Raw genomic sequence first — 288,358 nt, 5'->3', positions numbered from 1 at the left:
AGTCTCAATCCAGAAATAAAAATAGTAAGAAAGTTTATATTATATTTACAGATCATCTAATTTAGTTCTAAATAATATAAGACAAACTCAGAAGTGTTTTATATATCTATTAAGGCTATGCATGCTTTGAAAATAATTAGGAAGATGTGCTTTGGACTTGTTCAAGCACAACACCGTGTTCTATATTAACTAAAGAAGCTTAATGTTTTGCAGATGAGAGTCAGTTTGATGTAGTGGTTAAGGCACCAGGCTGGAAACCATGAGTTCTAATCCCACCTTAGCCACGAAGCCAGTTGGGTGACCTTGGGCCAGTCACTCTCTCTCAGCCCTAGGAAGGAGACAATGGCAAACCACTTCTGAAAAACCTTGCCAAGGAAACTGCAGGGACCAGTCCAGGCAGTTGGCAGGAGTCAAAAACTGTCTCAAAGGAGATAGATAGATAGATAGATAGATAGATAGATAGATAGATAGATAGATAGATAGATAGATAGATAGATAGATAGACAGACAGACAGACAGACAGACAGACAGACAGACAGATAAATCCTTTTTGCAGGCCTCCACGCAAGACTGAAAGAAACATGCTTCCACTTTAAGGAATCCACTCATTAAAATGAATGCAACTCTTAAAGCAGTGCACTTTTTTTTCAGGCTTGCCTGAAGCCTGCATATATCAAGTATCTTTAATAAATCATAACATGCATTCAAGTTAAAGCACTAGTGTGCCCTGCATAGTATAAACAACATTTTAAAGTAGTTCCTATCCAAAAAGGGCCTTCCAGCAAGTTAGTAAAGGAAGAAGGTAAACAAAGGAAAGGGACCACCAGGAGAAATATGCAAAATTACATATGAATCCAATCTACAGAAAATACATGTTTATTTTGAAAAAGATTGATAATATTTATCTTCTCCCAAAATGTAGACATGAATATTTAGCATAATTAAACTATATGTATAGGAGAGAAAATGATCAAGTCCACAATTCTGAACTAAATTAGCTATAATTAGTTGAAAAGGTTCTTTTACTTCTGCATTTTAGGCTGTTTCTATTATAACTGGATCTCCAATTATAAGTTAGGTTCAAATGCATTTTCTATAATCCTATTGGAATATTGAAAATTACTGGTTTTGCAGCCATAACACAGTTGCAGAATTCCAAAAGGGTGATTTCCTTCCATTTTGCATAGTTAAAATAGAAAAGAAAGAAAAAAGAAAAGAAATGCTTCTTGAATATATAGAAAAGTGTCTGTTTTGAATATTCAAAGTGTTGTGTGTAATTTTACAGCTTCTTTTTATATCATTTTTTCCATTGAATCCCTTTTAAAGGAAAACCATTTTCTAGGATAAAACATTCTTCTAAGAACAGCTTTACTTTCACTGATGTGATTATGATTAGGAAATTTAGATTCTCGGCATATGAATACATTAGAAGAGACTCTCTCTCACGATGCTCAACCTACTTTACAGAAAAGAACTCAAGTATATTGCAAATAAATAATCAAGGATTTTTTAATACATTTAGAAATACATCCTGCCTAATACAGTCACTGTTATTTAAAAATGGCCAGTTTGGCTCCTTCTGGAAGGCCAGATACATTTTTAGTTTTAACTGTTAACTTTATTTCACTGGATAGTTGAAACACCAAGGTGACAGGGTTGAAAACAGGTAAATCATCTAGGAATAGACTTTTTTTTTCAGACATAGACCCAGCTGGTATGGTGTTGCCTTTGTGTCAGTGATCCATGTTGCATTCTGCTACAGAGACTGTTCAGACAATCTGTTGCACAGCTGTTTGTACTTTGAAATGAAAAGCCAGGTCTGTTAGTGGTATCACTCAACAGGTATTATAATAACAATAAGGGTTCCATTAAAAAAAATAGCATATGTCTTATGAAACTGAATCAAATGCATTTGAAAGAAGTAATTAGATATGTCTCTCACCAGATTCCTACCATTTAGGAATATGAATACATTTCATTTTGTGGAAGGTAACCATGGCATCAGAATGAAACAGGATTGTGCTGGAATACTCTGCCTTCCTGTGGAATCTGCCATGGCCTTGGAAGTAGAACAAGGGCATCCTAAGTTTGATTTGCAACATATTCTCTGAGAATGTCCTGCTGGGAATGGCTCAGGGTTTGATAGAATCATAGAGTTGGAAGATAATCAGAGGTGTCTAGCCTAACCTCCTATTTGGTGCAGGATTGCTAAATATTTGGACAGATCCAACCTCTGTTTGAAGTTAAGGGGGACATATCAGATCATGAGAGAGCCTATTCCATTGTCTCATTATCAGGAAGTTCCTCCTAATATCTATCTGAATCTATTCGACCAGCAATTCTTGATTTATAGTAGGTCTACTTGCTCCTCTGTATGACAGTCTTCAACCATGTCTCATAGGACTTAATTTCCAGTTCAACTCACATTGTGTCAGCCCTCCTGTTAACTCACTCCATTTTGCTGATGTCTTTTGTAGACTGGGATGCACAGAACTGGACCCAGTATACCAAGTGTAGCCTGAGTAGAGTGGGGAATTAATTCCTGTGATCTAGACTCTTTGCTTGTGGCAGTATATTTCAAAATAGCATTTGCCTTTTTTTAGCAGCTGCACCATACTGTTGCCTCAGATTCAATTTGTGATCTACTAGAACTCCCTATCATTCTCATATGTTCTGCTGCCAAGCCAGGTTTCATAGGCTCCATGGCAACCATGTCAATTAGTATGTGACCCTACTAATGTAGGTTCATACAAAGTATAATAGCTACTGGGAGGAGAGGAATGGTATAATCTGAGTGTGGACCAACGTTCTGTAGTCCACTGGTCTAAGAATTGCATTCCACCCATTATGTGAAGGAACTGCATATCTTGTGGTGCAGTGTGCATTTTCTCAGACCTGGACAACACATGGCTAGGAAAGGCATTATCTTCCTTTTCTGAAATTGCCCTGGCCCTTCAAAAGATTCTACAGGTATTCTTATAAAATGAAAATGGTGGAGGGAAGAAAGTCTCTCTGAAAATGTCTTTCTGTCCAGAAAAATGACAAAGATACAGTGAGATGCTAATACCAACCATTTACCAGTTTGGTTTCTTATCAGTGAGCACGTACTTTTGTTTTGTGATAATACTTTTCTGAAAGTACAGACCTCTCATGGCAATCATTTTGTAAGAGTACCCACGGCATGCTAAAAATGCCAAATGTGCCCACCAGTCCAAAATAATCAACTACCCCTGCTTGAAATGATGCCTGAGGGAACATTTGTTCAAGGTCTCCCATCTAAAACGAAAAACAAGAACCCATGACTCGCATATCTCAGGCTGTCTATACAGTATGACTAAATCCTACACTGAGTTTCAAAAGAAAAGATGACTCCAACTCTCTCCTTCCCATCTCCGTTTTCTTGACTGCCAATTAAAAAAAAAAAAAAAAACAGCAGAGCTGATTTTCACATGTAAAGGGTATAACCTGCAGGTAAATAAATGGCAAAGAAGCATCAGGATACAGATGTGTAAAATACAGATGTGTATACAGATGTTTACTTTGAAGAGGATTTGAAATAACTGCTTTGGACTTCACACAAAGGCACTTCTCTGCTGCTCATTAAAGTAGCCCAACTGTTTTCAGGCTTCCATGAAAATTTGGGGAAAGAAGTGCCACTGCTTTAAGAAATGTTAATTCAAATCTGTTAAGTCATATCTGAAACTAATGGTGCCCATTTAAAGTAATCTTTACTTTGGTGATTACACGTCTTTGAAGCAAAGAGCTGACATTTCTGCAATGCCTAGCATCTTGCACCTGTATTTAATTAGACAGAACAATATGAGATGGGGTTTAACTGAAATGTAACAAAGGTTTGTTTTTACAATGACAACATCCCCTTATTTCAATGCAAACTTAAGTAGTTTTTTTATACAAAATATTCATTAAGAGCTAACCCACAAGGAAAGCCATATATGTTAGACAACCTATGGGACCAGGTATTCATTGATTCTTCAGTATTTAATAGTCAACTCTGGCTGTATATTGCTTTTTATCCTGTGCTGAGAGAATTCCAATCCACAGGGCCAGCTTTTTGGAGGTTCCAAATTTGCATGAATACTATTAAGATTATACTGCTATTGTTACTGTTGCCACCTTTTATACCACTACTATCTGTGCTGTTCAAATAGTAGTTGAGGGAAACATTCAACAGAAAATTTGGAAGAAGGCCCTATCAAGACTAGAAGCACATCCAATGGATAGAGTTATCATATCTGGGCTGCAAAAATCCAGGCAACTGCTAGATGGCAGCCAGGAGAGAAGGACGAGTCTCACTCTTTTCTGTGACCTAGGGTTTTCTTCAATATTTGCAGCCTGGCTATGGCATCTGCCTCATGTTACTATTTATTCTTCAAAGTGAAAGAGACCCTAAAAAGATAGATATGGCTGCGATCTTACTGTTACAAATTAGGAAGGTGGCTACTTTAGAAACCTACCTGGCAGATCCTTTCTTGCTAGGGTTCTCCAGTAAAAGATAATCATGTGTCAGACTAAATCTCCCAAGAACCCCTGGGAACTTTGGAGTTCTTAGGCCTTCTTGGCCTATACTTTTTAACACATTTCTAGCAAAACAGAAAGGAAGGTACTTTGGTGTCAGCTCTACAAAGTTGTCCAGATCAGGAAGCAGATTCCACAAGAAGACTAGAACTATACTGAGAAAGGCTATAGTAACAGAATCTTGCAATTCTGACTGTGTTTCCCTTCGTTTCCTCTTCTACCCAAGGAAGTCTGAGACGCTTTCTAATAATTTCCACCAATTGCCATATAGAACATGCTTTGGGGTGCTGCTTGTATACTCTGTGTACTCAAGCTAATGTTCACAGAGAATTATCAACACATCAACCAGTACACATGACAGCAATGAGTTTTCTATCCTTCTTGGCTTCTATCTAATGATTGTCTAGATTTGTGCAGCCCAGATGTACCCACTAGTTAAGAGTTGTTGAAGTTGAATGAAAGAGGTGTTCATTTTGTCTCTCATTTTGAAACAGAAACTACTCTATTGGTCAATAAGTTAATAGAATACAGCAAATAAAATGGTTCCAAAAGCTGAGGTTCATCTCTCTCTCAACCAAAGCAATATTGTAGAACAAGCCCATTGTCCAACAATGGGTGGCAGAATTCCTGTAACAGACCTACTAGGCCAATTGGAGTTAATCAGGCTGCCATCCAAGACCATGTCATCACAATGCCTCTCTTCCATGCCCCCTAGATTGTTCACATGGAAGGCTTTGTGCTGTGATAAGAGGGAAACTATCACTTCCATCTCAGAACAACTGAAACCTAACTGGGCTGCCTAATCAAGAGGCTGGTGATAAGTTTGAAACAATGCTGTAAGGACATGTCCCTTACAAATGATTACAAGGACATGTTTATGCTATTGCAACCTGGACATGTGGGTGAATCCATAGTCAAATATGCAGGATTAATTAACAGATATTTTATTAAACAGCCAAATACTGTATCTTCATAATGGGGATTCCCAGGTACTATTTATTAAGGGTAGTATCACAGTTATGGAGATTTAGATAAAATATAGTTCCTCTTTATTTGGTATTGGTCAGACTCCACTTCAAATATTGTGTGATTTTGGGTACCATTCTTCAAGAAGAGTTCAGATAAAGTGAAAGGAATTCAGAGAAGGACAATGAGAATATTCACGGGGATAGAGAGAAAGTCATATGAATAGAGATTGACAGAGGTGGACATGTCAAGCCTTAAGAACTGAAGGAGAATATTGATATACCTCTTCAAATACATGAAATAATGTAACACAGAAGAAGGTCAAGTCATGTTTTCTATTGTTCCAAAGTGCAAGACCCAGAATAATGGATTGAAATTACAGGAAGGCAAATTGAATGATTATTAGAAAAAAGTTCCTGACAGTAAGAGCCGTTTGACAGTGAAACCAATTACCCAGAGAGGGGTGAGTTTCTGTTCACTGGATATGTTCAAGCAAAGGCTGGACAGCCATCTGTCAAAAACATTTTAATTTGGATTCCCACACTGTGCAAAGAGTTGGTTTCAACAAACTAAATGGTTCCTTCCAATAAATCTATACAAATCTTGGACAATTTGAAGCCTAATTTCAAGGATGATTTCTAATTAAAAAAATGAAAATTGGTGATAATGTTTTGAATCTGTTGATAATTGTTATGCAGTCTTATGATAACTGCAAAATCCAGTAGTTCAAAGCACATTTAAACATGATTCTAATCTCTGAAAATAGAGGCCAATATAAGATGGGTAGATCTGAAGTCAGTCATGGAAGCCATGTTCTCAAATCAGTTGAACAACTCACCTTCAAGGTGACATGTAGACAAAGTAGTAGTCTATATTTCCCTAACATTTTAAGGCTTGCTGCCAGTCTATCCCAGTGCCTTCACCTCTTATATCTGTTGTGTTATTTCCATCCCCTTACATATGGCTGCATTAACCAATCCTAGGGAAGATTTAGCAAGCTTTGAAATGCTATGGATTCAGAAAGTTAAATGGGCAGTGCTGCTAAGCACTGCATTTACGTATGACATTTTCCATCACATAATGATGAATCGGAGTCCATAACATGGAAGATTGATGTAGCTGAGTAGTTAAAAGTGGGAACTCAGGACAGGAACTCCCTGACTCAAATCTTTCCTCAGGCACTAGTAAAATGGGTAGATTTAGGTCATGCTACATGGCAAGTTACACAATGTTCAGCTGCAAGTCTGTCCTTTCCTATTGTGTTGAAAAGCACTGACACAATCTGAAACAGAAAGAGGGGTTGGACAAGGGGTATCCAGCCTTTTTGATGCCAGCCACTTTTCTTCTTAAAATTCATTTCTCTTTTAGCTGCTTTCTTCCCTGGAGAAAACATAGTGATATGTTTTCCCCATATATGTGGGTGGGTGGGGAAGCAGACTGAAGACGGGCTTTCACATTCTCTGAGGAAAACTATCAGAGAAAATAGTGTATCATTCTGCCTTATTTTGTCTCCAGTCCTGATTATATCCTTCAGCAATTATTTCTGTATTTAAAAAATCAGTTAAATAGACTACATGGTTTATTCCTTATAATGTTTCTAGTCTCTCAGCCTTATCCTCCCCCTCCTCCCAACTCTACACCTGTAATCTGAAGATGATAATGCTTTCTATTCTTTGGAGGAGGCAGTAAGAATTACTGATCAAATACATTGAAATGTATTATATAAATGCTAAGTATTAGGGCTGATGCCAAGTCTAAATGAACTTTAATAGATGAATTCCCAACTAGAAGTGTTTAAAATAGCACTCTTAAAATAAGGGCTGGATCATTTCTTTTAATTTGTGGAAGGGAAGGGAAGGGAAGGGAAGGGAAGGGAAGGGAAGGGAAGGGAAGGGATGGGAAGGGAAGGGAAGGGAAGGGAAGGGAAGGGAAGGGAAGGGAAGGGAAGGGAAGGGAAGGGAAGGGAATTTTTGCTGTTTTGTTTCAGGTGTACCTCTGCTGTTATATACTACACAAAATCTGGATTTCTCAATGGAAACAATAATATGGGCTCAATTATGGGGGAAGACGCTCTAAGAAATAATAACTCAAAATACACCATTCTGCTGAAGAAATTATGTGCTTCCTTGCGTAGGAGGTGCATTTTATTCACAAGGAAGCAAGATGAATGCAAATCAGTTACATACTGTAGGCAGAATTTATTAGTAATATGCAAATAAGACAGAAAAACAATGTCTGTGTTGTGCATTTTTAATATAATAGAGGTATCTTCACTATCAGGTGTGGATGGTTGTTTGTTTCCTGTTGTAGAGGAGACCATCAGGATGAAAACATAACATTCTACTGCTGACAACAAAATTCCTCAACTTCCATTTCCTTTAAAATTTTGAAACTTTTCAGGACCTTTCTTTTACATACGTGGTTATAGGTCTGTCCCAAAAAGTGATATCAAGGCAGAAAAAACTATCTGGGGACTATAGCCATCTATTAAATTGAATGAGTGAGTGAGTGAGTGAGTGAGTGAGTGAGTGAATGAATGAATGAATGAATGAATGAATGAATGAATGAATGAATGAATGAATGAATGATCATTTGCACAAAAAAATGTCAGGACCTTGTTTCCATTCTCCTACACCTTTCTCCCTTAGATTTGGGGAAAAATTATTTGCTCTAAATTTTAATTATTTTAATTGTGTACTGAATGTGCTCTTCCCCCAAAAATATGCAGATTGGACCTCTGTTTCATACCAATTTTATTTGGTGTTTTGGTGTTTGGGGGGGAAATGCAACTAATGTGGAATCAGGAGAACCTTTAGAAAAAATGAGAAACTGAAAGCTGAAAATGACAAATATACTCATTCCTATTCTGTGTAGCATATGTGTAATGCTTATTTGTATCATCACTTATCTATGGAAATCTCACTTTTATACTATAAATTTATATTAACTGTAAAGTATGATAGAATATAAAATTTAAATTAAGATTGAAAAGGTAATAAATAGTATCTATCAGTTAAAATGCACATCAGCATAAAAGTGCCAGTAAGAGAACAGAAAGATGAAGTTACCCTGACATCCTTTGGTGGGGACTTCCAGTGTCTAGGACAGTGTTTCTCAACCTTGGCAACTTTAAAAAGTGTGGACTTCAACTCCCAGAATTCCTCAGCCAGCACTAGCTAGGGAATTCTGGGAGTTGAAGCTCATACCTCTTAAAGTTGCTACAGTTAAGGAACATCAGTCTAGGAGCAGGAACTGAGAAGGCCCTCTCTCACATTCCTGCCAAATGTAGCACTAGTGGTAGTCAGAGAAAGAGAAAAGTTTCTTCAGGCTCATTTGGGAGAATGCTTTGTTTCGAGTAGTCTGGTTTTAAGTAAAGGATCACTTTAAAGATAGCAATTGTGCCTGAAAACAAATGAAAAGCAATGAGATTCCTGAAATAAGAAAGTCTCTTGCTACCTTCAAGTGTTCCTAACCAAGAATCTGACCGCCACATCTTTGACTTGCTGGGGTTTCTGAATGTTTTTAAAGGTAGCCTCATGTTAAGTGTGTTACTATAATCCAAACAGGAGGTAATTAAGGGATTGTCACTGTTGCCAGATCTGACATCTCCATTTCTCACATTAGTCTTAAATTATATATTCTCTAACCATAATCTGGACATCCGTGACTGGATTCAGGAGTACAGTAACTAAATAAGTCTCCCACATGATATACCTGACTCATGACACATGCATGCAGTTTCCTTGGCAACAATATGGAAGTGGTTTATGATTGCCTTATTTGATTTCCTGATCTTGTTTACAGCCCTGAGATTCCCTGATGGTCTCTCATCCAACTATTAACCAGCTTTGACCCTGGTTAACTTTTTCTAGATCAGCCAAGTGCATTTAGGTGCTGTTGCCCAATGTGACTCAGGAATACAGCCAAGTTCCAGTTCTGAATGAAACCCTTTTGAAGATCCTATTCCTTGATCTACTTTTTAACTTGATCAAAAGCACCCTTAGTCCCATTCAAGCATTCACCTGAATAAGCGGAGAATGAAAAGTGAAGAGAGATTGATGCTCCACAGGCAGAGCTGCCCCCACCTCTTTCCAATCTCTGCACATTCAGATGGGAAGTCTGCAGGAAAGTTGTATTCAGTGCACTTGAAGGTGAGCACTGCTGTCCGCACAATCAGATCCTGGAGCAGGTAAGAAGCACAATGCAGCTTCTCTTTAATTCCTATCCAGGAGCGTCACCCATAAAAACAGACGGAGCTTCAGTCACACTGTTGTGGCCACCATCTTGATTTTTTTTAACCTTCTCCTGCAGACAACCCTGTTCCTGCCTAAACATGTGGAGGCCGGAGAAAAATGGCTTCAGGGGCCCATTCTCTACACCCCCTTTACTTATTTACATGTTCAAGCCAATGCCTAAGTGAGGCTTTAGTCTGGTCTGGATTAAATTTCTGTATTTGCCCTCCTCCAATCCATTACCAACAGGACAGTTGAATGGCCAACATTACCACCTAGTACAGATTCTTTGGATTTTTCTGGAAAGAAGAAATAAGCCTGTATTTTGAATCTCTGCTGCTCTCTGTGTAGGTGTCTTCTATGCATGAAAAAAGAATATGGCAATAGAAGATGGGAGAACTGTGATCCACATCCCAGTCTCTCTCTCCTATATATCACACTCCTAAACAGGGCAAATGTGTTGCATTTTATCAACATTCTGGTGGCACTGTCCCCAAAAGTCCACATACTATCATAGCTGGATTTTTTTTTCTTCCCAACTGCCATTAGTACCAGGCAGTAAGAAAGAAGCAGGTGCAGAAACACATTTGGTAGCAAGTGAAACTATGCCTAAATGTTGCAAGGAGATGATTGAAGTCAACATAGAGGTGTTATTTTCAAAAACAGCCTCATGTTGAATGTAATTAATGGAAGGGAATGAAGCATAGGCATTTTCAGTGGACACCTGCACTATGAAACATTCAGCAGGCTTGTTGTCCACTGATTTAGGATACAATTCTTAAAACTTCAGAGAGTTATATTCTTCCCAATATTCATGCATCAGATTAGTTTATGACATTTCTATCCACATGCAATTCTATCCAAAGAAGTAGCACCCAACTTTTGAAGTGCGATTGTAACTACTAAATATGCAAAAAGAGAAGTGGCCAAATGTGAGACTCACAGATTGGCAATACAGCATGTACATATGAATCCTATGCTTATATTATCAGTCAAGATGACTCAAAGAAAGGGAGGGAGAAATAACACTTAGAGTAGTACTGATCTTACAAAAACAAGAAGGCCTAATTAAAGTGACAACTACAGATTTAAAGTCCAGACTTCACTTTGCAAACAAAGCATAACATTAAGATCAGCTTTTCTGAATGTAAAATAAAGGCATCCCTGAAAAAAAGCCTTACAGAGGTATTTATTGCCATTACATTCTTGAAAGTTAAAGGGGCCATTTATTGAGTCTCTCTCTGATCAGTGCAGAAATCCAAACTAAACTCTGCTTGGACACATCCAGTAAAAGGAATCACACCAAATACTTTTATTGTTAGGAACCTTTTCCTAATATTAAATCCACTTTCCTGTAATTTAAAAGCATTATTCTATATTCTGCACTCTGGAATAATAGAGAAATATTGGCCTTCTTCTGTGTGACAGTTTCTCAAGTATTTGAAGAGTGCTACCTCAGGGACAAACTAAACAATGAAGCTTTGCTTTAATAAAGCAATCTGGACTGTGGAGGCAACAAGATTCATTTCACCAAAATAAAGACATGACCTTGTTTGCCTGAATTAAAGAATTCTGGTGGCCTTGAACCACTTTGGGCCAATCCTTTAGGACAAAGCACCTCTAAGTCTTTCCCTCAGAAGTAGCTGAAGTGCTTCCAAACTTGGTGGCTTTATGCCAAGAAACTCCAGGCTGAATGGCTTTCACACACACGGTGAGATTGCCCATAGCATTTGTGGAAGCCATCTACCTTGGAAACATTCAGCTCAGCCTGAAAGTGCTTCTCTTATCCTTCTCCTGAAAACTTGATATTAAAAAGTATTCATGATCTACAAACGAAAGTAGAGGGGATGGTTATCATATTTATAGATGACACAAAATTGGGCGAGTTAACTAGAAGACCAAAATCAAATTCAAAATGATCATGTTAGTGAAATGGGCTGAAAATGACAGAATGGACAATTAACAACAATAACAAGTTTGTAACTTAAGAAACAGAAATCAATCAAAAGGACATGTGTAGAATTTAGAAATCTGGCTTGGCCATAATATTTATGAAACAAGGAATAGTAGTTGATTACAAAATGAGTCAGAAGTGTGATGTGGCTACATAAAAGGCAAATAAAATTTTAGGCTACATCAGCAGAAATAAAGTTCCAAATGAAGGGAAGTAATAATTAAATTTTATTCTGCACTGGTCATATTCCACTGAGTACGGTATCAGTCCTGGACATCACAGTTTAAAAAGGATTCAGAAACCTTAACAGGTTCAGAGGAGGGCACAAAGAATGATCAGGAAACTGGAAATAGAGTCTGATTAAGAAAAAATGAAGAAATTAGGAATATTTAGTCTTGAGAAAAGGAGTGATGTGGGGATGGGAAATACAATAAGTATATAAGAATATAAGCAGTGCCTTGCTGGATCAGACCCCTAGACCATCTAGTCCAGCAGTCTGTTCTCACAGTGGCCAACTAACTCCACAAGGAAGCCCACTAGTCTTGCAGCCGATGGCCTCCAGAGACAGTGACACTCCCATCGAGGCTAATAGACATTGATCCCCAGGACTTCTGTGAATTGGTCCAATCCTTTTTTAAAGCTAGCCAAGCTAGTATCCAGCACCACATCTCATGGTAAAGGTAATAAGGTATGCAAAGTCTTGAAGGGATACTTCACTTTGATGAAGCTGCAAGTGAGCTATCTCTTCAAAACTATTTCACGAAGCAGTACGGCCCCTTTGCTGAATGTCTGCGTTTCCTCATTAGTTTGATAGTTCCTCTTCACTTGTTCAAAGGGTGAAAGAGAAGTAACATAGCGTGCAATGGAAATTCATGCTACAGTCCCAAAAGCTTCCTTGTAATGAGGGAGAAAGTTTGTAGAGAGGACAAATATGGTTATAAACCTCCAAAGAAGCATGACTTGTTTTCCCATGGAGAGTTATAATCAGTCAATAGCTAGTTACCTATCATACTGGGGGCTTAGCTGGATGAATCAGCATAGATTGCCTTTGGCTAATTCTGGGACTGCTGCAGCTTTACTTTTGCTTTTGATTGCCATTTGGAACTGGACCAGCACCAGTCGTGTTATAATGCTGCCTGTTTAATGTTTTTAACACTACTTCTGCTTGTCTTCAATAAATCTCACAAGATCTGGACACCTCATAACTATAGGGAAATACATTTATATAAATATCTTTAAGCTTCATCATTTCAAATTTAGTTTCAATTCCCCTATGGTAATAGCCTTATTCCTGGCTCTGAACCCATTCCTTTTTACCCTGACTGAGAGAAGCAGAGAGAAGCAGGTAGATCAGTGTTTCTCAACCTTGGGAACTTTAAGATGCATAGACTTCATCTCCCAGAAGAAGAGATGAAGTCTACACATCTTAAAGTTCCCAAGGTTGAGAAACACTGAGTTAGATAGAAGCATAAATATACTTAGTTCTTTATGCTTTCAGATGCACATGAAGATCTCTGAATGTAGCAGTGAAGATACAAAGGCTAGGGGTGTTCACACCTAGAATCCCAAGAGTAGATAGTATACAAATAGTTGTAAACGAATGAACTATTTAGTCCTCCTCATGTGCTGCTGAATTCTTTCATGTGGCTAATATAAGAAAAGAATATCCTTATGCTCAATTACACCACAATTTTGTATGGAAATAAGCATCACTATATTCCATAGAACTCTTTCCCACTCCCAGGCAAATGAACATGATTACAGTCTCAGATCTTAATTGTTAAGAACTGTATTGCTGTGGTTAAGTATTCTTAGTGAGCAAAATGGCTTTGTCTATTGTTGGTTTCGGCTCTGTGGCTGCCTGCTAAATTCTTCAACCTCCTAGCCTCAAGTTCAGGATATATTCATTATCCTAAGAACCTTGGAATTACATAAACTTTACTTACATAATCTTTTTCTTCATAAATTTCAGTTAGGAATCTGTGCAGTCTGTGGTTCAAAGAAGTGCAGGTTTTGAAGCTAGTACTGAAGCAATAGAAGCTGTATTTCAGAGTAGTAAAGTCACAAAATTCAGAGGCTTCTAATAATATAAAGACTCATGCCATCTGAAATAGATTTAAAACTATGTTTTATTAAAAAAAACTTTGTTTAAAGTTCCTTAATCAATTTTAAAACTTTGTTGTTGTTCAGTTGTTAAGTCGTGTCCGACTCTTTGTGACCCCATGAACCATATTGCACCAGGCCTTCCTGTCCTTCACTGCCTCCCTGAGTTTGCTCAGTTTCATGCTCATTGCTTCAGTGATGCTATCTAACCATCTCATCCTCTGCCATCCCCTTCTCCTTTTGCCTTCAATCTTTCCCAGCATCAGGGTCTTTTCCAAAGAGTCCTCTCTTCGCATTAGGTGACCAAAGTATCTGAGCTTGAGCTTCATTATCAATCCTTCCAATGAGCAGTCAGGGTTGATTTCCTTTAAGATTGACTGGTTTGACCTCCTAGCAGTCCAGGGGACTCTTAAGAGTCTTCTCCAGCACCACAGTTCAAAGGCATCAATTCTTTGGCGCTCAGCCTTCTTTATGGTCCAGTTCTCTCAGCCATACATTATTACTGGAAAAACCATAGCTTTGACTATGTGGATCTTTGTCGGCAAGGTGATGTCTCTGCTTTTTAATATGCTATCTAGGTTTGCCATAGCTTTCCTCCCAAGGAGCAAGAGTCTTTTAATTTCATAGCTGCAGTCTCCATCTTTAGTGATCTTGGAACCCAAATAAATGAAGTCTGTTACTGCTTCCATTTCTACCCCTCCTATTTGCCAGGAATTGATGGGTCCAGATGCCATGATCTTAGTTTAAGTTTCAAGCCAGCTTTCGTACTCTCCTCTTTCACCCTCATCAAGAGGCTCAGAAAGTTATTCTTCACTTTCTGCCATTAGGGTGGTATCATCTGCATATCTGAGGTTGTTGATGTTTCTCCCTGCAATCTTAATTCCAGCTTGTGATTCTTCCAGCCTGGCATTTCTCATGATGTACTCTGCATATAGGTTAAATAAGCAGGGTGACAGTATACAGCATTGTCATATTCCTTTCCCTATTTTGAACCAATTGGTTGTTCCATGACCGGTTCTAACTGTTGCTTCTTGGCTCCCATACAGATTTCTCAGGAGACAGGTAAGATGGTCTGGTACCCCCATCTCTTTAAGAATTTGCCAGAGTTTGTTGTGATCCACACAATCGAAGGCTTTTGCATAGTCAATGAAGCAGAAGTAGATGTTTTTCTGGAACTCTCATGCTTTCTCCATGATCCAGCGAATGTTGGCAATTTGATCTCTAGTTCCTCTGCCTCTTCAAAACCCAGCTTGTACATCCGGTTGTTCTTGGTTCACATACTGGTGAAGCCTAGCTTGTAGGATTTTGAGCATAACCTTGCTAGCATGTGAAATGAGTGCAATTGTGCGATAGTTTGAACATTCTTTGGCATTGCCCTTCTTTGGAATTGGAACGTAAACTGACCTTTTCCAATCCCGTGGCCACTGTTGCGTTTTCCAAACTTGCTGGCATGTTGAGTGCAGCACTTTAACAGTATCATCTTTTAGTATTTTAAATAACTCAGCTGGAATACTGTCATCTCCACTAGCTTTGTTGTTAGTAATGCTTCCTAAGGCCCACTTGACTTCACTCTCTAGGATGTCCAGCTCAAGGTCAGTGACCACACCAGCATGGACATCAGGGACATTAAGATATTTCTTGTATAGTTCTTCTGTGTATTCTTGCCACCTCTTCTTAATCTCTTCCGGTTCTGTTAAGTCCCTGCCTTTTTTGTCCTTTATCATGCCCGTCTTTGCACTAAACATTCCTTTGATATCTCCAATTTTCTTGAAGAGATCTCTAGTCTTCCCCATTCTATTGTTTTCCTCGATTTCTTTGCATTGTTCATTTAAGAAGGCCTTCTTATCTCTCCTTGCTATTCTCTGGAAATCTGCATTCAGTTGCTTATATCTTTCCCTTTCACCCTTGCTTTTTGCATTCCTTCTTTCCACAGCTATTTGTAAAGCCTCATCAGACAGCCATTTTGCTTTCTTGCATTTCTTTTTCTTTGGGATGGTTTTAGTTGCTGCCTCCTGTACAATGTTACGGACCTCCGTCCACAGTTCAGGCACTCTGTCTACCAAATCTAATCCCCTAAATCTATTCATCACCTTCACTGTGTACTCACAAGGGATATGATCTAAGTCATACCTGAGTGGTCTAGTGGTTTTTCCTACGTTCTTCAATTTAAGCCTAAATCTTGCAGTAAGAAGCTCATGATCTGAGCCACAGTCAGCTCCTGTTCTTGTTTTTGCTGTCTGTATAGAGCTTCTCCATCTTTGGCTGCAAAGTATGTAATCAATCTGGTTTCGGTATTGACCATCTGGTGATGTCCATGTGTAGAGTCGTCTCTTGTGTTGTTGGAAAAGAGTGTTTGCTATGACTAGCTTGTTCTCTTGACAGAACTCTATTAGCCTTTGCCCTGCTTCATTTTGTACTCCAAGGTCAAACTTGCCTGTTATTCCAATTACTCCTTGACTTCCTACTTTAGCATTCCAATCCCCAGTGATGAAAAGGATATCTTTTTTTGGTGCTAGTTCTAGAAGGTGTTGTAGGTCTTCATAGAACCGGTCAAGTTCAGCTTCTTCGGCATCAGTGGTTGGGGCATAGACTTGGATTACTGTGATGTTGAATGTGAATATCTACTTAACTGAATACAACCCATACATTCAATGGGATATATTTTTTAACAGAAATATGCAAGACTGTATAGGATATACTAGAGACAAACCAAGCTATTGTTTGACTAACTCAACTAAACATGATTAACTCAACTAAAATAAACATATTTTTAAATAGTGTCTATTGTCTGTAGTCCTGTGTATACTTTCTTGGGAATAATCCTTTGGGTTTAGGATAGATCTGTATGTGTTTTAGAACTGGGCTGTATAATAAAGTAATGAAAAGAAAAAGTGGAATTGTCATATCTTCTTCAAACTATTGGTAGATTTCCAAACTTTTAAAGGCAGAATATTTGTGCTATCCTTAGTTCTTTTACTATTTATTCTTATATAAGGAAGTTTTATATGCTAGTCATTTCAGAGTAAACAACAGATGTTTGCACCTATATTATGGGTTAGTACTGAACTAGTATTAAACAACAATGAGACAACATGTCAAAACCAGTAATGGTAAATAAATGTGTCAGCAAAGAGCAAAAATATTCAGAGTTCACTTCATCTTTGAAAAGACTGTAAAAAATAGCACTTTCTTGGGAGATCTGCTCCTGTAGTGACATCTAAAGACATTTCTGGGGAGGGGGTGGTGGTGGAAAAAGAGCAGTACCAAATGAACACAATTTAAAAGAGCATCCCACCTGTCGCAGTGACAGAATGTTTTCACCTTCTTTCAACTACACATTTTTTTCTTCAAATTCAGAAGAAGAAGAAGAAGAAGAAGAAGAAGAAGAAGAAGAAGAAGAAGAAGAAGAAGAAGAAGAAGAAGATGAAGTAGAAGAGGAGGAGGAGGAGGAGGAGGAGGAGGAGGAGGAGGAGGAGGAGGAGGAGGAGGAGGAGGAGGAGGAAAAAAGAAAGAAAAGAAAAAAGAAAAGAAAAGTTGTAGCCAGACATTGGGGCAAGGTGAAATCTACCTCCAGCATAGTAGCTGTGGCCTACAATGATAGCTTAGTTTCTTAGTAAACTAGTTTCTCTATTATATATGAAAAAACAGGGAAAGTGAGTTGAAGTAATTCTTATTGATTTCCCCCATATTCTTTTATTTAGTGCATGAGCTGAATCTGTCTGTCTTCACCCTGTATGTGTATATACAGGTATACCTCAGTTAATGACAGTAATTGGATCAGATTGCGCCCATGCAACCTCTTCTCTCTCATGGACCCCATTGCTCTCCATGGTTTATGAAAGAACTTAGGAAGATGAAACGAGAGAAGAGACATCTATAGCATGGCTGGAGATCAACAAGGGATGAACTCAATTATACACGGGTGTCATGAGCTCTTTTGGATAAGGAGGACTCAGAGGTTTACCTGCAAGGCTGAGTGGAGGAATGTGCAGAGCTTGGTACTCTCTCCACTCCTATTTAACATCTACATGAAACCACTGGGTAAGACCATTCATTGCCATGGGGTGAGATATCATCAGTATGCTAATGATACCCAGTTATATATCTCCACCCCTGGCAACCTAAGCAATGTTGTTAATGTCTTGTCCTGGTGCCTGGAGGCTACGGGGGTCTGGATGGGGAACAATAGGCTTCAGCTGAATTCTGGCAGGACTGAGTGGCTTTGAGTTTTGGGATCTTCTGGATCTGGGACTTTACCATCTTTGATTTTGGATGGGGTTGCATTACCCCAGACAGACCCCATCCACAATCTGAGGGTCCTTCTAGACTCACAATTCCTGCTCAAGGAGCAGGTAGTAATCATGGCTAGGAGAGCCTTTACACAGCTTCATATTGTGCACCACTTGTGCCCCTTCCTGGACCATGGGGCTCTACTCACAGTCACTCATGCCCTGGTCACCTCCAGATTGGATTACTGGAGCTGCCCCTGAAGAGCATCTGAAAGCTTCAACTGGTGCAGCGTGCAGCTACATGGACAGTTATGTGCATCCCAGGTCAGCGCACATTACACCTCTGTTTACTGAGCTGCACTGGTTGCTGGTTTGTTTCTGGGTGCAAGTCAAGGTGCTGGTTTTGATCTTTAAAGCCCTACATGGCCTGGGACCAGGTTACTTAAGTGACCACCTCTCCCTGATTATATCTACCTGTCCCATCAGGTTGAGCAGGAGGGGTATGCTGAGGGTCCTGTCTACCAAGGAGTTCCATCTGGCAGGACCCAAGAGACATGCCTTTTCTGCTGTGGTCCCCGCCCTCTGGACACCATTCCCCCTGAGGTAAAGTTGGCTCTATCCCTGTCTGCCTCCTGGAAGGCCCTTAGAACCTGCTTTTTCCATCCATGGTGTGCCTGCAAGAAGGTTATATAATTTCAAATGACTGTTGTTCTCCTGCATTCTTGGGTTTTTACGCTTTTTATTTACATTTGGCTGTTTTATGGTTTTGATTGTTAATATGTTTGTATGCTGCTCAGAGTCACATTTCATGAGATGGGGAGCTATATAAATCAAATAAACAAACAAACAAACAAATAAGGACCAGAATTTCCTTTGCTAAGCTAAGTGGTTCTAAAGCATGACATCATGTGACCATGGCGCTTAGTGATGGCAGTTCCAGCAGTCCCCAGTTACCATTGTTAAGCGAGGACCATGCAGGTCATTAAGCAAGAACCTCACATGATCACAACTTCCAACTTCCTGCCAGCTTCCCCATTAACTTTGCTTGTGGGAAGCCAGTAGGGAAGGGCACAAATCACAATCACGTGACCATGGGATGCTGCGACAGTTGGAAATCCAGGCTGGTTACCAAGGACCCAGATCACAATCACATGACCATGGGGGCACTGTGCCAGCTGGAACTTTGAGGACTACCACCTGTTCACCACCATCACAAGTTTGAATGGTCACTGAATGAGTGGTCATTAAATGAGGACCACCTGTACAAATGCTCATAAACACACACACACACACACACACACACACACAAGATATCAGTATTGTTGCTGCATCTGTATCATTACTAACTGAGCAGGAAAAGTTGAAGAGGAGAGCAATTTTGGATGAATGAGTAGAATTCGTTCAAACTTGTGATGGCACTGAATGAGTGGTACTTACAACTGGTCCTCAGAGATCTGGCTGTCACAGCATCCCTGCAATCATGTGGTCACCATTTGCAACCTTCTTTGCCGGCTTCCCACAAACAAAATCAATGGGGAAGCTGGTAGGAGGTCACAGATGGTAACCACATGACATCCTCGCTTAACAACCCACAGTGATTCGGTTAATGACAGCAACCAAGTATGCTGGAACTGCTATTGCTAAGCGGCATGGTCAAGTGACATCATGCTTTACGACCGTGATGGCAATTCTGATCCCAACTGCTGTTGTTAACCAAGGACTACCTATATTCCTATGTATTAGAACATGTGGCTAACTGGACAAGCCCCATCACAAAAATATGAGGGCTCATTGACTCATATGATTTCGTCACATGAATTCTTAACATCTTTTCAAATAATATTTAAATGTATATAATTGGATTTATTGGAAAAAAAAATTAATGTTAAAGATGTTAATGTTAAGTTAGTTTATGTCCCCAAACTTTGGAATCTAACTATTTTTGAGGAGTTATGGTTATATTGGGCCTGGGGTGTGGCTAAGAGAATGATTTGAGAAATTTGAAAAGTAGTTGTATTCCTGATGTTAAGGATTGGATTCAAGAGATATGTAACTTACCTGTTTTTGAAAAGGCTTTTTTTTTAAAATCTTTTTCATATATTTATCTTTTTCTCTTCTTCTTCATCTCCTCCTCCTCCTCCTCCTCCAGTTACTTGCTGGTTTTTTGTTCTTTTTCATATATTTCTCTTTTGTCTTCTCCTTCTCCTGCAAAATTTGTTATGAGAAATAAATATTTTTTAAAAAATTTAAAAAGAGAGCAGTGGACACCTACCAGAGATTAATTTTCTACACAAGGCCAACTATCTACTGAAGCTTTTTCTCAAAATGAGAAGATTCTGTGGCAAAGAATGGGATATGGCATAAAGGAAAGGCTTCATGAAACTCAGCCAGCTTGTATGATGAAAAGCAGGTCCTGCCAGATTTGTTGTCTATGAACACTATAGATTTAAAACTAATCCATTAATAGTCATCATTGGATCCCTATATAATTTCATATACATATAATTTCTCTATATAATTTCATTGAATTCCAATACCCAGAACTAAAAGTGCTCTATACATATATAAAAATATACATACATATAGCGGCCTTGCATTCCAGATTAGCAACTCTATATACACATAGAAGCTCCAGGATTCACTCGTGAGACATCCAAGCTCATACAGGTAGTCCTTGCTTAACAACTGCCCTGTTTAGCAACCATTTGAAGTTATGATGGCACTGAAAAAGTAACTTTATGACTGGTCCTTACACTTACAATCATCACAGCGTCCCCACAGTCACATGATCTCCATTTTCACATGTCACAGACAGCTTTCAACAAGCTCAGTCAATGGAAAAGCCAGTAATGTTGCAAGTTGCAGTCACTTGATGTCTCATTTAACGACCATGGGTGATTTGCTTAATGACCACAGCAGAAGTGAGGTTGTAAGCCCATTATGGTCACATGATGTCTCACTTAACAGCCATGTTGCTTAGTAATGGAGTTGCCAGTCCCAATTGTGGTTGTTAAGCAAGCACTACCCATAGTTAAATAAGGAGCTACTGGACCAGATTGGAATCTAACTTCCATGGATTTTAGACTAATGCTGGAAGTCTTTGTTGTCTCAGAGGATGAAGATCTCAACACAATAAAATCTATTGTGCATTGTAGTACAACACTTCTTAACTTGGGAATCTTAATCAAATGGCAACAGATATATTGCAAATATGGTAAGAGTTTTACTTGACTATCTCACCTGACTACCTGGATAGGAGATGTCCAAGAAACACCAGAAAGTAGGAAGTTGAAAGAAACATTCTGGAAGGAGGCAATGGCAATCCACTTTTTATTGCTGCCAAGAAAACTACATAGATACTCGAGTCACTAAAAGCTGAGCTCAGCTTGAAAGAGATGTTATATTTCACCAAGAAATAATAATAATATAAAACTGATCTGAGGTTAATAAATGCCTACTTGGACAGGATGGATGTACTTCTCTTTGTGGTTCTTGTCTTCTGGCTAGACTGGCTCACGCTACTCTTGAAAAGATGACATACATGAGCAGATATTATTTATGGGACTTCAGGTAATAGTTATGGACAATTGTTTTATTCAGCAGGTTCAGCACCAGTTTTGGTTATTTCTAGTCTGAAGTAAGACTTATGAGACTAAAATGAGGTGGCACCTGGAGTTACTTATTTAGAGAAAATCAGTAAGTTATTTTCTTCTGTAAATTGTTTTTTTTTTTTTAAATCATCAAACAAAATAAGTTATTTCTTTTAAGTGGGGGGGGGGACTTAGAGTAATTAATCTTTTCCAGTTTTTAAAGTAGTATTAAAGAGTTGTGTTAAAACAAAACCTGATTCTGATTTTAAATTATTTAGCATTGCTTTTGATTGGATATTATTTATTTATTTGTTTGTTTGTTTTTACTTAGTTTACAAGTTGCTTTGAAGCTTCAGCGGCTCAAGTGGCTTCAATACCAATTCAAAACTAAAATAAGTACAACTATCACTATGGCTATTGTGACAACTAAGAAGCATTTCTAATTAATGAAATGGAGAGCAAGCCTATATTCCTTCTATTTAAGTAGCTATTATTGCCAGTGAGTGAATTGTAATCTTAAACAAGGTGAGGTCAAGAGGCTTATTTATCTAACACACTGAATTCTATACATGTCTTAAAGGGGAAAGTGATTTTTTTTCCCACCCTCAGGCTATTAGTCATGGTCTGTGATTCATGGGAAAAATGTAGGAAGTCTCAAAATTGTGTCTCTATTATTTCAATTTCTGTTAGACTTTGAATTCCAAAGTGAAATTCCTATTATTCTTTTGTAAGTTGGCCTAGAAGGGTACCAACAGTCTTCGCCTGGCAACACCTGCAGTTGGTTGTATTCAAAAGGCATAACTTTTTTTCCAAGGAGATTCTGAACTCCTTGGTTATTGTCTCAGGGAGGATAAAGATCTAGATTCTATACCTGACTGGCAGAAACATTCCTTCACCAAAAGGACTCTAAACATTGTTTTAGAAGTAATGAGTCCTGCTGATTTCATCATGGTTTGGAATAAAACAGAGAGGTTTTGCTCATAATGAGCTTCCTATCCACAGAAGCTAGTGAGCTTTTATACTATTCCTTTTATTTCCTGCTATTTCAGTAAAGGCCCCCAGAGCTGTAGGCAACCCTCTTGGCCCTGAAGCACACAGGAAACTTGGCAGAAACATACACTTCAAAAATAATAAGAGATCATTCTCCAAACTAAAAGCATAATAATAACTTCAACATAAGAAAAAAGTAGTTAAATAGATGAGGCTGTTTTGCCAACATGGATGATGGTGGGATGAAGCCAAAGAAGGGGAACTGCCAGAATCAAGGCAGAACAAAGCACTGGAGGAAGGAGAAAGGCAGAACACTAACACCTGAGACAAATAATAAAAGCCCTCTTGGCAAATTTCATTCCTAATGTGTGGAAACTATACTCCTTTATAATCAGTCTTGAATAGTCCATCAAATTCGTTTGTTCAAATTATGTATTGATCTACCTGGTTGGCTTTCCAGTCCCTCTAAATACCATTCTCTTAACATAAGTTAAGTAGACTCCAAACTTTCACAAACAATAAAACAAGAGACATCAAATAAAAAACAGATGATTATAAGGAACCAATACACACCAACCTTCCATGTAGTAGTACAGTTCTGAAGCAATTAATTATGGATGCTTTCAAATTAATGACTGAAGTGACTTGTTGGCTGTAGGGTCTGATCTCCACATTATAAGAGAGATACCAAACAGCATCCTTAATTAAGCTAGAGAAATATATCTGAGCATGGGATGGTGTTAATATGGTTATTTCACTGTCCTGACAGCTACTAGAAGGTATTTATATTTATTTATTTATATTTATATATCAAATTTGTCACTGCCCATCTAGCTGAAATGACTCTGGGTGGTTTACAGCAGAGATAAAATCAATTAAAATACAGTATAAAAACAATCTTAATAAATAACTTCCAAGAAAGATGGAGAATTGGCAAATAAATCAGGGAGCATCGTCAAGGCACTAACCCCAGGGATGGTTAGAGCTCATGTTGCCCCATGCACACTGGCAGAGCCAGGTCTTTAATCCTTTCCAGAAAGCCAGGAGGGTAGGGGCCCACCACATCTCTGGGGGGAGAATATTCCAAAGGGGCAATGGCAGAGAAGGATCTCCTCCTGGGACCCGCCAGCCGACATTCTCTTGCTGACAGGGTCCACAACGTGCCCTCTCTGCCTGACCAGGTGGAATGGGTTGATGTAATGGGGATGAGACGGTTCCTCAGGTAACCTGGCCCCATGCCATGTAGGGCTTTAAAGATGATAACTAACACCTTGAATTGGACCCAGAAGCAAACTGGCACCCAGTGCAACTCCCGCAGCAAAGGTTTTACATGTGCCATCCTAGGGGCACCTAATACCATCCGCACAGCTCCATTTTGAACCAGCTGTAGCTTCCAGATACCCTTCAAGAGTAGTCCCATGTAGCACGCATTGCAATAGTCTAACCAAGAGATGACCAGGGCTGAGTGACTAACCGAAGAGCCTCCTGATCCAAGAAGGGGCATAACTGGTGCACCACACGAAGGTGGGCAAAGGCCCTCCTGGCCACGACTGCCACCTGCTCCTCAAGCAGGAGTTGCGAGTCCAGGATGACCCCCAGATTACACACCAGATCTGTTTGGGGCAGTGCAACCCCATCCAAAACCAAAGATGGTAAGTTCTCGGATACAGAGGGGCCTCCAATCCACAGCCACCCTGTCTTACCAGGGTTCAGCTGAGGCCTGTTATTCCCCATCCAGACCCCCATAGTCTCCAGGCAGTACAAAAGGGTGACCAAACTCCTTAGAGAACCTGAAGATTATGGGTCTAGGGAAAATGACCTTAGGATGAGTATAGAATCAACAGCAGATCATCACAACTGAATGAAGACAGGAGAAATGTATCTGGTCTTTCAGAAACTATGAAATAGTTTAAGAAAAGTCATTGTAGAACTGGGTAAATTTATACCTTTAGTTTCCACAAACCAAATGAGCTTTATAGTTCTGTATGGGGAAAAAGCTACTCCACTAAAATGAGAACCAGAGTAATGGAGATCTGAAATTTAATTTTCTTTATTAAGATACCCATACAGTGATCACTGGGCCCCAGCTAAATTGAACTGAGAGCCCCAAGCTTAGGTCAGTGAAGATTATATGGAAACAGAGAGAAGATGTGCTAATCTATAGTATGCAATTAATTACATAGTATAGCCCCCAGTTTTACATCACTAATGAAACAAATACTTGGACACAAACCTTGACGATGATGCTAGGTTTTTCTGTTTCCCTAATATGTCCCGTTAAGCATGGAAGCTGGACCTTCTGTTTGTTCCTGACTGAACATTTTATTTATTGGGTAAGGTGGACCTGCTTCATGTTCCCCCTTGCTTGGCAGATTTAGTCTCATGCATTCTTATTCACTTCTTTGCCTCAGGGTCAATGGTGGTTAGCTGCAGGGTCAGAAAGCATTCTATATTCCCTGCTTGTTACTTGTATAACTTGGGTGAATATACTATATTCATATTAAAAAAGAAAGGATTGATTTCTTGTTTTCTTTGCATGCTAGCTGAGAAAAAAATTCAAACTTCTAAAGCCCACAATCAGAATATATGTTTTTCATGCAGAAAATGGGAATTAGTTTCTCCAATGCTTCCAAGAAAATTTTCTGCCTGAAAACTTTCTATCAGTTTCAACAAGACTGAACTAATATCAATGATCTGGCTTGAAATACAGCAGCTTCTTATGTTCTTATCTTTGAACTGAATCCACACTGATTCCTTGTTCATCTGAAAAGATGAGGATGATGGAAAGGGTAGCCAAGATCATCAGCTGGAATCACAGGGTGTTCAATGCAGGGAATGTTGAGCATCACTTATTTCTGTTTTGGAAAGGAGATAAATGCAGTACTAAAGTAGAAGGAAAAAAAGACACCTAAGATCAGAAAGGACTTTGGAATTATGAGTCCAAATGCATCCTTAGCTTCACATGAAGGACGAGGGAATAAAGGAACATGTTCAACGACTTGGTGGTCACCATCAAAATCTAATATTGTTCAGTTAGTGATACTGAACACCAATCCAAAGTAGAATAATACTTGATTTACTTTTATGGATTCACTGATTCATTAATCAATTAATCAACCTTTTCTCCAAGAACTCTACTAGCATATATAGCACTCCTCCTCCAAACTTTCCTGTGAGATAGGTTATTGAGACAGTAATTGGCCCATAATCGTGTAGTGAGTTTCATAACTAGGATGACTTGAGACACAGTCTCCCACGCCTAGTCCAGCACCTTAATAATTACATCACACTGGTTCTCTAGTAGGCAATACATCTATGCAAATTAGAGCCAGTACTTTATATACTAATTTTAAACATGATGTGTTAGGAAAAAAGTTTCCTCTCTTTGTTATATGTTCATTATGAAAAGGATCTATATAAAAGGCCTGCAAATTTCAGTCCTATTTATACTGTGATTTCAGCACTAACAACCTTTGTGTATATATAAAATGAGTTTAAAAGTTGTTAAGGAAGGCGATACACATTTGTAATATACTGCATGTGATTTTAAAGAAAAAAGTTAAGTGAAAAATTGGTGGTTATGTCTGAAATTAGGGTGTGAAATATTGTGTAATGTATTGCCTTTTTGTAATTGAAAAATCTTCAAAGTGGGATTCAAAAAGAAAATACTGGTAGATAAAAAGTAAGCATGATCTATCAATACCTTTGAAGTACTTATTGGAAGTTATTTTGGTGAATGAGTAATAGAATTTAGACCGTAGAACCATAGAGTTGGAAGGGACTTTAACTAGTCCAATTCAATGAAGAAGCCAACATAGAACATTTCTGACAGCCTTTGTCTGAAGACCTCTAGCAAAAGAGAACTCAGTATTTCATGTGGCAGCCTGTTCCAGTGCCTGATAGATCATACAGTCTGAAGTCTTACTCGTAGGTTTAACCCATTGGTTCTACTCCTGGTCTATGGGGCAACAGAGCATAAGTCTACTCCCTCTTCTGTGTGACAGTCCTGATATTTGAAAACTGCTGTCATGTTTCCTCACAGTCATCCCTTCTGAAGACTAAACATATGTAGATACTTTAATCATTTAGTTTCATTTAAACCCTTATGTAGGCTATACATATATAGATGCTTATAACCATTTAGTTTCTAGAGCCCTCACTGTCTTGGTAGCCCTCGTCTGACCTCACTCCAATTTGCCACTGCCTTTTTTTTTAACTGTGGTGCCCAGAACCAGACACAGTAGGGTCTGGGCACAGTAGAATGGAACAATTACTTCCCATGATATAGATTCTATGCTTCTGTTGAAGCGTTCCAAGATATGGTTTGTCTTTTTATCAGCTGCATCACACTGCTGTTGACAAAGACGCCCAGATCCTACATACTACTGCAAAGCCAGGTCTCCCCCCATCCTATACTTCAGCCTTTCATTTTTTCTATCCAGGTGCAGAACTTTAGTTTTTTTCCCATTAAATTCCATCCTATTCATTTCACCTTGCTGCTCAAACCTATCTAAATGTTTTTTTAATCGTCTTGTTTTCCTCTAAAGCATTAGCCAACTTTTCCAGCTTTGCATCATCTGCATTCTTGGTAAACATCCCCTCAATTCTGTCATTCATGTTATCAATGGTAGGGCCCAGGACAGAGCCCTATGGCATTCCATTCAAAACCTCTCTTCATGTTGATGTGAAGCCTTTAATGAATAATTGTTGAGTGCGTTCATTCAGCCAGTTGTGAATCCATCTAACAATAGTATTGTCTAGCTTATATTTCACTATTTTATTAAGGAGAATATTATGAGATCCTCTTTCTGAGGCTTTGCTGAAGTCCAGCTATACTACATCTGAGGCATTCCCCTGATCTACTAAGCTAGTAACTCCATCAAAGAAGGACTGAAGGTTAGTCTGGCATGATTTGTTTGTGACCAAACCATACTAGCACCTATTAATTGTAATGTTCCTATCCAATTGCTAACACACACGACGTTTGATTATCTGTTGAAGAACATGCCCAGTATAGGCATCAAACTGACGGGACTATAGCATGAGTCCTCTTTCATCCCCTTTTTGAAGACAGGGATATTTGCTCTCCTCTAGTGTTCTGAGATTTTGCCAGTACTCCAAGAGTTCACAAACATCACTAAAAATCATTTTGCAATTTCCTTCATTTGTTCCTTCAGTACCCTGGGATGTAATCAATCTGGCCCTGGAGACTTGAATTAGTTTAAGTTAGCTAAATTTACTTTTATCTTTTCCTTGTCTATCCTAAACTGCAGTTCTGTCATTCTCCCAGTGGTATAACAATGAACACCTAGGTCAATAAACACCTAGATCATCTCCATTTCCCTTTTGAAAGAAGATAATTGTAAAACAAGAGTTAAGAAATTCTGCCTTCTCATCATCAGCAAGTACCAATTTACCACTTTCGCCTTGCACAGACCAACACTTTTGGCTTTTCTTTTGTTTCTAATGTACCCAAAGAGATATTTCTTGTGGTTTTTGGTTTCTCTCATTAGCTTCAGCAAATTCTGAGTTTTAGCCTTTCTGACACAATCCACATAGCTTCTGAAGGCTACCTTATATTGTTCTCCAATTATGTGCTTCTCCTTCCTACATGTCTTTTTTTCTCTTCTTCAGAGAGCTTTGCATTTTTAGATTTCTCCCATTTTTCCTTCTTGAAGGAATTGCTTGCGATGATATCTTAAGTGTCTCATTTCGAAGGATTTCCCATCTATTTTCTGATACTTTTAGAAGTGAACTGGCTTTAAGCTCATACCAATTGAAGCAAATATGTGTACCTCAGGGTTGAACTGTGGAGTCCTTGGGGTTCTCTGAGCTTGGTTGTTTTCTTGCAAACGTTTCCTTACCCGGCTAGGTAACCTCTTCAGTGCTAGAATGGAATGGGGTTTGCTCTCTGTTGATATACAGCGGCATGCCCTGCCAGTGTTGGTGGGGGTGGGGGTTTTGTTTTGTTTTTCCCCCACTCTGGTAGTTCCTTAATTAGGGTATTGTTTACTGCTTGATTGTATGTCTGGTGATAATCTTGTCTGGTGATAAGCTCATAATCCATACATTTATTGGGACCAAGAAAGCATTACATTTGTCTCCCAGGCAGGCAAAACTCACCACCTGTGAGCTCATAAGCATCATCACCCACTCTATTCCTCACAGAACAGCAGGAACTTTCCCTTCTTATTTGCAAAGTATGTTGATTATACTCATATGCTTGCGAATGAGAAACAGAAGACTCTGCCCCCACTTCTTGCTCAGTTTTGTGATTGTATGATAAACCTGATTCCTGGGACTCAGATTTCTGCTAAATGCTATATCTAGAAAGGAACAAAATTGGTCAGGAATTTACTGATGACAATTTGCATAGGAGCTTCATCTGCCACTCTTTCTCTACTGCCAGTGCTCCTACCTCCCCCACCCCCAAAACAAAGTAGGATGGTTTTCTATAATTAAAGACTCCTGAATCTAGGAATCATCATCTTATTTCTCTTACTTCTGAACTCTTAGAATGACTGCAGAAAATATTAATTTTTATCAAGTTAGATCTCAAAGGGGCTTACATTCTAAATTGCATGAAGAAAGGTCATGAACACATAATGTCCTTTGATACCTTTTCTGTAAGTTTGAATATTTGACCATTCTATTCAAATTATCTGGAAGCCCCTCAATTTTCATGAGATTTATGATTCATAGTTTTCATAACCCATTGGACAGCATTTAAATCATTTATTTGAATGATTTGTTGATCTGCTCTGATGATCATGTTATCCACACCAGAAGCATTTGAGCAGTTCTTCAGCAATGTCTCAGATACATCCTTTCTACTAAACTAGAATAATCTGCCTTTCTTATATTATTTCAGCTACTATGTTTCCTTGAAATGAATCCAGATCAATCCTGCCACAGCTATTTTATCTTGAAACACTGCCTTCCCCACCATTCAAGCTCAGAGTTATACAATGTCTTCTAGGCTTTGCTAATTTTTATTGTAAATTTGTTCATAATTTTGCTGCAATCACCATCCTACTTGTTCATCTTACTATGAAAGGGTTAGAGTTCACTTTTAAGTGGAGTCCTTAAATCCAGCAGGCATTTCACTTACTCAAGTGGACTTTCACAACTCAACTCATCCTCTCCAATCCAGATCCCACCTGCCCCTTTGTTCTTTTGATTTGGGGGGGGGGGGGTCACAACTTTACAGTCTATACCAGAATTGTTCCACCATGTGTACTTTATCAGACAACTTCTCTTGGTTGAATGGATCTATGATTTTTTTAAAAAATAAGGAGCTTTAGCTGTCAAATAAGCTTTTCGACATTGTCTCCATTTCCATAAAGGAGCTTTACGCTCTGAAAAAGTCCAAACTGAACAAAAAAAAATCTGGAACATTTGCAAATTTGTCACAGATGCATACAGTGCCAACTCAGGTGTGCACAATATAATCCACCATCCTGTATCCCAAAGACTCTTCTATTAGCCTTGCTCTCAGCATTGGGGACCAGAAGGGAGACTACTTCCCTGACCAATTAATCCATGCTCAACTAGAGGAGGGAGCATATACCATGAACTTGGATGGTCTTTATCTTCCCTCTTTTCTTGGGAACAGGGAGAACTGCATCACAATGGTCTACCGTACATCCCTCTTCCCTGGAGGAAAAAGATTTCATTGGTTTGCCATGACAGCAAGACAGCTGAACATTTTGGAACATTTAGAACAATTTACTTCCTGCTCTATGACTTCTGGTGGACTCAGATTACAGTTGTACATGTAATGAGAGAGAGAGGGAGAGACAGAGAGGGAGAGACAGAGAGAGAGAGAGAGACTGCAATTACCCTAAAACTGAGAGGGAAAGTTTTCAACATGGAGAAGCTGTTGACAAAGAAGTTGAGGATATAGAAGTTCTTCCTGTTCCCATGGACTGATATTAGGAGGGAGAAGGGAGGGAGAAATGCCAGAAAGGGGAAAAAAACTCCATCAAACAAGAAACATCCTCCTCCTAAAATCTCCAAGCAGGAGGAAGTATGAATAGAGACATCCAAAGGAGGAGGGCTTTCTCAGCTTCACTCAACAAACAGATGGAACTACATAGAGGGCTAGCGAATTCTGGGAGTTGAAGTCCACACATCATAAAGTTGTCAAGGTTGTGAAACACTGCTACAAGTGAAATTCCCCCATTCCATGTTAACAGTCAGTATATTTTTATTGAATATAGCAACTTTCATTGCAATTCATGCCTCCCTCTCAACATTGGGAATGTTAATTGTTTAGGATGCCAGGGTGAGTGAATGTCAGCCTTGCGAAGTATTCTAACTTTATTGTAAGGTTACATTAACAGAATCTTGGCAGTCTGAAAGTACATCTCTTCCCCCCTTACCTTTATAGTCTAAGAAACTAGGAAGGGTCCCTTCTGAGATGTTTGCCATGCCCCCATTGCTTCGGTGGGCTAAGCTGGCTGCCACTTATCTGACCGTTGTCTAGTCTGCAGCCCTTTCTCCTGTCTCCCAAGGTCACTGCCACATACCATTACAATGAAAGACCATACCATTACCTTCCCTTATTCCTTATATAGAAAATGACTGTCCTAAGGTTGAATGTTATTCCAGTGGGACACTGGACCTGATGAGTGAAGCCAGCCTCACCTTACGCGAGGAGGGACAGATGACTTAACATGTCATAATATCATCATGCAAATGATGGGAATTATGGCATCATCATAGCTTGTACCAGATATCTATGACCGTAGATCATGCAGTACACAAAATATGGTCCTCTTACGTGAGTGAATAGCTAGGAGTGCTGTTAATACTTCTTTCGTTGTCCAATATAATTCAACTGAAGCAGTAGCTTCACTATTCCAAGTGGCAGGGCTGGCCTTGCCAAAAAAGTAGCATTACAGATTGATCTCTTAATATTAAACTTTGTAGCTCAGTGAGGGAGCACAGACCTGTATGCAATGCATCATATACTTAATCCCTAGCAACTCCTGGTAGGGCTGGAAACATTGCCTTCTGAAATTCTGGCAGCTTCCTATGTTTCCATTCAATAAATTCATCCCGACTGATTGCAACAGCATGTAATAGGGTTAATTCATACATCGCCACTGGGATGATTTCACATAATCTCTACATGGGACATAATTTGGGAGTTTTCCTGATTTTACACTGCAAGAATACATTCTATGGGCAGGAACCCAGGAATCAAGCAACTCATACATGGTTTTCTCTTTCCCTGAGATATGTGAGGCTCGTGGTTCCTGTTTGCAGATACAGTGAGTCCAAACATACTTCATAAGTCTGGCTTTTGTGCCCAATGGCTTAATATAGTTTTGGCCTAAATTTGCATACTACAAAAAATGTCATTTCGTATTTGGTTTTGTGTTCGATTATAAGAAGTGGCAAATGGTTTGACAGTCCAGTCTCCTGATTTTCACTGAAAACCCCAAGTTTAAATATCACTACAGTATAATCATTTAAGATTAGCAGATCAGTAAAGATCTGGTGTTGTCATTTTTCAGTAGATTAATCAAAACACTTTACAGTTGAGCAAGAAAGATACACCTGTCACTGATATTTTTAATTGTTCATGATTTGTATTTTAAGCAAAGGTTCCTAAAGTAAACAGGATTAATTTATATGACTATAAACTAAAGTACATCAGTGGAATATCAATGGAACAAAGCCCCTGAAAAAAGTATGCAGTTACTGCTTCCCAAATGGTATATTATAATATATAATAAAGTACAGTAAAGAATAACAAAGGATTGTGGGTTGAGATTTTTTTTTAAATGTATGTGTTTTAATAGAGAAAGCACATATTTTAACCGCCCAGAGTCACCTCCTCATGAGATGGGCAGTGCCTAAATTTGAAATATAAATCAATAAATATTTTAAAATACCTCAAAATTTAAAAAAAATACTTTCTTTTCTAAAATATCACCCAGATTTCAACCAGTTCTGCAACTAACTGTATAATCCAGGGCATGTTTAGTGAGAAGAATATCACATTAAATTGATTAGGATTAATTCCAAGCTAAGAGGCTACATGCTTGCAACCTTAAGTCACCCTGTAGTCCTTGCCACTGATTGGAAGGTAGGAACTAACATGTGTGCCAGCTGAGAGCATGCAAACAAGCCAAGTCAAGGGAACAGTGGCAGTGCAGATCAGTTGCTCACAAGGAAGGGAGGACCAGCAGTCAAGATCCAACTCTATTCCCCAAAGGTTGATCAGTATTCCTGCCAACTTTCTGGCCTTGGCTATGTGCAGTTCAATCACACCCCATTGTCTATGGTGCAGAGGGCAGTGGAGAGCTATGACAAAGAAGGGGGTGTGCTACATAGTGGCTAGAACACCAACCTCTTTGTTCTGCCATATCTGGAAAAGAACATTGTTAACTGCAGCTTGTGCATTAAAACACAATCACTAGAACAGGGAGGGGCTACATGCAAAGGGCTAGGTCCTTTGCTCAGGCTTGATGGATGAAACTACAAAGAGTAAATAAAACTTTTAGTCTGTTTAGCACAGCATCATTTACATCATTTGGAGGTGGCTCTGTGGGGTCTCAGAAGTGGCATTTTCCAGCTGGAGTTGTCAGAGACTGAACCACAGATTTTCTGCATGCACAGCATGTGCTGTTCAAGTAATATTGCCTTTTTAAAATTAATTTTATTTGTTAAAATGATGAAATAAAAAAAGAAAACAATCTACATTAGTGATTTATAATAAAGAGAAATAAGCTAATATGTAACAAAATGTATTGCTAAATAAGGTCTTGTAATATTTTTTTTTTAAAAATCCCCTCTCACCCCTATGGGTGGCATGTGTCTTCCTCAGTCTCGGGTCTTCTACCAGAGGCCTGGGAGTTTGAGGGTTCTGCGCAGTATCTTAGCTGTTCGCAGCACTGCACTCTTCTGGCCAGAGAGCTCGGATGTTGTTCCTGGGATCTGTTGGAGCCACTCTGCCAGCTTAGGAGTCTCAGCCACAAGTGTTCCTACTATCACTGGGACCACTTTGGCCTTTACTTTCCACAAATACACACACACACACTCACACATACATGCAATTATTATGCTTAGCATTAAATCCAGACCATATAGCAACATACTGTGTCATCTTCTCATTTTCAAAAAGAGATAACAAATTCATATCCTGAAAATTCAAGTGACTTTTTTCCCCAATTGCCTGGAATTATCCTCCTTGCCTATCCTAGCTCAGTAGAGCCGAAGCTCTTCATGAGATGACAAATTCCATGTATTAGGAATACAGTTCAACATCATACTGAGATCTTTACCTATAATATTTCTTTTCAAAATTGTACTAATATATGTATTGATCTGAAACCAAAAGAAAGCTCTAATAGAACAGTACCAAATCATGTGAGTTAAAAAATGTCCACATTTCTTAAACTGCCAATATTGGAAATATAATGCCTATTACTTTTAAATATTCTTTGGGAGTCCAATAGGCCCCAAATAACATTTCAAATCATAGAAAATATACTTCAAAGTTTTTAATGCCTGGGCCGATTGATTTTCCAGAATTAAATATTCCATTTCTTCTTTCCATAGATCAAATATATAACTGATACACTTTCATTTTGCATTTTAATGCTTTATAAAATGTACAAGTAAGATTGTCTTGTCCAACACACTGATGTCAGTAGAATTAAATGTCCCCAATTCGGTATTCAGTCTGGTTATCTCTCTGCTTCCTTGTTTGCATGCTTCCATAATTATCACTTCAAATCACGATAACCTATCTAAACTAACCCAAATTAAGAAGAAGCATATCAATGTGTTACTATTCAGGAGAGTTTTTAAAAAATGCAGACCCATAAAGGGTGTTTTTGCCCTGAGCCTATAGGCCCTTACTTACTGCTTTACATTCTTTTTCCTTTGTTTCTCTCTTTGGTTGATTAATTTCATTTCTCCAAGAATCTTATTAAAAAAGCAAGTTGCAAAAAAAAAAAAAAATGATAAGCAGATAAGCAATATCATCACTCTCATATATAAAATCTCAGCTGAACCTTAGTCAAACTATTTCACATAATAATGAAGTAAAAGTAATTAAAAGTAAGGGCAATGTAAAATAAGCCTATAAGCTAGCAAAAATAAGACACTCTTAACTAATTTCTGAAAGATCTTAAAGTACTGTTGACAGGAAGATATTTGCTCACAGGAGAGATTTATCTGATATAAAGACACCTGCTGCGTGGGATGGAAAGACCACCTCCAATAATCTCTTACAAAATGATAAGCATAGCTTAGTTAGAATTAGGGTTAGAATTTTATATTATTTTAAATTAGAACCATGCTTATTCCCTAAGCACTGATATTGAACTATATTTGTATTTGCATTTCAAAATAAATGGCTGCTTTTCACCACTGAGGAAGAAGGTAGCTAGGATTCTGTACAGTGATGATCACTGGTATATAAATGAACAAGATCTATTATCACCCATTCTCTTCACTTTGCAAGAATCTCTGGTAGGCATCTTGAAAATATCAATTCTCAACTGTTTTAGTGTTTCATGATGCTCTTTTGTACCCAGTGACTTCAATTAAGGGCTGCAGTATAGGCATTTTAAAATACATTCTAAATCACAGAAGGATTTCCCCACCTCCTATAGAAACATGACTTTAAAGTCTTCCCAATATTTTAGGGAGGTACGATGTGATGCACCAATGTAAGTGCTTTCTATTTATGTTGGATACTGATCTTAATATTCAAGAGAAGAGAGTATAAAGTTAACAAGCAATTATTTGGCAAATTAGTACTCAACAACCCTGAGTAAATAGGAAGTTTGAAACCTATCTGTTATATAGCTACTTTAATTTGCATAGCACACTGGTGTGTTTGCTTTGCAAATACTTTGCAATGAATCATCATTTGTGCTATACAGTCCAAAGAAAAGCAATCAAAATTCACAGCAAGACAATGAAATTAATTATAACTGTTGAATTCTGTGGTGGTAATTCCTCCTCATGCTGGAAGATTAATTGCATTGCACTTTCCCTGCACTCCACTAAATGATCTGATGAATGTATAATCATTTACAGATTTCTCAAATGCTGAAAATTGATTACCTTTGATTAGCTCTGATCTGCACAAAGAGCTCTGACAGAGTATCACTGAAACATTACAACATTACAGACAAAGTAACAAATGATTTAATTACCAGTGTGCTTATTAATGTTAGATTCCCTGCAGTGATCCTGGCAAATCTGAGGCCTGTAATAGACCTGTGGGTTTCACTGAATTCCATTAGGGTTTAAGTAATATTTCTCACTATTTCACAAATCCTTCTTTTCATAGCTGCTTAATAACGCTAATTAATTTTAATTTACACCCCCAAAAATCTATCACATCTCTTACAAACTTTTAATTAGATGCAAAATAGGGGAACTCGCCTCTTTCTTGAAAGCATGTAAATATGATCTGCCATTGTTGATGTTTCCAAATATGGTTAGCATTAAAAGGAATTTATTTTCCTGGGATGCTCTTTGAAAAAGGAAGTGTAGACAAACGTTGAATACTAGCAGCAAACTGATTTCACTCGGTTGCCTAAACAGAAACCAAATATGTGTGTGGTGAGGGGAAAGGATAGTAAAATGTTGAACTCGGGGAATGGTAAACATCATTTCGATACCTTTTTTTTTCTTCCGGTCGTGCCAATGGAGATATTCCCTGGTTTTGTTAATTGTAGAGATAAAACACACTGATTAAGCAGCTACAGTGAAGGCTGAAAGAGCATTTGAAACGGGCAGATCAAGAGAACACTAGCCCAGGGAGATAAGCCTGTGAATGAATGTTGTTGGCACAAACAAATCAAGCTTTCCTAGGCTTATGCTTACGATCTCTTAGATCCAATAAAATTGGCAGCTTCCGTGGCTTTGCCTCATTTTATGTCATTATGTATGACATTCAATTATTATGAAGCAATGACAATGAAAATCCAGATGATCAGACAAGTCAAAGAGAGCCCAGATAAAACATGGCTTCTGAAGCATTTCCAGAAAATAATGTTGGTAATCAAAAGCTTACATTGCACTGAAGCCTTAGTACAGAGCAGACTTGATTTATAATAATAATTTTGCATCCTGGCCTTGTGGGGAAAGGGGAGGGGGGGTGGAGTGAGAGAGAGAGAAAGACTGTCTAATGCTGCAGGTGTTGCTGCGTTGTTTTCAATGCACGAACTAGGGATCTTAAATAGCAGCCTTGGATCTTTCATTGCAGATTATTATTTCTTTCCCTTTTTCCCCCCTTTCCTTTCCTTTTTTTAAAGAATCAGCTTGAGTTGTCAGCATCTGAGAAGCCAGCCATCACAGCAAAATAGTAACAAGGGTCAGAAATATTGAAGTCAGATTGTTGATGTCAAAAGTCACACTCGAGTTCAGCTCCCTGTTTATTAATCTGGTTTAAAGACACATTGTGGCTGCGTTCAAAGTGATGTACAACAGAGCAGATTCTCTGAAAGGTATGACTTATAAGTCAGAAATAAATTTAGTCGAACAAAATCATTATCAGGAAACTGTTGGGGCATTTGAATAAAGGCATACTGTCCTACCAAATGGCTTTCCGCAACGCTTGCAAATTGTTTTGCATGGAATCTTGGCAACACATTTCTAACATTTTACTTGCATATATGGAAACATGAACACTACAAACAAATGCTATATATGATACATTTTAATATCCTTTTTGTTATGTTGTATTACCCTGTATTATTTTAGCAAAATAATAATATTTCTTTTTATGTCACATTCTAAGTGAACACACCGAGCTTCAATAAATGCAAATATGGGAGATTTCAATGAACATATAATGACTTACTAAGAGCGATCTAAACTAATGCAAATGCAGGGCACCCTCCTCCCCTCCACCAAGCACTCTGAATGACAAAGCACCAATTTTACACTTAAGAAGGCTGTTTACACACGTGCATCTGGAACTAAATGGCTACTGATAGAACTGAGTTTTTCCTCATAGGTAAGGAAATGTATGTATAGAAAAAGTACATAGCATGAATCGGATTTGTTTTTAAAAGTAACATCATGAATTCTGCTATATTCCAGCCTTCCTATAATTTCAGTTTTGATTTATGCTGTTTATTTGGTAATATGAAATTTGGACCCTGGAGCTATGTTTCATGTGAGTTAAGCAAGTATCTTGCAACTCTGATATAAAACAGAGACTGTGAGCTATAAATTACTGGTTGTCTCCAATCATTACTAGTTTGTTTTATAAAAACAAGGCTGCTTTGCAAAATTTTTGAAGAACACTCTTTCACTCTATTTTGTTTTCCTAATTTTTCTTTCCATTTTCTTTTCTAATCCAGGCCTCAGGACATATGATGTAATAATCTGGTGCTATCTACAGTATAGAAAAGAAATGGGTTGTTTAATGAATTGTTATTATAGCCGTAGTATAAAGAAAACGTGTATGAAGAAAAGGTTTTTCCTCCATTTTTGCTATATTTTAGGTAGACTTAATTTCTTAATGCTGCGAAACCACAATATGAATTCTGTTACTTAATCATGAAAAAGACTGGCTCTGGAGTGACGTACAAAGCTAAACAAATATATTTTAAAAATAAAGGATGGGTTTAGTGCTATTTGGTATAAATAACAGATCTCTGGTTTTAAAATGTAATTTAGTTGAAGGGAACAATCATCTTAACATTCATTAACTAGCAGCAATGCTATACAAATGCAAAATTCAGAAATGTGTTTTATAGCAAATAAGGTTATTGTTTCTATATATTAATTTCCCTACCTTTGGCAGTTAGGAATTTACCACCTTGCTGGACTACAGATCTCTTTACTTCTGTATATTTGCATATTCTAAATGAAGCAAAAACAAACTAATAGAGTCTATTTAAAAAGTAATTGGCTAAATCAAAGGGGAACATCTATCCTCTTATTGTTAACATAAAATATAATGTTTAAGTAACCTCAAAACCTCAAAAGTAAAAATTTTAGCAAAGCTTGCTAAAATATAATTTTTTTTAGATTTTCTTTATCCCGCCTTTATTATTTTTATAAATAACTCAAGGCGGCAAACATCCCTTATATGCCTTCCTCCTCTTATTTTCCCCACAACAACAACCTTGCAAGGTGAGTTGGGCTGAGAGAAAGTGACTGGCCCAAAGTCACAGTAAAAATATACTTTGGGACCAGTTTTATGAGCCAATTTTATGACTTTTTAATAAATCATATTCTAACAATTCCAGAGGGGAAATGAAACTTAAACACCATTGATTTATTTTATTTAAAAAATATTTCCTAAAATGTTTTAAAAACGTATAATGGACTAATATTAGAACATCCATACTATTTTTTAAGAAAAATACAAAGGAAAAGAAAAAAAAAGCCAGGACTATATAATGTTTTTCTAAAGCAACTCATCACCTTTCAGAATAGCTTTACTCCAACTTTACACCCTTCCTCAGTGTAAGAGAATGACTCTCATGGGAGCGTGCTTTTTGCCTCCCAGGCAGAACTTCATAGCCCACAATTAAGCTATATATTTGAGGGCCCAAACCCTTCATTGTTTTACTTGCTGTATAATTATCTGTTATGATGAACTGTGATTCTAAGGACTATTGTCTTTAAGCTTGGATCTGTGTATAGAGCAGTCATCTGGCTGAGATCCAGGAGTGGACCTTCCATTTAGAATATATGCCTGACTGATTTCTCTAGTCCCTTCCTGGCTGGGTGAAGCACAGACCGTTTCTGCATGATTTCTTGGGTTGATGAGAAGCAATTATGCCTTAAATGAAGTCATTCATGTCTGCCATTTTGTTTGCATATTTTTCAGCGTTCACCTGTTATTAAACCTGTCTTTAAACTGTAAACTAGTTTTAAGTAGACTTTCATGTCTAACACAGTTCTTGTAATCAGAGAAAAACAACATCGGTAATAATGTTTTCTTCACAAGTCACTCAAACAAGAATCTAATAAAATGATAACAAACCCTTCTTCAAACACACACACACAGACACACACACAGACACACACCAGATATACACAAATAACATTTAAGAATGTTAGGGTGTTTTTGCCTCCTTTTAATTAAGGAAACATTGTTATTTCAATAATTGTGTTCATGTTTTCTTGAGGAGAAGCACAGTATATTTACTCCCAAATAAATACACATAGCTGTATAAGTTTACAATGTAAGTGAAGAGATCAAGATACATAAACAGACTGCTTTGTATTCATTAAAACATTGCCTATTAAAAAAAAAAGGATTGTCTTAATATGCTTTTTTCCCCATTAAAAAAGAATATCCTTCTTTCAGTTATTGAAAAATAATGAACTTTCTTAGGAAATATTTTTAGCACCCTTATTTTCAAGCCCTATACATGCTTTCCCAGAGGGACATCAAAATGAACTCAGGGAATGAAAGTCCCAAGCAAGTGTGCATAGGACAGGAGTATGAAATTAACAAACCATGTGGATCCATAAAATATATTTGATGATAATCAACTATGCCACTTATTGTCTGCTATGTTGCTTAAGGAGAAAGACAACATTTTAATTCATGTAATTTCTCTCCAAAATTTCTCAAGAGTGGAATAAAATTCCTTTGCTTTATTTCCCTCCTCAGGTTAATGAATGACTGGAGGGGGGCACAGGGGGAGTGAGATCACAAGGCCATTGTATATAATGCGGAGTAGTGATGCTTTAAACAATGACTTCAGGTACAGGGTATGAAATGACTGGGTCTTAATTATCTTTGTGATGTCCAGATCAACATGAAAGAAGCATGTTTAAATAAAAAGCAATTGCTACATTATACAGCTCAGTCCATTAAAATGCAGACAATAATATATTTTAGTTTTAAAAATAATCATGAAGAGGTCTAATGAACTTGTAATATATCTACAAATAGAAGAAATTATTTCGGGGTAGTAGTGAGTTGGACTCAAGTGGCCTCTATTATTATTACCATCATCATCATCAGAAGGATCTTGCCCCCCCCCCCAAAAAAAGGGGAGGGGAACAAGCAACAACCCTTGCCAGATCATTCAACAGCTCTAAATTACTAGACCGGTTCTGTCCACCGCTGTGCTTTAAACTATTTGCTAAATTCATTATTGTTTGGATTACTACAAATGATTTTCAGATTTTTGTTCTCATGGCACTGGAAATTTCCCCTGTCATTTACTTCTTTGCCATTTGCGTGCAAATTCTGCCTGGACTGGGATCCCTGCCATTCCATTTTCTTCACAGTGAAGGGTTTTTCTTTGCTCCTGGTGGGGCAAAGTCATGACCCAGAAAAAAATTGATTCATGAATTCTCAGGGTGCAGCTACAGAAGAGAGGAAATATGCCTTGGCTGAGCTCCTACTAGTGACAATTTAAAACCTGTAATTAGTTTGGATGCAAGCTGTAAAAGGAATCAGAATTTAAAGTGCATTAATTCAAACTGATATATTAACTTTAACAACATAGATGCCTTATTATAGAGAATCATTATTACAGTCTGTTTGGCTAACTGCTGGAAATAAGGTTTTATTAACTTATAGGGGAGAAAAATTATTAGCAAATGCTGGTAAGTGTGAGAAGTGTTTTAGGCATGCGACATGTTTCCAAAAGAAATGTAACTTTTAATGGGGTTGCTAGCCTTAACACCTTAGCAATGGGTTCTGTTTTTATAGATTCCCATCATTCTCTTGCATCACAATGGTCAAGGCCATGACCCCCACCCCTGCTGGTATCAGGACCCTGCACCCCTTTTAACTAACTCCCTGACATTTCTATGAAGTATGCAGCTGAAATGTTATACAGTAATTAATGTTGATCCTAGCACACACTCAGCCTCCAGTACAAATTAGGATGGAAAAGGTTATCATAATATTTAGCTAGTCTGGTAGATTTCAATTGCTCCCTGTGGGGGGACAAACAAAAAAAAAGGGGGGGGGAGAATATTTTTAAAAGTTACATGCTCAGGAAAGCAATGCCCAAGTAATTCTGCAGAGGAAAGGAAAGGAAAGTGGTGAGTTGGAGATCTCGGCTTTGAAAACAGTTATGCTTGAGAAGAATTACCCGTGTGACAGAGAAATGTTGATACTTAGAAGCACTCAGTGCTCCAAGGAGCAGCTTGTAGCTTTGTGGCATGCAGTTCTGTAGGCAATGTCAGCAGATGATGACTGAAATTCCAGCTAAAACTCTGTTATCTTGTGGAGTTCAGATCCAGGTAGAACCAGCAGCTGTATCTTCTCGACCTGTCAGTGGTGTCTGAAAAACACCCAGAGACTAAATAATTTAGATTACACTATTCTGACCTGTATAATTGTTTGAATGAGTAATGCAGCGACTAACTGAAAGAGGTCAACCATCTGTAGAGGAAACATAGAATTTGGTTTCATTTCCAAACAAACTTTTGAAGAGCTATGCTGTGGGAGGTAGGAGAAAATCCAAAGACAGATCAAGTGCTTATCTGGTTGAAACTTCCATCACTAGCAAAAAGAAACATTAATGGCAAATGGGCCAAGGACAGCAGCTAAGTTTGATCTATGCAACATGTCATTAATCTATCTTTTCTTTCCTACAGGTTAACGTGAATGGGTTTTAAATATCCATTATCACTACTGATATAGTCATTACTTAGCAAACAAATTACAAACATTGAGAACCCTGACCGTATGGGACTCATCATGGCACCTTCACAATGTATGAGATTTTTCACTTTGCTCTCTAGGGAGAATAAAAGCATAAAATGCATTGCACCAAATGTATACATAGAATTAAATTCTAACAACCTGGGAATGAAACTGCTGAATAGTCCATAGAATGTCTGCAAGAGCATTCTGCTGAAGTTGTTTGGGATTTAGGATCACCTGAAACATTGATGATGATGATGATTTATTGCATAATAAATGAATGGAATCACAGTGTGCCCTTAAACTCAGCATTTGTCCTGATCAATCCTTTAAAGGCCATATGATCTGTTCAAATATCAGAGAATATACGTACAAAGTACATGTGTCCATAGGTTTTTAGGTGGTTTCCTCCATGAAATCTACTACTAATGCTCCCCCATTAATACAGAGGTGCTACTAAATGGCATGTTTTTAGCACTATCAGTCATTTCTTTTCCACTGTTATATGTGGAATTGTAGCTGACTCCCTACACTTTGACAGATTTCATGCTTTGTGTGTAACAAATCCATGTGGGAGGTGAAGAGACAATGAACCCAAGCAAGTATTTTAAGAGAGTATTTATGTTTTAATCAGTGTTTTTATTTCCCATCAAACACTTTTTCAAATGAGTAATATTGAATTATTCTATTCATTTATCTTGAAGAAGGAAAAAATGAATGATAGAAAACTGAAGTTTTGTTTTTTGTTGTTGTTTGTGTTGTTGTTTTTTAAAGATAGCATCTACTCTACAGAACTAAAAGCATGGGGATAGTGAAGGTGTGTCAAAGTGACAAAGTGATAGGTCTCGACAGACAAAAACATTTTTGTATTTTAAAAACAAGTTGAATTTTCAAAAAAAAAAGGGGGGCGGGGAATCGCCCTACACTGTCAGAACTTATACTATTGAATCTTTTCTCATGCCCATCAATGGATTTGGTTTGAGAAATTGATTAGAGAACACACCTTCTCAGGTAAAATCCATGGTTGTATATTCTAATCCCTAATGATATTTAATAGGACATAAACTTACTTGGAATTCTCTTTCTTGAGCTATAGGAACTCTAAGAAACACAACTTTTTTTTTACTTTCATCTTTCACAATCCTACACAGAAATGTCCTCCAAAAACTGCTGGGAGAAAGGGGTGCACGAGGATCTAACTGGATCATGTAGCCAGTGTGCCCACTGTAGACAGCCACGACAGCTTTTCATGGCGAAGCATAGCAAGATATATGTGTCCCAAATGATACAGATCACTGCAGTGTGGATATTCAGTTGTATTTCTGCTTGTATCTCACAGTGGAAGAGCAACGACTGGAAGCATCTAGAAACATGCTTATTTTGGATGCCCCCATGCAGTAGACTGTATCTGCCATGAATCCATGCTGAGATTGCCCATATATTCAATCAGTTACTTTGCCTTTATTTTAGCAATCCCATTCTATGAATCCCATATGGTTTTCGTTTTTCCCCTCTGAAATACTATTTTCAGAAGCACAACCTCAGTGCATAATCTAGTCACATTTGGTATTTTAAAAGCCCGCTGATTTCAATAGGAAAGATTTAAGCATGTATTTAGCTCTCCTGTTGAAACTGTTAGAGCTTAAAATTGCTGAACAATGGCTGGGGTTGCTTAACAATAGGCTGGAATTTCTACAATGTTTAGTTAGCAAACATGTTTTTTCACTCACTGGTGAAACAAATGAAAACTGTGAAGCTGTGTAAGGTACTTTCCTGACAAGTGGTATAAAGGTGTCATCTACTGTGGAGGAAGCTTCATAAATGGCTGCAAGAGGATCATATTCCATTGTTTAAGATACGATTTTATTCTAATGAGTACTAGGGAAGGAAAAGAAATCCATCGTAGGCTTCTTTTAATGAGAATGCTGCAGTTTAGCAAGAAAAAAAAAGTTCCACATTGAGAGAGATGGCAGAAATACACAGAATCTGCTGCCATTTTTTCATTTTTTCCTAGAAAAAATACAGAAGACCCAGCATACATTTTGAGACGCTTCATAAAAACCTCCATGCTTCTGGAAAGTTGCATTAAATTTTAGGGCTTGACTGCAATTAAATGATGCATATTTTAGGGGATGCCATGAAGAAACAAAGCATAGATATTACAGGTGCTTGCTTACCAAAAGCCTACATGGAAGTATTTATGTGATCTGAAGACATTACATAAAGATACATCCCAAACCCGTACAAGTACCTGTATCTCAGGACACTTTTTCATCCACCAAATAGGATGGAATGGAATGTCATGTGATGTCGTTTGATGTTCAATGGACATTCATTAAATCACATATGGTTACTGATTAAGTGAGCAAACGTTGATACATCTGGTCTTCTGCCCATTTGTTTTATTTGTATGTATTAAAATAATTCTGGGCCACTTCTGAGTGGGGAACTTCCACAGGAGTGTGCTGAACAAAGCAATAATAAAACAGTAAAGAGAAGTAATAAGAATTTGAAAAAGTCAGCAGTAAAATAGCAAAAGGTTCGTTCCACAAACTTTAAAATAATACCAGCAAATTTGTTTGCCTAAAAGTAAAATTAAGGAGGCAAATTAAGATTATGATAATAATAATATATTAAATTTGTATGCTACCCAACTCCCAGTGAGTGGGCAGCTCACAACAATCAAAGAAATTGCAATAAAATCAATAAAACATGAAAGATAAAGAATGAAGATAAAAGATGGCAACTGCTACAGACCAAATGGAATGAAGTGAGGGGTCTCCCTCACCAAAGGCCTGGGTGAAGAGCCAGGTCTTCACAGTTCTTCTAAACAGCAGCAGAGTGGGGGCCATCCAGATCTCAGGGGGAATCTCATTCCACAGGGCAAGAGAAGGCACACTTTGGGGGTCCTGATAGATGAAGATGGGTCTTCAAAAAAGTATGAGGATGAAGCCACTGGCAACAGTGACAGCATTGTTACTGAAAAAGGAAAAAAACAAAAATACTATCCCTGAAACTGAATCATGCTTAGTGAGAAGGGCCTCTGCTACTGACCTCAAAACACAAACAGGCCAATATCCGATTTTGTATTGTTGGAGAACAAGAGCAGCCATGTACATCATTCCACCCCAGTGGCAATAAAACGATGGAGCACATACCGCACATTGTCTGCATTAACTTCTAAATTGACCCTGAATCTGTAACTCGTGCCTTTGTCACAGGTTCTTCTTAAACTATACCCAATTTTATTGACTCATACTCAAAAGATCCACCAAAAGCACTGGCCCCCTACACACTTGGATTTTTATATCTCCCTATAAGGGTTGGAGAGATGTTTTATTTTGAAAAAAATATCCAAGATACTAAAGTGAAATATGAAACTTAGAAGTCCATATTTAAGTGTTTTCTATTGTCTCTCCCCTACACCCTAATGCTAATGATGCTATACCATTTTCTCTATACTATATTCTACTACTATTACTATATTACACTCTGTACTATTACTTCTACTTCCATACTATATTATACTATTTCTATGACTTTTCTACTACTGTTACTAGTATACTGTTACTATTACTATTACTAGTATCGAGCAACATTTTACTCTTACAGACCCTGATCAGTCTTTAAATCCTCTCTCTTTCTTTCTGGACTTTCTTCTATTCTTTTTCTTCTTTATTAATGGGTAGCATGTAAAGTGCTTGCACCTTCCCAACGTTGGGCTGGGCTGGGCTTGGCTTGGCTTGGCTTGGCTTGGCTTGGCTTGGCTTGGCTTGGCTTGGCTTGGCTTGGCTTGGCTTGGCTTGGCTTGGCTTGGCCTCTTCTTTTTCCTCTGGACCCTTCAGTCTTTCTGAAGAAAAATGCCTTCTTTTATTTGGCTGCTTTGTCTGGTGGTGCTGCTGGTGGTGGTGGTTGCAGACCATCCAAAACATGCACATCTCCTCTGGTCTCCTCCCCGACCTGTTTCAAGGTTGCAGCTTCCATGAGCAACTCTGCCAGGCTGATGCTGGTGAGAAGGCTCAATAGGAGGGGAGAGAGACAGCACAGGCGCCTGCAATTGTTCCTCAACAGCCTGCTCTTCCACAGCCTTGTAAGCTGCTTGTTCCAATAGAGAGTGGCAGATATTTATTTATTTATTTATTTATTTATTTATTTAATTAATTATTTATTTATTTATTAAATTTGTATGCCGCCCATCTCCCCCAGCGCGTGACTCTTGTATACCTTTAGGGTTTTTTGTTTTGTTTTGTTTTGTTTTTTTGCATGTTTTATTCTACTGGTGGTTCATAAAGGAATAGAATAGGGCAAGAAATGTTTCAGACAGATTCTCACAGCAGCAAGTGCCTCGCAGCTAGCCGAGACTTGCCAGGAAGAGTGCAGGCCTTGCAAAGGGCAAAGAAAAAAATGCCCTCAGAATTTCTCAATCCCAGCACATTATACAACTTTTGTATGTGGTAGTGCTGTATCTAGCAGATGTCTTTGTGATCTTTTTAAAATTAGTCTATTTATACCTTGCATGTAAGGATCCAGATCTTTCCAAGGCAATTTATAAACAAAATCAAAATGAATGAGTAATGTTATAATGAAATGATAGCAAAAGATAGCCAAACTTCTGGCATTATGTCCAGACTTTTAATATATAGCAGGCAGCTATTTCATTGTTTTTTATGTTTCCTTATTCAACAGTAAGAAACAGACTAGGAGACCTGATTGAGATTAGAATCAGACTAAGGAATAAAACATTGTCCTCCTGTGTGTTCCCTAGCCAGATGTCTGCAATTTATGTGTCTGGGGAGAATCCATATGCTTCGGTGGGAACTTTTTGTCTCTGCAACTTACAACCACAAGCCTTTTAATCCAGATCAGGAATACAGCAGGGACCGAGGGATTTGAGCTGGATTTGTCGGTGCATCTTTCACCCAAGGGAAAAAAATGTGATGTAGTTTCATGTTACGCATAAGTGTTAATACACAAATTGACCTCTGTTGGCCTGGAGGGAGAATACATGGGCTCTGTGATGGTTCTTTGCTTGCTTTCCATTTCCTCAATTTCACTCCTTACAAGTGAAGAAATCTGCATTTGTTATTGGTGATGCGCAAAGTGAATCAAAATGGATCCCAGACGGTGAACTTTCATGAAACGTGTCCCTCAAGCGGATTAAATTGGTTTACAATGCTTTGTACAGATTCAGGTTAGATCCTCCATTGTCAGAAGCTCTGAAGGGTGAGCCTCTCATTTTGGATATTATGGGTACAGAGTGTCCAGAAGAAAAGGGGAGGGGAGAAATACTGAAAGAAATGGAAGCACATGGTTCCTTTGTGGTCTACTGATGTCGTTTCTGACTTGGATACATTTTGTTATAAACAGAGTAAAAATTTGACTTGCCATAGATTCAGACATTGTTTCTGGAGAAAAGAATACGTTTGGCAGTGTTTTTATGTGTCGCTAATTGCATACTTGAAAAGATAGCACAGTGGATCACATCTTCCTGGCAAAGGGACCTGTATTTTAAAGACATCTTTGTTGCTTTCACACTTTACATTTTCATATGCACACTTAAACATCTCAGGAGTATTTTTTTTTTTTTTAAAAAGTAATCTTTTACATGGTCGACAATTATTAATAGAATTTAAGAAAAAAAAAGCAATGATTTAAATAGAGATGTATAAACAATAAACACATTCACTGCATTTCAGACCATTTAAAGCACCAGGCTTGTGGGTGTCTTCTGTCCAACTCCCAAGTAACTGTGAACAAACAAAGAAAAATGTGCACATATACATACACACACACACACCTCTTCCACCAAATATGTAGAATTTTAGCTGATCTGTTTTGGATTAGAATTGAAGAGACAGGCACATTCTCTTTTCTTCTTTCTTTCTCTATTCCCTTGCAAGCGTGCATATATACCAGGTTAAGGATGCAACAGAACTGAACTTTCTGTCTGCCGTATAGGATCATCCTCAGGAAGAGAGGACGGAAAGATTAACTGAAGCAATACGTAGTAAGGGAAGATGTTTTCATGCTATGTGTCCCCAGGGAGAGGAAACAGGTGTTCTTAGTAAATTTGATTACTACCATCCAAGCACATTCTTGGCAATTTTGTCTGCACTGTAAATGCTGTGCTTCTAGTACAACAACACAGTGAAATGGCTGCATGTATTGGAAGCATTTGGACTCTCAGTACAAGCAAGATCACTGGGATGGGGGGAGATATTTTAGCCTGTCTCTCCAGCCCTGCTCAAAATGAACATCCTTCCCTTTGCCACATGACTGGGAGCCTGGGGAAAAGATTGTGTGCTGCAAACACCCAAACAAACACTAGATGGCAGTAAAGAGATACAGGAAGTTGTACTGTACCTCTATTTGCTGCCATCTGGTGGTCATCTAAGTAAATCCTGGAACTGGTGCCAAAGGAAACTCTTTCTAAGGTTGGTGGGTTAAGCTAAAGTGGGTTGGGGGAAGGCCTTTTCATTATCAAGCCTCATCGTTGCTGGAGGTGAGAAATATAAATTCCTGTTCCACACATGAGGCAGTACTAATGACAATCTTTCTTGGGGTCTGTAATTAAGGAAAATGCAGAGACATAACTGTAGAAAGCAAACTTGGTGCTTTCTCCTTAGTGTAATCATCGATGACAGTTTGCTTGCTTCCTCAGTTGCTTATGCGTATGGAGTGAATTATCAAACGTAGTGAAGAGCTTCTTTACGCTTTCATGCATCCCATGGTGTTCAGGCTGGGTGCGTTCACCCACATATTCCCCAGCTTCCATCACACTCTATGTCCTATTTAATGTTATGCTTTTAGATGTTCTTATTATTTTATTTTAGATAATTATTTAACTTTAATTATTTTAATCCTTTCTTTTAAAAACAAAAAAGCAGGTCAGGGACTATAAAAACTCTGGAAGTTTGGAAACATGTCAAGATTTTCCTCTGTAACTCTGGAATTTTTCACCATTTTCTTATATACATACATCTCCCCCTCCCCCAACTTTTTGTACTCCCTACCTATAGGGAAGAGCCAGTTTAGTGTAGTGGTTAAGGCACTAGGCTAGAAACTGGAAGACCATAAGTTCTAGTCCTGACTGAGGCATGAATTCAGCTGGATGACCTTGGGTCAGCCACTCTTTCTCAGCTCTAGGAAGGAGACAATGGCATATCACTTCCAAAAAATCTTGCCAAGGGAATTGCAGAGACTTGTCCAGGCATTTGCCAGGAGTCAAAACTGACTCAAAGGCACACATACATACATACAGCTATAGGGAGGAGAATAAGTTAGGACAAGTCTGATGTTAAGAATTTGTTTAGATTTGTAGAAAGGCCATTCTGAAGGTGTCCCTACTCTCAGAGGCCCATCTATTGGAAATACATAAGCTTTTTTTCTACAATGTTCTCAGGTTATAAAACGCACTCCTTTGGCAGTTGAATTTGGCCCCAATTCTCTATGACTTTAAGAAATCTATAAAGATGCATCTTTGATCAGGCTTTTAATGGTTACTGAATGCACTATTCATATTTTAATCTACTTATTTACTATTTTAGTGCAATAGATCAGAATCTTGATAGTAACCATAATGGATGTGAAGTAGGATTCTTTTTCCTTCTCGCTGTTGATTCACCAGAAACTTCTGCCCTTCTTGCATAGGATCCTGGCTGAGCTCGGTGTGGTGGGATCTCCCCTGTTTCCAGTTCACACTGCTTCCCATGGCAGTTTTCCTGCCTTCTCCCCATAAGCCTCTTCCTTCTTCCCAGACTTCTGGTGGTCTACCTGAATAGTTTGAATAAGGTTCGACTGCTGGAGAGGATAGCTCCCTCAGCTGCTGAGCCCTTATATTTGAATTTCCTTCCTAACTAGCTTATGGCAGATTGGTAGTACCATTTTTAATTGTTTCACAGATTCTTAATATGCATTGACATTTGTAGCAAACTGTGATGACACCAAATGACACACACACAAACAGTGGCACCATTACATGAATGCCATGAAGATGTCCTCAAGTCCTGATGTCTGATGCAGATACATAAGTTGTGGCATTTGCATGATAAATTTGTTGCACTTTTTTTAGCACTTGCCCCTCCTTGCCCCCCCCCACAGATGCCCCTGTATAGACATCTACAATTAGCCACAGCAATGCCAAAATGATGAAATGTGCTAGCTCTGACCTTTCATACTTGCATTCCAATGTCACAACACATGTTTTGTCACTTGCCCCCCTTGTCACCCCATAGACTCTGATGGCAATGGTGCAACAGTACATTTTGAAGTGCAAGAGTTCAGCCAGAAAGCCTTATAGCTGTTCCTACTATGAAAACCCACAGTTACTGACATCCAAAAGACATAAACAAATCACAAATAGACTCTTACAAGCAGGTTTAAGGGAGCATGGTTGCAATCCTCCTCATTTTTACAGGAGAAATGGCAGGACAGAAACTAGTGGCTTAGGCTGTAGCATGACCCAATTTGCCACTCTGGAAACTGTCTAGTAAGTGTTAATTTTTTTTTTAAGTCCATAGTATTTTTATTTCAGAGTGAAATGTTGTGATTTGCTACATATATGGCCTCTTTGATGGTAATAATATTCTCCTGTAACTTTGGGTGTAAATTGTAGATTTACTATATTTCCTTTATTTTGGTTTTTGGTGTTATTAAATTTTATAAATTTATTATTTACCAAAAATTTCAGCTTTGGTTGTCATTTATAAAATTAATGTTTGTTTTCCAGTAAGAAGCTTTCCTCAAAATTCTGTGAAAGGCTGACTCAGCTGACATATATAAAGTGTTGAAAAGAAGTTGAACTTTAAAAAGAAGAGTTTACACTAAGGAAGGATAGATTATCTGACATATTTTCCGCATTATCCTAAATGCAAAGGTAAGATTAAAAATTGAAATGTTTAGCCAGTGGGAAGATGAGTTAGAAAACAAAATATGGATGGATATTATCTCTTTCTAGGCCCATTTATTGAAATATCAGCTGATTAAAGAGAGTTGCAAAACCCGTTTTCTCCCTTTCTTATTTCTGGCTTCTATCATTTTCCCTTTGGCTTTCACATTTCTGCTCCTGTTACATATTACAACAAGAGGTTCATCCAATTATAAGGAAAGTTTTGGCATTTCTATTAATGAACTCTTTCAATTTAAACTAAAGGTCCTCTGTTACACATACTAGCTTCCACTAAGTTGGCTTGGGTAGGTAGCTTGTAAGTAACATGTATCTGCTTCTCAGTGCTATGGTATAGTGCCTAGAACCTCCATGACAGTGGTCATCACAAGCTGTCAGCATGATTTTCTGCCAGAACCTAAGAATGTGGTCATAGGTATCCATTCTTAACCACAATGACTCCAAAATGCAACATCACAATATAATATATGCTCTTTCATACTTGCATCACAATATCATATCCACATTCAGATGGAGCAGAGTTTGCATTGTGTCATTGTGACACATATTTGTCATTTGGTCTCCTGACCCATCTGATCCCTCTCAATGTAGCTTGGCATTGTAACATGGCAACAAAATATCTGCTTTAAAAGATTAAAGGCCACCTTCACTTCAATATTGTCCAACAGTACATAATACTCTGCTTAAAAGAGTATATATTTTTGGGTTCTGAAACTGCCTTCTCTCTCTTTCTCTCTCTCTGTTTCTTTCTTTTTCAGCTGCATAAAACTAAAGGGCACCCTAAAAGTTTGCCAATTCCTGGGTTCAGGTAATCATTTTCTGAATGGTTTGAACTTTAAGACTACTATCAGAACTGCTGAAGAAAGCACCGTTGCTCTGGGCCATTGAATTCCAGTTTGGGCCTTAAAGGACACAGAATCAAGGTTAGATGTGTGTCAGCGACATCCAAGCAAATGCAAGGGATTTAAGCAGTCGTACAGAAGAGGAAGGAGAACCACGCCACAAGCACTGAAAATGTTTCAGAGGATGATTGCCTTAGAGAAATGTACTGTCTGCCTTTAATCTAAGAAGCAGCTTGGCTGCAAGCGAGAGAGAGTCCACTGCTTGGGAATCCCACTGAAAGCGAAGCCACTTATATCAGTCATGACTAATTGTTCCATTGGTTCACTAGGCCTTAAGTACTCTTTCTTCTGCCTGGAGGATAAGTGAGTGGCTTTAATGTTTATTATGTAATTTTTCATTGTATAAAAAAACTCAAAATTGGGCTGAGGATTGTAAAATACACCTGGCGATTTCAGATATAATGTCTCTGCCTTAAACCTTTCAAAAGCATCTAAGTCACCTTGAACAAGTTACCAAACCCCAGAGCTCCTTTGACAATTCCATGTGATCACATCAGTATTCTTAAGTGTTCTCTGAATATAAATGAATAAGGTTGATTTAGGCTATATCATGGAGACAGACACACGATAAGAGGAGCTTTCTTCTCTGCTTGTTGTCCCAGCTTTTTATTCACTGCCAGGCAGGATATGTAATGCTTTTGGAAAATGGCTGTCTTGATGAGATCTCTGATTGTAAAGGACTTTCAAACTGGGAACTATATAATGTTCAGCGCTGAGTAGATAACTTTCAATTCTTTTCATTTTTAAAGTCCACTGTGCATTTTAAAAATACACACACACACATACACCCCAGTGGTGTTTATAATGACACTCATCCCAAAGGACATGGCTATCAAATTTCCATTTTAAAAAAGTATTGAGGGAGAACACTGAAAACTTAGTGATTTATTGTGGTTTTTAATTTTTTTTTATTTTGCAAAATATTGTTTACCACTTTCCATGAGCAGCAGCTTTTATAAACAGAAGTTCTTGTCATCACAGCATTGTTATCTCTGCTGATATTCTTTTCACCCTTTTATTTACTTCATAGAAAAAGGAAAAAAAAATAAACTTGGAAACAAAGTCTTGTGGGGACAACAGATGGTGAAATATATATTGGAATGAAAGCCAGGGATTCAGGATTTGCTTCCATAATCAGGAGCAATTATTTGACAATTCAAACAAAGATCAGGAATGCTAGGTAGACATGGATTATCCAAAGAAAATGCATTTAAAATATAGGTGCTTATCTAGACTAATAAACTCAGAATTAAACATAGGTAGCATCTTCCCCAACTTGGTATTCTCCCAGTGTATTTAAATATAACTACCATTATTTGTAGTTAGCATAATTCCCAATCTGCCTGGCCTTTGACCAGGGAGGGAATGATGCTGGATATAGTCCAACACCTTGCAGATGATACCAAGCTAGGGGAGTTGTCTAATACCATAAAGGACAAAAGTCAAAATTTAAAATTACTTCAGTAGGCTTGAACACTGGAACAAATCCAAAGGGATGGTGTGGCTGTATAACAACGATAAAATCCTGTATCTGAATCGGAAAAATAAAATACACAGATACCGGACTGGGAAGGCCTGGTGTGGCAACAGTGAGTATGTGAATGATCTAGGAATCCTCATGGTCTGTCAACTAAATATGAGCAAGCCATGTCATGCAACAGCTAAATAGGTCAATATGATCTTGGGCTGCATTCATAGAAGAATGGCAGACAGATGAGGTAATAATTCCATTGTACTCTGAGCTGGCTAGGCTGCACTTGGAGTGCTGCGTCCATTTCTGATAAGTGACATTGATAAGCTGGAATAGGCTCAAAGGAGATCTACCCTAATGATAAGGGATCTGCAAATCAAGCTCTATGAGAAACCATTAAAGAAACTAGGCATACTTCACTTGAAAAAGAGAAGACTAAGGGGAGCACAGTCAGCAGTTGACAAACATCCAAAAGGCTGTCATGTAGAACAGGGATGGGCCTGCTCTCTGTGGAAACTAAGACTGCCATATCAGGGCTGCAAGAATCTGTGTGTCAGCTAGATGGCTGCAAAACTAATAGTTTACTGTATCTCTTTGTTGCCATTTGGTGGGTGCTGAGATGCTTGAAGCCAGATACAGAAACTCTCATGTTCTGTGATCTGGGCTCACAGTTAGGGAAGGTTGTTATAAAATTAGAACATGCCAATTCCATATCAATTCCCTTGTGTCAAACTAGACAAGATTGCAAAGAGAAGGCTGAAACAATTCCCAGCAGCTCCTGTGTTTCAGCATAGCTCCATCTATTCTAGCAGCCTCTTTGTTTCCTTAAGTCTACCTATCCAGACAAGCTTTCAGTTCAAACCTTTTTGGCTTGTCTTCCTTTTATGGATGCTTTTTAGTAATACTGTACCAAAATCTCTCTGCAATTTCTCAAAACTTTTCTTCCCTCATGAAAGAGATCTTTGCCTTTCCATCATATTGTCAGGGCACTTGAGGATTTTGTTCCATGTTTTTCAGCTGACTTTATTGATGGAGGCAGAACAAGGCACCATATTGTTGTTGCATTTCTCATCACCCTGAATCCTCCGCCACCTCCAGCAAAGCCCTAAGGGTTAAATACTCAGCTGATCTTCATTTTCCAAAATTTATTTTCAAAGTCTGATGACACTTTTCTACAGACTTGAAAAACACTTCTTTTTTCTTTTCTGATCACAATATAAAATCATATCAGCTGTGAAATTATATTTGTTCCACTTCATAGACCACTGAAATTGATCAAAACTCTTCTGGCTCTTTCACACATTCATGTATAATTGGAAGAAGTATTTTCTGTACCTCAAGTGGAGCATTACACCTACTGAATATGCACCCAAGTCACCTTTCCTCCCAAATTTTACAAGTGTGCTACTCCATGCATATGCATGCTATCACAAGAAATGCTGAAGCTGCCTTTTGAATTTCTGGCATTTCAGTGATGATGTCACTTCCGCCCACATCACACCTGTTCAAGTGTAAATATTTTCATGCTGTTAGAAATACCAACTGCAGCATTTTATTAATGTAGGAGAGTCAGCACCACTGCAACAGATCAGTTTTAGCACTTTTTAATGATACAAGTGGCATTTGGAATTTAAAATGATTGATGTTGGTATTGTTTATTTTTCCCTTTATTTGTTTCCAGTATGTTTTTGCCACCATCATTCTAGGGGCTGACAATGAAACCATAAAAACAGTAGAAACCATAACAACTCTCATAAAACAATGGTAAAATTAAAGGAGCCCACTGTCAATCTGGTAGGAAATAGAGCATTGATGTTAATGCCCAAAGATCTGTCAGAGAAGCCATATTTCACTAAAATAGGTGACTAAAGTGGGGGTTTAGTCTCAAGGGCGGGGGGGACATATTCCAGAGGATCAGGGCATCAACAGAGATTTGGCCCTTCCAAAATGAGATAAGCTGGAACATCCCCTCTCAAACTGAATGGACAGGCTGGCCAGAGTCAACTTGGAGAAGAAGGTCCCGTAAGTGTTAAATTACCAAAGTGGTTTGCACTCATCAGCTTGCAGGTTGCTGCATTTTGCACCAATTGCTTTTTCCAGATAATCTTCAAGGGCAGCCCTAGCTAATCTAGTCTGGAGGTAGTGCAAGTATGAGTGACTGCTGCCAGAGCCTCCCACTCCAAAAAGGACTGCAACAGATGAACCAGCTGAAGCTGAGCAAATACATGGTTTCCACCTGCTGATGGAAATGAAACTGCAAAACCAGGAGCATCCCAAATTGCAGACTTGCTCTTTTGTGGGGAGTATAATACCCTCCAGATGAGCAGGACAGCCACCCAACTGTCAGATAATTACTGGACAAACACTCATTCCAACTTTAACCTCAACATGTTTCTTCCATTCAGACCCTTATAGCCTCCAGATATTGGGTAAAGACCTCCATAGTATATCCTATTCAGCTCTGGGTAGAGATGTATTTATGATATCTCACCATGAACTAATGGGTGACCTCCTCAGCAGCTTTAGATGGTTTTAAAATGGCATGGAGGAGAGGCCTGAGCCTTGTGGTGTATAAAAGGGACCATTCAACAGCTCATTCCCCACTACTATTGAGTAGTCCCAGCTACTCAGGAAGGAGCAAAACAGCACCCCAGGATCTCAACCCAGAAGGATTTCATGGTAGATAACATCAAAAGCAGCTGAGAAATCTAACAAGAGATGGAGAACAACATTCCCACCATCCGCATTCTGACATAAGTCATCCACAAGATGTCTGTCAATGCCATTTCTGTCCCACACCAAAGTCTAAATTCTTATTGAAAGGGATCCAAAAAATCTGTTTCATTTACGATAGTTTGCACACACTTAAGTCTCCTTTTTTTGGTATTAGAATGTAGATTGACCTCTTCCAATCTGTTGGCCACTGTGTAGTTCTCCAGATTTGCTGGCATAGCTTAGTTAGACCCTTTACTGATTCTTACTTACTCACTTATTTATAGGACTTATATGGCTGCCTATCTCATAAAAATGTCTCTAGGCAGCTCACAAGAATCCATAAAAACTTGGTTAAAAACGAAAGTACCCTTCCCTCACTTTTGCTGAGATTTGAAATGGAGGAAGAGCAAGTTAAAGAATGTATGGTAAAATGGGCCAAGAAATTTGGTTATAATATTCAGATTGATCAGTGGGAGAGAATGTGGTTAAAAGGTCTGAAATTCATATTGTCTTACAATTTAAAAGAAAGCTTTTTAAAATGATGTACTGTTGATATATAACACTAGAGAAATTGTCTAAGATGTATAAAGGTAATTCTAATCACTGCTGGAAATGTGAAAAACATGATGGGACATTTTATCATTCATGGTGGACTTGTGAAAAAGTGAAAAGACTGGACACAGATACATATGGTGATGCAGAGAGTTTTAAAAATTAACATTCAGATGATACCAGAACTTTTCTTATTAGGACTTATGGATAGTCAACTAGAAAAGGCACATGGACGATGCATACATACATATACACACACACAGATACATACATATATATATACATACAGACACACACACACATACATACACACACACACACACAATTTTATTAAAATTTTGAAAAAGAAAGATAAAAACTAACTAATATTTAGAATAAAGGGAAGAAAAAAGAAAAAAGATAAAAAAAGACAAAGCCAAAAGTGCAGAAAAAAAGAGAAGAAAATAAAATGTAAAGAAATAACTTCCAATTTTCTTTTACAGCAGTTATAAGTATAAATGTAAATTAACCTCTTATTCTATGGTTACAGCATGACTTACATTTTTTCTACAATCTATTTTTTTCTTATCATCAAAACCATTTATCATAATTTCATTTTTTTTTCCTGTTTCATGCAAAAAGTCAATAAGGGGTTTCCAGTCAGCATTAAACTTAGCAATGTCTTTTCTCTAATCAAAGCTGTCAATGTGGCCATATCAGCAAGTTCCATCATCTTCACCATCCATTCCTTTATTGTGGGTAATTTCGAATCTTTCCACCTCTGTGCATATATGGACGATTGGTTTTATATATGGCAACTGCAGCGAAGCTATTATACGCACAAAGATGGAAGACTACAGAAACACCAGTAATAGAGGAATGAATGGTGAAGATGATGGAACTTGCTGATATGGCTACATTGATTTGTTTGATTAAGGAGAGAACTATAACTACTTCTATAAAAGAAAACCCTTTATAGACTTTTTGCTGAAAATAGATAAAAATAAACTGCTGATTTTGGGATTTATTGGTTAAAAAGGTTTGTTTATGGGAAGAATGGAACTATGATATGTGATATGGGAGGGTGGAGATGGTAACTGCTATGTTTGTAGGTGCTGCAAAAAAGATCAGAAGCCACTTCTTTAGATATATTTCTTTTTCTTGCTTTTTTATTATTCTTCACTTTTTTCTTTTACCCTTTTATAATTTCTTTCTTTTTTACTTCTTCTTCTATGTTTCTGTAGTTTTTTAAATCTTTGTAAAATCTTCTTTTAATAAAAATTATTCTTTAAAAAAAAGTACCTTTCCCCCAGGCGCCAGACCAAACATCCTCACAGCTGAACCCCCATCCTAGTCCAAAGCTTGGGAGAAGAGTCAGGTCTTCACAGCCCTCTGGAAGGCTAAAAGGGTAGGGGTCCCTCAAATCCCAGGTAGGAGGCCACCAAGAAGGCATGCCTCTGAGGTCCCATCAGGTGGCAATATTTAAGGGAGGGGGCTGAAGTGCACCCACCCTATCTAACCTGGTAGGACAGGCAGATACCCTCAGGGAGAGGCGATTCTGTAAGTAACCTGATCCTGTGCCATGTAGGGTTTTAAAGGTGATAACCAGCATCTTAAATTACACCTAGAAAGAAACTCAGCAGTAGTGTTACTCAGGTGAACCACACAGCACCCAAAACTGCGTGTGTTACTACATTCTAGGCCAGTTGCAACTTCCGGATGGTCTTCAAGGGCAGCCCCATGTAGAATGCATTGCAGTAATCCAAACGGGAGGTGACTAAGGCATGAGTGACTGTGAGCAAGGCCTCCCACTCCAGAAATGGGTGCAAATTGGCACACAAGATGGATTTGTGCAAAGGCCCCTCTGACCACAGCTGCCACCTGCTCTTCTAGCAAGAGCCATGAATCCAAGAGAACTTCCAAATTGCATGCCAGATCTGCCTAGGGAGTGTTACAGTTCCAGAGTCAGAGATATCAACTCTTCTGACCCCAGGGGCCCAAAAACTCACAACCACTCCATCTTGCTAGGGTTGAGTCACAGCCGGTTTCTCTCCATCCAGGCCCTTACAGCCTCCAGGCACCTGCATTTGCCCAGCACAGGTAAAGATGTATAATTGGGTATCATCTGCATACTGATGATACTGAACCCCCTGCTGGCAGATTCTTCTTCTGCTGTTTGCTGTATTTCTGTGGATATTCCATCAGTGTGTACCAAACTTTAAAACCTGGCTGAAATTTGTCAGCACTCAGTCTTTCAGCTGGCATTGTATTACTGGAGAGGCAAGATTTGATTTGATTCCATATGGTCTAGGTTTAATTTGATATTCAAAAAAAAAATGATTGTCATTATTGTATAAAAACATTATTTCATTTTTTTTGATACTGTAGAAAACTAGAAGCATTTTATTCTATTGTATTTCTGCTTTTCAGAAGGGTGCAACCTGTAGATAGCTTTTCACTTAATTTCATGTAGTCTGTGACCTAATTCCAAAAGCCCTCTGCAAGTGATCAGTTTAAAGCCAAAACTCTTGTTAGAATAGCACTGATAAAATAGCAGTAATGAAGGTGTTTTGTGATGCCATACCTGGAAGATGTCAGGTTCGGTCAGCACGGGGCTTCGGGGAAGCTCGCAGCCAGACCGCGCGAACTCCACCAGTGGCAGCTAGCGAGGGAAAAAGGAACTGAAAGCGCCGCTAATTAATGGGCCACCTGCGCCCAGCCAAACAGGAAAACCGCAGTGGAAGTTTTAACTATACACTGATAACGGCGCGAGCCAACAATGAACGGGGCCGCAGGCAGCGAAACAAGATCGCCGCGCAACACAGAACCCTCGGGCTTGCACGTAACCGGGGGGGACCAACCCAAGCCGGAGGGGGACTGCCAATCAAGGACAATGGACCCTGACCAAACCTGCCATCATGGACAATCAAGAGGGATTATTGGGGGGCCAATAATCCGCAGCGGTAACACGATCGCGGGGCGGAAAAAAGCGCGGGAAGGGGGGAATATAACGAGTGATGCAATTGTACCAAGCCAGTCCTGGCTTTGCTTGTGACTGCTACGTTACGCATGAGTAAACCTCTTTTGTGAACCACACGTGTCACGGGAGTTTCTCTGTCGAACGGGGCAAACCTTACAGAAGATACCTAATATTGGATTGCTCCCTCTGAGAATAGGGAAGGAGAGCCGTACATCTTATCATTTCCCACGACGTATGCGATTGCTTCCTTAAATTCAAACAAACATGTAGAGACTTGGGCTTCATGCTATGGCACAGTAAAAGATGAAAAACGTTATTTTCCCAGGTTCTTTAATCCAAATGTTTTTGGTTCCATCAATCTCTTTTTATAGATTTGTAGTTGGAATGGCATTATAGCTATTAAGTCCAACTGCCTGCTCAGATCTTGCATTTCCAAACGTCCAGTGAAGGTAAATCTATTAGTTCTCTGGATAATTGGTTCTACTCTCAAATTCTTCTGATTGTTAGGAAAGGTTCATCCAAAATCTGCCTCCCTCTGTCATCTGAAAATTTGATAAACATCCTCTCCAGCTCGTCACACAAGCCACAAATAAAAGTATTGGATTCAGGGCCTAGAACTGAAACTTGTATTGTCCCATTCGATACATCTCTTTAATTTGATGAGGAACCATTATAAAAATCATTATTACTTGGTGCCCCTTTGAAAGGGTAGCAATTCAAGGGAGCTTATTTCACATTTTGTCCTTTGTTGGGTGGGCAATAATAGATATAAATGACAATATTGCTTTTATTTGTTCCTTCACTTATTTAACCCAGAAGTCCTCTACAGCACTACCTGATTGATTCACTTGGATCTCTGAGCAGGAGGAAATGCTTTTTAAACAAATAATGCAACTCTTTTCCCTTCTCTATTACTTTTATTTTTTCTGAATCAATTGTATTGCTTGGTTGCTCTAGACCACTCATGGGAATTATTCCATTATATCTCAGTTATACATCCTAGATCATGTCTGCCTTCCTTTCTAAGAGATGAAGCTCGTTTTGTTTACTTCTCACATTCTGAGCTTACTGTGTAGACAATAAAGGGCAGGAGTTTATGAGCAAATGTTCTGGTTTTGTTTTGTTTTTTGTTTTTACTGAGTGGTTTAATAGGCCCCATTATAGTGATACTCCCACTTTCTTCTACAGAATTCAAGCTTTCATCTGAATTCTTACTTCAGATTTTGTTTTTTGTTTTGTTTTTGTTTTTTTCCTTATGTGGCCACCCATCTTATATACAAAAACCCTGGGTGGCTCATAGCAAGATCAATAAAATTAAAAAAAGAAAAGATAAAACAGCAATACACATCATCAACACTGTGCTTCACCCCACAGTACACCCAATAACAACACTTCCACCAAACAGTTACATCCTATATTCACTGGGCTCCATTCACTCCTTAGCCCAAGGCCGGGGGGAAGAGAATGTTAAAAAGGCAGGGCCCCTCCAGATCTCAGGGAGGAGGCTGTTCCTCGGAGCAGGGGCAGCTACAGAGAAGATACACCTCCTAAGTCCCACCAGATGACAACATTTAAGGGAAGGCACCTGGAGTGCACCCACCCTCTCAAGTCTGATGGGATGGACAGATACCTCAGGGAGAGGCAGTTCCACAAATAATCTAGCTCCATGCCTTTCAGGGCTTTAAAGGTTATATCCAACACCTTCAATTACATCCAGAAGGAAACTGGGAACCATTCCAGCTGACGCAACAGCAGTGTACTACAGGCAATCCACATGGTACCTGGAACTGTACACACACCAGCATTCTGGAACAGTTGTAGCTTTCTCATGGTCTTCAATGGCAGCCCCATATATAGAGTGCATTGCAGTAATCCAGCCAGGAAATGACCAGGGTGTGAATGACTCCCAGTCCAGGAATGGGCACAATTGGCACACCAGATGAATTTGTGCAAAGGCTCCCCAGGCAAGGCTGCCACCTGCTCCTCAAACAGGAGCTACACCTCCAGAGCCCCTCCCAAATTGCACACCAGCTTTGTCAGGATGAATGCTTTTCCATCCAGAGTCAAAGTTAACATCTGTTTGGATCCAGGGGGCCAAAAGCCCCAAACCACTCTGTCTAACTAGGTTCCTCCCTATCCAGACCCTCACAGCCTCCTGGAGAAACATCTGAACAGCATTGGCTGACCAGCCAGGGGTGGAGATATATGACTATCGTCAGAATGCCAAATCCAGTCTAAACATCTGCTGACTGTGCAACCAACCATAATAATGAGTAGCAACAATGGTGCACTGGAATATCAGCAAGAACTGGTGGGACCACAAAACAGACAAAGCAATAGAATATGAAGAAGCTAAAGTGCTCTGGAACTTTAGAATTCAGACAGACAAGCACCTGCCACACAACACCCCAGACTTAACAATTGTTGATAAGAAAGACAAAAAAGTCTGGATAGTGGACACTGCAATACCTGGAGACATCAGTAGAGAAGAGAAAGAACTGGAGAAAATCACAAAATATAAAGACCTGCAAATAGAAGTAGAATGACTATGGCAAAAAAAGCAAAGATAGTACCAATAGTTATAGTTATAACTATAGTTATAGGTGCCTTAGGTGCAATTCCAAAACATCTGGAGCACCAGTTGAAGACCATCGACATTGACAAAATCACCATTGCATAAAGCAGCTTTACTCCTGTGACTACCTTTAACACCATCAAACAACCACATCTGCCTATCCCACATCCTTGGGAAGGACTTGATAGGTAGATAAAAATGCCATATCCAGTTAAACATCTGGCTGACTGTGCAACCAACCATAACAACAACAACAATAATAATGCATCATGTGCCACCAAATAGCCATGCCCAGTCATTTCATGTAGGAGCAGGGAGAGATCTGAGCCCTGAGGTACCTCACACACAAAAGCCTTGGGCTAGATCTCTCCCTCCTTCCACAACACTAACTGGAACTGACCATAAAGGAAAGAGAGGAACCATGGTAAAACAGAGCCTCCCACTCCCAACCCACAGAGCCGTCCCAGAAGGATACCGTGGTTAATAGTTTCAACACTGCTGAGAGATCCAGGAAAGTCAGGATAGACTCCCCACGCCCATTCCAAGCCCTCCATAGGTTATCCACTAGTGCAGTGTTGCCTCAGTACTACCTGGCCTGAAACCTAACTAAAAAGGGTTTGGATAATTTGCTTCATCCAGGGTCCAATGCCCTTCCCTAAAAAGGGAAATTTGGAGGCTGGATAAAAGTTGTCTAACAACTCCCAAATCCAAGGATTGCCTCTTCCGAAGGGGGCATACTACTGCCTACTTCAAGACAAATGGAGAATTAATTTCCCATTAAGAAACATTAACCACCACTTGAACCCAATGACTTGCCACCTCCCAGGCTTTAACCAACCAGGAAGTGCAGGGGTCCAAAACACAGGTGGTAAAGTTCACAGCAAGGGCGCAGTCTACTTCCTCAAATACACAGAAAATCTACATAGCCACAATCTTATCTAAGGCCCTTGTTGTATGCCCATTCCAAGCTGCAACTAAAGTCTTGGCTGAACTGTCCAGGAATAACCCCAAGTTCCCTCTGAAACCCCATTAGGTCCATCAGTTGCTTGGGGGCAGCTAATCAAATAGGCCCTACCTCTCTGCAGTGGAGGGAGGCCATGGAGAACCCCAGGGCCAAGAGGGCATGATCTGCCCATGGCAAGGGACTGATGTTAACATTCCCCCAACCCAGATCACAATGCCACTGCCCTGAGACAAAGACCAGATTTAATGTGTGACCTCTGCTGTGAGCTGGGCCTTAAGAAGTTGAACCAGGTCCATGGTTGCCGTGGTGGCTGTGAACTCCCAAGCCACCTCTGACTCTGGGTCCAAAGACATTTTGTCTCCAAGTTCTGAAGGATTTGGCTTAAAGTCCTCCTAATCAATCTCGCATGCTTCAGCCAAACATGTTTTTACTAGTTCCTTTGAGGAACAGCTCATCAGAAGCCAAAAATCCACCATCCAGATGATCCAAACTATGAACTGAGAAACCAAATTGCTTCACCAGCTGACACCATCACTGAAACCAGTTTTCTACCTGTGACATCCTTTCTTTCATTTTCAGTCTACTTCTAAGGGATGGTAAGTTGGATAAGAGTGCTACTTGAGCCCAAATCCTTCCTACATGCCCAGGTTCCTTCCTAGATATTCAGAGTCCATGGTGATATGGCAACAGCTCTGGGCAGTATCATTTGTTCCTGCAGAGATTAGTGGGAAGGTATAATTGCCAGTAGACTTGATTAGTTTCAAAAGTTGTCCCTAATTTGTCCTCCTGCATACAGCACACTTTACAGGCATATTTGTTTTTGTTTCTCCTGGTTGTGAATCACCAGCTACCATGACTTTTCTACTTATGTTACTTGTCTCTGATGATTTCTTTATCCTGTTTTATAAACTCTGGATTTTGATGATTTTTTGTTTTCTGTAATTATGATCCTTTGTTCTGGGAATTCATTAAAAGAACAGACTATAAGTCTGCACAATACTGTAGATATAACACATCTCCATTTCATTCTCTGCATTGTTTCTCTTTTCCATCCAAAGGCAAAGCAGTTCTGAACCTGAACTAAGCAGTTCTCTAGTTCCAGTAAATCAATATCCCTTTGTAGCTAGCATTATTTCCAGAATATCTTAATCTTAATTATAAAATTATATTTGTCATTTGCTATTTAAGATGTGAGGTCCATGTCTATTAAAACCAAAACATTATGTGAGTGTGTGTCAGACCATTATAATAGCATGGGTTGTGTATTTTGGTGTGTGTGCTTTCAAGTCATTGTTGACTCCTGGCAACTGCCTAGACAAGTCCCTCTAGTTTACTTGGCAATTTTTTTTTGGAAGTGGCTTGTCACTGCATTCTTCTTAGGATGAGTGACTGGCCCCAAATCTCTAAACTGGCTTCATTCCTAAGGCAGGACTAGAACTCACAGTCTCCCTGTTTCAAGTCCAGTGTCTTAAACCACTATACCAAATTGGCTTTCAGAATATTTCAGGGATTTTTTAAAGTTTGTTTTTATTGTTTATTCTGCATGAAAAAGAAGGTGGGGAAAAAAGGGGAAGGGAAGGGAAGGGAAGGGAAGGGAAGGGAAGGGAAGGGAAGGGAAGGGAAGGGAAGGGAAGGGAAGGGAAGGGGAAGGGAAAGGAAAGTAAAGGAAAGGAAAGGAAATGAAAGGAAAGGAAAGGAAAGGAAAGGAAAGGAAAGGAAAGGAAAGGAAAGGAAAGGAAAGGAAAGGAAAGGAAAGGAAAGGAAAGGAAAGGAAAGGAAAGGAAAGGAAAGGAAAGGAAAGGAAGTTATTAACCAAAAGTAAAGCCAGTTTGGTCTAGTGGCTAAGTGGCTAGAAACCAGGAGACTCTGAGTTCTAGTCCTGCCTTAGGCATGAAAGCCGGCTGGGTGATTTTGTGCCAGTCACTCTCATTCAGCCCAACTCATCTCACAGGGTTGTTGTTGTGGGGAAAATAGGAGGAGGAAGGAATATTAGGTATGTTAGCCCACCTTGAGTAATTTATAAAAATAATAAAGGTGGGGTAAAAAATCTTTTAAAAAAATAGTTCTGATTATATACTCATGTTTAGAAAAATTTAAGAGAGCCAGTTTGGTGTAGCGGTTAAAGCATCAGGCTAGAAACCAGGAGACCATGAATTCTAGTCCCACCTTAGGCACAAAGCCAGTTTGGTGACCTTGGGCCAGTCACTCTCTCTTAGCCCTAGGAAAGAGGCAATGGTGAAGCACTTCTGAAAAACCTTGCCAAGGAAACTGCAGGAACTAATCCAGGCAGTCACCAGGAGTCAATAGTGACTCAAAGGCACACACACACAAAAAAAGGAAAATTTAATGAAAATACCTAATTTTTGTGGCATCCTGAAAAATAAAAAACAGAACAAATGGAACATAAATATATTGGCTTTACATGCTATAAAATCGTGTTGCCGTTTTTACTGTAACAAATAAACACATTTACTTCTATCTAAACTGTTTTACTGAAGTGTGCTTTAATAAATGTATATTTTCACTATAGTATGTCAGTTATATTTATTAATATGTTAGGGGATAGATATTCATTTTTGAGTCAACTTCCACTTTACTGCATCTCAATCTAGAGACACAAATCAAAATGAGTTTTATAGTAAATAAAGATCAGTGTGTAGCATTTTACCAAGAGTTTTCAAAATATTTAGCACTTGAGTGCTAAGAGAGTTGAGAATTCCAATTGTCAGCACTTAGCACCTTCATATTCACTAATCTCAGGAAACTGTGTCCCAAGAAACACATGCCTAGATGTTGAATTGGAAAGAATCAGATTGCAAAATAATCTCCATTATATAATTCTCTTTCTTTTTCCAGTATTTAACTTAAATATAATTATTTGTGTCTTCCATAGCAGACTGTGGAATCAAATTTCCTCCACAAGTTGTCTTGTGGCCTGCTGAATGGTTATTTTCAAAGTCCCCAGGTCAAAATACTTTACAGCTTATTATATCGTACCAGACAATAGCAGAATCTGTCAAATATGGATGTGACATTCTACTGTACATGACAAATTAGATCAGCAGATGTTCTTGTTAAAAGTTGTGGCTCCTTTAACTGATTATATAGTTGGTGCAACCTTTTGAGACTTGGTAGTGACAGTCAAATTGATGACTTGCTGATTTAACTTAGTATTATTAAAAAAAAAAAACCAGAAAGGTAAAAAGATTAAGAAGCTGAAAAAAAATATATCAAGAGAATGTAAGGGATTAATTTCAAAAGACATTGTAAATTAACATTGTAAATTGTAAAGAAATGATTACATTTCTTTGAAAAGACTTTTGTGGATGAGTGCAACTGGATGGAATAATCAATGGCAAAAGATACTTTAGCAGGACTTTTGCTGCGCTGAGAATTAATTTATTGCTGAAGCAATCCTAAGCAGCTTTTTAATTTTTTAATGCAGATTTTAAAAAAAACATAGAGGAATTATGCTCTTTGAACATTTCATCCTCAGTAATATCATGAATGTTCATAACATTTTGTTAGAGCAACAATGTGGGACACTTCAGACTACAACGGGATAATTAAGATAAAAGGTATATGCCTCCTTATCATTCACAAGAGCAGATATTAAGGGAATTGATTGAAGTGATTTTAGAATGGAAAGTTATTCATTTTAAAAATACACACATCAACCTGACTGGCAAAACATTAACAATGTGTCAGAATTTTTAAAAGGGCTTCCTGTTTTCCATACACTTTCCTGACACTACACAAGTGTTAACACTGAGCAAGATATTTCAGTCTATATAAGAGGGAGGGGACCATATACAATGGTCTTCTTCTTTCAGTCTGCCAAACACCCTGCAGACTTTGACTTTGGTTTGGAATGTGGGGATCAGGCGTGCATATGGATTTGGAGAAGTACAGCCAATATGCCCAACCCATTCTTCTTTATGCACATTTAAATACCTCATCAGCCTGAACATTTTTTTCTCTTACTTGCTATCCATTAGATTTATATTTCATCTGTCAAGGCACTGTTCTCTTCCCTCTAATTTTTTTCCCCCAAAATGTACTCTGTTAGGTTGATTGGGCTAACAAATAATACAAGATGGAAAGCCATCTAGCATTCTTCCTGGTCCAAGTCAAAGGCACCTCTAATCAGGTAAGCCTCTAGGGTTCTCATTGGATCAGAATGTACAGACAAGTATCTGCAACCTGATAGGTTTACCTCTTGTGACAAAAGCCAGAAAATTCCAGTGGACACACAACTCTTCTCTCCATTTTATGGTTAAATAGCCAGGGACTTCTGAACGCAGGACAGACCATTATATGCTAGTCTCAAAAGCAGATTGAAGTGGAAATGAAAGGAATGAATAAGAACAATGATTGTTTGGTGAGTCTTTGTAAAAATATATAATCTAAGTCTTTGAATGAGTACAGATGGAAAAGAGATGAAATAAACAAGGTGACTGATTTGATTATTTAGGATGAAATATTAAGAGAATTGGTGAAGGATCCAGGATAACAAAAGGTTCTGAATTTGAGACAGTCTGATCATTTGAGCCTGGATCTTAAGAAAAAATGGACATGGAAGAAAAAGAAAGAAATGAAAGGAAGGAGGTAGAACAATCTCAGGAAGAGAAAGTACAGGTCCTAAATTTCCCAAGAGAATCAGTAGGAAAAAGCGTATAGAAGCTGCTTCTTTTCAGAGGGAAAAGGATTGTGTTAGTCCCACAGAAGTGTGTGGAGTTATTGTTTCCCAGATTAGGCAAGTCCACAGTGTGGACTTTAAATACCAGAAATCCATGGGCAGCATGGCCAGGGATGAGAATTCTGGCAGTTGAGATCCAAAAACCTGGAATTCGCCATGATTGGGAAACCCTGTGCAAAGAGGAAAGATTAAGGGGGAAAAAAAGTTTGGTAGAATAATAAAGTGAAATAGGAAAAAAATGCATAAAAAAGACTGATCGCAGTAAAAATGAAGTTCACAGATATTGTATAATATGTATATACAGAAAAAAATAGTTGCAGAGGAACAGTTAAGATTAAAAAAGGGAAAAATACAGAGCAATTTGATGGAAATAAAAATGGTTTTGGAATAGGTTGAGAAGGGCTAAACAAAGAGCATTTGAAGAGGTTGAAAAGGGCTCAACAAAGTGAGTGGAATTAAAAATAGAAGTAATTAAATGATATGGGATGAAATTGATTGAGGCAGTGCTGGAAAGAATATTTTAGGACTTGTATGGGAATTATAGTGATATAACAAAATTAGAACTGAAACAAATGCTGTAAAGTCAGAAGAAGTCAGACCCTTTTCTTTTTTTAATAATAACTATTCAATTTTTTAACAGAAAACAGTAAAAACTAACAAGAACTAATATTAAGAAAGAAGCTAGAGAAAGAAAGATTAGAAAAGAGAAATAGTCAAGATTAAAAGTATGAAAAACAAGGAAAAAAGAAAAAAAAGAAAAAAGAACTGACTTCTGATCTCCTTGCAACAGATATAAGTAACAATATATCTCAAATTCTTACTCTAAGGTTACATCATAACTTCCATTATTTCTATTACCCCATATTATTTCTAATTATAAAATCCATACAACATATTTTCAGTTTTTTCTGTTTCCCACAGAGAGTTAAAAAAAAAGAGAGTTTCCAATTAGCATTAAAATTACACAATGTTTTATCTTGAATCAAAACTGTCAATTTCTCCATCTCAACCAACTCTATCAACTTCACCATGTTGCCATATATAAAAAGAAAAATTCATACATTTAATAGCAAATATATTTTAACGTAATCATTATACACAAATCCTTAAAACCGCATCATTCAGTCCTGGTTCAAAAAAGAAATCCCATTAATAACTTCCCGGAATCTCAATCTATGTATTAACCATCATCAAATAAGTTCACTTTATAAACCTTCTGTTTACTTTTGAAAGCTTTAATCTTTAATCCTTTCAAATAATGTCCCACAAGTTGATTCCCCATCTTTCCATCCTTATCTTCTCCCAAAAACAGCCCCAGTAAATTCTCTTTGTCTCTTCTCAGGAATAGTCTCACTGATTCTTGCAAATCCAGGTTTCTCTTCTTTTCCATTATTTGTATGGCCTCTTTAATCATTGTGACTACAGTTGGTTTCACTTGTAGATCCATTCTGGCATCCTTCTGCATATCACTCTTATCCTCTGGCATTCTTAAGTCCACTTTTTAAATCCACAACATCATTATTTATGCCGCCCTCAATATCCTGGATTTTTTGGAACTCCAAATTCCCTTTCAAGTCAATCTCCACTTGCATTTCAAAATTAACCATCTTATTCACCTTTTCCTCTATCTTTTTTCAAGGGATTTGAATCTAGCTCCTAATTCATCAAACTTTAATTGGAGTAACCTTAAATAAATCATTTTATCCTCTGTTCCAAAAAAAATATCTTCTAGCCATTTTCCTATTATTATTTTTTTTCTCTCTAGGCAAACAACCATAAAAAGTGAAAATAGCAGAGAGCTCATGCCCTCTGGTGCCTTTCACACTGTAATTGCATACTCATCCCAGCCAAAAATACACAGAGCTCAAATTACTGTTTTCTGTTTTAAAAATCTAGCTAATCAACAAACATATTGCAGAAATAATTTTTAAAAAAATTCCCATAGAAAAATCAAATCCAATTATGCAGATGGAGTTTCATAAAAAATAAACCTTTAACAAATAAATCTTTTCCCTTTTTGCTTGATTTTAAGTCCCTTTTCAATTCCACTTTTCATCCAGCTTTTTGTGAAATAATCAGATTGAAACTGAAAATCTATTCCTTCTTTTTCATCTGTTGCAAAAAAGTTCTCTTAAACTGAAAAATAGTCATAATCCAAAGTGTTTAAGAAATAAGATTCAGCTGGCTCTAGTGTCCATGAAAGGCTTCATTGTAGCTTCCAACAAGATGGATCCCCCACCTCCCAGCTGCTCGACTTAAAAGCCATTCACAGAAGCTGCCGTCTTTGCAATTAGTTTTCAAGAAACAACCATCCAGAGACTGTAAGGGTTGATTTCTTCACTTCCTCCTTAATCTTGAGCAAGTTGGGCGGCTAGCACTTACTACCAGCCACTGATCAGCGGTGGTGACATCTCCTCACTCATAGAGAGATGGCTAAGCTGCCATATCCCCACCGGAAATCCTCTGGTAGACCCTCTTCTGACTAACAGATGTTATTAAAAGGCATAAGCCTTTGTGAGCTGCAGCTTACTTCATCAAATGCATAGAGTGCCTAGCCCAGTGTTTCTCAAACCTAGCAACTTTAAGTTGTGTGGACTTCAACTCCCAGAATTCCCCAACCATCCATATCTTAAAGTTGCCAAGTTTGAGAAACACTGGGCTAGACTCATGAAGTATTTCAATTGGGTTGAAACAGAGGGAGAGACAGGAATCGTAAAAGGTCTCGATAAACACAATGGGTTTTTAACATACTGCAATTGTTAATTTATAAAGTACTGATAATCTGTCTCACATGTAACCTGCATCAGAATGACCTGTCTTCCCCTCCTTTATGCCTTTTACAAAATGTTTTCGTTGAAAAGGGTGCTACAGATTCTTCTGATTTTTTGCTATCACAGACTTATATAGCTCTCCTCCTACAATGTCTAAAATACTATAAAGGATATTGTACAAGTGAAAAGATGATAAGGAGGTCCTAAAGGTGGTGAGAATGTTGAAATGGCAGTGCTAGAGGTGTATGTGGTATAACTTGAGAAATGTTAAAATATGGCTATGTTTATTTAAGTGGCTGTGTGACTTCTTTAATGTGTTTGTGAAGACTGCATTCATGCGTGACCGTTTAAACAATGCTATTATTGTTTCCCTATACAAAGGGAAATGGAGCAAGACTGAAAGTAGAAATTATAGTGGGATAAGTTTGTAAAATGTGCCTGGACGTATTGGCAGTATTCTGACTGAAAGAGTACAAGAGGTGGCAATGAGGAAAATTTGGAAAGTACGATGTGGTTTGTCATGCAAATGTTTGCTCTTCAGCAAGTTACTGACAAATATATAAATGTGAGAAGGCTGACTGATGGATAGATAATATGCCATCAGTTCAGTGTTGACTCCTAGTCCCCAGGATCATCTCCAAGATGATCTATCTCAAGCCTGACCCTTCAGGTCTCCCGACAATGCACCCCTTGTTGCTGCAATTGAGTCCCCCCCCCCCACATAATTACTAGTTGTTGTCTTCTTCTCCTCTTTCCTCTCATCTTTCCCAACATTATGGACTTGTCAAGGAAGCTGAACCTATGCAAAATGTATTCAAAATACAAATTTTGGAGCCTGGTCATTTGAGCCTTGAGTGAGAACCCTAGATTGACTTGTTCTATGAGTGAGAAAGTTACTTCACATATACGGGTTCAGAGAAAATGTATAATACAGTGAATAGGCTTGATTGTGGAATGTTTTGCTTGAATATGAAGATTGGTTGCTGAATGCATATGTGAGAATAAATATTTCAGCACTGAGCAGAGCGTAAGACAAGGATGTGTGAATTCCCCTTGGTTCTTTAATTTGTTTATAGATAAATATGAAGGCATACTTATGATGACATTAGAGATGCAGTGGTTGAGAATGTGAAAAGTGTAGTCTTTTATTCACACGCATGACACCAAATAAGAACCTGAATATTTTGCAGTAAAAGTTAAATAGATTGTATGATGCAGAGCAAGCAATATGGATTTGAAATTTAGTGCACTGAAGACCTACAAAGTTACATTTGACAGGGAATATGGAATAAGTGATTGCAAGTTATTCATCAGTGGTAAATAACTTGAGAAAGTAGATGAATTTGTGTACCTTCAAAGAATGTTTACTAAAGCTGCAAAAAAGGACGGAGAAATGTTTAAGATGTGACATGCTGGTTGAAAGGTACTGTGTATTATGTGGCCTGTGGCCAGAAATGAATGTTTGTTGAAAGACGTTGTGTACAATAATGCACTTGTGCACTTTGTTATATGGAAGTGAGAGCTGGATATGCCAGAAGAAACACAGAAGTTGAATGCAGTATGGTTGGGTCACTTAAAACGAGTATTTGATAAAACCAAAAGAGACAGTGTTAAGAATGAATGGGTGTCGAATGAATGTGGATTGAATATAAAAATTAGAGACCAATATGAAAGAATTAAGTTGAAGTGTTTGGATTGTATAAATGGGGATCACCTCAGAAAACAAATATATGAAGAGAGAGTAAACAGACTGAGGGGAAAGGGAAGACTGAAAATGTTGTGGTTGGGTGGAATTTATGAGATCTTCAAAAAGATAGAGATGAGAAGTTTCAAAAACAGAAGGCAATATATGAAAGCCATCTATGGATGTCATATAACCTCCTGTTCATTGCAGATGGCTTCTTAATGTCTGCCCCTAGCTTGTGGGCTTCCCAGAGGCATCTGGCAGGTTGTTATGGGTGCAGGATGCTAGACTAGCTGGATTATTTGCAACAATCCAGCAGTGATGTTCTTGCTTGCATCATCATCACCACCAACAATATGATCTGAAATGTTGTGTGACAAGTGCTTCATATATGCTAGCTCAAAAATTCTTACAATGGCTATTTGAAGGACCATCTGTCTCCTGTAGTTTCTGCCCATCCTGTACAATCATAGAGTTGGCATGGTCTGGGTTTTATTGATTAAAAAATGCTATCTGATAGGACCCTGGACATTAAATCCAATCATATCTAGCTTCCTTGGGGGGGGGGTATCTCATGATCAAACAAGGAACAATTTGAGGGTCCTTGCTTCTACAGCTATAGGATAAAAGACCTTGCTGTTTTAACAATACAATGAAAACAGTATACATGTTCAATGGATTACTTCCTTTTTGATAAAAGCCCTTTAACCATCATGTTGCATCATCAGAATAAAAGGGAGAAGGAATAATCAAACTGCCATTCTGTTTGAATTATTGTTGAGGTTGTATTTGTATTTCTGTTTTTCTACCCCTCTCATCAGTTGTTTGTAACTACATTAGAAAGACTCTATCTTGGCCAGAAACCAGAAGCCTGGAGCTCAGCTTGAGTGGAACATTATTTTTTTTTAACTTTGAAAATATTTATTGAATCATGTTTTAATTAGCAGGGAAAAACATTTTGTTTATTTTCAATGGATTTTTTTCCCCCTCCACAGTTAAAGGGTAAAATCTACTCGTTTTTCATTCCATTTGCATAAAGGTGACATTTCCATGGATGGTGCTTGGCATGAGGCAGAATGAAGTACTTGATTTCCTGCCCTTAAATTCTGGAAGAGACAAAACTGGCAACTCTTGCCATGCGTGGGGGACATCCAGATGAAACACCATTCTATCTAACAGATATATTCATATGTTCTTTTGGTTATTGAGTATGCATGGATTATTTGTCTTCCACAAGGCATCTCTTTGCAATTTCTCAGCGATCAGATCCAGGCATAGCAGGTGAATCTTTGTGTAGGCGAGAGGGGGCTTAATGAAACTCATTAACATACTGAAAGTCAAACCAGGTAACATTATTGACTGATGCTAAGAATTCAAGGACTTGAAAAGTGGATTTGTTCCACTTGGAGTCATACTTCTCTGAAAGACAAAAACTTCCACAATTTGGTAGGTCTCTTCAAACTGGCCTTGCCTCTAGATGTCCAGGTAGAATCAATGGGAAGGAATGGTTTGATAGTCTATTTGAATCCTTCTGCGGGCCTATTGATGCTAATGAGATCTCCTCCTCCTCCCCCTCCTCCTCCCTGTTTTACTGAGGAGAACAAATTTCAGGAGGGTGATAGTTGGCTAAGAAAGGATAAATCTTATGTTCTAATCCTGAACTAGATTGGGCCTTATTGCTTACTTTTGAACACTACAATTCCAATCATTTGTAGATGTTATATGATTAATCTAATATACAGTTAGAACAGTAATTTCCAAAACAGACTACAGTGAAATGTTGATTTAACAGACCAGATGGGAAAAGGAAGTGTCTGTTATACCCAAATGTCTGTTAAATTACAAACTACATAATTCCTGGTTATTTATCTCATTTTTCTAGTGATGTCATTATACAAATGATGTCATTTGCATCCATTTTCATCATGTGTGTAATCGACATAAATCATGATGAATGACAACCTTAATTTGTCATTAATTTAATTAAAAATTAACATACAGTTACTTGTCTTTACCTACTTCAGACGCAGTGAATTTGTCTATTATGTTAGGGATTAGGGTATCTGGATGGAAATTTGATCCATTTTATCCAAGATCTGCTAAATGGGCATCCATTAAATTGCAGTTTCACTATATTTCTATTATAGTGAACTTTAGTCTAGTTATGATTGTCCTTAAAAGAAACCAGACTCAGAATGTGGTAGCAATTTATTTTTATATTTAAATTGCTTATATACAATTGTACATAACCTCAGCTGGCTTAATGCTTGTTTCTTTGTAAAGGAAACTCCCCCCCCCCCATCTCTATATATTCTTTGTCCAGGCTAGCTAAGGGAACATCTGCCAACTAAAACTCTTTCCCATGTTCATTCTGACAAGTAGACAGATTGCCTGTATTGGGGTATGGCAAAATATTTTGCAGTGATTCTAATCCTACATAGAATACTGGTTCCAGAAGGTAATACCAAGGTATTGCCCTTTAACATGTCAATTATTCCACTAAGGGATACCTCAGGGTTCTATTTTATCTCTGCTCTTTTCAAGATCTACCTGAACTTGCTGGGGGAGATTATGTAGGATGTGAGCTGGATCTGCAGGTGAAATCCATCCCTTTGTCACAATTTCATCTACTATGGAGAAGTAGCAGATGTTCTGAATAACCCTTTCACTGGACAGTGTGGTAGAGTGGTGAAGGTCAGTAAACTGAGTTCAAACCAGACAAGATACAGATGGAGATATCACTCATCTGCCTGGTTAAGTGGTATAAAGTAGAGAATAATACTATTTTCTGTGAAGGATGACAAGCAACCATTTTCAGCCTGAGGACCGCTTTATGACTTTCTCATCTGCCTGAGAGCTGAAGCCAGCACATCTGAAGGTGTGATAATGTCAACGGCGTTAGCAAATCTGAAAGTTTTGGATCCTGGTTCGCAACCAAGGGCCTTTAAGGCACAAAATGAGTATCTCAAGCCCCACTAAAACCAGAAAACTAATTATTGGAAAAAATAATCCTGATATGTGGGGTTAGAATTAGGTTTAGGGTTTGCTAAAGTTGCATTAAGCCTCTATGAATGGGATGCTGGGGGGTGCATACTTACCAATGCTCTATATCAGTGTTGTCCAAACTTGGCCACTTTAAGATGAGTGGACTTCAACTCCCAGAATTCCCCAGTCAGCATGGCTGGCTGGGGAATTCTGGGAGTTGAAGTCCACTTATCTTAAAGTGGCCAAGTTTGGACAACACTGCTCTATATGAACAGCTTCATAATTTGGAGGTGTTTGGATCCCTTATTGTTACTAGGTGTACAGTTCCTTTGGTAGCTTGAAACTCCTTTTATCGTCAGGCTGATAGATCACCTGTAATTGTATCTGAATGAGAGAGTTCTGCATTAGTTATTCACACTGTACTATACTCTTGTTTGGATCATCACAATTCTGTATTCATAGAGCTGCCTTTGAAATAGGTTTACAAGCTTAATTAATTCAAAACAGGGAGGCAAGACTTAAATGGGATTGTCTAATATAATTTCTGGGCCCAACTTGGGGTAATTTCTAACTTTTCAAAGATTGTTCCTTTAATTGAATAGAACCAACCAATGTGCTCAATACTTCAATATCCAGTTTATTTTGATATCCAAGTGTTACATATTTTCTCTAACCTCTAGTATTTTGAATATAATATTATTGTCATGTAAATCATATTATGATCCTACTAAATCATTTGTATTCATTAATGAATGAGCCATAAAGAGCACCTCTGAAACACCTTAGGAAATTTTACTTTGAAATAATTCATGTTTATCAGACCTGGGCAAAGTGGCTTGGTTACACCTAGATGAAGAGCATTGTCCTGTGGCAGTGACACAATTTTCTTCAGAGATATGAAAAGAGAGTATAGTTTACCTCCACAGGATGCTTTGTGTCATCCCACAGCCTTCCGCAACTCTCATAAAATCTGGAAGAGGCTCTGCCCATGCTCTGTGCATATCTTTTCCAATGGTCCCTGTCATTGTGTGGTCTTCTGGTTATTGCAAATGTTGGATGAGAATGTTGCTAGTAAAGTAAAACAATGCAGTCCCTTTGCTTTGCTCTATGAACAGACAGCTTCACATGGGTTTAAGAGGGTGCTTTGCCCAAACCTTTGTCAAAATAGCCCCCCCCCCTCCAGAAATGGGCACAGGCATAATGTTTATATAGTGCTGAGCTCAGTGAAGAAGTAATTGAATGTTATATCTAATATTTATAACTATTTCTTCATCTTGACTTCATTGATACAGCAATAATAATTGTTGCACATTAATGATATCTCTCTCTTTTCCTCTCTCTTTTTTAATTGGACCCTAACTTCTCTGCAAACATATCAGTGTTTATTAGTGAAGGCTTCGCGTTCTGCTTTTGTGATATTGCTATTAGTATTTTTTCCTTATATTTTTTTAAAATTAATTGGCTGCTGTCTTTGTCTAGCCTTGGAATGTGGTGATCTGGGTCATGGTGTCCAAAGAACAGATAAGAAAACACTTTGGAGTGGATGCATATTAATAAATCAGAAACCATATGGTGCATTTGCACAAAAACATATTTGCATTTTGGGTAAAAAGAGAAAGAGAAAAATAATAGAACTGAGTGAATTATTATAAGCTAAAACTCATTTTAATTAATTCTCAGAACTCTATTTATTGGCAAAGTGACTTTAGGGTTGTGTGTGTGTGTGTGTGTGTGTGTGTGTGTTTGTGTGTGTATGTATGTATGTATGTATGTGTATGTATGTATGTATATATATATATATATATATATATATATATATATACACATATATATATGTTTTGTTCTTATAGGTATGAATTGTTCTGGTATAATAAGGGCAACTGAATTTTGGCAGGACTGTATTTCATATGGATTTTGAAAATGTCTCCATTTAAAATTCTGTTTACCGTATTCTATGAACATGGTTGTGTTTTGTTTTGGTTTTCTTCCCCCTTCAAGGCAAAACCATAAGCACCTTGTTTTCCTGCTTCCTTAGGACAAAAATACCTAAAAGATTCCATGTCTAGTGATCATTAATTACAGATACTAGCATGAGATTTGAGATACATGCCATTATATAATAGCAACAAATTATTCCACTGTCAACATTTCTCATCAGATGAAAGGGAAAACATACATTATTGCATCTTTTCCCCAAACCACGACTTATCCACCCCTCCCCATATGATGAGGATCTGAGTGGCAGATCCTGAGGATAGCTCAGTGTTGTATAATATGTAAATAAATAAATAAGGATCAGGGAAAAAGCTAAGACAATCGTGATCTCCTCCTAACTGCAAGGAAATAAATACTTTCAGGCATCCAGAGTTCATGCAATGGAGTAGGAGGGAAACAGAATCATAGTGTCAATCCATTGACCTGAATATGGCGATCTTGACTGATATAAAAGTTAAGCAATTTTGGACCTAGTTATTATCTGGATACCAACAGGAAATTCCAGAGTTCTAGGCTAAACTGGAAATTAAAAAAAAAAAATCCTGGACAAATATAGTAGCAAACAACTTCTGTATTATTGCCAAGGAAACTACCTGAGATAACTCTGGGGAGCTGTTACCTTTTACTTGGAAGATTTGTACCAATCCTATATATATCCTATACATAAAACGTATGTTTTATTGTGGCATAACAGAATGGAAACACCCTATGCCATCTTGTCATGTAATTTCTCAGACAGTCAAACTGAATTTGTGGGTGATAGCTACAGTATGAGAAAAGAACCTTACAAATGGTTGTCATGGAGAGAAAGTCTTACAGAGTGAGAGCAAATGGAAATGGACAGAAGCTGGCAGGAGAGGGTTGGGGGGAAAGTTGGAGAGGGAGAGAAAGAAGGAAGGTGGATAGTAGACAAAGTTGCAATTAGGTGGTCCCATGTTGCAGAAGAGATGCAGCTTCCAAAGTGACTTAAGACCACTGAGAAGGTATTAGCATAGAGGTCACTATGTCGTCGCCCAAGCAGTAGTCTCAGAGACTCCAGCAGATCAGGGCACAGAGGACACTTAAAAGCCTCTGCTTCCCCTGAAATGGTGCTGCCAGACCCATCATTTACCAGCACAGAGGCATCCTCAACCAACATGGATGCCAGCTGATGTGGTGACCACCCATCCATAGTAGAGTCTCTGGACTCTGCAGAAACAAGTGATTTACAAGTAAGTGACAAGTCCCACCTGAACCTGGCAGATAGGCTACCTCCTCATTAGTGCTGTCTGTGTAAAAGGGGCTCAGAAATGCACACCCCACAAGGAGGGGATTTAAACAATGCTGGTGCCATGCCTCAATTGCTGGAAGCAACTTCAGCATCTGGCTCCATGCTCCATGTCTCTGATTCCTGCTATGCTGTTGACCTCACCTGATGGCAACTCTTGGCATTCCAAGACTACACTATGCTCTTTGACCTCAGACCATTCAACCTTGCTTCAATGTCTCCTTTGGCTGTCAGCAAACTCAGAGTGCAAATGTACAGCCTATGCTCTCCTTCCTGGTAACTCCATTATTGTTTCCTTGCCTGATACTCTTCATTGTGTATGCACCCTTCTCGCACCCTGTTCTTTGTCTTCTTGCTGCTTACTTCTGAACCAAGCACATTCCTGATGTGTGCTTGACACTGGCTTTTAAAGCCTTGCATGCAGATACACACCATGCCTGCACCTCGTCTCCCAAGTGCTCTGATATGTGCGTTCGCTCCTGAAGCCAGGCCATGAAACATTATACAAGGAGAATGATGCACTGTGGGATTTCCATACCCTGCACAGATACCCAAAGGGAAAAGACAGCAAACAAGGTCCAGGTTTTGATAGCCATGAGAGGTGGCCAGCAAATTATTAACTGAAATCTTTGATTAACTCTTTGGGGAATTTAGTAGCAGCTATATTTTAGGATAGATGCAGTATCATTTTTGCAGAAGCATTACTATTGCCAGCAGAGAGATAGCTAACTTTGAAGAGGAATAGCAATTAGGTCTTCTTTTTTTTTTTTTTTAATCTGCGCTCAGTCGTTACCGACTCTGCAGTGACTGCTTGGACGAGTCCTTTTGCAGTTTTCAAGGCAAGATGTTTCGGAAGTGGTTTGCCAGTGCCTCCTTCCTAGAGCAGAGCCCAGCTGGCGAGCGCAGGAGGCGGGGCTTCCGTTGCTTTGTGCCTTTTTCGGGCGCACGCGGTTTTTCACGCTTACTGGCAACTGCTCCCGACTCCTTTTTTGCAAGGCACTGCCAGCATTTTTCCTCCCACCGGAGTGAGAGTACCCATTTATCTACTCATGTGAGTTTTCGATCTGTTGGGTTGACAGGAACTGGGGAGGAAACAGGAGCTCACCCTGCTAACGCGAAGGCTGGACTCAAACCACTGAATCGTCGACCATTTCTGGCCGGCAACTTTCAGTGTCATTAAGCCGCTGCGCCACTGTGTCTCCCTAATTAGGTCTTCAGGTCCATTTATATGCATTAACTAAATTTCACTTGTATAATTATCTAACTGGAAAAGTTGGTCTTTCAAACAAACTGATGTCTCTCTACCTTTGTTATGGTAACAGTTGATACAGTGCACAAAAACAGCTCTTGCATGCTGCGTTTGCCTGACCAGTCCTGAGGACTCACGACTCTTGGTGTAGCACTCTCAGTGTGGCCTGAAGAGGTGTAGCATCTACATCTACAACAATGGCTATCAGACCAGGGGAAAGACCACTAATATGACCTCATCTCTTCCTGTTGCCTGTCCTGTTAATTGAATTTATTAAACGAGTAAAAATCAAGATCCTCTATAATGCCGAATGGACAATATTCATTTAAACAAGGTGTCTCCATTCTTTCTACACTGTTTTATTGAATTTTGGAAAAGATCAAAATACGTTAAACTCCTTGGAATATGAATTACTGATGATAAAGAGAAAGGTTGTTAATTTTGACCATTATAGATTACAATTACATTTCTAATTTATAAATTATAAAAATAGCAATCAGTGAGCATATTATTTATTAAAGTACCTTTGTCCTGAAGATTTTTTTTTTTTTACTCTTTTTAAAAGACATAAGGGCATTCTTAGAACTGGTCCGCAGGTTGTTAGATGTATGGAAAAAGCAGAATGGTAGCACCTGGTTCTGTTTTTAAAAGGAAGCAGAGGATGATCAGAACATTTTAAAGATTCTTGCCAGGTATTTATTTACATACATACAAATAATCCCAGATTCAGTCCTGAATATTGAAGTATCCCATAGGCCAGTTAACAAAGATGACCTTCTGCAATTTTCCTAAACATTCTCAGGTCAGGAGGCAGGTTGATTTTTGTGAAAGAGAATCTGTGAAATGGTATTCCAGGTATAGTTTCCTTTATTACAAAACTGTATGCTTTTAATTCAGCATCCTTCCCATGCTATCTCTATATAATAAGATGTTTTCCTAGAACATCTTTATGCTGATGTCCCATCATATCTACTTTCTGCTACTATAATGTTTGTAATCCTGCTTATGTAAATGCCATTTTCTGGATCATATAGCCATGTTTCCTTGACTGGGTCAGATAACTCATGTTTGGGTTGTACTTGGCCAGGCAAGCCATAACGTGATCATGTTACTTAAGAGAAGGCTATTATGAATCCCATACTGCTAGAAGTCTTGGATGTGAGGGCAATCTGGCTGCAACATCTGCCACTCTGTTGTTCACCCAGATTGATTCAGCTGATTTGGCTAGCTAGGCAGGTATCCCCTTCCTCCCTCACTACTCCACATATGTCCCTCCCAGACCTGCCCATTTGGTGAAAGAGGCTACCATCCCAGATAGGAGTGTACCATTCTTTGGTGAAATATATAGCTAGAACATCTAAACAATTTCATAAAGAAGCTGTTATGAATTCCACAGTATTGAAGTCTTTTCACAATGTTGCATTTTTATGGATCCCATAGTATTATTTCTCCAATATTTCAAAGAATTACACCTGTAATTTATTACATTTTTCATTGCTCCACTTTTCAAGCCCTATTTCTCTCCTATAGTAAAAGACTCAACATAATCACATTAATTAACACTTAACATGTTTACAATTTACTTTGATCTCTAATGGAGATCAAAAACCAATATACACATGAATAGAATTTAAGTGTGAAAAACATGGTGGAAACCACTTTCCAGAATGGACTATCATAACTAGGTGTGTTGCTAGGTGATGAAAGAGAAAAGTAACTTACATGTGACTTTCCCAAAACCACTTTAGGAGTTGGGCATAGCTATTAGTTAAGATCTACAGTTAGAGAAATAATGTCTTAAAGGTGTGATTCAGTTCCCAACACTGCATTTAGGTGCTTTTAAAATGCTATGTGACGTGATAATAATATACCGCTTTTGCTATAAGATGAAGTAGGCATCCTGGTTCCCTCCATACATTTTGGCTACATCTCTCACAATCTCTGAATACTGCCCAAGCTAACTTGGCCTGTGGAATTTGTAGTCCAAAAGATCTTGAGTTTAGCAGACTGCCAACCCCTGATATAATAGTGCAATGAAGTGGTGAGGATGAGAAACGAATATGCAATGAAGACTCACTCTTGGATTCCCTTGAATTAAAACTGCAGTAAATAAATAAGCCCCATTTTTAGGAGCATCTCTTCTTTTGGCATCAGGAGCCCACTTCTGAAGCATACTCAGATGCGTTCTCAGAGGCATAGGAAGCAACTGTCTGCCTCTCCTGCCTTCCCCAAAAGACGCCACTGCCTTTATGGATGGAGAAACAATGGGTCTTTGCCATCCTTGACAGCAGATAATACTTTAGCCAGACTTAGGGCTTCAAATCTTTCAAATCCTGCAGTGCTCCTTGCTTAACCAAAAGAAAACCTTAGAATTTTACTCCGTATGTTCCTCATCAGACATATATAGCAAGGAGTGCCTATTCAAGATAAGTGTTGCTGTATTTGCTGAATATACAGCCAATATAATCAGGAAAGCAATCAACATCGAGAGAAGTTTTCTATATGCTCCAAATCTGTTATTTATCCACAAGAGTAGCAAATCCCTAAATGGAAGGTTGTTTAAAAATATCTTGCACAGAAATAAAATAGGAAACCAATGTATAATACGCTATCCAGCTGGGAGTGGGAAAAGTCCTTTGGGAGACAAAACAAAAGCAAACGAATAGCAAAATCACAATCACAGAATGCATGCAATTCAGCAACGAAAGATGCTTCTTTGGTTCCTGGCATAGGATGTGATCTGTTTCGGGTGTAATGCTACATATTGCTTAGTGTTATGTCAGTAATGCTTCTCGGAATGTAGTCCAGAATGTGGCAGCAAGTAGCAATGATGCTGACAGACAGACGTTTGCTTACAAGGTCCCATTGTATGTATTCTGGAACAATTGCACCGGTTACCCATTTAGATCCAAACATAATTCAAGGTATTGATGATAACTTTTAAAAAAACTAGATGATTTGGGTTCCAGATATTTTAGAGACACCTCCTCTAGTTTCAGCTCAGTCATTCCCTAATATCTGGTGAGGAGGCTCAACTCAGTATTCAGCTAGAGCAGTGTTGTCCAAACCTGGCCACTTTAAGATGAGTGGACTTCAACTCCCAGAATTCCCCAGCCAGCCAAGTTTGGACAACACTGAGCTAGAGTGAAAACAGAATTGGATGGGCTATGGAAAAATACCTTCTAGAAATAACATCTAGACTGTGGAAGACGTACCCCCCAACATTCATTTGGTCCCTCCTTAGCTGCCTCCTGCCATTGTATGAAGAGTTTTCTAATAAATTTGCAATGTAAATTAATATTTTCTGGGGTGAATTTTATTTTATCTCCCAAGCCAGTATTTTATTTTGCTTTATTATTGTTGTTTTTGCATTAAGACTGTGTATTGTTAATTGTGATGAGCTGCATTACGCAGATACATTAAAAAGCTACCTTATGCTGAGTCAGATTATTAGTTCATCCAGCCCGCTACCATTGACGTGGACTGGGCAGGGCCTTTTCCTTTGGGCTAGCAAGACCAATGGTCCTATTCAAAATAAGGCACACTTGCTATGCTCATAAGCCAGATATTTAGAAAGCTCCAAGGTGGATAAAGCTATTTTATTCTCTTCTCTCCCATTCTTAATATTTTTAGTTTCCACATTGTTGTTTTGTTACTTTACCTTGATGAACTTATACATTACTAGTGCTTTCTCATTTCTTTCTCCCAAAGAAATAGAAAAGTATGAACTGTTGCCCTTGTTTTAATTGCACAACATATACCGTATGGTGATATCCAATCTGTGTCTTTATATATTTTTCACTTGCAAAGCTGCCTAGAAATAGTATTAACAAGAACAATAGCAGCATATACCTTAATAGACAACATCCATCAGCAGTATAAGTTTCACCTCTTCTCATAGTCTCTGTGTGGCCTCCCAATGCTTTCAATGAGAGTTGAAATTCTGGAGCAGTTTGGAAGGCCAGAGAACTAAAGTGGAAGAATTCTGTCATATAAGTTAAAATCTTCTGACTCAACAGTGTAGATCATTCAGTCAAACCAAAATAAACCAAAATAGATTCCCCTGCCTTGAGGGGAATGATCTAAAGTTAAGATGTTTTAAGAATAGAGGGGGGGGGTGTTTTTTGCTCAAAACTCACAGCCTTGTAGCATGTAAGACATGAGATTCTGGTGAATTCTTAAAACCTTCCTAATTTTTAACAGCTTCCTGATTATTTGCCATTCTTCTTCAAGGACAGATGATACCCAAAAAAAAAAAAAAAACCCACCTCCTGAATATCATTGCAGAAATAAATTACCAGCTAACTGTGTACAAATATTTATTTTACCCACTGGGTTCTTATTTTTAGAAGGTAGTTTTATTCACGAAAGCTATGAATCAGCTTGTCTATTGTGAACCAGTACTTCTAAATATACTTGCCTCTCTGGTAGTTTCTATTTTTTAATTTACTTTAAAAAAAAAACCTGCCATGGATTTTAAATAACCATATAGGACAACTAAAAATGCTTCCTACTGTTTCTGTAGTACCTGTCAAAAAGAGATCCCTTCTGTTGGTGCATAAATGCCCTCTGGTGACAGTCTCCAAAAATGCAAGTGTTTCTTTTGATGATATTTATGCAGCCTAAGCATGATAACAATTCAAAGAATGTTTAAACCTGAAAGAAAAAGAAATGCCTTATGGTGAAACAGTCTGTTTCATACATCCATTAATTTGGAATGCATAGGTTTGAACAATTTTATACTATCATCGTAAACTGATGTTATGGTGGAAACTGCATATTTGGGGAGAATGCATAGACATATTTTACTAATAGAAGCTTGATGGGTTTTGCATGTATAAATTGTTGGTTTTAATTACCATAGGAGTCAGGAGATATCTAAGACTTCCTCACAAACAATAATTTAAGATAATTAAAAATGGATCAAATATTGCAACATATCCACTGCTATGTTCTCACCTGATTTTTCTTCAAATTTCAAAGAAGACAGTCAAACCTCACAATATTCTCACTGAGAAAGTTAACTGTTGTGAGATTTCAAGCAAGAATGCAGATATTTTTGAGTTTAGGGGTCAGAGAATCAAAACCTTGCAAGATCTATGGGTGGTGTTGCTGAAATCTTGCACATTTCACAGGCTTGCAAGATTTGGGCTATTTTTGTTTGAATCAGGTTTGATGCCTGCATCCTTGTACAAATAGATATCGAGTGCCTGTAAAAGGTGTTTGTCCAATCTGTCCTACAAAAAGTTCCCTGGATGAGAAACCCTGTATAGGTAAGAGCAACATGAATCTGATCGATTAGCTCCTTGTATAATTTTAACTGAAATTCATCACCTATCTGTCCTTTACTTTAACTTAACCAATAGGAGTTGCCCTCTTGTGGGCAGGAAAATAATCTGCACTTGGAATTAATGCAAATGCCTGTTGTTTAAATCACCATCTCTCCCAGTGCTAGTCTGTGGTGTATTTCTTGACTGCTGGTTCCTTTACTGTTTACAGTTGGTTATAAGAGGCAGGAGCTATCCACCAGTTCAATATCTTCATTGTCAGTTCTAAGGCTGGTTGCTGTATCTGTTTTCATTTGTTGGATCTTCTTTATATTTAATTTTAGTCCCATTTTTTCCACTGTGCTCCTTGATATTCATTGCTAGACTTGCAGATGATTTGCATTTTTAACTATTGGAGTAGTGTCATCAGCATAGAGCAGGTTATTGATGTTTCGTCCTCCAATTTTAAAACCATACTCATCTTCTTCCAATCCAGCCTCCCTCAATATATATTTAACATATAAACTGAATCAATAACAAATAAAGCTTTGTTTCATTTCTTTGCCAACTTGGAGCCAGTCTGCTTCGTCATGTTCCATTTGGATTGTGGATTCCTTTCCTGCATATAGGTTTTGCATGAGGACAATGATATGTTTTGGGATTCCCGTTCTCCTAAGAACCTTCCTAAGAACATTGCACAGCCTGGCACGGTAGACACAATCAAGGGAATTTCCATAATCAATGAAGCACATATTGACATCTTTTTGGTGTGCTTTGGCTTTCTCAATTATCCTGCGTGCATCAGCAATATTGTCTTTGTTCCCCAGCCTTTGTTAGAACCAGCTTGCACATCTGGTATTTCCCTTTCTAAGTGTGGCTCCAAGTGTTGGTTGATTTTAAGTATTATTTTGCTAGCATGTGAAATTAAAGATATTGTATAATAGTTTGCACACTTTGTTACATCTCCTTTCTTTGGTATTAGTATGTGGTAGTATATGAAAAGTCATTCTCCTGCTTTGTTTCTTTTTCCTAGGCCATGCAATCCAACTACATTTTCTTCCTTAGTATTTCCAACTTTGGCATGCCAGACTCCAATTATAAGCTGACTGAATTTCAGATTGAACTTGACTATAAAACTCATCATCATCCTCTTCTTCTGCATCAGTGGTTGGAACATAACCTTGGATAGTCATCTTATTACAGAGTTGTCCACAAAGTTTAATTCCTATTATTTAGTCATTATTACATTTTATCATAGTACTGTCCCTACTATATCTTTCCTGATTGTGAAAGTAACACAGTTGTTTATGTCCTAAGTAGTAAACACCATCTACTGGTGTAGTCTTTCATGGTCAGTGTCAATCCAGCAATGACAAGATTTTGAGCTGAATGGCCATGGTCTACTTGTCTGGGGGTCTTCTGGTGGACACCAGAAAACTAGACCATGGCCATTCAGATTGAAAGCCCCTTACTGTATAACATGATATTCTGTCTGAAAGTATCAAATTCCTGTTCATTTAAATTTGCTTATGCCTAATATGTCAATGTCTAGTTGATTCATTTCATTTTTCATTTGGTTGAGTTTTCTCATGTTCATGTATCTTATGTTCTCTCTGTAAGCTGTCTTTGCAGCTTCAGATTTTCTTCCCCAGCATGGCAGCATCAGCAACTAGATGCCTCAAAGGCTTTAATCTAGCCATGTCATAAGCACCATAAATACTCTGAAAAATCCTCAGCCCTTCCTCAGTAGCCTATGCAGCATGATCTGACCTGAGGGCCCATTATCCAGCACTATATCATGAATCATTTAATTTTGTTTATCCATGTGGTTTTCTCAGTAAAAATACCAGAGTGGTTTACTGTGTCCTTCTCTCATGCAGTATGAAGTGATGCCTTTGCCATTGTCACTAAAGTGATCATCTGCCTCCAGCATCTTCCTATATTGCTTCTACCCAATATAGGTGCCTACTACCCAATATAGGTGCCTACCAGCTTTAGCTGGGCAGTTGGGATGACCTTCATGCCTTAGGTGATCTTGCTGGGATTATATACTTTTGATGTATCTCCTGGCATGTGGATTCTTGCACAACTCAAGGGGTTGGGTTTGGCCTAAATGGCATCGTCCAATTCTGAAAGCTCATCAGTATTAGTGGCCAGTTTTATATCTAATGCAGCAAATTGCATAACTGAACTATGTTCTGGGTGAAGAAGAACATCTTTTTATTGGACATGAGTCTACTTGCATTTAGTTTAATGGATGGAGTCAGGAAGAAACAATTCTTCCAACCTCTTTCTTTCTTCAAATCAGGATTGGATCAAGGAGAGACATTCCTTCAATGGTTCTATTCCAAGCCCTATTTTTGAAATGCATGACACCTTCCTGGGTGGGTGACTTTGGGCCAGTCACTCTCTCTCTCTTGGTCCAACCCACCTCATAGGGTTGTTATTGTGAGAAAAAATGGGAGGCAGGAGTATTTCATATGTTGGCAATGTTGACAGACTCTACTTACCAAGGAGCATAGATGGGCATGGAATGTTACAAGTACACTGGACAGTTAAAGAAGAAAGAAGGGCATTGGAAGAATATCTGAAGGACAGGGAAGAAGATGCACTGAAGGTAGCAAACCATGAAGGCTTACTGAATACCAAAGAAACTAAACTGGACTGTAAGAAAGACCAAATGAAGAATAGAAAAGAGATATGGCAAGGCAAAGTATTACATGGCCAGGACACACACACACACACACACACACACAAAGCAGTCAAAGCAGATAACAACAAGACCTGGCAATGGCTAAGAGCAGGAAAGTTGAAGAAAGAGACAGAGGGGCTTGGCTGCACAAGACCAAGCCTTAAGAACAAATGCATACAAAGCCAGAATCGAGAACACAGCAACAGATAGCAAATGCCACCTCTGCAAAGAAGCTGAAGAAACAGTGGACCACCTAGTTAGCTGCTGCAAGAAGATTGCACAGACTGACTACAAACAACGGCATGACAAAGTAGCAACAATGGTACATTGGAATATCTGCAAGAAATACCATTTGCCTGTAAGCAATAACTGGTGGGACCACAAAACAAAGTAATCGAAAATGAAGAAGCTCAAGTGCTCTGGGACTTTAGAATTCAAACAGACAAGCACCTGCCACACAACACCCCAGACTTAACAACTGTTGATAAGAAAGACAAAAATGTCTGGATGGTGGATATTGCAATACCTGGAGACAGCATAATAGAAGAGAAAGAATAGGAGAAAATCACAAAATACAAAGAACTGCAAATAGAAATAGAACAATTGTGACAAAAAAAAGCAAAGATAGTACCAATAGTTATAGGCACCTTAGGTGCAATCCCAAAACATCTGGAGCACCACTTGAAGACCATCAGCATTGACAAAATCACCATCAGTCAATTGCAAAAGGCAGCTTTACTTGGAATACCTTATATCCTGTGACGATACCTTTAACACCATCAAACAACCACTTTTGCCTATCCCAGGTCCTTGGGAAGGACTCGATAGGTAGATAAAAATGCCCAAACCTGTCTAAACATTTGGCTGACTGTGCAACCAACCATAATAATAATTTCCAAGTGATAAGGACCAATGACTTTGCTTTCCTTCCACGAGTAAAACATACCCTTCTTTTATTTTTTGTTTCCTTGTCCTGACAGAATGAAACTGAAATTCAGGATGCAAATGTCTGTGTAATTTTCCTCTTAATATATACAGTTTATGCATTTTTAAAACCATACAAACTTTGCTAGTAGTTCCATAATAATATGTACATAGACATTTGTGCATACATCCCCCTAATGTACTTTTTGTTTTTAAAAAGGCATTTTAATAGAATATATCACAGAATCTGGAAAAGTATGAATAAAAAAGTATAACCATATTTGCCTCTGGAATGTGAATTAGGTCTCTGAGGCCTCTCTGCACAGTCTGCACCGTGGTCCTGTCTAGTGTGGTAGGCCCCTGCTTCTATGGATCTGGTGCTTAGTGTCTGTTCTTGTGCTGCTATAAAAATTCCCTCTCACCGCTATGGGAATGTGAATTAGATAATTTCTCCTCTCATAGAAATATGTTGACAGTAGGAACCACACACACACACACACACACACACACACACACACATCGATCTATTGGTCTTAGGTTCTCTTGTCTCTACCACACTAGATAGGACCCAAGGTGCAGACTGTGCAGAGATGCCTCAGAAACAGTCCAACACATAGTGGCAGGGTGTAAGATGCAGGCAGGAACAGCATACACTGAACAGCACAACCAAGTAGCCGGCATTGTGTTCAGGAACATCTGTACAATGTATGGTCTAGACCCTCCCAAGTCCAGATGGGAGATTCCACAGAAGACCATGGAGAATAACAGGGCTAAGATCCCATGGGACTTCCAGATCTGCACAGAGAGGCAGGTACTGGCTAATTGACCAGACATCTTGGTAGTAGACAAGGACCAGAAGACAGCAGTAGTGATAGATGTAACAGGGCCAACTTACAGCAACATCAGGAAGAAGGAGTATGAGAATCTGGAGAAGTACCAGGGCCTGAAGGAGGAACTACAGAGGATGTGGAAAGTAAAGGCCAAAGTGGTCCCAGTGGTGGTAGGAGCACTCAGGGCTGTGACTCCTAAGCTGGGAGAGTGGCTCCAACAGATCCCAGGAACAACATCAGAGCTCTCTGTCCAGAAGAGTGCAGTGCTAGGAACAGCTAAGATACTGCGCAGAACCCTCAAGCTCCCAGGCCTCTGGTAGAGGACCTGAGATTGAGGAAGACACAGACCACCCACAGGGGTGAGAGGGGATTTTTTTTTTTAATCTAAGGAGGGTTGTTCTCAATACTACCCTAATAAATGAAATCTAAATATACTACGTTGTAATCAGTAATATTGGAACATTCTCACATAGCAGCTAGAAGCACAGATCAATTTTTCAAACAAAAAATTATTGGGAATGTCTGTGAAAGCCATCCTTTCACATGTACACTAAAAAATCTAGGTAACTACTTTGTTTTTATATTTGCTTACTTATAAAAATATGTCCCACTTCTCATTTGCTAAATTTATTAAGGATTGATAATCAAATTACTAAGTGAAGCCTTCACACATAATTGACACTGAAAGTCACTTATAGATCAAGAGTATGTAGAAAATGTACATTTCTGCACACTGCATAAGGACATAAGAAGGACCTCCTGGATTAGAACTATCAGTCATTTAGTCATTATCCTGTCTCTACAGCAGCCAACCAAGTCCCTTGGAGAGGGGCATAACCAAGATGTGAGTAAATTCATATTTCCCATTGTTGCTTCCCAGAAACTGCTATTCAGAAATGAGCAACCTCTTCTTTCTGGGACACCACACTGGCCCCTGCAAAATCTTTAGGGGAAAAGTTATACATAGAAGTAAGACAAAATAAGATTGACCAGTCTTTACATAGAATGGATCACAGTGCTTCAGGAGGGAGACTTTAACTTAATTACCCCATCAATCCAAAAAGCAGATAAGATTGTTGGGGAAAGAGAAAGTTAAGGTCTCTTCCCTATCCCCAGTAATCCTCTTTATGCTCATCATTACCTTATGGTTAATAGCTAATAGCACAGGGAAACAGAGACTATGAATCGGAATAGCTCTATGCACACTAGTCACCGTGCAAGGATTAACTTCATCTCTCAGAATTCACACCAATAATATCTAACCAGCAGAGGCACTGGCATAAGCAGTTAGGATGCGTGCACTAAGGAGGTCTTGGCATGTGCAATTAGCTTGAAACCTGGGCTTGTGTATTGCAAAGAAACCTTTTTGTTTCTCAAGTGTAAGGCTAACACTGATCAGGGTAATTAGATAAAGGGAGAGAGGCTTTAATAATTCTCCTTAGCATTCCATTGCTAACCATGTTTTCATAACATCATCTCCTTCTGTAGACTCATTTCAATCAAGTTTCAGGCTGGGATTTAGTATGGAGGCAAGCTCGATAATGCTTGATAATGACCTGTGTGACAGAGCTAGGATGGAGGTGATGCATCTGTCTTTGTACTCCTTGATCTTTCACCAGCATTTGATACCGTCAACCATGTTGTCCTTCTGGACCAGCTGCAGGGATTGGGGATTGGGATCATTGTTTTATGGTGGTTCTCTTCCTTTCTTTGGAGCTGGTTCCACTTGGTGTTGATTGAAGGGGCAAGGTCGTTCCCTAGGCCCCTCCCTTGTGGGGTGCCACAGCATTCAACACTCTGTCCCATCCTATTCAATATGTACATGAAAATGCTGGGTGAGGTCATCCACTGGTTCCGGGTTTAATAACATCACTACATTGATGATATCCAAGTATATCTGTTGACCCCAGGCCGACTGAGTGAGGCTGTAGAAATCCTGTCCCAGTACCTGTGTGGGCCTGGTGGGGGAGGAACCATCTCTAGCTCAATCCTACCAAGACCAAGTGGCTGTAGATATTAGGGCCATCTAGATTGGGGAGATTCTATATTTAACCTCTGAGGGGGCTATACTTCCCCATTCAAGGATAGAATGCAGTCTGGGTATCTTCTTGGGCTCACAGCTCTTGCTTAATGAGCAGATGGCAGCAATGGCCAAGACAGCCTTTGAACAGCTTCATCTGATGTGCAGTTATGCCCTTTTCTGGATTGGGAGGTCCTCCAGATAGTCCCTCATGCCCTAGTCATCTCACAGCTCAATTACTAGAATTCACTCTACATGAGACTGCCCTTGAAGACCACTCATAAGTTTCAACTTGTCCAGAATGCAGTGGCAGGGGCAATGATGAGTATGCCTCAGTATACCCATGTGACACCTCTGCTCTGTGAGCTGCACTGGTTAATGGTTATGACCTATAAAGTCCTACATGACATACGGCCTGGTTATCTCTCATGGTGTCTGCTCAGCCAATATGAGCTGACACACTATGGCACCCTTCAATTACATAGTTTCATCTTTTGAGACCCAGGAAATGTGCCTTCTCTATAGTGGCACCTGCCATCTGGCATGAGGTTCCCCTGAGATCTAGGTGGCTTTCACTTAGATGGTGTTCCAGAGGGCTTTAAAGACTTGGCTGTTCTCTAAGGCCCTGGGCTAGGGTGGCTGGAGCCCCTTGTGGAATGTGTTTATGTATATTTTCTGTATTGTTGGCCAGTTTCACCATCTTCTCTATTTTTACTTGTTTTCTTATTTATCCTGAGCTTTTCCCCCTTATTCATATTGCATTTTATACTGTGTGTTTTGTTGTAAGCCGCCCAGAGTCTTTCTGTAATCAAGCAAGCCTCCATCAAATAAATCCTCCTCCTCCTCCTCATCCCACTGCAGAAGTAACTGAAGTTATTCTACTGTTAAAAAACCGTTTCCTCCTTTTCTGGTACAAGACTTGCCATATTGTCTGTGATGCCTCTAGATCTACCCAGCTCCTATAGCTGCTCAAGTCTCCTGTAGGCACATCCCCTCTCCCATTGGTTCTCTGGGCACTGACCATTGTAGCCACTTTAGCTTGGGCTGTGAAAGAGGCTGCACACCTGTCTTGCACAGCCTTCTCTCTCTCTCTCTTTCTCTCTCTGGACATAGGAATATCTATCTCCTGGAAGACATGCTGATCTTTCAGGAGACTGATACAGCCTTCTCAAAAAAAAAAAAAAAAAAAATCCACCTGATAGGTTGAGTTTTGTTTTGGTTTAACATAAATCTATCTCTTGGAAAATCATTTTTTCCATTTTTATTGTAGCAGTATCAATCTTCTTTCCTCTTGCCAGGCATACAGTAGTCCTTAACATCCATTTTGATTTGGGCTGCAAGATAAATGAAGCGTAAAATTTGCACTGCCTTTATATGTCTCATTCGAAACAAACATTTTGGTTGGGTATGAGATGAAGTGGGAGGGAGTTCCTGGAGTCTCCCTACTGCACTCTACCACATGTTATGGAGAATTATTAGTGACTGTCTTTCCCCACAGTTAGATGAGTTGAGTGGAGAGAAAAGGAAGGCAGCTCTTCCCTGAAACTGTCCTACATTAAATATGTAAGGAAAGAATCACTCCCTGGCCTAAATGTTGAGGAACAGCAAAGCTTGGCTGTGGAATCAGTGCAAATTATGTTGATTTACTTTTTTAATGAGGGGAATGCATATTAATGTGGCCCTGAGGAGTACACCTTGAAGCTGCCCTTGGATAGTATCAGAATATGGGAAAAATACTAACTGAAGAGTTGAAGGCAGAAAAAAGATGTTGCCAGGGCATCTCCGTGCCATAGCTGGATGCAAGCAGCATAGAGTCACACCTATAAATTTGTGGACCTCAAAAACCAATGCATTTATTGGCCATGAAAATGAAATTCATCAGTGTTAACTTGAGATAGCAGTAGGCATATGCACAGTTGATTAGAAGAGATTATAAACAGTGAAGTCAAAGGAAAATGAAATGGTGGAGATGTGACAATGATAGTTATTATATAAGCAAGTGGCCATTCAGAAAACCATTGTTACGTATGAAATAGGCAGTCTTGCATTGATGAGCTGATTAACACATGAAGTATTGTAAAAGGCCTTTGCTGCTGTTCAGACTACAGCAGACAGAGTTGAATCTCTTGAGAAATTTCAGTTCAGCAGTTTCATCATGAATTTTGCTTTTGGAGCTCTTCTGTTGAGGACTGTGAGAGAGTGTCCTGGGAAATGTAAATGTTCACCCACTAATTTTTGAATTGGATCTGTTCTCCTAAATAGAATGTAAGGTTCTACAGACAAATGGCAGTATGTATCACAATGAAATATAGTGTGGATGACAATATTAGATCCTAGAGGTATTGGCTTCTGCAAGTTATACTCCATGACTATAAAAATACATTTTTCGTACAATTTCCTGGGAAGGTACTCATATGCATATACTGTATAATTAATATGAAAGCCACATTTTCTTAAAGCATATTAGGAAATAATACTGTAGAACTCTGGGATCAGTGGAATAGTCAGTGGCAGACCACTGATCTTGGAGACGGAATCCACCATTAGATTCATCTTCCTCCCACCCTACCAGGCTCAAAGTCTGGTTCTTCCTGCACTGGAAGTTCCCTGACCTTAGAAAGTCCCAGGAAGAGGTGGGACGGGGTCCAGTCTGGGTAGATGGGTCTACTGCATCTTATGCTGCTCAAGTTTGTACTATGGCTTCAAATAATTTGTAAATTAGATAGCTCAAGACTCAGTTTACATTTATTCCCACCCATTGGTGTTAATACGAATTTTTGTATTTGTCCCTTCCCCTAAATCATGCATGCAAGCAAAACAAAAACAGTAACAGCAGCAAACATTGTGGTACTGACTTCTTTCCCATAGGGCACTTATGGTTAGAGTGCTTTGTTGTCGGTCTACTGCTTTAATAGTAGCCTAGATTCAAATAGGCCATATTGGTGGGAAAGGAAAGAAAGATGCAGACACCACAAGGAAGTGAGGAGAAAGTGACAGTGGAAGAGAGAGAAGGTACATTATATACCCAGCAATGTTTCAAATTCCACCAATTTAGGATGCTGAACCCACTTCAGAGGTTCATGCAGCTCCATCAGATTACCTTATATTACAAGGAAATCCAATACTTGACATTAAACAGAAGGCTGTGCAAATGCTTTGAAAAGAGATGTGTCACAATGTGTGGGAACATCTATGAAGAATCTTTCTGAATCATTAAAAGGAGACGTGTCTTTCTCCTGATGCATACAGCTGCATCAGAAGCTGCTGCCTGCTATCTCAACATGAAGGTGCTTGAACAGGCACTTCACTTCATTGTGTCCCCCAGCAAAATGCTGTGGCTGTGTAGGCACATGGATCTGGAGACAGTCAGGTATGGCTTCCACAGCAGCTGCACAATCCTGAGAAAAGATGCAACAGCTATATCAATTCAAAGAGAGCCACTTCATATGCACTGTTGCATAGCACATCTTTGAAAGGATTTGTGTAGCCTTACAGAATAGCTTTCCACATTATTTTAATCAAACAACAGAAAGATGCACAACAAGAATATTCAGTTCAGTTCAGTTCAGTTCAGTTCAATCTTTATTACAGTCATAGACCAGTACAAAGACATGAGTTTATAAAACAAACATAGTCATGCTTAAAATATTGCCAACTTGTAGTAGCAGGCATATATATTAAAATATACTTGTTACCTATTCAACTCAACAAATGAGGTCTAGGGTGTAGCCTATATTATCTATCCTAACTATGTACGGATTAAAAGTATATTAAATGTGAAGTATAAAACTTAAACATCTGCATTGTGACTATGCTATATGTAAAAACATATATAGGCAAAATTATAAAAAATGTACTATAATATACAGGCCATTACAGAGGATAGCCTTTCTTAGCTTTTGGTCTCTCGATGAGGCGGATCTTCATTGCTGCTGCACAAAATCTTGCTACCTGCTCTGTTACTGTAGGGTATTCATCTATAAGCAGCAACTGCATGTGCTTGTGATCTGTGCATCCAGGATGTTTAGCAATCATGGCGTAATAAATTTAGCACGGGGGTCTTCGTAAAAGGCGCAGTGCAGGAGGACGTGTTCTGTAGATTCAACCTCCCTTGAGTCACATGGACATAATCTAGCGGCCAGTGGAATTTTTTTATACCTTCCTTCCAAAACAGCAGAGGGGAGGGCATGGCAAACAAGAATGTATGTTAATATTGTAGGTGCAACAATGTGCCATTTGAATTTTTATTCTCTTGTTGGGCCTCTTCCACTGATGACCAATGGTTGATCTCTTTCATATATCTTACTACTCTTGCTGCATGTTGTATTTTACATTGTATGAAGGTATTTTAATATTATATGCCCCCTGGAAAAGCATGGCAATCAAATACCTTAAATAAACTATAATAAATAAAGAAATGTTAAGAAATAATACATTTTTCTATAGCAAAAAATGACAGACACCAAATCCAGCAGAGCAAAGCAAGCTGTTTTATCCCCATTTCCACAAAGTGGAAACAAAAAGTAAGGAGACTAGTCAAACCAGCCGGGGGTCATTACCACAGTCAGGAAAAGTAACTTCTTGTATGTGTGCCTAAGCCATACAATTGATCACACATGCAGACTGAGTTCTTTCACTAGTTTAGAGTGTAGTAGAATTACTCTGAAAGACTCAATTTTCCTTTATATTGATTTTTTTTAAAAAATAATAGTATTGTTGTTAGGTTCATTCTATTTATCACCCTCCCTCTTTGTGAGTGTGCACGTGTGCATGTGAGATATATGTATTCCTGGCTGGAGAAGCAGGCATTGGAATAAGCCTTTCAGATGCCAATCTGTTTGTTTTTGCTTTTGTGCTGTTTTAATGTCCCTTTTTCCTTTTGGCTTTAACCTTTAAACTTTCTTAATCTTGATGTAGAAAAGAGGTTTGCATTTCTCACTGAATTCTCACAGGGAATACAGTCTCTGGCCCAGGCTGACCACCCATCTGATCTACTGACAAGAGGGGAGGAAGTTTGCTCCTTCCATCCTCCCTAGCAAACTGGGGCAAATAGGGCAAAATGGCTCTCCACCAGAATATGGAAAGATGGGGCTATGGAGAAAGCACCAAAAGTCAAAAGGGCCAACCCACCACTTCCCAGGCATGTGTGAGATTTAATGTCACAGTTGTCAACAAGGTGTGGTAGAACCAGGATGGAGGTGGTACATCCATCCTTGTGTTCCTTGCTATCTCAGCAACTATCAATGCCATTGACCACAGTATCCCTCTGGATCAGCTCCAAAGGGCATCCTTTTTGGTGGTTCTGTTTCTACCTTTGTGGCATGTTTCAGTCAGCATTGGCGAGGAGGGTGAGGTCCCTCCCTAGCCCCTCCCTTTGTGGGGTGCCACAGGGCTCAGCACACTCTCTCCTCCTGTTTAACATCTACATGAAACTGCTGGTGAGGTCATCTACTGGTTTGGAGTTTGGTATCATCAATAAACTGATGGTACCCAATTATACCTTTCAATCCTAGGCCAGCCAATGAGGCTGTCAAGGTCCTGTCCCAATGCCTGGAGGCTGTGCAGGCCTGGATCAGACAGAGCCAACTCCAACTCAATCCTACTAAAACCAAGTGCCTGTGAATAGTAGAGTCCCCTAGATCTCGAGATTTTTTATCTTGGATGAGGTAGCACTTCCCTATTCAAGAATGGTGCTCAGTCTGGGAGTCTTCTTGGACACATAGGTTCTGCTCAAGGATCAAGTGGCAACTGTAACCAAGAGGCCCATTACACAGCTCCATCTCATGCATTAGTTTCTCTCTCTCCTGAATCAGGAGGCCCTTCAGACAGTCACTCTTGTAATCAACTCACAGCTTTACTATTGCAATGTGCTGTACATGTGATTGCCCTTGAAGATCATTTGAAAGCTTCAACTGCATTCCAGAATGCAGTGGTCCAGGCAGCGATGTGCATGCCTTGGCATACCCACATGACACCTATGTTTTGTGAGCTGTAATGGTTGCCAGTTTGCTTCCAGGTACAATTCAAGTGCTTGTTATTTATTTATTTTATTTATTTATTTATTTAATTTGTCCCCGCCCATCTCCCCACAATGGGGGACTCTGGGCGGCTTACAACATACTAAAAAACATGAATACAGTTAAAAGTTATAAAACCAAACATTAAAAAAATAAAAAAGCTAAGAAATCCAAGAGGCCGCTGGGGCCACAGCATACCACTAAGGGGCCAGCCAACCCCAATTCTGATTTCTTCCCTCCCTGCCCCAGGCCAGATGGCAGAGCCATGTCTTTAAGTCCCTCTGAAAGGCCTGGAGTGAGGGGGCCTGTCTCACCTCCGGGGGCAAGATGTTCCAAAGGGCGGGGGCCACAGCAGAGAAGGCCTGCCTTCTGGACCCCACTAATCAGAGTTCTTTTACCGCGGGGATCCAAAGCATGCCCTCTCTGTGAGATCGGGTGGGACGGGTAGAGATCATGGGGGCGAGGCGGTCCTTCAGGTAGCCTGGCCCCATGCCATGTAGGGCTTTAAAGGTGATAACCAACACCTTGAATTGGACCCAGAAGTAAACTGGTACCCAATGCAGCTCACGGAGCAGAGGTGTTATATGGGTCCTTTTTCGGGCCCCAAAAATCGCCTGCGCGGCCGCATTCTGGACCAGCTGCAGCTTCCGGATATTCTTCAAGGGTAGCCCCATGTAGAGCGCGTTGCAGTAGTCTATCTGGGAGATAACGAGGGCATGAGTGACCGTTCGCAAGGCATCCCGATCCAGGAAAGGGTGCAACTGGTGCAGAACCCAAAGCTGTGCAAAAGCCCTCCTGGCCACGGCTGCCACCTGCTCTTTGAGCAGGAGTCGTGAGTCCAGAAGGACCCCCAAGTTACACACTGGGTCTGTCTGGGGCAGTGCTACCCCATCCAGAACCAACGATGACAACGTCCTGGATCACCTGTATCACCTATAAAGCCCTAAATGGCATAGCACCATGTTTTTTGAGAGACCACCTCTTTCCATGGTTTATCAATTTATCATGGTTGATGAGTCAACAGAGTTTGATTAAACAGTGCCATCTATTAGGACCCAGGAACTGTGCCTTCTCTATCCTTACCCTAACCCTTCTCTATTGTGGTGCCTGCTGTCTGGAATGAGATCCTTCCTGAGATCTGTGTGACTCCCACTCTGTTGGCATTGCAGAAGGCCTTAAAGACCTGGTTTTTCTCCCAGGCCTTGGGTTACTGTGTCCCTTGTGGGATGTGAGTTTTTTGTATATGTTGTTTGTATTGAGTGGCCAGAACCCATCTTGTCTCTTTATTCTATATTGTGTTTTTATTTTGTCTGATATATTGTGAGCCAACCAAAGTCACTTTGGAGTTCAGCGGTGCCTACATTTAATTAATTAATTATGGTCACATGGTTACAAGTGACATCACCAGGGACTGAAGTGTTCATGGGTTGTGAGTTACCCATGCCTGTAATTAAAAACAAAACAAAACTGAAAGTTGTGATAAATTTTACATGTTCCAGGAACAAAAATATCAGATTCTTAATTAAATCAAATATCTGAACTGAGGACACAATAGAATAGAAACTATTTAAGATACATTTTGGAATACATTGATAAACTTTATGTTCTGATACATTAAATTTCTACAAACTATGCTGCAACACTTGTAAAGTAACAAATCTGATGGGTAGTTGAGTTCTGCTCCAAATGTTATATATGAATAAGATCATTTAATATAAATTCAGGAAGACTACATTTTTCAGTTATGTCTCTTGAGATAGTATAGGAATGCAACTTTTGAGGATACTAAGGAGGCTGGATTTATCCAATATTAAGTAGAGTGTGCAGTCTGAAACAAAAGGTGCCAGTTTTATTCTATGTGTCACATAATTATGAAACATAGAAAATATTCAAGTCACTCCCTATAGATAAAGTTACCATGTCATGAGAGCTGTTAAAGACTTAGTTATTGTACTGCAGATAGGAGAATATAAATTCTTATTTGTTATCTGGTATTTGAAAATTATACTTAGACAGGCAAGATGCCCATATCGTGAATAAAATCTTCATTTTCATCAAGCCATGTTCTCAGTACTTGCTGGCTATATTTCTCTAGACAAAATGGTTCTGCATAGCACAAGGCTCTCAAGAGCCATATTTTCCTAGATGAATCTGGAAAGTTTCCTAGGTTATACATCTGCACACTTCATCTAATTTGCATTTTAGAACATAAGGCTGACCAGCGCTCAGGCAGAATAATTATATACCGTCCAAGTTGGTTGGCTGATCTTTCTGCTACTTTTGAAGCTTCATCTCCACACCTTCTAAAATTAAGCATGCTTCTAGTGATCTGGCTGTCACATTCCATCCAAGGTGCTCATGTGATATCACTGGCACAACTGCAGAAGTTGTCAAAAGCCAGGTGTTAGCATTCTACCTAGGCTACCAAAAGTTCTCAATTAAAAAGTCTGAATCACATTTATTAAAAAGAAAGAAAATCCTACATTTCTTTTGTTCTACAATGTTTTACCTCACAGTCACTATAAAATGCTTATAAACTTATGGCTGCAAAGTACAAATTGTTACTGAAGCATAGAATCAATAAAACAAAACACATTTGTGCTTCCTTGTGGGTCTAGCAACAGCTTTCAGAAAGTATGTGTTACTTCACAAAACATACATGGTGGATGGACAGATATAAGTATTATATACATTCAGTTGTGAACTTGGCTGACGGTCAAATGGACTGGACAGGACAAAAACTAAATTTGAATTATTTTACTGTAAATGAAATTAAAAATTCAATTGTGTATTTGCATTCTGCCAGTCCTGAAGGCTCATCATAAGAGAAAAACATCCATAAGAAAACAAAAGAAAACAAAAACAATCCAAAAGACATAAAAAGACAAATCAAAATCAAATTAAAATTGAAAAGTATAAATATTGCACATTCATGAACCCCATTTCCCATCAAGAAGGCCCTTCGGACAGTCACTCACACCTTGTTCGCCTCACAATTGGGTTACTGTAATGTACTCTACATGGGGCTACCCTTGAATACCACCTGAAAGCTGACAAGACTTGCTGTTGAACTCTTCCAACACAGATTTTTAGGGAGCAGATCTGTGAGATCCCACTCAAATGGACTCTGTCCCAGCATTGACAGTGGCCTTAAAAGCATATGTCTTTTGACAACATTTCATACAAGAAAATGGTTTGTTTGTGAGAGAACACCTGAAAAATCCTATAAATTGTGCATAAAAGTTGCATTTAAAAAGAGATTATATTGGAAATATGTATATTAATATTTTAAATGTATATATAAAAACCGTACAGTGAGAAAATATGTTACAAAGGATGACATCAGGACATTTGAATTAATTGTTTTCTCAGAGAGTATAATTTAATGTTTAATGTTAAAGGAAGCTGTGTTCAAAAGCTTTATTTTGTGAACAAAAGTAAGTGTGGATTTTGTCAACTTAGCTTTTTTAAAAAAACATGAATATTCAACAGACATTAGAATTTCCTTGTAACCATTAATAATAAAATGGACTACATTTAAAGATCCTCACACAATTTTTTACTGTTAACAGATCTAGGGGGCAAAAAATGGGACAATCACTAGATGGCAGCAAATGGATATGAAAAATCCCCAGTTTTTGCTATTTACCTCTACAAATGTAGAATATTCCTAAGACTCAAAAAATTACTGACTTACATAAATACCTTAGATCCTATAGAAACTATATAAGATTTATTCCAGTTAATAAATAATCTGAAATCTTGCTAAAGTGGTGTACTCTATTGATAAGATTTGGTAGAGAGCTCTGATAATCATTGATGAAACATAAAATATCACCAGCATGAAACAACAGATTTTATTCAACCTCAACAACTTTAATACCCACAATACCTTTTTAATTGTTAAAGCAAACAGGTCAAAGCTTCCAATGTTCTTAGATGACTTCTGTAAGACATCTTGATGGGTAAAGAAATAAATCCATTTGCAATAACCCTGGGTAATGAATTCAAAATTTTAAAAAATCATTTATTTTTTTAATAAATAAAAAATAAATAAAATAATAAATAATAAATAAATAAATAAATAAATATTTATAGCAATTTTAAAATTGCAATTAAAAAGATGAAAACTGTTACAAACTAAAAAGAAAAGAATAAAAAGAAAAAATAGAAAGAAAAATAGAAAAGAAAGAAAAAATAAGAATATAATAAAGAAAAAGAAAAGAAATATATAAAGAAATTACTTCCCCCTTCTTCACAACAAGTATAAACAATTTTAGTAACTTATCACTTTCTCTTAAAATACAACAAATGATCTCTTCTTCCCATATCCCATCTCTTATCTATAAACAAATCCTTAAAGTCTCATCATTTCAGTCCTGATGTCAGCAAAAGTCCATTAAGGTGTGTGAGACTGGTGTGGGTACTAACCCAGGTGCCATGGACCCTTTTGAAAGTATGGTGAAAATATGTATTAGAAAGGAAAGCAGATATAAAGAGATAACAACATATCTATTTTAACCTTGATCAAATAACTTTATATTCCTTTTACTTTTAACAATTTTAATCTTTAGTCCCTTCAAATAATGTCCTAGAACTTGATTTCTTTTCATTTTTTCTTTCTCCTCACAAAATTCTTCAAAGCTTTAATAAGTCTCTTTTGTAAATCCAATATAGGAAAGTTATCCAGGTTACCCTTTTGGTTTATTATCTGTATATTCCTTTTAATTATTAAGACATCAGCTGGTTTCTTTTGTATGTCTAGCATAGCATCTTTTTCCATATCATTCTTGTAGCCTGTCATTTCTAAATCCACTTTCAGATCCATCTCAGTCTTGTCCAGTAAAACTTGTTCCTCTTCCATAACATCTTTTAAATAACTATTTATTTATTGATCACATTTATACCCCACTGCAATAGTACACAAACTCTCAGTGGTTTAGTATATAACTATGTTAATTAATTGCCATAATTAATATATCAATTAATAATCTAATAATATGACATTAGAGGGACTTTTATAGAACTGAATTGTGTGGGATGAATTACTGAGGGCCATAAATTTTGAAAGCTTCATGCCAAAATTGATGTCAACATTTTAGCATCTGTATTTAAGAATGAAATCAGATGATAACTTGCACACTTTGCATGATCTCTACCAGCCTTCAAAATCAAATTTATAAGCCATGATGAAATAAAGAAGGAAAATGTATATTCAAAAAGAACTTCATGATAAGTTTCCAGAAGCATAGGATCAAATAAATAGATAATCAGTAATTGTCTTCCACCAATCTTGTGGGGAAAATGGATGTCACTTCAAGACTAGGATACATTTTAAGAGGGATCCCTATGTTAATACAGGTTACGTTTTTAATAGGGATTGATAAGATATTGATTTTTTTTTTCTGAGATAGACTTCTCTCTCTCTCTCTCTCTCTCCCTCTCTCTGTCTCACACACACACACACACGCACATCAGTTTTCTTTATCTAGATTATGTCATTCTTATCAGGATTCAATTTTCCAGGTTTTCAGCTCTAGCACTGGGCTTATATCTTTACTTCCGTCTCTTTGCGGAATTTAAATGATACCTTTCAAATATCCTTATGGCACAACTAGAAAGTTATTATTTGTTTCTTTTAGTATCCTGGTAGGGGCTTGGGGTTGACTTTGTCCAAAAATCAGTTTTCTTTCTTGCATTATAGGCTGCAAAGCATATTTGAATATAGTTAAGGAATTGATTTTCTGGATAAACCCAGTTTGAGAATTACAGGTAAATGTTTTTTATGATTATTCATGGACAAAAAAGTGGAATCAATATCTTACATCAGCTTATTTTTAATTAACCTGTTTAAATAGTTGCACTGCTACAAGAAGATGGTCCGCTATAACTGCTGAATGGTAATATAGACAATTAAAATATCTTTTCACCATACCATTTGGACCAGATGCTTTAGCAGCTTCTCAAACTCTCAAGTAATAATTATAACTGAAAAAAGTTTTGGAAGATGCCAAACTAACGGTTGTTGTTGTTATTATTATGCAGTTGAAGACTACTATCAAGATATATACTGGAATTAGCAAGAAAATTGGAATGAGTAGTTGGAATATCCTGTTATAACAAACCAATATAGTTATATTTTAAAGAATGTTAAATATTTACTTTTATTTATTTATTTATTTATTTACTCTTATGCCATCTCAGTCATTTGACTCTAAGAAGTTTACAAGAAGAACATACAAATCCATTATATAATATAGTAATTTTTTAAAAATTAAAAAATTCCAGGAATCAGCAAACGTAATTTTATAATAATAAAATCATAGCCAAACATAATCAAAACACAACTGTTTCTGGAGCAAAAGTTATTTTACTTTTGGGTTACTATAAGCTGTTCTGAGCCTTTTGGGAACTGAGCAGGAAGAAATTGCAGTAATAAATAAATAAATAATATTGTACTCCTCAACCATCCCATAACCTCCCGCAGTGGCTTCATGTAGATGGATGAGGAAGTTTAACATGGGAGTTCCTGAAGGCTTGACCTCATCTTCACCATGTACACAAGCTGGAACTGCACACTCAGGAAGTGAACCACAGAAGAACAGTGCCCCCAATTCTTAATCCTCACAGGCAGTTCAGAAGGATATCATGATCACTGTATCAAAGGCTGCCAAATGTTCTGGCAGGACTAGTAAGGTCCTGCATTCCCTGCCTAAGCCCTGCCATAGGTCACCAACAAGAACAACCAATGCAGTTATCGTCCAGTGACCAAGCCTTCAACAGGATCATGCATGTGTGTCCTCTCTTGGCCCATCGCCCCTGGCACTCCCCATGGTTTATGGAGGAGTTCAGGGTGCTGAAAAGGGCCCAGAGACATCTAGAGTGCCTCTGGCAGAAAACTAGGGACGAGTCTGATCGAACATGGGTTAGAGCTGCTATTAAGGCCTACTTCATGGTGGTAAAGATGGCAAAACGTTATTATTTCTCCTCTTTTATTGCATCCACAGAGTGTTGCCTGGCGGCCCTGTTTAGGGTCACCCAGTCCCTCCTGGGTAGGGAGTGCTTGGAGGACCAACTACAGGCCATGCAGAGGAATTTGCTGAACATCTGACAGATAAAATTGCTCAGAACTGTTCCCAGTTGGAGGCCAAGTGTGATGCAGGCTGAGTGGAGATGCCCAGGGAATGGACTTACCCAGTTATCTGGGAACGGTTTGATCCTGTTGCCCCTAAGGAAGTGGACAGGGTCCTCTAGACTGTTAGTGCAGCTACTTGTATTTTAAATCCTTGTCCTTCCTGGTTGGTTAAAGCCACCAGGGAGGTGACATTGGGGTGGGTACTGACAGTGGTCAATTCATCCTTCCAGGAGGGGGTGTTCCTGAAGCCTTTTAAGGAGGCCCTGGCCCACCCCCTCCTCAAGAAACCATCACTAGATTTAGAAGGGTTTAGCCCTTCTGGCTAATTTTCATCCAGTTTTCCATCTTCCCTTTTTAGTGGTGGAAAAGGTGGTCACATGACAGCTTCAGAGGATCCTGGAGGAAACAGATTAACTGGACCCCTATCAGTCAGGTTTCAGGCCCAGTTATGTGATAGAAACAGCATTGGTTGCACTTTTAGATGATCTCTGGCGAGAGCGGGATGGGGTAGTACATCCATCCTTGCTCTTCTTGACCTTTCGATGACTTTCGATACCATTGACCAAGGTATCCTTTTGGGTCGGCTGTAGGAGTGGGGCTGGGTGGCACCGTGTTGTGCTGGTTCAGCTCCTTTCTCCAACCCCAATCAGTGTTGATAGAGAGCAAGAGGTCCAACTAGCAGCCCCTACTTTGTGGGGTGCCTCAGGGTTCGGTATTCTTGCTGCTCCTATTTAACATCTACATGAAACTGTTGGGTGAGATCATCCGGCACCATGGGATGAGGTATCATCAGTATGCTGATGATAGTCAACTATATATCTCCATCCCAGGTGACCTAAGTGATGCTGTGACTACCCTTTTGCGGTGCCTGGAGGCTGTAGGGGCCTGGATGGGGGACAACAGGCTTCAACTGAACCCTGGTAAGACAGAATGGCTGTGGGTACAGGGAGCCTCAAGATCTCGAAGTTTACCATCTTTGGTTCTTGACGGGTTGCATTACCCCAGACAGACCTGGTGTGTAATCTGGGGGTCCTCCTAGACTCACGACTCCTGTTTGAAGAGCAGGTAGCAGTCGTGGCTAGGAGGGCCTTTTGTGCAACTTCATGTTGTGTGTCAATTACGTCCCTTCCTGGATTGGGAGGCTCTCCACACAATCACTCATGCCCTGGTCACCTCCCATTTGGATTACTGCAATGCGCTCTACATGGGGCTACCCTTGAAGTGTACCTGGAAGCTACAGCTGGCGCAAACTGCAGTGACAGTTTTGAATGACTCCGGGGGCCTCATATAACACCTCTGTTACACAAGCTGCATTGGTTGCCAGTTTGCTTCTGGATCCAATTCAAGGTGTTGGTTATTACCTTCTTGCCCTTCATGGCATAAGATAAGGTTATCTGAGGAGCCATCTTGCCCCTGTAATATCAGCCTGCTCTACTCAGTCCAGAAGAAGGGGCATGTTGTGGACCCCACCAGTCAAGGAACTTTGACTGATGGGGTCTAGGAAGAAGGCCTTTTCTGCTGTGGCCCCTGCTCTGTGAAACAACTTACCACCTGAGGTGCAGTGTGCCCCCATACTCATGGCCTTCAGGAAGAGTGTGAAATCTTGGCTATGTCAGATGGCCTAGGAGCCTGATGGGGGCTCACACCATTAGAACTGGCTCATGGGGTAATTGATTCTACCCCCCCCCCGGTCATCTTGAATTTTATATTCGTTTTATGTATATAGTCTTTTAACTGTCTTTGATGTTTGATTTTAATTGTGAGCCACCCAGAGTCACCCTCTGAGGAAAATGAGCAGCTTATTAAATAAATAAATAAGTAAATAAGTAAATAAGTAAATAAGTAAGTAAGCCTGGCTAAAAATTGTTCAGATATCTGTTTGTTCTAGAGACCTTTATGGTTGACAATCCACCACTGTTTCAAAAACCCTCTCCAAAAAGAATACAATTGTCCAGTACAGATACAGCCAGTGTCTTATAACCTTATGATCTTATAGTGCTTTTCGTTCAATAAGATTCTTTTCAGAGTGTACTGGACCCCAGAGAATGTTTAATAAGGGCTGAAAGTCAGCTTCAATGTATTAGAAGAATGAACTGGTAAAGGAGACCTTGACACAAATCTTGTAATCCTGCTGCATGGCTTCCTGTTTTGGTTTAATATTCTTAAGTCAAGATGCTATTGGGAAGAGAGATAAGGTTCCAAATGTTACCTTAATGTTGAACTATATACCCAAAGTTTGGAATTTAACTGCCCGTGAAGAACTCTGGATTTATTGCACATGGTCCATGGCTTAAAAATGTTTTACTTACTCATGAACAGCCAATTTTAAATCTAGGATTGATCAAATGTTTTCATTCTCTACTTATGAGCGTGCATTGTACTGATGCAGAGGAAAATCAGATCAGTATGTTTCTGTGTGGTCATGGTTTAATATGTTGTTTAACAGCTGAGTTATTTCATTCTTGCATGTGTGGGTGGCGGGGGGGGTGAATATTCATTTTTTCCTTTTCCCTGATTTATCTAGTTTCTGGTTTTAGCCTGCCTGCCTGCCTTCTGTTGCAATCAGTACAATAATGCCTTTTATATTTGTTCTTCAGTTGAAAGTAATTGAAGGTATATACTGACAACCTGGGATATACTGTATGAGAAATCAGTACTGCTCTGTAAAACATCATCAGGATAATTAAAGGTAAGACTACAGTTAACTATGTTGCTCATAGTCATTTCTATTTACAAAAAAAAAAAAAAAAATCCTGTAATCTTGTAGAATCCTCTGTCTGCTTTCCTCAACCAGCCCTTTAGAGTAACCTCTCTTTAAACTGAGGTTTAAATATCCCTGGCATTTATACAATTCATCATAGCTGTAAAGCTGACCATATGGTAAATTTCACCTTAAAGAATGTAGATTTGAGCTATCACGTTCTTGGGCTTCTTATGTAACAGCATAACCTAATGTCTCCATCCAGTAATAAGCAAGGGATCAAGAAAAAGGATTTGATCTATGGCCTGATGAAAATCTATACCTTCAGACTTCTTGTGCTGGTCCACATATACAAATCTCTGAATGTCACTTTTTCCTTGACTCCAAATGATAAAAATAGTATGTATTAGAGATACTACCACCAGTTCTTCAATATGCAGCCAAAGGATTTGTGGAAACAAAAATCGTTGTTCAACCAATTGCATGTAATGTATCCATTAATAGATTAGCTACTTCAGAACTACTGAATGTGTGTACATTTTTACACATTTAAATTGACCATAGTTTGTTTTAGGGAGTAACTCAGAAGAGAGATTTGCTTATTTACAAAACACTGGGCATATACAAATAAAAAAAGCACACTAAAAGGTTTTTTTTCCCCTTTCATTGTTGCACCTTGTAAGGTAAAGCCATCCCAAGATGGCTTCAAAGCATTATCCCATAACAATTTTTAAACAAATATTTGGAAAGAAATGATACTACCTTTACTTGTTCAATCTTTTACCAGACAAGTCCTTTAATTCTGATTTATACAAAAGAAATACAGATAGTCTTCATTTAGCAATCACAATTGGGACTAACAACTGTGTCCTTAAGCAAAGCAGTTGTTAAGTGAAATCGCAACTGTGCTTATGATCTTACTTCTGCTTTCCTTTGCTTTACAAACCTGTGAAGGTTGTAAATGTGAGGATTGGTCATAAAGTTACTTTCTCATCACTAAACAGTCACTAAACGAGGACTACTTGTATAGAATGCCTTTTTCTTTCTTTCTTTCTTTCTTTCTTTCTTTCTTTCTTTCTTTCTTTCTTTCTTTCCTTCTTTCCTTCTTTCCTTCTTTCCTTCTTTCCTTCTTTCCTTCCTTTTGTTTATAAGAGTTATATAGCCACTCAGCTCACATAATCATGACTCCAGGTGGTATACATCAAATAATCCCTTCCCTAAATACTACTGCATGTAAAAACCATACAATGTCTACAAAAACAAGTCCAGCCACATACAGCAGGGTACACCAACTATAAATTCCATCTCCCAGAAGATGAGCTCATCTAGCAACCTGGGGAAAAAACAAGTTTTTAAACCTTTCCTGAAGTCTAGCAGAATCAGGCCCATCCAAATCTTGAGTAGACTGTTTCAAAAGGCAGGCACTGCAACAGAAAAGGCATGCCTTCTAGATCCCATTAGATGACATTACTTCATGGAGGGAACCTGGGGCATGTCCATCCTGTAAGACTGTGTGGTATAGGCAGAAATAACTTGAGACAGATGGTCTTGCAAATAAGCCAGTCCTCCAGCATCATTTTTTTTTTTTTGCTTCATTTCATGCATGTACACCTCAGCCCAATCCACATCAGAACCACCACAAAGGGGACAGAAAAAACCTAATCCTTCTCCCTATTCTTCCCATTTAGACCTTGGATTTCATGTAACCTCATGTTTAGCTTTTAATTTAAAATACAGGTGTATGTCAACTTTGATAAAGCAAAAGAAGTGGCCTAGCACACTGAGGCAAAGGCCAAGATCATGAGGTGCTACCTTCCCTTAAGACTACTAAGCCTCGCTCTGCTTTGCTTTTCTACATCCTGTGTAGGCATTTCTAAGTGAATCAGATCCAGGTATCACCACTGACTGTGTTACTTAGAATGCCCCTGGGCTCTAGCACAGTGGGATCAGAAAGATGGTACTTGACGCTGCTTGGCATGGAATATTTTTGCTGCACTTAGTGCTGCTGCTAATTCTACCGCTGATTGTGAAGATGCATTACAGCCATTTCATTTGGTAGCAGGGATCAAACAGATTTAGCCTTGTGTACAAAAGGGGAGGGGGTAAGCACCAAACAAAGTGGCTGTAATCACTGCTGCATCTTTTTATCAGAGGAGGACAAGGAGGAGGATCAGACACTCTGGTGCTAAACAGTCATGAAAAACAGCAGGCCGGAGTACCCATCAAACTGCATTCTATCTAAATACTACTTCAACCCAAAGAGCAACTAAAGACCTGTTTGACCAGTTCCAGCTGTTTTGACATTATTAACCTTGGTCAATTTCTACTGGAGTTCCATTGACAGCAGAAGAATTAGATACTGTGGGGCAGGTATGTTAGAACAGTAGAGCAGAGCTCAATTGCAAATATTTTTTTAAATGTGAGAGAAAGAGAAAGAATTATATGTATAATGCAAGAGTTGTTCCCTGTTCAATTAACTGGGAAAATACTATCTGTACATTAGTTCTCAGTTATTCCTTTGGTGCTCAGTGAGGTCACTTGTGGCTATATTGGATGGACTATATATCACAGTGACATCATTTTGTCTTTTGAAAGACTCCTAATTGGTTAGATCACTCAGATGATTAATTCAAGGAGCATTGCTCACACTTTCAGTTATCCTCAGTGAGATAACTGCATAGTCAAATCTGAGTGGCAAGTCTAACTAAGATATGAACAAGTAGGATTGTGATATCACATTCACTCTGAGCTTCAGGAAGATGAAAGAACATTACAGAAAATAAAGAAAGTGAACTGTACAGTAAACAGAAGTATTGTGGGCTGCCACAAGGCTCAGTCCTGAGTCTTCTGCTTTTCAATATTTTTACTAATGGCTTAGCTGATGAGATAGAGGAAATGCTCAGCAAATCTGCAGATAACACAGAACTGGTAAAACAGCTAACCTTTTCCTAGAAGTCCGAAATAAAATCCAAAATGATTTTGACATGTTAGAGAAATGGTACAGGATGGGTACAAGTACTTGTGAAAAAGACCTTGGAATGGTAGTTCACTGAACATTGAAAGTGAAAGTGTGATGTGGCGGGAAGGGAAGGGAAGGGAAGGGAAGGGAAGGGAAGGGAAGGGAAGGGAAGGGAAGGGAAGGGAAGGGAAGGGAAGGGAAATTTTAGGTTGCATCAGTAGAAGTATATTTTCTAAATAAAAAAAACAATAATTCCACTTTGCTGTGGTCAGACCCTTTGTCAAGTACTGGACTTGAATATGCCAGTTCCTGGCCCCACATTTAAAAAAAAGATTCAGAGAAACTGAAGCAGGTTTCAACAGGAGCAAGTAGAGGAATCAGGTGACTAGAAATTAAGTCCTATGGAAAGAGAACAAAGGCATGGGCTACCTTTGGTCCTTAGGAGAAAAGACTACAGAGGTATATACCCCAGTAAGACGGAGTGGCTGTGGGTATGGAGAGCCTCAAGATCTAGGAGTTTATCATCTTTGGTTCTTGATGGGGTCGGACTACCCCAGGCAGACCTGGTGCATAATCTGGGGGTCCTCCTGGACTCACGACTCCTGTTTGAAGAGCAAGTGGCAGTAATGGCTAGGAGGGCCTTTGCGCAACTTCATGTTGTGTGTCGATTACTCCCCTTCCTTGATCAGGAGGCCCTCCACATGGTCACTCATGCCCTGGTCACCTCCCAGTTGAATTACTGTAACACGCTCTACATGGGGCTACCCTTGAAAAGTATCCGGAAGCTACAGCTGATGCAGAATGTGGTGACGCAGACAGTTCTGAATGGCCCTAAGAGGGCATATTTAACACCACTGTTACACGAGCTGCATTGGTTGCCAGTTTGCTTCTGGGTCCAATTCAAGGTGTTGGTCATCACCTTTAAAGCCCTTCATGGCACAGGACCAGGTTATCTGAGGAGCCGTCTCGCTCTGGTTATTTCTGCCCACCCCACTCAGTCCAGCAGAAGGGGCATGTTGCAGACTCCACCAGTCAAGGAATTTTGACTGGTGGGGTCTAGGCAGAGGGCCTTTTCTGCTGTGGCCCCACCCTATGGAACAATCTGCCTCCTGAGGTCCAGTGTGCCCCCGCTCTCATGGTCTTCAGGAAAGGGGTGAAATCCTGCTTGTGCCAGAAGGCCTGGGAGCTGGATGGGGGCTCGCAAGTAGAGATGGCTTGTGGGATAATTGACCTTGCCCCCGCCCCATCATCTTGAATGTTCTTAGTATTTATGTACAGGGTTTGTTTTTTATACTTGATTTTTAATGTATTAATTTATTTTAATTATTTATGGGGTATTTTTAATTGTTGCTGGGGTTTTTGATTTTAACTGTGAGCCGCCCAGAGTCACTTGTTGGGGGGAGATGGGCGGCATACAAATTTAATAATAAATAAATAAATAAATAAATAAATAAATAAATAAATAAAAAATATGATCGTAGTATGCAAATATCTGAAACAATGACATACAAGCCATCAAGAGCTGTTCTTGATTGTTACAGAGGACAAGTTATGAAATCTCTGGACTCCGCCAAAAGTCATATATAAATGGTAGCTATATAAATTGGGATAAATAAATAAATAAAATATTTATAAACAATATATCCATATTATTAGTATTTATAAATAATACATTTATGTTACAGAAAGGCAAATTCCAACTGAATGTTCGGGGGAAAAGCTTCTTCTTCTTCTTCTTCTTCTTTTTTTGTAATCCTATAGAATGCAGTAATTTTTCCATGAAAATTTTAGAAATGAATAAATATGGATTATACTGATTGAATGCTTTATTCTTCACCTGGAATGTTTTTTTGGTATTGTGATTCTTTTAACTTTTAGAACAGTTAATTTACATGTAATTTGAACAACTTTTGTTTCACTTATTAATTTAAAATATTTCCCATGCTAAGATTATTCGAAGTAATTTTCTCATTCAAAGAATTTTTAAAAGTATGCATGTTCTTTTGCTGTTATTTACAACTGTGGCTTTTAAAACAGTATTCCTAAGCCAGAAGATCCTGATAACACCCTGAGATAGATTTATGAATTAATTAATTAGCTTTTTAAAACACTGTTCCTACCTCCTGCTATAAAGGTAATTCCATGTTACAAAACTTTATAAAGTAATTTACTAAATACTTTCCTTTCCATTGACCAAATGACTTCAGAGTCAGTATATTCTTTTGTAATCCAAACATGTCAACCATTTTTCATTGCTGGGACATACGTGAAACTTGGATGTGGGTCTTCTCCCACCCCTCTGTCCATCTCTCTTCTGTGTATACAGTATGTCTCCAGTAAGTAGTTAGAGTAGGTTAATTCATTTATTCATAATGAATGTTCAATATCATCATATTCTTGTATCATATTCTCCTGCAAAATAATCGTTTCCAGTGGGACCATATGAACTCTGACAGTGCTTGTGTCATCTGCTGGAGAAGTGCGGGGAGAATTACCTGCGGCCAGGTTTTGCCCTTTAGCCTTTCAAGCAAGTTCTGGTTTGGTTAGAATTGCAACTATAGTTTAGTAGTAGAGAAAGCAAATAACCCAATTTTGATTACAAAGTCAAAGGTTCCTTCCTCCATCATGCAGCATTCAGTTGCATCTACATCTGGAAGGCAATAGACAATAGACAACTCATAGACAACTGCAACAGTTTGCTACTGAGAAGCAGAATATAACCTGAGATTGGATAGGGCTATTTCTCTCTTTAATTTAACAGCATCTTGCCTTTTCTAGCATCTACCATCATTGTTTTTTTTTTTTAATTTATCGTGCTAGTGATTTGTTTCATTTGACTTAAAATGTCAGTAAGACACAAAGTTTATTAAAGTTTCTTATTTATTTAGATATACTGACAAATATTCACTGTTTGGTGAATAGATTAAAGAATATGCTCAAGTGAGGAACAATATATATATTTTTACATGAAATATTTTCAGAGTGTTAAAATAGTCAGAAATATCTGGGAAACAAGAGATAAGGCTAGATAATTGTTTAGCCTTGTGAATAACACAGTAGCATACGATTACATTTATAATGCTTGCAATTTAAGAAAACTGTTGTATGAAATATTTTGTTTAGCATTCATTAAGACTGTTAATACACTTTTTATGGGCTAGATTTTTAATGCATTTCACTGGTATAATTCAGTTATGTGACAAAAAGGAAAGAGTTTGGTGTTAAAATGTGATAGGAGATTTTACATCAATGTGACTTTTAATTTGTACTGGAGTTGTTGTTTTCTTAATCCTACAACCCATCTTTTAATGATTGTTATCCCAACTCTATTTTTTAAGCTCATTTTGTCACTGTTTTGTAACAGAAACACTGTAAATATTATAGATGTGGTAAACTATTATACTTGTTTTCTTATAAATGAAATGATCTGTGCCAACACTGACAAAATGAATTAATGTGTTACTAAGGCAACAGTCACATTATATGTTTTCTCTTTCACAGTATGCAGTACAGCATATGGTTTACTCTTAATGGAACACTAGCTTCTCGTTAACATACCAGTAGCAATGTCAGAATGTTCAAACCATTCTAACAAGGACGGGGAAAACTTTACCTTAGATTCTTTCAGTAGTATTGAGAAGAAAGTGATTGGTTTTCAAAGCCACGACGTTCAGTTAAGATAGACCCTGTTTTCTTTACTTTCCATTTTCCTCTCCCCCCAAAAACTTGTTACTTGTTAGAAACTTGAACATAAATATTTATTTATTGCAAAGAATGTATTACTGCACTTAAAATAATGCATGACATGGATGCTTAGAAAAAGTTCCTGAACAACGGTAAACTGAGTGATTTTTTTTCTTAACCAGGAATAATTTTCCCCCAACTTTTCAACATTTACAATATAATGAAGCTTATATTAATTAAGGCAAATGCACTAATGATAAGAATGAGCCCCAGTACTTGGTTATTTTTATTTTCTTTTATTGGCAAGTAATGAGGCTGTAAATAATGCACAATGAAACAATGAACTGAAGTTTTCCAACTGTTTGAATTATCTCATATTGTTTATCATATATTGTCCAGTATTATTTATTTGAGTGAAGACACACAAACAGATCACAGCAGTATGTGTTGGGGGCAATTCATTTCAATGAAGGAGCCATTATGAACACACAAAGGGGGTGTGGGTTCAGTTTGGATCCCTCCATTGAAATTAAGGAAAGCTATTCTTTTGGGAGTTGCATGTATGTGTCCAGAACAAATTCAGATTACACTGATTACAATGAACTTAAAACTCCCTTCACACATTATTCATACTGTATAAAGAGAGAACTCCACATGTACTATAGAGCCTCCATGTCATCTTGTATGAGACAGGCGGCTACATAAATATGATAAATAAATAAATCTCCCCAGCATCACTCATGCTGTTTGGATCAGCTTTCAGAGGTCTGCTTATAAATGTGGCCTTGTTAAGGGGAAAAGGTTACAGGTAAACACCTGCTCCCATAATTGGGATAATAATGCAAGAGGGCCTTCTAGTCCCATGGATACCTATAGGTAAGGGTAATTTCTCCCTATGTGGGTTCTTTGGGCTTTAAAATAAATAAAGTATCTTTGTTTAGAATCATCAGTCTGTTGAGAAAGAGAGGGAGGGAGGGAGGGAGGAAAGGCTCAGATCAATAATTCCTTTTAATACAAAGAGAAATATTACATGGTTGGTTGCTTGCAAATATTGTAGTCAGACAATATAAACAGTACATCTTCAGATGCATCAAAGCTGAACACTTACATTATTCTTTAGTCAAATCTGGCTCTAAGGAATGGGATCAAAGCATCAGTTGCCTACTTATAAAGGACAATAATAATGTAAAACTAAAAATACTAGGGCTACAAACATTAACTTCCATTACCCTTGTGATTCTACCAGGTGCATATGCTAATTTGATTTACTTTCTACAGGTGATAAGAGAACATACTTATTAACCACCTCTGTAGTAATTCCTTTCAAGCTTCCCCTCCAGTGATGTCATTCCTATTTCAGGGCTGAACCAAGTCATTCATGGAGGATACCCAAGCAACTGCCCTCAGCCCCTGCACACCTCTACATTAACTTGGTAGAGGCATTCCAAGTGCCAAGGGATGAAGAGAAAGCTATGACATTGCTCCAGAGTATGCATGTGGTTTGGTAGTTGTTTTCACCTATTAGGATCAAAAATACATACACGCACATCTACCTTTGTATTTGCTTTTAGAGTAAGCAATGTTATGCACACAACCAAAAAAGAATGGCATGTGTTGAAAAGGGTAGGGCGCCATGCATACAGTTACAACTATCTTGAATTTTCTGCTCCACCCCCTGCAGATACCCCTGTTGTTTACTAGCATCAAGTTTTTACTGATCTCCATTTTATTTCTTCTGTAAAGTAATATGCTTAACCAGTTATCTCAAAAGGTAGCAAAACATTTTTGTAAGATAATTCCACTTATTTTTTATATCACAGACTGGTTTAACAGAAATGTCCTCTTCTTAGGAAATATTAGAAACTCCAGAGCTTTAAGAAAGATTAATAAATAAATTTCCTGCATTCATCAAATTTTAGGAACATTCAATATTCTACATGTCTGCTCATGTGCCAAATATTCCCATCCCCTCCCCTCCTCTATAAATTTTATGCCCTCCATAAAATTGCTCAGAAATAATCACAACCTTCTGAAGCTTATGCCAAGGGGTACTACAGGGAAAAGGGTATCCATTTCACCAGTAGATGTCATTCTATTAACAGGCTGGCACAACTGAATAAAACCCTAAAATTTCCAAGAATTATTGTTTGCCAGGAAATCATGACAGTTAAGCAACTCACATCCTTAATGAGTATAAATGATTTCATGAAATATCATTCCATAAATAGTAAGCCCAAGTGCACTTCTTTTGATATATTCCCCCAGTTAACATTTTATTAGTTCAATAATAGTGCTTCATAACAATCTTCAGTAGGACTCAAGATGTATAAATTCTGATTCTAACTTCACAAAAGGAAATCAAATATATTCATCCCCTGTTTTCCAATCAGGAGTGTGAGAGGATAATCTAGTGATCTGAAAGTTCCAAACCATCTCAGCTTCCTGCCTATGAGACATAAGCCAAAAGTCACTGGTTCTCAGGCCAGAGATGTCTGTTATGTCAACAACCAAAAACTGCTTGGCTTCATGAAGTGCAGGGCAATCACTGAAACACGTGAATGTCAGGGAAAAAAAGGAAAGGGCTTTAAATTGCCATTGGTGTAAGAGGGAACTGCACCTCCAAGCTCTCAGAGGGATATGATTCTTTAATGTGCCTTCAGTCTAGAGTGCAATATATAATCTTTTGTAGCCATTGTTGTGTTGAGTGCCTGAAAGACTTCTGTCAAGTTTGAGATAACCAGCCTAGTTAAACCATTGGAGGTTGAACTCCAATCTCAAGATTGGAGATTTACAGAAAAGTCCTAATGTGAGGTGCTAGACTGCTTCATTGTCCTCTCATTACTTCTCCCACTATGGGAGGAGAGCCATCACATGCAGTGTAAAGATTAGCATATTGGCTAATGACCCTCTTTAACTCCGTTAACTATACAGCAAGTAGTCAACTGAATCAAGTGGCTTCTCAAACAGTTTACCTTATCCAGACCATGGAACAGCCCGGCAAGCAACAGAAACACTAGTCATCACAGCTGGGTTTGCTGTGCCACCACAGCCACCTCTAATGCCTGCTTCCCTGCCAATACAAATATGATGGAAATCCAAGCAAATGTACTTCCTTATTTCTCGGTGTGAATTGTACATCTAGTGAGACTGGAGGACTTCCCCAGCAACAGAGCCCATGTAGAGCCCATCAGAAGTCTATTGACTGAGAGAGCTGCAAAATGTGTAATTCATCTTCTGATTCAAGCCAGCTCTGAACATGCTTGAAGGCTAATTTCAAAGTTTCTATCAAGCAAATGACAGCCAACTGTGAGATCCACTAACTATGACAGGCTGAGCATTCAGTGCAGGAATGTGCTACAGAGATTCAACTGCTGGTTCAAGATGTACACTGGAATGAGATAGAATTAATTGATTGGTTCACTGTCAGATGAAATACAAGATGAGCTAATTTGTCAAGACACCTTAGATATAATGACTACTTTAATCCAGGTGTGCTTGGGCACTGATAGAAATCTCTAATAATTATAGGAGGACATGGGTGGAAAGAGAAAGCACCATTATTAATTTTCATTCTCTCCTCCCTCCACTTCTCCCTGAACATCAGAGACTTTGGAAGTTGAAAGCTGAAGCTAGGAAGTAGTAGTTTTACTAATTCCCAAGAGATGTTATGCCTTTGCATCCATAACTACATTATGGAGAATCTGGATATGCAACACCCTTTCCAAAGCCTCACTTAAGCATATAACTTTGGAGAAACATGGAACTTTTCCAGCAGATGTCCTACATGATCCAAATCTGGTTTATCAGGAAACAAGGTAATGCCATCCCCCAGAAGTAAATGGAGTCCAGTTCTGCAAAACTAAATATAAATATCTAGAAATTCTAGTTATCTTGCAAGCTCAAATAGGCATCAGAATGAATCTATAGGCCAGGGTTTCCCAAACTGTGAGGTGCACCTCCCTTGGGGAGGTACAGACAAAATCCAGGGGAGGTGTGAAGAACCTTTTAGTTACATTGTTACAATAAACCCACCTTTCCCAATGTTTCATTATATTGTTTTCATCATTCATTTGTGCTCATTCGGGTGTTTGGATTTTTAGGGGCAGTGTGCACATTAAGATTACACTAAAGGCCCATAGTGGAGGAATAGATTGTGAAAATGTCAGAATTCACAGAAAAAGAATTTGCACAACTGACCTGTTGGGTCAGAGAAAAAAACAACAATTTTTTTTCTGAAAGACTGGAAACTTTATATGGACTTTTTGCTGAAAGAAGAAAGAAATGAAATGATGATTTGTGGATTTCAGGATTAAGAAAGATGTGGATTAAATGGGAGCTGAAGGGACTTATATAATATCTAAGAGGGAGGATGGACAATAAGATTGTAATTATCTGTTGAAAAGAAGGTTGGAAGTCATTCATATGTTTCTTAACTTTAGTTTTTTTCTTACTTTTTTGTTTCTTACACTTTCTTCTTTCCTTCCTTCCTTCCTTCCTTCCTTCCTTCCTTCCTTCCTTCCTTCCTTCCAACCATCCATCCTTTATCTTTTGATTTGTCTTTTATTCTAAAAAAATGCTTAATATATATAAATTTAAAAAATACACTAAAGGGAAGTGTGATGGCAAAAAGTTTAGGAGCTCCTGTGATAGGCTTTCATAGAATCTATTTGTTTCTTTGTTGTGTTTCTTTATATGATTTCAGTGGCCACCCATCTCACAGCCGTGACTCTGGGTGGGGTTCAGAGTTAAATCCAACAATTAGTATAATCCAAATAATAAATGCCAGATGTCACAAACTACAAATTCCAAACTTACAATAAAAAACAACAGCAGCAGCCGAGAACATAAGTATATAAGGCAAGAGGTCTGTTCAACCTTGGGAGGGGGAGAAATGGGAAAAGGTAGCACTAGTGCATGGGTAATACATTTAGCAGTGTATTACATTGTTAAATCATATCAAACATGAGCTTTTAAACTAAATAGAATTTTAAATCATTATTTAATTTTTAATATAGAAAAGAAAATGCACCAAGAGGAAAATCCTTATGGGAGCCCAGAACTCCTCTCCCTAAAACTAATGGTTTTGATCAAAATTGATATCTCATGATATTGTTCTTATAAGTTTGTTGTTTGTTTGTTTTTGCTTTATTTCTGTTTCTCCTTGACCCCCCCCCCATCATCCTCCACATGTTATCGTAAAGATAAAAGTGCAAAAAGCTAAGTAGTACAAAAATAAATTGTACTGAGAAAATACAATAAACTTTTCAAATTGCATCTTCTTTAATACAAGGTGTACTATAAGCTAGTATAGCTAAAAAAAGGAGAACCCAGTGAAAAAAACAGGGTTTTAATACTAAAGTGTGGTAACTTCATTGAATCACCCATTGTATGCAAATATATGCTCTCCCTACTCATTCTGCGCATCCTCTTGTTATGATTGAGATTATCAGCAACCAGATGGTTTAATCTACAGTTCACCATCAGGAACTTCCACAACTTTACTTAGCATCCCTCTTACTTTTTGCAGTAATTCTGGGAACAGACTCACATATCAACATACTCAATAACACCATGATTAAATCATCTTGGACTTCCAGTAGGTAACACAGCCTGGAAGGACTCAGGCCCACATTAGCCACATTTTCAAAAGAAGTAAACTCTCCAATGTTGCCTTCCAAATATTTAGGAAAAGGCAGTTCTGTTTGGAAAGAGACTTTGATCCCAGTTGATCCATTAACAACCTTATTGCTGGAGCCCAAATCCCAAATGCCAATGAAGCATCTTTATCTAATATCAAATATAGAGTTGACCTCCTTAAAGAAATTTATTGACTAGAATTTAAAGATTGGACTTATCAGCCCTACCTTGTCCCTCACCATTACACCATTTTTTTTTTCATTAAAACAAAACAATGGCTCTGTATGGTTCTCTATGGTTACAAGCTTCTGAACTCCCTAACCATTAGGGAATAGTACCCTCCACTCCTAATTCTCATCTCTTATAATAGTTGCAGTTGGCATGAGTCTCTACCAAACTGGATCTCGGGGGAATTTACAATCTGTTTTGTATGAAAGAAGGACATGAATATTTCATAAGACTGGATAATTGCTATGAAAAATTTGAATATACAGTAATGCCTTTTGACCTCTGGAAATCTTCCAAAGATTCATGAACCAAATTTTCCATGATTTTATGAACAAGTTCTTGAAAGTATATTAGATGATTTGCTGATTTACCCTGAGGATTCTGATCTTCATTATGTTCAGTTGTGTGCCTCCAGATTAAGCTGGAAAAAATGTGTTTTGATATGCCTACATTAGACTATTGGGGCCACTGTATTTCTTGAAGGAATCCAGATGGCTCCAACTAAGACACAGTTGGCTTGGTCTTCGGAGCCCTCCCCTTGCATCTCTCTCCCAGTACAGAGATATACAGTGTTTCTTGGGCTTTGCCAGTTTTTACTGTAAATTTATTCATAACTTTTCTATACAGACCATACCATTGACTTGTCTTAACAAGAAAAAGGTTTGCAAAGCCCAACAACACTTTTTTCACCTTAAGCAAGGATTCATTTCTCAACTCATCTTCTGCCATCCAATTCCTGCCTGCTTAACCTTTGGTTATACAGACTGGTGCTTCTAAACATCTTCTACAATCTGCCCCAGAATTTTCCAGCAGCCACCTTCCTTTTCTTTTCTTTTTTGCCAAATGAAACTATATTATTTTAAGAAGGAAGTTTTGGCCATCAAAGAAACCTTTTAAAATTGGTGCCACCTCCTGGAGGATACACACTACCCACAAAAGTTCAAACAGACCACAAGAATCTAAAACATTTACAGACTTCTTACAAGTTTACCCAGCACAGGGTCAGGTGAGTACAACCTTTTTTTCTCATTTTTACTTTCAAACATTTACATTCCAAGCATGCAGAGTAAGCAGACTGACACTTTATCATGTAAGCCAGGATATGTTTTACTTTAACCCTTTTCCAGTTCTCCATTCTGTGCCCAGAATATTTTGGAGCCTCTCCTCTGATAATGAGCCTTCCCCATGAGACTCTTGGAACTGAAGGAAAAAATTCCTGCTTAATGGATTGAATCCGTGCTCAGCAACAGCAGGACCATAATATATGGGTTAAGGTACATTGCGCTCAGAGGACCCCTTTGCCTCCTTCCTTCCCCTTTCCCTGGGAGAAAGAAGAGCTGTGTAAAATCAGGGTTTGAAAATTTACAGCTTATTCCTGGTCTGGAGAGCCTAGCACTCCCATACTCCTGATTTAAACTACCCCATTCAAAAGTTGTTTTTTTTTTTTTTACTGCTCACATTTCCACATTACTACAGGTAGTCCTTGTCTTATGACCATTCATTTAATGACCATTAGGAGTTATGATAGCACTGAAAAAAAGTGACTTACAACCAGTCCTCACAACCGTCGCAGTGTCCCCGTGGTCACGTGATCGAAATTCAGGCACTTGGCAGCCAGCATGTATTTACAATGATCGCAGTGTTCTGGGGTCATGTGATTGCCATTTGTGGCCTTCCCAGAGACTTCCATCAAGCAAAGTCAATGTGTATGATTCACTTAACAACTTAACCATGGTGATTTGCTTAAGAACTGCAGCAAAAAGGTTGTAAAATCGGGCATGACTCACTTAATGACTGCATCACTTAGCAATGCAAGTTCCAGTCCCAATTGTGGTCATAAGTCAAGAACTACCTGTAGTTCTGTTACTATTCCACAAACTACTTCCCAGAAGATAAGGTGGTACTAGAGATCATTACTATATTCTATTATATAATTATATTTTATATAGTTCCCTTATATTATAGAGCCAGTTTGGTCTAGTGGTTAAGGCTCCAGGCTATAAACCAGGAGATTGTGAGTTCTAGTCCTGCCTTAGGCATGAAAGTCAGCTAGGTGGTTTTGGGCCAGTCACTCTCTCTCAGCCAAACTCACTTTACAGGTTTGTTGTTGTGGAGAAAATAGGAGGAGGAAGGAGTATTAAGGCATGTTTTCAGTCTTGAGTTGTTTATAAAAATAGTAAAGGTGGGATAACTTTTTTTTTTAAAAAAAGATAAGATGCTATTAGAGTTCATTAATTTTTTATTCCGTTGGACTTCAAAATCACTTTTTAATTTTTTATTAAAGATTTTAAATAAAAGAGTAAAAGCAAATACAAATTAAATTCAGAAAAATAAAAAGAAATACAGAGAAAGAATAAAAAGTGCAAAAGAAAAAAGGAAAAAAAGAAAGAAGTAGAAAAAGATAAAGAAAATAAATAAGTGACTTTTAATCTTCATCACAAGAAGTAAAAACAAATTTGATAACTCATCACTCCCTATAAAGTTACAAACAAATATTTCTTCTTCCTATAACCCATCCCTTCCATTGCAAAACCATAAATTGCCAACTGTTCGGTTCTGGTGTCAGCAAAAAGTCCATAAAAGGTTACCAGAGCTTCATAAAAACATGCCTCATTTTAACCTTGTTCAAACAAACCAACTTTCTATTCCTTTCTTTTACTTCTAACAAACTCAATCTTTAATTCCTCGAACATCTCCTTTAATATTCCAAATGTTATAGTATTTTGTGTTATTTTATAAATCCCAATCCTAAATGCAAGTTGTGGTTTTTTTTCTTTTTTGCCTAGACTTTAGTCCCCTCTAGTATCCAATTTAAATCATAAGGTCTCTTATCTCTATATCACTTGTGGTAGTTTTCCCCGCCACACAAATTTACATATATCCTTCTGCCACTGTTTAAATGGTGCATCAGTTGTCAAAACAGGTATTGTCTGAAACAAAAACATCATTCTAGGCAAAACATTCATTTTTATCACAGAAATTCTTCCCAGCAATGACAGTTGTAGTTTCTCCCATCTTAACATGTCTTTTTTGACTTCATTCCATGTCTTAACATAGTTATTTTGAAATGATGTACAGTTCATATTTGTCATAGTGATACCCAGATATTTTACCTTCCTCTCAATCTTAAAACCCATTTTATCCATCAATTCTATTTGATCTTCTATTTTCATATTTTTGTTAACAACTTTGTCTTCTGTTTATTAATCTTGAAACCTGCTAATGCACCAAATTCTTTTAATTTGCCCATTAATGTTTCAATTCCTTTAAAGGATCTTCCAAAACCAACTTTTGGAAGCTCTTAACTTATAAGCTTCTTTTTTATCTTACTCTCACAATCCTCTCATCTTGTCTTATACCTCTATTCAGTATTTCAAGAACCAAAATAAACAAGAGAGGAGACAGTGGGCAAACCATGAGTTAAATATAAGGTGTTAGAAGATGCAAAGGGAAGAGGAGGATTGGGTTTACCTGATTTGAAATTGTATTTTGAAGCTTGCTGTTTGGTTTGGATGAAAGAGTGTGTGCTGCTGAGAAATAGAAGGCTTTTGGAGTTAGAAGGATACAGCCTGAGATTTGGGTGGCATGGATATTTGTGGTATGATAAAGTTAAGGTTAATGTGGGTTTTAAAACTCATTACGTTAGATGTGCCATATTGAGAATATGGAATAGATACAAATCCAGGTTGTGCCTGAAAACACTTTTGTGACCTTCAGTACAAGAAGCATTTTATAGACAAGAAATAATATGCAAACACAAATGGCTAACTTATTGTGAGATACTAGAATTTTGTCAAGGGGAATGTAAAATAAAATCAAGAGAAAAACTGGTGGCAGAGGGTTATAGTTGTCGATGGTTTTCTTATTTACAGTTATTAGAAAGATTTAAAGTAGACAAAAGCACTAATGGTTTTGAATATTGTAAGACTGAGTTTGAAATAGAATTGTGTACAAATGATGAACATGTAATTGCTAAAATGTGTAAACTTTTATTGAAATTTTAAACAGAAGAAGAAGAAGTGAAAGAATATATGATAAAGTGAGCTAAAATTTGTGGTTATAATATACAGATGGAACAATGGGAAAATATGTATTTTAAAGGATTTATACTACGTTATAATCTTAAAGAAAAAATTTATAAAATGATGTACCGTTGGTATATGCTACCAGATAAATTGTCTAGAATGTATAAAGGCACTTCAAATTTATCTTGGAAATGTGAACAGAAGGACTTTTTTAGTCTTTCTGTTCACAAAAGCTAGAACATTTTAGATTCAAATACACACCACTGTATCAGAGGATTTTCAAGACTAATATACAATTGAGAGACTAGAGGTTTTTCTTTTGGGATTGATGGACAAATAGTTGGAAAAAAGTCATGAAACTTTGTTTTTGTGTGTGATAACTGCAGTGAGATTATTGTATGCACAAAGATGGAAAGATTCAGCACTACCCACAATCAAGGAATGGTTGGTGCCCACAATTGAGGAATGGATGGTGAAGATGATAGAACTTGCTGAGATGGCTAAATTGTTTTCTTTGATCAGAGAAAAGACAATATCTACATTTATTGCTGACTGGAATTCTCTTATGGACTTTTTGCATAAAAACATGAAAAAATGAACTTACAATTTACGGTTTTGATGATTAGACAGGATAGATTATAGAAAGAAGAGAGTTATGTTGTAACCATAGACTAAGAGATAAATTTATGATTGTACTCTGTATGACTTGCAATAGTCAAAATAATTCAGGTTCTCACAAAAAGCTGTTTATTTTATATGGTTAATTTCAAAATCTTGCAGTAAAAGTTTCAATATTCCAAATTTGTCTGTACCTTTAATTCACTATAACTTTCTTAGTTCAAAATCTTGTTTAGCTTTTTGCCGTTTATTTCAAGTTCTTTAAGTTCTTAAACGAATAGTTAATTTTTCTTTTGATCAGAAATAAAGATAGGTGACTTTTCATACTTGTCATTCTGAAGACTACTAATTGCCTTAAGATATTTAAATAAGTGATTTCCAAAAGTGATTAGAAGTGAGATTAGTGAACTTAATGTACTTTAAAAGGTTCTGATGTGGTTGAGCTTGATTATTAATCCCTTCATTTCCTGGCACTCAGACCCACTGGAGACCGCTGTCCTGTGGTCTCCTTGTAAGGAGCAGCTATCTGGAGCACATGTGGGTGATCTCCCACCCTCTTCTATCTGGAGAGGTTCCAAAGAATCAGTAAGTAGCTTTGGCAAAGCTACTTTGGCAAAGTACTTACTGGTTCTTTGGTCTTTGTCATCTATGATCTTCATGGGATGTGTTTAGCTCACCATGTCTCCACTGGAACTCAAAATCACTCATTTTTTAAGTTTGAAATCACATATTTTTCTCACAGTCAGAATCTGTGTGTAAAACAATAACACATGTATGGCATGCAGATCTCATTCAGAACTACGTATTTTAGAATGCATTTTACAGGGCAGCCTAAGGAATTACACTGCCAGGGGAAAATACAAGATGCTGCTGCCCCCATTCTATGTGTAGAAATTGATTTGGATTTATTACTAAATCTTATTTCAACAAGAGCAGAGTATACATCTGAGGGTAATGTGTTAGCATAGTAAGAAGGTAAAGGCAGGCCCTGTGGCACACACATCTTCCCACCTCCAAGAAAGGCCCTCAGCTTGGACTATACACACATATTGTCTCATTCTTTCTAATGGTATGACTACACGGCCTTGCTGGCTGACTACATTGAGTCCATAGCTGGTAAGATCCAAACCTATTTTCATACACTATTTGCAGGTTGAAAAATTCAGAAGTACAAGTAAATCCTTTGTCTTTAAACTGCAGAGCAATAGTGTGTAGTCACACAACAATCAGTAAATCTTTATACACAAGTATTGCATGGTTGCAACACACACACACTTGCAGAGTTTATTTCCAGTATATCCATACAAACTGGGTGGCCTTTACCTCAGACTGAATTCTTAACATATTTGAAGACTATCCATGAGGCAAGTGGTTCAATTGTGTTAGCCCCACTAGGTAGATCAGACCAGGAAATCAACTCTACAGATAGAACTACTTTTATTGAGATTTACTATAATAAGAGAATCTTCTCCTTCTTCAGTGATTCAGGGTGGTGTCTGCCTGAGCTACTGTACTTCCAAATGTTATCTTGTAGTTCTGGACTTAAAAAATGCTTCAGCCCTTTTCGCTTAGTTAACGGTTCCTGTATATCTCCATCAAGGTCATCTTCCTTTCTCTTTACAAATTGTGTGAAGCAACTGAAAGGCTTCTAAATTTGTAGGCCACCTTTCAGCAGCATCCACAGGGTAGGGGTCACAATAGACAATATGGTGTTGATGGCAACACAATCCAAGCCCCATTCCTTTTGTAGGTGTGTCATGTCACATGCATTCATAAAGGGGCAGGACTTTGATGACACTGTTACAAACACCATCTTGCCTGTTTTGACTCCCCTGTGGATGCAGATGATACATTTCATTTCCTGTTGAATTAATATCAAATGGAATCAATTTAACTCATTAAAAATGAATGCACACCCAATATGTTTTAGGGCATCTTATTTTTCCTACACCAGCTACTGCAACTTAATTGTGGAAAGCAGGAAAAGGTAATGTTCCATATTGACCAAGAGTATGAACAAAAATAAATATACACATTATGAAACTATCAAGAACAGTTAACATAATATATTATGTAAATGTAGAATAGGATAACAGCTATGTTTAACATTGCTGGGATGAAAACTGAATCACCATCTTAAGGGAAAGATTCTCCATTCACACATAGTGCTAAATCAGGATTTTTAATCACGTTTTGTTGTCCTGGTTCAAATATAGAACTAACCATAATGAATATGCATATGTTCAGCCAAAAGCGAGCTACATTATACAAGACAACATTTAAACTTTTGGTAAATTTCAATCCTCTTAAGAAAGCTTGATCATTTTGATTTCAGATGTTCATAACCTGGCTTCAATTGAATCTGAAACAGTATTGTAAAATATCCTCTTTGATTTTCATTTTTTTTTTTTTCCTTCTGAGATAGCCCCACATGTTTTCTTTAAACTCTGGGCCATTTCTGTAAGCAAGAGTTAAAGCAAGAACATTCAGTAAACCTATATCCTTGAATTCTGTTAGCATGCAGAGGCAATACCCTAATGGCAGTTTGGAAGCCAGAACTCAGCAAGTCACCAAGTGCTAAATGTGCCTAAAATAGAGCTCCCCCAAGTCAAAAGATAAGAGCTAGTTATACCCCCGAGTGTACATGTGTTCATATATACAGTTAGAACTACATAAACATCGTAAGAGATAGCTACCACAACACATCTGTTCTTTTTGCAACAGGAAATTACCATTCAAAAGAGAGAAGTACAGGGTGCATTGTAGCCATTTGCTGAAGAAATACTCCAGTGTATCAGCAATATGGGAAAAAAATGCAATAAAACTGGAACAGGTTCAGCAATGGGTACCAAGGATGATCAAGGGATGGAAATTAAGCTCTATGAAGAGTTATTAGGTATTGGGACTTTTTAGCTTTAAGAACAGACGATTAAGAGAGGATATGATAGCTTACTTCAAATACTTTCCTGGAAATAGAGAGACTTCCTTTTGAATAAACATGTTGCTCACTGCAGAATTTGTTATAGAGACTAATTATTTCATGATATATGCACGACAATATAGTTGCTTAATGATGTTCCTGATTTGAACGAGATAATTAAAATGTGTATCCATATGACCCTCAGCTTCTGTCAGTTTCCTAGAGCTCGGAAGCTGACAATATTCTCTGTTTGTTTAGGCAGAAGGAGTTAGTGTTCCGTAACATTAAAGTAAGCTTTTTGAAGGAGAAGTTTGGCTCTTAAATCCAAGAAGCAGCAGTCCTGATGCAAATTATATTCCATGTCATATAGCGTAGGGGCCTGCAGGAATGCGAGCTGTTATTTCTGTGCGGATTTTTTTTCCCTTATGGTAAAATGTTCCTCCCCCTGGTGTGAAGCCTAAACCTTCCTTAGCATCATGTAAATCAAAGCTGTTTCTTTCGACAAAGAGAAAATTAATTAGAAAGGAAAAGAAGCCAGCGTGCTTATCGTTTGATCAGGTCCTTGACACAAGTAGTTCATGCTTTTCTTTAAAAAAATGTCTAAGGCTTTTCATGTACACCTGCTCTGAAGGCTGCATCAGTTTTATCTGAGTGGAATTATTAAGTTCCTCTAAGCTTGTCCACTAAAGAGGTGTCAACCGTGATGATGGAAAAAGGGAAAAAAAGCATCACCAAATGCTGCAAGGTCTTTATTTTTCTCTGGCTGTTTGTTTTTGCCCTCAGTTGGTAAGGAAACAAAGAGGATTTTAATCTTGTCAAACAAAAGCCCCTGGGTAGCCAGAGGCATCTCATTGACTGTGCTCCAAGTCTTCTCGTTTCAGGTTGCAACATCTTCCTCTTTTGCCGATCCACAAGACTGCCTTTCTTACCTGGGGCTTCAAATGGTGAAGTGTGAAGCTCTTCTTTTTGTTTTGACAGGTGCTCTTTGCTAAACATCCAGTTTGCATTGGTGGTGCTAATACACTGGGGGGGGGGGGAGAGTCAGAGGAGAGGGAAACAACTTTGGATATGTTAATGACCACAGTTAGCAAACCTCTGACTTTAATGTGTTTTATTAGCTAGCTTCACTTTTAGTTCTTAGGGTAAAGTGGGGAAAACAAATTGTGCTGACAGAAAGAGAGTGTGAAAATTGTGTTCTTTGTTAGGAGCTGCCTGAACATCTTCTCTTCTCTTCCCTTCCCCCACCCCCCCAAAATCTAATTCTCTCAGCAGGGAATTATGGCAATGATGGATATCAAATCAGCAAACAAATCTGAACTTCCCACTTAGTACCCCTTGGTATGAGTACAAACATGGAAAAAATCTGTGATCAGGCTGGATTAGGGCCAGGTTTTGCATTATGCTGCCTGTTCAGCTAGTAATTTCAGCTATGATAAATGATAAACTAAGGACTCACAGTTCCCCACACACAGAAAGGAACATATGGCTACAGTCCTATTCCCATTTATTTTGAAATAAAGAAATATAAGTAAATAAAAGTTGTTGTAAATAAAAATCATGCTTCATTAATTTTCTTTGTCACTTATTAACTTCACAAGGTTGTAATTTCCTTCATGCACTCATTTTCTAACCTAGGCTGCATTCTGAAACATACTTAACTTGGAGCAAGCCCTGTTAAACTCAGAAGATCTTCACTCTTCATCTTTACTGGACAAAAATGAGATTGCACAGTAAGACCCATTGATTTCAGTCTCCCCCAAAATAAGTGTGCCACAGTACCACCAAACTCAGTTGAATTTAAACTGATTGATTACAACCTAACAGCCTGATTCACCCCACATAGTTTAGTGGATCTTGTTGCTAAGTGAGAGGATTTTAGCTGAGGTTTTAATTCCATTTTTTTTGAGGCACTAATATATAAGGTGCAGTACAGCAACATATTCATTGGATTAGCTATATCTATCTGCTCCATAATATAGACCAGGCACCATGGACAATAATGTGACTTCAGCACTTACTGTGGTGCTCAGCAGAATTCTTCCACCTGATTTTTTAAAAAGATTTTTTGAAATAATAATAATACCCCCCAGTGAGTGTTAATAATCATATCCCTAGTGAGGCACTACCTTGATGTGGTTGTGGGGCTTGCATGCTCCAAGGAGGATGAGAGGTATGCCAGACATTCAACCATACTGGACAGGTCTCATCAGGGGAGCCAGACGAAGAGTACCTCTCCCATAAACAATATGGTGAAATGTAATTTACAGAAACCCATACCAGATCAGTTGTCACCTGGGTCAACAAGGACTGCACTAAGTGTTCTAGTTCCTGGACATCTGGTGACAAGTGGGCTACAGGACTCAGGACTACTAGCTGTTTAACCAGGGCCAGCAGCTGCAGAATTACTGGAAGAAAAGTTGTTTACCTGTCACAAATATACCAAGACTGAAAACGAAGAAATAATGATTTGCTATTACAAATCAAGTCCAACAAGAAGAGGATATCTGAAAAGAATGAACCAGTTCTGGAAAGAACAACATCCAGAATCAGAAATAACAGAACAGAGGTTAGCAGATCAATGTCAATTTATAACATGAAATAAAGTATTCACAGAAGTAAAATTGGAAGAACTGCAAAGGTCTACCCAGGGCAAAGAAATCAAAGCCTTGCCAGAAGTAGCTCAGACAGTAGAGCCTTCTCCTCAGAAAGAACAAAGCCCTCTAACTAAAAAACAAGAGGAATTGAAACAAAGAATAACTGAGCATCTAGAGCAGCACTAAAACAACAGATAAGGTTGCCTGCATTGAAGCTTGTTACAAAGAAAAAGCACAAGTATTAAACAATGCCAATACTGTAATATCAAATATAAGCACCAGCTCACTGCAAGAAACAAACCAACTGATGTACAGCACAGCTGCAGTTATAACTGAATACCTTGGATGCAAAATCAACAAACAAGAAAAAAAGTTAAACAGTGCACCACCAAAATGGAAGATCAGGTTGGAAAATAAGGTCAGCATGCTATGATCAGATGCAAGCAAGCCAGAACAGATAAAAGAAAAGAAGCTGAAGCACAAGGAAAAAAAAAAAACCTGATAAAGAAATATCACCTAGAAACAAGGAAGATCAAGGAAGCACTAGAAATAATAAAGCAGCAAATAACAACCATAGCCAAAAAGATCAGCAGATACAAAGCTTGAATTGCACACTACAGACAGAATCTCCAGTTTCAGTCAAATCAGAAATGTTTCTACCTATCCATCAATGGAGAGACTGCAATGAACCAGTCAACACCTGACAAAGAGGAAACAGTGCAGTTCTGGGTGCAGCTATGGGACAACCCAAAGAAATACAACAAGAATGCAGCTTGGATAAAGAAGGTAAATAAGAATAAAAAAGAAGCTGAAATGAAAGAACTTGTAATGACAACAGAAATGGTGGAGAAAAGGCCAAGGAAGATCAAGAATTGGTCAGCACCAGGTGAAGATGAACTGCATGGTTTTTGGTTGAAACATCTGACTGCTCTGCACCCACTCATTGCCAAGTAGTTTAACATACTACAAGAGGTGAAATTGAAGATTGGTTAACATCTGGCAAAACCTACCTAATAATGAAAGATCCAGCAAAAGGGGCAGCACCAGGCAACTATAGGCCAACTACCTGTTTGCCAACAACTTTCAAATTGCTAACTGGTATGGTAGCTGATGCAGTCCAAGAGCACCTAGTTGAAAAAAACTCTTTCCATCTGGGCAGAAAGGAAACCACCCAAACAGCAGAAGGACAAAACATCAGCTCCTAATTGACAAGATGATTTTGGAAAACTGTAAAGGAAGGAAGACCAACTTGAATGTAGCTTGGATTAATTACAAGAAGGCATTTGACACCCTGCTACATGACTGGATAATCAAGTGCCTAGAAATAACAAGAGCCAGTAGAAACATCACAAGTTTTGTGCAAAGGTCAATGGCACAATGGAAGACACAGTTGCTGGTCAATGGCGATGGGAGAGGTTAACATCAAGAGAGGAATCTTTCAAGGAGACTCACTATCACCACTACTGTGTCATTGCAATGATTCCTCTGTCGACAATGCTGAACAAATCAGGACATGGCTAACAAACATCAAAAATATCTGCAAGGTTATCCCACTTCCTTTACATGGACAATCTGAAGCTGTATGGAAAAACACCATTTGAAATGGAATTGCTGCTCAACACTGTCCAAATATACCGCAAAGATATTGCAATGGAGTTTGGACTAGACAAATGTGCCACCCTTACTATCGACAGGGGAAAAATAGTGAAAACTGAAGGAATCAAGATGCACTATGGAAATAACGTCAAGAGCCTGGATGAAGAAGATCACTACAAATACCTGAGTATCCTTCAGGCTGATAATATCAAGCACACTGAAGTCAAGAAGAAGGTTAGTAGTGAATACATCAGAAGAGTGAAAATGATCTTAAAGTCCAAACTTAGTGGCGGAAATGCCATCAAGGTGATTAACACCTGGGCAATTCCAATCATTAGATATACAGCTGGAATACTGGACGGACTCAAGCTGAATTAAAAGTCCTGCATAGGAAGACCAGAAAAACAATGACAATGAATCATGCCCTTCATCCACGCAGTGATGGTGACAGAGTCTACTTACCAAGGAGCATTGGTGGGTGTGGAATGTTGCAAGTACACCAGGCAGTTGAAGAAGAAAAAAGGGCATTGGAGGAATATCTGAAGGACAGTGAAGAAGATGCACTAAAGCTAGTACACCATGAAGGCTTACTGAATACTGAAGAGACCAAATTGGCCTGTAAGAAAGACCAAATGAAGAATAGAAAAGAGAAATGGCAAAGCAAAGTATTACATGGCCAGTACACAAAAAAACTAGCAGGCAAAGCAGATAACAACAAGACCTGGCAATGGCTAGGAGCAGGAAAGTTGAAGAAAGAGACAGAGGGGTTAATTCTGGTTGCACAAGACCAAGCTTTAAAAACAAATGCATATAAAGCCAGAATTGAGAAGATAGCAACAGAGGGCAAATGCTGCCTCTGCAAAGAAGCTGAAGAAACAGTGGACCACCTAGGTAGCTGCTGCAAGAAGATTGCACAGACTGACTACAGGCAATGGCATGACAAAGTAGCAACAATGGTGTATTGGAATATCTGCAAGAAATACCATTTGCCTGCAAGCAAACCCTGGTGGGACCACAAAACAGTAATTGAAAATGAAGAAGCTCAAGTGCTCTGGGACTTTAGAATTCAAAGAGACAAGCACCTGCCACACAACACCCCAGGCTTAACAATTGTCGATAAGAAGGACAAAAAAGTCTGGATAGTGGACACTACAATACCTGGAGACAGCAGAAGAGAAGAGAAAGAACTAGAGAAAATCACAAAATATAAAGACGATGCCTTTAAAATCATCAAACCATCAAACAACAACATCTGCCTATCCGAAGTCCTTGGAAGGACTCAATAGGTGGATAAAAATGCCAAATCCAGTCTAAACCTCTGGCTGACTGCGCAACCAATCATAACATATAATACATATAATATATCTAAGTAAAAGAAGGAAAAAGGGCATTGGAAGAATATCTGAAGGACAGTGAAGATGCACTGAAGCTAGAACACCATGAAGGTTTACTGAATACCAAAGAAACCAAACAGGCCTGTAAGGACCTGAATAGGCAGATGTTGTTTGATGGCTTGATGGTGTTAAAGGTATTGTTGCAGGATATAAGCTGTTCCAAGTAAAGCTGCCTTTTGCAATTGACTGATGGTGATTTTGTCAGTGCTGATGGTGTTCAAGTGGTGCTTCAGATGTCTTGGGATTGCACCTAAGGCACCTGTAACTATTGGTACTATCTTTGCTTTCTTTTGCCTTAGTTGTTTTACTTCTATTTGCAGGTCTTTATATTTTGTGATATTATTATTATTATTATTATTATTATTATTATTATTATTATTATCCTGTCTTTTAAAAAAAATATTTGGGCAACTCGAGGCAATGAACTACCTAATACTCCTGCCTCCTATTTTCCCCACAATAACAACCCTGGGAGGTGCGGAATACTTTATTCATCTTCTTTTAAGGCCGATGAAAGGTTTATGAACAAATAAAGCTATGTGTGAGAAATTTGTTAGCTGTGGTTAGTTTCCTGAGTATGTTTTGCAAATAGTTGACTGTGGGTCTGGAAAATCCAAAGCCTGTTTAACTTAGTATCTGTTTACATGGATTCTTAATGAAATACCATATATAGTGTGATGGAATGGAATTATGAAGGCCAGGCTCAGGGAGATAAGCGTGTTCTTAGTTCACCGAAGGAGCATGGGAAGTTCAAGAGGATGAGGCTGGCACCTCCCTGAGGAATTCACGGTGTTGTGGCTGGCTGGCTTGGGAGCTAGGTTTGAGTCTGGGGAGACTGATGTCAGGTTTAGCCCAAAGAACTCCAAGAGATAATGCAAATTCAGTTCTACTGAGTTTATTAGCTACAACCTCTAGACAGAAAATCTCCCCAGACTGAAACCTAACTCCCAAGCCAGCCAGCCACAACACCATGAATTCCTCAGGGAGGTGCCAGCCTCATCCTCTTGAACTTCCCACGTGTAAGGTTTACCCAAGCAATGGGTGCACCCAGAGTCCAGTAATGCCTTCAGGTTAGCCTCAGCCCCTGACCTCACTCCCCGGATGTGGACCCTCACCCGCATGGGTGGGCAGTCCTCGCTCACCATTGGGTCTTTGCGTCTCAGCCCCTCTGTCCACATTGGGACATTGTTTAGTGTGGGCACTGCTCGTTTCCCACCAGCACCGCCTCTTCCCCCGACGACGCCGTCTCAGGGGTGGACCAGCCAGTCCCACTGCGCTCTGCTGCTGCGGCCCTTACTCCTTTCCGTGGTCGTTCAGGGGCATGCCTTCCTGGAGGTTTCGGGGTCCTGGCGTCTATGTGGGGTGGGGCCCTGTCCTGCTCCATTGGGCATTGCGCCACCTGATGGCCTCATCCTCTGCACCAGAAACAGAGACCTGATTTCTTCTGAGTCTCCCGCCCTCCTGCAGTTTGCCGTCGTCTGCTCCACTTCTCCTCCACAGCCGCCTCACCTGGCTCAGCTTTGCTTGGTTTCTGGTGCCTTGTCCTTCACTTAATCTGCTGCCACGCAGCCTCTGCCATCCCGGCCAACCAGATCCACTCCTTTAGCATGGTCGGATCATCCTGACCGAGCATCCTCTCTAGGATCTCTGAGTTGAGTCCGTTCTTGAAATAGTCTACCCTCAGGGATTCTGGCCAATCGGTGAGTTTTTCTGCTAGGCACCGGAACTCTAGGGCGTACTCAGCCACCGACTTTTCCCTTTGTCTCAGGCATTGGATGTTGTCTCTGGCCCGCCTGGCACTCAGCGTGTTCTCGAATCTATCCCGGAGTGCCTCCATGAACTCCGGGAAACTCTCTAGCTCTGCTGCATTGGCAGCAGGAAGGATGACCCAACCGGCTACTTGGCCCTCCAACAAGTCAGCCGTGTAGGTGACTTGCTCCCCGTCATTGGAGAAAAGGTGGCCACTCCACTTCATAAAATTCCTCACCTGTGTGAGGAAGCAGGGTAGTTCTTCGGGGTCCCCCAAGAACTTTCCGTTCAGGCCCTGGAGTCACAGTGCATCTGCCGCCTGTTGGTCTCCTGATACCTCGCCTCTGAGGCGCGTCCTCAGAGCCTGATGGAGCACAGGACCAGCATTGGCCTCGCCCGACTCCTTCTCCGCCTGTGGTTCTGCTGCAGGGGCCTCGTTCCCAGGAAGTATGACCTGCAGCATCGCCTGTATGTCTTCCAACCACTGCTCGAATTTGACCTCCAAGCAGGTTAGGTGTTCCTCCAATTCCCGGGCTTTGGATCCTGAGCCACAGCTTGTCGTGACTCCCCATCCTGCCGACCCGTCGGGACCTATGCCAATGCCAAGCGACCACCTGGCATCCTCCAGCACCCTCTCGGCTGCGTCCCTGTGCCCCTCGCTCTGGGCCAGTCCCAACATCGCGCCTTCGGGCTTGGGCTCCTCGTTGCACCGCTGGCTCGTGCCTTCTCCATCGCTGGCCATCTCGGTCAAAGTCAACAGGCTTGGAATACTCGGCTGTCCTGCGGATAAAATTGCGAGCGCTTCTCGGTGATACCGGATACTGCTCAGGAGGAACCCTGGCTTTATGTAAGGTTTACCCCATTCATCTCAGAGAAATTCTCGTGACACGTGTGTTCAGCAAAGAAGTTTATTCAAGCGTAACGTAAGTAAGTACAGAGAAAGCCAGGGTTGGCTTGGCATAGCTTACATGGTATTTTATAGCTTCCCTGTTCCCATGCTTTACCCGTTGCTTAGTTACAGATTACCCGCAGTAATCCCCTCTCGCCCAAATGGCAGATTCAGTCCGGTGCTTTTATCTTTCTGATTGCAGTCTATGGGTTGCGCTGTTGTTGCCTTTGTTGGGTTTGCCTGTTTGTGCACAAAGCCGGGAGTTCGCGATCGTTCGTTCGTTGATTGCTTCGCTTCCAAGCGTCTGTGCTTTCCTTTGTTTGCAGCACCCGAGGGGAAACTGCACTGATACAAAGTATCCGCTTGCGGTTTTAAGCACTGCCATCTGTCCGTAATCAGCTTGCGGTTTCACTTCCCCTTTTTCTCTGCTCGTGCCTAGGCAGTGAAATTGACTTAGGCTAAGCTGAGCAGTGCCTTCGCCATGCCATGCCGGCTGAATCTGACACCACGCTCCTCTGGCGAACTAAGAACACACTTATCTCCCTGAGCCTGGCCTTCATAATTCCATTCCATCACATATAGTCATATATAAGCCCACGTGTGGATAAGCCAAACCTCAAATTTTTAACCAAAATACCATGAAAAATGTGCCACCTGTGGATAAGCCAACTTGCATTTTTTATGGTATTTTGGTTAAAAATTCAGTTCATATCCCATCTCTTATCTATAAACAAATTCATAAAACATCTTCCTTCCATCCTGGTGTCAATAGAAAGTCCAAAAATGGTATCCAGAAGTAGTAACATGTCTTATTTTAACCTTAATCAAATAAACCAACTTTATTTTTCTTTCTTTTACTTCTAACAGTCTTAATCTTTGTTCATTCAAATATTGTCGTAGAATTTGACTTCTCTTCATTTCTTCTTTGTCACGTCACACAGAGTTCTTCAAAGCTTTAACATGCCTCATCCAGTAGGAAAAAATTGTCCAGGTCACTCTCTTGGTTTGTCACTTGTATTTCCCTTTTAAATTTTAGTTTCTTTTATAGATCCAGTGAAACGTCCTTTTCTAAATCACTCTCTTTGCTTGTCAGTTGTAAATCCACTTTTGATAACATCTCTATCTTGTCAGAGATAAAATTTGTTTTATATCTGACATTTCTTCAATAATGTCTGGAAGCAGACATCATTACTGACATTGCTGATATTGTGGCTACTATTCTCTGATTCCATTCTTCAAAAATCTCCTTCAATATTTGTATTGTCGTAACCATCTTGCAGGCCTGTATATCTTTCTTCTAACTAAAATTTTTAGTCTCCTCTAGTGTGCAGTTTTTGAAATCATGAAATTATTTATCTATGTTGTGTCTTGTAAAAACCAAAACAGGATCTATTTCCCATGAGAAGCTGTTTGTACTTTATAATTAATTCCAAAATCTTACTGTAATAGTTTCAATATTCCAATTTTATCTGAACTTTAGTCCATTTATAACTTTCTAAGATCAAAATCTTATTTAGCTTTTTGCTGTTTATTTCAGATTCTTTAAATTCTTAAGGTTATAATTAAAGTTTTCTTTCATTCAGGATTAAAGTCAGACTTACCCAGCATTTTCAAACTTGTCATTCCAAAGGTCTCTGATAGCTTAGAAGTAATTAATGAGCAATTTCCAAAAGATATTAGAAAGTGAGGTTTGCAAACTTGGTGCCCTTTAAAAGTCTCCACATGGTTGCGAGCAAGATGGCTAATCCTGTCATCTCCTGGTGCTTAAACCTTTGGAAAGCTGCTGTCCTGTGGTCTCCTCGCAGGGAGCAGCCATCTGGAGCACATGTGGGTGATCTCCCGTCCTCTCCTTATCTGGAGAGGTTCCAAGGAACTGGTCTACTCACTGGTTCCTTGGTTTTTGGTGTGGTCATCAGCTCCACTTTTGCAGAGCCATCTTCAGTTCACCATACCTCCCCTGGAAACCCTCCAGTTTCCCTTCTCATTTATCTTTCTGGAAGATACTGTAAATTCTGGCAGTTAGTAAATCCCCAGTTTAAACAAATTCTCTTGAATGGCAAGCCGGTAAATGGGAAGATCCAGGAGCTGACCTGATATTTATGGGAGATTAAATTGGGTGAACCTGATAGAATAAATTTGTCTCATCTCTACTTGTATTATACCAATTAAACTGGAAAAGGAACACTGAAGCACAGAGATACTGTGGAGTATCACAATTCCAGCTCAGTGATCCCATTTTTAAAATTTGTTCTTAAGGATAGGTACCCAGGCCACAACAAGGATTCTTTGTGTGTATGGTCCATCCTGCTGTGCAGGAGTACACTTGACTGAATACTTAGAATACCCTTGAGCATGGTTTTGAGGTTAGGTGACCATGGATCATTCTAAATATGATTTGTGTTACTATAGCATGCAGTCAATCATTGGTCTATTTCATCAGTTTTTCTTGCATTCTAAAAATGCAATGTTGCACATGCTTTCCTCTAGTATTTTCTGTGCATCATTCTCTAAAATACATATTTTGTATACAACATGCTTTAGTTTATTTACTGCATTCTCTCAGCAACCCTGTCTGAACTGTGGTACTGGAAGAATTCCCCCTCCATGCATTTGATCAGGAATCATTCAAAACTTCATGGCCTTCATGGAATTGTAGAGTTGTCCCAAAATATATAATGCTCCTTATACATCATAAATTATCCTTGATTTTTTAATAGCAAGAATTATTATGGAGATAATAGTAATGATCTTGGAGCAGTGGGTAAAACATTTCAAGCTTAAAATATTCTGAATGTTGAAGTCTTAGAACAGCCATTTTGAGTTTTCTAAATTTTGAACAAAGCATCCTTTTTTCTGGAGTTTTGTCTCAAAATTAGGACAAAATAAGATATATTTTCCACAATAGTTTCAGATATTCTGGCATCCTGAAACTGCCTGGTTTTAAAAATATATCTAAACCATATATACTAGGAAAGTGCATTACAAAAAAAAAAAAAAAAACAGCACAGATGCCATCCTAAGCTACAGTTAGTTGGGAAGAGGAAGATGGGATGAGGGTAAGGAAGGGTCAGTTATGTGCATACCATTCATTGCCTATTAGTCTGTTTTGTCATATCTACCTATGCAATGCACACTTTTAATTTCATTTCATTTCATTCAATGCAATTTGAAAATGTAGACGTGAACCTTAATATTGTGAGAGCAACTGTGTGAGTGCTTCACTCTGATTTAAGCAGCTAAGGGGAATCTGACTGAGTGAATAGGATGAATTGACTGTTGTAAGATCTTTATTCAGATCCAATTTTATTGGATTCTTTATTATCAAGTACCTTGCTAAAATATTTGATAATATTTACTTGAGCATTTAGTGGCATCTGAGCTCTAACTGCTGGCTGGATACATTTTAATCCAGATTCAGGCAAGCTTTAGAACTGGAACTTTTTAATCATCCTGGGAGACTCTTTATCCTGGGAGATAGTCAATGAAATTACCTACTAATTCTGCTGAACCTGTTGCTCTGCTAGACCTCTCCCTAAAATGTGATACCATCAATGGTTTTTTGCATTTATACTTCAAAGACAACTCCAATTCCATGCCATTTCCACAATGTCAAATTGTTTCTTGAGGCCTAGGTCTTTTGTTAATGGGAGTGCTATTTTATTTTTTAAAAATCATTTTTGGCATCCTGAAACATCTAATGAGCTTTCCTCTCTTTAGATGGGTCTTCCACCAATAGGATGTTCTAGAACCTCCAGTATAACTGATTGATGTTCAAACATAAGTTAGTCCCTCAGACTCTAAAACTTTTCAAACAGAAAAAGTGTGAGAGGTTTTTTTATTATTTGTTGAAATGTCTAAACAATAGTTTTGTGATACTCATAATGCCCCAATGGTTTTGCAATGAGTTTCCAGATACTGAGCAATCAAAGCCAGCCAACTCACATTACCTCTATAAGTATCCATTGTTGTTGTTTTTTAAGTTGTTTTGTCACTTCTGAATCATCATGACCTGGTGGAGAGTAATTTGTCACAACTGTCTGATAGCAACTGTATCTTTGAATACTTGTAAACTCATGCTTGTGTTGTCAGAGATAGTGTCTTAGCTGTCATATTTTCTTTTGGCCTCTTTTTCTATTGCTATAGATTTTTTTCTAATCACCAGGTTCTACTCTGCTTATATATCCAAAATATGTAAGCTTTAGCTTCATTATTGGAGCATCTAGTAAGCTGTCTAGTTTCACTTCATCTAGTATTGAATGACTTGTTCCTCTTGCTGTCCAAGGCACTCCCAACAATTTTCTCCAGCACCATAGTTCAAAGGCATCTAGGGCCGTGTAAAGCTCTGAAGGATGATTTGATTTGACAAAGCTTTAGTTGAATTATCCCATCAAAGCAGATTCACAAATCGAAGCAGAGATGTACTGAGAAGCAGTGAACTGAGTATAGTTGCTTTGAAGTGCTTCGAAACCTTTTAGAGCATTTTGCAAATTTGATAGCAATTTCAGTTCTATATATGAAGAGTGCCAAGGGAGAGTTTAGTGATGTTATGGGTTCTCTGATATTAAGATGAGTATATGAGCCAATCAGGTTAGTACCTCATTAATTTTTCTGCCATTCAGAGTTATTTTGGGTGGCAGGGCTGATATTGCTTCAGCTCTCAGCTTCTTTAATGTGACCAGCCACAAGTATAATTTTGCTCTTGCTTGGGCTAATAGAATGGTACACTTCTGTGTTGGTCCTGCCAACACAACTGAGACTCAACTCTCAGCATGCTAAATATGGGGCTATGTTTTCATTCTGTGCAATCTGAGATACTTTTCATCTCTTGAAAATGAATAAATAAGTGCCAGGCTAACAGTTACAGGCACCGTCCAAACTTCTTTGAGTCTCAAAATAGGATTACATGTGCCACTTTTTCAGTGCCAGCCCTTATCTCTATGCCATTATATTTTATTGATTGATTTGATTGATTTGATTTTAATGCAGCCCAACTCCAACTGACTATAGGTGGCTTGCAAAGTAAGAAACAACAAGTAGATACAAATACAATAAACATTAATCCCCCCCAAAATTACAAAAGAATTACAAAATTGCAATCCAAACAACCCATCAATCTGAAACTGTGTGTGTGTGTGTGTGTGTGTGTGTAGTGGTCTATCCACCCTATCCCAAGGCCTGGGAGAATAGCCAGGTTTTCAAGGCTTTCTGGAATGCCATCAGGGTGAGAGCCATCCAGATGTCAGGGGGACTTCATTCCAAAAAGCAGATGTTATTACAGAGAAAGCATGCTTCTTGGGTCCTGATAGATGATACTGTCTGATTGTACTGGCTAGGGAGAAGCAATGGGAAATATCCCATGGTATCAGCCTGTTTCTCCTTCTGATGTAATAATAATAATAATAGTAACAATAATCAGAAACAGGGCTCTATGCTCTATGATTAGCTTCTGGCAGCCTTATGTAACTTTATGCCACAATAATAAATAGAACACTATATTTTATTCCTAATTATTTTTGCCTGGAATTATCTAGCTAGTCTTAGCCAAGTGCTCTTAAAATCTTCTGAGAAAATACCCAAAGAAAAACAGACAAAATTAGCACCAATGTCCTGCAGTTCTATCAGTGAACCGATTGATATAGTGTAATAGGTAAGGCTTATTACCTTTGACTAGGAAGATCCATGTTCAAGTTCTGTTTAGTCATGGAAACTTACATGGTGATTTGCAATTATTTGTTCTCTCTCTCAACCAAACTAAACCAGCAGTTTAACACAGTTTACAGGGAGATTTTCCTGTAAACTGTGTTAAACTGCTGGGGAACGGAATATCTAACTCTAAAAACTAATTTGCTAAGACGTAAGCCATCAATTGTTGCATTGGTACATCAAAGTACTACTATGCACTCGGTGGGCAATTTAACATAGCAGGAATATCAGATCTGGGATCCAAAAATCCAGATGACCTTAAATGGCAGCAAAAAGAAACAGAAAACTCTAACACCCTGCTGCTATCTAGTGGTCATATGGAGTTTTGAACTCCTGATCTGGTAGTTGTACTGTATTGAATTCCATAGCTAGTGCTACAGATGATAACCAACTTGCTTTCTTAAACAAAAACAAATGGGTCTGTGAAATGCAATGTGGTCACAACAGTAACTCCTCACCCTATATGGATTTACCATATGTGAATTTGAGTATACACAGGAAATTTCTGTACATTAAATTGGTTTGTGTGACTTCTTAAATCTGAATATCTACAAGGGTGTGTTGATGCAATGGTTCTTCTCATGAATGTTGGAGGATTAGGGTTAGGGCACAAGTGTAAAAACAAGATTCATTTTCACTTTTCTGGAGAAAGAACAGAAAACCCACTTCCAGAGGAAGAAATGGTAGACTGAAGATGGCTCTGCAAAAGGTGGAGCTGATGACCTCAGCGGAATAAAGAGCCGGTGAGTAGACTAGCTCTTCAAAACCTCTCTGGACAAGGAAAGGACTTGAGATCACCCACATGTGCTCCAGACAGCTGTTCCTCAAAAGAAGACTACAAGATAGGCAGGTTTAGAGCTCTGGGAGATGAGGGAATAGCCATCTTGCTCAAACTGTGATCAGTACCTTTGAAACAACACTACGTTTGCACACTTTCTTTCTAATCACTTTTGGAAATTGCTTCTTAACTGCTTTTCAGCCATTAGAAACCTTTGGATCAACACGTTTGCCAGCACCAGGTGAGTTTCCTTCAATCCTTCATGAAATAAAGTTTTAACTACGAGTTTAAGAACTTTTTTTTTTTTTTTTGGAATAAACTGCAAAAGGGTGATTAAAACTTTGATTTTAGAAAGTTATAAATGGACTAAGGGTTCAAATAAATTTAAAATAAGATTTTAGAATTAATTATAAAGAATCCTTCCTGTGGAAAAATGCTTTTGTTTTGAATTTTTTAAAAAAATATATAAGATTTTAAAAATTGGACACTAGAGGGAGCTAAAGATTACAATTAAAGGAGAACACATAAACTCAATTTATAATTACAGAATGAAGCAAAATATTCTAACACTGGACATACTGAAGAATATTTTTGAAAAATGGACTCAGAAATTAATATTGCCAACAGAGACATCTGCCTCTATGGAAAGACTATCTAAAATATGTTGTGGAAGAGGAACAGGTTTTACCTGACAAGATTGAGACTGAGTTGAAAGTGGATTTACAAATGATAGGCTACAGGAATGACATGGAAAAAGTTGTTACACTGGACATACAAACGAAATAGGCTGATGTTTTAATAATTAAAAGGGATATACAAACAATAAAACAAGAAAGTGACCTGGATAATTTTCCTATATTGGATTTACAAAACAGACTTATTAAAGTTTTGAAGAATCTCGTGAGAAGGGACAAAGAAAAGATGAAAAGAAATCAAGTTCTACAACGTTATTTGAAGGGACTAAAGATTAAGACTGTTAAAAGTAAAAGGAAGGAATATAAAGTTGGTTTATTAAACTTGATCAAAGTTTAAAATAGATATATGGTTATCTCTAGTGATCCTTAATGGACTTTTGCTGACAAGAGGACTGAAACGATGATGTTTTATGGATTTGTTTATAGATAAGAGATAGGATATGGGAAGAAGAGATTTTAAGAGAAGGTGATAAGTTATTAAAATTGTTTATACTTGTTATGATGAAGGTGGGAAGTCACTTCTTTATATATTTCTTTTCTTTTTCTTTACTTTCTTTTTTCTTTCTCTTTTTTTCCCTCTTTCTTTCTTTTCTGCACCTTCTACACTTTTTAAAATTCTTTTATCTTTTTTATTGTACATTAGTTTTTACTGTTATAATTATAATCTTTAATAAAATTACTATAAAAATAAGAAAGAATAGAAAAGCATGGGTTCTATGGACACTCTTCATGAACTGATTCAAGAAGCATTTCACTCTTGAAGTCAAGCACTATTTGAAAAATACTAGTTAGCTGTCAAGGTGTTACTGCTTCTCCCTAATGTCCCTAGCCATCATCAGGACACTCATCCAAATATTAAAGCAATGTTCTTCCTTCAAGCACCATCTCACTCCTTCAGCCTATGGATAAAGATAAAACTTGCCATATATTTGAACATATTGCCAATATAATCACCTATAATCAAGATCTGACTTTAAAAGATGCATGGAAAGCAAAAACAATTGCTCACATATTGACTATCATGAAACAGTTGTATGAAATGTAGCAATGCTTCCTTAATGTTGTTGGAGGATGAAATTGGTACAGGTAGACCTTGACTTATGACCACAATTGGGACCGGAACTTCTGTCATTAAGCGATGCAATTATTACATGAAACATCACATGACTGCACTGCTTAAGATGGCAGTTCCAGTAGTCCCAGTTGCAGTTGTTAGGCCAGGACAGCACCAGTGTTAGGTGAGTACCCCACACTTCTCCTGCCTTGCTGTACTCACCTTCACTTCAACTCCCCCCACCTGCCTATCTGCCCATCTCTGCCCTTTTGGCTGCTCTGCACAGTGGCATTCCTCAGTGGTGGTAGCAGTGCTAGTGTTGAATTAGAGGCCTGGGGTTTTCAGCAGTCTCAGCTGGCTGCCACCACCTCCAGGCCTCTACTTTAATCCCAGCACAGCTGCACCACTGCTAAGGAGTACTGCCTCAAGCCCCATGCCATGGCCAGCCAATCCAGCACCACAATGCAAAGCCCCAACCATCCCACTGCCCTATGCGCCACAAGCCCTGCTGCACCCAGCTGACCTTCACCATTTTCCTCCCATTGCTGATGAGGCACACCTGGCCTGCCTTATATGAGTCACCTGCTGGCCATACCACCCTTTCTTCCCAAGGCTGCTCATTCTCCAAATCATGCACACCATTCCTATGCTGCTTCAGAAAGCCTTTAGAAAGATTCTGAGGTCTTCCAAGGCATCTTGCGAATGGGGCATGCTATTTGGAGAATGGAGTTATCAAAGGTGTTGGTGGAAGATTGTGATCTTGGAGTCATATGTCAGATTAATACCTGGTTTGTGGGAGTTCAGTAGGGAGACTGGATGATAATTGTGACCATGGCTAGGTCAGTTTGGGAAAGGAAAGTGAATAGTTAATGTACTTGATGGAGATGGCTAGAGTGCTTGATGGAATTGCTTAGAGCAGCCTTTTCCTGTCCATAGATCCTGGGTGAAAGGGTCTTGATTTACTGAAACTTTGGGAGATGAAGAAGCAGAAGAATCACCTGAAGCACTGTGGGAGGAAGAGCGCAGGTTAACTTGACAAAACATGGTTAAGAGCTCATGTTCACCTGTATGCTGCATTGATAAGAGTGACATGCATCTGTTGGGGGAGTGATGTGTAGGAAAATCTTTTGAGTGTTGCTGTGAGGTCTTTTGCAACATTTCACTGAAAATCACTCAAATTTACTCAAACCATGATTTAACATGGGTAGGGTCCAAGGCGAATGGGATAAGGTCTTGCAAAGTTACCTGGGATGAATTTCAGCCTGTTCATTCTGAGGAATTGGAAAAAGTGATTTGTGATGTGAGCTTTGCCACCCATGGATTAGATCCATGCCGAACCTTCATGAAGCTGGAGGACCAGTGGCTGGTGAGTGTCTGGATCTGGTGGAGAAGTCAAGATGGGCATGTTGAAAAGGGCAGTGGTATGCCCCCCCCCAACTTAAGGAGACCCTCACTGGATTTGACCAACTTAGATAACTATTATCTTATCTTTTCAGGAAAGGTTATCAAGAAAGTGGTGAGGCTAAAATGACAGAATGCCATAGACAATACAGATTATCTGGATCCATTTCAGTCCAGGTTAAGGCATGGGTATGGGATGAAAACAGCACTGGTCACTCTGGTAGGATTTTGTTGAGATCTGGATGGAGGAAGCAGGGTCATCTTTATTGTTTTGGAGCTCTCAGTGGCTTTCAGTGTTCAATATTTTTCCTGGACCATGGGTTCAGGAAAAAGCTGAAGTTGAATCTCTTGCAACAAAGGTGTTGTTTGCTTAGAAACCACCTATGTCTTTCTCTACTCCAAATATTACTCTAGGTAAACTAGGTAACACTTTCCCTAGAGATGCAGGTCTGTGACTTAGAGGACTTCCTAGACTCTCAGCTATTGTGAAAAAGACAGGTGGAGGCTTTGGGCCAACTTTATCTGGTGCACCAGTTGCAGCCCAACCTGGCATGAAAATTTTGGCCACCCTTACATATGCCCTTATTAACTCCAGGATGGCCTATTAATGTGCTGTGGTGGATCTGCCTTTGAACACTATCCAGAAACTGTAACTGGTTCAAAATACAGTAACCTGCTTGCTGATGGGTATGAGCTGCCAAAATTATATAACACTGAAGTTGGTTGCCAGTAGGTTTCAGAGTAGAATTCAAAGTATGGGTCATTACCTATAAAGACCAATATAGTCTCACTCCTAGGTACCTTCAGGATTGCTTGCTTTGAAGAGAACTGATCCATCCAGTGCATGTTTTCAGATTATGGATTTTGAGATCCCCAAATTATGAAATGGGGGGGGGATGGGTCTCTATTGGCCTTTAGAAAAGCAGTCAGACAGACAGTTTTAATTTATAGTGTTGCTGGAACTAGAAACCTATAAGAAATTGGGGAGAGGCTGGAAATGGGTGGAATATTAAACATAAACAACCAATAGATAGGACAAGAGTTAGTTGCTGATTCCATAAATAGCAGCTCAGTCCAGGCTGCAGAAAGCTCAGGAAGTAGAGGTTCAAAATATTCAAATAAACTATGCCCTAATGCACTCAGTAATACATAAAAGCTGGAGATTCCTACTATGGTTTCCAAAATTCTTCATTTTACCCCTAATTCTTGTATTAAAACTCCTTACTGTATTGAAATTTCTATGATTTTTGCTTCTTCGTTGTGCCAGGGCACAATGGGCTTGACAATAGCTAGAATGGAGTACTGGTTATGGTAAGATAAAAATTAAAATTAAAACAATTAAAATGGAAGGGTTTTATGGTTTTATTTTATCAATATATGTAAATTGCAAGCAGTTCTTGTGGAATCCCAATATACATCTATTATAATAAATAAATGATTGTTTATTAAACACTTATATGGAAGCAACTCTGGGTAGCAAACAAGAATAAAAATACAATGTAATTAAAACACAAAAATAATTTAAAATGGAAAATAAAGTTGATACCCTGATAATCAACCACACCATGCCAGCTCCATCAACCCCCTGGCTGCAATGCCTGGGGGAAAAGTCAGGTCTCCACCACTTTCCTGAAGCCTGCCATGGTCAGAGCCATCCATATCTCTGGAGGGAGGCTTTCCATAAGGTAGAGACCATGACAAAAGGGCACACTTCCACGGCCCTGCCAAGTGACACGGTCCACCCTGCTAGTTCTAGTGGGATGGGCAGAAATCATTGAGGATACGTGGTCCCACAAGTAACCTGGCCCCATGCCATGTAAAGCTTTAAAGATGACAACCACCACCTTGAATTGTACCTGGAAGCCTACTGGGAGTCAATGTAGCTTACACAGCAATGTTGTTACATAAGACATGCCACAATGAATCCAGTACTGCTCGTGGACCAGCTGCAGCTTCTGAATGCTCTTCAAGGGCAGCCCCACATCCAGCGCATTGTAAAATAGAAAGGTGTTGAATGACTGTGAACAGTTCCTCCCGATCTAGGAAATGGTGCAACTGGCACACAAGATGTATTTGAGCAAAGCTACGACTGCCATCTGCTCTTTGAGCAGGAGCAGGAAGTCCAGGAGAACCCCCAGATTCCATGGCAGCTCTGACTGGAGAGTATAACCCTGGTCAGAGTTAAAGATAGCAAATCACTATAAGTGGTGGCCTTAAAACCCACAGCCATTTGGACTTGTCAGTATTGAGCTGAAGCTGGTTCTTACCCATCCAGACCCATATAGTCTCCAGGCATGGGAAAGCACCTCTACACCACCACTTGGACAGCCCAGGGCAGAGGTGTACAACTGAGTATCATCAGCACACTGATGATACTTAACTCCATGCAGATAGAGGACCTCACCCAACAGTTTCGTATAGCTGCTTCGGAAAGAGGTCACATGGGTAGAGTCCAAAGGGAATGGGATAAGGTCTTGCAAAGTTACCTGGAATGAATTTCAACCTGTTAATTCTGAGGAACTGGAAAACGTGATCTGTGATGTGAGCTTTGCCACCCATGGGACCCAGCCATGGTCACAATTATCATCCAATCTCCCTACTGAACTCCCACAGACCAGATATTAATCTGACATATGACTGCAAGGTCACAATCTTCCACCCAACACCTTTGATAACTCCAACAAAAATTCCAAGATAGCAACAGTCCATCCATTGGAATGTAATCATTTCAGTTTATTCTCCTTAATCATATCCCCCAAGATGACCTGATATCAATGGCCATGTTGTTTTTAAAAAAGTTCAGTGGGGAAGAAACATACTGATAAAATAGGGACTAAGAAAATTGAATGGTGGCTTTCATCTGAAAAAATCAAATTCCACACAATAGCCTATATAAAAATAATATCTGAAGCTGTCTTTTCTTAGGAGGAACATCCCTTTCCAAAAGGAAAAATTAAAACTGATCTGTTTTCTTCAGAATTCCATTTTACAACCTCAGCTTTCTGAAACATTTTAAGTTGGCCGGCTTGCTCTGTTTATTGTATTTGTGCTTGCCAATGCTCTTTTATGTTGGCATTTTATTATTCTTATTGCATTTCATGACTGCATGACTTTTTTTGTATTTATTATGTCTTCCCCAGATACCTTTTGATGAAAGACAGTTTATAAAAATGCAGTCTGATTCAATTCGTGCTTATCTGTAAGGAAGTCCCACTGTGTTTGGTTGGGTTTATTCCTAGGTAAATGCACAGGATTGCAGTCTGAGAAAGAGACAACAGAGATAGTCTCCCAATAAAGGAAACCCCCACCCCACCCCACCCCACCCCACCCCCGCAGCTTTTTTCATTTCACAAGTTGCTACTGATCTGAGCCAAACCATCCATTGCTGTCTACCTGCTCCTACCACCAGAACACTAAAGCTTCTATGAAAGATTGCTGGAGTGAATACTAATTGACAGGATTGGGCCCATGATGAACACCTGGGGCTGTCAATATATTCAGATAAACAGATGGCTGCAAGGAGCTTGTTTGTGGTTCTCAAAATTATTTTGTCAATGGTGCCATCTCCTGGTAGATAATTGCTAAGAATTATCTCCAAAAAGCTTTTGCCTCTGAAACCTTGCTAATATTTATTGAGTTTATGCTAAAATTTCAAAATTTACCAGAAGAGAACTACCTTAATCTAGTTGTCTTGACATTTTTATTTTCTCGCATTCAACGGCAAAGGTGCTTTGGTTATTGCTGTTGTTGTTAGCAGTAGTAATAGGTCTAAAGATCATTCAAAAGCATCATTCAGCAGCTCTTTGTATAATTAGATCCTTTTAGGAAAAATAGGTCTCAGCAAATGTGTTTATCTTTTTCCTTTTTTCAATTTTAGTCACTTTTAGCTGAAATACATTATGCATTTATCTGCAATAAACATTTTAGATAAGATAAATTGTAGAGAAATGTGAAAGAGCTAGCCACAGATATCTTGGGCAAGATATGTTTGAGTAATTTGATAGAAAATTGTTATATCAGTTCTTTCCTTACAAGGATTCAGACTGATTGACTGAAATACAGTATCAGTACTGGAACAGTAGTGTAATCTGTCCAACTATTGACCCATGTTTTCTAGCTCTAGATTTAGTCATGGCTGCAGAAATTCCACATCAAACTTAATTTTCTCTTTGAGTGGGTTCATACATTACACTAAAATTTAAAGTCGTTTCTTTGGATTTGGTTTAGGGTAGCAGTTCCCAACCTTTTCCTTTACTATATACGGAGCATGGTATAATTAGAAACAGAGATCAGCAGTGTAGTGTCTTTGAGCATCACGGCCCATGTGTTCTGTCCCAGATGGTATATGTAGATCCTAAAGTTAAATAAGAACAAATTAAAAAAAAAAAGGTGGCTGAAACCTTTTGAGATTTGGGAACTCCCATCTGAAATTTCACAAGATTTAGTGGAAGATGGCCAAAATCTCATAAGAAAGAATGGCTATCCTGAAGCATCTCACAAGACATAGGACAATTAAAAAAAATATTACTCAGATTAAACTGGGTAATTTGGAACAGTTTTTCATTGATCTGAATAAAGTTGATGAGATAGAACCTGCTTTATTTTAAATCTGGGCATTCATTTGGACTTGATCCATTTCTCCAGGGCTCTTATACGCTGCAGAGTCACTTTTCATTTTTTGGCACATCACCAAAGACCAGACAACTTGGCTTCATGTAAGTCAATTTATCACTGTTGATCTTTAACGATTACAAGTCTGTGATGTTCAGTGTCACAACTTTTGATGATCATTTGGACATTCAACTTTACAAAGAAGAGTAGAAGAGTCTCTGTGTGCATGCAGTTGCATTTGTATAGGGACTCTTCACACAATACCAAACAAGGGGTTGAATATGCAAAGGAGCAGGAATTGCAGGCACAAATCTACCTCTTCCTCGGTGAATACGGGGGTATTAGGCAAACACTCGAGCACTTTGTATCAACAAAGCCATTTGAGGTAAAGAACTTCATTTTACTCCTTTATTTCTTTATGACTATTTATTCTGCCCTTTCACCAAGGTGCTCATAATAATATACATAGTTTCCCCTCTATCTCCCTCATTCTATCCTCTCACAAATCCTCTGAAATAGAATATTTCTGGCACAAAGTCATCAAATAATCCTCACTGATAAATAAGGATTTGAACTTCTATTGCATTTGTCCGACATTGTAATCACAACACCACATTCGCTGACATAAAATTTACTTTCCACTTTCCAAAGTTTCATATGGAGTTGGGTATCCACCACCACATCTGTGAACAAAGAAATTATGTGGATGATTGCTCTATTCCTATACTAGATAAGGAGAAATTCTTCTACAATTTCCTCAGGGCAGAAGGTCCCCTTAGTGGTGACTTATCACAAATGAAAAAGTACAATGACAAGAACTGTCTCATAAGTCTTTCTCTGTGATTTAATCAAAGCACAGGAAGCCAAGGAGGCTGCAAACCACTGGAGAAATGATTTTACATTGAACGACAGGAAATACATGCCTCTTGGCTACTTTGTAATTAAATAATTGCAAGAATATAATGCTCTACAAATATACTCTTTGGAAGAATTTCTAAAGCAAATGTTATTCTATCATTGAGAATTGAGAATTGCTAGAGAAAAAAAATGAAGATAATTTGTCAGACACTGATCCCAAAGCCCATATTCTGAGTCCATATTCAGACATTAAGAATGAGTAAGGCTATATTCCACTAATACAGGGTTCCCCAAAGTGGTCAATATCAACCCCCAAGGGTCAATAGGACTATTATTATTATTATTATTATTATTATTATTATTATTATTATTAATAGTACTATTAGTTAATTTTCATATAATGATTGTTTGGGGGGGTCAATGAACAATCTAAAACTTCATGAAGAGGTTGATGAGCTGAAGAGTTTAGGGACCCCTAAGCTAATCAAATATAACCATGAGTGTCCTTGGAAGAAGCAAGTGGTGTGAAATGTGTCATGTCAGTGTGCAAATGACAGGAATTGTCTTACTGGGAATCCTCAGTGCAAGTCATTTTAAAATGGATCCTTCAGAAATAAATATATGCTACTTTTGGATGTTACTATTATCTGGGTTTATTTCTTATGCACAAGTGACAACGTAGAATTGTAACAAATATTTCCAGTGCCTCTTATGTTAGAGGAAACACCCCCTGCTCAATTCACTTTGGATGGAATATTAGTGAATCACATACAGAATATCTACAATCAAAAGGATCACACAGGCCAGTGAAATACAGAAAAGGCTCCTGGGGAAAATGAAATATCCTTCAGGTTGAGCTAGATCCCCAGAATCTTCATGGACACATCCATGCAGTTTTATTGGTAATAACATGGAAGCTGTTTGCTGTTGACTTCTTCCATGATGTTATTTGACTTCCCAGTGTAGTTTACAGCCTGATATTCTCTTGTAATCTACCATCCAGATACTAGCTAGGTGCAATGTTGCTTAGCTTCCAAGTCCCAACATTTAGGTAAGCAGGGTGCTGCAAGCTAATTGGGCCAGTAACTCTCCCACAGCCCAATCCAGTTTACAGTGTTGCTGTTGTGGGGGAAAAGGAGGAGAAAGTATTAATTATGCCACCTTGAGTTGTACAAAATAAAGGTAGGATATAAATCTAATAAATCAAAGTAATGCTGAAGCCACTTTTTCCCAAATGGAAATATCAATTGCCTCTAACTACTGTATAATTCAGATGGATCATAACTAATCATACTTTCCTAGCCAAGATACAAAAATGTGTTAGTGATTTGATTTTGTTAATTCTGTGGATTTTTGTATAACGTTTTGCTACCATTTTAGTAAAAAGAGAGACAGCAATCTTTTACCTTCAGAGACTTATTTAAAAAATAAATTCCGTGTATTTAAGACTCCAGAGAGATATAAGTCCTGTGGGAAGTTTGAAGTGAAGGTATACTCAAAAATCTCTAAATGTGCCTGGTAGCTGCTAAACGAATGATTTAGCTAAAACAAACAACAGGATTTTTTAAAAAATATGATCACACACACCCTAAGATTCTTGTTGCAGACTTTATCTAGATTGAGATGGAGACAACGTAGAATTGTAACAAATATTTCCAGTGCCTCTTATGTTAGAGGAAACAGAAGACTTTATAGCGCCATTCTGGTCCAGAACTGGGAAGGGAACATGGGGGGAGAGGAAGGAAGAACTCACAAAGAAAGAAAGGGAAACAAGCTTTCTACTGATAATTTATCATCCTATATATCCAGAGCTACCTAACTTAAATTTATGATGATTTATGAATCAGGTGTGCTGATTCTCGTATTTTTATGATAAGTGACTAAGCCAACAAAAATCGATCCAAGAAGGTGTACCATTTATGTGTAGCAGCATTGCATCCTGGACTTAACCCTGTGAAAATGCACATGTTCTTCTAGCCAAGACCCAATGATAAGTGACTAAGCCAACAAAAATCGATCCAAGAAGGTGTACCATTTATGTGTAGCAGCATTGCATCCTGGACTTAACCCTGTGAAAATGCACATGTTCTTCTAGCCAAGACCCAATGATTTCAAACAAGTTCTCCAACTTGTTTCTGTGCTAGGGCTACCAGATACCTAGCTTCCAGCTAGGGCTGCAGAAACTTAGACAATGACTAGATGGCGGCAAAGAAATAACAAAACGGTATCATTTTGCCACCATCTAGTTATTGTCCAAATTTTTGCAGCCTGGATCTGGTAGCCACCTGTACCCAGGAATCAAAATCTGTATATGGAGAATCAAATGACTATTTGTGCTTCTTACCATTGCAAAATATATATGCAAAGTACTCATTCCTAAATATAAAGAAATATAGCTGCAACCAAAATCAATCGAAAGCATACTTTGTCTATTGTAGTTACTGCTGGAAGCTGCCAACAGATTTATGCAAATATCTAAAACAGCCACAAGGTGGCAAGGTACACAAATACACTAACTCAAGCAAGCAATAGATTAGATAGATAGATAGATAGATAGATAGATAGATAGATAGATAGATAGATAGATAGATAGAATTACTCTCCTTTCCAAGAATATCTAAATTAATGTGTACATATACACTCATATAGAAGAAAATAATTTTATTTTAGGATATCTTTTGTGTGTGGATTTTTTTAGCTATTGAACTTCAGAGATGATATTTAAAAGTTTCTTTGGAGATATAGAAACTTCTTTAAAAATAATATTTTTGGAAATATAAAAGGGGTTTCTGGATATCTTATAGGTTGGGAATGTGTTCCCTTAAAGATTTCCTGTAGCAGCCGAATTACATCTTTTGAGGTAATGCATCATACCTGTTCCTCAAATATGTGGTGAAGAAATAATTTAAATTGCTGTCTGCAGCTACAATCAAGGTAGGTGGAGTGTTCCAACACTGAGGAATCATTCGTGACTGATTTCAGCATTTACTGTAGTGCATTTTAAAGCTGGTTCTTAAAAGGAAGAGAATACTAATCTAACATACTGAAATGCTATTTCTCTACAATAATTTAGACAAGCCTTTGGTTATTTTAAGGATTTGTGAGTTTGCCTGCATGATTGATTTGCAAACTGTTCTGATTTCACAGCATAAGCTTTTTGGATAGCCTTGGAGAAAAATGAGATTTCTTCTGTTGATTCATAACAATGCATGCTAGTATAAAAAACAATATTCATACAAGTTTTCTCATATTTGGCATGTTCAGTAATGCAAATGAAAATCACTTGTGTATTGGGAGAATGCCCACTCCCCACTTTGTTATACTTTAATGAATATTAAACATTTGTGGAAAAGTATATGTAAAGCCAGTATCCATCTCTCTTTCTCATTTTCATCAGAGAAATAATTATCTTGATCTATTTAGTCAGCAAGTTAACAGAATCTCTCTCATGCATAAGAGAGAGAGAGACAACGCATTCAGTTGGCATTATTGATACTATGAGAAAAAGTAGCAGCCTGTGAAATAGAGGACCTATGAGTTGTATTTGGGAAAGATGAAACAGCAGGAAGGGATGCCAATGGCCAAAGAACAGAACAAGAACCAGAGCTAGGTGCAAGGTACTTGAAAAAAATAGCTTAGGGAAAAACAGTTGAAATAGCTTTGTGTGCAGAACTTCTATAGTTCCATCTCTGCTGTTTTAAATGAAAGCTGATGTGGAAGACCTCAAACTTAGATCCTAGACACATACTCTCAATTAGAGCAATATGGATTGCTTTCCCAGTTAAAGTCCAATATAGCCTTATGCACTATTCTGGGAAAGCTGGCCTTGAACTACAAATGGGCTACAAGATACATCATGATATTATAATGGTACCTTCCTTTATCTGCATCCTCCGGATGTGATGAACTTCCTCCTTAATTTTGGAGAAATTCTGGATGGGTGACATATCTAGGGCACCAGATTGGTGAAGGCTGTCTTTTTTGGGGGGAGTGAAGGGGGTGGTCCTGAGTCAGCATTGGCTCCAGGTGACCACATGGACAAATCCATGCATTTTTGGAAGTAGTTCACTGTTCCTTTCTTCCTAGGACTGAGAGAATGTGACTAGCCCAAAATCATCCAGTTGGCTTCCCTGTCTAAGGAAGGACTAGAAAAACTAGAAGTTTTTCTACTCCTAGTCTAGTACCTTAATCACTAGGTCAAACTGTCTCTTTGTTAAATTACAGTTCCCACCATCCAAAGACAGTGTGACCAAATGCTGGCTGGAAATTCCTAGATATGTATTCCAACTCATCTGGCAAACAGTATGTGGAGAAAGTTTTTCTAAGGCTGTCTTAAGACTCTCTTGGAAGATTTTATGCAAGATGCTGTTTTACTTTATTTACAGAATTTGCTTCTCCATTCCATTTTTTTTCACTGAACTACAAATTGTTTAGGTAGGTAGGAAGGTTTTTTTGTTGTTGTTGTTTCAGGGCAGTTGATCCTTTCTCAAGCAATAATGAAGGACTGTGTGAAATGAAGATTGCATTCTCTTTCAAACTTCAAGGAAACTAGCTCCACCCAAAACATTTCATCCAAACAATTTGAAGTTTTGCCCCAGTCATAGAACAGTCCAAATATGTTTTGTTTTGAGCTTAGAAAACTTGAAATAGCATCCAAGTCTCAAACAGCCCAATTCAGGTTCTATAACCAAAACATTTGAAACACTTTGCCATACAAAAGCACCTTTTGGTCTGACCCTGAAACAAAGCCTCAGAACGCATGTGTTTTGTTTTGAGCTCAAACCTTTGAAATGGCTGCTCTGAGGTTAAAATAGTTTGCATTCAAATCATTTTGCATATGGGGCAGACCGGACAGCTGATACCTGAAGAAAGGATGAAACAAGAAGGCAGTGATTAAAACAATGGGAAAGCATGGAATTCCAAGATGAGAAGTCTCAAGCACAGCAAATAAAACATAATGGAAGATGATCTGCAGCCTGGGAAACTTGGGCCAAGATGTTCAAAGCAGAACAAGAGCATATTTAGATTAAAATTGGATTAACCAGTCATATCTTGGCTACAGGGCTCTAGTTTTGTGTATATGTTCCATGTATATATTTGTTTTTATCACACCCTTTTCTGTCCCCAAAAAAGTCAGGCTATATAAATCAAACACACAAACAACAACATATTCATTTCAGCACAGTAGTCACCTCATTTCCTCTACCCTTGCCAGCTCATTCTGCTGCACTTTCAAGGGTGTAATTCAAAGCAGGCTTTGGGCATGAAATATGATCCAGTTTCTGAGTTGGAAAGCAAACATCTCATTCAAACTGCAGCCTTTTGAAAGATTATACTAATTTGCAGCCTCTTTTCTATCAGTTTTAATCTCTAGGTATAACTTCCAACAACAAACAGGTTTGGTAAGTTTTAAAATACAATGAAAGTTAAATACTTTGCAGATTTCATGTATCCCACTATTGTCAGAGCAAATTTAACTTAATTATAATAATTGTGAAAAATTTAGCTATACAAAAGCCACATTTGTGCTGTTTTCTTGCATGTATCTCCATTTTTGACACATTTTCAAAGGCAAGTTCTCTTGTAGATCATTATCGTGTGTGTGTGCGTGTGCGCGTGTGTGTAGAGGAATGATTCAGTTGGCATTCAATGATTAAAAGGATTTTTAAATGAACACAAATACAATAGAAGTTAATGAGACAATTTGTGCCACATCAGGGAAAGTTGGTTTTTCAGTTGGCTTTACATGTTTTCTTTATATACCACATCATTTAGACACAACAAAGAATAGCTGATTTGTTTTGGAAATATTTGTAAGGATATTGAACATGAATTGTTTGTTTGACTGGACTGCCAGTTCAAAAGGTATCCTCTTCTGGTAACAAATAAAATAGCTTAAATTTTTTTTTTATGAGAATAAAATAGAAGCAAGTGAGGCTTAGAACCACCCTAGAACTTACTTTCACCATGTAAGTTCTAGATAATGGATTTTCCATCTCTCAGCCCAGGAGAAGGCAACAGATGCTGTTTTCAGGCATTGGACATAATGCCTGGGGATGAAGGGAATTAGAAATCCAAAACATCTACAGGACACCAAGTTGCCTACTTCTTCCTAGCTATGTTAGAAACAGCTATCTTCTGAGCTGGAGGAAGCATGCTGTGCATTTTTCTCTATAGTTTCACAACAGTGTCAGCAGGTCAGCAGGTAAACTCAGCAGCTTGTATCCTGAAATGGCTTTCTGTGAACAGAACAGCTCCTTTCATTCACCGAAGAGATTCTAAGCCAATGGCGATTCCTTACTGGCAAAGGGGAGGAATTCTATCAAGTCAGCCTTACCTTAACACCACTATAAGTTACTATAGGTATCACAAGATGTTCCAGAATCCCACAATTCAGGGAATTACAGAAAGAAATTTAACTAAGGATAGTATCCTATGAACACAGTTCTACTCCAACTTCCTCTTACAGCAGGAGTCTTATACTTATAGCCTGCAGGCCACATATATTTTCTACAACTTGCAATATTGCTTTGGAGGGAGCGGGCCAAAATGGTAGATGATGTCTCACTCATGGACCCTGCATATGGGTGGAGCATATGGATGTTTAAACTCTGTAGCCTCACCTTTTACATAATCCTGGTTAAACTCTGTAAAGTAGCTTCATCTTTTACATAATCCTGGGAAAAGACATTGCTGTTTTAAAGCTATGTTTTTGCTCCCATGTATACCAAAACCCTTTTCCAAATTACAGTGCATTCGGAAAGTATTCAGACCTTCACTTTTTTCAGTTTTGTTATGTTGCAGCCTGATATTACAATCATTCAAATTCACTTTTTTCCCTCATTAATCTACACTCAGTACCCCATAATGACAAAGTGAAAACAGAATTTTAGAAATGTCTGTAAATTTATTAAAAAGGAAAAATGAAATATCACATTGGCATAAGTATTCAGACCCTTTGCAACAACACTTGAAATTTAGCTCAGGTGCTTCTTGATAGTTGCCAAGCTGTTTCTACACCTTGACTGGAGTCCACCTGTCATAAATTAAATTGATTGGACTTGATTTGGAAAGGCACACACCTCTCTATAGAAGGCCTCATAACTGATAATGCATACTGTATCAGAGCAAAAGCCATGAGGTCAAAAGAACTGCCTGCAGAGCTCAGAGACAGAATTATTGCAAGGCACAGATCTGGGGAAGGCTACAAAAAAAATTCTACTGCACTGAAGGTTCCCAAGAGCACAGTGGCCTCCATAATCCTCAAATGGAAGATGTTTGGCACAACCAGGACTCTTCCAAGAGCTGGTCGGCTGGCCAAACTGAGCAATCGGGAGAGAAGAGCCATAGTAAGAGAGGTGACCAAGAACCCGATGGTCACTCTGACTGAGCTCCAGAGAGCCTGTGTGGAGATGGGACAAAGTTCCAGAAGGACAACCATCACTGCAGCCTTCCATTGATCTGGGCTTTATGGCAGAGTGGCTAGATGGAAGCCTCTCCTCAGTGCAAAACACATGAAATCCCAGTTGGAGTTTGCAAAAAAGCACCTGAAGGACTCTCAGACTGTGAGGAACAAGATTCTCTGGTCTGATGAAACCAAGATTGAACTGTTTGGCCTCAATTCTAAACATTATGTCTGGAGGAAACCAGGCACTGCTCATCACCTGCCCAATACCATCCCAACAGTGAAGCATGATGGTGGCAGCATCATGCTGTGGGGGTGTTTTTCAGCAGCAGGGACTGGGAGACTGGCCAGGGTTGAGGGAAAGCTGAATGGAGCAAAATACAGAGATATCCTCAATGAAAACCTGTTCCACAGCGCTCAGGACCTCAGATTGGGCTGAAGGTTCACCTTCCAACATGACAATGATCCTAAGCACACAGCCAAGACGACACAGGAATGGCTTAGGGACAACTCTGTGAATGTCCTAGAGTGGCCCAGCCAGAGCCCTGACTTGAACCCTATTGAACATCTCTGGAGAGACCTGGAAATGGCTGTCCACCGACGGTCCCCATCCAACCTGATTGAGCTTGAGAGGATTTGCAAAGAAGAATGGCAGAAAATCCCCCAATCCAGGTGTGCAAAAGTTGTTGCGTCATACCAAAAAAGACTTGAGCCTGTAATTGATGCCAAAGCAGCTTCAACAAAGTACTGAGTAAAGGGTCTGAAAACTTATGCCAATGTGATATTTCAGTTCTTCCTTTTTAATAAATTTACAGAAATTTAATAAATTTCTAAAATTCTGTTTTCACTTTGTCTTTATGGGGTACTGAGTGTAGATTAATGAGAAAAAAAATGAATTTGAATGATAGTATCAGGTTGCAACATAACAAAATTGAAAAAAGTGAAGGGGGTCTAAATACTTTCCAAATGCACTGTATTTCCAAAGCAGCGAACAGCCCTAATATGCACTTTCTAAATATTCAAGGAAATAGAAAGGGAGGAAGTAGGATGGAAGGATGGTCTGCCCATAATTTAAGCCTTTTATTAGAGGCAAGGAGAGCCAATTTGGTGTAGTGGCTAAGGCACAAGACTAAAAATGGGGAGATCATGAGTTTCAGTCCTGCCTTAGGCACAAAGCCAGTTGGGTGTCCTTGGGCCAGTCACTCTCTCTCAGCCAAGAAAGCAGCCAATGGCAAACCACTTCTGAACTCTTGCCAAGAAAACTGCAGGTACTAGTCCAGGTAGTCACCAGGAGTCAACGTGGACTTGAAGACACAACTTAAATTAGAGGCAAGAACTGTAATTACATGAAGTTGTGTCATTTCTGTACCAACTTCCCCGTGACACTCCTTCCTTAGGGAATTCATGTTGCTCCCCTCTCTATCAACATTAGAGGCACGGTAATTTATGCAATTTTGTCAGGCCTTTGCTGATCTTTTGCTTGTTGTGAAGAAGAATCTTTTTGTCCTTTTGTTTTGCTGACTTGTTTGTGGGCACAGATGGGCAGTATTTATAAATACATTTTAAAAACAAGTAACAGATTCACCATTAACTAAGGTCTAGCAACTATTACTCAAAGGAAGTGGAAATGCATTATAAAAAGTTAGCTTTGAAGAATTACTAATGGAATAGTATATTCCTTGGCTGGTGTGCTGAGAGTACCTGATTGTTTCTGCACATCTTAAAAATGGATTTTATTCTAGGACTATAAGGTCACTTCTTCTGGATATAAACAATGCATCTCAATCAGCATTTTCTTCTGTCAATGACATCTGCTACTGATCCTTTTATCCTGGTATGTGAATTCTACAACCTGAAAGTAAAATGAACTAAATGTACAATGGATGTATTCTACCTTCTACTCTCATTCCCCTGGAAATAACAAATCTTTACTAAAAGTGGCTGCCATTGTTCTTTGCAAATTCATATATTCCAGAGAGACAACCTCACTGAATCTCAACTGTGGTCAGGGGCAATTATGAGAAACATCTGCCAATACCTGCATTGAAAAGATAAGCTGATTGTTAAAAGCGGATTTTATGAAAAAAGCATTGCAGGTAATCCCAAAATTGATCAGCTGTAAATAGGATGACTATTCTAATTATCTTTAGAATCATAACATTGCTTTGTAATTACTTTGAAGAGAATAAATAATGTAGTGCTATGCCAACAATTTTTCACATTTCTTTCCTTTAATCTGATGTACAATAAATTACTTTGGAATTTGAAATTTCAACTGAAATGCTGATGAAAGGGCTGCCAGATCCAGGCCCTTACTTCAGTTATAAGATGGGTGAGGGATGTGTATGAGTGTCCTGCCTTATTATATAACCATATTTTCAGTGTTCTATAGACTCCCTGACTTTCTACAGTTCAACTAAATCTTAAGGGAAAATACACAAGTCTTCCCAGAGGATGTTTTCTAATCAGAGGTTGGAGGCCAATGGAGAAAAAGTACATGAGACCTATGTAAGAGCAGCAATCGCTTCCTGCATCACCAAGCAACAATAAAGTAACTTCAAACACTACCAGAAGAAGTTCTGAAGCACACTGAGAATGAAGAAAAAAGCAGAACCCTATTTTGCAAAGCTAGAAAAAATTTGGGGAAATTAGATGACAGTTATTTTGCAGAGCCTTTGTAATTATTATTGGACAAATGTTCTTGGATTAAGCCTGGCAACCACTGATCCTGGCAAAGTGATTCAAAAATTTTTGGTGCTTTAAGCAGAATTTTATTCAAAACATTCATGAAAACATCATGTTGCTCAGCTTCTAAATGTACGTATTACAGCAGACTGGTATAAGAACAAGGTAATAAACTACTAAACAGAGGCTGCAGTCTTATTATGGGTGCATTCTTATAAATGCCTATAACCAAAGCAATGACTTATCTGCAACTGTACAATTTCTATTCATGCTTCCTTGTATCAGGATGCCAATACATTGTTCCACAGCAAAAAAACAAAAATTTAAGTCCTTAACTTTATTAAAAAAACATTAAAAAGTTGTTCACAGAACAGTGGTAGTAATCTACTCTTCAAGAGTTTGCAAACAATGCTAGTCAATGCTGCACACAGAACCAAAGATCAGCCTGGAAATGCTCCATCTGAGACAGAAAGGTTTGACTAAGAGGAAACCTTCACCTGAAAAGGCACAGTGGAAACAGGTTTGGATGCTCAAAGTATAACAGAAATCATCCATAACAACAGGTGAATGTTTCTGGGAACTTTTTTGTTAATATAACCCACTTGTTCACAAATAATAATAATAATAATAATAATAATAATAATAATAATAATAATAGATTTGTCTTGGCAACTCCCGTATATCAATGGTGATAACAATGTAACAGCTTTGTTCCCATCTGACAGAAAATAATGGCATGTTCTGCAAAGCAAAAGTTAAACATGACCGTATGTATTTATTAGTTCCACAGTGTTTTGACAGATTGCAATTCAAAGGATGCTGACACGCTCACTGAGGGTTTTCAACTCTGCTTCTTCTGGCTCAGGATTTTCACTGTGGTTAGTGTTCAGACTCATAAGGTGTGCGGGATACTGCAAACTATTGTCTCCTGCATATTGTTCCCACCGGGAATCATCACTTTCATGGGTTATGTAACGCTCGCCTATTTTACATTCGAGCTCCCGTAAATCAAGCCAGGCTTGGTAATCCTGTAAAGCAGGATAACAAGTTTAATTAATATTCAAAAAACCACTGACAGTATAAACAATATCACACTCATTTCCTATTCTAGTAATAAGAGCTCCAATGCATTTTCCTTTTTAAAAGTTCAGATATGGCTTCATCTCAACATGCAGACAGACCACTAGCTCAACGATTTCGGTTTAATCTATGTTCCAAGATTCCTAGTCACCAGGCCTTTTGGGGGATTTGAAATCCAAGCATGTCAGGGATGCCAATTTGGGGAAAGATGATGTACACTGAATGGCAAGAGTCTTCCAGGACCCTGACAGAGTCCTGAGCCCAGGACATTCTGCATGAAAAGTACGTGGTGCATCATAACTTCATATAATCTAAGCAATGCTGTGCAAAATTCAAGAAGGATTACACCTGGATTCTAGGAGCAGCCTACACATGGGGCTGTTAGCGTTCAAACCAGCCCCTTGCTTTTCAAATGTCCAGATAATTGTGCTTACATCTGTAGCAGTGTGAGAAACTGTTGTCTTTGTTTGATACCCAACTACAAATATTAAAGAGGTAAAAGGCATGAAATTTATAGCATTACCTGTAGCCAGGGGTGGCTTAATGTCTTGTCCACACTGTAACGTTTTCTCATTTTCACTTGCAACAAATTATTTATGAGATCAATAGCTGGAGAAAAAAATACAATTTCAGAGGACACCATTCTCTAAAATGCGCTTGAATATCATGCAATAACAAAATCAAAATAGGAAGGCCAAACAAATAATTCAGTTTTTGTCAACCATTTTGACAGAAAGGTGTAGCTTAAATGTGTTAAAGAGAGAAGTTCAAATGAACAGAAAGGTGACAATCAGTCTCATTTTGACATTTGTGATTCAACAGCTGAATGGACAGCACCTTAATTAATGCAATTTCTTGTTTTTGCTTTTCTCTGTGCAGTTTTCATTGCTAGACAAGCTGTTTGGCTGTGAAAACTGTTGTGGTGAAAAGTGAAATATGGTTCTCTTGTGTGCTGATATATCTATTCTCTACTGTCAAATCAATATGATTATCCTAGCATTTGTACTAGATAGAAGATTTTGAAAGATGATTGTATGTTAGGATATGATATTGTAATTCGGCCTAGAGCTTTTTCAAGAAGCTTGTTCTCTAGCTGTTCCATTCTCCTTAGCCAATATTCCAGTGTTCTGGGGGGGCGGGGCGGGGGAGAGAATTACAGCTGGAAAAAAGGAACTTCCAATAAACTTCACTGGTTACTCACATGGCAAAGTATCATACAATGACAGTGTTATCACTGCTAAATGTATCTGACATCCATGTGTTGCATATATTTGGTTGAAAAGAAACAGCTGTCATATACTCAGTATTCCTCTCCAGATATCCACTCTCAACACATAGCCATTACAGCTAAACAAACCACTACCAAATCACCTCCAGGGGCAGAGAAATGGTCTCCAGTCATTATATGATTCCTCTATTTATCAGGAAATGCATGAAGGTGGCTTGTAATATATTGTTCCCATGAACACTTGGTATCTGGCTGGAAAACGTACATATCCATGCATTCTTCAACTTACTTTTTCTTGGTTGAATACAATTTCCCATTCTCAGTAAGAGAATCAAGAATGTGCCTTTGTTTACCTCTAGCATACTGTATCCATAATTTGTTTGAAGTTTTATATTAAGTTTCCACTTTAGAAGTACATGAAATGGCAAGGAATATTCAGCCAGTGTGTGGTTGCTGCATTTGGCAATTAAAGAAAATTATTAAAGCGCAACTGAAAATCATATAATTGATTTCTTTTAAATTAGTTGTCTATGTATTCAGTGGATAATCAACTTTGTCATATAGAAGCTGTCAACAATTAGTAGAAGGTCCATATGAATATTAGCACATGTATGAACCTCTAATCAGGATAATTTTTGAGATCAGTGTAATTTTCTGTTGTCTATTCCTTGTTTGATAGTATGTTTCATATTATCCATGCAAAAGCACCATAATGTTTTGAATAAAAGCAATAGCTAATACAACAAATGGATATTTATCAGGACTATTACATGATTTTAAGGGTCACATTGAGCAATGTTACAAAATGTCCAGGGATACAGTGGGGCAAAAAAGTATTTAGTCAGCCACCAATTGTGCAAGTTCTCCCACTTAAAAAGATGAGAGAGGCCTGTAATTTTCATCATAGGTATACCTCAACTATGAGAGACAAAATGGGGGGGAAAATCCAGAAAATCACATTGTCTGATTTTTAAAGAATTTATTTGCAAATCATGGTGGAAAATAAGTATTTGGTCACCTACAAACAAGCAAGTTGTCTAGCTCTCACAGACCTGTAACTCCTTCTTTAAGAGGCTCCTCTGTCCTCCACTCGTTACCTATAGTAATGGCACCTGTTTGACCTTGTTATCAGTATAAAAGACACCTGTCCACAACCTCAAACAGTCACACTCCAAACTCCACTATGGCCAAGACCAAAGAGCTGTTGAAGGACACCAGAAACAAAATTGTAGACCTGCACCAGGCTGGGAAGACTGAATCTGCAATAGGCAAGCAGCTTGGTGTGAAGAAATCAACTGTGGGAGCAATAATTAGAAAATGGAAGACATACAAGATCACTGATAATCTCCCTTGATCTGGGGCTCCACACAAGATCTCACCCTGTGGGGTCAAAATGATCACAAGAACGGTGAGCAAAAATCCCAGAACCACATGGGGGGACCTAGTGAATGACCTGTAGAGAGCTGGGACCAAAGTAACAAAGGCTACCATCAGTAACACACTACACCGCCAGGGACTCAAATCTTGCAGTGCCAGACGTGTCCCCCTGCTTAAGCCAGTACATGTCCGGGTCCATCTGAAGTTTGCTAGAGAGCATTTGGATGATCCAGAAGAGGATTGGGAGAATGTCATATGGTCAGATGAAACCAAAGTAGAACATTTTGGTCTAAACTCAACTCGTTGTGTTTGGAGGAGAGAGAATGCTGAGTTGCATCCAAAGAACACCATACCTACTGTGAAGCATGGGGGTGGAAACATCATGCTTTGGGGCTGTTTTTCTGCAAAGGGACCAGGATGACTGATCACTGTAAAGGAAAGAATGAATGGGGCCATGTATCGTGAGATTTTGAGTGAATACCTCCTTCCATCAGCAAGGGCATTGAAGATGAAACGTGGCTGGGTCTTTCATCATGACAATGATCCCAAACACACCACCCGGGCAATGAAGGAGTGGCTTCGTAAGAAGCATTTCAAGATCCTGGAGTGGCCTAGCCAGTCTCCAGATCTCAACCCCATGGAAAACCTTTGGAGGGAGTTGAAAGTCCGTGTTGCCCAGCGACAGCCCCAAAACATCACTGCTCTAGAGGAGATTTGCATGGAGCAATGGGCCAAAATACCAGCAACAGTGTTTGAAAACCTTGTGAAGACTTACAGAAAACGTTTGACCTCTGTCATTGCCAACAAAGGATATATAACAAAGTATTGAGATGAACTTTTGATATTGACCAAATACTTATTTTCCACCATGATTTGCAAATAAATTCTTTAAAAAGCAGACAATGTGATTTTCTGGATTTTTTTCCCCATTTTGTCTCTCATAGTTGAGGTATACCTATGATGAAAATTATAGGCCTCTCTCATCTTTTTAAGTGGGAGAACTTGCACAATTGGTGGCTGACTAAATACTTTTTTGTCCCACTATATGTGTTTACCATCATTCTTCTTACTTTTTTTCACAGGCTTCAATAATTTTTACTGATTGTTCATAAGCCACATCAAGAGTATTATCAACTAAAAAGAATGGGACTGCAACAAATAAGAAACATCCTGTACATGGAGAATATATGTTATACATGTTAACCAACTTTTGTTTGTTGAGATTGCTAAACTGAATCATACTATTTTACTATTTTCTCTAGCTTTTTCTCAACTGATCGGTAGTTGCTAATTCCCAGGTGCACTTTCTGAAACTTCTAGCTTAACATGTTGAGAGTTGGCTTAACCAGTCACATGCAAACCATGAATTATAAGCCTTCCTATTTATGCATGGTTCTGGTCCTAGGAAAACTAGGTCCTAATGAACTCAATGATGTTAGTTTCCAGCATAATAAGAGTAACTTTTTGTGAGATGGGCAGCCATACAAATTAGATAGATAGATAGATAGATAGATAGATAGATAGATAGATAGATAGATAGATTTATGTTTAAAGAAGATGGGTTGTTTCATCCTATAACTCAAGAGAAGCATTCTATAGAACTGTAACCATGATAGAATTACACAGAAACATGATTATTATAAAACAATAGTTTTTAGACACTCTTTAAAACTTATTTTATACTCAAATTTCAGAACCAGTTATTCCATTCAAAAATGTATGTAGGGTCAAAAATATAACCAGGCACAGCAACATTAGGCAATCACAAAGAATTTTTAATGTTACACATTCGTGGCAGTAATAAATTTTCCTGGGTGTAAACCAATTTTCTTCCTTGAATGGACTATTGCTTTCTAATCCAGCTAAACCTCACATTTGGTATTAGTACTGGAAATTGCACATTTTCTTCTCCAGAATATAACAAAAATGATGCTGTATATAAGAAAGATGAAACAGAAGTCTATCTTGAAATGCAAAACAGCATTCAAATAAACCTGTGGTAATCTTCAGAAGTTTTCTCTCTCCAACAAGAATATATTTCCTCTATGCTGCTTCCCACTTCACACATTAATCTGTACACAAGTACAAGTTGCAGGTATGTTAGGACTGTACATATCATTTAACAAGGCTCTTTTCAAAAAGTTCCTCTGGATTTGCTCCTTGAAAGTCACAAAGCGGCCCCTCCTAAGGTCTTTTGGACATGCCTGTGTATGCTTAGAAGATCCTTTGCTGGTGAAAGTGAAACAACCTGTGCAAATAATTTGCACAGGTCTAATGTATATACATTATTGTTGATACACATTTGATAATTGAGAAAGCCAAAGAATACCCAACTAAGTCAGTGTGTGCTTTATTGTTTATAGAAAGGCCTTCAAGAGCAAGTTATGGAATATGCTTAGAAAAATGGAAATCCCAGAAAATCTCACTGTCATCATGTGAAACCCATACACCAGAAATGAAGCCACAGTATGGACCGAACATGGAAAACATCCTGACTCCAGGTTGGCAAAGGAGTGCGACAAGGATGTATACTCTCCCCTTATTTATTCAACCTGTACATGGAAGATATACTGAGGGAAATTGGATTGGAAGAAGATGAGCATGGTTTTAAAACATCAATAACTTATACTATGTGGATGACGTTATTCTGATAGCTGACAATGCAAATAATTTGCACACTCTAGTAATGAAAGTCAGAGAACATAGCGAAAAAATGGGATTGTAATTAAATATAAAGAAGACCAAACTAATCAGAACAAATACAGCAACCAGTTTTAGAAGTGACAATGAAGATAATGAAGTGGTGGATAGCTTCTGCCTTTTATAATCAAATAATAATAGTAAAAGAATCAGCAGTCAGGAAATATGCCACAAACTAGCACTTGGTAAAGTAGCCATGAAGGCCTTGGAAAAGATATTCACAGGCCAGGAGATCAGTATTGTGCAGGCAATGGTTTTCCTTGTGACATTCTATCAAAGCAAAAGTTGGACTTTGAAGAAGAGGGATAGAAAGAACATTGATGCTTTCACATTTTGGTGTTGCAAAAGACTTCTGAGAATACCATGGATAGTCAAGAAAACAAATAAACAGATCACAAATCAATTTAGAGTTCTCACTTGAGACACAAAAGACCAGGCTCAAATTATCATACTATGGACACAGTATGCAAAGACCTAACTCTCTGGAAAAGTTAGGGAGGGAATTCTTGGAAGCTTGGTATTCAGACAAGGCAGCCATCAACAGGCACATAGAGATAAACAACATCTACACACTACTCAAAAGAGACAGTAGAAAAGAAAACAAAAGACCAGAACATCTCCTCACCAGCAATCGTCACCCAGATAAGCAGAGATTACCGCCAGGCACACAATCAAGCAGGGAACAATACCCTAATCAAGGAAATACCAGAGGAAAAAACAAAACAAAACCCACACCCCCACCAACACTGGCAGGGCATGCCGCTGTATATAAATAGAGACCAAACCCCATTCCATTCTAGCACTGAAGATGTTACCTAGCCAGGTAATGAAATGTCTGCAAGAAAAGAACCAAGCTCAGAGAACCCCCAAGGACTCCACAGTCTCTGGAAAAGTCTATAATGCTGAGAAAGTTGGAAGGAAAGGAAGAAGAGGACAACCAGCAGCAAGATGGATGGACTCAATTACAGTGGTGATGGATGCACCATTGGAAGGTGTGAAGGACCTGGCTGGGGACACACGCTTCTGGAGAAAATGTATCTATGTTGTCCCTAAGGATTGACATTGACTTTATGGCACATAATCAATCACTGTACGTATATATGGCATAGTGTTAATTGCATGCATAGTTCTATACAATTTTCCAAATATTGCATTACATACGAACACATTTTTATTCAGGAATTTGGTATACTGAAGGCTCAGTTCCACAGTATGTCTGGAAGAGAAGGTGCTCTGATTTTTACTGGAACTTCTAGCCTTCATGATGAAGAAATTTAATTATTTCTTGCCTAGCCCTGATTTAACTGAAAGCTACTCCTCCCAATAGTATATAGCTTCCTGTTCTTATGGAGAGGGAATAAATAACCATACCATCTTTATGCATTGTTCCTCCATGACAAACTCTATTAGTTCCCTTTAAAGGATAAATTATTATGTATCACGAAGTCTCGCTCTAGGGGCACTGTGTCTCCAAGTACATAGGAGGAAGTACTGTGCAGTCAAATAACTGCTTGAGTGTTTTGTTTTGATTTTTGATAAAAAGTAAGAATTCACCCACCTTGTACTTAAAAGGTAAGAAAAAAATCTGAGAATATTGAATTTAGTGCCAGCTACAATATTCTCTTTAAGATTATAATTGAATCTTTTTAATCTTCTGTTTGGATTTGATTTTGGATTATTATTATTATTATTATTATTATTATTATTATTATTATTTCTATTACTCAGCAGATAGTTATGTTGGACATCCTATATGGAAAGTCATGATATATTGTTTAATTAATAGATACATAAGTACATATCTAAATAAATAAAGGAATAAAAGAATACCTTCATGAGAGATTTCCTTCCAGGGATTGGGTGGGTACATAAAAGCAGCATTCTGGATTTGATCATGAATATCCTCATCTTCATTGAATGGAAATGTACCACTGAGGCTAACATAAATAATGACCCCAACAGACCACATATCAAGTGATCTATTGTATCCTTTGTTTCTCAGTACTTCAGGAGCAAGATATGCTGGTGTACCCACAAGTGAACGTCTAAATGACTTCTCTCCAATAATTCGGGCAAAACCAAAATCACAAAGCTTTACCTATTTGGTACAAAAATTGATGAGACAACTCCATTATAAAGTAGGGCTATATCCAATATCATATAAATTAACTTCTACTTGTGTAATGAGATTGTTTCCTGATAACTGCCCCCTCCTTCCCATATATATCCCACTCATTTGTTCTAAAAGTTACTCTAACCTACAGGGAAAAAAATGGTAGTTGAGTGCTTAGTGTGATGTCAGTTTTGCTAGTGGACAGAAATAATTAGAGCTGGATCTAAAGATCTCATAGCTTTAAAAAAAAAAAAAGGAATAAATTATGCATAAGAATACCAATTTAGCAGGCACCAAGATGAGAATATAATATGCAACATGTTTGATTTGTATTAGCTTTGTGCATATTAGTAGTATTTTAGTAGTAATTTACTGTGCTTCTTTGTATCACTGTTGCATTCCCACAAATTGGACAAAATACATACAAAGCACACATGACCCTTTCTTTAAAGGGTGATATTATGAGTAGCATTAGTATTTAAACAACTTAAGTATATTCAGGGCCTTACAATGTAGGCAACAAGTATAAAACTCTGCTTTGTAGAGCTAGGGAGAGAATCTGGAGGAAAGGAATAGTAAATGAAGTTTCTTATACAATTGATATGATGTACCGATATCAGGGCATATATTTCTGTAGCAATATAAACAAACTAGTTTCCTCATATGCTTGAAATACCAGTGAGGTTATATGTGAATTTAGCTGATTGCTTGGCCTTTCCTCCATGCTCAAACAAGCTTTTTTTAAAAAAAAGAAAAGTAAAGGCAGGCATGTATGTCACATGCAGACAGAGGCATTGTTTTAAAGTTAAGAAAACTATACTCCAGAAGAGGAGGAGGAGGATGCTTCATCATCATCACAGGAAATCACAGTTGCTGCTAAGACTTTTGGCTTTGACTACAACCAGGAGGAACATGTTTCATCTATGTTCCAGTCTCTATACTGGCAGGTATAGTGTACTTCATAGTGAGCTTAGAGCAGAAATTATGCAGATTTAGAAACACTAATACATTTCACTTAAATTACAATTTAGAACTCCTCATGTAACGTAGAGGAAGGGCATATGCTTTGAACATTTAGGCATATAAGAGACAACGATAATGATCAGAATCCCCCATGATAGCTCACCAATTTATGTATATGTGCACACAAAGAAAATCTAGAAATTCTCATGCAGGTTCTCACATATAATTTAATCTGCATCCATATAATTCAGATTAAAAGCAAGATGCATGGATTTATATTTTGCAATTTTCAGAGATAAATTTGACTGGTCCTTTAGTTGTGTTATTGGACTACAGTCATGGAAAGCACTCCTGGAACAAAGAACTAAATCATATGCTGAGGAGCTCAGCTTCAAGAAAATGAAACATGTTTTTTTACATTATTTTCTAAAACATAATTTTATATTTCAGTGAAAAGCAACTGAAGTATTGAGTGCCATAAATCAGTTTCAGTAATTGTAATTTGTTTTAATAGAGGATTGAATTGTATTTGGGCAACGAAAAATATTTTGACTTGCCTGTGGGAAAGGGTCAGCTGATGCTAGCAATACATTCTCTGGCTTGAGATCACAATGAACAATGTTTTTAAAATGAAGATGCCTCAAAGCAACAAGGATCTATAAAGAAACAAATCAACTGTGCTGTAATATAGAAAATGTATTCAATATTTATTTATATTTTAATGTGTTCCTAGAAATGTGATATAACATCAGTAAACACAAGGATGGTGATTTAATTGAACTGATTTTAAAGAATGTATTTAATGATCCCATCCCAAATTAGATAAACAATTTACAAAATGAGAGGAACATAATATTAAGTTATCATAAAATATCATCAATACTCTATTGTTATTACTAACACTACATAAACATTGGCCTGCACATACTACCATACTAATTAAGGGGAAAGCAGTTCAACAAACTCTTTGCTTAAGCTGGATTGCACTGGAGAATTTGTTCAGTTTGCATTTTAATATCCAATTACCAAATTCACACTTTCTGAATCAATATATGAACAATGCCACAGTCATTTTTGGTATTCACACTTCTTAAGAGTTTTGCACAGCAATTTTCCAAACAAAAATATGTATATTGGTGAAATACTATAAGGGAAAACTGCTTCTAAAAGATGTGTCTATGATGCAACAATGCATACAAAATATGTAAATTAGGAGAAACACACATGAAAATGCCAACAAATATTCCTGTAGTCTTTTTTAAAAAGAAGCTGCAAACTAATGCAGAAATAGGATGGACAAATTAAGGTCTGGAAAAAGTAAAAACTTGGCTTGTACATTCAATCCTAAATGACCTCTATCATACATGAAGAATATTTGAAAATATACTTAATTTATAGAATTGAATCTCACATGAAACTAAGTATCATATTTGACATCTATCCCTAATGGGCTTTTACCTGTGTAATTAAAAACTTGGTTATCCGTTCTGGCAACCTTCCTTTTTCACTTGACAAGATCATCTCCAGCATATCTCCATGGAGCTTCTCCATAACAACAAACACCCTTTCTGGTGTCTCGAACATGCATTCCAGATTTACAACCCCCAGGTGATGCAGATTCTATAATAAAAGATAAACACTATTTAAATGAGCCAATTTGTCTACATCCAATGACAAGTTTCAGGGAATATTAGGTTATTGTACAGTCATTCATTTTTCAAGTCCTTTGGCACCAACATAAGTATAACAAGGCAGGAAGAAAATACATTAGTAATAATACACAGTGCTAATTAAGCACCCAAGATGGTACAAATCTGTTTAGAACCTGTCAAACATTTGGTCTGACACCTTAACATTTTTTTTTCTATATAAGGAACTCAACTTTTTTGTTCTAATCAACCTACTTTAAAAGTTATAAAGTAGAGTAATGTTCCCTGGTCTTTAATATCCACTCCAGAGATCTGTAGCAATCAACACAATCTCAACAAGCAGGCTTAAAGCCAAACTAAAATGGGTCTGTGAACTGAACTATGATGAATTAGGATTAATACTGGGAGAACAGGTTTCCTATTAGCATCCATGATGTAAAATTCTATGAATTTGCCATGAGTGTCTCTAAATAAGATTAACATTTGGAAAGAGTTTGTCGTTAGCATCTATGATGTAAAACCTTTGCCATTAGCATCTGCCTATACTATACTTCACCATTTCAGTTCAGTGTTCACATCTAAAGCTGGAACCCTTCACATCTAAAGCCGAACACAGGAAAGCTTTCTTGCTGTAAAAACTGCTGCTAAAACTGTAGATACTTTTGAATATAAGATGTCATCTGCCTGTGTTCAGAGGGAAGACTCATCCTTCACACACACAGGGCAAGTTCCTTCCTTTTTCTTAATGACTGAACTGGGTTAATCTCATACTGTTACGTGTGTAGGGAGAAACAGAACCTTAATATGCACTGATATATTATCTGAATTATAATTGGGATGGGTTATCCTAAAAATATATATATATTAACTGCTGTAAACACTGGTCATTTTGATTTCAAAATTCCTGTATTTAAAATAGATTAGAAATTATCCTAAAAAGAGACATCACATGAGAACTTTATCTGGAGATTCAGTGTATAATTAGTTCCATAGATTTCTCCTGCTGAAACCTTTCTCAGTAGGTTTTATTGCCCTGCTCTAAATTAAATACATACAGGATATAATTGGTAATTAAATAAAAGATACCTGTAAAATTGCAACCTCATTACGAAGTTGGCTTTCTTGCTTAGTTGGAAATCTCAGTTTGTCAATGATTTTAATTGCTACATCTCTTCCTGTTTTCCGATGTTTTCCTGTTTGATGAAAAATATGCCAATTAACGTGAGCAGTTCTGAGAAGCGGCACCTTCTAAAATTCACTTTTTTCTTTTATTAAAATTTAACTTTTGTCTTTTTGAACAGAAACTTTTCTCTTCCAATTAAAGGTTGATCCAAGGCAGGTTTCCCCAGCTAGATACCATGGGATATTCTGGGATTACAATGCCCATCATTCCCAGCTACATTGGCATTTGGGACTAGAAGCTTCAAACCACACCAAATATAAAGTGGCTATCCAAGGCAATAAATCTTTTTTGCATTTAATCCCATGACCATTTTAAATATATTTTTAGACAGACAGGAATCTCTTCTCTGATAGGGCAAAAGACCTGTACTGTTATACTCTGAAAAAAACAGTATAGGAGAATTATAGAAGAGAACAGGACAAGAGCAAAGGTTATGAATCATTCTCTTTTTCTTGCCCTACACAACAGTTTTTTATATACATATGTAAGAGCAAAGGGTTATGTGCCCACCCTAACTACATAATAGTTTTTCATACACATTTGCAACCTCTACTATATTTTGTAAACATGTCAAGAAAAGGTGAAACTTATCTAAGAATTGTAGATAATGTGATCCATAATTTTGCCATGCAAACCATTTGAAAGAAAGAGCCACTATTCACAGTCCAAAGCACCCTGTGTGCACAAGTTTCCCACAAGCAATTATAGAAAAAGAACTGGAAGAACATGAAGCCAATTCTCAAGAGAAGCCAGTTCTGCCCAGAGACCACCAGCCTGACCCCTTGCCTTCAGATGAAAGTAGGAACCTTTTGCCAAGTTTTAACTTTAAAAAAAAAAGCAACACAGAAATACTTATAAGGGAGAAACCTTCTCTGACTTCAAACTCCAAAATTAAAATGCAAAAGACAGCATTGCAAAGTGGTTTCAGAATACCATGATTCTGAATAGTATATCTCAGATTATAAAACCTAATGCCACATGCTGAAAATGGCTAAATAATTATTCTGTCTTCTGTCTGCTTTCCTTGTGATTAATTTTTTTATAACTTCCTATTTAAAATAGTTACATAAATTCTAATTTTATAAGAAATGTTGCATTTAAATTTCATTTCATTTTCCCAATGTATATGTAAAGAGTCTTACCTCCATAAACAATTCCAAATTGTCCTGATCCTAAAACTTCATCTGGGAATATTTGATACACTGTACTGATATCCTGTTGATACAAATATTTTGCAACTTGAACTGTTTTTCTGAATCTTAAATTGGCAAATTAAAACACACAAACAAACAAGAGATGCCACTGAATTCCACTCAAAGTGCAGTAGCTTGAATTCTGGTAAAGCAAGTTCAGAACATGGAAAGCAAGTGTTTCACTCTACACTGCCCTAGTCCAATCTGATTTGGAGTACTCTGTCCAGTTCTGGGTATCACAGTTCAAAAAGGACATTGGAAATTGAAATTAAGTCCAGAGGAGGCTACCACGGTGGCGAAGGATATGGAAACCAAGCCTTGTGACAGTTAAAGGATATGGGTATGTTTGCTTATAGAAAAGGATTTTGAGGGGGAGATATGATAGCAATCTTCAAATATCTAAAGGGTTGTCATATAAAGAAGGGAATGGACTTATTCTCTATTGCTCCAGGGTCAGAATCAATGGGTTAAAACTTCAGATTCAGACTAGAGTTCCAGACTGTATGAGCTATCAGTCACTGGAACAGGCTGCCACATTAAGTGGTGAGCTCTCCTTTGCTAGTCATCTTCTAACAGTGGTTGGATGGTCATCACTCAGAGATGCTGTAATGGATTGTTTAGGGAGTTGAACTAGATGACTTCTAAAGTTCCTCCAGTCCTATAATTCTAAGATTTTTGTAAAAGAGTACAGGTACTCCTTGTTTACCGACCAATCATTCAGGGTCTGTTCAAAGTTATAACGGTGGAGAAAAAGGACACTTACGACCGGTCCTCAAAGTTGCAACTGCTGCAGAGTCCTGTGGTCATGTAATGGTTGCAGCATTCCAAAGTCACATGATCACCGTTTGTGACCTTCACAGCTAGCTTCTGACCAGCAAAGTCAATGGGAAGCTGGCAAAAATTTGCAAGTCTTGGTTGTGTAACATCATGCTTACGACTTGCAGTGATTCACTTAACAACTGCAGTCAGAACTGACAAACTGACATCATAAGTCAGGCATGGTCATGAGACATTTCACTTTACAATTGCATTGTTTAGCAACAGTTGCCACTCCAAATTGCAGTCAGTAAGTGGGGACTACCTGTATTCCAATTCATTCTGAAATCCACTGTATCCTGGGTATCTCATGTACCTAGACCCCAAATGCTTCTGCATTTAAAGCCTGTGGCCAACAATGGAACAGAGGCAGCTGTTACATTTCTTAAGTCAGCATTATGACCACCCATATTATATGGGCTCTACAAATCCAGAGAATAATTTCATTTCATTTTATTTATCATATTTATATAACAAATTTTATTATTATAAAAAAACTAAAAAGGGTAGGGAGAGCATAGATGTTACACACAATGTAACCACTTCATTAAATTCCCATTTCCATGAGACCCTCAAGCCTGTTGACATAACTAAGTTTTAAGGGACTTCCAGAAGGATTTCAAAGAGAGGGCCAAGCTCACCCCGGGGGGGATGATATTCCACAGGGTGGGTGCCATGGCAGAAAGGGCCTATCTCCTTGGTCCCACCAAATGTAGTCCTTTAACAGATGGGACCTGGAACATGCCTCTCCTGCTGGACCTGATGGGACGGACAGAAGTAATCGGGAAGAGGAAGTCCATCAAATAACCTGGCCCCATGCCATGTAGGGCTTTAAAGGTCAAAACCAGCACCTTGAATTGGACACAGAAGCAAACTGGCAGCCAATGAAGCTCGCGGAGCAGAGGTGTAATGTGTGCCATTCTAGGGGCACACATAATGGCCCACGCCACTGCATTTTGCACCAGCTGAAGTTTCCAGATACTCTTTAAGGGCAGCCCCATGTAGATTGCATTACTGTGGTCCACTCGGGAAGTGACCAGGGCCTGACTGGCCATGAGCAGAGCCTCCCAATCCAGGAACGGGCACAACTGATGAACAACTTGGAGCTGTGCAAAGGCCCTCCTAGTCACAACTGCTACCTGCTCTTCAAGCAGGAGTTCTGAGTCCAGCAGGACCCCCAATTTGTACAGTGGGTCTGTCTGGGGCAGTGCAACCCCATTCAATATCAAGGATGGTATAGTCCCAGAATGAGAAGGCCCCAAAACCCAGAGCCAGGAGTCAGTTGAAGCCTGTTGTTCCCCATCCAGATCCCCACACCCCCCAGGCATCAGGATAGGACATCAACAGCATCACTTAAATTGCCAGAGGCAGAGATGTGTCATTGGGTATCACGACCATACTGATATCTCACCCCATGGTGATGGATGATCTCACCCAGTGGCTTCATGTAGATGTTGAATAGGAGTGGAGAGAGCACTGAAGCCTGCAGCACCCCACAAAGTAGGGGCCCAGGGCGGGATCTCTCCCCCCTCAATCACCACAACTGGTATCAACCCCAGAGAAAGGAGGAGAACCAGCACAGTACTGTGCCACCCACCCCAATCCCTGGAGCTGGTCTAGAAGGATAACATAGTCGATGGTATTGAAGGCCACTGAGAGGTCAAGCAGAGCAAGGATGGATGCACAGTCCTATCCCACTCTCGCCAGAGATTATCCAAAAGCGTGCCCAATACCATTTCTGTCCCATACCCAGGCCTGAATCCTGACTGAAAGGGATCCAGATAATGCACTTCATCCAAGATCATCTGAAACTCAGCACAATCACCTTCTCAACCACTTTCCCCAAAAAGGAGAGGTTAGTTGAAAATTGCCCAGTATAGTGGGGTCTAGCAATGATTGCTTGAGGAGAGGGCGAACTAGCACTTTCTTAAGAGGTGGAGGAATAACCCCCTCACCCAAGGAAGAATTCACTACCACCAGAACCCACTCACATGACATCCCCCTGGGCAGCTTTAATTAGCCAGGAGGGGCATCAATTTAAAGAGCAAGTGGCTGAGCTCACAGTCATAAGGACCTTGTCCACTTCCTCAGGCCCAACCATTTCAAACTGTTCCCATGGAACAGGGCAGGATTCTGCCCCGGAAACCTCTTCAGGACCTGAAACAAGGCTGGAATCCAGCTCGAACAAATTCAAGTGACTTTATCCAATAGCTGCTAAGCAAATTCTTCCACATAGCCCTGCGGGGGGGAGGGGTTCTCCGCACCCCCTCTACCCAAGAGGGTACATGTCACCCAAAACAGGGTCATGGGACTATCTGCAGTTGCAATAAGGGCAAAGAAGTATTGATGCTACACCACCCTTACCACCACGAGGTAGGCCTTAATAGCAGCTCTAACCTGTGTTCTGTCGAGTTTGTCCCTCGTTGTGTGCCAGCAATGCTCTAGATGTCTCTTCTCCCATTTCACCTCCCTCAGTTCCTCTGTAAACCACAGAGAATGATGGGATCCACGAGAGGGGAGAGGTTGTGTAGGCACAATCCAATCCAAGGCCTCAGCAGCCCTCCTGTTCCAGGCAGCAACCAAGGCCTCAGATCCCCAGCACCCTATGAAACCCATCCAGGTCCATCCATCACTGAGGGCAGACTTATCTAATAGATCCCACCTCCCTGAAGTAGATGATGGTGCCAGAGAACCCCATGGTAATAAGGACATGATCTGACCATGACAAGGGGGACACCAACAGTTCCCCCAATTCCAGATCACATTGCCACTGCTCCGACAGAAAAACCAGATCCAGTGTGTGACCACTGTCCCATTTTAGGCCCTGGATGATCTGTGATAGGCCCATGTCTATTATGGTAGCCATGAACTCCTGGGCCACCATAAACCCCACACCTAGACAAGGCAGACTGAAGTCCCCCAAGATTGTAAGTCTGGGGAATTCCACCGCCAACCCAGAAATGGTGTCTAGAACCTCAGGCAGGGAGGTTGCTACACAGCAAGGAGGCTGGTACAACAGCAACAGTCCCAACTGTTAATCATGACAATTTCAGTCTGAGGAAGAAACTCTCTCTTGCTAGGTTCCATTTCATGTCTTTTATAGTTTCTAAGGTTAGCAATAATAAGATACTTAAATACCAATGTCAATGTCACTGGAATTAGATTAGGTTTGAGGACGTCCTCATTTGTTTAACTGTTCTTAAATGCAAGCAAATAGAAAAAAATTATCATACTGACATAATAAAAGACAGAAATAACTAGTCAATTACCACATTTTCTTGGACTTGGCAGTTGGACACAGAAATACTTATGGATATATTTCCTAGAAAGAAGAGATCCAATCATTATTGTATGACATACAATATCAAATTAAAGAATATTACTGTACACTATAACAGCAGGTGCTCACATGTGCATTCGTGAGAACTTGCAAAAGCAAAGAGGAAAACAGGAATAAGGCTAAGGAATAATATATTACCTCTATGTAACCAAATTAAATTAGAATTAAACTGTAATGAAATTATATTCAGGTTTTGTCCTAACTGCCCTCTTCTGACTCCATTCACCTGATGGCACAATGACTTGAATCTCTGCCTAGTTGCAGGGACCTAAATGCTGGGTAAAATGCACACATTCATTCCATTCTTTGCACTAGTGTATCTACTATACTATTTAAACATTAGTTCAGCAACTGACAAAATTTTAATGTCTGTTGTTGTTATGGGCCACTTCAGTGTTGCTGGGGATGTCAACACAGTTTTAACTGGTCTGGAATATTTCTGTGGTATACCTGAATGGTGCTTACAGACCTCAGACTTACTGTGCAAACTTGGTCCTGAACCAGCAGATGCTCCTTTGGGGATGACAGGCATCAAGGCATGCTGGATTGCCATCTCCCACATTCTTGCCACATCTGGGCCACAACCATTTGTGAGAACGCTGTTATTAGCTGAAAGACTTGGTAGGTTTTCAATGTTTTCCCCAACGTAATATACCACATTAGCTGTAGTTATTTCAAAGCAGTGGGGATTTGCTTCTTGTGGTAATAAACTGAAATTTTTTGCGGGTTCCAGGGATAGGATTTCAGACAATGGGATTTCCTGTGAAGAATGGTTATTAATGTTATTCCAAGACTCCTTTGTGTTTATTCTTCTCAGGACTCATGTTCTGTTTGTTTTATACATCTAAATATTGATTTGTTCCCAACTTTTGAGAACTTTGTGAAATCCAGTTTTCAGCTCATAAAGTTCTGCCTCTCCTATGGTTTTCTGGGCTTTGCATCCTAATACTCCACCTGGGAAGGAAGCTGAACATTCTTTACAGGGTCAAACTTTGATTAGAACCCCAAAGAATCAGGAGCTTAAGCTCATCTTCCTCTTAACAAACTAACTTCTAAATCAGGGGTTCCTAAATGTTTTGCCATGATACCTCCCTTTAGTGTACACCTCCCTTAAAAATCTAAACACCAAAATGAACACAAATGAACAATGAAAACAATATAATGAAACTTCGGAAAGGCGGATTTATTGTAACAACATACAACTAAAAGGTTCTTCACACCTGCCCTGGACTCTGTACCTCCCCAATACCTCACAGTTTGGGAAATAGCAACAGCTCAATCCCACCCCCATCACACTTTATTCCCAACAATCTACATTTCCCCAATATTCTGCTGGAATCCAGATGGTACTTTTAGCCGAAATCATAGTTAAAATATTAGAATAACTGCAACGATAATAATTGCAGGGAGCTTTATAAATTCCTTACCCATTTCTTCTTAGAAACTCCATTAAAAAAAAAAAAACAGAGAAAGGTTAGGTTTAAATATTGCCTCCTGTATTTTGCATGACATCTGCTGATTTAAATATTATAATTAAGCTTAGTTATTAAATGGTAAATATTGGCATCAATAGTGATGTATTAGACATTAGGCTTGTACAAATCATTTGATGAACTGTTTTGCTAACTATCCCACTGGAAATGTCTTCTGGGCAGTCCAAAAGATCTCAGAAGGGCCTGGAAGCCATAGCTCTGAGCTTTCAAGCAGCTGCAGCTGCTTCATGGCTTTGAGGAGCAGATCCAGAGGGATGTTTTATTCATCAGTGAAGGCTCATCAGATAATTTGCACAGGCCTACTAGAGGCATTGGAGAAACTTGCTAAGATCAAGTCTAATTCACAGTTCGGAAACCCACAATTTCCAACTCTATTCTTTTCTTGCTCAGATTAAAACTGGAGCTGAAAAAGGATTCTCCCAAATCACTGTACTAATGGGAAGACCAAACCAAGTTTCTTTTTTGGCCATAAACATGTGAAGGAGAAAAGTACCTTCCCCATCCCTAGCAACTAGATAACCTACTTCAGAGGATATCTCTTGGTAATGTTGTATGTTTGATTTTTTATTGTATATTTGTTGTTGTTTTGTTTGTATGCTGTGCCCACCTAGAGTCAATGGGAGTCAGGCAGCATCCAAGTCAAAATAAATAAGTAAATAAATAAATAAACCTGAAACCATTTTTACCTTGTAATATTTGCTTTCAGTTTCATTTTGAAACAAAGTGATACATTTGCTATCCAGTCTCCAGTAGTGCCGCTTCCTCTGCGTGGAAATAGAAAATTAAAATATTTTAACAATTAGTAAAGGATGTGGCAATAATGAAATAAAATGAAGTAAACTAACACAATGATGCAGATTTAGACAAATGATAAATGGTTGTAGTTATTGCACAGAAGTGCTCCATAGCATCATTTTATATTGCCTAAAAGAAATATTTTAAAATGCATTTTAAATGCAAATTTTCAGTTATCCTCTGAACATTGCATTTTCCACTGGGTAACATTTGTCAGAATCTGCCTTTTACTACCCTTATAAATATCTATCAGTAAAATAATCTTTTGCTTGTCCAAGTTTATACGAAGTTGCTACTCATCACTTAACTGATCAAATATAGACTGAAATTAACATGCAGTATCCTGAATCAAAACTAATATTACATGTGAAATCTTGAAGTGTTAGAAAAAGGTTATTCTTTTCTAATTATATATAAGGTACTGTTCTAAGCAAGAGACTGGTGATGGCCAATATATACCCTCTCCCTATCATATCACACATGACTGCCTGCTTATAAAGCCAAGGGATCAGGCAACCAATGCCTTCAAGATGTTTTTGACTTCAGCTGCTATCTGTCACAAGCAACATAAGCTAATGGAAAGGAACCATGGAAACTCTGGTCAAAAATATCTATCCTCACAGACTTCAATGAGAAAAGATTACTCAATACAGAGACCACTTCTTTTACAACCAACTCTTAAGAGAAATGTCACAGCTTAGAAAAAATGAACAAGAGTAAGTGTGAATCTAGATTAAGTTAGATATTATTCCTCCAACACATATAATAGGAAGCCTATTTTGTGGGAACCCCTGAAAGTGCCTTTGTACATTACCTAAGTTCTTTGGACAGCATCCCAGGTTGCCTGTTTCTTGTGTAACTCCTGAAACACTTTGTATACATGGACATTAAACTTCAATATACACAATGTAATCATGAGCACTGAAAGACTTCTGAAGGTACCCTGAATGTTCTTCATACCAACGTTAAATAAATGAATAAGTTCAGCTAATTGCTTCCTTACCAAAGTGTCTTTGCTTGTGTAGTGAACCATCCATCCTTCTTTTATTACTGTACTACTTTTCCTTTTTGCATGTTTGACGGATTGTACCACTCTCATTAATGGGATATTATTGCTTGTTGAAGGGCTTGAAAAAAGCAATAGTAAACCGAATAACACATTATTTGAATGATGCTTTCAAAGAGAGACAATTTAAATAGTTACTTGTTCAACTCATGCATTTCTGAACTTCTATTTATTGATAATATGTGGAGTTGCATTCATTTATTGCATTTATGAACTTACATAGCTATCCCAACACAGAAACTTCCTGAGCAGCCGAAAGAGAAAAATAGATGCCTGCTTACTAGAAGGTTTTAAAAGGAGCTACATGGCTACCTATCTGGTATGGTTAGATGATTTTTGCACTGTGCAGAAGGTTGATCTAGATGATAGGTAAGAGCTCTCATATCTAAATCACACATTCAGTGAAGTATAACATTAAATTATATTATGATAAAACTAACATGGAATTTTAAATTTAGAGACATATCATTTGATCTCAGTATAATATTACTGGGAGAAAAAAGCCAAGAAATCGCACGATCAAAATATCTTACAGAGAAGCAGAAAAAAACTACCAAATTATACCATCTTTCATATGCTAAGTTTTCGATGACTTCAGGTTCTCCCTAAAATGAACATTTCCAATGAAAACACAGAGATTGTAAATTAGTAGTAGCAGGAGCATGACTGTTCCCTGCTGAACTGACTAAGCTGGATAAAGTTTGAAAAAATCCACCCAGTCACAAGCCACAGATCAGCCCAAATGCAGGACAGTTTGGAACAAGTAAACCACCTGAAACAACATACTTCAAAAGAGTTTGAAAGTTTTGTTTCAATTTTAGCACAAAACTCTTAGGTCACATATATTTGCTCTTGATCTCAGAACACTATGAATGGCCAATTTGAGGTTGAACTATTTCATGATGAAAACGTTCTACAAATTCCAGTTATGCATTAGACCCACTGACAGATCTATGCTTCATACATTCAAACTTAGTGTGGTGGGCAGTAGTTATAGCACTGGCCTCTACATGGAATAATTCAGATTCAAATTTCTATTTCAATACTGATGATGTTAGTCCAGTTCTTTTTTTCAGCTTAACCTATTCACCTTATCAGATAAAATTTAGAGAGGGGATGAAACCATATATGTATTTATTTCTAATCTACTTTTGAATAAAAATATTAAATCAATTTACATAAAATATGTAACAAACAGATTAAACAAAAAAACAAAATAAAGAAAACAATAAAAACATTTGAAGGTAAAAAACAATAATCACTGAAGCGAACAATTAATAAACAGCAATAATTAAAATAGGTGATGAAAAGGACAAGGAGATCAAGGAAAGACCCATGCAAGCAGATGCATCTACTACTTTAGAAAGCTAAGATACAAATGTACAAAATAATAAACTGTACAATGAGCTGCCATGTCAGAAACACTAACACTATTCCAGCACTACAGGAATGTTACATAGATGGACAAATATTTAGATTTGATGGTAATATTTTCAATTTATACATAGCAGCCAACATTTTTTAAAGATGGTGTCTAGCTAGGCAATCCTGTTTGTGCTAATATGAGACAGTTTATGGTAGGGTGAATACGTAGGATGAATATACAAGGTGAACAGTGGAATATAGATCAGACTGATGATTGGTAACCAACACTATGGCATACTGGAGAGTAGATTAAAAGGAAATGTGATAAGAGAATCTGAAATGTTAATGGATACAATGGAAATGATTAGCGGGGTGTTGGCAGAATAAGAATTAAAACAAGAGGAAAGGAACAGAAGAAAGAAAAAAAAGAAACAGGTGACAGAGTAGATGAGACCCCAGCAGACACTAGTGAGAGGAACAAAGAATGGATGGAGGAATGGGTGGAAGAATGTAGTATGGACTAGCTGAAATAGACACAGGAGTGGCAGAGCCGTGTTGGTGAGAAGAGACTCCTGCAAAAATACTGGGAGACTGATTAAAAGTTGCTGTCTAGGGACATGAGCAGAGCCTGGACTTTGAGGGCCTGTGGATCTGGTTAGTTGCAAGAGCAGTTGAAATAAGTGGGAGCAGTCAGTGAAATGAGAGGTTTCCCTAAAATGAGAGTAGGATATGGGGTCATCACACCAGTATTGTACAAGAGTGAAAAGGGTGCAGCAAAAGTTATTTTCTGAAAGGTTTTTACAGTTAGCAGTGGAATATGATTTGAGAGAGGAAATTATTGAAAATGTGATTGGCTGAAGGGCAAGTTGGCAAGTTTAGGTAGGTGCTGAGCTTGAACGTGTAGCACATGCTTGGCAGGTTGCAGCTCAAGAACAAATTTGTTGGCTGGGATGCAGGTGAGTGGAATCTCAGAATAAGGAGGCCTGGGCTATGTAGTATGGGGAACAGGAATAGCAGCTCACAGAGAGAGGGTGACAGAGAAAATTATGTCAGGTGGGCACCAGGTGGGCTACTACAGGAGAAGAGAAACCTACATTGTTAGCCTCATGCTGCTGTTGGTAAATGCCAGGTTTATAGGTAGTCCCCAGTTTAAAAACGAATTCTGTTCCCAAGGTCTATCCTTAAGTCAAATTTATATATAAGCTGGAAAAGTATTATTGTATAATACTGTATAAGTAGTATTGTATAATTAACTTGAACCATTGTGTATTTAACTCAAATCATTGTATATTTAACTCAAATTTTGCTACAATAGGCTCCATTCTTAACTATGGGTCGTCTGTAAACTGGGAGTTCTTAACCTGGGGACTACTTGTATACAGAATAGATCATGTCCACCCATGATTATGAGCACTGGAGACTTGACATGTATTACTGATACTCAAATGGGAAGAGAAGGAATGTGGACCTATCTGTCCATCTTACTAGGTAAACCAGACAGGAAACACAACTAGATGAGCTAATTCTACTTTATTGTAAAGCTATATTAACAGAATCTTGCAAGTCTGAAAGTACAATTCCCCCCCCCCCCATCTCCTTTACAGCCCGAGAAACTACAGGGTCCCTCCTGAGCCTCTTGCCCTACCCGCTATCCAGCTGCAGGCTATGCTGTCTCTTATCTGACCATTCCCTTGGCAGTATGTCTTGGCCCAGAATCCTAAGGTCTTTCCCACATACCATTACATTATCAGAGATCTGCCTTTCTGGGTTTCAGGTTCTGCAGCAACCATATGCCAAGACTGGGGAAGAAGGATTGTTACAATCATTAATGAGACACTGTCAGTAACCAAAGGCACTATACTCAAGGCTATTGCATGTGAGTGCCTGTATATGAAGGTGGGTCAAAGGAATAACCTAAAGCTGCTGCTGCTGTACTAACCACCATGTCCAGCAGTGGCCCTCCAGGACTCCTAAGCCTCATTTCTATGATGGTGGTGGTGACAAGCCTTTCAGTCTCCTTGCCCTAGGAATGGGTCTTTAGTCTTCTTGCCTTTGAAGTAGGCTCTGGGCTATTTTCTTTAGGGAACTCATGGCCCCTATGGATCATGGCCCCTAAGGGTTAATACCACATGATCTTAGATTTGAATCATGAAGGTGGATATACAATGGATCTTTTACTTTGGAGCAGCTAAGACTCTAAAGAAGATCTGGAAGACACTGACATCTATCCTTTGCTGTGGTCAGATTATTTTCTGGTCAGGCTATGAAGCATTAGTACCCTGGACCTCCATGATGGTGAAGAACCTATTAAGATAATCCATTCCAGATTCCTGATGGTTTTTTGAGAGCACCTGGGGATTTTTCTGAGAACTTGGCAGGTAACTCTGCTTCAAACTTAGCCAGTCTCTGGCACCAGGAAATAACTTGGGCTCTGGATAAGATTAGTCCTGCAAGACCTCATCCCACTCATCTTCATCCCACCTATAGGCCACCTGGATGTTTTTGTGACTTTCTTTGTGAATAGAATCACTCATATTCATTGAGTTCTGGATATAGATTGGGCAGAGTCATCTGAGGCAAGCAGAATGTCTGGCAATATTATCTGGAATTCTTTTGAATTTGTGGAACCCAAGGAAGTATATAGGGTTCTGCAGCTTCTTTGAGTAGCTTGTGGGGTTAAGCAGCTGGATTCAGCAGGTAATTAAGGCCTTTCTGAAGAACTGGAATAGGTGGCAGTTACCCCGCTTTAAAGACAACTTCGGTCCTGTCCCCAACCTTCCCTTTCCATGAAAGGTTGCTGAGAAGGTAGTGGTAATCACCATACAATCCTAGAGGAAGCTGATTATCTAGATCCCTTCCAATTAGGGTTCTGGCTATGGGAGAGAAATAGTATCAGTTACTCTGGAAATGGCCTCTGTTGGGTTAGGGAGATTAATGGGGACAGTGTTCCCCTTCTGTCTTATTAGGCCTCTTATTGGTGTTGATATCATGGATCATGGTAGACTTCTAGGCTGCCTACAAGGATTGGAGTCTGGAGTCATTGTCTGTTGGTGGTTTTGCTCCTACCAAAGTGCCAGATCTAGTCAGTAGTACTGGAATACTTTGCCCAGCTTCAGCTACTGTGCCAGTTATGATCCAACTCAATTAGGAAGCTTCCAGATTCATCACCACAGAATTAGCATACTGCAATGGGCTCTACACGGAGCTGCCTTCAAAGACAACTCAGAAGTTACCGCTAGTCCAAAATGTAGCAGCCCATTTATAGTTATAACCTATAAAGCCCTACACAGAATAATGCTGGATTACTTAATGGATTGCCTCACCCAGTATGACGTTGTCCACCAAGTGTCAATATCCAGATAGATGCCACTAAAAGTCCTACCATGGCTGTAGGTGAATGGTCAATAATCACAGAGTTAGAAGGAGCCTCATAGTCATCTAATCCAACTACAGTAAAACCTTGGTTTGCGAATATAATTCGTTCCAGAAACATGCTTGTAATCCAAAGCACTTGTATATCAAAGCGAATTTCCCCATAAGAAATAATGGAAACTCAGATGATTCGTTCCACAACCCAAAAATATTCATATAAAAATGATTACAATACTGTAATATAATACAAAATAATAAAGAAAATACAAAATATAAAGAAAAATAAAACAAATTAACCTGCACCTACCTTTGAAAACCTTCGTGGCTGGTGTGAGGGAGACAAGAGAGAGGAGGGTTATTGTGTAGGACGACTTTCACTATCACTAGCATGGGAGATGATCACCCACAATCCCGCAGCGAGAGAGAGAAGAACCATTGGCTCAGGTGAGATCATGTGACATTCGGCATCACGTTCTACTTGTAATGCAAGATAGCTCTCATTTATCAAGTTAAAATTTATTAGAAATGTTTGCTCATCTTGCGGAACACTCGCAGATCAAGTTATTCGCAATCCAAGGTTTTACTGTACTGCTTAATGGAGAAATTACTAAAGCATTTCAGACAAATGGCTATTCAGCCTCTTTTGAAGACTCACCAAAGAGAAGCATACCACTAAATAAGGCAACTTATTCCATTAGTTGATATTTTTTTCCATCAGGATTTTCCTCTCAGGATCAAACATGAATCTACTTTCCTACAAATACAAGCAAATGGTACTGGTTCTGCTCTCTGGGACAGCAGACAAGAAGTCCACTCCTCCTTCAGATATCTGAAGACTGCTATCATATCTCCCCTCAGTCTTCCTTCTGCAGGCTACAAATACCCAGTTCCTTTAACCATTCATCACAGGAATTGGCTTCCAATCTCTTACCCTAGCTCTCTTCTGAACCCAGTCTTCTCTGTCATTGTCCACATACTATGGAACATATTGCTCTGAGAGATTCACCTAGCCCCCTTGCTTCTAGCATACAAGAAGATGATTGCTTCCTTTTTAAACATCTATTGCATTGTTGTAATTCTACTTTATTGTTTATGTTTTAATTATATTTTAATTCTAACATTCTGGGTGTCTTTTTATTATGTTGTACAGTCCCTAGAATCTCTGGAGTGGGCAGTATAAAGATCACAAGAATAAACATATGCATCTTATTTGCAAGATACCCCAAAACTGTGACCCCCTATTTAGGAAGATGTAAAATGTTCAGTGATGCAGTGTCCTTTGTCCTGAATGGTGTCAACAGACACTGTTGGCATGCTTATACAGCAATAGAAGCAAACATTATCACTACATTAAACTTACCTGATCATCCTGTTACTCTCATCATGGTCAGGATCAGTGTCCTGCATGTCTCCACTGTCACCTGGATTCACAATCACCATCTCAGCATCAGGTACCATAGAATCTTCCATTTCATCTAAGAGGCCACTGTTTCTTTCACTGTCGTTGTCATCACTTCCCTCTTCCATGACTACATCAGACTCAGTTCCAGGGCTAAGCAAGTCTGGAATGTTTAAAAACTACATTATTACAGCAATCCAGGAAAAAGGTCTAAACTGAATTGGCCTGTTATCCAATATCACATAAGTAAACCTCCTCTCGTTCTCAAGTCCCTAAATCTGTTTTGGAGGGCTCTTTACCTTTGGAGCAGATCTAACAATAGATGGAAGGAAGAATAATCCTTCCTTGTTCCATTGGCGAAGACAAATCCAGTCACTGGATGAAGCTAATCGAACAGAATCTTACATCCAAAGAATGTATCTACCTTTATGTCTAAAATAGATTTAGAAAATCAAAAGTGAAACTACATCAAGAATATTCTCTAATTTCTACAGAAATACAAGCCTCTGCTTGTGATCATGCATTAGCATATTAGTAAATATTAGTAAATGCCAAGCATTTTTCCTATTAATAATCAGGACACAGCATAACAACTTTAATATTCAATGTATGTGTATGTAATGATCCACTGTGTCTGGGGGATAAAAAATACCCTAAAGCCTGATGAATATAAGGTAAATATATTGGTCGCACTCTTGGATGATCTCTGGCGGGAGTGGGATGGGGTTAGTGCATCCATCCTTGCTATTCTTGCCCTCTCAACGGCTTTCGATACCATCGACCATGGTATCCTTTTGGGTCAGCTTGGGGAGTTGGGGGTGGGTGGCACAGTTTTGTGCTGGTTTACCTCCTTCCTCCAAGGCCAGTCCCAATCAGTGTTGATAGGGAGCGAGAGGTCCAGCCCACGGCCCCTCCCTTGTGGGGTGCCGCAGGGTTCGGTACTTTCCCCGCTCCTTTTTAACATCTACATGAAACCGCTGGGTGAGATCATCCGCCACCATGGGATGAGGTATCATCAATATGCAGATGATACCCAGTTATATATCTCCATCCCAGGTGATTTGAATGATGCTGTGGCTACCCTTTCGCAGTGCCCGGAGGCTGGAGAACAACAGGCTTCAGCTGAACCCTGGCAAGATGGAGTGGCTGTGGGTTGGGGGCTCCTCTGTATCTAGAAGTTTACCATCTTTGGTTCTGGATGGGGTTGCACTACCCCAGACAGACCCGGTGCGTAACCTGGAGGTCCTCCTGGACTCACTTCTGCTCGAAGAGCAGGTGGCAGTCGTGGCCAGGAGGGCCTTTGCTCAGCTATGTGTTGTACACCAGTTACGCCTTTTTCTGGATCAGGAATCCCTTCAGTCAGTCACTCAGTGTCAGGTTTAGCCCAAAGAACTCCAAGAGTCCATTCAAATACAGTTCTGTTGTGTTTATTAGCTTCAACCTCAAGACAGAAATCTCACTAGACTGAACCCTAGTTCCCAAGCCAGCCAGCCACAACACTGTGAATTCCTTAAGGAGGTGCCAGCCTCATCTTCTTGAACTTCCCACGCTCCTGTTGGGGGCTAAGAACACGCTTATCTCCCTGAGCCTGGCCTTCATAAGTCCATTCCATCACACTCAGGCCCTAGTCCTCTCCTGTATAGACTATTGCAATGCGCTCTACATGGGTCTACTCTTGAAAAGTATCCAAAAGCTTCAGTTGGTTCAAAATGCAGCCGCACGGGCAATTTTAGGTGCCCCAAGGATGGCACATTACACCGTTGCTACGTGAGCTGCACTGGGTCCCAGTTTGCTTCTGGGTCCAATTCAAGGTGTTGGTTATTACTTTTAAAGCCCTACATGGCATGGGACCGGGTTACCTGAGGGGCCATCTCACCCCCATTATATCCACCCATCCCACCTGGTCAGGCAGGGAGGGTATGCTGCGGATCCCGTCAATGAAAGAATGTCGATTGCCGGGGTCCAGAAAGAGAGTCTTCTCTGCCGTGGCCCCCGCCCTATGGAATACTCTACCCCCAGAGGTGAGGCAGGCGCCAACTCTCTTGTCTGTCCTTGAGTTGAGCTCTACTTATGGTGAGTACACAGACACACATATATTGATCTTGGCAACAATATGGAAATAGTTTGCCATTGTCAAGAATGTTGACAATCTTCAAGGATGTTTGTCTGTTTCCCTTTCAAATATATAGCCCTGGGTTTTCCTGGTAGTCTCTCATTCATGTCTGATCTGTTTAGTTTTTTAAGATCAGCTAATATTGGCTAGATGCTTCCACCTGTTGCAATCAGATGCATATAGGTGAAAACAACACAAGTGAGTGAATAGTATGGATAACAGGTGACATGTCATGCAGTTAGATGTACTTAAGTTTTTATTTCAGTGTATCTAATTGCTTAAATTACAAAATTAGATTAAGCCAAAATCTTTACAGAAACTGCTGAGGAAAGGAGAAGAGGGGAAGAAAGTATAAAAGATGAAGCCAAAATCATTGGTGAGGTAGCAGCTTGTCAGGTGTTATTGAAGGGGGGAGCAAGTGATGATGGGTAGAAGTATTGACAAGACTAAACATTTCAGCAGCTGACTACTGTAGCCCAGGATGCATAAAATAATGCATTACAATATGAGAGCTAAGACTGTAAAGATGTAAGGATACATACATATTTTAGAAAAATGTCCACAGATTACAGCAAATGATCTTTTACCAAATCAATGGCAACACATAAAACTCAGATCTTTCTCATGCAGCTCCTTAGACATTCACTTACTAAGCACTGAAAATGAATGTTACAGTTGAATATATCGCAGTATTTTCTTCTAAGCTTTATCCACAGATCATAACACACTAGAGGAACGGACCCATTCTTCTAGTCTCATTTTCTGTAAGCCTACAAGTTTTGTGCCAGGAAGAAATTGTTGTCTTTCCTTAATTATCTTTAGTTAGAATTATATAATATTGTAAGTATCGGTACCAGTAATACCAGAAATCTTCAATAAACATTTCTCTAATCTTTGGCTGGTTGTTTAAGGATGGCAAACACCCTTGTATAATTTCCTGAGTCATTCCCCTTTGGCAGATGTACAACAAGAGAGCAGATATGGTTTGCCTACAAACCAATTCATTTCTGGGAGATTCTTCACAGGAAAGGTTGTTTCTAAATACTGTAAGACTGCATGGTAACATCTGAGAAAAGTCTGCTTACAATTGTTGTTGTTGTTCTTGTTGTTGTTGTAATATAAATATATTAAAAGAAAATGCCTGTCTATAGAAGCTGCAAAATTAGGCTCACTGGGGGCCTTGGTATGAACTCTGGGGGTTCCTAATTCTTAATTCCATGACAAAACTTAACTGCACTGGCCCTAGCATGTATGATAATTAAATGTCTAGTTTATTCTTCTTTGGTCAGTTGTGGACAACATTTTTCAGGCTGAAATTCATTCCCAACCTTTGAGTGATACTATATGCCGGAAGCTGTATTCCAAAAGCGAGCAGACCGAGTATCAAGAAATGGGTTTGTGAGGTCAATAGTCATAGAGATGGTTCAAGATATGCAGAAGACCGTAAGAGGGCTGCTTGCTTTTCTCCAATATGAAATTCATTTATGTTGAAGCATACAAAATGACTCACGTATAACAGGAAAATTTATTTTACTTTAAAATAAAATTGCATACTCATATTTCAAATTTCAATGGTCTTACTTATTATTTAGAATTATTACTTTATTACTCATACACTAGAATTATTAAAGACTAGATTATTACATTTTCAACTAATATATTAATAGCTCATTCTCAGTATTTTAGTTGTTTAAGCCAAGCCTTATTGACATACACATTCTTAACTTTGACACACTATAATCTTTTTTATCCCCACTAATGATTGCTGTTTCTTCAATTAGTTTTTAGAATACAGATTACTAATATCTTTGATGCAACTTACCTCCATTAATGGCCACTTCTCCAAGACAATTATTTGGTACTTTAGGTGCACAGCGTTTGTGACAGTTGAATCTACAATCTGTTTAAAGAAGAGATGCATAATTTGCACAAATTGCTCGGTTATAATGTGACAAGTTCAGATACTAAGAACTTTATTAAGGCTGGATATGAGACAATGGTTCTTGATTCAGACAATGGATCTCAATTCAAGCAAACTCAGGTCTGATGCTATGTGAAAAAGTTGGGAATGAATTCCACACATTCCCTCCTCTTCTTGCAGTTCCTTCCCTGCATGTCCCATGCAATCCAGTCAAGTGGCTTCCATTTGCTCCACAATATAGGATCATATAAAACATGCTGTCAGCCTATTTTTTTCAAGGCAATGACAAAGTAGCTGCAAATGAAGTATGGCAACACATCTTTTGAAAGTTTTGCTATATCTGGACCCCAGCGAGAATTCTGCAATAAGAAAAGATGCATTCTATTTGTATATTTGCAGTGTACTTTTTGCATCGTGTATCCAGAATCCTTTAGTATTTTGTATTCTGTTGTCCAGTTTTTGTAATGCTGTTAGAGCAAGTTACTATGACGGACACAGTAGGACCGCATTCTAACTACTGGAAATCTTAGTCTTCAGTCCTCTACAGCATCTGAAATTTTCATAAGCCACATACATAAATTCGAGAACATATTTAAGCATACAAAGTTCAGAAAGCTATTGTTTACTGTTGCCAGCTGGAATAGCCAGGTGTCCTACTTCAGTGGTTTTTATCATGCTTATCTCAAGTTTCCCCAGTACCTCTATCAAAGAACCAGAACAGAAACAAAAAGGGCACTTTTCCAAGGAGGGCATTTATATTCTGTTATTATATCTACCATGAATGGTACGTTTCAAAGACTTAATTAAAGTTTCAGTGACTTACTCTTATCCTACCTAGTCCACACAAGATGAGAATCGTTGCTCTATTCTGTGCCAAAACTGCACAGTCTGTGCTTTTTCTAGACTCCTCAAAAATGAAGAATCAAAAAAGCATAGTATTATTGAAACAAGGTTCTCAGGATGAACACAAAGAGAGTTGAGGAAGGAAAATGGGAGTCTAGGACATTATACAGTAGTCTTATACTGTATATTCATCTTAACCTCATTGGTTAATACTGAACAAATCACCAAGCATTACATTTATTTATCCTTTTCATTTACTGTTCTTATTACATTTAACAACCATCTTTCAGTTCCATGTTTGTGCAAACTTGTTCCAAGGTTCAAGCCAATTCACTTTATCATACACTAAATCAATTGTAGAAAAATTTTTTCTCATAGTCACACATTTCTCAATGACCTGCTGAAGAGCTAAAATCCATTTGCACGTGCCCTGCCCAGCATTAAGCTGCACTGCACTTCCAAAATTTTGCCCATTGTCAAATGTCATACCATTTTACTCAGAATTCTGCCATTATATTCCCAGGCACACTTCTACCAATTCTGGTTTATGCACCATATCCTTCCCTTTGCAAAGGAGAACAAAAGTGGCATTTTCCCAATTGTAAGGAACACAATAGTTAAAGTCTTACAATCACCCCACAAACACACACCCACACCCATATTTTAACATTTCTCCATTTCTCCTATCTACACCTGTAGTCTTGGATAACATTAATGACTTCCTTTTTAGCATGTTTTTCTTAGAAATGAATTTCATAGGATTTATTTCAATTTTATTCTTCTAAATATTGATAACATTTCTATACATATCTCTAAAATATTGTTTCTACTTCCCCTCACTAGTGTTTCATCCCAGATTATTTCATCACTTTTATTTTAAATTCCATTCATTATGCTGGAGGCTCCTTGTTTAGTCTTTTCATTATTTTCATCAAAATCACTCTACATTTTTTACATATTTTACTGTTCCTTGCTGTCTTTGACTGCATTTTTTGCAACTACCTTTTCCTCTCTATGCACATTATAATATATCCTTCTTCCATGCTAATTTCTATAGCATTCTTCTATATGCATTTTTCTACCACCACTTTAGCTTCACCATTCATTCAATCAAATAATGTTCTGTCCCACATCAGAACTTTTCATTGCCCTTGTATCTTTCACTAATTGTGTCAGTCTTTTATCATAATCAATCAAATCAGGCTTTTCCTTTCATTCTTTTCCCATATCTATCCACTGATAGACTTGTGTTTAAACCAGACATTCAAAACAGACTTTTTCTTAAGTAGGTACTAGTCCATCACCATTCTCATTTTTTCTCAACTCTTCCAATGGTCCCTATATTTTTTTCTGAACTCTATCTCAGTATTCCCCATCCATTTATGTCATCTATCAGAGTAATTTTTCCCCATGAATTCCCCCCCACACACACAATTCAGCTTCAATCTTTCTATTATCACTGTTTCCTTGAGCATAGTATGCAACTATCATCAACCTAAGGATTCATATTTTCATGCGCACTCACAACAAACTAGATGATACAAATTCATATCTTCTGATATACCTATTAGCACTTAGATTCATAATTCAACCTATAACTCCACAACCGTGCTTGTATACACAACCATGCTTCACAACTCCATTCCACAAAATCAATTACTTTCACTCAAATCTACAACCTTTTTAGTTTTGCAAGCTACAGCATAACTGTTTCACTTTATTTCATTAATTAATTTATAATTTTTTACATTTATTTGTCATACATTCCAAGTCACTATCTTCCATATGCCACAGTTACCAGTGGACAGGCACATAGATATTGACTTTCCACCCATCAACTACAATTTAGGTCAATTAAAGCCTTCACATAGCACTTTTAATAAGATAGACAATATATAGAATAGGTTATCAGCTTTAGTCAGCTGTATACTGTATATAATAATTATACTGTAGTATATTACAATTATTGTATTATATTATGTACAGTATAAAGCTGAGTAAAGCTGGTAACCTATTCTATACACTGTCTATCTTATTAGAGTGTACAGAATAGGTTACCAGCTTTACTCAGCTTATTCTATACACTGTCTATCTTATTAAAAGTGTACAGAATAGGTTACCAGCTTTCCTCAGCTTTATACTATATATAATATAGTATAATAATTGGGAGAGACCTTGGAGATAATCTAGTGCGAGCTATATTTGTGCTATTCCAAGCTAATGGTAAGAACAGTTTTAATATATTTTAGCATAGGTGCAAACGAAACCCAGATAAGATTTTGTTCTCCAAACTACATACTTTCTTTCAAGCCAGTATAATGTTGTCTGCATCCCACCAGCTGCATCCCACCCATCAGTATATAATTCAGGACACAGTAGTAACAAATACAAGATTCAAATGTTGTAAAAAATCTTAAAAGAAATGCATTATTAGCATTCTTGCAGGTAGATAACAAGTTCACTTCAGTTCTTAAGTTGCTTACCTTTGCACTGCAAGCCTTGTCTAAAAAGTCCTTTAAGTAGTTTTTTACAGTACTGACAAACTGTTGGCCTTGTATATGAATGAATGACAAAAGTATGAGGCACTTTAACCTTGGAAAGTAAGATCTTGTCAAGCTGAATAGGTCGCCCAATGTGTGATTGTGAATTAGACCTCTTCTCTCTTCCAAACGAAAAATCAGGTGAGGATTTTTGCTACAATAGGCCAATAAGATAGATAAAGTCATTTTAGTAAACTCTCTCATAGAAGGTGTTTTTGCATATACCTCAATATTTTAAAAAAAGTACTTAGGCCAATGCTCTAGCTTTCCAGGCCACTTACAGGAATTTCTCACTGTATTTTCTCCCTTACCCCCAAAGTATTTGCACTGAAGGATACAGAAATGGAGTATCAGTTGAGACTTCTGGACACAAAAATTCTACACCTGACCAAAAGAAACGAAATATGGCTTCTATGTTCAACTTCTGCAATGCAGTTAATTTTGAATCCAATTAGTTCTCAAGCACATTATTCAGTAAACAGGAAAAAAAGATATGCTGATCATATAATACTGTAGAATTCCTGGGTAGGTAGGAAGACCATATACTTTTAAATACAGATTAGTGATAGTCTTAAGTATTGTTTTGAACTAACTAGATAAGCTGAAGAAAAAAACCTGATCTAAACTTCCAACCTGTGTCCATTTAAACCAAAGATACATAAACTGCAACAGTTCAGCATTTTTATTTATTAATTTGTTTAATCAATTAGAAATATTTAGAGTGATTTTAAAGGTACCCTTATATATTGGGATAGCTTATTCCAACATAGTTAATGTGACGTAGGGACTCCTTTAGCAGCAGACTTCACTATGTCATTTAAGAAGATCCACCTTCAAAAGGCTGAGTAATTTATCTCAGGCAGTTCTAGAAACCTTCCTGCCAATGTTTTCTATCAATGAAAAGCAGACAATAGAAGACCTAAAATTGGGACTAAAGGTTAAAGCATTGTGTTCAATAAGAAGGTGAAGGGATGCCTCCTACACCTACTACAGTGCCTCCAGAAAATCAAAGATGTACAAATAGATGAAGATGAAATTAGGTTCTCATTTGATGTCACTCTTTACAACCATAGACCCAGAACTAGCGAAAGAATCCATGGCAGCAGTACTTCACAACACACCCAACCTAACCAAATGCACTTAGATCGAAATACCCAGAATCATGGATCTCATTAACCTCTGCCTCATTACCTATTTTCAGTTTGATGGAAAAATATACCAACAAATCAGAAGAACACCACTCTCACAACTCATAGCAGAGATTGTAATGTAGTGTCTAGAAACTATAGCACTTCCATGCATATAACCAAAAGTATGGATCCGGTATGTAGACAACACCTTTGTTATAATGAAAAAGAAACAACTAGAGAAGACACATGAAACAAACAACATCTTCAAAGGAATAACATTTACAAGGAAAGAAGAAAACAACAATACACTACACATCAGCAGAGGAACTAATGGCAAATTAGAAACACAAGTCTATTGAAAGCAACCCACACTAACCAAGTGCTCCATTACCAAAGTAACAACCCAACTTCCCACAAGAGGAGCTGTGTAAGAACATTATTTAGATGAGCACAAACGCACTGCAGCAACCCAGAAGAGCAGAAAAAGGAAATAGACCACCCATACAACATCTTCTAATAAAATGGATACCCACACAACTTTATCAAAAAGTGCCTGACCACTCAACCCACTACAACACAACTAACACAAACTATGAAAAAGATAACACTGCATACATCAGAAACACCTCAGAAACAGCCAACAGACTATTATAATCACATGGCATCTCTGTAGCACACAAATCAACTAAATCCCTCCAAAACATCTTAAGTAAACCAAAAGATCCAGTAGCCCATTTCATCTACAACATATAGTGTAAGGATTATAACAGCCACTATATAGGACAGACAGGCAGAAGACTAGCAGAGCACATCCATGAACACCAACTAGCAGTCAGAAGACACAATGAAAACTCCTTAATCTCGCAATACACGGACAGACTCAACCATTGTTTCAACCGGGAAACTAGCAGCATCTTAGACCAAGCTAAATCCAAAAATGCAAAGGGATTCCTGGAAACTTGGTATTCAGACAAGCCAGCCATCAACAGGTACATAGAGATAAACAACATTTACACACTATTCAAAAGAGACAATAAAAAGGAAACAAAAAGACCAGAACACCTCCTCGCCAGCAATCAACACTCAGATAAGCTTGGATTAACACCAGACAAACAATCAAGCAGTAAACAACACCCTAATCAAGGAACTACCAACTCAGACAATTAAGCAGTAAACAACAGCCTAATCAAGGAACTACCAAGAAGAATACAACACCCCCACCAACACTGAGAGGACAAGCTACTAAACAGAGAGCAAACCCCACTCCCTTCTAGCACTGAAGATACCTAGCCAGGTAATGAAACATCTGCAAGAAAACAATGAAGCTCAGAGAACCCCAAGGACTCCACAGGGTTGCCTTAACTCTTTCTATTCTCTCACCCCTTGAAGTTGTAGGAATGTACATTCAGAAATAATAAACAAAGAACATTGTAAAATAAGTAGGGATGTACAGTGCTTCAGATCTTCGGATCTGAAAGTTAAAAGGTGCTTCAGGGCATGCAGGGGTGTAAATATTTCACCTGTCTTAACTTCTTAAGGAGCTGCAGAGAGGTGCTAGATTCATGCCCCCAACAAAGTACCATTTTGCTTTTGGACACAAATCGTCACAGAGCCCAAATGTTATATACAGTATATATCCCTACTGTTAACACATAAATCCTCTTTTTCTTCAGGGCAATAAGCACATATTCCCCAAAATGAAATACAACTAGTCAGCTAGGAATGTTTCAATAGTATGAAAGGTAGTACTAAGTCTGAAGTTTTCAACACAAATTTATATTACTTCTTGCAGAAATATCTGCTAAAGCTCAGATCTCCTGCATCGAATTCATAGTTCTTTATCCTGCATGTTTTGGTTAGCTAGAGAAATGTGATTTCTCTCCCTCCACCTCCCCGGGTAGCTAGGCAGAATTCCTGACTCAGGAAGCTTGGATTCTGACCAGGAAACAATTGCTTAACTAGATTACACTATGGAAACTCCACAGGCCAGCTGTTTGCCAGGCAATAAGCATATTGCTCCAATTAATTTGCAGCAAGTATATTACTTTGAATCTGGACAACAATATTTCAAAAAACGTTTGCAAATACTATGGAGATTGCACACATGTGCAGATACTACAACTGCACCTTTGCCAAGTGTTTCAGGAACAATGATTAAATCTAAGCTGCTCTTCAACAGCAAAATTTCACTATGCAGCAGCTCAGCTTTGGCCAGGCTATAAGTTAGGCTATAAGTTGTAACAAAAATATCCATAGATCTGCATCTCCCAAAGACAGGATCATCTGCCAGAAAAGAAGAAAATCAGTGGAAGCTGCTAAATCCAGGTAGGCAACCTTAGGCCTCTGAGCCACCTGTGGCCTCCCCATCACCACCTTTGTGACTCCCGAAGTCCTCAGAACAGTGTCACAATGCAAACTGGCCATTTTTAATACTGCTGGTTTCCCCCCCCCAAAATCCAGCCTTAAAAGAATAGTGCTAAGCTGTAAACCCGTCCTTGACCTGTCTTGAAAACTAAATGCTTGAAGCAGCCTCACCACCGTTTACACAGAGCCTGCTCTGATCTCTGTTCTTTCCTGTTTCCTTCTTGTTTAAAATGAAACAAGAGAGAACCAAACAAGCAACCTTTGCGATCATGAGTGTTTCACCCATCTCTGAGGAAACGTTCTTAGCACAAACAGTGTGTCTGTGGAAGAGCAGGCTGTGGAGAAACAATGGCAGGCACCTGTGCTGCCTTCTTCTCCTTCTATCTGAACCTTCTCCCCAGCGTCAGCATGGCAGAGTTGCCAATAAAGCTGCAACCTTGCAACAGGTGGGGGGAGGAGAACAGAGGAGACATGTGTGGTTTAGCCACAGCAACTGCAGCAGCTGCCACGGCCGCTGCAGCCACCAAATAGAAGAAGACATTTTTTCCTTTACAGAGACTGGATGGTCTAGAGCAGTGTTGTCCAAACTTGGCCACTTTAAGATGAGTGGACTTCAACTCCTAGAATTCCCCAGCCAGCCATGAGTTGAAGTCCACTCATCTTAAAGTGGCCAAGTTTGGACAACATTGCTCTAGAGGAAAAGAAGTGTAGAGGCAGAGCAAGGAAAAGTGCAAGTACGAAAGGACAAGATGGAAAGTTGCAAGTACAGTACTCTACATGCTGGCCAGTAACAGAGAAGAAAAAGCAAAAGAAACTCCAGAGAGAGAGGAATTAAGGCAGAACAGTGTTTGTAAGAAGAAATTGTTATATAATAGTTATACAATATAGTTATTGATATAATAATAGTAATTAGTATAGAAGTAATAATATAGAGTGTAGTATAGTAAGAGTAGTAGAATATAGTATAAAGAAAATTGTATAGTTATTGGTAATAGACTGTAGGATAGAGACAATAGGCAACATTCATGTTTAGACTTATAGGTTTTATACTTCACTTATGGATCTTGGATAATTTGTTTTCTAAATAAAACATCTCCCCAAGCCTTATAAGGAGATATAAAAATCCAAGTTCCTAGGGTCCATTGTTTTTGGTGGATCTTTTGAGTCGGTATCAATCAAATTGGTTACAGTGAAAAAAGAACCCATGATGGTGTTCTTTTTGGAGCCATAATGAACACTTCTATTTTCCTGGAGTTTCAATGTGGTATTTAAAAAAAAATACCTTACGGAGTCTTGTTTTATTTGCTAACTGTTCTTACTATGTGGCTTTTTTGTTTCTTGGACTTTTCATTTTGCTAACCAGTCTGGAACCACATTTCAATGAAGGTGGTATATAAACAGTTTAAGTAAACACACACACACACAGTTTGACCTAGTACATTTTTGTTTTGTTTTCAGATATGGAAGCTGGAGTGTCACATGAAATCCCAGAACTAATAACCTACCCAAACAGTCTTCTCCAAATTCCTACACATCTGCTTTCAAATTCAGTTGCTTTCTATGTTTGTCACAGATACTGTTCATGGCAAAACCTCTAATGCCCAAAGCATCTTAACTTTTTCAACACAGAGCTTCATCTTTTTCCTCTTAATGCATTGCATCTTTTTCTTTTAAATCTTTTAATCTCTTTTTTAAATAATTTTTATTGAAGAAATTTTTAACAAAGTAAAAACCATAAAAGAAAATAAATATAATAAAGAAAAATAGTAAATAGTGAAAAAAGAAAAGAAAAATAGAAAAGAAAAAGGAAAAAAATGATAAAGAAATGGCTTCCAATCTTCTTGACAGCAGTTATACATTTATATTTTGCCTCTCTCTCTAAAGTTACATAATTTCCTTCTTTCCATAAGCTACCCTTTCTAATCTTCAAACCCATAAATGACGAGATCATTTTTCTCTTTTTTCAGCAAAAAGTCCATAACCTTTTAAACCTTTTTCTCCAAGCACTGGAAGTATAAGTTACTTTGCTATATTGAAACAAGGTTTGTTTAATTTAATAAATACATAAAAGTAATATTTGACAATGAAAATGAAGCATTTGGAGGAATTAGGCTGTGATAAATTCACTACGTACTACCTCTTAAAACATCAATATTTTACATTACGAGGCTTCTCTCCTGGCATTAGCTATGATACAGCATAATGAAGCCCAATAAATTATCCATACCCCTTCTTCTGGCTGATACATAGTAAAAATATGCCTTTTCACTGTCTTCTTAAAATAGTGCAGCATATTGCATCAGAAATTTTAGAAGAGTTTCTGAATGTTTCATTTGTGAACTGAAAATACATGTTCTAATCATAGATTATTAAAGCTTCCAATTTTCCAGAACTAAAGATCCATCTGTAGTCTTACATGAAATTTACAGCAAAACTAGAAAGTCTGAATTCCTAATGTGTTTTGATATGACACTTTAAAGAGAGGAGAGTAAAAAACAAGAACCTACCTCAAAGCTTGGGCTTCCAGGAATCTAAAGAATGAAGACCACATTCAGAACAAGGGGGAAAAGAAAATGAAGAGTAATATTATTTAGAAAATGAAGAGTAATATTATTTACTAATAATATTATTAGTAATATTATTAGTAATATAATATTATTATAAATACAAAGTTTAGAACAAAATGAAAAAGTTGAAACTTGCATAAAATTATTCAATATGTACATTGTCATTACACAAATGGTCATTTTTAAAATGTGTAGAGATTCTATAAGATTAATTGACCAATAAATTCAGGGTTGCCTCCAATTGTGCCCATCTGCCAATAGAATGGACACATCTAGCAAAATAGATTTCTCCCTCTCCTCCTTGCTCTTCTCCCTCTTACAATGAAGAAGAGAAAAAGTGAGAGTTCCTTTGTGAAAATCAAATTCTGCTTGTGCAAAGTTGGATGTTGTTTGCTACTGAAATAAAATTAATTATTAAATGTATTTTCAAAAAGCCAGAAAATTACAGTTGGGTAATTTACAGTTTTAATTTTAATACCAGAAATAAACTACTGTAACTTTTCAAAGTTCAAAAAGGGTGGGAGTGGACTAGAGTAGAAGGTTCCATGTGTCTAAAGAAACTCTAAGGAATGTTTTTGATCCCAAACATGTTTATCTTCCTGGAACAGTTTGGTACAAAAGGATGGAAAATTCTCCCATACTGAAGTAACAAGAAGTAACTAAGATTTTATTCTTCATTCAGAGAACAAAACTATTGTGCTATGTTTCTACAATGAGTTTAGCAATGGGATACACCAAAAGCATTCTTATGTTGGCACGTACATGTGAAAAGCCCATCTACACTAGAAAAAAGACTAGCATTCAAATACATTCATTATCCAACTTACTATTTTTAACATTTAGAAATTCTGTACCTGGAGTGCTTCATCTGCAGGTGTAGATGAAAGTTCAGCAGACATTGTTCTGATATTGCTAAGTCCTGTTAATGAAACATTTGATAATCGCCTCTTCCGGACACAACTGCAGTTGTTAGGGATTTTAAATGCACATCTCTTGTGATAGTTTAAGCCACATCCTGAGAAGAAAATAAAATCTATTACACTTTATAAAAAGACTACCACCTTTTTTAAGTTTGCATTTTTAAATAAGCAAGTCAAGTAAAATGTACAGGGTTCAGAAATGTTCCATGGTTTGTTTTTGTAATACAGTACTTCTCAACAAAGCAAATTTTTATATTCTGAAACATACTAACAAATGTCTAATATGTGGGTTTCATTTATGCTGTCAAGAGCATGCATTAAAAATGGCATTAGATTTGAAGAAGATTCTTCACTTAGGCAAGATCTAACATACATTATATTAATTACATAGTTTCCCTTGAGCACACATTTTTTTCTTTCTGAAGTGATCCAAATTAAAATTCACATTTATTAAATAAAATAAATATGCAGCTTCTCAACAAATTTCCTTTTTCTCTTCATTAGGCTTTCTTGGTGCTTTATTAGTGTGGTAAAGAAACTGTTCTGCTTATAGTAACTATGGTTGTACAACTGTTTTTACTATTACAGAGCTTTAGCTGTCCATGCCAAACTAAAATCTGGCTAACTTACTGATCGATATCAAAATCTACACTTGAACATGTTTCTCTGAACTTCTGTGAACTAGCATGCAAAACCGCAGCTGTTGTTTACGGGAAACCAGCTAAGAAAACCATACCAGTATTAATGAAGTAATAAAGAAGTGACTGCCACAAGTAGAGAAGTTGAAAATGCCAATACCCAGAAAATAAATAAATATATCCAACATGACCATGGCATCTTTCCATATAACATTTAACATATCAGTAGGACTGAGTTCACCAAACAAGAATTCTAGGGCCATAAACTCTTCTTGTTAGTAACTGAAAGAAATATTTTCATGTACATTAATTAGTGCTGTTTGCAAACACCATTCTGCTTTCTAGAGCTGCTGCTAAGATTATACATAGTGCCAGATAGTCAGGCCTAAGGATAGCCCTTCCCTCTGCTCATCAGCTCTCCTCTATCTGGAGAACAGCTACTTGCTTTGTTTTACAGCCTATAAAAGATCCAAAATTCAATCACAGGTATCACCTAAGAGCAATGAAAGAGGAGGGTAGGCCCAGAAATAAACAAGAACGAGAGAAGAATTCCAAGTGCCAATAAGAAAGTTTTTATCTTGTCCAATGCATTTTGGAATGTATTCCTTTTTCAACATTTACCTCTATTGTGGATGAAAATAAAAACAAAAAGACTCACAGACAACAAGGAACAGGTTTGCTTTACCTTCTGGGAAGTCTGTGAACTGTGGCATGCTCTGCATAATGACTGAGGTTGGGGGGCAGCTGCAGTGATTGGCAATGCAAAAGAATATTATGGGCTTAGAGGGCATAATTCTTAGGGTTAGGGTTAGGTAGATACCCAATTTCTTCATTTATCTCCTTGGAGCTAAAACTAATCCCTAGTAAAATGCAGTTGGTTTCTTTCTTCAATAAGATATAACATTATTGCCCAATGGTGTTCTGTTGCCCAAAAGCATAAATCTGAGAGGCACTGTTGGCATATTTAGTGAACCCTTGCAGGGAGTATCTTTGTCCATCTACGGGATTAATGAAAAAGATTGGGGGGGTGGTCCTTGTAATAAAGCAGGAGGAAAATGGCCCTGCGAAGTGGAAAATCCTGCAATGAATTTGTTCTGTAAGCAAGGATTCCTTGTATTCTGTAAACACACAAAAAACAACCTTTTCAATTTATTTTATTAATTGCATTTATGCTGCAGGGTTTACTTCAAGTTCCAGCTCACATATTGTATATGCCATACAGTGTGTCCTGAACTTTGTGTGGGCAAAACAACTGGAGTTCTCAAGGCCAAAATTAGAAAGGATTTGGGCACCAGAAGAAACACAGAATTGGAGCCCTTCTAGGAAAAAAAGTTGCACTCATATTTATGCTCTGGGGCAATAGAACACTGTGGAGGTTATAATAAGACAGAATTATTTTTTAAAAAATAGATTTTAGTACTGAACATTCCTAGCCATAGAGGGTTAAAGGAAGACACTCAGTATCTTTTATTTAAACATATTTCTCTTTAAAAAAATTTGTCCTGCCATCAACTTCAGTCAGTTTTATAAAGCACACCGGTCAATTAGCTCATGGACATTCCAGAAGTTAAAACAATCCTGTTTTTGTCTTTGGGGGAGTGTTTTTTTTTTTTTTTAACTTTTATTCAAAGTAGAGGTAAATGTATGCTATATTTTCATGTTTGTGTTCCTTGAAGATCCAAGGTCCCTTGTAGACTTCCAAGGTCCCTTCCAACCCTATGATTCTATGGTAAGTGTTCTTGTGCTCGTTACAGAAACATTCTCATCCTTAATAGCTGAATTCAGCAAACAGATATAATAATGCTTTTTTATAAATGATTTGACTCCTTGCATTTGTAACATGAGGCTATTCTATTTTAGACTTTTACTGAATTATTTTGAATATACACAAAGAGCATTGCCCATTTTTAGAAATATTGTTTTATATATATATATGTTGCAAGTCATTCTAGTGAAAAAGGAATGCACTTTCCAAAATATGTTGGGCCAAATAAAAACTTTTTTTACTGGAACTTAGAATTCCTCCCTCCCTCTTTTGTTTATCACCAGAGAAGCCAGGATAAGATTACTGTTTGAAATCAAATCTTGGAGAGCTGTTTAACACACAGTATGATTTGATGCAATATAAGGCAACTTCCTATATTCTTATGGTTTCTCTGCGGCAGGCAGAGCCTGAATGGAATGGCAAAGATGGATTGGGAACTAGGACTAGACAGAATTGAGAATAACAGATAAGAGTTGAAAAAAACCCTATTGTTTCTACTGATTGAGCTAAATAATGTATATATAAAAAGTTGAAGGATCCAGTTCTTGGATCTGGCCCAGATATGAACATGAATGTTCTTCCATTCTCAACAATCATGTTTAGCAACAATTTGTCTTTTCACCATAAAAGTGGATGCAAGAATGCAAATATATCCCATTGTATGCTCAGAAGTTTCACCATTAGATTTTTTTTCCCCCAAATGTATACAATTCAAAGTATGCCAAATACACAGAGGTAGATCTTTTACTTACCTTCACATTTAAGTCCTTGACGTACAAGCCCCCACAGCATTTCTCCACAGTGGTCACAGAAGGCTGGTGCTCTGTATGAATGGACAAACAGAGCATGTGGCCGAATCTGAAAGTCTTCAAAAGTTGCAGAAGCTGGTGAAGTAAAAGATTACTGAAGATTTTAAAAGATGGTGACTTTAAGGGCTACATATCCTTTATCAGTGTTTACTGCTTATCTAAGCAATTGAATACTTGAGTCATTTTGGCAAACGAGTATACATTCAAAGACTTTTGTTCAACTGAAATACAAAACAAAGACTCATTGTTTCGGGAGGATAGTAATAATGATGGCCTTCACAACATAAGCGGAGCATGTAGAACAATTTACTTAGGCTTTTCTCAGAAAAAGATATCTATAGATACAGAATTCATGGAAATGGTTTGATGACCACTCTTTCTGAGATTATTATAAGCATTTTAACTAAAAATGCTCCTAGAAAATTTTATAAATGTCAATACTGCCCTCAAGTTTATAATCTAAAAGATATGACACCAAAGGAAAATGGAAGGGAAGCGCTTAAGAAATGCAGAGTTCAGATTTGACAGGGAAGTTGTTTCTCAGTCCAACACCAAAGATATGGCTCCTTCTCTTCCCACTTAGTTCCAGAAATTAAGAAAGAATAGAGAAATGTATATCCTGATTAAGATGGAAGGATTACATCATTTTAGGCAGAAAGGTGGAAAAAGTAGCATTTTATCCCTGACCATTCTTTGATAAGGCAAATCCATTCACACAACACAAACTTGCTAACCTAATGGAACAAAAAAATGTTTAGGTCAAAAACTAAATGGAGGATGCTGTGAATAATTTGAAGGGCTCAGAAATTATTATTTCTAGGACAGCTGGAAGACTACTTTGAGAAGAGTAGAGAAGGATAAAAAGTTACATGTTTTCTCAGAAAACAAATAAATGGGAAAGAACCAAGAAAACTTTGAGAGGGAAACTGAATATTGACAGTGCTGGTACATATATACTTACAGAGAAAATGGTGAGCTTTCTGGGTTTTAGAGAAAGCAGAATGTGCAATATCCACTCCCACACCGAGCAGTTTTATAGATCAGAGCCATATTGGGCTGCAAAATTGGTAAAACAAGCCCACTGGGCTTTGTAGAAGTTCATTGACTAGTGAGCCATCTCAATTACTGTCTTGATTTCAGTGTCAATGAGACATTAAACCATAGTTTCTGAACCAGTCTCCAGGGATCACAGGTCTTTGCAATATATGTTTTTGTTTGTTTATTTTAGGAAAGGAGGATAAAATTAATGGTAGCTGAATAAATTTCTCCCTAAACACAGAGAGAAATAGTGAACCAGAGTTGTTGGGGCAATCAGTGTACATTGTTATTGTCTTTTCTCATATCAATTGGAGGCTTTCTGACTTCCAACTCAAATGTATCATACAAGGAATACAGGTAGTCCTCATTTACCTACCACTCATTCAGTGACCATTCAAAGTTACAATGGTGCTGAAAAAGGAGATTTACAACTGGTCCTTGAAGTTGCAGCCACTGCAGCATCCCTGAGGTCACCATTTGCAACCTTCACTGCCGGCTTCCAACAAGCAAAGTCAATGGGAAAGCTGGCAGGAAGTTGCAAATTGAGGTCACATGATGTCTCACTTAACAATCCGTGATGATTCACTTAATGACTGCAGCTGAAACTGACGAACTGATATCATAAGTTGGGTGCAGTCACTTGTTTCACTTTATGACCACATTGCTTAGTGACAGAGTTGCCAGTCCCAATTGTGGTCGGTAAGTGACAACTACCTGTATACTCCAAATATAGTCAGGTATTGGAGATTAAGGAGTTTCTTTCCCCTATCAACATGAAGAGAACACATCATTTCTAAACAAACAACAACTTGGGTTAAACTTTGGTTCTATGAATACTGTTGTGGTCTTGACCAATTCTAACAACAATTTCTTCTCTTGGTATTTTAGATAGCATATTTGAGTTAAGGTATCAAGGATTTCCGCTGCAAACTCAACATCATTAGTTTTGTATTGAAACCAGAAGAAAGCCAGACCTTTTTGTTATGAAACAAGAAACCATAAACAACTAAAATATGAACATTTAGTTTCTTCCCTTGATGTACAACTTCCATTCATTTCAACCAATAAGATCATTTTCAGATGATATTCAGATGAATAAACAAATAAACAATAGTTTAGTTTTATGCACCTACATGTTTTTAACAGGCATTAGAATTAAGCTGTTCATGATAGGCACATAATCCTATGTATCCTTATTCATAAGTGTACATAATAGGAATAACTTCCAATATTGCAGCCTCGGTTACTGTAACAATTTTATTACTATACAGCCTTCATCCTTATATTCCAAGTCAGTTGGCAGGGAAATAACTGACATATATCTTATTAAAACCACAGTTTGTCCAGCAAGGCTCTCTGCAGATTAATTATGGGATCATCACAGTTCACACCCTTGACATAAAAGCAGAATGTGTGAACAGTTAGAGTTGAAGGCTAAAATCAAACAAAAATGACAACTCAAAACAAAAGTTAAATCAATCAAACGTGTTTCCTATTAATTTAACCCATCATCCAGGGCTTGTAGTGAGCAAGGCTTCAAGAGGACTGTAATCTATTTTCAGCTGCAGCATGTGAAAACAAAAAAATAATAGTATATTTGAAGGCATGCAGAATGTTTCTTCCTCACTAATGAACAATAAACACTGGCATTAAAGTAGGATAGGGAAGACAAACAAAAGAATGTTCATGATACCTATAAATCAGCATTCACTACATTTAAAATTCTTTGAGCACAATCTTAAGAATACAAAAAATACATTAAGATAATACTATGTGAACCAATAATCCATAAATACAGATAGTCCCTGGGTTAAGAACACTCAGGTTATAGATGACCTATAGTTAAGAATGGAGCCTAATTCGAGTTAAATACACAATGATTCGAGTTAAATACACCATGGTTTGAGTTAATTACACAATACTACTTATACAGTATTATACAATAATACTGTTCCAGCTGACATACAAATTCAACTTAAGGACAGACTTGGGAACAGAACCCATTCTTAAATTACCAGTATACTTGTAATGCAATTTCAACTGTCAGAGGAGTTAAAAAATGCAGTGCCACAATCAGAGGAACTGCAATGGAAACATATGTGTGAAGTATTATTTCATATAATCTAAGAGCGATTAAGAATCACACAAAGGTCAATTTCTTATGTGAACTAGCCCTATGTAATTTGTAATGCAACCTATGAATTTGACATTTTAATCTAAATTTTATTTCAATAGAAGATAATATATGTAGCTCAAGGTTGAACTGTGGAGTCCTTGGGGTTCTCTGAGCTTGGTTCTTTTCTTGCAAATGTTTCATTACCCGCCTAGGTAACATCTTCAGTCCTAGCACTGAAGATGTTACCTGGCCGGGTAATGAAACATTCGCAAGAAAACCACCAAGCTGAGAGAACCCCAAGGACCAAACTTTATTTAACAAAAACTTAGTTCTGAAGCTCCTCAGGAATATTCCAGGGTGAAAATTTAAGAGTAATTTCTCTATATCTGAGTGTATGTTTTCAAGGGATGTGCAAAGCTGCAGAGCGGCTCCTTTGATTCCATAAAGCTTCTGTCAAATCACCCCAGTGAAGCAGATTCATGAACCAAAACAGGGACTGTTTTGAAGCAGCAAGTTAAATCAGATGGCACTGAAGCATATCAAAGTCTTCTTAAAACTCTTGCCTCTGCTATTATCAGTTAACTATTATACAGTAATGCCAGTAAGGCACAAGCCTGACATAACCAACTCCTGTCACTGATGAAGGGTCCCTCCCAGAGGGGCCAATCTTGTCAGGTAGCTAAGCCAAGCCCAGAAAAGTTAATGTTTAGAGGCAGCAAAGCTACACTACCACGTAAGGCAAGTCAGGTACCCTAGAAAAGAAAATGGGAAAGTAACAGCATACCTTTTAAACAGCTTTTGAAAGTTTTTAGTTTTCAGTTGTGGTAGGACCCACTGTATTAGTTCAGGATAATTTAGGTTCTTTTCTGGGCAATTCAGAGGCTGCTGTACTATTCTCTACTCATCCCTGCCTGAAAAGAGGTGCAGATAGAATATTTTAAATAATTGAAGTAGAAACCAGGAAGACATCCAGTGCCACGCTGCAGGGTTAATGTCATCTAGCAAATTCACTGTCCTAGCTATTTTCATCCTATTCTTTCAAAAGATGAAGCAGTTGCAGGTGCTTTGATCCTTCCTCATCACAACATATGGATCTTTTTTAAAAACAGCATTTTAATCCTGAATTACAAATTTAAATAATGCCCTCCCTGAATCTTAAATCTCTAATTTAAATCATGTCAGGGTGAGTCACACCAACAGAATCCTAATTCTATAACTCTATTCCCATTACCTGGGATTAAGCCTCACTGAGCTCTTAGAACTTATTTTTCTGACTCGAAATATATTTCGAATTGCAGTGTAAAGACACTTGTATTTCTCATTCATTTGAATGGCAAACTGCAATAAATCACTTTTATGCCTTATTTATGAGTAATTTAGAAGTACTTTCTGCTGAATCATACACTATGTTTTACTGTGTTCCCCAGTTTATTTCGTTATTATTTTCTTATAACATTTTCAGTTGTTTTACCATAAACTGTGGATAAAATATAAACCTTAAAACAAGTTGAATACATATATAAATCCTACCAATACTCCACTATAAAACTGACTAATACACTTGTGGTGTTTTATTAATTTGTTTTATTAATGTATCCCCTACAATAACTCCTTTGGAAGGTTAATATCACTGAATTTTATCCAAAGGGGAGGGTCAGAACATATTATGAATCCTTATTTGGGAAGCACTAAATTGACTGCAAGCCTTTTTCCTTTACTAAAGTTATTTTTTTCTTCCTAGCATTTTCCTGCAGGTGCTTTTTTTTTTTTTTTGAATCAACCAAATGTTGATCCATTGGTTGTGACACAAATTGACACCCAAGCCTGACATCATGGGCTGAGAGAGAGTGACTGGCTCAAAGTCACCCAGCCAGGTTTCATGCCTAAGGCAGGATTCACTAGAACTCAGAGTCTCCTGGTTTCTAGCCTGGAGCCTTAACCACTAGACCAAACTGGCTCTCTTTTTTCCTTTACTGAAGTCCCTGCCTGAAAAGAGGTGAAATGAAATCAACCTTGACTTAAGATCATTTCCAGTGCAAACTTGCCAAATGTAACTCAACCACCCTGTTTCTTCTTGTTTCTCTGTGGTTTGGTTGATTCATGGTCTTTTGTTCTGTTCCAAAGGGCATGGCAAAGCAAATGGCAAGACATACTGAGTCATCTGTTCCTAGAGGTGTATGGTTTAAGTCTCTAGATAAATCAGCAGCTCTATAAAATTGTCAAAGCAGTGTGTCATCAAAAAGTATGAGAAGGGTATTTTAAAGAAAAATAAAAAATCTGAAGTTGCATGAGTTCTCTGGAGATCTGAGTATCCCCTGTCAGCAACATTTTCTTCTCTTTTCTTCTCTTGCTGGCTACACCCTCTGTAACATGCCAGTCTCCTTCTCACATCATACTAACAATCCATTTCAGTCACCTTCACTAGAATGTGTATCCTAGTTAGTCACAGGCATCCACCATTATAGCTAAGTTTGGAAATATCAACTGATGATGAAAGTTTAAATGAAGTTCATAACTGGTTGCCAGACTTGCTGTAAGATTCCAAGTTTGTCATCCTCCACAAACTGTCAAAAATGGTTAAACTATAAATATGTCAGAAACCAAGGTATGCTAAGATATACTTCCAACTGGGCACATCAATGGAGTTCACATGACACAGTGAACCACAAACCAACCAAACACATTTTAACCTATCCAATTGTGCAACTACAGCCTATGGCTCAGAGTAATATGTGAAGCCAGAAAAACATGGTAATTGAGGAGACAATGTTTAAGTTGACCATTGATAAGCATGGTGTATGAACACAGGTATCATATAAAGAGGCTAAGTAACTTCATCACATAGAAGTTGATTTTTATATGCTACACAATAAATATGCTTTCCACTTTTGGTGTAATGTTTTATAATTTCTGTACAGCACCTATGTTCTACCAAGAAACAAAATTATATCATCTAATTACCTGCCAGTCTGCCTTTAAACTGACTCATAACAGTTTGACACAAGTATGAATCACAAACTAACACAAAGGTAGAATTAATATACTTAAAATGGTCTTTTAGCATCAGCATACACTTACCCCTATATTTGAGTCAGAATGTGAATTTTGGTGGATAATTTCTTATTTTTCCTTCCATACAATAATTATTGCTACACACCTTCCACATAATAATGATTAGTACATTCTTCGAAGTATATGGAAGAATGAATTTTTAAAAAATACAGAAGAATAACATGACTTTTTAGATACCACAGAACAACATCATAGGAAACCTCATAAAAAGTAGTCCCATTTGTGATTTGTTGTACAGTGATTATACACAGGCTGTAAATGGTATACTTACTAAGTCTGAAAAACTATTGAATACTTTTTTCCATTTCATATTCTCAGACTATTGAAATAAGATTTTCTCATTAGATGGGTATACCCTGACAGTTTAGAATTTTCATCTTACATCTAGACAGACATTAGTGCAATGTTATTTCACATGATCCAATGTAGCACTCAGAAACAGAAAAGAACTTTAAAAAAATCATTTGCCAGCACTGGGTGGAAAAAAAACCCCTATTGGAATTCTGTGCAAAAGCTCAATAACCTTTTCTAACCAGTTTCTATTCAGAAGAAAAAAGCCTATATGAAATATCTCATTTTCTCTCTGATTACATTAAGTTGATATGCAATAATTCCCCTGTGCCTTTGAGGATAAATTCATAAAATGTAATTTTGGATTGAATCTGTGCTAGTATAAAATCTAAGATTTCAGGTAAAATTATTATATAATAGTTCTCATTTCTTTCAATTATGTAATGCTGTGAATTTGGCTGGCAGGTGGTGTCAAGCTGATTTTCTTTTTTAAAGTTTTAATCTATTAATGCTGGATGGAACAAACTTGTGAAAGTATCTCCAGCTTTCTACTTTTTTACATTATATACGAAACCTGTAATTTTACATGCCAGGGAAGACATCATCTCAAATTGAATGCCTATTCAAATTTATAGAACATTATTTTAAATATACTTTTCCTTTCTGAACAAAAAAGATCCAGATGTGTTAAGAAACACATGAGTTTGGATCCAGCTTTCCTAAAATGTGCTACTAACTATAGAGCATGCTATTCTTTGTCTCTTAAAAAAGAGGAAGATGCTTATCCCCGTGGGATCTGTCAAATTCAGGATATCAAAACCTTTCACATAGTAGAATACTTGGCAGGAAAAGATAACCTCTACATCAAAATATAGATATTTAAAAATAATAACAATAACAATTTATTTGTTCAGATTATTTGAATACCTTAATGTCTTGCAGAATATATACCAATTTCATTTTTTTACATAGCATTATATATAATTAACATAAATAGAACCAACTTTCATAAATTTACTATTTAAATTTCACTCGACAATATGCTAAAAAATGACTAAGGGAAAGGGAAAATATATAGGCAAATGCCTTACATATATTTTGGCTAAATTTCATTATATTGCAAACAATTACAATTAAGCTACAATAGGAGACTGATTTATCTGGCAATAGCCCAACTGAACTCAAATGGACTTATTCTGGAGTAGATAGTATAGGACTGGATACAGTACAATCATATATTATGTACCAATTTAACTCTTGACTTGTACAAATTGTGAGAGAAAGGTAATTAGACCTTTGGAAGACCTTTGGAAGGAAGACACTTGTCCATTTGTCCACCCAGACATTTTATCAGCTGACAATACTTACCACATCATTTGGTTAGGCAAGAGGTAAACAACCCTCTTCAGCCAACTCTGTCACAATATAAAGCCTTCAATGGCTCCCTATTAGGGTCTAGCATTTTAGCTGTGACCGATGGTGAATTTTCCTCATCACATCAACATTCATTAGTTTGTAATCTTCAAATAACTTAATAATAATAATAAACATTAACATTTTATTCAACTTGCATGCTGCCTGACTCCCAATGACTCTGGGCAGCTCACAACAATAAAAAGAATTACAATAAAATCAATAGAAGATCAAAGATGGCAAGCATGACAGACCAGATGGAATGAAGCAAGGGGTCTCACTCTCCCTCACCAAGGCCTGGGTGAACAGCCAGGTCTTCACAACTCTTCCAAACAGCAGCAGAGTGGGAGCCATCTGGATCTTGGGGGGAACCTCATTCCAGAGGGCAGGTTCTGCTACAGAGAAGGTGCACTTCCAGGGTCCTGATCGATGACATTGCTTAATCAAAGGAACTCACAATGCACCAATCCTGCAAGATTGAATCAGCCAGGCAGATACTATGGGAGACAGGCAGTCCCCCAAGTAAGCAGGCCCTATGCCATGCAGGGCTTTACAGACAACAACCAGCACCTTGAATTGCACCTGGAAGCAAACTGGCAACCTGTGCAGCTCGCAAAGAGGCACGACATGAAGATACTGAGGCATAAATATCACTGTTTGTGCCACTGCATTCTGGACCAGTTGAAGCGTCTGTGTGGTCTTCAAGGGCAGCCCCACATACAGCGTGTTGCAATAGTCAAACCAGTTAGATTTATGATTTCTCACATGGTTTGTCACTATGTATTTTTGCAATGTGCGAATTCCCTTTTCTAACTGGGTAAATTAAAAACATAATCCAACAAAGTAGTAAATGGAGTCCTAAATTTTGTTGTACTGAGTGCTGCTTTATAGAAAATATACTGTATGTAAAAAATATTGCTTTATTTCTTCTTCAGCTTTTTCTGACATCCCAATTTAAGGACCTTTGGACAGGTCAAGAAATGGGACATTTAATGTTTATTACATAAGGCTTAATTTAGACTAGTTGAAAGAAATGATCATAAGGATAAAGAGAAAAGACACTTTTTCTGAGTGAACTCATGGCCATAGCCCATTGCTAAATTCCCATTCCTAAATTTCCCTTGGAATGATCCAAGTATTCTAGATCATTACTTGTACAGAGCCACAGCCCTTATTCATCAAATAAAAGAAATTCTCCCTAACTTTAAACAGTTTTCCTTTTCAGATGCAGGCTCTACACAGACATGTACAAAGTATTTCCTATATCATTTATCATATACCTACACTTAAGGGCAGGAAACCAAAAACCAATGTGCCCTTCTCCACCAAACTTCTAATCTGGTTCTCAGGTTCAATGGTTTTCTCCTCCATAGAATTCCAATAATCTCTTCCAAATAAAAACCAAGCAAGAAGTTTTGCTTTATCTATCTCCTTCACGAAGCATTAGAATTTTCCTTGATTATCATGTGTTCATTCCAATGATAAACAAAGGCAAGTATGAGCAGGAGAAATACATAATAATATATGTATTACTACATATACATAATAATATATTTCAACTCCATGTATTGCTACTGCTTATTCTGAAGACAAAAGACTATTTCCAGTCTTTGCTTAGTTCAAAATTGGTTGTCAGCTAGAAAACTACATTAGGGAATACTGACTGCAGTTACGACAAACTGCATGTTCCCACAGTTCCTAGCAGCTGCTACTGAGAATACGTACACATTTACCCTGCTTCAAAAGGATATGAGAATTCCATACATGTGCAATATATAGATACCTACATGAACTCAGTGTATGAATTGAGTCTAAATATAGCATGCTCTCCATTCATTTATATAGAAAGGTTATCTCTGGATATTTAGTTTCTAATTCTAATTGTAAAAGAAATGATTTTTTTTTCACAGAAGCATTGACTTCAAGTTGGTTAAATGCTGCTCCAGAAATTTGTTAGAAAATGTTAGTTGCTACATGCAGTCACCTCTTTCTGAACTGTTCTCTTCATTTTAACATGGCTGTGCATTTGTTATTACAGTACATCACAAATAAGTCTTTCCAAATGAGGATTTACATTCTTATTTGTTCTTGCATTGCAGGAGAGGGCAGTACACCACCTACTTCCACTCTTTTATCCCCCACATTTTAGTAGCCATTGAATATATATTTAAAATCTATTTAATGTTTTTAGGAAAAAGAATGCAAGTAAGTATTTTACCTGATAAGACAACTTCAACCAGATCACCCTCCTGGATATCAGCAGCTGACTTCACCAGCTGGAGTATATTTTCAGTGGTTGGGTCATGACGAAAAAGCAGGATTTTATCATACATTCCATAGAAGCCACATTCAGGAAACTGTAAATGGATAGTATTGAGACTATCTCAATTATAAACAGTATTTAAATATTATTTTGATAGTCTTAACCCAGAAAAATCAAACGTAAAGCAAATATTAGTTGAGATGCTCATGATTAACTATTTTAATAATCAATCAATCAAGCTGCAAATATCACTTCTACAGTTTTCGGATATGGAGACATTTTGGAAAGCACAGTTCCTATATATTCATCATGAAAATATAGTTGTAAATATCTTTTTTTAAATTAAAGCACTTTTCCAACCATATTTATTACACAATCTTGCCAGTTTTTAAAAGAAAAATCCAGAAGCATTTTCCTGCTACCTCAGACACATCTTTGTCCATTTATGCAGTAGGTCCTTGAATCTTCGGTATTATGGCAGCAGCTCCATCAAGTGATTTTGATGTAAAGTTCAAGTATGATATATAAGAAGCTATTATATTTTGTCAGACAACTGATCCATCTATTTCTTGACAGCTCTTCATGGTTTCAGTGGTTCCAAGCCCTTGTCCATTACTTTAAATCTTTAATATTATGGAATACATCAAAAGGCATATAAATTTTACTTGCAAGTAGGACTTGCACTTCCTCTTCCTCTCTGCATCTTCCAGTACTTCTCACATCTGCTGTTGCAGTGTTCTGAATCACTCTTATTGTACTACTGTACCATGTTTCACTTCCATGTACAATCATATCTACAGAGTCCACCTGATTGTGGCAGGTACAAATTGATGGAATATAATACAGTCCTTGAAGAATTTTGTTGTTCAATCACATAACACTGAGTTTCATGAGTAAAAGCTGGCAATTAAGGCTGGGGGTGGGGATGTTTGTTGAGTAAAGATGGCTATTTGTTAATTTTAGCCCATATTATTCTACATTCTCTTTCCACTGAATAAAGTTGTGCTGAGACTCATACTTTTGTGCCAAATAAATTTCCTTCTAAGAACTAAAAAAAATTAGCTCTTAAAAATTATGGGGATACTTGCCTATATAAACCAAAAGCATAATAACTTGCTAAGCTGGCAGCTTGTTCAAAGCCAGTTCTATTATGGTAATAATTGTCCTCTGGCAGAAATGGAGTAAACAGATGCAAAGGGAAGAGCTTTCTCTTGCAGCAAATTTTGTCTTCCCAGTTTTCCATGGGGTTTAGTCCTGAACACAGAAAATTGGTTCAGTGATAGATGCACTTCCCAAGCAAGAACAGAAATCTAAATGTTCATAATACAAGGTAGGATCCTGAATTTATCCCAAAAGATAAAATCTAGATTTTAATAAACAAATCAAAAATCTTCCAATTATTCTAAAGCAAGGATCTGGTAACTTCTACTCCTCAGTCGCATAACCCCTACAAAGTGTGCAGTATCACCAAATCGAAGATGATTTTGGCATTCACTCCAAGTTCTCATAAAATTGTGTATACTATATGAAAATGCTGAATAGCCAAAATAGGACAGTCCTGTGAGATTTTGGCCACTGAAATTTTTAAAAAATTATAATTTAATTTTGGGACTATAGATGCTGTTTTACTAACCTTTGCTCTGAAAGTAGTTTTGCCAAAACTTTAGCCATGAAACCATTTACTCTGGAGTCAATGAATGGAGTCTATAAGCATAGACTTGGGGGGGGGGGGGGATTTTAGAATCATGACCAAAAGAGGGTTCAAGGGCCTTATCATTGGTTTAATGATACATTAAACACTTTAAAACCTAATTAGTTAAGTGACAGAAGATAATAAACTCCTTTCTAGATTTAATACTGTACAACATAGTTTATTATTAACTACTCAGAAATAGATCCATTGAGAACTGTGAGACTAATTTCCAAGTATAGGCCCACGTGTAGAGCTCAAGATTTCTTTTAAAATTATCATACAACCAACAATAATGCATAGATATATAAAGATAGGTATATTTACAAACAGAGGCTCAGAGATACAAAATACATTTTGGGAATCTTTACTCTTCAAAATTGAAATAGAGTCTATGTTGACTTCATCCATGATATGCTGTATACAGATTTGATTTCCAGAAATGCCAACTTTCAGTTTGCCAAAGGAGTACATTTTAGGACTGAATTACGCAATGAAGCTTTTTAAAAAAGCAACTGAGAACATATATAGAGAATTCCCCAAAAGTTGAAATGAGACATGACTTCATAGTTGTTTTTTCATTATCCATTGAGTTCTATCTAGTGTGTAAACAGCCCCTCAGTTTGCATGCATGTAGAAACATCTCCCTTCTCTAAGGAGGCAGGAAAGCTTGACTCTACTACATCTGTATAGAAAAGGATTGTCAAAAACAGCATTTTGTTGGAGATGTAATAAGGATATAAGCATGTGTTTTTACAATGTCCTATACTTACTAAGTTTTGGGAAAAAGTAGTGGACTATATAAATATGATTGTGCAACAAAAGCTAAAATTTTCAGAGGATAATATACTTTTGAACTATTTACTAATTCATAGAATTTGATATCTGGACAACATTAATGGATTCTCCATGCCCTTACTATGGCCAACATACTGATATTGCAGCACTGGAAAGATAAATGTATGGTCCCATTCATTCAATGGATTGAACACCTGACTGCACTTGCTGCTTATGAGAGAACTGCCTATAGACATGGACTTTGCATGGAGAAATATAATGAAATATGGGACTTATTTATACAAAATACAGTAGGTAAAAAAAATGATAGTCAGATGTACTTGAAATATATATGCATCTGAATAATATTTGCATTAGATAAATATATATAGATTTATAACTATTTACTGTTATAATGATATACTGTGCCAAGTTTTTATTTCCCTTTTTGTATTTTTGTCATTTTTTTGTAATAGCACTTTTTAACTTTATTTCTTCTTCTTGATAGTGTATTATTATTTTTTGTGCTTTGTTTGTCTTTTTTCTTTTTTTGGTTATTCATTAAAAAGCAATGAATTTTTATTTTAAAAAAAGGAAGGCAGAAAAGCTTTACAAAATTTGCTATCCAGGGTGAGTGATCAACTCTTTTCCTGCAGAAGAACAACAGGATCTGCTACCATTATCACTTTACACAGCACTGCTGGAATTTCAACGATGTTGGTATTCTGTACTGCATTCCACCACTCATTTCTATTGTTCAGCTAGCCTTTCAATTTTCTCTATCTCTCCTTTTTCCTCCTACCTTAGCTTATGTTCCCTGCTGATTTCACTCAGTTTTCTAAAGTTAATTACTCTCACTGAGTTCTGCTGTTGCCCTATTTTCATGAAAGCCTGCTTCATAATTCTCTGCATTCTTCATGCTTTGGCAGTATAGTACTTTCTTTGTTTTAAGCTTTTTTTTTCCCCACATATTTTAAATTATCTGTTGACTGGTTCTTTTCCTCTCAATTTCCCTCTTCTCTTGGAGTCTTTCAGAGCTAAAGCCTGTTATATCTTTCTTTTCACTCTTGACAGGACAGAGACCTGTAACCTCTTTTCTTTCAGCCTTTAAATTCTTTCTTTTGGTAGGACAAGGAGGAATTTGGCTTGTTAAAGTGACAACCTTTCGTTCTATATAGTGCTGTGACAAATTTTGCCCCCTACCTTCAAGCAAATCTTTGGACCCCGTAAAAGACATTGTTTTTTCTGCCTTTTTTGTAAAGAGGGAAGAATTTCTTTTTAAAAAATTGCAGAAGTGGCAGGAAAGGTTATTTTGCACTGTTAAATGAATGAGGTGGCAAAGAAGTCTCTTTTTTTCTCACACTTTAAAACTAAAAATGCCTCAAGTGTGTTTAAAGCACTGCAACACTTTACTCCTACAACTTTTAAGTCAGGGTACTTCCTGGAGCGGTCACATTTAGGGAATAAAGCCTGAATACCAACACTGGATCTTCATACCCAGCTAACATTCTCTGCTGAATTTCTTGCAATGATCTTGTGATTAAATAATGTTGTGTCATCATCTGACTGGTCCAGAAAGTCTTAACAGAACTTCATGCTACCGGTAGAGCACAAGAAGCATTTTTAGTGTAAAAAAGATATTATCCTGTCACTAAAGGTTAAGTACGACCTCTCCATTCCCATTGGACATTTCTAAATAAATTGTTCTGCTTTCACTTCCCTTTATACTTTGGGTGAATAATCCACATCTTGCCAACTACATACAACTCCCAACTCAATTTTCCCCCTTCTTTTTGGTACTGCATGCCATTCTTAAAAATGTTGCTTATTATAATAGTCTTAGAGCTATTTTAATACTATATCATTATGTAAGATTTAATATACAGCTAGCTTACTGTATTCCTTTTTCCTCTCTTTCAGTTGCTACAAATAATTATTCCTAATTCTTAGGAATTCTCAGCAAGTCCAGAGTTTGAATGTTAATTTTTATCCTTACAATTATTGCTTCATGTACTGAATTGGCTAATGAAAATATGCCAATTCAGTCTGTTATTTCTGAAACTATCCTCATCTATTGATCTATTAAAACCTTTATACTGTCTTACTCTGCCCATCTGAATTACCATGATGGTCTGCTTGCTAGTCTTTGTCAGCTAAAGGCTGCAATTCTGTCCATATCTTACTTTGGTGCAAGCTTCTTGGAATTTAATGTAATTTAGTGGACAACTACAGAACTTTATCTGAACTCAACTCTCTCTTCTCTCAGTGTATGTGCTTCCTTAATTTTTCTTTGTGCTTTAACTATATCCCTTTATCTATTTCTGCCCTTTCTTTACATTTTACCCTTTATTCTCTCTGTTCCTTAAATATTAATCTGCTCACAACATCTCTGCCTGTTATGCTATTTTCTATGTACAGTACACATACCCAGTGTCTATGTTTTGGTAAACTAGTATTATCACCTACCCAGACAGACACAAATGAGGTTTTTTTGATTCAGACAATGTAATCATGGCCCTATTAGATCAGATCAATAGTCCATCCACCTCTGGATCCTGCTGCAAGAGTGATCTGTGACACGCCTTCCAGGAAACCCTCACAGAAAATACAGAAACATGAAAATAAGAGCATTTTCCTGCTATTCAAGCCCAGCTGATATTGTACGATACTACTGCCACAGGAAAAAAGCCATTCAAAGGCATATTCACTATGGTCCTGCCTAATTCTCTTTTCAAGCTAACTGCACTAAAGGCCAACAACACATCCTTAATTATGTGCTACAAAGAAGTTGCTGTTCCTCTCCAAAGTCTCTTGCCAATACAGTATCAGCATCAGCAATGCAGCCTGAGAAATAACCTTGAGGCCCCTGATCCTACTAATGGTCAGTAAATGTTGTCTAAATCATAACTATTTCTGCCCCTGTATTTGCAAAATACAATGGATAATCATGGGAAAATATTTGTATTCTCATATTATTCCTCTATGTAATTTTTCTCACAAAACTCTTCTCCATTAATTCACAGCAATTCCAATTCCATTTAGTCAACTTTAATTTTCAGAAGCTTCAGAATGATAAAGTGGAAGGTGGACAAGTCATTCTGACAGTTGAGCTCCAGTCATCCTTTGGTTACCATGGAAGCCAAAGCAGAAGCTTTGATAAAGATAAAACACTTAAGTGAGCAGAACAAACAAACATATCACTTGAAAAGACTTAATAGAAAAAAAGAGTATTTTTTTTACTAACTATAGAGCATTAACAAAATAATTTCAATTAACAGAATAAGATGCTATCATATAATAGATAATGTAATAAAACGGTACAGAGAACAAGCAGATAATGACATCATCTGATACTAATAGCAAACTCATTCTTAGGGAGAAATAGTACATCCTTCCTAACAGTAAATTAGGTTATTCTTTAGCATTTATACATTTTTCTGAACCTTGCAAAGCAGTTCTCTAACAAAAATACCTTCAAAAATGTGGATATTAAAGAGAATTGCCATACAAATGTACATTAGTGAAAACAATGTATAAAAATACTTTTGTTAGGTAAATTGCTTAGAAAATATGTCTATTAAAGCAAAGATTTGAAACAAAAAGGCTCATATTAGGAAAAATAAGTACAAAATGCATATCGATTTTTATATGAACTCTTTTGATTAAAAAATGTACAAATTTAGAGGATTGTACAGATCATTCCACTTACTGCAAAGGCAAAGTTCAAAAGTACGGCTTGTTTCTTGGAAGACCTCTCAAAATCTTCTGGGTATGTTTGTGCATGTACATATTAAATTATTCTGAGCACCAAAACAGCAAACAGAAAGATTGGGACATGCTCCAGAAGCATCTCTTTAAACTAAATGGTAAACCAGATGGCAAGTACAAAGGTTATTCAATTTAGGTAAGTGCAAATGGATGCAAATTGATGCAAACCCCCCTAACTTTATTTATTTATACACACACACACACACACACACACACACACACATAGAGAGAGAGGGTATACATATACAGTGGTGCTTAAAAGTTCGTGAACCTGTTTAAATTTTCAATATTTCTGCATAAATATGACTTAAAACATGATCTGTTCTCCACACAAGTCTTAAAACTAGATAAAGAGAACCCAGTTAAACAAATGACTCAAAAACATTATATGCGTTCATTTATTTGCTGAAAAAAATTATTCAGAGCTACATATTTATGTGTGGCAAAAGTATGTGAACTTCAAGGATTATCAGTTCATTTGAAAGTGAAATTAGAGTCAGGTGTTTCAATCAGATGATAATCAGGTGTGAGTGTGGGAGGTCATGCCTTATTTAAAGAACAAAATTCTGGATATTTACTATCAAAGCCTGATCTTCACAACACAGGTATGTGGAAGTGTGTCATGGTACAAACAAAGGATATTCCTGAGAACCTCCGAAAAAACAGTTGTTGATCTCACCAGGCTCGAAAAGGTTACAAAACTATTTCCAAAGAGTTTGGACTCCACCACTCCACTGTCAGGCAGATCATGTACAAATGGAGACAATTCAGCACCACTGTTATCCTCCCCAGGAATGGTTGACCAACCAAGACTACATCAAGCAAGGTGTGTAATACTCCAGGGGGTCTCAAAGAACCCCAGGGCAACATCTAAGGAACTAAAGGCCTCTCTTGCATTGGCTAATGTCAGTATTCATGAGACCACCATCAGGAGAACACTGAACAACAATGGTGAGCATGGCAGGGTTAGTTAGTTAGTTAGTTATTTAACTTTATGCCACCCATCTCCCCCAATGGGTGACTCTGGGTGGCTCACAATAACCAAAAAGAAAAAACACACCAATCCCTCCAACAGTAGCTAAAATCCATAAATAATTAAAATACAAACATACATTAAAAATATCCTAACCCCCCCCCCCCGTATATTTTAGCACTAACACCTTCAAGATGCTGGGGTGGGGAGCCAGAACCCATCACCCCACCAGCCATCTCCACAGATGTGAGCCCCCATCCGGCCCCCAGGCCTTCTGGCAAAGCCAGGATTTAACCCCTTTTCTGAAGGGTTGCAAGGAGAAAGCCACTACTCTCCAAAAAGAACATTGCTGCCTGTCTACAATTTGTGAAAGACCATGTGGATAAGCCAGAAGGCTACTGGAAGAATATTCTGTGGACAGATGAGGCCCAAATAGAACTTTTAGGCTTGAATGAAAAGTGTTATGTTTGATGAAAGGCAAATACAATATTCCAGCATAAAAACCTTATCCCATTTGTCAGGGCTGGTCCTAGGCCTAGGTCACCTAGGCAGTCACCTAGGGCACCAAATTTTAGCAGGCGCCAAAACTGAAAAGACTTCCAAAATATACAATATGAATATAAAATCTGATAGTCTTTCCCTCATTGCTTTAGAACTTTTTCTTTCTACGCTTTTTGAAAACACTTGCCCACAAAGAAGAGGGGACCTTTTTGAAATTCCTAACAAAATCAGAAGATGAGCCAAACCATAGGGGGTGCCAGAATATGACTTTGCCTAGGGCGCCAAAATGTCCAGAGCCAGCCCTGCATCTGCAAAACATGGTGGTGGGCCCATGGTTTGGGCCCACTTTATTGCCTCTGGACCAGGATGGCTTGCCAACATTGATGGAACTATGAATTCTGAATTGTACACGCAAATTCTACAGGAAAATGTCAGGGTATGGGTCCATGAACTGAAGTTCAAGAGAAAGTGAGTCATGTAGCAAGACAGTGATCCAATACATACAAATTGTAAGACCAAAGAATTGTTAAAGCCGAAGAAAGTTGATGTTTTGGAATGGCCAAGTCAAAGTCATGACCTTAATCTCATAGATCCTATAGTTGTGGAAGGACCAGAAATGGGCAGTTCATGCAAGGAAGCCCACCAACATCCCTGAGGTGAAGCTGTTCTGTAAGGAGGAATAGGCTAAAATTCCTCCAAGTGGATATGCAGGACTGATCAACAGTTATTGGAAAAGTTTAATTGTTGTTATTGCTGCCCAAGGGGGGCACACCAATGACTGAAAGCAAAGGTTCAAATACTTTTCCCACACGCAAATATGTAGCTTCAGATCATTTTCCTCAATGAATAAATGACCAAGTATAATGTTTTGGATTTATAGTTTAATTGGATTCTCTTTATCTAGTTTTAGGACTTGTGTGGAGAACAGATTTCGGTCATATTTATGCAGAAATATTAAAAATTCAAAAGAGTTCACAAACTTTTAAGCACCACTATACATATTATCAGTCTGATTCAATCCATTGCAGGATGAACTCCTCTTAACTGAAGGTTATGGACCATAATCTACCATGCTAGTTCAGTGCAGGTTGGTAAGTACAGGTAGTCCTCGCTTAACAACCACAATAGGAACAGGAAAATTGGTCATTGTGGGGCGGTCATTAAGGACCCGATTTTACTACCATTTTGGTCATAAAGCGAATCACCATGGTTGTTAAGCAAATCACATGGTCGTTAAGCAAACCCAGCTTCCCCAATGCACATTTTTGCCAGAAAACAGAAAAACACGATCATGACTACAGGATGCTGCAATCAGTTGTAAATGCAAGCTGGTTACCAAGTGCCCGAATTGTGATCACATGACTCCAGGGGTGATGCAATAGTTCACGATGGTCATAAGTACGAGTACAGGTCGTAAAGCACTTTTTCCCAGGCTGTCATAACTTTGAACCATTGTTAAATGTCGTTAAGCAAGGACTATCTGTAGATTTTTTTACCTACCAGTCTAGAGCTAAGCAACAGTAACTAGCTCAAAATCACCCAACTGGCTTCTGTGCCTAAGGAAGGACTAGAATTTGGATCTCCCTGCTCCTATTCCAGTACTTCAGTCACTACACCACATTGGCACTCATATATATTAATGGAGTTTGAGCTGTTGATAACCAACCAAGAAAAAGATATTAGAGTCAAAATGAATAGCTCACTGAAGATAACAATTCAATGTGCAACAGCTATGAAAAAAAGCAAATTATACACTGGGAATCATTAGGAAAGGAACTAAAAATAAGAAGTTTTGATTGTTTATGTGCCATCAAATCAGTGTTAACCCTTAGTAACCACACACAGATAGACTTAGATAAACCCTTTTCAGGATGATCTTTCTCTAAGTTGGCCCCTCACTTCCATTGACTGTCATAGGAAAAACTATTACCTATGTGATTCTGATCTTTGTAGGTATAGACATGTCATGGCACCTAAATATCCTTTCCAATAACTTCAGTGCTGCCCTACCAAGTGCTAACCTGTGGCATATTTCTTGACTGCTGGTTCCATTGATAGTTAATCCTAAAAGGCAAAATTTGTCCACCATTTCAGTATCTTCATTGTCAGTTCTAAGGCTGATTACTGTATCTGTCAGTATTTAATTTTAGTCCCATTTTTTTCACTGTGCTCCTTTACTTTCATTACCAGAGCTTGTAGATCATTTGCATTTTCAATTATTAAAGTGGTGTCATCCACATAGCACAGTTTATTGATGTTTCTTCCTCCAATTTTAAAAGCATGTTCATCTTCTTCCAATTCAGCCTCCCACAATATCTGTTCAGCATATAAGTTGAATAAATAATGAGAGCCTATAAAACCTTTTCTCATTCCTTTGATGACTTGGAGCTAATCTGTTTTATCATGTTCCATTTGGACTGCGGCTTCTTTTCTTTATATGTATATAAAGTATAAGTTTTGCATGAGGACAATGAAATGTTTTAGGATTCCCTTTTTCCTATGGACATATCACAGCTTGACCTGTTGACACAAGTAAAGAGCTTTCTATAGTCAATGAAGCACATATTGACATCTTTTTGGTATTCATTGGCTTTCTCAAAATTCTTTGGTAGTGTGCATCAATTATAATGTCTCTTATTCTTCAGTCTTTGTTAAAGCCAGCTTGAATGTATAGCATCTCCCTTTCCATATAGGCTTCTAATCTACATTGGAAGATCCTAACTATTATTTTGCAAAATAAGGATATTGCATGATAGTTTGCACGCTCTGTTAAGTCTACTTTCTTTGGTACTAGTATGTAAACTGACTTCTACCAATTTGTTGCCCATTGTGTCATTTTCCACAATTACTGGCATAGTCTGGTTAGAATCTTTACAATAGTAAAATCAATCTGATATCTGGGTACTGTATCTGGTGATCTCTATATACACAGGCATCATTTTGGTTGTTGGAAGACTATGTTAGCAATGAAGAAATCATTGGTTTGGCAGAAATTGTAAATTGTGTTCCATTATATTTTCCTCTTTAATATCCCCAACTTTGGCATTCCAGTCTCCAATCACAAGCAACACATCTTGCTTCAATGTTCTGTTTGATTTCAGATTGAACTTGACCATAAAACCTGTCAACCTCCTCTTCTTCTGCATCAGTGGTTGGAGCAGAAACCTGTAGCTGTCATATTAAAAGGTTGTCTATGAAGTCTAATTGAGATTATTTGGTCACTGACTAATTGTACCTAAATACTGCCCTCGCTGTATCCTCTTGACTATGAAAGCAATGCTGTTTCTTCCTTGTTTTTATGTCCTGAGTAGTAAGCTGAGTAGTAATCTTCTGAGTGAAAGTGTCAAATTCTAGTCCATTTCAATTCACTGATGCCTAAGATGTTAATGTGCAGTCAGTTCATTTTACCTTGACCATCCCCATGTTCATAGTTCTTTCATTCCACGTTCCCACTGTTTTTGCAACTTTGGATTTTCTTTTCTACATAGCAGCATTAGCAACTAGACATCCTGAAGGTTTTAATTTAACTAAATCATAAACACCAATACTAATCCAAAAGATCCTTAACTCTTTTTCTGTAGCATGTTCAATGCCATCTAATCTGAATGATTCATCATCTGGCACTAGACTATCAATCCACATGGTTTTCTTGGTAAATTACAAGAGTAGTTTACCATTGCCTTATCCCATTAATATCAAATTATGCCTTTGTTTTTGTCACTAAAGTGATCATGCACCTCCAGTATCTTCCTGTATCACAACTGCCTGATACAGATGCCTACTTGCTTTACTTGGACAGCTGAGATGACTTTCACACCTTGGTTGCTTCTTTTAAGAGTATATATTCTAGGCATATACTCTTGGCATCCTCTACTCATCCCTCCCAGAAACACCTCTCACCATGATGAGACAAGATAGTAGGGCTGGGGAGAGAAACTTAGTGACGCTATACAAATCTATGGTACATTTATATCTGCAGTATTGTGTAGAGTTCTGGTAACGATATTTGGAAAAGGATACTACAGAGCTGGAAACAAAGAAGAAAGTATTCAAAATGACCAGGGAACTTGTGCACCTTCATGAGAAAGGACTAAAATATTTGGGACTCTTGATTGAAAATAAAGATGAACAACCATGGACGTGATCAAGGTATAAAATCAGACATGATATTGAAAAGAATAGGTAGTGATGCTGATCAGAAAAATATTTAGAACAGACAAAAGAAAGAACCTTCTCACTCATTAATGAACCTGTAGAATTTATTACCATAAGCCATGGGGATAGCTACCAATTTGGATTACTTTAAAATAGGGTTGGCTAAATTAATGGAAGGCAGGTGCATAAAGGGCTCTTGGCCTTAAAGACTGAATGTTAGGTTCAGGCTGGGAGCAGAATACCTCCAAATACCAATTGCAGGGAAACAAGAGTGAGAAAAGGGTATTTGGTCACTGTGAGAAACAAAATGCTGTACAAAGAGGTGTTCCAGCTTGATCCAACAAAGCTGTTCTTTTAACAGAGGACTCTTTTGGGAGGACAGTATTCATACATAGGCCTACAAACTGATGAAGTTATGCAAACTTCTCCATCACTTGCGAGCTATTCCGAGGCAGAATGAGATGGGCTGGCATGGAATGCAAAACATAATAAGATGGGTTTGGTTTGGAGGTGGGGAAAGACTGGAAAACAGAAAACACAGTTTCAATATTCAGAAAGGGAAAGGAGAAGGAAAACTTCAACCTGGTTAATATTTGTACTGGGCAAGGTACTGGAAAAAACTGTGTCCAGATTAGAGTTAAAATAGTTCCACTGTATTTGATACTGATAAGTCAATATTTGGAGACCTTCTTAGAAGGAAAACTATGGTAGTCTATGGTAGCAAAAAATCTGGAGTCTGGTAGTACCTTTTCTAACACATTTCATCAAAAGGTCACAACAAACACAATGTTCTTTTTAACGTATTAGAATTGTCAATTGGTAAGGTACTTGTAACCTGTCTCACATATAACCTGCATCTATATAACCAACCTGTCTTTCCTTTACTCCAATTAAAATCCTACATTAGTCTAGTCACTCTAAGCATTTGATGAAACGAGCTGCAGCTCACAAAAGCTTATCGCTTTTAATTAAATTTGTTAGTTGGAAAATGTGCTATCAGATTCCTTCTGATTTAGAGTACTGTGCCCAGTTGTGGGCACCATGATTTAAAAGGGACATAAAAAAGCTAGAATGATTTCAAAGAACTGCCAGGTTGGTAAAATGTCTGGAAAACAAGCTTTATGAAGAACAGGAATGAGTCATGTGTCTCTTGTAAAGGGGGAGACTGAAGGGAGATCTATACATATCTAAAAAGGTATCACATGCAGGAAGGATCTATATAGTAGGAAGAATTTCCTGGCAGTAAGATCTATTAAGCAGTGGAACAGTCTACCTGGTAGTGTTGGACTCCCTCCTTGCTTGAAGTTTTCAAACAGGGGCTGGAGGGCTACCTATCAGGAAAGGTTCTCTGGATTAAACTAAATTATCAATAAGGTCACTTTCAACTCATACATTCTATGATACCTATCCATATTTCTGAACATTATCCACATACAAAAAGAAAGTATCAAAGTATCCATAGGCTTAGACAAAATTAAGGTTGGGAGAAATGCAACAAATAAGAACAAAATAATGTTGTGGGTACAGGACTAAAACAATCAATAAATGATGATCGTTTGACAGCACAAGAAAGGGGGAACAACAATGCAAGAGGTGAAACAATTTTAGCAAACAACAGGCTTACAAGGCTTTGAGATAAAATAACATGACTTTTATATTATAGGTGGAACAATTTGAATGACTCGAGTCCAGAGTACCATTTGATCCTAGATAATTAAATAAATTTCAGATACTGTAACTTAAGGATATAGACAACATGTTTGAAAAAGTTCCTCAGCCTGGTCAACCAATCCCCATCGTGATTTATTATACCTAAAAAGAAAAAAAGGGAGATCCAGGGAGCAATTAAACCTTCTTTGAGAAAGAAGGTGATCCCACATTCCTAAAAGGATACAAACCTTTGATCATACTTTACAAAAGCCACCATTCACATGAATGTTCACAATAATTATTATCTAGTCACAAATTTCTCTCTCATAAATAACATTGGTCTAATAGAAGCCCCCAACTTGAAAATTACTGGTAGGCTAAGTTGTTATACCAGACTGGCCAGCAAGTTGAAGATACAGAGATATAGTAACTTTACACCTATCTGGAAGGTTAATTCTAAAAGGTGGTTTCTGCAAAACACCTTTTTTATTCCATATGCTTTTTAGTACTAGGTGATTTTTATAGCTAGGGGGCCACAAAATTATGCAAGATCGGGACCAAAAAGAAAACTAACCCAAGTTCTCCCTCCAAAGAAAGACTCAATTGCAGTTAAATATAATGTTTTCAAAGCACTGAAAATCATTAAATCACAGCCTGCTACCAAATATCAGGGACAAATATTGGGAACAACTGCAAAGGAAACTTTAAGAGCTGTACAGGATGTTGGGAAGGGAGTTATAAGAAGTCCACATGGTACCCAACCTTGATCTCTATGACACTATTGACAGTGTGGCTTCAATAGGGGGAAAGGGTTGGCTCACTCTTGATTTAAACAAAGCCAATACATTACATACAAGAAACTGCATTTCTTTATTTGATTTTTAAACTGCTGTAATCGTGTGGCTACTAGTGAATTCAATCTGAACAGACAAATCCTTGCTTCCCAAGATGATACAGTCTAGCCTATGAGAAAGCAACAGTGAGAAAAAGGAAACAATGTGGCCATCTCTATTTAAAACTTGAAACAGTAGAAAATAGAGTGTAAGAGGAAAAGCCCAAAATTACATAGAAGATGTTGATTTGGAAAACAGTCTTGAAGAAAGGAGAGGTAGCACCATATATGTGTTCATACAGGCATGTAAGACAAAATAAGAGAATGGAGGGGGGTTTTAAAGAGGGCAGGAGCCTTTCATCAAAATGTATGTGAGCCACCACCTTTGTACTAAAATTTTAGGAGTTTTTTGTTTTGTTTTAAAACTTTAGACTGTATTTAAAAGTCCTTTAAAGAGCAGCTTTGTAGTAAATATTCTGAAATGAACAGACTCAAGCCTACACATCTGTATTCAACTGAATTATTCTTAGCTGATTATCAAAAAGAATAGAAGCACATTCTTTTGATACAATATAAGATTCTCTTTTTAAAAAAAAAACATTCATGCTACATTCTTTTCTGACCTTCAGTATTTCCATGGGGCTTCCAAGTGCTTAAATCTTGCCTTCCTTTCCTCCCCAGAACTATGGAGTTGTTTCATACAATAAAACTGTTGGCATATTATGCTCAGTTTGATGTGGGTGAAAACACAGCCACCCCCAGTCAATCGTCACTGACTTGAGGATGGTTGACAATAAAATTCCATTTGTCCTCTTTGTGAATCATGCTATGAATCTTTAAAATTATCAGTAATAAGTTCAGGCAGTTAATCTCAAATGAATGACTGTATTTTAGTATTCTCTAGCACATAGCATGAATACTTCAGTCTAACACCCAAACAGCTTCATTCCACAGAGTTTTTACAGAATAATTTATACTCTTTATTTAATTGCAGTTCCTGCTTATGTTCAATGGATCTTATTCTGTCTTAAATAAAATTGGGATTGGAGCTAACAAAAACAATTGTCTCTAACAGAAAAAAAATCTCACTCTACAGTTCTTCCATTTCTTCCATTCACTGTTCTGAACATGAATTTTCACAGGATGAAGGCAAGGGTTTAGTAACTTATACTAAGATGAGTTGGGTACATGCTTCCTTAGCAGGATCTCTGATATGTTAGAATGACCATTATATCTAATACAGAAACAGAAAGGCAACCAATCTCATGGAATCAGTCTGAAAGGAGATAAGACCAGAGCAGGCAATCATACAGACACAAAATAGCAACCTTGAATAAGTAATTACCTTGATTGCACAAGGGCCCTTAATTATGTCATCAATATATTTCTTGCAGCATACTGGTGTATCTCATACCATTACAATAATTTCATTCATTCATCCGTTCATTCATTCATTCTGTATGGCTGCCCACCTCAAAACAAAAATTACTCTGGATAATTAGTTGAGTTATAAACAAATTTTAAAATGTTCCCCAAAATAAAACAAACAGAACAGACTGACAGTCAAGGACACCAATCAATACATTGCAATATCCCGTAAAGACAGACTGTTCAACACTCTGGGCTAATGCCCATAGGAACAGCTTTCAAAGCCCATTGGACATTTTCAGTGCCTTGTAACAGGCCAATAAGGTTGAGGCCATTCAAATTTTGGGGGCCTAGGTATTCCATAGTTTTGCCACAAAAGAAATCGCATGCTTCCTGGCTCCCATCAGATTGTATTGTTTGACAGAAGGTACCTATGGCATGCCAACTATGTCAGATCTGGTGGGATGAGCAGAACTAATGGGGGATAAGTGGTCCTGCAAATAACCTAGCCTTGTACCACAAAATGATTTATAAGTAATAACTAGCACCTTGAATTGCATCCAGAATTTTGCTCTAGCAGGCTTTGGAAAAATTGCTTTATAAAATTGTACAGACATAGTAATTATTTTGTATGATCAGTCTGAAATAGAGATGTTGGAGGAAAGCTTTCAAAATTTTGTTTGTTCAAAGATCTGTTTCTTTGCTGTTAAATATGTCTTACCTTGATGCTCTGGCCACACATTATACTACAAGGGCAAATACTACACATTGAACGCTTTTCTAGAAACGTTTGCTTGTACTCTTTCTGCCCCACATGTCAATGTCTATGAAACGTTGTCTGTATGTTGTTCAGTGATATATGGGCACAGCAGGCCATTCAATGTGATATATGAGATGGAGTTGTACTCTTTTTATTCCTGAGCACCAATTTATTCCAATTCTTCTCTTCTGTCGCATTAAGGTAAGACAGGAGCTAAATTCAGTGCTTCTTCTCCCCAAACCTTAGGGCAAAATGGTTTCTCAAGGCCCTTCTACATACATACAGAGCAGACTGCAATAAAACCTTTGCCTTATTATTTATTTATATTTCAAATTTAGGTACCACCCATCTCACGAGAAGTGACTTTTAATAATAAACATGGGCTTAAATACTTTAAATACTTAAATATTTTGAAAATAATAATTACTTCATAAAATATGTTAAGCTAAATAGGACTGTTCTTGGATTATTATCTATATACCAGGAGTTAATTTCAGCATTCTATTTCTTATATTTTTAAATTAAAATGTAACATTTACTATTGCCTTGTAGCTAGCTTCTTACTCCAAATAGAAACAGTTCCTTTTCTTATGAGTAGCCACTTGCCTTGCAATTGAGTCAATTTTCTACCAAAAATCTTGCTGTGGTACATTACCATAATGTAACAGGCAAGAAATATCTAACCTCTTATGTTACACTGCATTCTTTTTAAGTTAATGTCTTTTCAGAAGGATGTGTGGTTGTTAATGATTATGCCAGCTTAAATTGTCCACAAATGGTCCTAGGACTCACCTTCAGTAAATTTATTCAGCACTCATGTCAGCACATACCAAGTATTTTGAAATAATTGTATCAAAGTCATATTTTCTTAGAATGTTCTTACTTGCTACTTAAACTGTTAAGGCAAATCTGATAAAACCAATGTAGAATAATTGTTTTCAATTGTAAATGAACCTCTAATTTTTAGTACATATATTGAAATATATTATTAAACAAGATTCTACAGGAACCAGAAAGTTCTATTTTATTTTGGCAGATAATAAAGGATAACTCTTCAGAAGCAACAGCTGAATAAGGCATGTGAAACAATATTTTTTTTCCTGTCTAATCACATCTAATCTTTCTTATGAAATTATGTAGTTATTTCGGCTCAATGTTTCTATTTAGTAAAAAGACTTAAGACTGTGGGTTAATAAAAGATTCCATTCTAAAATGAAATAATCTGGAATCTATTTTATGATTCAACAAGAGAGGTAATTGGGTTAATAAAAAGACATCGAATTTATTATTTTGGATTATGTATAATTCTTTGCACCCATCTTTTTTTAATTTTACCAAAATAATTCTACATTTTTAGGATTAAAATTGTCTGCAAAAGTCTGATATTTTATTTCCTTTCACTGCAGCCTCAAACATGCATATATATATGAAAAATAACTTTCTAAAGATGATGATCACGTGTCCACAGTGGAGAGAAAAAGAGAAAATAAATGTAATGGACAATCAAACATCTACTGTAACATAGCTTTTTTAAAATATTAGTCTGAATAACCAATAATTACTTTTCATTTTATGGGCAAATGTAGTAAGAATTTGGGATTAGCAGATAACTACTTCCTCCAAAATTCACTAATAAATTAATTGGATAGTTCTGGATCCCAACTGTTTGGATTATGTACAGAGGTTTCCATTTACAGAAGGAAAATTATCATTCATAGTCTTTTCTGCTCATAGTCAGCTCACATCTGTGGATGTAATTCCAATTCTATGAACAAATCAATAAATTATAATCCAAGCCTTCATTTTTAAATTACCCTCCAGGATTGCTTTTAAAGAGTTTTTACAGCTGGCAGTTCAAGAAGCAAAAGATCTTAATGCATGCTAAGTATTATCAATGAAAGTTTATGGTTATTTATTTAATAAATCTAAATAAAGAAAGCCTAAATATCACTTTTAAGCTGCCTACCCACGAATACTTTGGGGGCCAAGAGTTGCTCAGAAAAGGAAGTAAGAATGCAACCATTCTGAAACATTCTTTGGGTAGGGTCAACAACCCTCTTTCATTTCTCTCTTGTCTTATGCAGTTGCTTTCAATTTTTCTTTTCTAACTCTGCTTTCTCAGCCAGCCTCTTTCAGTCCCTCCTTGTTTCTACCCCTATGATGTAAAATCTCTGTAAAGTTGTCAAATACATTTTACGTTGTTATTATATTATTATTCTAACTTGGTATCTGTCAGAGATTATTCTAAATTGGGCAAAACTGTGTTGCAGCAACAAACACCATAAGTCTGTTTCATTGGTTATATCTCCCTCTGTTTAGAAGGTTGTCTTCAGGATTGTTTGAGTACAAAATGGAATCAGGAGATCTCTGCATCAGTCTCTTATGTAAATCTCACTTCAAGAGAATCTGAGCTCATCAGAATGAGATTCACAATCTGGATTCACCACCATGCTAAGCGATAACATGTGGAAGTGTTTTTTGTTTTGGTTGGATTCTGATTGGGTAAACCTAGAAAGTGTACTTAATAGTCAAATACTTAGTTAACATCATAATGCCTACAGGAACCATGGTGTCCATGATGTCAATTTTTTAAAGTCAAAATCTTGCAACATTGCCAAATCTTATGAGATTTCATTGTTCTCACAAGATATCTCAGAATTGAGATAATTGAAATAGTTGATGGCCCATCCAACTTTAGGACATTTTAACAGACAAACCTGGCAGCTACACCATGACATAAGATTGCATAATCATTGGCCTGATGCTAAAAAGATTACTGAGTTCTGTTTTCGCATAATGTGTGATCCCACCCACTGTGACTTATTTGAGAAACTATGTTTGGTTTAGCATGAAATGTGAATCCAGCCCTAATTTCCAGATTGCCTTACCCAGCAGTTTAATGCAAAAGTTAACTAATGTGAGAGGTTAAATTGAACTGTTAAGGACCTCAAACATAAGTAGCATAAGGTTGACCTGCACATCCCCCTGCATTGGAAAATCCAATGGAACAGAGTAGAACTGCATATAAAATTTCATTAAAAAGATTCAGTGGAATATGCTCTCTCAGTCATGTTATTTTCTCTGCCAGAAAAGGTCACTCACAAGATAGGCAATGCATTTTTAGTGCCCAAATCAAAACTATGAAGTTTTAAATGCACCTTGAATTTTGAATCAGCCTTAATTTATTTATATTTATACACAGAGAGTCAGAGACACAGAACAGGAAATTCAGGACTGGGAAAAAAATAAAAGAAAAACACAAGCTATGCTTATAGAAAGACTATATAATGAATTAAATTACACAGATATCCTTTTTTAAAAAGCAATACATTTTCAGTCCTGTGATATTAAAAATAAAATGTTCTGCCAAGAATAAGAAAAGTTCCTTTGGGATAATAAACATGCAGAAATATATAAATTTAACAAAAGAGTTTAGTTTTTTTTCTTTCTTCCATTGTGAGAGCACTGTAATTTTAGCCAACTAGTAGGTGTTACTTTTGAACAAAATAGAGCTGATAAAGCCATACATTTCTCTACTATAAATATACCAGTCATTTTTCAAGAAGGCTTCAAAATATCAAGCTCTCTTTAAAGCCTTCAGAAATTTGCATAAAGACTCATGCAAATAAGAGGAAAACCATATTTTAAAAAAATCAGTCGAATTAGAAATCCTGTACTAAGCTCCAATTTTACCATATTTTGCAATTTGAATATTTAGAAGTTCTAAAGAAAAAATAAAACTATTATGCATAGCAATATTTATCTATTTATACAAATACAGATATCATATACACAAACAATCAAGCATATACTACCACATTTAGCACATACCAATCATTCTATACAAGGAGCACCAAGTTATATTTTTTTCTGAATGCACTGCATCAAGTCATTTTTCCAATAGTGTAAGAGCTCAGAAAATAAGAGACTTAAACTAGTAATTTCAGAGGCAAGACTAAAATATCTTGCTTTATTTAGAGTGCCCAATGTCATTACATGATACACTTGGCAAGTCAGAGGCTCCTTTTCATACCATCCACAGTTTTGCACAAAAAGTGACCTGATCTCCAGAAAGGATACACTGAATTGAAATGAGGTGCACCTCTAATGGTTTCATTAGAAGTGATGAAATGGTTTCATTAGAAATGATAATTAACACTCATTTTTCCTGAATAAGAATGGAAGATAGAAAAGTCATGTTATCACATGGAAATTACATTCCAACTTCAAATTCAAACTGGAAACAGCAGCACAAAAAAATTCTGGAGAGAAGGTGGACATCTATATAAAAAAAATCCAGTCCTGATTTTGGAGAAAGAAGTTAGCCTAATATTATAGAAAACTTCTACTCCCACTCAAAAGCAAAACATCATTTATAAACCAGAAGAAAGAAATTGTGGAAAGTAATTTTGTTTATCTCTGACCTTACACTAAATAGATTCCAACGCTCTAGGCTCACAATTTCATGACTCTAATAATAACCAACAGGTAAGACAGAGGTGTAAGAAGAAGTCTAGTTGTGTAATTTATGGCGTTACTGCACCCACATTGAAGGTATGATGACAAAAACACAAATTGGTACTTCTTGGCCAGAGATCATGCCAAGTGAGTTTTACAAACAGCTAATATCTTTGTGCTAAGGCCCTTACTCTGCAATACCTGATAATTGTATAAGCAACACAAATTACTGGAAATGATTGAGTACTGACTCTGTATGATAAGGCTATCTCTTCCTGCTCATCAAAAAGAGGCAATAGGGACAGAACAAACATATGGTGTCCCAAAAATCTTAGTGCAATTTAAGCTTTAATGACTTAAAACTGAATAAAGACTTTTAGGACACTCTGTATATTGATCCTTTTCCTCCTGCTTTAAAAGTAAAGTTCCCTTCAAATTAAGCTCAACCTCTGATAATTATATGGACACAATCATGCAGTTTTCTTGCCAACAGCATAGAAGTGGTTTGCCAATTTTTCCCCCCCCAAAATCCTGGATAGTTATTCAGTTGACTGGATATTCCAGTCTAGCCTATTCCCCTAGCCTTCCATGGTAATCTCCAATCTAAGTACTCAGTGGACTAAACCCTGCTCAGCTTCAAGTCAAACAAGGTCAGCCCAGGTGTTGCCACCTGCTAAAACCTAATAGAGCTCACATACTTTAATAATGACTGAAGAGGGTATTGTCAGCACATTTTCTGCTTGGAGCTATCCAGGGTCCTGCAACCCCAATCTGACCCCACCTGCCTGAATAAGCCACACACGAATGCTGAGGGCTTTAATGAAATTCATCTAACAAAACTTAGATGAGAAGAAAATGGATAACTGCTCATTTTACCAAGCATTAATTGTTCTTAATATGTTAATCAGAATTCTCCTTTTGTTAAAGAGGTAGAATAAGCTCCTGAAACACTGGGAAGCTCTCCCCCAAATAATCTAGGTCAATGGTTAGAATCAATCTTCCATTAGATTGATTTCCATTCCATTCTATTACATTACATTGAAGACAGACAAGTTGTAAATCAAACTTTAGGGAACTGCACAGTCTAACAGTTAGCATTTTAAGGCCCTAAATATGTCTTCAAGACAGCCTAACTATCAAACTATTTAAAAGTCTCAGACTTTTGGCATATTTAAGCAGAGACAGATACTCCTTAAGACACTTAGGTCCCAGGTAATATGTAGGTAAAAAGGTTAAAATTAGTATGAATCGTGCTCAGAAAAAAGTAGCAACTAGCGCAATTGTTTAAGAATGTATGTGAGATATTTAATAAAAATTGTTCATAAAAAAGAAGAAGAATGTATGTGATATATTCTGTCTGGCCGGTGCCAGTCAACATTTTCAAAGCCATAGTTGAATCAAATAAAATGTTCAGAAGCTGTTTTTAAAAGCTGACCCAGGAGAAATTCATTGTCATGGTATCTACTGTAGAAATAAGAGTAGGCTATTGCCTTGACAATCAACCCATCAAAGTCAGAATACTGTCACATCAAAGGAAAAATATCACTTAAGGGTGATCGTTTTAATATTAAAATGTTCTTGGATTTGCATTACACATATCAGGCCAAACACAATTTAGGCAAGACAAGGCACATATGCAAATAAAATAATTTGAATCCAAAGAAAGACCAGTTCTATATTACACTTCTCCCATTAGGACCTTCAAGTTGTAATCCACATGAATTGGTTAAAGGATAATTTTATATATCATGGAGAGACAAACTTAGTTATCCACCAAATATGTATTCAGTACATGAACAAAAACCACTTAAAGCTACTTCTCCAAAAGACACCTGTATAATTTAACAATGTTTATGTTTTGTGGGTATATCTACTATCAGTAACCCTTCCATATATATCTATGTACAGGTAGTCCTCACTTAATGACATTAATTGGGAGCAGAAACTCCGTTGTTGACAAACTACATGACCCAGCCACTTAGAGATGGTCACTAAATGAGGGGTCGTTAAACGAGGACCACTTGTATGCTATCTATATATCAGTATACTAATCAATGGTAATTCTGAATATTTTTATGCAAAATATTTTAATGAACAATTATGTCACAGTAGAATTCTAGACAATTATATTGCCTACGAAGAGGAACAGGTAAGGAAAAGGACTGGAAAGAATAAATGTGCCAAATCTCAAAATTACCTTGTTCTTTAATCTATTCTGTCTGAAATAGTTTGCCAAAAGAAATTACTAGGGTAGTAGTTATTAATCTCTGAGTAATTGTATTACTATTCTTATAGCAGATAGGTATGAGAATGCAGTTGTCAATTTTCAGTATCCAAAGAACCATAAAGGAACCTCAGAGAGTTATTGTCTTTCCTTGCACAGTAGCCACTCATACTAAATAGCAGATTAATTTTGAAACAGATGGGAGTTTTCAAAAATATTTTCAAACACTGCAAGAAAGTCATCCATCCAAAGAAGAAGGGGAAAAGTAAAACATTTTGCTGGAATAGCATAAGTCTCCTAAGCTGTATAATTTCTTTTATACAACATCCCAGAAATTTTTGATATTGCAATGCTCATCCATACGTCATACTAAGAGCAGTCACTCCTCCTTCTTTATATATAATAGAGATAAGAAAACTAAATGAATAAACAGTCTCTGAGAATGAATCTCACCTGAAATTGAAACATAATACAGGTAGTCCTCAGTTAATGACAGTAATTGGGAACTCCATCACTAAGTGATGCGGTGGTAAAGCATGATATCAGGAGACCATGCCAACTTACGATGGCAGCTCCAGTTGCCATCATTAGGCAAATCCTGCATGGTTATTAGATGCTACATCACGTGATCACTGTTTGCAACCTCCTGCTGGCTTCCCCACTGACTTTACTGCCGGCTTCTGACAAGCAAAGGTCACAAAGGGTGATCACATGACCATGACCATAGGATCGGCTACATCATAATTGCAAGCCGGTTGCCAAGCACCTGAATCACAATCACGCATGATGCAGGGATACTGCGACGGCCACAATTACAAGGACTGCTCATAAGTCTCCTCGTTCAGCATTGTTGTACCTTTGAATGGTTGCTGAATGAGTGGTTGCTGAACGAGAACTACCTGTACAATAAAATGCAATACAATACACACAACAGAATAAAATAGAGAAACAAAATGCATTAGGGACACATGTTTCTATTTTTCATGCATATGGACAAGGCTGGCCTTATATCTACCTTCATTTTACAATACACTGAATTTCCTATAAGTACATTGGTATTATACCTTCTCTTCCACAACTACTGGATACAAAGGCTTCCTTAAGCATATCAGCAACAGCAATGATTAGCTATGGGTTTTCAGGATGCATTTCAACCTATATTTCTTGTGTAACATTGTTATGTCTGTAGCAAAACACATAACTGGGGGGGTAATTTGAAATTCCATAAAATTGTGATTTTGTATTATCTGAAAAACATATATTATAAAATACTGAATTTAAATGGTAGCAAGTATATGCGGAGAGCAACTTTCCAGTTCATATGCCTACATTAAATGGTTGTTTTTAAATATACAAGGGGTCCTCATTTAATGCCCCTTCATGGATCACTCCCTTGTCGTGGCAAAGGGGCTTGCGTAACTCAGTGAAGCCATGAGCTATACCGTGCAGGGCCACCCACGACGGACAGGTCATGACAGAGAGTTCTGACAAAATGTGGCCCACTGGAGAAGGAAATGGCAACCCACTCCAGTATCCTTACCAAGAAAACCCCATGGACAACGTTAAAAGGCTAAAAGATATGATGCCGGAAGATGAGCCCCTCAGGTTGGAAGGTGTCCAATATGCTACTGGGGAAGAGCAGAGGGCAATTCCAAGTAGCTCCAGAAAGAGTGAAGTGGCTGGGCCAAAGCCGAAAGGATGTTCAGCTGTGGGTGTATCTGGAAGCGAAAAGAAGGTCCGAGGCTATAAAGAACAATATTGTATAGGAACCTGGAATGTAAGATCTATGAACCAAGGCAAGCTGGATGTGGTCAAACATGAGATGACCAGGTTGAACGTTGAATCTTGGGAATCAGCAAATTAAAATGAACGGGAATGGATTTAATTCTTCCAATTTAATTCAGGTGACCATTATATCTACTACTGTGGGCAAGAAACCCTTAGAAGAAATGGAGTAGCACTCATAGTCAATGAGAGTGGGAAAGGCAGTAATGGGGTACAACCTCAAAAACGACAGAATGATCTCAGTGCGAATCCAAGGCAAACCATTCAACATCACAGTAATCCAAGTCTATGCCGAAGAAGCTGAAGTTGACCAGTTCTATGAAGACCTATACGACCTTCTAGAACTAGCACCAAAAAAAGATGTTCTTTTCATCATAGGGGATTGGAATGCTGAAGTAGGAAGTCAAGAAATAATCAGAATAACAGGCAAGTTTGGCCTTGGAGTACAAAATGAAGCAGGGCAAAGGCTAAGAACAAGCTGGTTAGAGCAAACACTCTTTTCCAACAACACAAGAGACGACTCTACACATGGACATCACCAGATGGTCAATACTGAAACCAGACTGATTATATACTTTGCAGCCAAAGATGGAGAAGCTCTATACAAACAGCAAAAACAAGACCAGGAGCTGACTGTGGCTCGGATCATAAGGTTCTTACTGAAAAATTTAGGCTTAAATTGAAAAACGTAGGGAAAACCACGAGACCACTCAGGTATGACCTTAGATCATACTCCTTGCAAGTACACAGTGAAGGTGATGAATAGATTTAGAGGATTAAATTTGGTAGACAGAGTGCCTGAAGAACTATGGATGGAAGTCGGTAACATTGTACAGGAGGCAGCAACTAAAACCATCCCAAAGAAAAAGAAATGCAAGAAAGCAAAACGGCTGTCTGGTGAGACTTTACAAATAGCTGTGGAAAGAAGGAATGTGAAAAGCAAGGGTGAAAGGGAAAGATATAAGCAACTGAATGCAGATTTCCACCTTAGCAAGGTGAGATAAGAAGGCTTTCTTAAATGAACAATGCAAAGAAATCGAGGAAAACAATAGAATAGGGAAGACTAGAGATCTCTTCAAGAAAATTGGAGATATCAAAGGAACGTTTAGTGTAAAGATGGGCATGATAAAGGACAAAAAAGGCAGGGACCTAACAGAAGCAGAAGAGATTAAGAAGTGGTGGCAAGAATACACAGAAGAACTATATGAGAAAGATCTTAATGTCCCTGATGTCCACGCTGGTATGGTCCCTGACCTTGAGCCAGACATCCTAGACAGCGAACTCAAGTGGGTCTTAGGAAGCATTACTAACAACAAAGCTAGCAGAGCTGACAGTATTCCAGCTGAGATATTTAAAATACTAAAAGATGATGCTGTTAAAGTGCTGCACTCAATATGCCAACAAATTTGGAAAACACAAGTGGCCACGGGATTGGAAAAGGTCAGTTTACGTTCCAATTCCAAAGAAGGGCAATGCCAAAGAATGTTCAAACTATCGCACAATTGCGCTCATTTCATATGCTAGCAAAGTTATGCTCAAAATCCTACAAGCTAGGCTTCAGCACTATGTGAACCAAGAACTACCAAATGTACAAGCTGGGTTTCAAAGAGGCAGAGGAACTAGAGATCAAATTGCCAACATTCGTTGGATCATGGAGAAAGCATGAAAGTTCCAGAAAAACATCTGCTTTTGCTTCATTGACTATGCAAAAGCCTTTGATTGTGTGGATCACAACAAACTGTGGCAAATTCTTAAAGAGGTGGGGTACCAGACCATCTTACCTGTCTCCTGAGAAATCTGTATGCGGGCCAAGAAGCAACAGTTAGAATCGGTCATAGAACAACTGATTGGTTGTATACTGTCACCCTACTTATTTAACTTATATGCAGAGCACATCATAAGAAATGCCAAGCTGGAAGAATCACAAGCTGGAATTAAGATTGCAAGGAGAAACATCAACAACCTCAGATATGCAGACGATACCACCCTAATGGCAGAAAGTGAAAGAGGAGAGTGCGAAAGCTGGCTTGAAACTCAACATTAAAAAAAACTAAGATCATGGCATCTGGACCCATCAATTCCTGGCAAATAGAAGGGGTAGAAATAGAAGCAGTAACAGACTTCATTTATTTGGGCTCCAAGATCACCGCAGATGGAGACTGCAGCCATGAAATTAAAAGACGCTTGCTCCTTCGGAGGAAAGCTATGGCAAACCTAGACAGCATATTAAAAAGCAGAGACATCACCTTCCCAACAAAGTTCCGCATAATCAAAGCTATGGTTTTTCCAGTAATAATGTATGGCTGAGAGAGCTGGACCATAAAGAAGGCTGAGCGCCAAAGAATTGATGCCTTTGAACTGTGGTGCTGGAGAAGACTCTTAAGAGTCCCCTGGACTGCTAGCAGGTCAAACCAGTCAATCTTAAAGGAAATCAACCCTGACTGCTCATTGGAAGGATTGATAATGAAGCTCAAGCTCAGATACCTTGGTCACCTAATGCGAAGAGAGGACTCTTTGGAAAAGACCCTGATGCTGGGAAAGATTGAAGGCAAAAGGAAAAGGGGATGGCAGAGGATGAGATGGCTAGATAGCATCAGTGAAGCAATGAGCATGAAACTGAGCAAACTGAGGGAGGCAGTGAAGGACAGGAAGGCCTGGCACGATATGGTTCATGGGGTCATGAAGAGTCGGACACGACTTAACGACTGAACAACATTCAGTGAACATTCAAACTTACAACAGTGCTGAATGAGTAGTAGTTACGACTGTCCTTGTACTAACGTCAGTCGCAGTGTCCGCATGGTCATGCGACTGCCATTTGCAACCTTCTGACATCCTCACTTAACCACCTGCAGTGATTCACTTAACAATGGCAACCAGAAGTACCAGAATTTCCATCACTAAGCAGTGTGGTCATGTGGCATTGCACTTTACGAGAATATTGCTTAGCAGAGGAAATTCTGGTTCTAATTGCCATCTTTAACCAAGGATTACCTGTAAGGTAAACTCACACACTGGAAAACATTTTGTTTTAAAGCAAGAGATTCTACTCTGAGATTTACTATCTAAGTGACACAACAGGGAAAGGAAAAGGGATGGAATGGGAAGAAGAGAAAAAGAAAAGCTAAATTTATACAAATTCTTAGAATTCTGATCCGCTGTACTAGGGGAACTTCCAGAACAATAAGCGCTCAGAAGACAATCAGCAAAAGTTGCTCCCAGCAGGATCACTCACCGTTTGAACAAAGTGAAGATCTGGATCATACTCTGTACAAGTACCAAGTTTAAATATACATTATATTACCAGAGAACTATGAACTTATGAAATGGGTTTTAAGTGCATAATAGATTCCTAAAAGATTTGTAATCACATTTTACTTAACAAAACTACACAGAAGCTCTGATTTATGGTATTACCCTGTTAGACGGATTCACATGCTAATATTACGTGAAATTATCACCCATTACTTGCAGTCATATCATTTTAATTCACTTATTTCACAAAGAAAGTATATATTTTGAAACCTGCAGAGATCCACAGATGCCTTTTTTTAAAATAACACCACATATATCAACTAATCTAACCTTACATTCAGAGAAGTATTAATGATTCCCAGTCATGCATTGTCTGTTAGTACCTTATATTTGCATTCATATGTTAACCTTCAGTATCATGATAAAAATTATGAAATAGCACCCCCAAAGTTATTTTTGTGATTGCAAAGAGCTCCTTGGCTTGAACCAGAAACTTATCCTAATAAGCAACTTTGGATGCACATAAAAGAGAATACCGGTGTTCAAAATCAATCGCTAGCATAGCTTAAAAATTATCTAATTGTTAAACAATAGTTTAGCCATGGTTTAATGAATAAAGCAGAGTTGACTAAGATCATACACTACACTAAGTCACAAGCCAGATCTCTCAATAATTTGTGCTATATAATAAACCAAAAAAAATGGCTATATTTACATAGCACTCTAGCACAAAATCAGTGAAATCATATTATGGTTTACTATGATGTGTGGTCCTAGCCATCGTATCTGCCTTCCAAGTTTTAAGTATCTCAGTTAATCAGCAATGGGAAACAAATCTGATGACAACTTACAACTATCTTAGTGTATAAGATAACGATACTTTAGTAGTCTGGATTATTTTGAGCTAAACAGCTTCTTACATCTAACTTCCCCACTTTTGTAAATTGACTATGCTCTGAACCAACTATATCACCTCTTGATTCTTGCATAGATATGGTAGTCCTGTACACTCTATGATGAGATACCATTTAGGTCTCCTCTTCTGCATTTTAAACAAAACCTCATTCTTTCTCAAAAACACCTGCATTTTGGGCTAGCCCAAGATTCTGTACACAGAGTGACATTGTTAAATAACTAAACGGATGTTATTAGGTAAGAATATCAAGAAACATAACATCTTTTGCTTAAAAAAAACCTGTCACATGTTAAAAACAGTGACTGTAATGTATGAAAAACAACAGATGTTCTTATACATATTCTGGGCTTTTCTCAATTCTACCTTAAATGAAAAGAGAGAGAATTTAAATTGTGCTGAATCTTACCCTCCTTTAACTACAGTTTCCTCAGTTAAACTTTCTTCTTTTTGCCTATGCTGAAATTTGAACTGCCATATATAGGGAGCCTCAGTCACCATCTTGAATAGACTTACTGTATCTGTATTGGTTTTAAGGCGAAGCTACCATGGGGCTTTACTGTCCATTTAATCCTTTTTTTTTAACTATACATTTAATGATTGATTTTAGATGTTAGCCAAAACATGTGTATTATGATGGTTTATAATCTTGAACACATATAAGAATGCACACAAGCAATCCAGATTTCTCACAAAATACAACTGGAGATAATCCAGCCATAGAGAAAATAGGACATGTATGGATTCCCAATAACACAAAACCTTTGAGACTGATAAAAACTTATATATAGTTCAAAATAATGGTTATCAGTGCTGGATATCATCGTTTAGTTTCTTGCTACCCTGAATAATTTTCAGTAAACTACAGAATGGCAGAGATTAGGACCTAGGCTACACTACTACTTCATATGCAAGCACTAAACAGCCTGTTTGTCCCCATAACGGAAACTAGGAGAGGAAAAGGGGAGGAAGAATTGTGGGAGGGAAATTGAGAAATGAAGGACTTCTTCACTTTATCATTATACATAAAGTAGAACATGTGAGGGGATTTTTTTCTTGTAAAGAATCTCAACAAACTTTCAATAAGCATTAAATTACAAAAAACAAAGTATAAATTTCTATGAACGCAAACTAAGTAATTCTCTTTTTTAATGCACTTACTCTTTCTCTGAAATTAGCCCTACAAATTTAATAAACTGCATTGTTGGCTGAATTACTCAGATTACTGCTCAGTTAATTCTGGTGACAGTTTAGAGTGGCAGACGGTAGACGAAGCCATCAGTATGATATACTCCTTTTAGAACTAAATATGAACTTGAACTCGCTACTGAAAAGGAACTGGCACATCCACAATAGAACTTATTAGATGTCTCAAGCCCTCATCATTCTAATTTGCAACAGTTCTTGTAAATTCTGTTAAATTTGCAAGACTGCACCACTAAGCAGTTGAGGCCACTTTAAAAATACCTGGCTTACTATTGCGCCTTCTGAATATCTGTATGTACAATATAATCACAACAGAAAAAAAATATATACAAGAGAAAGAAAACATGAGGTTGTCTGAATGGTAAAACTTACAATATGGAAGTCTGAAGCGTAAAATTACTGTTTACATTCTTTACCCAAAAATTACATGGTTCAGTAACTCTGCAGACAAAACAAAAGCATAACTTTGATCAAAAACAAAAGTTAGCCCTTGAACTTCAACCTTAAGAACTGCCACTAGTTACCAACAATTTACAAAATTAATTTCCCATTGTTTTCACTTTATGAATATTTGTTCCATATGTGTATTGAAGCAAACATAAAAATCAAATCTTTGCCAAAAAAAACCCCTTCCAAAATTAGTTATGAAAAGGCAACGTTTTATTTTTATATTTAAATAAGTTTATATTCCAACTTTCTTAACAACTAAAGGTAACTAATTTTTGGAAAGAAAATATAGTTTTAATTGAAAATTCCTATGCAAATAAACATAAAAAAAAATGAAGCTGAGAACTTTGAAGCCTTAAAGTAGCAATTATGTTAATATTGATTTAAATAAGGATTGCACTGATGGTGCTGTTACACTTCTATAATACCTACATTAAAAAAGGAAACAAGCCAATAAGTAGATTTTATAAATTTTAAAAAGATAACACAATATGCCTAAAATCTCATTTTAAATTTGCATAGTATTAATTTAAATTGAAGTTCTAAAGATTCTGAATTAAGAATATTAGACTCTTGTACATATGTATGCATGTTGGAGAAAGAGTTAATGAATGTTCAGAAATATTAACTGATTAGAGTTTACCCAAATGATTAATAGAATATTCCCCAATTTTCAGCAGTTACATGAAATGGCTGGATCCAGACGGTTCAACTGAAAGAACTAATAGTAGTCCAAGGAGGATTATACTTATGCTCAAAAGAAATGTATAGTTTTTCCCAGCCACAAAACAGTTTCAAGACCGTGGTATATGCTAGAATTTTAAAGGGTAATTTCTGGTTACAAGATTAATGTTACTAAATCAGAAACAAACAAACAGACATATATACCATACACACATAGTCTTAACCTACTCTTAACCTTAATCTATATGTTCAAATATTGCTAGAACAGCAAATTCCAATATTCTGCATAACACATTTATCTAGTGAATATTTATTATTTTACAATATTTGTAACCCAAGTTCCAAAGAACTCTGAGTGCCATACAACATCAAACAAAAAGAAAACAACAACAAACCATAATAGTAAAAAGCTAAACCCAGAACAGTATCACAAAGAATAACCAGAGAAAACAATGTGGAGTCCCTGGTGCTCTCTGAGCTTGGCTGTTTGCTTGCCGATGTTTCATTACCCAACTAGGTAACTTCATCAGCGCTAGTGAGTGTGGGGTTTGCTCCCTGCTTATATACAGTAGCTTGTCCTGCCAGTGCTGGTGGGGGTCTGTTTTTCTCCTTGGTAGTTCCTTGATTACGGCATTGTTTTCTGCTTGTTTGTCTGCTTGATTGTTTGGCTCCTTGGTAGTTCCTTGATTAGGGTATTATTGAAACACCAGAAACCATCAAGCAGAATACTATGGCTTTAATTAAAAAAGTATAAACTGAATAATTATTTATAATTAACAAAAATAAAAGCATATTTGGAATGAAAATAATGTTCACTGAAAGTATGTGGTGAATATCCATCTGCCTCAGGAAACCAATCTAGAGCTTCAGAAATGTCCAAATCCAGTCCAGAATCCAGTCACTTCAGAAATCTTCAGTCCAAGTTAATGTCTGGATATGGCAAATTTCTTCTGGAGCTTTATTCTTCCATTCTCTACCATGGGAATACAAATGGTAGAGAATGATTTTTGTTGGTATTGATTTTCAGCAGAAATGTACAGGTAAGCTAGAGCTTTATGAGAGTATAATGCAAATCAAATTATACAGAAAGTGCATGGATTTTTCAACTATGGTCTATTTTATGTACCTTTTCTTGTATTAGAGCAAGATGTGACAAAACGTGCAATGATAATAGACTGTATGGTGTGAAATGTTCATACCAAACTCCTGAGAAACAAGTTAAGGAAGTTATGAATAAACTGAAAGGAAGAGGCTCCTCATGAATCTCACAGAAGTGACTGTTTAGGAGTTGTGGAACAAATATACAGGATGAATTTGCTAGTACTGTATAAATGATAATGTTATTTCTAGATTCTGAATTAAGACAGCACAAAGTATTTGGTGGACTAACATCCAGGTAGGTGTAGGATAGAAAACATGCAACTATTTCAGGTTGACAGACCCGTGATAATAAGGAACAGCCGTGTCAAGCAAATAATTAAACAAAGTTCTCTCAAACCCAAGATATATTCACCCATCCAATCATTCATTGTAATAGAGATAATCAATGGTATCATAGAGATAATCAATGGTATCTTGAACATTACAGGCCTTTGAGTATGTGTCAGACAGCTTGAAAAATACCACTTGAGATGCATATATGAAGTAGAAGATTCAAATAATTTCAGCTTCATTCCATTTCTCTCTTTGGTCACTCAGAAATTACTGCAACTCAATTTCTGGAACACTACCTACAAGATATAACCCCTCTGTTGTTTTTTAGATATAAAATGTGAATCAATACACATATTAAAGGCTCTGATTCTTAGTTCATTCTATACTCATATCTAAAGCTAAATCAAATTTACGCAATACACTAATGAAAACAAAAGTTTTGACAAAATAGAAAATACATACATTTGTCTAATAAGCCAAAATATTGCAAAAAATTAATAATTTTGAACTATTAAGAAATGTGAGCTGTCTAGAGTTTATATTATTGTTTACAGAAATTATCTTTATTTTAATTATGGTAAAACATGATATAGAGACTACAAAATATTTGATCTTTTTGTTGAATGAATATTAATCAAATAATATTAATGCAACAATATTTCAAAGTTAAAATTTTAAAATGCACATACATAAAAGTTCCAAATTTTCAACAGAACTAATCTACATGGAATTGAAGACAGTATTGCTAATTCAGGCTATCCAGATTTGCAAGCATTAGTGATGTGGTGGTATTTGAATCTTGTGCATATTATTCACTATACAAATCTTAAAATAGCAGTTCTTATGTGTTACAAGACTGGCCTGTGAATGCAGTAGTTAAAGCACATTGTCTAAGCATCTGGAAAACTAAAATCTCAAAGACCTCGTCTTTCCAAACATATCATTAGATAATAAGGGTAATCTCAAATTTATTTAAAGTCATAGTAGTGAGCTGCATGTAAAAACTTGTATATTTGCTTGTATTATCTAGCAACCTGTTCAATCTGCAAAACATTAGATGTCATTCTAAAAATCTTTTATTTAAAAGAAAAAGGAGTAAGACTATTGAATCATCTTACATGATTAATTTGACTTGATCATTACAAAAGTAACATTTTGTTTAGTATAGAGAGACAGTGACTACCTAGAGTCCTCTTATTTCATCTTCAGACTATATAGAGATCTTGTTAAAATATCAGCTTCTGCACATATTCTCTTGTTTATATAACCTATGTTTAGGTCCTATACTAGGTCAATTATGCTGCTCTGTCTAATCTGTGCCAAGGAGAGGAGTTGTCTGAATGCCACTTTAGGGCATTTTTATTCCCCATGAAACCTTCTCACAAAATAACTGCCTTTATGGGTTTGTTTTTTGGTTTGTTTTTTGGTTTGGTTTGGTTTGGTTTGTTTTTGGTGCTATTGACTCCTGGTAGCTGGACAATTCCTGAAGTTTTCTCGGCAACATTTTCTGAAGTTGTTTGCCACTGCTGTCTTCCTAGGGCTGAGAGAATGTGAGTGGCCCATTTGGCTTCAGGCCTAAGGCTGGACTAGAACTCACAGTTTCCCAGTTTCTAATCCAGTGCCTTGGATTAGAACAAGTTGGCTCTCTTTATGTACATAGCCTTTCAGAGTGGTGTAGTGGTATTGGACTAAAAGCAGGAATGCTCAAATTCTAGTCCTTCGAGCCAGTCACACTGTCTCTCAGCCCTAGACTAGGAAGTTGAAAAACTTCTATCTACCAACCCACAATGGACCAGCATTGTAGATTTATAGTCTATAATCTTCAGTGAAGAGAGCTTCATCCTGCAGTAGATTAATGTTGGCTGATAATACACACACACACACACACACACACACACACACACAGATGAGGCATGGAACCTGACTGGTAGCAATCAAGATGTTGCAAGGTCCTTTTATGATCCTGGAATGCCACATTGGAAATTCTGGTATCAAACTGTTAGAAATCTTTTGAATCAAGTGGCTTTCTAGAATCATTATCCTGCTCCTTCTCATCATCTGCCTTCCTGCATATATTAAGTAGGGTTGTAAATGTTGTAATCTCATATATTCAAAGCTTCAGTTTCCTTCCATCATATCAATATTAGAGGAACACTGTAACACCCCTGGGAATGATCCCTGTTGACAGTGCCAGTGAATATCACTGTAGTAATCACTGCTGAATGTTTTCATGCTACGAGGAATCTTACACCTACTTATTGCAGTAAGGGCACAGCATATATATGATCATTATCTTCATGAGAGATTCAGGACTTCCTGAGCATGCAGACTGATAAAGGTATTCTTGTACCTTAACTGTGCAAATAGTTTAACTTTTTATTGACCAAACTGCATTGCTGCTGAAATGCTCCAAAGAGATGTTCAACAGGCTTTTCACTTTCTGAAAAAGACATGTTATAGTCAACTTCATTATAATTTCTTTCTTTCTCCCTTTTTCTTCCTCTCTCTCTCAAGAGGATTCTGAGTAGGCCCCTGATTCAAAGCAGTCCAACAAGAAATGAGTTTTTAAATTGTTGAATGAAAATTTGAACCAAATCTCAGGTTCTATGCACCTAATATCTTCTGTTTACATGCTAAATTGTTTGATGGATATCAAGGCTGCCTTCTAGTATAGATGCCTCAATTTAGTTTCTGATTCTACATTTCATTTAATCCCCAAGATACTTAAGTCCAGGGAAATAGCATCTCACACGAAATTTGTTCATCTTAAATAAATAATTAATAAGGAATTTCTTTATCATAAATAAAATGGTCACATTTTATACTAGCTTCATTAGAGGCATGAGTATACATCTGCTAATTTATCCATTTAGACCAAAGGACCTCTTTGTCTACAGCAGTGATGGGGAACATTTGCTATCTGGACATTGCTGTTGATTAATTCTCAGAATCCTGCATCACTGGCAATGCTGGCTATGGCTGCTGGGCACTGTAATTCAACAAGATCTAGATGATTTATAAAATAGCATTGTATAGAAATTCTCTTTCTTCTACTGGCATATGATTTCAAGTCTTGCTACCACCAAGAACAAAAAATACAGTATTTAACACTCGATATTTATGTGGCTGTAGGTTAAAAATCATTATAATTTTATTAATTTTAGCAAAGATATGCTTTTAAGTGGATAACCATAAAAATAAAATTGCAAATAACAGACTCACTTATGGAAATAAATCCCTATTTTTTTTTACAAACTTTACTAAAAATATGAACTTTTAGAACTTAGAAATGTCACCTTTTTAGAAATTTTAATACATATCTTTCTCACAATCCAAATCATAAACTTCATAGAAAAATTCTTACTCTCAGATGTGCTTCTCATATCATTTTCAGCCTTTCTAAATCCTATTGGACTGTTAGAGAGATTGGTAATCATTCTTTAAAAAACTGATGATTCGAACTTCCCCTAAAAGTAAAAGTTACAAGAAAATAAATTAGCTCCTTACTATTTCAGAAGCAAGATTTTAAACTGGAAGAAACTGAGAGTATTTGGGTCTGATTTTATGAAGCTCCTCTTTGAGTAGTTCCTTGCAAAAGAATAAATGGATCCTTTAAAGAGACAGTGTATTTTATCTATGCTAGTGGCTGAACAGCACTGAACAGCAGGTGGGCCAAAATCAGGATTAGCTGAGATCCCCCAGTGAGACTAATTTTCTTATTCATTTTTTCCAAAGTAATAATTTATCTGAGGAATGTATTACCAACCTCATGAAGCCTTTACAAACTTGCAAACTTACAATGCTCTTTATAAGGGACATTTCAACAGATAGATCTCTATAAAGCCATCATCAGTTAATATATTATGAGCCATTATTTTTCAAGAGGCTTAAGCGTTGTCTCAGCTGAAATGCTTTGTTACACTCTAGGTTACTCATACTTAATCCCCTTAATTTTGTTATATAATCATGTTTTATCTCCTTTGTGAACAAAAGAATATAACTGTCATTTCTTCAACAATCTGAGGCATCAAAAAAAAAAAAGTTATGTTAGGTAATGCCCACAATTTTACAGTTGTAATTCTCTCACCCAAGTTTAACTTACCCAAGAATGTTAGATTCTTGCATAGTTATTTAAACATCCAAAATTTCTGGCTTCAGGTTAAAAGTCATTTGAGGATTTTTAATTACTTATATATATTTGGGAGCATCCTTATGACAACATTTCCTAATGAAAAGGGACAAAAGAACTCAAATACAGCAAACATAGAATTTGTATTCATGTGTTTTATTGTAAAATAGTAATAATATATAACAAGTGGCCTTGACTCTCAAGGGTTGAGCGGAACTCTTCAATGATGGAGGCGGTGGAAGTGGTCATGGAATGGCCAATGACCGGGTGAAGAACCTCCAGAATGAGGTTGATGATGTCAAGAATATCATGATGCAGAATGTGGAGTAGATTCTAGTGAGAGGTGAGAACCTTGATAATCTGTGCAACAAGATGAAAGCAGTGTCAGAACACTTCAAGACAACCTCACAAAAAAGTGGTCCAGAAGTCCTGGTGGAAGAATGTCAAGATGACTGCTATAATCTGTATCATCACTGTCATCATCCTTATTCTCATAATCCTCCTTGCCAACTGCATCATTCCACCTTAAGTTTTTTTCCCACCACTAGACATTTTCTGCTCATCATTCCCACATTTTTTATTTTGCCCCCTCTCTTAATAGCTGAAATTCCTAACTGAATCACAAGATCCTTTGCCAAATGCTACGGTCAAGAGGGCCAGATTGCTTCCCTGGAGTATCTTCTTGTCTCCCAGCCTGCCAGTCCCCATTATCTCCCTCCTCACTTCAGAACCAAAAGAATCTATGCTCCAGGAGTTAGCACTTTCTCTTGGGTCCACATACCATGCCTCAGCAATCTCTCAGCTATACATGTCAATGTAAACAAGACGAAGCAGGGGTCATTTCTCTAGATTATCCCATCTAGCAGAATATATTTAGATTCTGATTCTACAAGTGCCTCAGCTGCTACTTGGAATAGAGCTTGCCAGCCTGTGTCTGTTTTAAACCTTGGCTAGATTTCTGGAATAGGCTGTAGAGATGCCAGGGAAGGATCCTAGTCTTGTTTAGCCAAGCCCATTCTGGGTATTCATTCCCTTCCATGAAACCTCACTCTCAGATGTTGTCCTTATCTTGTGCCTTTCATAATCCTGGATGGAGAAGAATATATCATTTTAAAAAAAAAAAAGTCAAAGGCCTGAAAGTTAAGACAGTGACAGAAGCATCTGTTGACAAAGGCTACTTTTAAAATATCTGTAATTAAGCTTCTCTTATATAGTTCAGAATGGCAAAACAGCAGTATATTCAGGGAACAAACAATAGAAATCAGCAATGATATAATTTAAAAGTAGTTGCACTGAAGAGCATTACAACCATGCCAGAATAAAAATCCAGAATAAAATCACAGCAGCCACAGAATACAGTGATGATGGATAAATAATACATATCCTAGAAAGACTTTATAGTTATGGTGAAAGTTCAACATGGTAGGTGTAAGTCATAACTCCCTAACTCAGTGCAAAGATGAAGAAGAGCCATTTCAGTGAACTCTCTTTATGGACGTTCACTTTGTTCTTCTATAGGCAACAGATAAGAAAGGTTTAGGAGAAAAGTTTTTAACTGAAAGAGCTTTTAACTACCATGGGATTCTATTTCTGTTTATTGTTGACTGTATGATTTCTATAATGACATTTGAATTTTACAGTTTTAAGTGTGTTGCTTTGGATAGCTGGAAAGGGAAACAAATGCATTAAAATAAAAACAAATGATGTTACAGTTGTTGATATTAAAACAAACGTTGTAAAATTGTTGACATGACAAGGTTGCGCAATTTACTGAAATCAGCTGGTATATTGTTTCAATTATGTTAACTTTGTTCTGTTGTAATTGCAGCACATCAGTCAACAATATATAATTCTGATTGTTCGTACAAAACTAAAATCAATAGGCCCCGTACAAATAACACCATCTCATTATAGAATTGCATACAGATCTGTGTTTTTATTATGATGGACTAAAAAGCATAATTTCTGGGTCAAGGGCTTTTGTGCTGATTTGAATCTCCTGGTAGTCCTCTTGTGACCCCAAGATAGACTTACTTACTAAATAAATATAATTTTTGTAGTATGTAACTCTGTTGTACCAACTTATCTTCTGTATTTTCATCCACATAATGAACATTACAAAGCAATGTTTATTCTTTTCTGCCTCGAATATCCAAACGTAATTCACTGTTCAGCATTTCTACATTTTGAAAGTCCTATGCTGATGTAAAATTCCAGAAAATTCCAGAAAAAGGTGGCATATTTGTATATTTCTATTCAGAAACAGAATATGATGCTATAGCAGAGAAAAGAACAGAACCAAATTTTTAAAAAGCCCAAAATGATGCTAAAGTCCAAGTAATACATTTGAAATTGTTTAAGTATGCAAAGTAAAAATAATTGTATTGAAAATCCATGATCATATCAACAAATCCATATTGAAATTGGAACCTGGCCCATTTTTAGTACTTTGAAATACTGCACAAAAATACTAGCAGCATAGTATCTGTAACACTTGAACAAACAGTCTTGTCACAGAAGAAAAAAGGAGAAAAACAAGCAAGGATCCTAGACTAGATCTAAGGAAGTAATAAAGGTCAAATAACATAAATGGTACTACTATATCTTATGCCATTATGCCAACTGGTCATTTTTCCTCATACACAAAATAAAATACCTTTTCTCAACTTGGCACTCTCTATATATGTTGGACTAATTGTAATCCAGTGTTGCTGAATAGTGTCAAATAAGGGAAGATTACAATAAGTTCAGCATACATATGGTGAAGCTTCAGTAATAAGAGCATAATATAAAGCACAGACATATAAAATCATCTGCCTCTTCAACGGCCAGCTCTGAAATGAACTCACGAACATTTTTTGAACTTTATCTCAAAAAATGCTTTTACAATGCTGCTAAAATTCATGGGCAGTTTCATTCCATCTTGTCCCGCCACCCCCACCAATTATCCTAACCACTAGTAAATAATAATGTGAATGGAAAACACCCATTCACAAAAGTGCTTGTTCCAAGAAGTCTCCCTCGTTGCAATAAGCAATTCACATTATGGAGTAGCCAGAACTGCCTTGCATGGAGCATAATAGGTTCACCCTGCTCTGAACAGGTTCTGAAGCTATCAACTGCACACCTGATTTACTTATCAACGTAAATATCCCTCAAATTGAGTTCAACTCTCGGTAACTTCATGAACGCAAAACTGCCAAGATATTTTCCCAGCTTCTGATCCTACAGCCTGGAATTTCCTAGTAGTTTCCCACCCAGCTACTAACCAGACCTGATCCTGACTAGTTTTTCCAGATCAGAGTCAGAGACCTATCTAATGGTAGGTCCTACCCAAAAATACAATATTAAAAAAATAGGTGTCATTGTTGTGCCCTTCAGTTCTATGAGTCTGTAGCAATTTCAGGGAGATATTAAGTTCAATCCTGAAACTGTCAACTTTTGCTTTCATTTTTCCATCTGCTTCTTAATATTTTTTTCCATCTAACTATAATCCATCTAAGAAATCAAATCTATTTCTCTACCCTAAAATATTTTCATTTTACAGTATAAAAGTATGTATTCTTGCTTATTCTATCAGTTACTACTTAAACTACTGACCTATTGTTTTACAGGACTCATTCCCCACTCCTGCCATTGTACTATTTTTCCTAAAAAATGGATGCTCATTTTTTTCCCCGAACTGAAATAGAAGAGAAAATGGCTACAATCAAAACTGATAATAACCCTAGTTCAAATTCTTTCCACATTTCATTCAATCCATGAAACAAATAAAAACCAAGATTAGTTTGCAGAGTATGATGAGCACACACACACACCCTTCAGCTGCAGTTCTGTTTCACGTGCATCCATGCATACTAATATCTTAAAATGTGATGCTGGGAATTGGAGACAATTACTTCTATGCTGCAAGGCACTTGTAAGATGTCAGTAATATCAGAGCAAACACCATGACAGTCAGATCCAAAATGTTCATTTCAGCAAATCAAATATTTAGTCACATGAACTGCAGATGTCAAAAAAAAAAAAGGAGCGGGGAGGGAAAGAAGAGATGCACAGTATGCCTCAAATTGGGCTATTTTTGAAGACCTTAATAGGCAAGCTATCAGTTCATCTTGAAATAAAATAAAAATTATCACAAACACAAAAAGTTCTTCTGTTTGCATGATGTCAACTACAAAGTTTGATATATAGTATTTTAGTGTGAACTATCTCATCCTGAAAATCTAGAGCATTAACTTTATATAACGTTGTGTCTTTTTTACTGATCAAACAAAAAGCCACTTCAAAGAGGGATAACTTTTTCTACTGTTTGCTTTACTGAAACTTCCAACTAACTCTTGAATGTGCAAGAATTATAAGACATATTGTTGTAAGCCACCCAGAGCTGTGTTTTTAGATGAACAGATATACAAATCCTTTAAATAAAGAAAGTATAGGCAGTTCAAGGCAATCAGCAACACTACTTCTAGTGCTTAACCAACCAATACTAATCATCCAATACACTTCACCATCCACAACACAGACCTTATTATTACAAATCTAGGTGATATGTTGGCTTCTGTGTGCAAATGAGGTAACGTATGTCAAACCCCTAACAGCAGAGCAGAGTCAAGGAAGCTAGATTCATACAGACTCTTGTTAAAGAGGTTTAATGCTAGAAAAAAGGGGTTAAGTTACAGAATTTTCTAGGTAAGTATTCTCCATCCCTAATTTATTGGAGAATATAGAACAGTGGAGTCTTTATGGATTGATACCTTGCTTAAGAGATAAAGCTAGAAAATACATCTAGTCTTTATCTGCCATGTTTTGAAGACCTATTTTTTCTTACACATACCCTGAGAACGGTCCTACAGTCTTGGTCTTCAGCTAGTCAGTGTGTTTCATGGTAAGAAGATAGTTCATCTTATTTCAGCTAAACTTCTTCTTAAATTACATTTCAGAAGGTTGAATCTTAATCGTAAGGTACAATCTAAGAACAACATTGCTGGTGTTTGACTTGTTGCTGCATGTACTACAAATAGAAAAATCAAAAGCTTTCAATTTAGTGTAATATTTTCTCCTAATATTGCTTACAAAGCATTCTTGGAACCTGAAAAAAGACTTTCAGCCAATCCATTTGCACTTGGGTAGTACAGTGTGGAAGTTACATGTCTGATTCAATTTGTTTTCAGGAAGTGGCCAAACTGTGGTCCATTATCATTTACTATTTGTCCTGGAGCATGTGTTCTCAAAAACCTTTCACAGGATTAGAGAAAATGACATCAGACATGATGTTCACATATTATAAGCTGCACTTATTAGTGAAATTGGCTTATGATGCTATACAGTATGGCATTTGATACAGTTATGTTACACATCATAAAAGATGTCAGTGAATGCCCTATAGCCTTGCATCATACTCACCCATAGTCAGAGAAGAAAATTATGAACAAATAGATAAGGAAGCATAGAACTTGGAGACTCAGTGCTTCAGATAGTATTTGTACAGAATGGAGTTCATCGCAGAGGTAACCCACGGACTTCAACCAGTTCTTGAAAAAATTCCTCTGCTTTTATAAAATTGGGATTGGTTTCTACCTTTTGTCTATGCCTTTATGAAACTTACCATTCTCCCATTAACCTATTTTACCTTTGATTTGCTTAACGTACAGCTCCATCTTTGAAGATAGGTACATCATCATTCAATACCTGTTTTAGCTTACAGCCAGTGGTCCCACTGATAATATGCATAGGATGCAGGCTGTTGACAGAATCAACACTATCAATGTTTCTCCTGTAATAGCACAAAGCCAAGTCAGAAATTTGAGAGGGCACCAGAGTTTAGCTAGTTTAGAATGCTGAAGAAGGTTGGTGGATAGATTTAATGGCTTCAATGGTTCTGAGGGTCTGTCGGTACTGCTGGGTCTTTCAGCAGTTTTTGCAAACTTCGGTAGCAGCAGCAGTAGAGACCAAAACAAAGGCACCTCCAGAGTGACTGGTTTAGATCTGCCTGCAGGGAGCAGGCTTCTGGACCTGTTTAATACCATCAGAACTTGTCCAGGAGCTGAAGAAGATGCTAGAGTCAGAGTCAGAGCAATTCAGTCAAGTTTGGAGATAGCTGTTCAGCAGCAGAAACAATGATGCCACCAATCAGCTGTTGAGCAGTTAGTGCACACTTGCCTGGAGGTACAAACCATTAGCAACTGGGTAACATAAGGAAGCAGCAGGATCAGGGCAGTTGGATGCTTCTGCAGAATCTATCGTCCTGGACAGCAACAATCTTGTCTCTTTCATGTTGTGCCAGTGGGACCTTGAGTAAGTGAACTTTTAGCTGTTTTTCCTACTGCTGGTAGTGCCTTCTATGTTATTTACACTTACATTACCAGATGAGGTTAGGTCCATGAAGACTAAGATTTATGTTCTGTAGCTTTGAAGAATTAAGACAAATGTTCTTCTCAGACTGGAGATGACTGAGTTCATTTGCTTTCCTTCTGAGTGTAAGACAGTGGGGGGTAACCTCCTCAGATCACTCCAAGCTACAGATGGGTTGGAGTGGGGTTTTATGCTCTCAATTAGTTCTGGTGAGAGCAGGTATGGGATTGGGAGGTGATGGTGTGTCTGTGATGATATACATGATGAGGACACAGCTTGTTTGATTAGGCATGACTTCTCCTGAGTGCACAAGTAAAAGTGGACCAAGGTTCTGGCTGGCCAGCTGACCTTGGAGTGATTAATGATACTTGAATGTTAAATGGGAAAGGGGGGAGAGGTGGCAGGCTTGGAGGAGAAGGCTTGATCATGGGGTAGAAGCCGATAATAACACTTGGTAATGTTGGGCACGAAGAGATAAGGTAGGAGACACAGGGCAGGGCACTCTCAGGGAAGGTGTCTTAGCCCCTTCTAGTTCAACTGTCAATCATTTGGGTAATTTCTGACCCCTTTCCAACCTTCTCTTTTTGGGGAAGGTTGTGGAAAAGGTGATTGGGCTGCAGCTTCTGAGGTTTCTGGAAGAAATGGATTATCTGGATCCCTTTCAGTCATGTTCTAGGCCTAGGTACAGTAGCAAGCCAGCATTGTTATACTTGTGGATGACTGGTGCTAGGACTAGAATAGGGGTGGTACATCATCTTGGCCCTTCTTGATCTTTTGGTGGCCTTCAATATCATTGATCTTGGCATTCTTCTGGATCTTCTCAGGAGGATTGGGAGGCACAGTGCTATGGTGATTCTCTTTCTTCCTCCAGGCCCAGTTCCAGTCAGTGTTGATGGGGGGAAGAGAATTTGAGTCCTCAATCTTTGCTTTTTGGGGTGCTTCAGGGCTCAATAGTCTCCCTGCTCCTCCTTCACTTCTACCTCAGTGGGTGAGGTTATGCACTGGCATGGGATTAGGTATCATCAGTATACTGATAATATCCAACTATACATGTCAGCCCCTGGCTGCCCAAGTGATGCCATCATAGTCTGGAGACAATGGGGTCTGGATGGGGAGGAATAGGAATACCAATACAAAGTGACTGTGGATTTTGATGGCTTCTTGAACCAGATATTTTCCATTGTTCATTCTGAATGGAGTTACACTCCCCCAGATAGACCAGGTGCACTATTTGGGGGCTTACTCATTTGGATTATTACAATGTGCTTTATACTGACCACTCAGAAGCTACACTGGTCCAGAATGTGGCAGCACAGGTGCTTATGGACGCACCTGAATATGTTCATGTAATATTGCCATGTCATGAGATGCACTAGTTGTTAGTCCTCTTCATGGCACAGGGTCTGGTTGTTTGCAGGACTGCCTGTCTTAATTATTGCAAGATTCAACAGAGTTGCCATACTCCAATCCCATCACTTAAGCAACGGCATCTGGTGGGCCCAAGGAGACATGCCTTCTCTGTTCATTGTGTCTACTGTATGGAATACTATTCCCCGAAGATCTAGATTGCTGACCCTGCCTATCTTTGATAACCTGATGGTGTGTGTGTGTGTGTGTGTTTTCCCAGCCATTGGGTCAGGTGGTCTTGTATACCCATTCAGATGTATTTTTGATAGCTGAATTCTCTATGGCATTATTTATGTCTTATTGTATTTTGATAGTATATTTTAATGGAATTATTGTTTTAACTACGCCATCTTGAATCAAGAGGGTAGCTATATAAATTGACTAATTTAAACAAATAAAACCAATCCAGTAGCAACTTCCTCAGCCAGTCATGACCCCAGAGTCCTGGTATACTTATTTTCACAAGTAAAAGTGCTGGTTACTATACTTTATAGTTAAAATTATCACTCCAATGGAATTATCTTTTCTTCAATGTAAAATTTTAATTGTATTTCTGATGGCTTTTATTTAGCTTCTCTGAAAGGCTGTTGTAAGATATTCCATAACAGCAGAAGTAGTATCCAACTGTATCAATATGGTTTTGCCATTCACTTCAAGTGTGAGCCATCCTGCTCATTTCATCTCACCCTTTACAGAATAGAATTTCAGATCAGCTATCCAGGTTTCATTTTCATTATCAAATTCTTTAAATTTTTCACTACACTCCTTTTAAAACAATGGCTTAGCTGGGTATCTTTAGCAAATAGTCTGCTTTTCCCTGAGCAACAGGCCCTCTGAATATGTCCCATTTAATTACATTCTCTATAGGTTTCGCCTCTAAATTTGCATTAAACAGTTCTTTTTGTCCTGTTGCTCTCTGTTTGTATGCTACTGCAAACTTAATCACATCTGCTTTGACTCCTGCATTTCAATAGTATCACTACAAGTTTTCATGGAGTTAGCAATTTCAAATCTTCTTTTAAATATTACATCTGCCTGGGTTTTTTAATGTTTTCTTTCAGAATTCCACAGACTAGCCAGTCTCTCAATGCATCATTTAGACCACCATCATATTTGCAGTATTACCTCAGTTCAGTTCAACTGCACGACTCTCCTCCTTTTGTCTGTGCTTATGAAACCTTAAATGCTCTGCAGTCAATAATGGTTTTGGCACCAAATGTTCCTACATTATTTTCAATGTAGGAACTAAACTAGCCTGCTTCTTGGCTATCTTGAGGGCTTTTTATGACTCTCTGGCAGCTGTGTATTTTGTTTGTTTTATTTTTTTGTCAGGCAGTTAAACTCATATAAGCTGTACATTTTGCCTCCCGTAACACTGAGAAAAACACTTTTGTTTTTCTTGTTTGCTTAAAAAAAAACTGTTTAAGTCTCTCTGTATATAACATACATGTACTATCAAATCCATTAATCTTCCCAATAAAGCTAGCCATCCTACTGTGCTCTTTTTGTCTGTCTTTACTCACTGTGACTATTTCGGCATAATTCTTCCTCTATTTCTTGGTCTGCCTTTTCTCCTTCTTCAGGAGAAAGGCAAGACTATATATGCGTGCGCACACACACACACACACACACAGAGAGAGAGAGAGAGAATATACAGTGGGGCAAAAAAGTATTTAGTCAGCCACCAATTGTGCAAGTTCTCCCACTTAAAAAGATGAAAGAGGCCTGTAATTTTCATCATAGGTATACCTCAACTATGAGAGACAAAATGGGGGGAAAAATCCAGAAAATCACATTGTCTGATTTTTAAAGAATTTATTTGCAAATCATGGTGGAAAATAAGTATTTGGTCACCTACAAACAAGCAAGATGTCTGGCTCTCACAGACCTGTAACTACTTCTTTAAGAGGCTCCTCTGTCCTCCACTCGTTACCTTAGTAATGGCACCTGTTTGACCTTGTTATCAGTACAAAAGACACCTGTCCACAACCTCAGTCACACTCCAAACTCCACTATGGCCAAGACCAAAGAGCTGTTGAAGGACACCAGAAACAAAATTGTAGACCTGCACCAGGCTGGGAAGACTGAATCTGCAATAGGCAAGCAGCTTGGTGTGAAGAAATCAACCGTGGGAGCAATAATTAGAAAATGGAGGACATACAAGACCACTGATAATCTCCCTTGATCTGGGGCTCCATGCAAGATCTCACCCTGTGGGGTCAAAATGATCACAAGAACGGTGAGCAAAAATCCCAGAACCACATGGGGGGACCTAGTGAATGACCTGCAGAGAGCTGGGACCAAAGTAACAAAGGCTACTATCAGTAACACACTATGCTGCCAGGGACTCAAATCCTGCAGTGCCAGACGTGTCCCCCTGCTTAAGCCAGTACATGTCCGGGCCCGTCTGAAGTTTGCTAGAGAGCATTTGGATGATCCAGAAGAGGATTGGGAGAATGTCATATGATCAGATGAAACCAAAGTAGAACGTTTTGGTCTAAACTCAACTTGTCGTGTTTGGAGGAGAGAGAATGCTGAGTTGCATCCAAAGAACACCATACCTACTGTGAAGCATGGGGGTGGAAACATCATGCTTTGGGGCTGTTTTTCTGCAAAGGGACCAGGACGACTGATCCATGTAAAGGAAAGAATGAATGGGGCCATGTATTGTGAGATTTTGAGTGAACACCTTCTTCCATCAGCAAGGGCACTGAAGATGAAATGTGGCTGGGTCTTTCAGCATGACAATCCCAAACACACCGCCCGGGCAACAAAGGACTGGCTTCGTAAGAAGCATTTCAAGGTCCTGGAGTGGCCTAGCCAGTCTCCAGATCTCAACCCCATGGAAAACCTTTGGAGGGAGTTGAAAGTCTGTGTCGCCCAGCGACAGCCCCAAAACATCACTGCTCTAGAGGAGATCTGCATGGAGGAATGGGCCAAAATACCAGCAACAGTGTATGAAAACCTTGTGAAGACTTACAGAAAACATTTGACCTCTGTCATTGCCAACAAAGGATATATAACAAAGTATTGAGGTGAACTTTTGATATTGACCAAATACTTATTTTCCACCATGATTTGCAAATAAATTCTTTAAAAATCAAACAATGTGATTTTCTGGATTTTTTCCCCATTTTGTCTCTCATAGTTGAGGTATACCTATGATGAAAATTACAGGCCTCTCTCATCTTTTTAAGTGGGAGAACTTGCACAATTGGTGGCTGACTAAATACTTTTTTGCCCCACTGTAGGTTCAGAGGTTCTAATGATCAGAAACAACTTTAGCCTACTTCTGTCTTAGCATTGGCTATGAGTCTAAGTAAGTATGAGAGCAAAAAGTGTAACATAAAGATATAGTGCCAAGAAGTATTACATATTAGAAAGGAAAAAAGATGTTTTTGATAACTTTCTGTATGATTATGCATTACATTATCCATGGAAATAAAAATACTTTTTTACAACCCTCAAACAGAGCTATTAGTATAAGAAATTGACAGGTTTTCATGAAAAAAAGTCCATCTGGATACATATTCAGGAAAAACAAGCAATTTTCAAATCATTCAGATAGAGGAATTTACTAATCACTGTTGGATACAGAACAAAGGAAGCTGCCTTACAGCAGGTTTACTGGATTTGGGAATGGCTTCAGATCTGCAAGATCTCAAGCCATTCTCCTGAGACCATGAAGTTGGGAATTTTTTCATATAAAGCATGAGTACCACTATTTAGGTATCATCTTTCCCAGTAGATATTAGGAAAGAAAACAAAAATGTCCTATGCCTCTTATTGTTCAAGCTTTCAAGCAGCAATAAAGAATAGTTGAAACTAGAGTTGACAGAAAACTAATCTATGCTACAATGTATTTAAAATAGGAATTGTTTGCAAGTTTCTGTATGTCCCTATTTTAGTTTAAAATAAGCATAAAAACTAACATTGCAACAGTTTATGATTTAACCTATGAGCTCTTAATACTTGCACAGATCCACCCATCTGTGATAGAAAAAAGCCCGGAAGATATTCAGTGTTATTTGTATTTGTTGCAATGGAGATACGGAAGCTTACATGGAGTCAAACTGCTGGCTCCTTTCTCTTTCTCCTGGGCAGAGGGTCTCCAGAAACACTTCCCAGCCCAATGTGGGACTGCCATCAACACCAGTTAGAATGTTCTGCTTGCTGCAGGCTAACAGCAATAACTAGCATAAAACCCCATGCATGTATCTGCATCATTAAACTTTGAATGTAAACATAATATAGATGAGGAGTGATGAAAACTGATTCAGAATATCTATTTTTAAGGAATCACTACTGCTGGTAACAATATAAATTAATGACAACTATTGTTTGCTGTTTCCACATTCACTCTTATAAACTATTATCCTTAATTTTTCTCCTAGTCCTAGAGCACCTCAAAAGAGGGGAGAAATAATCCTTCAAAATACCCAAGTCCTTACCTATTACATTGAAAAACAGCAAAAAGAATGCACAATTTCTATTCAGAAGAATGCCATGCAATGCTGTCACTGCCAGAATAGTCCAGTAGCCTTTTTTCACCCTACAGGACAGGTTACATTAAGGGGAATTATGCAAACAATAAGTAAGAATCGCAGCAATGAAAGGATATGTGACTTATGATTCTACTTCCTTAGTCCAGGAAATCTGCAAAGACAAGAAACTATCCACAATATAGCATGCTTATCTAGAAAGCACAATATAAAACAAGCACATAGGTAAGACATTCATCTACCAGTTTAACTGCCTCCAGCTGAATTAAACAACATTTGTTGGTTTGTGGGAATAGCAGAATGTTGGCACTAACAGAAGTAAGCTGCACTGAAGGGAAAATAAAAGTGAGACTGCTAATTTTCATATAATGTTGATGAACCTATTATTTATTTCATTTTCCTATTCCCCAATAACTGCCAGTAAAAAGCTTTTCAGAACCAGTAATTACCAGCATGTAGTCCAGCACTAGTTTTTCTTGGGAATTTGCCACTATATGGGTACCAGATGGAGAGAACAAGTAAGCTTGCCTGAAACAAATGTATTTTTCACTGCATTATGATGATGTAACTAAAGAGACAGGGCAATGATTATCTGAAAACAAATGAAGTTGGAGCTGACTGAAAATTGTGAAAATTCATTTTTTGTTCTTAATCTGGTCAACAAGTCTAGTCATGTTGTATGTATTTTTCATTGATCTTTAACTTGAAGTAGTCATTCTGTTGCTTACAATGAGATAGTAAAAAGCTAACATTTCAAATTAATTGTCTGCTACGTATAACATTTATATACTGCTGTATGATCAATCTTTGTGAAGAGATATTTTCCCAGTGCTAATAAAGTCACTGGTTGACTTTTAAATCCTTTTTAACTACAAGGCCGCTTGGATGATTTACTACACTTGAGATGATGAAAGAAAATGAACAACCACGTATACAGACACTTGAAACTTTTAAAACCTTTTCAAAAGAACCTTCTGCAAAACACAGAAGAATTGTTATTAATCATTGCTGTAACATTTTACATATATCAAGCATTTATCTCTACAGTTCAGCATTTAGATTCAGAGACTTTTCTATGCCTACCCATATGTTCACATAGTTATCAGAACTATAACATGCTTTTGTTGTTCATTCAGAACATTTAATCTAGATGGTACCCTAGCCTATAGCCTATAACCTCAGGATTTCCTGGTCATCTCCCACCTAACCAGAACAGATGCTATGTAAGTGTTCAAGATCAGCCATTGTCAACTAATCAGTACCACCTGCTGTGACCAACTATTGGCTACTACCTATAGTAACAGATCCAAGTCCCACTGCAGTTTGATTGGCACATCCCAGTTCCCATTAAAAGCAACTTCAGTCATGAGGCATCTCTATATGGAACAGGACCTCCAAATGACTCTTGTCACTATCCTATTATCAAACTGAAAAAAAGAAGTAAACACTTTGGGTCACTCTAGCCTTTTCTTAGGTCCATGTCCCTAACATTTCACACAACTCTCTTTTTATGTCCTCAGAATGCTGTAAAATTCAAACAATTGTCCTGGCCCACAATCTTTCAGCAAGTTATAAATTAATGAGGCACTGTCAGTTTGCAATGCAAGTCCACATCAAAACAGAGAGTTTCTAACAGCAAACCAGATTCGGAAGAAAAGCAGACTCATACTCAGGGTGAAGAAAAGGAACATATCAAAAAAACAAAAACCCAGTAAGACAGGCAACAGCTTGGATACCAAGGTTCAACAGACAAGCCAGAAACATGGTTATGTAAAAGCAGAACTCAAGAATCCAGAAGTCAATCAACACAGTCTATAATAGAAAACCATTCCCACACTTAACAGTGCTTGAGTAAAGCCTTAAATACACATGCTCTCAGCCTCTGCCAAGCACAGTTGGTGCCTATCAGACCTAATTACAAGGCCTGGCACTTCAAGCCCACATGCTACTTCTAAGCGGAGCTACTCACACCACATGCTTCTTCCCACAAATGTGCACTTCTCTTTCTATCTTTTGGTTCTGTCTAAAGCCAAAGGTGTTCCTATGGCAGTCTGAGATTTGATTAAGATTCAAGTTTGTGAAGTGGGTCCTGCTAACTGAAACAAGCCTTTCAGTTGCTAGAAATTCTTCCCTCTGCTTCCTCCTCATGAAAGAGGTATCGTAGGCAGGAGCCATGATGTTAGCAACCTTTTCAAGTGCCAGGCACCATCACCTCATTTTGCATAGTAGTTTGGGTTATGGATGCGTAAAATGTTTCAAATTTGAAACAGCTGTTTTAAGTGCAAAATGAGTCACTTTAGCCATTTCTATTTCTAGAATGGTCAGACAACTGTTCCAAGTTCAAAACAACTAATCCAAGTTCAAAATGCTTTCTCACCTGTAGTGTTATTGTCACCAAACAAAATATTGCAGTACATAACACTGCCAAATCTCATGAGATCTTCTTCTAAAATCTCAGGGCACAATTGCTCTGAAATGCACATATCCATACTTTGGGGATCCCATAGATGCTATCTGAAGGAATTATGAGTTACATAAGACTGGCAGGTGCTGAATGCCAATCCTTGCTCTACAAAGATGTTTAATGGAAGGTGAAACTACCTGATCTGAAGGAAAGTATGAAAAATCTTGTCAGTTCCTCTTCCATCTCTCTTTCACAGCCACACGTATGTACACACACACACAAAGTAACATAATATAGCCAGATAAATCACCCTGGTAAATTATCAGTTGAAAAGCTAAGGGTTAAAAAAGGAAGCAACAGAAAACTTGTATTCTAGAAATATTCTCCAATGTATAATCTGAACACTAGCTGGGAGATGGAATTTGAATGCTAAACAAGTCATGGAACACGACACAAAGATACTATACAAAACAAATACAGGGTATTTGTTACTCTTTATGAAGATGAACCAATGTCCATGATGAAGTTATGATAACCATATGCAGAGATGATGCCTGCTGAGGATTTTAACATGCAATTCCCCATCTCATTCACTGAATTTTACAAGGAATCCAGGTCATGTTGATACATGTAAAAAGGGGTGGGGCTTCAATCACAATCATAATTGCCACCTTGGCTTTTCTGTCCACCCCCACCCCCCCACACACTTTCTATGTTCTGTCTTTCTTGTTGCCAGAAAAGAAACCAAGGACATACAGAAGAAAGAAAAGCTACACAATTCCTTGGTAGTATTAGAAAGCCTCTACCTTGAAAATCATAGAAGTTTTATAGCATCCTGTATATAATGAAAATATGATAGAAAAAGTGATGCAAAGGTTCTCATCAACTTCCGTGTCAGTATAATCTACACTGCATACATACATGCCTCAATAAATGTGCCACTTCCCTTCCTGTTAGTGATTCTCTTTCATGCATGTGCAGCAAGCTTCTCTGATTGTAAAAATTAATTCCGTGACTCTTCTAAGGACTTCCAGTTTCATTCAGTGACATTTTCTGGATGTGTATCATACAGCAAAAATCCACTAAGAAGCTCAGACTTCACCTTTATCTTCACTGAAGACCATATACTTTTCCCTCATACTCACTTGTATATATAATAAAGAATTTTACATCATAAGCATATAATAATGGGCATCACAGTCAGGGTAAGCAGAGCAAATGGCTCCATATGGCTCCAATAAATGTGCCAAGTGCACCCTGCTGTCAGCACTCACATTCCCAAGCACTGGGGAACTGAAAATAGAATCAGTAGCCTGTCACTAAATATCCAAACGCAGAAACAGTGGAGCGCATAGGAAGCCAGCTAGTAACGGCTTGTCCACATGAACCACCAAAGTGTAGGTGTGCAATCACAAACTCGCAGGTCTCCTGTGACTTGCACATGATGTGTGTGTGTCCTCAAAAAGTTTTTTTTTCCTTCTCATTCATATCTGTATTCTGCTCTTCAGCAAGAGGTACAGCTCTTACTCTCAACACTGGCTCACCACAGGGCTGTGTGTTGAGTCCCTTACTTTACACTCTTTATACATATGACTGTACCCCCACTCACTTCAGCAATATTATCATTAAATTTGCAGATGATACAACAGTGGTGGGGCCTATCTCCGAAGGAGATGAGTCTGCCTACCGGGATGAGGTAGACCGGCTGCTTTCGTGGTGCGGAGACAATAATTTGGCCTTTAATATCAATAAGTGGACTACAGAAGGAAAAGATTAGACGTCCAGCCCCTGGTTATCAATGGAGACCGAGTGGAGCGGGTGGCCAGTTTTAAGTTTCTGGGTGTTACCATAAAGGAGGACCTGACCTGGGGCGCTTATATTGCAGCCTTGGTTAAGAGGGCCCAGCGGAGATTATACTACCTGAGACTTCTCAGGAAACAACAACTGAATGAAAAACTGCTGGTGACCTTCTACCGCTGTACTAGAGAGAGCATTTTAACCTACTGCACCTGTGTATGGTTTGCTAACTGCACAGTGGCAGATAGGAAAGCGCTCCAGAGGGTTACCACCACTGCCCAGAGGATCATTGGCTGCCCTCTCCTTTCTTTGGAAGAACTTTACAGCTCCTGCTGCCTTAAGAAAGCTTAAAACAATCTTAAGGATCCATCCCACCTGGGACATTCTTTTTTTGAACTATTACCATCTGGCAGACGGTACAGGATAATAAAAACAAGGACAAATAGGCTGAAGAATAGCTTTAATCTCAGAGCTGCAACTATACTGAACTCTACTGTATAGTGCAGTATTAATGCAGCATCAGGGGTTGTGGAATGGTGAATAGAATGTGAAGGAAGTGTGTTTTTTTATTCTATGGTTTTTATATTTATAAGGTGCACGGGGGATGGCATTTAATTTCATTGTACGAGGTACAATGACAATAAAGTTTACTACTACTAAAGGGTATACACTCCTTGATTAAAGGCAGAAGAAGTAAGGGACATACAACTATGGACAATTGCATCACCATGTTTGTTTTGGTTCATCAAATTCAGGAAGCAGGAGGAAAGCCTGCAGAGCAAGTCAGGTAATGACTCCAGTTGGGATGCAGCCAGATAGCACTCCCTCCCTCCTCCCTCTCCCCCCCCCCTCTCCTTCCCACACAATCCACTCCAATACAAAGGCAAAGGGCTGTTTTTTGTTTTTTGTTTTTGAAAAGGCAGACAAGACTGTTGCCTCTGGAGCTGGGGAAAAAAATAGCCTTTTTCCTATATAGTAAATTGCACATTAAAGCTTTAAACTGACGTTTTAGACTGTTCAATGCCCTAATAGTTCATATCTAACCAGACACCAAAGTTAATTTCTTCACTGTAATTCAGTAAATTTGACTTGGTTACCTAAACTGATATAACAGAGGAAAAAACACATTATAGAAGGATAATTTAACATTATGCTTTGCCAGCTTTCCAGAAGTTTTAAAGGAAGAAAATAATAATAAAGTAGGATGGAAAAATCTGCAATGCCCAAGTCTCTCAGTGTAGGTTCCAGGTAAAATATTGCTATGGTAGCTTTTTGCTTCTTGATGAATTTCTAAACCAAAAAAGGACAGGAATTTCACCTTGTCTAACAATCACAATGACTAATGACCCCCCCTTTTCCTCTGCAAACTGGGAAGATACTCCACCCTCAGGTATAGGGAGAGTCTCACTGTGATTATTTAGTGTACATGACAGTAGTTATTAGTATACATATTTTGAATGAAGTCACAATAAACATAAAAAAGCCCTGGCTCAAATTAACTCTTAACTATCTATATGCTATTAAATTAATTAGTTGTTTCAGCTTTGTGGTGGGAGTGGGGGGTAACGGCTTAGATTTTAAGATATAGTGTTGGGGGGGAAAGGATCACCTCTTCCTGAAGTTTGAAAACAATTAATGGAATTATTTTAGTTTTATAATTTCTGCTGTGTCCATTCTTCTTTTTAATAAAATGTTGGATTCACCTAACATAGCTTCTAAATAAGAGGTGAATGAAGAAATCATGTTTCTTTCATATGAAAGCTACCAGTCACATCTTGGCAATTGCAGAAATTGTTAATACTTCAGTAACAGAACCATAGGAAACTCAATACATATATTTTGATACATTTTTCCTTTACAAGTGTTGAATCTGTCTGGGTACAGGAAGAGAGGAAAGTTTAAAACTTGCAGCAGCACAATTTCACAAGCCATATGTCTGGTACCCTTTCTTTAAGAAATACAATGCAGCATATCTGGCACCCACTTTTTCCCTCAGAAAAAACAGTGTTTTTATGTTGGAATATAGAGCACAAAAATAATGCTGTAAAGAAATTTATTCTACATTTTTGTAGCCACTCATTCAGTGTAATTGAGTAAAAAAAACTGATAGGTTGTTCTCAAAAGAAGAAAGTTTCAGTGACCTTTCCATGGATGTGGTGTGGGATTCTTGCACTTGCTTTAGTTATCTGATAGCTAAGGAGATATGTTTGATTCATTATATAATTTTCTCACCATAAATATATAGCTTTCCTGACTCCTTATGCTTCAACTGATTTTCTTCCCAACAGATTTTTTTTCTAGATCAGAAAACAAGGGGGCTAGAGACACAATTAGGGGAAGATGTGTAACAGCACAATAATCAACACTCTTCACATTTTGCAACAATTTTTTTAAAGGGGTTTAAAAACTAGCAAAAAATGTAAAGCATTCTGAGACGGAGACAGAAAACCAAATACACTTCCTCATGGAAAGCTTCCAAGAAATTGGAAGTCCGATTTTGGCACTGACGTACACAAGATCATCCAATGAAATGGAGACTTAAATACATTTCTTACACTCCCTTTTTAACAATAAAGCCCAAATAGATACTTCTTTTGTATATTGCCAAAGATTTAAACCACTGAAACCAGTGAAATTTGTTCATATGATCTTTGGGATCTAGTTGAAAGGCCTACTATGGAGTTAATCATCACATTGAAAATGAGATATGCTGTTTTAGAAGTTCAGTCCTGATGCTTTTGATTATATTCTGTTTCTGACTGAATTATTTTTTAAAGCTGTCAGAAGAGTCTTGAAATTCAAACCTAATCAGGTTAACCTTGTAATCACTGCCTGTAATGTGGTTTTAAAATGTAAATGAAAGCCAATATAACGGGAACAGCTTCACCAGATATTGTTCACAAAGATAGATAGGGGTTTAATGAACAGGCTTTTTACAGACTTGCAAGGCATAAAACTTATGTGATAACAGACATATACAATGGATTAAAACAGAGGCAAGATAAAATTTAAAATGCAATCCTTGGAAATGTTATAACACCACTCTGGAATCCACATTTACTTCCTATAGCATTCTAAACAAAATTAAAGCTATGAGATTTAACTGAAATTGCTCTAAGCATCTTGAGAACCTGAAAACTTTTATCCAAATCACCTATACAAATTTATTTTATACGATTTATATAGCCACCTGTCTCACAAAGGTGACTCTGGATTAAACACAGAAAAACCCACAACACCCTGGTACCCAAGGCTAAACAGTAACACCATTTACCCAAAAACTCATTAGCAACAACAGAGTTCATCTGCCCACATGACCCTAATGCCTGGGGAAACAGGCAGGTCTTCAGTGCTTTGCAAAGAGCTAACAGGGTTGGGGCTGTCTGGATCTCCAGGGGGCAGGCACTGCAGCTGAGAAGGCATGACTCCAAGATCCAACAAGATGTCACTGTTTGATAGAAAGGACCCGGATTTGCACAAGGCCCATCATATTCCACTCTTTACCACTATTCCCACAACACCAAAGTCCCTGTCATCCTCTCCCCCAGAAAATATACTCACCTTTATGCACTGCCAATGTATAAGGGGGATGATGGAACCTATGTTGGGGTGGCAATTTTTTCTTGTTTAGGCTAGGAACCTGACATTTCCTATTCTACATCACTTTCCTTCTCCTCTTTCTACACAAGCTGCAGTGAAAAAAATTAAGCATACTTGTTTAAAAATAGCTGATATTGTTCTTTATCCATGAATCATTTAAACTAATAAATAAACTTTAAAGCCCAATCATTTCCGTCTTTACATGGGTTCCTAAGTAAGTGTGCAAAATATCACAACTTAAATAATGAAGCAATATTGACATTAGAGGCAGAGCATGGGCAACTCATCAGTATTTAAATCAGATAAAATCAGATACTAAGAAAAGCCTATTCAGACATAAAAATAAAGCCCTAAGATTGAAGGACAGTCTGGTCCCACCCTAACTACCCTCTAAGATGTATTTAACTGGATCTGATTCCAGTTTTACTGCAAACCTTCCCCATCAACAATGAGTGAAAGAGGTGGAGAGGACATGAGAGAAGCACATATCCTCATCTCAAAGATCTGGGCTGCAAAAATCTGAATCATTACTAGATAGCAGCAAAAAAATACAGAAAGCACTAACTATTTGCAGCCAAAGAGCAGTTATCAGGTTTTTCTGTAGCCCAGATGTGGTAACCATTCCTCTTATACTCTTAGGACTTCTATATGGTTTTCAAAGGGAATTCCTGTTATACTTCAGGCATGTGACTCAGGGAAAGATGAATAATAGTATATTAATTGGAATGCATTTCAACTGTTTCAAATACAGTAAGTTATCAATGATTAAAGGAAATAAAAATATTTCATGGTGGCTGTTTTTATAAATACAAGTCTGAATTTTAATATATAGAAACATCACAGGAAAATACTTCTCTCAACTTAAACAAATTTAGACACTGAATCTAAAAAGAGATACAATTATTCTCAAACTAGCAGTTTTCAAAATAGCAAATAAAATTATTTTCAGACTAAGTCAGCAACAAAATACAATATGAACATATTATAAATATCTATCCCTATATGACCCTTACTATAAAATCAATCCCCAATACTTATCTGAATATTTATAAGCAGAGGATTCTGATTAACAAGCAAAATTAAACATTTTAACAACTTACCCTAACAAAAGTGTTACTTTTCACAAGCTCTTACAATGAAAGAGTTGGATTGCATATTTAGCAACATTTTGCACCTACTCCATTTCAAGACAGTTCTTTTTAGACACAATCCCAGAACCCCAGAGCAAAACAAAAGATTATAGCCTCATAACAAACATTGTTATGAATTTATATTCCATGTTTACAGTGTCTTTGTATCCAGCAGTTCCACAACCAGATATCTCAGTGTTGTTAACAAAGTGCAATTCAATTACTATTATTATGCAGAGGTCACCTGCAAATTCCCCCAGCTGAAATTCAACACCAATCCTTTTTAAAGGTTCCTGTCTACTTTTACATCATATTTTTTGTCCTGCACACACACACACACACAAACCTGACAGAGTTATCCCAATTATTTGCACCAAGTTCAATTTGTTACCAAACATAAAGCTTTTCTTAAGCACCTAAAAGTTCACTGAGCACAATACAGGTGTTAGAATATGAAATCTTGTTATTTCAGATATGCACTCCTATCATTTTTCGTTCAGTGCCTAAGAAGTCTTAGCCTCTGCTATTTCCTTTAACAAAAGTATCTGTAATGTGGCTAGGGAAATCCCCAACAGGTTAAAATCCAAAAATGTTTTTGGCTTCCATTATCAGGTATCTAGTTGCAACAGTTTGAGACTTCTGTTCTTATGCCCACAATAAGATTTGATATTTTTAGGGCATCTTCTTGATATCTAATACTTTTTGTGCGCTCTTCATTATCTCCTAAGATGAAGTGCTTTGGTATCTTACAGATTTCCACACCATCTTTTAACTACTACACTCTTTTTTTTTGTTGTTTCTAACTACTAACGCTTTTCCGTTACTGAAATTTCACATGTTCCCAATGCTTAAAATCGCAACATTTTACCACTAGGAAAATTAAATAAAAACAAAAGCCCAAAATTTAGCAGTACATATCACTCTTTCCTTATTATATCCCACCTGAATCCTGCAATGTCATATCAACTTTCCCTTGATTGTTTTTTAGAAGAGTATGCATTTGTTTGTTGTACTAAAACTGTTCTAAAACAATTACACATATTTGTTCATAAACAAACAAAAGGACTAGAACTATCTATACAAACCATAATCAGTATGCAACAGCAACAACAATACAATTCCCACCCCCATCTACTTAGAGCCATGGTGCAGTGACTAGTCAGCACGTTGAGCTTTAATGTGGGAAACCCCTGTTTGAATAGTCACTCAACCATGAAGGTTACTGGAAGGCCTCAGAAAGCTACAATGCATCACAGAATTGCTACAATCAGAGCAGATCATCACTCTTAGCCTATTAAGTCTCTAACCAAACAACTAAAAAAATGGGTATACTGCAGCTTAATGCATAATTAATGCAAACATAGTACCAAAACCACAGTAAATTAAGATGTCAGTAGAGATGAAGTGAGTAACTGAGAATACAGGAATCTGTCCCTGGCTACATCTACTTTCTGGTTTTGTCAACATTCTTTCTTGAACAGGCAGAAGTCACACATGTAATAAAGTATTAGGCCAACTTTGTCTGACCCTCAGTTGCAAATCCAAAATATAAGCAGGGTACTAGCTTAGGAAAGATAGCTAATTTGTTTGCAAACCCCTTCACACGTCCATGAGAGGCATTAAAAAGTTTCCCTTAGGAAACTATCTTTATATCTTAAGCATTAATTTCTCGCTAATATGACAACATCATTATCTTCTCACACACACAAAAGAAAGACAGCAAAAAATGTTCAGTGAACAGGAAGCTGAATCTTGCGGGAAACAAATGGTAGCTGGCTATGGATAAATAGAAATCTAGGAAATAATCAAATTTCATCACTGGCTACTTTCTAAATCCATTTCATGCATCTGTGAAAATTGGCTGTTCCTTGAAAAGCTCATTCCATAACAAGCTAGTTGGTCTGTAAAATGCTTCTTCATATCTTAAAAGCCTTTCTGTGAAATCACCAGATGTTTGGAATAGAGCATCACCATTTTTAAAGGGGAAGAAGCAATTTGGCCCAAAATAATGGCCCCTGCAGTTTTACCATCTTCCAAACTAAGGTGGAAACTGCCTGGGAACCACATGAAGCAGACAGTGCTCTTGGGTGAAAATGGCCTAAATAACATCACATCAGCATGTTCCAGGGTTTGCATTCCCCTATTTTTCCCAGTCACATGCATGCATTCATTCCCATGTTCACCAGATCAATAAATGTACTGATGTATCAATGCAGGGGGGGAAATAATGCCTTTGTCAAAATGGAGGAATTGGGTTGAAGCAGGTGATGGGGAAAATATGAGGAAGGGAGTCAAAATAACTTTAAAAACTTGGTATAGTTGTGGAGAGTTCCATAGGTGAGCAAATGAGGCTGCTGCAAAATACTCATCTGCTCACAAAGTATCATACCATACATCTTTTCAATAAAACAAGCATAGGGCCCTGAGGCTGCACTTCCATTCACCACCTGGTGCCCCCCAAATCTGTCAGCTCTGTCACTGGGGAAGATATCTGGATGTTAGGAGAGTTCCTGACATATCCAAAGATTGCTGCATTGGGGGAAGCCAATTTGCACATTAAACCTGGGATTTGACTCAACAGAGTTTAGCTCTGAGTACATCTACCTAGGGTTGCATTGCAAGATTCCACTTTTGTGGAAGCCAGCCTCCGCATACTTCAGGGCTTCCTTCCGGGAAAACACAGACAAAAGAGCAGATTTATGGGGTCCTCACATTTCAGCCCAGGAGTCTTCCTTCCAGCTCAGCACTTCCCGTGGGCCGGGAGCCTTCCATCCGCAAGGTCAGAGCCGGCGTCTCACGTAGCCCGGGCTGTACCGGCTTGCAGGCGTCGGATTACCGGCCTGAGCACAGGCTGCCAAACGTGCCGGCTTGTTTTGCTTTCTGGCTTGCAAAGTGGAAACTTTTATTTCCCCAGCGGGTAGTGCAGGGTCGAGGGATTATTTTGACAGCTGCCAGTGAGCCCCTATCTCCCGATTTCTTTCCAGCCCCTCCTAAAGTCACTCTTGGAAACAAGAGAAAGACCGCGGGTGGAGACGGACGGGGAGGGAAGAAAGGGGGAAGGGAGAGAGGCGGAGCAGTAAACTTTTTTTTCCGCGCGTGGCAATCAAACTCTGCCGAGAGTCAACAAATACAACTAGCCACGATGGAAAGTATAACGCGGCCGAGGGAGGAAAGCAGGGGATTCAGTCGAAAGGAATAAAACAAGGAACATCACAACTTTATTACATTGTCCATTACACACTAGTCAGACGACGTCGTAATCAAGGAAAACTCAAAAGGAATTCGCGTTTATTAACTCAGAGAGTCCCGGGCCGGGATTAGACCTCCCTGAAGCGGTCGCCTTCCCTCCAGCTGTCTCGGACACTTTTCCCAAACGAGGCGAGCAATTTTGGGCCGCGGGGGCAGAAGGGGGGGCAGTAGTTACCCAGCTGGGAAGGCCAGATGCTCTCTACAAGCCGAGAGGCGCCCGAGTCTGACTTCGCCCGCTCCCAAAAACAAGCCGGGGACGGAGGCGGCTTACCTTCTGATCGACAATGGAACAAGCCATTTCCCGCACATGGGCCAGGCTGAACTCTCCCGCGGAGTCTTGCAGCAAGAGCACCGGCTCCCGGCTGAGGCCGATCTGAAGGTGGAAGGAGATGCCGCCGCCGGGCTGCGAAGGACTGGGCGGCCGGATGACCGGCGGAGCACTCATCGACAACTTCCCGCAGTACGAAAGATGTGACGGAAAGAGAGAGACGGCGGCTTAGTAAGGGGAGTTTGCCAGAATAAATACCGTCGATAAAGTTGGCCTTTGCAAACTCCCTTAAGCTACTCGGCTGGCAACGGGAGACCGGCAAAGGACGCCGAGCACAGCTCAGCTACCCTTGGAGAAGAGGCCAGCCTCGTGGGGGCAGCGCCTCCGCGGCTAGTGCCGCGGTTCCCAGCGCTCTCTGGAGGAGGCGGCGGCAGCGGTGGCCGCTGGACGGTCAAGCGCGCCTTAAGAGAAGAAGAGGAAGGGCGGGAAAGCAGGCGTAGGCGCCAGAGCCACCACCCGGCGGCCCTGCGCAGCAACAGCAACTCTGAGACGCCCAAGCGGCGGGGCAGTGACCCAAGCCCGTTGGGGCGGACCTCCCCTTCAGGCAGCCCCAAACAGTTCCCTTTGACACGCCTTTCCCTCGGCGCTCACCCCCTCCCCCTGGCTGCGCTTCGCTGGGCGCTGAGTTGGATTTAAGGCGTCGACCTGCTTTGTCCCTGACAAGAGCTCCTGGACACGGCCTTGGCCTGTCTGTGGGTCAGGGCCAGTTGCCAACGCCTGTATCCTGGTGAGGCTCTTGTGCGCTGAACATCTGATCAGTAGGTGAAGTTTTAATCCAACTCTGGCAGGAGGATATAGCCAAAGAGAGTCACTTGCTGTACTTCTGCTTATGCCACAGCTATGAACGATACAGAACCTGATTTGGAAAAGCAAGTTGGCAACCCTTTCTTCCAACCCTAACTTTGCCCTGCCTTCTAGCCATTTGTTAAGCACCCTCCCACCCCCGTGGCAAACACATCTATTCTTTGCCCTGCTGTCTGCCCTAGCATTTTGCCATCCACCTATCACAGCCTTTCCTGTTTTCAATAATCCCCAACTTAGCTTTGGTTTTTCAGTCATAGAGTCTTTCCATCCAGGTGCCTTCCAAATGTGTTGAACTTCAACTCCTATCTCGCCCAACCTGCATGGCATGTTAGCTGAGGATGATAGGCTACCAAGTTGAAAAGGTCTGATCCAGAGAGTGAATGTTACATCTCCCAAGGTCCCTTTGATTCAGCAGTCAGTACCTTCAAAGCTGCCTTCATCCCAGTTGCTAATGGTTCTTCCACAGTTGATGCTCTTGCATGAGTGAGAGGTAACAGCTCTACTAGCTGGGAGAGCAGGAGGAAATTCTGAATCCCCCCTGCTTTGTGGCTGCTTCTGAGCTGGGTTACAATTTGCATGTAAGCAGGAGCTTAAACCTGTCAGCTAACTCCTTCGAGCTGTCTCCCATCCAGCAGAGCAGCAGTGAGTGGTGCCATTACCCCCACCAAGAGGCAGTCACATGCAGAGAGGAAAGGGAGTGCGCTGTCACTGTGGAGTTAGGGCTCTGATCTGTCCCTTATTTCAGCTGCTGCTGCTGCTATTCCACCGCCCCCTTGATTTGTGACTGAAGAATAACTAGCAAGAATCCCACCCACCACCTGTCATTTTTCTATTTACCAAACATGAGGTGAGGGGAACATCCTATCTAGTGATTGTCATTTTCTGAGCAGAAGCCCTTAATCTCACCAAGGAGGAGGAGTTTGTCTTTCTATCACTGGAACGAATGCAAGCCTGCTTCTGCATGTACTCCAATCTTTCAAACAATAAAGGAAGGATAAACACTGTCATTTGTTTAGCACACTTGTATCCGTGCTTTCTCTAAAAATTGTTGGAAAGCCTCTTAGGAGTATATCTGGGAGAAAAGATTAGGCAAGAATTTAAACTAAACAGGCTTTCAAACTTATTTCACCCTGGTCCAAGCAACTATTTGGTCTACCGCACACTTGGTGTTTGCATTCCAAGATGTCAGGTATTGGTGATGTGAGCTGTGCAGATACTTATTTGTGAGGAGAAGTACTTTAAGAGAAAGTAGAAAGAACAGGATACACTTCATCCAGCCCCATCTGACATTTCACACTTCAAATTGCTCCTGCAAATATTAGATTAAAATGTGGTTTTGTTTTTAGGATTCCTTAATATTATTTTCCATAGACTTAAAAAACTGGGGAATTTGTGTATATTTGGTTGGGAAGTTTTTAACTGTAGATATATTTAATATCTTTGCAATACTTTTCAGTGTCTTGTGGTATTTTGTTTTGTGTGTATATTGTAATGTTTTGGGGTGCTTTTATTTTCTTTTTGCCCTGAACCAGAAATGATCTCTGCATACATTTAGAGGCAATTCTAAAGGGACAGCAGTGGCAACAGTTCCTGCTGAAGTACAACCCAATCATTCCAAAGGCAGAACCAAGGCTTAGGGTGTTGCATAAATTTTCACAGCCAGTGTTTGAGCCGTTGCTGTACAAGAGAATACAGTTCCCCCTTTATATAAGCTGCAAACCTGAAAATCGAAGCAAGGTGAGACTTATAAGTATTTGGATGGGAAATACCAGGAAATACCAGGACTGTAGGCCAATGTACAAGTTGGTGGGGGTGAAATCACAGCAGAAGGAAATGACAGACCAATTTTGTCATGCACAAATGCATGCTACACACTATCATTTAAATAAACCCCTAAACAATAGACATATACAATTCAAAAAGTAGATTCCTCTGAAGTCATATTCAAAGTATAATACAAAAGTGATGACAAAAATGAGACTGTCAGGTCACATGAAAAACTTTTTCAATCCCATATGTGGAATTCTGATCATTTAAAAGGAACTGTTCTTTTTTTTAACTCTGTCTATTCCACTGATGCTTGAAGAGTTTTCAGTGGTTCTTTATTAATTTTGTAGTAAAAAGTAATTTTTTCAGTTTTAACTACAATTACAGGAACAGTTGAACTCTAGTGATACTAAAAAGTTGTAACGAGTAAATTACAACTTTTCAGAGTTATGATGTTTCCTCGGCTTCTCAGTTCTCAGTAGCTAATCTTTTCTAGGCCACCATAACAGGTGGCTGGCATAGCCATTGATATATTATGCAAGAGGCTAAAAAGTGCACAAAGATAATCTATTTTGCACAATTTATTCATAGTGTCTTCATAGAATCATAGAATTGGAAGACACCTTAGAGTCATCTATTCCAACCATCTGTTCAGTGCAGGATCTACTAAAGCATCTATGACAGATGATCTTCCACCTCAGTTCAAAGACCTCATGAGCATGGTTGGGCAGAAACATCCAGCCCATATTTGGCATCTCTACTGCTCCTCATCATCTTATATAGGCTTCTGTGAAAGCAAATCCTGCTTTTTTTCAAAACTAAAGTTTAGGGTAGACTACGTATCTTTTCCTTTGTAACAAGGAGGCTTCACCCCCAAATGCTGGATCAAAATATTGGTCCAGTAAGATCTCAGTATTTATAGTTGTGCTAACCATACCACTTGGGAAACAATCTGATTGATAGCTAGTGCTCTCTGTGAAAATGTTATTCCCTCAATGCATCACTGTTTAGGAAATAATTTCTAACAATTCTGATATCAGGCAAAGGACTTTATACCAGACTGTCTAAAATGCAAACACTTTTCCATTCCACAAAGTCTTGAGTGACTGATTTCTCTTGATCATTACCTCTTGCTCATGTAATCACCTATGGATTATTTCAGACATCTTTGGGTGACTTACAGAATGAAAATACCCCAAACTAGTGTCACTAGCTTCAAGTCATCCCTTCCCAGCTCTGAGAATTGCTTTTCCCTCAAAATGCCTATGGAAAATAATAAGACTTTTCATTTGCACTCCCTAAATCCCAAGTGAGAGATGATAAAAAGAATAGTCAAATACATGAATCTAAAACTCAAGTTTAGAAGTTGCTGTCAGTCTTCTTCTGTTAAGCAATTCCCCTGTAAAATTGATATGACATATGGCTAACAAATGAGTAATGTTTCCTCAAGTGAGGAGGATATGGCCACACAGTTTAGGATCTATTGTACTCTAAATTCCAACTCATCAGCTTAGCTGAATTTGGAAATTTCATAGTCCTTATTATCAAATACACCACCTGCCCCCACTCACCTCCAGTTCTCATAATATAGGGTAGACAATCTGGTGATTTTGGACAGCAACCCCTATAAACCCGAGTCAGCATGAACTACATCCAAAAAGTCTTTGGATACAACAATACAAGGGGGTGGGGGGATAGTGGGTTTTGTATTTGGGGTCTTATTTCTGTAAGCCGCCCAAAGTCACCATGAGTGATTTGGGTGGCCGTATAAATTGCATGGATGGATGGATGGATGGATGGATGGATGGATGGATGGATGGATGGATGGATGGATGGATGGATAGATAGATAGATAGATAGATAGATAGATAGATAGATAGATAGATAGATAGATAGATAGATAGATAGATGGTCACATCAAAATCCTAAATACATAAGACTGGAATTAAATCCTTTGGGGTTCACATAAAAGGCTCCTAAATAAATTTTGGAAATTATTTTTGGAGAGAAGCTACCTTTATACCAGTAGACAAGTCGAGACAACTGAACTTATTGTCCCATTCATTCAACAGAACTAGAGACATGGTGTTCTAAACACATTCACATTTCTCCCGGTACTTTTTCTCCAGCAAGGAGCCAAACATCAAAGTCATAGCTATAAAGAGGTTTGTATGGGAACTTAAGTGAAATGGAGAAGGTAACGTTAGAAGACTGCATTACTTTTAAATGATACAATGTGAGTGGGACAGTAATCCCTATGTAATTATTCTGAAATAAACACCAGGATAAAAGAGAAACTCAGAACTCTTTGAAAGGCACAGCAAATTAGACTGTGCTGAATCTTAAACCCTCTTCCTTCAGATATTCTTCCACCACCAGACTTTCTAAAGCAAGCGTGACTTGGGCTTTTTGTGGGGTAAGGGGTCTCTTTTTTAGCTTGGTACAGATAAAAAGGATTTGGGTTAGAAGGTATTTCTTTCCACACTTCCAGAAAAGTAAGCAACTAATTCAACCACAAAACCCAATACATGCTAACAACAGTTTTTCTTCCCATCTGTCACCTCCCCTGGCAAATGTAGGATGGGGAAATCAAGCCAATAAGCCAGCATTACACTTGAATATGGTCTACTTAAAACTGCAAACACAGAGTAACATCCATATATTTAATGCAGTATTCCACTGAAATTGGCTTTTTCATCCATATTCAGGGTTCTGAGTCTGTTCTTTTCCTTATCCACCAAGACATGTACACTAAGAAAAGGGCTTCGTATTTTTTTAAACAAGGTTAGGGCTAGGGAGTCATATAAATATAATAATTACTTGTACTCCAGAGTAACTACTCTGACTTCAGTTCAAAATGCAAGTGGTGTAGGGAGTTTATGGGGATCATACTGATTCATTAAATACATAAAACTGTAGTACGTTCACATTCCAGAAGCATATGTAAATGCCTTTCAGAGTATTCAAATATTAATACACTTATATCTTAGCTCAGTGTAACAAAGATACTTCCTGTAGGCAGACTTTCTTATGTTCATTCCAGTTTTAAAGATCACTCTTCCCTAACCTGCAGCCATGCTAATGTGTTGGACATCTCCACCAGCACAAGCAATTGACATAGCAGCTGTCAATGGAAAGAACTGGAGTTCAGCATATATGGGTTATGGAGGAAGACTTACCAATTACCAGATATTTTTCTGTAACAATTTCAGAAAAAAAAGTGGACTGATTTTTGAAGGGTTATTTGGAATTAAATACATATTATGTTTATCTTTTTACTAGCAATGCTTGTTTTATCACATGCATTGATAAGTTAGATAGTGCCCTCCACATGAATTGGGACCATCATTTCTCTGTTGCAGTCCTTTCTAGCATAATTTGGAGGTGCTATGTTGGGAAATGCAGTGCTAATAAGTATTCTTGGAATTGCCAATTTTGGGGTTTCAAATAGCAAGCTCTACTTATTTTCCCACCATTTTCTGAACTATGACAAATTGTGGGCTAATTTATATAAACATCTTGATTATTGGAGTTGTACAAATGAGCCATCACAAATCAATTGAGAAGCATGGAACTTTCATATCTCCTATTGTCAATTCAAACACATTTTTGAATAGGGATAGTTATAGATGCAGTTGCAAATTATTACCAGACAATGAGAAGTGAAGTGATGCTCATGCATCAGTACTTTTAAAAAGGGAGAGGAGGAGAGACAAACATATCACTTCAATTATTCTTTCAGTCTGGAACTTGGCTAGGACCCAGTTCCATCTCATGCTTAATTTATTACTCAGTTCAACTTCACTGTCTACTAGTGATATAAGAAGAATATTTAGCATTTCATATATAACGATAGAATTGTTACTTCCAGATACTAGGAGAAGTCTATTCAAATTGAAATAAACACTGATGTGCTATGATATTAATATACTTTTCTGAGAATATGTCATTCAATTACATACATTGTGAAGTATATAGTACAGAAGATACCATTGCTCAATATACATACTGTATATAGAGAAAGTAAACCTGCTTTATCTACTCCATGTGTTCTGTCCTAGAGCCTGGTGTGTGTCACACATAGTGTGCAGTTTCATTCAAAAAATGGGTTACTCATGGCCAAAAAGACACACAAAAAGTGTAGTCAGTAAGATAGACCAACAATGTTCATGTCCTTGTCTAGGTTCCAGAGGATGAAGGCAAGAGATCCAAAGTTGTGACCCAGACAGTAAAGCATCAGATATCAAACATTAGAGAAATCTGAGAGACAGCCAAGTGTTCAAGGCACAAGGATAATTGGTCACATGGGCTCACAAATTGCACTGAGTAGTTATTTACTCTCAGAAAGCTTTAAACTGAAGGCTGCTACTCTCCAGCCATTACTCTTCTGATGCTCATTAAATCTGATCTGGATACAAGGCCATCTAGGAATATTGAGCTTTTCCTGAATAGACCTTTGTTCCCAAGGAGCTCATCCTTGTAGCTGTCTCTCCCCTATAAAAAAGCACTTCAGCATCCCTCTGCCTACCTGTATTTACTGTAATCCTAGAAACCTTTATATCCTGATGTGAAAGCACATTTTTTATACAGCATAGGCTAAGTGACTGAATAGGTTAGGCTATATCAGAGTCAAAGCAGAGCGTCCTTGGTTACAGAAAACTGATCTTGGCCTGGGTCCTGCTTAAGGCCTGGTTCATCTGCTGCAGAGGACTTAGTAGGATCACATGGCCCTTCTTCTGCAGCAGCAACATCTTCCTCAAATGAAGCAGAGGTAATTTGTCTTGTTTCATCATGGTTAAAATATTGCTGCACATGGGGCTATCTTGAAAAGTACCCAGTGATGTCAACTGGTATAAAATATAGTGGTTGCTGCTAATAATGGAAAAGTCTGAAATAGTTACCCACTGCTTTCTGGGGAGTCAGGGTATTATGGCTGGTGTGGGTCTTCTGGCATGCTGGCGAAACGTTAGGAAACAAAACTTCCAGAACACAGCCACACAGCCCGGAAGACCCATACCAGCCATCGTATCCCAGCCGTGAAAGCTTTCGACAATACAAGTCAGGGTATTGTTTCAACTATTAAAGCCCCAAATCATTTAAAATTTAACTATTTGCCTTTGCATGAGTCAATGGGGGATGTCCTTTTAAAGATTTCCTCAACTTACCAACATGCAGGATAAAGCTTTTCCTATAATAATATTCATAATGTTCTTATGTTATGAAATACAGATCCTTGGGAACTGTGACTAGACCCATTCTCTCTACTTTGAAGAAAGAAGACACAACTTTTCTCTTCAGTGAAGCATGATAAATTGTTATTTTAGTTGCTATTTTAACTGCAGTTTAACTTTTAAATTATTTTGGTTTTGTGATGTCTTTAAACTCTTGGATAGCTGAAAGCTTTATACAGCTGACAATGCATGGAGAGAGAAACGCTAAAATTAGGAGGGCAACTTTTGTAAGAAGGCTGGTGCTTATGTGAAAGAAAATAAAGATAAGCTTTATTTAGGAAATAATATGGTAATAGGAAATGACAATTCTGCCTAGCTAAGAGCCTGTAGTGTGCTCTGTCCCATTATGGAGAGAGAGCAAGTCTGAACTGCATGTCAGAGTCAGAAGAGAAAGAGACCTGGACTGACAGAGAATATCTGTCTAATCAGTGGGAGACATATTGCAAAGAGATGTGCAAAATAAGTTTTTTAGACAAGGAAACTATATAAAATGCAGAGTCCATCTGCTACCACTATATCTATTACCCCTCATGGTTAATAGCTTTATAGGTACAAAAAGCCAGTGCATGCCATTGAATTCTGGTGTGAATCACCCTGAACAGTGGTGGAAAAGCAGGGTGAAAACTGAAATATGGGCATGCTAAATTCAGAATGCATTAGAATTAAATATTTTTATAAAGAAGACTTCACATCATATTTATCAGGAGGTGACTTGCCCTGAACTGAGAACATATAAGAGTTGTAGTGCATCAGCTGGAAAAGTTTACTGAGATAGGGAGGGAAGCCTCTGAGATTATCTATCCTAGTGTTTGGATTGATTCACATCTTTTCTGTCACTCAAACCTGAGAAGAGGTTATTTTAAGCTCAAAGGGATTTAGGTCTGAATCAACGGGTATAAGATGCTTTTAAAGTGTTATGCTTAAACTCCAATTCTTATCTAATTAAATATTTGATTCATTAAAAGAACAGGGTTTATTTATTCCTTGATTTTTATATAGTTTTAAACTAAATTGCAAGATAAGAATCTGGCCTCTGATCAATCACAAAGTAACTGGTCTTTGCTCCTTAGCAAGTATGGACGTTCCCTTCCATTTTTGAACATAATTCTTAATGGAATCCTGTTTATAATGATTCTATAATAGAAGCATTGAAATCTAACCTACTATGTCCAGCATATTTATGTCTAGGAAGAGCTTTGAACATCCTAAAGTAAACCTAAAACCATTAACAACTGATCTGTTCAAGAAATATAACAATTTTTATGAAATGAAACATTTACACAGAATTCTGAGAAACTTCTCTTTTCTTTCCAAGTTTAAGATTAGGGAATTTAGAATTCTTGCATAAGAGAATAGAGCATTTTAACTCAAGTTACTTTTGGACCAGGTTGCTGCAATTTAGCTGGGCTAAGCATGCCGTTCTATAACAAAATTGCTGGGGTAGATTTTTCCTTTATTTCAAGATTAGTACTGTCTGTCATTTAAAGAGATGTTCTATGATACTAGCCATTATCCAGATTCACTTCTGTTTCTACTGTTACAACAAAGAAGAATACATATATAAGGATATAAATCTTATAGAACAGGGATACAAAGAGCTTAAAAGTAGAAATAGTCAATAGAAGAAGTCCTCAAACTACAGGTAACCGAGGTTTCCTTACCCACTTGTCAGTAGCTTTACCATCATTAAAACCATTGGGAATATATTCCACAGTCACTCGTTTGCAGCCACAATGACATTTAGAACACAGTATGTCTCATTGTTTCAATGGATCTTTTATTTAGTTTTGCATTTCAGTTCATCTGAAAGATAGTATTAAGTCCAAAAAAGCATTTCCATACAGAAAAACTAGTACGATGAACTTTGCTTGGATACTTCATGTGTATAATTTGCATAGATCTAGCTTCACTTTGTGTTTCCTTCCCATCAGAAGCCAAGCTTTACAAGAATGTAGACTGAGCTCAAAATCACATTGATCATATTTCTGTATTTCTGTAGAAAACTTGCTTAAGCCAAACACAGTGTCCACATTTGGCTAGGGGAGTATAAAATCAGCCTTGTACTGTACTTGCAGTCACAGGGACATAACAAATTTGAAGGGTTAGAGAAACAGATTTGTGATCAATCATTCTTGAAAAATGAAAATGGATGTCAAATTATTTGGAATTGATGAAGAATTGAGAAACATTGTTCCATCATTTCTCAGATGACCCCTTGCTGTATAGGTCTGATTCTTCCTCCTCCTGTATTTCTTTAATCTGGAGATGATAAATGTTTTTCCCCTTTCTGGAGGTGGTTAACTGTTTTAAATTTTGTAGAATGAATTACAAAAGGTAGAACTGTTAGCTGCAGTGTAGATCATACTTTCTTTTGGTCTTAAATAAATAGAAGATGGAAATAGTGTAACTGTTATGTATGTCTCATATTAAGGCATAATTTAGATAATAAAATCACTCTTTAAAAAAACTGAGTATTTTTGAAAAGTATTAGAATTATATTCTAATTTTGAAAAGCCTACAAAATGGTTCCAAATGATATTGCTTATCCTACTGGCTTCCTGCAAGTCCACCCACAGTTATGAACAGCAAGAGATCTGTAGTAAAACTTGTGCTTTTCTTTCTTATACCCAAATCTGCAGTTACAAATCCAGAAAACTGAGGGCAGGGGAGTGGGGGTAAAATGGACAAATGAGGAACCAACAGTAGGAGGGGTTTACATGCACAACCTTTTTTTCTGAATGAAGGCTTTCTTTATGTGCAGTTAGCTTCAAAATGCTGAGAGGTTATCGAAGGGCAGAGCTGTAAGCCTTTTCTTAACACACTGAGAGAAAGGCCTTCACCTAATACAAAATCTTTAATGGATT

The 288,358-nt window shown here is 38.0% G+C and overlaps 1 protein-coding gene and 1 pseudogene across 4 annotated transcripts; one reads left to right on the top strand and one right to left on the bottom strand.

Moving 5' to 3' along the window:
- Positions 1-157,775: 157,775 nt before the first annotated feature.
- On the bottom strand, positions 157,776-278,278 carry PRKD1 (protein kinase D1). 4 transcript variants are annotated; one of them, XM_088145406.1, is made up of 19 exons: positions 277,636-278,278; positions 215,868-216,006; positions 205,663-205,776; positions 202,442-202,602; positions 201,528-201,551; positions 195,470-195,680; positions 192,045-192,122; positions 188,071-188,272; positions 181,911-182,034; positions 180,799-180,876; positions 179,100-179,379; positions 178,549-178,601; positions 174,413-174,485; positions 173,174-173,280; positions 171,897-172,058; positions 170,996-171,094; positions 169,193-169,460; positions 162,581-162,666; positions 157,776-162,005 (listed from the first exon to the last, which is right to left on the bottom strand). In XM_088145406.1, exons 1-19 carry the CDS (start codon positions 277,807-277,809, stop codon positions 161,787-161,789), a joined length of 2,652 nt encoding a protein of 883 aa, XP_088001532.1. In that variant the 5' UTR covers positions 277,810-278,278; the 3' UTR covers positions 157,776-161,786. The 4 variants fall into 4 exon arrangements, with proteins under 4 accessions (XP_088001532.1, XP_088001534.1, XP_007427178.1 ...); XM_007427116.3 differs by having other exon boundaries at positions 157,777-162,005; positions 205,663-205,794; positions 277,636-278,277; XM_088145407.1 differs by lacking the exon at positions 277,636-278,278 and adding an exon at positions 276,828-277,150 and having other exon boundaries at positions 157,777-162,005; positions 205,663-205,794.
- LOC148214922 (vesicle-associated membrane protein 8 pseudogene) lies at positions 253,153-253,450 on the top strand (annotated as a pseudogene).
- Positions 278,279-288,358: the final 10,080 nt, after the last annotated feature.

This window comes from Python bivittatus, unplaced genomic scaffold, assembly GCF_059951505.1.
Source record: "Python bivittatus isolate LINGU-HERP-01145 unplaced genomic scaffold, Pbiv_v1 ctg000480_np1212, whole genome shotgun sequence".
Taxonomy (NCBI): domain Eukaryota; kingdom Metazoa; phylum Chordata; class Lepidosauria; order Squamata; family Pythonidae; genus Python; species Python bivittatus.
This window is presented reverse-complemented; position numbering and strand designations above follow the sequence as displayed.

Coding starts and splice junctions, on each gene's coding strand:
- PRKD1 (XM_007427116.3), bottom strand. CDS start 277,809: ATGAGTGCTCCGCCGGTCATCCGGCCGCCCAGTCCTTCGCAGCCCGGC. Junction 201,552..202,441: donor CTGCAGATGAAGCACTCCAG/GTACAGAATTTC, acceptor TTCATTCTTTAG/ATTCCTGGAAGCCCAAGCTT. Junction 173,281..174,412: donor ATTTGGAATTGTTTATGGAG/GTAAGACTCTTT, acceptor TTCATCAAACAG/GAAAACATCGGAAAACAGGA.